This window comes from Notamacropus eugenii, chromosome 6 (assembly GCF_028372415.1).
Source record: "Notamacropus eugenii isolate mMacEug1 chromosome 6, mMacEug1.pri_v2, whole genome shotgun sequence".
Taxonomy (NCBI): Eukaryota; Metazoa; Chordata; class Mammalia; order Diprotodontia; family Macropodidae; genus Notamacropus; species Notamacropus eugenii.
In genome coordinates, this window is record NC_092877.1 from 42,226,940 (window position 1) to 42,515,297 (window position 288,358).

At 39.8% G+C, this 288,358-nt stretch overlaps 8 protein-coding genes and 1 pseudogene across 9 annotated transcripts; 7 read left to right on the forward strand and 2 right to left on the reverse strand.

The window, feature by feature from the left end:
- The first annotated feature begins 246 nt into the window (after positions 1-246).
- Positions 247-5,931, forward strand: TMEM86A (transmembrane protein 86A). The gene is made up of 3 exons (XM_072619670.1): positions 247-457; positions 3,685-3,949; positions 4,237-5,931. The coding sequence occupies exons 1-3, from the start codon at positions 437-439 to the stop codon at positions 4,671-4,673; spliced, it is 723 nt and encodes a 240-aa protein (XP_072475771.1). The 5' UTR covers positions 247-436; the 3' UTR covers positions 4,674-5,931.
- Positions 5,932-6,725: 794 nt separating this feature from the next.
- IGSF22 (immunoglobulin superfamily member 22) lies at positions 6,726-29,958 on the reverse strand. Its single transcript, XM_072619671.1, is given in 22 exon segments — positions 6,726-7,018; positions 7,599-7,928; positions 8,408-8,707; positions 9,414-9,606; positions 9,868-9,956; positions 15,417-15,713; positions 16,196-16,324; positions 16,612-16,785; positions 17,071-17,373; positions 17,888-18,184; positions 18,498-18,639; positions 18,733-18,857; positions 19,178-19,480; positions 19,948-20,220; positions 21,547-21,709; positions 22,614-22,727; positions 23,367-23,544; positions 23,748-23,787; positions 24,024-24,123; positions 24,580-24,716; positions 25,335-25,463; positions 26,500-29,958. Coding segments are annotated over 22 exon segments (4,002 nt in total). The 5' UTR covers positions 26,615-29,958; the 3' UTR covers positions 6,726-6,947.
- A 1,288-nt stretch (positions 29,959-31,246) lies between these two features.
- On the reverse strand, positions 31,247-143,395 carry PTPN5 (protein tyrosine phosphatase non-receptor type 5). Of its 2 annotated transcripts, XM_072619668.1 has the most exons (15): positions 142,752-143,395; positions 123,164-123,238; positions 99,396-99,468; positions 61,123-61,304; positions 60,268-60,381; positions 58,911-58,994; positions 57,661-57,899; positions 56,409-56,598; positions 52,865-52,949; positions 36,660-36,739; positions 35,635-35,772; positions 35,411-35,521; positions 33,514-33,674; positions 33,285-33,398; positions 31,247-32,717 (listed from the first exon to the last, which is right to left on the reverse strand). In XM_072619668.1, exons 2-15 carry the CDS (start codon positions 123,200-123,202, stop codon positions 32,624-32,626), a joined length of 1,704 nt encoding a protein of 567 aa, XP_072475769.1. In that variant the 5' UTR covers positions 123,203-123,238; positions 142,752-143,395; the 3' UTR covers positions 31,247-32,623. The 2 variants fall into 2 exon arrangements, with proteins under 2 accessions (XP_072475769.1, XP_072475770.1); XM_072619669.1 differs by lacking the exon at positions 123,164-123,238.
- Positions 143,396-189,880: 46,485 nt separating this feature from the next.
- LOC140512841 (olfactory receptor 5p57-like) lies at positions 189,881-190,819 on the forward strand. The gene has a single exon (XM_072622212.1). The coding sequence runs from the start codon at positions 189,881-189,883 to the stop codon at positions 190,817-190,819; it is 939 nt and encodes a 312-aa protein (XP_072478313.1).
- Positions 190,820-205,063: 14,244 nt separating this feature from the next.
- Positions 205,064-206,002, forward strand: LOC140512842 (olfactory receptor 5p57-like). The gene has a single exon (XM_072622213.1). The coding sequence runs from the start codon at positions 205,064-205,066 to the stop codon at positions 206,000-206,002; it is 939 nt and encodes a 312-aa protein (XP_072478314.1).
- Positions 206,003-226,585: 20,583 nt separating this feature from the next.
- LOC140512843 (olfactory receptor 5P3-like) lies at positions 226,586-227,525 on the forward strand (annotated as a pseudogene).
- Positions 227,526-239,389: 11,864 nt separating this feature from the next.
- LOC140512844 (olfactory receptor 5P80-like) lies at positions 239,390-240,328 on the forward strand. Its single transcript, XM_072622214.1, has one exon. It carries the CDS (start codon positions 239,390-239,392, stop codon positions 240,326-240,328), a length of 939 nt encoding a protein of 312 aa, XP_072478315.1.
- Positions 240,329-260,861: 20,533 nt separating this feature from the next.
- On the forward strand, positions 260,862-261,809 carry LOC140512845 (olfactory receptor 5P80-like). Its single transcript, XM_072622215.1, has one exon. It carries the CDS (start codon positions 260,866-260,868, stop codon positions 261,802-261,804), a length of 939 nt encoding a protein of 312 aa, XP_072478316.1. The 5' UTR covers positions 260,862-260,865; the 3' UTR covers positions 261,805-261,809.
- Positions 261,810-274,048: 12,239 nt separating this feature from the next.
- Positions 274,049-274,987, forward strand: LOC140512847 (olfactory receptor 5P80-like). The gene has a single exon (XM_072622216.1). It carries the CDS (start codon positions 274,049-274,051, stop codon positions 274,985-274,987), a length of 939 nt encoding a protein of 312 aa, XP_072478317.1.
- The last annotated feature ends 13,371 nt before the right edge of the window (positions 274,988-288,358 follow it).

Below are 288,358 nucleotides of genomic sequence, written 5' to 3' on the forward strand. Positions count from 1 at the left end.
TGTGACTGTGCACACCCCGGCGGGCCCGGACCGGACCTAACGTTTCCCGGCTGCGCTCCGGGGCAGCGGCCGAGCTCGCCCACCCGCCAGCCCTAGGTCCGGGAAGCAGGTCCCAGCGCCCGGCAGGCTTCCAAGGCGGTACCAAGCAAAGGGGGCGGGGCCCGAGCCGGCTCCGGGCCCCGCCTCCGGGGCTGCTGACCCCGCATTGGCCGCCGACGCTGTGACGTCATGGGGCTCTCTAAGAGAACCCCGAGCGCCGGCGGTTCGGGCTGCATTGTCCCTCACGTTGCCCCGAGCTTGCGTTGTTCTCTTGTTCCCCGGCTCCGTGTCACGTCGGGGTCAGGGCCGGAGCCGGAGCCCGAGCTCGGGCCGGGCGCAGCCGCAGCAGCCGGCAGCGGGGCTCTTCGCTCCCTGTGGGCCTGCCGCCGCCGCCAACATGGTGTCCCCGGTCACTGTGGTGAGTGTCCGGCTTCCCCTGGAGACCTGGGGAGGGAAAGCCCCGCCCTGGCGGGGGGGGGTCTCCATCCCCCCGCCCCCACCTCTCCAACACCCCCCCCTCGGAGGACACCGCGCCTAGGGCCGAGCGAAGGACTCGGCTCCTCCGGGCCCGGGTCCGCCCCCTGCCGACCCCCCGGCGCTCCCCGGAAAAGTCAGCTGGAGGAAAACATCCAGCACGTGACTGGGAGAGTGACTGGGGATTGTTGTGTGGCTTCTTTGAGCCTCCTGCGGGTCGAGGTCCGGAGAGGGGTCCGGAGAGGGGGGCGACAAGGGAGGCGAGCTCCCGGCCCTCTCCCAGGGCCAGCTGTCGGGCTTCCTCGGGGACGGGGCTGGGGTGGGGAAAAGGCGAACGTGAGCGTGTGTGTGTGTGTGTGTGTCTGTGTCTGTGTGTGTGTGAGAGAGAGACACCCTGATTACAGGGGGGGTGTCTGTCTATCTGTCTGGGATGATTGGGAGGATGTGGGTGGAAACCAGAGGGAGACCACCTGTACCCGGGGACAGAGGTCTGGGTGCACAGATGTGCGCCTAGGTGTGTTTGTCTAACGTTGGGGTGCCCATAGCTTGACTTGTCTGTCCCCCTGCTCTTCTCCAGAGGGGTTTGCCTGGAAGCACAGAAGCTTTCTCTTGGGGCTCCTCCTGCTCTTCCCTTTCTGTTCCCTTCTCTTCCCCCAGTGCCCAGCCATTTAAGGGGAGAGGCTCCAGGGTTCTGGGCAGGGTCATTGTGTCTAGGGGAACTCGGACTCTTTATTTTCTTTTTCTTCCAGAAAATAGGAAAGGGACTCGAATAGGTGGCCAAGGGAAACCCTTGAAACTCCCAGGTTCAGGGAGTGGTCCGTGGTTGTTGTTTCAAAGTAACCACAATGATAGATCTCTAGGAAGTCTGAGCCAGGCTGTGGGTTGGACAGCTCCTTTGACCCTTGAGAAGGGCACTTGAATTGATCCTCTTAGTGGGCTGTCCTGAAATAGTTCTGATGAGGATGGCTCTCTCTTTCCAGCAAGAATCATTGGAGGTGACAGTTACTTCTTCCTCAGTCACATTCCTTCTCAGAAGCAAGGGGAGGAGAATGGGGAGGATGATGGTGGTAGCATTCTGTTCATTGCCTTTTCCCTCAGTCTCCTTGCACTGTGGTTATATATTCTGACCAGTCTGTGGGTATTTGGAATTAGGTAAACCTGGGATTTATTAGGTGACCCATGAGGCTGGAGGCTAGGTACCTCTGTCGGGCAGGGGCACCACCATTCCAGAACAGGTCATGCAGTGACACAAGGTAACTGGGAAGACACAGGAGCAGACAGCTGCAGCTCTGCAGTAGGGGCATGAGCTCTGCCAGGCTTCTCTCAGCTGTCAGCCCTGATATCTCTCTGGTTCAGAGCACAAGCCAGAGCTGATCTCCCCTGCTTCTCCTTAATTCAGCAGAAGTTTCAAGTGCCAACTATGGGCAAAGAACTGTGCCACATGCTAGAGACAAAATCTGCTTTCTTCTCATTGTCCCATTCCCTCTATGGTATCCTCAGGGCCTGGTGTTCTTCTAGAAGTCTGGCCCTGGCCACAACCCTGTGCTGCTGCTTCTGGGTGGCTGATCAGCTGCTCTAACTTCCCCCTCTCAGTTCCTTGTCTCTGACTTTTAGTGACCCTTTCATCTGCTCCTTGTCTGTAGTTTCTAGGATATAAGGGGCATTTTCCTATGCAGTCTTCCTGTCAGTGATTCCTCAGAGACAGTCTCAGTCTTGCTTCTTGGATCATGATCCAGTTGACACTACATTCCTATGTCTACTCATCAGTTTAGACAACTGCTTTGGAAAGTATCAGATACTTATACTGATCACCCTTTAAGGTTTAGAAAGCACTTTACATATGTTATCTCATTTAGTCCTCACAGCAATCCTGTGAGATAGGTTCTACTACAGATGTTATTAGGTCCTCATTTCACTGAGGGGAAATTGAGATTTGGAGAGAGTGGCCCGCCCATATCACAATTATACAGCTGGCCAGGAAGTGTCACGTGTGGGATTCAAAGTGCTGAACTCCTCTTTGTCTCCAAGCACAGTACCCTTTCTGCTACATTACACTGAGGTCCTTGGATGAGAAGTCCCCAGAAACACCTCGGGCCTCAGACTAGTTCCTTGTTCACACTTTGTCCTGCCTGATTGCTCCAGTCTTGATACCCTTGGGCAGGAACAACTTTTCCTGGATGTGAGCCCAGGAGTGTGTGTTCAGCGTAGGTAGGCACATGAATATGTGGAGACAGGTAGGAAAGGAGCCTGTTGGAAAAGTACACACACACACACATACGCACACACACACGTACACACGCACACACACAAATACAAGCATTCCTGGGATTCTCCTAGGGCTACCTGGGCCCTAAAGCCCTCTCTGGCCTTCCTCTTGCTGATCATGCGATGACCATGACATATCTGTGGTTTCCCTGCTGACTCTGCTTTGTTCCAAACAGCTGATGTCTGAGCCCTCCCTCTCTCTATCACACAGTAAACTAAAGGACCCTTTAGAAGAGAAAGGAATAGGGGAAGGAGGGTTACTGGGGAATAAAAAGGAGGAAGGGACACTGGGGGAGGGGGCAATGAGGGCCACTGGTGAATGATGGGGAAGAGACACTAGAAAATGTCCTAAGTCCTTCAGGGCTGACCTGCTTGGCTGTAGGTGAGTTCTTGCTTGTTCCCAGTACCAAGGACAAGGCCTGCTGAGACCATGAAACTGGTGGTGTTCCTCCTGGCTGCCCCTTCCCACTACCCCATAAAATGAACTGCCTGGGACTGCTGCTACCTGGATAGGTAAAGAGGCAGCTGAGGAGTGGAATCATTGAATCATGAGTTTGAATCCTGCCTCTGATACTGACAAGTCATTTAACCTCTCCAAGCATTACTTTCCTCATCTGTAAAATGGGGATAATATCTGTAGGACTTACTTCACAAGGGTGGTCAAGGGGATCAAATGAGATAATGTTTGTTAAGCGCAGCAAAGTGACCTGAGTCCTAGGTAAATTAATGACTGAGACAGATCCCTTTTCTCAGACTGGCCGACTTTAATTCAGGGTGCTGAGGGAGGTCTCCCCCAAAGTAGCAGATGGCCCCCAAGAGTGACCATACCTGTTCTAGGCTACTTCTTTCCTTTCCCTTGATCCTCCCTCTGTGATGTTGACCAGGTGTCCTTGGGTCCATCCCCAGGTAAAGAGTGAAGGGCCTAAACTGGTCCCTTTCTTCAAGGCCACTTGCATCTACTTTGTGCTGTGGCTGCCAGCCTCCAACCCCTCCTGGTTCAGCGCACTCATCAAGTGCTTGCCCATCTTCTGCCTCTGGCTGTTCCTGCTGGCACATGGACTTGGCTTCCTGCTCACCCATCCCAGCGCCACCCGAATCTTCGCAGGGCTCGTCTTCTCTGCAGTGGGTGATGCCTTCCTCATCTGGCAGGACCAGGGCTACTTCGTGCATGGTCAGTAGTTGGAAAGCCTCCTGGGGGGCTCTGGGTAAAGGATGACTGGTCAAAGGGCTAGGGATCACCTGAGGGTCCAGCCAGAATTTTCCTGAAGTCATATATGTGGGTATACTTAAGTATGCACTGATGCTTGTATATGCATTTATTTCTGTGTGTGCATAAGCCCTTAACCTTGTGTGTCCCAGTACTCACAGGTTCATGGCTCCTTTTCCTTCTCCTGACTGACCCCTTCGGGCCCCCACTCCATGACTTTCTCCTCAGTGGCCCCCTCTCTCTCTCTCCAGGACTGCTGATGTTTGCAGTGACCCACATACTCTATGCTTCAGCCTTTGGCATGCAGCCCCTGGCCCTTAAGAGAGGCCTGGTGATAGCAGTGCTTTCTGGACTCTGCTACGCCCTCCTCTACCCCTATCTAACTGGGCCTTACATCTACCTAGTGGGAGCCTACGAGGCCCTCATTGGTTTCATGGGCTGGAGGGCCATGGCAGGCCTGCGACTGATTGGGGCACACTGGCGCTGGACAGAACTGGCTGCGGGCAGTGGAGCCCTCCTCTTCATCATCTCCGACTTGACCATTGCCATCAACAAGTTCTGCTTCCCTGTCCCCTACTCGCGAGCTGTCATCATGGCTACCTATTATGCTGCACAGATGCTCATTGCTCTCTCTGTCGTAGAGAGCCGAGACCTGGGTGGGAACTTGGGATTGAGCAAGGTGGACTGAGCTGGTCAAGGGGCCAGGATCATGGTAACCCAAAGCCCTCCTGTCCTTCCCCACCCCCACCCCCCCCAACCTCTCCCCAGCAGGGGGTCCCAGGTCCCAGGGGTTTTCAGGAATGGGGTAGAATATCTGGACCTCCATCCCTGGACTGTGAGAGGTGCTTAAATAGGTCTGGGTTCTGGCAGTGTCCAGGGAAGGGGATTTTTACCAGCACAAGCTTTGGAGGGGAGCCCAAGAATTGGGGACTGGACAAATAAAGACATGTTCTGGAGTGTGAGGGGAAGCAGGGATCCCTCCCTTCCTTGGGCCTCTTGGCAGCCCCTGTGGTTCTCAACTCTTATGTTCTCTTCTCTGGCACAGGGCAGGGAGAAGGGCAAGAGTACAACTCTCTGTCTCCTGTCCAGCATAGATGACTTGGGATATATGGTGACAGATGGAAAGACTGGGGCCTTCCAGATATCACCCCATCTCTTCTGTCTGAACTGGTAAAGGATGCCTTTTCAGGTTTGAAATTCCTGGACAAGGAGGATTCTGTGCTGAGAGATGGCTGAGGACAGGCTACCCTACCCCAGTTTTAGGCCACGCTTTAGAAGGTGGTGGGCTGGTCTTAATGCTCGTCAGCTCTCAGGCTGCTTCCTTTATACTTGAACAAGTTCTTGGAGGAGGACCCTCAGCCTGTTAAAGGAGTCCGCTCTGTCCTGAATTCTTCCTGGTGCTCTTTCAAGGTTGCTGGCCCAACAACTGGACTCCCCGCTCTTCCAAACCTGATCCATCCTCTCCCCTACTGGAGAAGCTTACAGACCACCTGTCTTCTCAGGTTGGGCCTCAGGAACAGAAGAATCTGGGCTTCCCTTTCTAATGTAGGCCTCACTCATATGAGGGTGGGACAGCAGCCAAAGGAAGGAGATCTTTTTACTTCATGGGTTCCCTCTGGGAGGACCCCTCTTTCTGGGTCTGTTTTTTGTTTCTTGACATGGACAGCAACATTAGAAGTTATCTTTCTCCATGCCTAGCCCTAGCTGAAATCTGAATCAGACAGCTTGGGTCTCCTTTCTCTGCTTCTTATTTCCCTATCCCAGCCCCAATAGCTTTTCTTTTCTGCCTTTCTCAGGGGCTGATGGGGCAATATGTTCTAGTGGCTGCAAGGAATTCAGTTACTGAGGCACATTCAATGCAAATGAGTAGAGAAGGGTGGGACGGACTCTGGCTCCATTGTATGGAAAACAATAAAACCAGGGGCCTTGTGTCCATTCTGCTCAGACTACTGTGTCCTGTGCTATCCCTGGGGAGCCAGTGGGGAGGAAAAAGACCACGAGCCCTGGCTTACAACTTTAGCTGAAACAACTGCCCTGCAGGTTCTCTGCAGGAGAGTTCTACTCTAGGAGCTTTCTGGAAGCCTGTGAAGATCAGAATCCACTCCTGGGTTTTGTGTGTATGTCAGACATTGGGGTACCATGTACCACCTACAGCTACAGAGCAAGCCTTTAGCAAACTGAGGACTCCTCTCATTTCCCTCCTCCTGCTCTGCTTCCCTTTAATGTGCCCTATGCCCAGATGCTGCTTCTTGGTGGCTTAGAACCCTTCACTTTGCCTCCCCATTCAGACCCACCCCCTGCCCAGACAGTGGTCAGGGCTCTGACCACTAACTCCATAGACACACAAATTATCCAAAAACTGACACTCCCTTAGTCTCCATCTCACCCAGTTCTCTTGGCGAAAAGGGACCTGGTCAACGAAAATAATGGGACAGCTTTTCCATGCCTAACTGCATTTTGATATGACAATACCTTAACCCAAAAGAATGGATTCTGTATGCTGAGAATTCCAGGTCCTTTTTTGGTGGGGGGGGGAATGAGACGTGGTTCAATCTGTTGGAGTACTGAGACTTGACCCTTTATAGATAATTGAGTAGAAGGTGACAAGAGAGAGGAGTATGTTGAATTCATTCCCATTCCCCAGAGCCTCTGGTGTGAGCTGCAAGTACAATAGAACTGATTGAAGAGGAGGCAGCCCTGGGAACAAACCTAAAGGTTACACACTTTCCCACCTGGGCTGCACAGGGTAGGAGTTCAAAAAAATCTTCAGTGGTTTTCCCTCCCCTCAGTATCAGGGGATAAGAGGTGAGATTGGTGGTTTATTATTTATTGCCTCAGAATTACCCCTAACCAAGGGCTATATCATCAAAGTCATATAGATGTGTGGATATTTTCCACTGAAGGGGGCAGTTTTTCCAGCTCCAGACTGGTCTTCCTGGCTATATAGCAGCTGGGCTGGGCTTCACATAAGATGCTTTGATTTCTTCTGTAGACTCTTAGTCACAGAGGCCAGCATGAATTTGTCATCTTTGTCTGAAAGGACAAGAGTAGTGTTAGCTAGGTCAGGCCTAAGTACTAACAAACTACTTAATCTTTCAGAGCCCCTGTCTTCTTCAGGCCAAAGGCCTAGTGTCCTACGATGGCTGACTGTCAGGGAGACTGATGCAGCTTCTGTTGGCCCAGGGGGGATTGCAAACCCCACAGTGGTCATGCATGAGAACCAGGGCTTCCTATTTCTGGACCTCTAAGTTTTACCTCATGAGTGACCTATCCTGAGTGGTTACTTGGGGCCCAAGCCCTCCCTGGATCTCCAAGAAGATCAGGGTGTGGGGATGTATACCCAAGTAATGTGAGACACTATATGTGTATATGAGTGAGTGATGCAGAGGAGGGAAGAAGGGGAGGAAACAAGAAGGAGGGGAGGAGAAGAGAAGGAAGGGAGAGAGAAAGAGAGAGAGGACATGAATAAGTCAGCAAACATTGTCTATTACATCAAGGCAGGATGTGTGTAGGTAGATCTGCTTGACTGGGAGGAACTTTTCCCATTCATGTAAGACCCAATCTAGCCAGGCCACCACAGACAGTCCCCTTCCTCCCTCAGACAATTGCTCACCATAGACAGTCAATGGACAGCCACATTTGTCTTTGCCCAGCTCATTTTCAATGAGCATGCTATAGTCACCGCTGTCTTTGAGGGTGCAAGTGGGGATGACAATGATGCAAACTCCACTGGTGGAATTGTACTAGAACTTGGAGTTGGCAGTGATGTTGACATCCCCCTTGTATAGAGTTACTGTAGGATGTAGGTTCCCCAAAAAAGCGCAGCTCATAGTACAGTCATGTCCTCGTGGCACTGCATGGGGCTTCAGTGGTGTGATGAAGCGAGGTGCATGGCGCCAGTCCTTGTGCTCATAGGGACACAGTTTGGTATTGAGGTCTTCAACTAGCGGGGAAGAGAGGGTTGAGGGAGCCAGAGAGAGTCATAGCGCCAGATAGTTGGAACTGGTGAACTGGAGAGGAAGTGGAGTTCTCTGTGCTCCCTAATTTCCCCAAGGTCTTAATGCTCCAGCATTTACTTAGCCCTCAAGGTTCTGATGTCCTTGAGGTGCCTCCAACCCTCCCGTCCTACATCCTCCAGTCTTCTCATACTCTTAAAGCTCTCTGACCTCACACTTCCTGGGGTCCTTGCCATTGCCCTTATATTCCTTGAGGTTCTTTGCCATTCTCCCTCCCCCTGGCACTGCTCCCCATACTCCTCAGGGTTCCCCAACTTACTCTGTGCTACCTACAATATTCTTCATTCTTCCCAAGGTGTCCCAACAGTCTATACACTCCTGGCAGTGTTCTTTCTACTCCTTGGGTTGTTTGGCATTTCCCTCCCTGGAGTTTTTAATGCTTTTTAGTTTCGCTGCTCACACTTACTTGGATCCTTGTTGACCAGCCAGGTATCCTTTGAGTCAAGTGGATCACTGTCCCCAATCTCATTCCGGGCCAGGACTCAGAAGTAGTATTTTCTTCCTGGCAAGAGCCCTGTGACAGTATTCTTGTTGCTAAAGACTCGATCAGCGGCCGTGAACCAGGTGGCAGTGCTGGCATCCCTCTTCAGGATGACATGGTGTGCCTCACCATCTTCCTTCACATCCGGACTGTGGTCCCAGCCCAGTGTCACTGTGTTTGGTACTTCCTCAAACAGTTTCAGGTTTGTGGGTGGTCATGGGAAATCTGAAGTCACAGGCCTAGGTCAGCTCCCCTGGATCCCCCCAACCAGGCAGTTGGGGTACTCGTGTGTGTGTGTGTGTGTGTGTTCTTGTCCCAGTTAGGAAGTTCTTCCTTTCTCTAGTTTAAAGTCCTCTGTTGTCTCTCAGAGGTGGTGATAGGAAACAACTTTTCCCTACTCTAGAGCCTTCATTTCCATCTCCCCTGCCCAATCCCCATCCTCTACCAGCACACTCCCTTCTAAGATGAATGAACTCGCTTCCCTATCCTTTCCTGTCCAGGAAGGTCTTCTTGGTCCTCAGAACTGTGGACTCAGCATAGTCTGTGCCTGACAAATGACCTCATCCAGCTGCTCTTTATGTTCTCCTGCTCACCTTACCCTGTTGGGGCCTTTCCTATAACCCCCAAGTTCTGTTCCTTAGCAAAACAGTGTCGCCCCTGAGATTTATCTTTGCTCTCCTTGTCTCTGTATCCTGAAGGCCCTGATTGACTTCCAGGGGCATCTCCCGAGACCCATCTCAGGATTATCATTTTAGAACCTCCTCTGTCTCTGAGTCCCACCTGCTGAAAATAGACCAATAAACAACTAGTTCCCACTGTGGTATCAGCTAATGAAGCCTTAATGGGAGACATCTTCCCAAAGGTATGTGCATTTTCACTGGAAGTTTCAAAAGCCTTCATATCCAAAAGAATTCCACTACTGAATCCATACCTGCCACACGAACATGGATGTCATAGTGGGCCTCTCCATACTCATTCTGGAGCAGGATGTGGTAAATGCCTGAGTCTGAGCACTTATTGCTATTGATGAGGAACTGAGAGTGATTCTTGCCCTTGGTGATGGTTTCTCGGCCCTTGGTGGGAATTCCATCCTTTTGCCAGATCACAGTGGGTGGAGGAGAGCCCTAGGTGGGAACCATGGACCAGACTGGAGTTATCTCCCTCCCCCTGTGGCAGCAACTTCCCTTTCTCCCCAAAACCACTTGATCATTTCTAACTGATCTGTATTCTTGATTCCCACAGGACCTTTGGTGTTGAGGGGTAGACATGTTCTCTATGGGGAGCTCTCAGGGAGGAGGAGAGCACTGAGGAGAGCTTGTGATGGCCATAGCTGAGGAGAAACGTTGCTTATATACATGGAATGGGGCTGGGTTCAAGGAACTCACATAGAAGAAAGCATGGATACACAGGGCCGTCCCAGCCCGCACCACCATGTGGCTCTTCAGTTGGGCACTGAGATCAAACCTAGGAATCGCTGGAATGGCATTGGAATAGTAAGGAGAGAAGGGGAAGAAAGAAAAGTGAGAGGATGAAAGACAGAAGCAAAGGATTACTAGGAAGGAAGGAGTGAGAATCAGGAGAAAGAGACAGAGGAGAGGAATGAGGAAAGGTGAAATAAAATCTGCAGAAATGACTTTTTTTTGGCCTACTATTAGGGGAAACTGTATGTGTTTTTGATTATATGTTTATCATATATGGGTGACTATATGGGTGATAGTCAACCCATAAGGGACTTCAGGGTGAACCTTTTCCTGAGGGAAAGATGTAAGCTGATGTTCATTAATCTATCTGTAGCACTGCTAATGTGGAAAACTACAGTACTAACCCAGGGAGCTGGTGGGATGGACCAGTGGGGGGCACCTTTTCAGAATCTGAAAGGACTGGAATTGCAGTGAGGCCAGGGAGAGGGTCTTTTCCCCTAAACACACTGGGAGTGGGATAGAGACAAGTAAGAGACTAATTAGATGAGAGTGGGGTTGTGCTGGCCTCTGTACTTAGGTTGAGATATCTCAGTATATGATGGTCATATTCTATGTTCTGTCAATTTGCCTCTCCATTAAATCCTTAAAAATCTCCCAATTTCTTGCTCAGGTGCACTGAGAAGGATAGGGGTGGAGGGGACTGCTGAGGGGGGAAAAATCTAAAGGAAGTGAAGTCTCCCAGAAGCCAGACACAGACTGGTGGCAACTGTAGAGATATTGGGGAAGCTTTGGAGGGGTGTAGTGAAGGTGAAGTGGCAAGAGAACACTTTGGAGGTGAGATGTTGGGTCAGCCCTTCCAAAATATTGATGTCCTATGATTGCTTTAGAATTTGGGGATACATTATCTCTTCAACTTCCTCTCCTGTTTATGTCCTGCTTACTGGGCAATCCTCTTTCCATTTTGGTGATATGCCATGCTAATCTACCTCCTATTATACTGGTTCCCCATTCACAGTCACCCAATGTCATTGCCTCCTCCCAAACTTTTATCCGTGTTCTGTTCAGCCATACTCCAACCCAACCCAGGCTCACTACAATTTGGTTTCAAGTGTGAGAGAAGCCACCAAAGCCCAAGGCAGCCTATTCAACTCTTGGGCAGTCCTAATTAGGAAGGTTTGACTGAAATCTCTCTCTTTTCAGTTTTAATCCTTGTCATCCATTTCTTTTTAGGCCAAGCAGAACATATCTAATCCCTTTCCCATACTGCAGCCTTATAAGTACTTGAAATCACCTAGCTTGTACCATGTCAGTCTTCTCTGTGATGGGCTGAGCATCCTCAGTTGGGTCCACTGATCCATATTTAGCATGGATTTAGCATGATCATCAGTATTCTTGCCATCCTGACTAGTCTCTTCTGGATGCCCTCTACCTTGTCACTGTCCTTCCTCAAATGTGTTACTCAGAACTGTACCTATGTGGTCTAATCATGGTAGAGTGTAGTCAGTCTGTCGCCTCCTCCATTCTGTACACTGTGCTTCTAACACAGCCTGGGAGAGAATTAGCTCTCTCAGAGTGCTGATTCAGATCACCATATGTGGAATTAAAAACCCCAGATTTTTTTTCCCATAGGAATTGTTACCTAGTGAAACACTATATTTGTAAAGTTGGATTTTTGAACCCAAATGTTAGACTTTACATTTATCCCTAAAATTCACTCTTATTTAGCTTGGTTGATTCATCAGAATCAGGTTCAGCTTGTCAAGATGATTTTGAGTTCTGATTCTGTCACTCGATGTGTTAGTTTTTTCTCCCAGTTTTCTGTTATCTGCAAGGTTCAACAGACCTTCATCCAAATTATTGATAAAAATAACTTCTAGATCCTGAACTTTAAAATTCTACCTCCTGGTCACAACCTCCTATCATTCCTCTGCTCCTGTTCCCAATAAGCTGACCTTTTGCCTTCATTAGGACCTCTGGTCTCTTGATACTTCTCTAGGTTGCTAGTGTATTTCCCCACCCCTACCCCTACTCTGGCAGCACTTATTTCTATGGCTTACCAGTAATTGCTCTAAAATTCCTCATTCCTCTTGACTTTCTACCATATCTCAATTGTTTATCTTCTTTCTTGAGTAAGCCTCAATATCTGATATCTCTGCTTATGCTGTAGGCTGTTGAGTATTGTTGGAAAAAGCAGCAAAACTGAGCTGACTGAATCCTTCACACAACAGTGCTGTCAAACTCCAATAGAAAGGGTACTAAACTGTACACAGCAATCCCTGCTGGCCTCACTGATCGCATACTAACATGGTCTACGTCCTATTGTATTTTTATTTATTTTGTTAAATATTTCCCAGTTACTTTTTAATCTGATTTTGGCTATATGGTATATACCTCAGTTGAGTCCTCCTGAGAGCGAAACAGTTCTTCTGCTCCACTCCCATTGGCTCCCTCTATATGTTTCCCATACAACTGTTTGAAACCTTTTCTTTGTACCTTCAATTGTACCTTCGCACCCCACACTAACAACAGAAGACTTGGCTTTCCACTTCTTAAGAAGAGTGAGGCCATCCGTTGAGAGCACCTTTAACTCCCTTCCATTCTTCAAAGTTTCTAAACCTATTCTTTCGTAGAGGATGAGGTTAGAGTATCCCTACTCCTTCATAAGGTTACTCAATCTATGCTCTGCTTGATTCTCATCCCATTTCAGACCAATTTTCTAGTAACCATTCCCTTTGTTTTTGGACAGGGACTTGTGATTTTATTGGTACAAGAAACTTCTCTTTTACCTACTCCACAAACAGTTTCACAGGTCAGTCCATAAAGAGCTTTACGGGTCACTGAGATGTTAAGGAACCTCCCTAAGGTCACATAGCCAGTATGTGTCAAAGGCAGGGCTTAAAGCCAGGTCTCCCTAGCTCAGGAGCTAGCTCTCTAGCTACTTTACCATAGCTCCTTGTCTCCGTTTTTAAATTTCTCCCTCTCATTTGACTCCTTTTCACCTGCATATAAATAAACATTTCCTTGACCCTTTTATTCCAAGCTCCAGTACCTGGGATTTAAGACCCTTAATCTGGACCCTACCTATCTTTCCAGGCTTATTTTATATCAGTCCTTTCCACACACTCTGTATCTCAGAATTCGAATACTTTCATTTTCTCCAATGTGCTGGGTGCTTTTCTGTCTCATGGCCTTTGATCAAGCTCTTTCCTATGCCTAGAAGGTATTTCCTCCTCCTCTTTGCTTGTTAGGGTTTTATCCATCCTGTAATACCTTATTCAAGTGTCACTTCCTCCTGGAAACCTTTCCTGTTTCCCCCAGGGGATCCTGGTCTTTTTTCCATTAGATAGTTCATAGACCTTTGCTGATACTTCTTTTTGCTTTGATTGCATATCTCTATGCTGACGATTCTCAAATACACTTAGTCAGCCCCAGCCTCTCTCCTAAACTCCAGACTTGGATCTTCAACTGCCTCTTGGCCATCTTAAACTGGATGCCCTACAGACATCTCCCACTCCACACATACAAAATGCAACTCATTAGGAACTTCCTTATTACTGTTGAGGGTACCACTTTCTTCCCAGACCCCTGGCTTACAACTTAGGTGTGCCATCTTCAACATCTTAATCTCTTCCCTGTATCTAATGTGTTGCCAAGTCCTGCTGATTCTATCTTCACTCCATCTCTTGTATATGCCCCCTTCTCTCCTCTGACCCTGCCACCACCCTGGTGCAGACCCTCAGCCTATACCATTGTAATAGCTGACTGGTGGGTCTCCCTGTCTCAAGTCTCTCCTCACTTGAGCACATCCTACACTCAGTTGATCTTCCTACAGAGCGGGTATGACCACCCCTATTCAATAAACTCCACTGGTTCTTTATCACCCTCAGGATCAAATATAAAATCCTCTCTTTGGTGTTCAATACCCTTTATCATATGGCTCCCACCTGCCTTTCCAGTTTTCTTACATCTTCCTCTCCCCACCTGTCCTCCAAATAAATGTCCATCTAGTGATTCTGGCCTCCTTTAGGTTTCTCAAATAAGACTCTCCCTCTCCTGACTCTAGGCATTTTTGCTGCCTATTCCTCATACCTGGAATTCTCTCCCTCTTCTTCTTCAAGTCTCAGCTAGAATCCTGCCTTCTACCAGAAGCCTTTTCTTATTATCCTAAATGCTAGTGCCTTTGCTCTTAGATTGCCTCCAGTTTATCCCGTCTGTATCTTGTTTGGACACAGTTATTTTCATGTTATGTACCTCGTGACATTGTGAGCCTCTTGAGGACGGAATATGTTTGACTTTCTCTGTATTCTCAGCAATTAGCATAGTGCCTGGCACATAGTAGGCATTTAATAAATGCTGTTGATTGGCTGACTTTCTATGGCAGTTATTAAACATTATTTTGGATCATAGTTATTTGTATATATATAACATTTTTCTGTTTAATGATCTACATTAAGATGAGCAGCTAGCTCGTGCAGTGAATAGAATGCTGGGTCTGGAGTCAAGAAGAACCGAGTTCAAGTCAAGCCTCATTCACATAGTAGCTGTGTGACCCTGGGCAAGTCACTTCACCCTGTTTGCCTCTTTTTCCTCATCTGTAAAATAAGCTTAGAAGGAAATTCCAGTATCTTTGCCAAGAAAACCCCAAATAGGGGGTCATGAGGAGTTGAATATGACTGAACAACAACTACACAAGGGCAAGGATAATGTCTTCTTAAACTTTTTAATCCCTCCCTCCTTCACTAAAGGCACCTAGTGCTGTGATAGTAATAATTTAATAATTGTTGGTTGGACTGAATTATTGGATTACACATAGTTCAGAAGCCAACAATTCAAAGGAACTCCTGCTTAGTAAGGAAATGTTCACTAGAAGTCCCATATAGGTTTACATCATATATATCCATAGATCTAGATTATAATCCCTCCCCCCATGTTTTAGGAGACAGATTCATGAGTTGCTATCGCCAAAAAGCTTCCTCCCTGGTTCAATCTTGTGATGATGAGCCTCTGAACTTAGCTGGGCTGGTCTTCTGGCCACATATATGCATTCTGAATATGGACTTATACTGGGATCATCTGAACCTCAGTAGCATTAGTATTCCATTGGTATAGCTTCAAAGAGCCCAGGGTCATCACCAACCTATCTATGCAGCATTAGGCCGTCATCACCCCATGTAATTCCCACCAACAGTGAGATAAGGGTCCTTTGTCCACAGACATTTAAACAAGCAAAATGAGAAGTCATTTCTTCCCTCTCAGCTTGCTTCCTTCCACAGCACTCTAGGTCATAGATAGTAGGTTTGGTCTCTTGATGCTATGGAGGGAGAAGCAGAGAAAGATAGAAATAGAGACATGCATGAGCCTTCCCTCTCCTGTCGCCTTCTGTGTAGGAGCTCAGGCCAGGACAGACCATATAATGTTCTTCCTTAGTCTAAGGGAGTCCCAGTGTTCCCCAAAAGGTGATGGAAACCAGTGGAAGGGTGAATTCAATGTCTGAGCTCCTTGTGCTCCCTTACCTGGTGGAGGCATGGCCCGGACACCTTCATCCAGCTCAACAGGCTCCCCAACACCACCTTCATTAACAGCTCGGATGCGGAAGAAGTATTTCTGCCGCTCAGTCAGGCCACCCACAGTGTAGCAGGTACCTGAGATGGGGATCTTTGTACACTTAGACCATTCCTTTGTGTCCTCTGCCCTCATCTCAAGGATGTAGCCAGAGGGAGGGTCCCCCTCGATAGGGTCCCACCAGGCCAAGGAGATACTGGAATCTGAGGAATCAGCCACACGTAGACCCTGCACCAGCCCAGGGGGCTCTGAGGCAACACGGACACCATTCATTTAGGGATCATCGCCAACCCTCCACCTACCCCTTACTCAACCCCCAACCAAACCTCCACCTATACAACCCATATATTTATCTTTTACCCAAATTGGGAAATGTTGCCCATTGAAGTCCTATTATTCAACCATCTACCTACACCCCTATTCAGGTCCTATACTCATGGCATTCTTCCATCTGCCTCCATGCTTATTCCTTGTCCAGTCCACTAAATCCTTGGTCTCAACTCATGCCAATGCCCACTTTCAAAAACCTTATCCCCGTCCTCTAAATCATTGTGTCTACATCCTATTTCCTGTTAGACCGAAACTCCCTGAGGATAGGAACTATGTCTCTCCAAGAGGAGAAACTAAGTTTCTGCCTTTATCCTACATAGCACCAATACAGTCCATAGAAATTCAACTCCCCCCATATTTATGGGGGAACAGGGCAAGTATATCCTCAACCTAGACTCACTGATAGGATCCTTGGCTACCACAGATGGGGAGGGCATACTTGGCTGTCCTTGTCCTGCTCTATTCACAGCAATTACCCGGAACTCATATTCAGTGTCCTCTAGGAGACCATCCACTTTGCACTTGGTATCTAGAAAAATAGACCAAGGGGAGACCAGAAAATGGGGGTAGACACATAATATACAAAGCTCACATAGTGGAAACATGAAATGGGAGACAACCAAAAATGGAGTCCACAGAAACAGAGTCCATGCAGTGTAACTCAACCACATACAGAGTCTATAATAAGCAGAACCCAATGGTTATGGAGGACAAGTAGTAATGTAGAGAACCAGCATGGTATGGTATTTGATAGGAGTAAAATAAGAATATGTTTTCTGGGCCCACCCAGACAAGGTCTCCTCTAACAACCCTCACCCTGGATGGGATCCTTGTTAACTGGCACCCATAAGTTGCTCCCTTTCTTCCTTCTTTCTACAATGTAGCCAAGTACTGGGGCTCCACCATCTTGGGCTGGTGGATTCCACGTGATGGTCACTGCTTCTTTGGTCACATCTGAAACCTGTGGCTGAGAAGATAGGCCAGGGGGCTCTGCAAGAATCACAGGAAGTGGTAAGTCATATGGAATGTGAAAGTGAATTGAGAATACCTAATCAGTGTGGATCTCTTCCTTAACAGAAAAGCTTCAACCTTCCTACCCTACCACCCTGCTAACCCAACCATTCATCAGTAGAGTCTAGGATTCTCCCTGTGGGAGGACCTGTTCATCTTTGTCCCAGTGATCAACAGCCTTTTTATTGCCCAATGTCCTTTAGTAACCTATGTTCTCCAATTCTGAACAATTTTCCACAGTAATTAATGAGTACCCACACTAACCAATGGGATTTCCTGCAAAGACCTCCTCTGTCTCCAGTGGGTCGCTCACACCCTCAGAGTTAACAGCTCAGATTCGGAACTGATAAGCCTTCCCCTCCTCCACTTTGTTGGTAGAGAAGTTGGTCACTTTACCGCTGACCTCCCTAGCCTTGATCCAAGATTTCTTCCCAACTGCCCTTCGTTCTATAATGAAATGTGTCACTGGCTGACCTCCATTGTCCTTTGGGGCCTTCCACTTCATATGGACACAATTGCCAGAGAGTTCCAGGAACTCCACATGACCCTGAGGTGGCTTGGGTCGATCTGAGGAAAATACAGGAGAAATGGGACCCATATAAAGTTCAAGCAAGTAAAGAGGGGAAGACTGGTATCCTTGGAGAAAGGGGGCCCTGGAGGATTCTATCATTATAGAAAGGACTTGATCATAAGGTGACCACCCAGGTTAGATCGGAGTTGAGAGTACAGAGATTCTGATCTCCCTACCCTTGATAGACTTGCATACTTTGACCCTTATTCTTAAAACCTTTCATCTGCCCAGGAAAAGGTAAACTGTAGACTTTGGGAGCTCTGACCTGCTGATTCCCTCCTTTCTGACCTTTTGGAGTTCATTCTACTCCTCTTCCCATCCTGCTCCCTGCTAATATCATAGAGAGAGTAGAAGACCCCCAAGTGACATAGTACGGTGTGTGTGTATGTGTGTGTGTGTGGGGGTGCTAACACTTAAGAGCCCTATCCTCATCCTATCTCCCTTCACTGAATGTTCTCTTGTGCAAGTGATCCCATTTTTCCTACCCTACCCCCATCCCTGCTGCCTCACCAAGCATGCTCAGGTACAGTGTGGCAGTGACTGAACCATGGTCATTCTTGAGCTTGAGAAGAACAGCACCACTGTCTTCAAGAACACAATTGGAAATCATCAGCAGTGCCTGATCATCCCCCCACTCCATGGTCACGCATTCCTCCTCAGTCACCTCTACCCCATCCTTGTACCATGTCACCTTGGGTGATGGCTTGGCCCGGAACGGAACCTTGATGTTGGCTGTTTGGCCAACCTTGACGGTAACAGGGTGTGCAGCCAGTGCCTCCAGCAGTGATGGGTCAATTGTAGGGGGGTCTAGGAGAGAGAATGGTGTCAACACTTACCACATGGAGACAGATCCTCTGATTAGAGGAAAGGGTGAGTGCTGCTTGTGCCACTTAGAGAAAGAGGTTCATCACTGTGCATTACCCTTAAAGGCAGATTGACTGTTCCTCATCTGAAGGGGGCTGGCAAGTTTGGGGGATGGGAGAGAAGGGTTAAGTATTTGTTCAATGATGGAACTGAGGAATGGGGTATAGAGAAATTCTCAACCTTCACTTCCAGGGTACTTGGGTATGAATGTTTCTTTTCAGGAAGGGAAAGCCGATATAGGGATGGAGGACAGTACCTGCGATGAAGACAGAAGCCTCACTCTCTGCACCTTTGGCCCGGAATGTGTACTTGCCCTCATGTTCTGGGCCCATGTTGGGGAAGATGAGTTTGTGGACTGCTCCTTGCTTCACAATCTGCACCCCACTCAAGTCTGTGATCTGGACATGATAGAATCGGGTATCAAGGCCTTTTGGAGTCCTCAAACTGACCCCTGCCTCTTGTCTTCACCCTGTTCCAGTCCCGTTTTCTACCTCTTTGCCATCCTTCAACCAAACTCCTTCCACCTTCTCATCATTCAGCACCACACACAGTTCTGCTAGACTCCCTGTGGCTGCATGTACATCTAACATCCCACTCTTCATGGTGGCCAAACGTTCTGAGAACAAGGATCTTATTTTTGAAAGGGGAGGAGGGAGGTAGACAGGACCAGAGGGAACCAGTGGCATCTGGGTGTTCAGCAGGGACAGGCATGACTATAGCTATGTGCACAAGTTAAGTAAGAGGAGGGTTGGTAAAGGATGATGAGTATGGGATAGATAGTTCATGTGGGATAGATGGTTGGGGGTTAGTGTATGGTGGTAGTATGATTGACAGGAGGGTCAGTGTGGACTGGTCAATACAGGAAGGTCTATAGAGTCATTAGGAGGGTGTGTTGGAGAGTTTTTGGGGGATCAATAGGGGATTAAAGAGTCATACCCTCTACGGTCACTGTGCACAGTACAGGCACAGTAGCAGTGCTGTTGTATTCTGTGGGGTCCCCATCCTGCATAGCCACCACAGTGTACTCGCCTCCATCACTGAGTTGTGCATCCTCAGTCACTAGCTCTGCTCTCTTGCCTTCATGGCTCATGCTGTACTTAGCCCCATGAGTTAGCACCTTCCCATCCTTCTTCCACTTCAAGGTCACATCCTTGGACGTCAACTCACATTCTAGGCAGGCCCAGCTCCTTTCCTTTACACGAACATTCTTCAGGGTACTTACAAACTTGATGGGAATGCCTGCAATACCAGACACACCCACTAGGCCTTCCCTTCCTTCCTGCAGACCCCAACAGCTCTATTTGCAGAGTTCTTTGAAACTACCTCCCTAGCCTCTGAGGTCTGGGGGGCAAGTGCCTGTGTACATGTGCATGCTTTTCCATGTGTTTTGGATTCATGTGTGTCTCTATATATCTGTATCCTTTCCCATATGTACAGATTCTTGTGCATCCTACTATCAGTGTTTTCATATGTGGCCAAGGGTGTTCAGATGACCCCATGGGATATACACATGTATTCAGTGGAGACTAGGGTTGGGGGAGGGAACAGAAAGAGAACTGGATTCCTCCCTTTTTGATAGCTTCTCTCAATATTCACTAAGTATCGTGAGAAACACTAGCTTTGAATTATAGTAGCAGCTTTTCCTTCCTCAAGAGTTTGAGGCCTATTGGGTGATACAGTTTCTGTGTGTGACCCTGGCCACTCACGGTCAATGGTAAGAAGGGCCTTCTGAACCAGTCCCCCGGCCTCAACAGAGAATTCCCCACTGTCAGAGAGCCTTGCATCCTTGATCTTGAGTGTGTGGGTCAGCCCATATTCTGACACAGAGATCTCATATTTGTCATCCCTTTTCAGCTCCTTCCCGTTGAACTTCCACACAGAGTCAGGCATCTTCTTAGACAGGCTAATCTCAAACACTGCTGTCTGGTGCTCTGTGACCTTCACTGGCTTCATCTCCCCAATAATCTTTAGAGGCTCATCTGGAGGGCCATATGGGTCACATGGAAAGGAAGGGACAGCAGTCACAGCAGCTAGAAGAACCTTCACCTTCCGCACCCCCCCCCCCCCCCCACTCCTACAAGCCACACTCTGTGGGGGACTGACTTTCAGCTACATCCCAGACCACTCTCACTGAGGGCTTCCTGACTCCCCAACTAGTTGCTGTAAGAAAACAGTTGTTGGTTCTTGCTTAAGAAATTAATTCCACAGGAGCACCACCTAGTGATCAGTTCCTGCCTCTTCTCTCAAGAGACTGGACCACTGCTTACAGACCACTGGACCAGGAACCAACGAAACATGAGAATAGTAATTCTGATTTACAATAGCAGCCCCTTTCTTCAAGAGTTTGAGGTCTAGGTGGAACTCAAGAATACTATGTTTGATGTAGATTCTAGGGGCTATCTGCTATAGACTTGTGAGTTAAAAAATAAAGTCATTCTTTAATTGGGTAAACATTGGGAGGGAGCAGTAGACAGGAAAGATATTTTTTTGCAGTGTTTTTCTCTTGTTTCTCCTACTTCTTACTCTAACGGTGGTACTAGGGCATTTTTCTGTATGCGTGATACCCTTAGAGATATGGTCTTTTCTGGCATAGGAATATCCACCAGCACCCTAAGGTCTATTGAACAGGTTTATTTGAATATAGGATCATAGGATCATAAATTTAGAGTTGGAAGGGACCCTAAAGGTCATCAGATCCAACCTCCTCATTTTTACAGATGGAAAAACTGAGGATCAGAGAGGTTTAAATGACTTGCTCAGAATTACTGAGCTAAGTAAATGTCTGAGGTGTGGCTAGAACCTAAGCCTTCAGTGCTCAGGACCTAAATTACTCTAATTTCCTCTTCCCCCTCTCTGCTGGTTTGAGAAAGGGGAAAGGAAGGAATCAGAGATATGAAAAGAAGGGGGACTTGGTCTTGCTGGGTGAGGTCAGAGAAAGTTAAATCAAAGCCTGTGAAAGAATCCATCATGAAGCCAGGATACATATTTGCTCCATCTTTGGTGTGAGGGTCCCAAAGAACAAGGGGGAAGGAAGATAATATAAGAGAAGAAAAGTCAAACAGTGCCCCTCCCACCTTTTGATTTTTCTTACTCTCTCTGATCAGTTTTCCTCTTCTTCCAAATTGTACTCAGCATAGCCAAGTGTCTGTCCTTCATATCCAGAGTATGGGTGACTTTGCTCTACTCTTGGAGAGTAGAGGGACTCTAGACTCATCTCCCTTTTTCCCCTTATCTCCTCCTCCTCCTCCTCCTCTTTTGTCTCCCCCAAGGGCCCTCATTCCCCCCATCTTTCTGATCCCTCATACCCAGAACAATGAGCTCCGCGCTCAGCCGCTTGTCACCCACAGCTCGCGTATAGATGCCGGCATCGTTCATGTTCACATTGGTGATAATCAGCATGTACTTGGTACCCACCTGCTTTACTTCATACTTGCCCAGGGAGTACTGGATCCTCAGAGGCTCCATTCTCTACAGAGTGGTATAGGAGGAAATGGCAGAAGCTCAAGACTCTTTGGATGCACCTACCCCAACCCAGATACAACGCAGAGGCTCTGGTGGGCTGATCTGATGGATATCTGATGGAGATCACAGTCATCCCTACTGGCCTATCAAACGAGTATATTTGGACATGACATTCTGGTCTTGTCTCCCTGCTCCCTATTGGTCTGGAAAAGGGGTGGGGGGAAGAGAGGACTTAGAAAGGTTAACATCTAACATCTGACATCTCTTCCCAGGATGTTTAACCACAGGGAATATTTCTTGCAGGGTCTTTGGAAGACACAGTCACAAAGAAGTTCTGGGAAGTATCTCCAGCATACAGTGCCCTCCTTTCCTTTGCCAAGATCTCATGAACAGCCTGAAATTCTTCCATTTGAGCTTCATTCCTTTGGGTTAAACATTGTTCCCTCCAAGTATTCTCATTTACAATGCCACTTCCCTTTAGAAGAAGACACCTGAAATCCCTTTTGCCTCAGAGCAAAGAAGTCTTCCCAGAAAGAAGGTACAGAGAGCATAGTGGCCAGAGAACCAGGTGCAGGGTTGAGATGATTTGGGTTTAAACCCTGTCTCTAACATACTGGCTGTGACCCTGGGCAAGTCCAGTATCCTCTTGGTGCCCCAAGGCAACTCTCTAAACCTGTGAGTGGCAGAGGGGATAATGGTGGAGCTTCCTGCATCATTGGTATCAGAAATAGGGTTCAGAAGGGACAGAGCTTTAAAAGGGAGGATTATGGAATACAGCAGAAATGAGAGAAAGACCACTTAGACCACTGGCTGACAGTAGCCACAGAAGAGGAGAACTCAAAGTGGTGCTGGTTCAGAGGAAGGGGGAGAGGGAACAGTATCACCACGTTCTCTCTGAAGGGAGGCAAACCATGATCCATATCATCTTTATGTTGGGGTCCTTCAGTTCCATTATGCAGTCAAAGGTCACTGTGCTATCCACTTTGGCCTCTACATCCTCCAGGGGCTTTATGACACGGATGGCCTAAGAGTTTTCAAGGATGAAACAGGCAAGATGGAGTGACTCTGGAGATTTCCAAGGCCATCCCTACCCTATGTGTAGCTTCTGGAAGCTCCCTTTTATTGATTGGGGTGAGCATGGCTCTTAGAGTTAGATAGATATTAGCTGTGTGACCTGGGCAAGTCCCTTCACTGCTGCCTGCCTCTGTTTCCTCACCTGTAAAGTGAGGATAATGATAATACCTACCTCCCAGGGTTGTTGTGGGAATCAACTGAGAAAATATTTGTGAAGTGCTTTGCAAACCTATAAATACTACATAAATTTGAGCTATTATGATGAAGAACCCATGCTCATGCTATAGTAATATTCCATCTTTCCTCACTGTGTCCCCCTCCCTGCCAACTGATGAGGGGAGGTAAGAGGAAGTAAATTACTCTGTGCAAGGAATCTATTCCCATCCATCAGTAAAAAATTCAAACTTTCTGCAAGGTTTTCAGATCTTCCCATGGATTGTGGTGATGGTCCCCCTCCAACTCCACCCTCTAGGAAGGGGGGAGTTCCTATATCCAAGTGTCATCATCATGAGATGTCTATGGGTTCCAGCACCCTACCTGTCCTCCTCAACCTCCCTGCCTCCTGGATGTCCCCACTCTCTCTACTGACCTCCACCTCCACCTTCTTTTTCATCTCCTTGAGCTTTTTGAGCAGTCCTCGGAAGTCTGTGAAGCCATATTCCATGCAAACCTTCTCAAAGTCCTTCTTAGGCACCTTGTACAAGATCTCCAACATCTCCTTCTCATCTGCCACCTTCTTCTGCTGCTTCTTGGGGGCAGGGGGTGCTCTGAGAGTGGCCAGGATTAGTTTAGTCACCTTTCCCTCCTTCTGAATCTATACATCCCCTTCCTTTCCTCTTTTTCCTGCCCTGGGATCCAGGGTGAGCTAAGTTCTCTCTGGAGGAAATGAGGGGGACTTTAGCCCAAAGGGTTCTACACTGAGATAACACTCATGGAGAAGGGCAGGGTTGTAACAGGGTCTGACTCTCACCTCTTTTTCAGCGTCTTCTTGAAATCCATCTTTTCTTGACCTGGGAGCCAAGAGAAAGACTCAGTAAGTACAATGAAGGTTGGGTACATATGACCCCTTCCTGTTTCCCCAAAAGAAGGATGTGGTCCAGTTATACCATTATTATTATACCATTAACTGGTATGATCCAGTTAATGAGGGTGTGGGGACTCATCACACCCAGTAACAAGGGTAGGATGGATTGTCTCCCTAATAGGGATTGTGGTTACCTGCTGATAAAGACAGTATGTAACTCACTGTCAGTCACTGTTAGGGACACGGTGTAGATGGCATCAGCATGTTCATTGGTTGCAATGCATTTATAGTTGTCTGAGTCATCCGAGGTTAGTGGCTCTAACTGGATAAAAAGCAGAGGGGCAAAGTCAGTACGTGTGAATGTGTGTGATGGACTGGCCAGTGAGTGAATGAATGCAGACAGGAAAAAGAATCCAGTGGACTCAAGCTACAGGGTTTACCACTTGTCTCTCCTCCCCTCTTCCCTTCTTTCCTTCTTCCTGTCATAATAGTAATAACTTTTATATAGTGCTATAAGCCAAGCTCTGTGCTAAGCACTTTTACATATATTATCTTCTTTGAGCCTCACAAGGTAGGTGCTAATATGATCTTCATTTTATAGATGAGAAAAATGAGGGACGCAGAGGTGAAATGACTTGCCCAGGGTCACACAAAGAGTAAGGTGATACTGTATATGAACTCAAGTCTTCCTGATTCCAGGCCTGGGGGTTCAATCGACCTGTCTGCCCTTAGGAAAGTAATATTTAAACTCTTGGGAGGGTAGGGGTCTGCCTTTTACCTTTAGCACATGCTCCTTGTTGATGCTGTCATAGAATATTTTGGCACTTTCCTTGATGGGGATACCACTCTCCCTCTTCCAGGAGACAGTGGGCCTGGGGTTGCCCTGCACTCGGGCTCAGAATACAGCCTTGTCATCTAGGGAATCATAAGTTCAGAACTGGAAGAGAAATTAGAGGCTTTCCAATCCAACCCCTCTTTAAAAAAAATGAATGAACTGAGGCCCAAAGAGGTTTAATGACTTTCTGAAAGTCACATAGGTAGAAAGTAGGAGAGCTGAGATCCAAACCAAGGTTCGCTGACTCCGAATTTTTATTTCCACTGCACCATGATGCATGGTCATGGTTTGCTCAGATGGATTTCGGTATTCTACCTTGTTTCTTAGAGGGCTTTGGGAAGCCCTCCTGTTATGGAGAAGACAAAGAATCCAGTTTTGGATACATCACTCTCTCATATATCATAGTTAAATGGGTACCTGTCTCATCTCTCTTCCAGTATCCTAACCTGTTTCATTGCAAGCCTCCTAATAGCAGAATCAATGTCATAACTGTTTTTGTGATTTAATAAATGCAGCTTGGTGAACTGAACTGAATTCCCAGAGAATCAAACTTTTCTGAGCCCCAAACTGTCTTCTCAGACTGAGCTGAGATCCTGCTAAAGTGGCTGTGCCCAGGACCAGATCTATGTGAGGGGCCAGTCCCAGGGAGGCAGGGACCATCTAAATTAACCCCCAGAGAGGGAAGGGGAAGGGCTCACCCTCTGGTGAAGTGATAGGGGTAGGCTTCTCCACAAACTCAGGGACGCTTTCACCTGCTGGGACTTCTGAGCTTCGTGTAAACAAACTAAAGAATTCCACATGGCTGAAAGACTTCCGAGATATCTCCTCTGTGGGAGGAAGGATGAGGGTCAGTCAAGGAGGAAGGTGTGTGTGTGTGTGTGTGTGTGTGTGTGTGTGTGTGTGTGTGTGTGTGTGTGTGTGTGTGTGTGTGTGTGTGTGTATATGATGGGCCTATTGGAGGTAGATGATGGATGGGACTTTTTGGACCCTTAAGGGGCCTGTCTAGAGCTGTGAGCTCATTACTCAGTCATCCCTTGGAACACAGGGTCCCAGGTCTAGTTTTCCTTTGGGTCATTTCCTTTTGGGTCATTTTCTGTGCATTTATTTTCAATATGAGTAATGATTTATTTATACTGCTTCTTACCTCATTTTCAGAAGTAGCACCAGCATTTTTCTACATTCTGGGAGGTATCTGTACCCAGAATAAGGTGGAGAAGAGGGGGCACCCCATGGAGAGGAAGTTAAGAAGCTTCAGAAAGGACTCCCTGCCCAAAGCAACCCTCTTCCCACTCTTAGTGCCTCTCATGGATGTGCTGGAGCCAGCTCCAGAGTTGATTGTTAACCTTTCAATATGATCATTTACACCTTAGAAATCAGCAAATAATACAGGTCAGGAATTGGTTTATTGTTTTGTTAATTGCCTAGACTTAAGGAAGTGATGGAGAAAATATTAATAATGCAGATTAAACTTAAAGTATATCTGTATATTTTCCTCCTTGGAGACTTGGTTGTTAAACATTTACCAGCACATCCCTGCACTGAAATTCCACCATTAGAACTTGATTCCTTTGGCCTATGACTCCTATTGCCTTGATCCCAATTACAATACAAGGGGAAATCATAAAGGGGTTCCTACTAAAATCCCATGATTCACTGTTTTCTAGAAAGAGTGGCCTTGGAGGAAAGGGTTGGCTTTTGAGGGGATGACTTAGGGGTGGATAGAAACTTAGTTCGGCATCTTTGGTCCTCCTGAAGGATCTTCTTGAGAAAGTTCAATTTCTCTGGTCCTGATAGGAGAAAGGTTACTATTTGGCACCTGCTGTCTGACTTCCAGACACCTAGTGAACCCCTTCCCAAACTTGCCTCCCACGACCTTAGTGGTCTGAGAGAATGTCTGTATACTGGTAGTGGTGGAGCTGGAGAACTCCATGGATACATGTTCCTTCACCATCTGCTGCTGGTGGATTGTTGTCGTCATGGTAACAAGGAGTATAGTCCTGTGGGAACAAGGGAGGATGGTTAGATTTGGAAATGGAGATATAAGAAGGGGAAAACCCAGGGAGAAAAATTAAAGAGTATAATTAAAAAAGCGAGGTGAGGGTATGGAAATATGGAGAAAATAGCTAGTGGAGGCATGATAGGAGGATACACGTCAGTCAGTAGCTTGTGTTAAGAACCATCAGTCAGATCAGGAAGGCCAGGTCTGCCCCATCCTGTTTCCTTTTTTCTGACCCAGGACCTGGCCCATTCTCCTCCCCACCCCCCTCCCCTCCATATCTCTACTTTTTGGGTTTCTATTTGGCGGAACTCTGAGCTGTCCAATTATAAAATTAGTAGGGACACAAAACTTGCTGAAGAGAAGAGGCAGAAGTGTCTGGGGGCAGTTGGCTGCTTCCTTTGGAGACAGGAAAGGGTCAGAAGAGCCCTGGGCTAATGGTCATGGCCTGGTCCAGTTGCTAAGGATGGGAAACAGGCAAATGAAATGGGTTGCAGTTGTCTTTCCTTGGACCAAATAACTTAGTGGAAGATGTCAACCTATGGAGGGTACACTGGGCATTGGCAAAAGGAAGAGAAAATATTTTGTCCTATTGGACAGGAGTGGGGATAGGAATTTTTGGTTGAACAGAGCAAAAAGAGAAGTTCCCATGGTCCTCTGAGGAGACCCCTAAGTGGGATCCCTGTCAAAGATCCCAAAGAGCTAAATAGCTCATAGTCATTCTGATTCCAGAGTTGAAAATGTTCAACTAGCCCAGAGACATTTAGCTTCTGACTTTTTCCTTCTGAAAGATCTGAAGCTGGGATTAAATTGGAAGTGTAATCTTACTTGGTCCCCAGGTGTCCATGGGAACCTTGCTCTGCTCATCTTGTTTACCCCTAAATCCCCACTGCTCACTAAGGGAAAGACTAAAAGGGAAACTGACCCCACTCATCTCCGTGCCCAGGCATGTGCTCCCTGCTGGGGCAGCACCTCCTCTAAATCCTTTGGGGATTGGGAAAAGTGCCTGAGCCTCCTCTTCTGCCAGATGTAGTAGACCATGATATTACCCAAGGGCTTCTCTTAACCTCTTAGAATATCTCAGAAGGGAGGAGCAGAGATGCCAGCTGACTACTCCCAATCCTCCCCTGCTCCCAGCCTCCCTTCCAACATTTATGACTCAGGGGTCAGGGCAACTCTGCTGAATCAGCAAGATTTTCATTCCCAGGGAGTCTGAAGAGTCTCTATATAGTTTTAGAACTGTAAGAGACCCTTAGAGCCTAACCATCTTCATTTTACAGAAAAGGAAACCGAGGCTCAAAGGGTTCAGCTGATTTGCTCAAGGTCATATAGGTAGTAAGTGAAAGAGTTGGACTCTGAACTTGGGTCCTCTGGGGTAGAATTGCATAGTGAGGGGGGACAGGGCTCTTTAACAGTTATGGCCATTGGGCTGTAGCTGTTGAGAGATGGCAGGGGGAGATCGCTTGGTACCAAAGCAGTAGAAAAGAAAAAAAAGACCTGAGAAAGACCTTCTTGTGGCTCAATCTGGAACAGGGATGAAGAGAGGCTGTAGCAAATCTTCTTTTCTGCCCTCAGGAGTCTTAATTTTAAGAATAATAAAAACAATCCCTGTGAATGCTGGACTTAAAAGTTTACAAAGCATTGTAATATACACAGTCTCATAGGAGTTTCATTAGTAGCCTTGTGAAGCAGGGATTTTGAGGTCTGTTTTACAGAAGTAAGACTCAGACATATGACTTGCTATCTGCTCCAGTAGCTTTAACCTGAGTCCTGTCCTGAAGTCCTTGACCCCAGGCTCTAGGTATTTCCATCCCTCCCATTCCCATTCCCATTCCCATGACTTGCCACACAGTCAATGGAGTAGCCATCTCTAGAACCCAGGTCTCCTGACGCCCAGTACAGGGCCATTTCAAAGGGTGACCAAGACCTCATGAGCAAGGAAGTTGGCTCACCATATGTGATATAAAGATTGTTGTTGAAGTCTACCAGCCCTAGCATAACACCCTAGCACATACCTTAAAACTGTCTGCCCTATTTTCAATGCCCAGCTCTTCAGTTAAGCCCTAACCCATTCTCTGTCTTCCCTTTCAGCTTGTTTCTCTGCTCCCCTCCCCTCCCCACTTCTCTCCTCTCTTGCCCTTCCTGAGGATGGTGGTGACGAGTGGGTCAGCCTCATCCCAGTGGAAATATAAACTCCAGCTTCTTGGATGCTTTACCTTCTGAGCTGTTTCCTGGTGGCTTTGGACTCTGATTTGTACCTGGAGGTCTCTGTGTCTTCAGCTCTCAGCCTCACACCTCACACTTCCTTGTGGTGGCTGCCTCCTCACTCTGCACTGGACAGACAGGGAGGGCAGTCAACAGCACTTTAAATATTCCTTCCCATGGGACTCATGCCTTGCCAAAGCCAGCAGCTGCAGGGGGCCAGGAATGACCCCTTCCCCTAATGGACAGCAGGGACATCTTTGGAGGTTGACATCTACACTATTCTTTGGACAGCTTACCAGAAGCAACTGAGGTCTGTGAGGGTCTGTGATTTTGCCTTTCTTACAATAACAATGATAATAATTATATTTATTTAGCACTTCAGTATTTACAAAGTCTTTTTCCCACAACAGCTTGGTGAGGTAGGTAGTACAAGTATTATTGTGCTCCTTTTACAGATGAGGAAAGTGAGATTTGGTGAGGTCAAGTCACTGTATCTCAACTTTGGAAGAGATCTCAAAGGTCATCTGGCCTGACCCATAGCTGAGAAAGAATCCTCTTCAATATACTGTGCAAGAGGCCTTCTCATCTTTGCTTGTAGACATGTAGTGAGGCAGAACCCACTCCCTCCCACAGCACACAATTCAAATTTTTTCTTTTTATATAGCTCCAATTGCTAGGAAGTGTTTTCTTATCTCAAGCAGAAAAGTGTTTTGCCTTCTGGGGCCAAGAACGATTCCTCTTCCAGCAGAAAGACTTCAGTACTTACTCTAGGACAGCTTTAGGAATACCTCTGTAAGCCTTCTTTAGGTTTAGAGCTAGTAAATGTCTGAATCACAGAGCTAGGAAATGTTTCATTATCATTTGAACACAGGTCTACTGTCCCCTAAATCCAATGCTTTCCACTGGAAAGCAGGCTGATTGTCCTGAAGGACTCTGTTTGTTTACAGATATGTTAGGTCTGTGCTGAGGGGAGCCAGGTGAGGTAGGGAGGGGTAGGAATTAATGAAGATTCTGGCAGGGATCCAGAACAGAATGATAGAGCACATCAGAATAATAGAGGGAGCCTTTTCATTCCTTTCCTCAGGTACCCACTTCTATTTATTTCTAGAAAGGATTAGGGCCGCAGGTCTGTCTCTGAAATAGGAAGAGAATGAAGACCTCAAATTAGGCCAAAGGAGCAAAAGCAAACATAAGATATTAAAGGCATTATTCAGAGGAGGGCAATATATCTCAAGCCATCCTCCCAACTCTCCAGGAGGGATATTTCCTCCTCCAAGGGAGGTACCTATCCTGGGGTTTATAGGAATGATGTGTTCAGAACACCTGGAAAATGAATTATTGGCCTTTGCCCTCTCCTCTCCCACCGAGAATCAGGGTAGATTTGACTGTCCATAGACTTCCCTATTTTGACCTCCTTGAAAGATTCAGAACTGTGTGGGAGGGAAAAGTTGGCCAAAGTGTATGATTCATCCTCACCCTCCCCCATCCTCAATGTCCTAAGCTTAGCTCAAGTCATGAGTTAAAACGTTCCTCACCACCCTATCCCCTTCTGCCCCATTCTTCCTGGCAAGTCTGACCTCAGTCATCAGAGCTACATTTGCTCTGTCCTTTGGGGAGGGCTATGGTTAGAATAGATCTCTGAGCTGGGATCTAAGCCTGGTGGATTCCCCCAGGCCCTGGGCCCTGGGAGGTGACATTGACATTTTGATCCAGAGCCTTAAAAGGGAAAAAACCTGAGGCCACAACCGCTTTGAGGCCCTAAGGGAGGACATGGGATAGGGGTGTCCAAGATGCCTGCAAAGGTTTGGGAGAAGATCCAGAAGAAGGGGGAGGAGCCCAGCAGGGACTCAGGGAGAGTAGGGGAATGCCACTCAAGATAACTTGACATCTATGTAGAGACTGGTCTGCAAAGTCTTTGCATGCTTCATCACATCTGGACCCTTTGCATTTGAAACCAGGCTTTGGTAGCAACAGAAACCATCTCCACTCTGGTTTCCGCACTACACAAGGCCATTTCTTTCCTAATCCGCATACAAATAAGAAAGGCAGGAAGTGGAAGAAAGTGGAAGCTGTTCTGGGTCAGAGGGGTCTCTCCTTTGGAGTAACTTTTCTGGCTTCCCTGGCCTTGGTGGGAGAAAGTAAAGGATGCTTTGTGGGAGTTTCTCTTGGGAAGCTTGAGAATGGAGTATGAAAATTTCCTTAATTGAACCATACAAGTCATCCAATGGCTCTAACATTCATCCACCAGTCCCAGGAGGTGGCCCAGAGGCCGGAGCAGGCAGTAAATATGAGAGATGAGCTGTCGGGCAGGGGATTCCTGAGCGAAGGCTCCAGAGAGGAGTGGTCTGGAGTTAGGGGAGGGGGCTGCGGTGTGCGCGTGAGTGTGTAAGTCACACAGAGCAAGGCCGATTTTGCTCAAAATGCCGTGTTTATTGCTGTATTCAGTGACCACGAGCAGTTATAAAAAGACACCTCTGTCTGTCACAGATTAAACACTCAAAGGCAGCTATAAAACCGCGTGGCTCCAGGGTAACACATACTGCCTAAATCATGCACACCCCGCCGATGCGTTCTCCACACACTCACGGACACGGGACATACCCACGGACACATGACCCACAGTGACACAGAAAACCACTCTGCACAGAACTGGGGCCAGCCCTTGCCCCTCCCCTTCCCTCCACTCCCAGCCCTCCCTGCTAGGCCCCAGGGGCACCAGTTCTAGTGGGAGGTCCTTGTGCCCCAAAGCACCGCCCCTCCCTCCCACTCTTCCCTTCCCTCCGGGACATGGGACCGCCCAGTGAGAAGTGCCCCTTCTCTGGGTACTGGGGAGTAAATGAAAATTTGTGATTGTTCTTCAGCAGAGGCAGTCTGGGGTGGGGTGGTGGAGAAGGGGAGCCTCAGGAGGCGGGGGAGTAAGCAGTGACTTATTACCGGGGAAAGGTTGGGAATGGGAGAAGGGGGAGAGCGGAATATTTAGACTACTGTAGGGTTGTGGGTTACACCAGGATTGGGGAAAAGGACAGCCTCAGGTTGGGGGTGAGGAAAGGTGGTCCGGGCAGCCCAAGGCTGGGGGGTGAGTGGTGGATAAAGTGTAAGACCAGCTTTGGGGATTGGTGGGGAGAGCCAGCCTAGAATTAGGGGAGGGCAGAAGGGGGTCCCTTATGGTTAGCGGGAAAGCCTAAGGCAGGGCGGGGGCCACCTAAGGCCTTGGGTAGGAGGAGCAGGCAGAAGGTCTGGACAGGGGGCAGAGTCTGGCTCAGTCCTTTCTCTCCCTCACTCTTTAGGCCCTCCGAGTTCGCTCCTTACCTGGCTCCCATTGGTAAACGGGGTTCCAAGGCTTCCCCTCCCTCCCCGGAATGAGCTGCTCCCCAGAGTGGGCTGCCAGCCCAGGCAGAGGAGACACAGTGTCCGATTAAAACATCAGAAACAGATGGACAGACAGTGAGATACACGGAGCCCAGCACATACAGTATTTGGATCAAGTTAAAAAATGGGACTGGGAGTAAGCTGGGTAAGCCAGAGCTGGGGCAGGGCTCAGCAGAGGGTTGGGGCTGGGGGCTGGGTCGGCCGCCTGGCTGCGCCTGCCCCAGGACCCCCTGTTCTGGTATTTACAGTAGAGAGAGCTGCAGTTGGAGGGGTTCTCACGGCTGGTGCAGACAGAGCGGATGAAGCGAAGGAACAAAACAACGCTGAAGGAGGAGCGCTGGCCGCCGCCCTGGTGGGACTCTACCCAGGTTAGGCAGGTCTCTGGCCAGGGCGGTGCTGTCCGGCCCCAAGGAGCGCTCACTCCTTGGCTTGGGAAGAAAGCTGCTTCTCATACAGGCTCATGACGTGGTGTACAAACTGGTACTGCTCACAGGTCTGGATCATCCCGCCCCTGGCAGAGCACAAGAGGTGTCAAAAGGGCAGGGCCCAGGTGTGGAGGCAAGGAGAAGGCAGCACAGGCACAGGGGCCTTCCCCAGGGGGTGATGGGCACTGAGACCAGACCCATAGGGTTGCCTGGGCTCCAGCCAGATTGAGGGCTACCCAGGGGATAAAAGGGGCCACCATCTTTCTGTCTCCGCTAGGGGAAGTTAGTCTTTTCTCCATTTAGTCAGCCTGGCCATGAGCAGTGGGCATTAGTGGCACCAAGGGCCATTCCTGGAGGGAATGACCAGAAGGAAGGAAGCTTCCTTGGGTTCCAACTCCTCCACATTCCCCTAGGCAGTCAGAAACTGTTTTCTCTTCCACCCTGCAGGCAGTTTGTTTTTATCATTATCTCCAGCACCTAGCCTAAAGCCAGATGACTGGTTGACTGGGAGTTGATGTTCACTGCTCCAAGTGGTGCCCATCCCTCAGACACTGTCTCTCTACCTCCCCCTCTTGCTTCAGACCTGGCCTGAGTAATAGTTGGCATGACAGACCAGTCGGACTCCCTCCCCCACTCATGCCCACACAGCTGACCTGTCTTGCCGAAGCTGACAAGCTGTCTTCAGGATGTCCACCACACCCTCTCTTTGCAGTTGCTTGCAGCAGATGCTAGTGGCAATGAAGCAGCCAGTTCTCCCGATCCCAGCACTAGGGGCAGAGAGAGGCTTCTGAGTGAGAGTCAGAGAACCAAACCGGGTAGGGTGGCAGAAGGTCTGGCTGGGGAGAAGTGGGGTGGTGCAACCCCTCTGCCTGAGGGACCTACCTGCAGTGAACAATGATTGGGGCAAAGCTCTGCCCCTCCCAGCCGGCTGCTTCCTCCACCTCCAGGACCAGCTGCAACAGTGGTGGTGCCCGATCAGGGGTCTTTTGGTCTGGCCACGAAGTGAACCAGTAATGCCTTAGGCCACGCTCCTCAGTCCCACTCTGCAAGAGGGTCAGATACCGGGGAGTGAGACTCCCTGACTTGATTTTAGTTCATCCACTTACCTAAACCCCCACCATGACGACAGGTGAGAAATCTTTCTCTGAACCTTCTCCCATGCTCTGTCTTTCCCTTCATCAGAGTAAGCAAATATATAACCAATGCTGTCTGTCCTGTCTGGGTAGAGTCAGCCTGTTAATTGGCAGACTGCTCAGTCTCCCAGCTCAGCCAGCCTCTCTGGGCACCATTCTCTATTCTGCTTACTACATGAGTAGGAAAGCTACGCTGTAAGTTCAACGGGTGTCGTAGGCAAAGTTCCTGTCAGCACCCACTTGACCTGTGCCTCACTCCTGCCTGTCTGGGACCCTATGGAAACCTCAAAAGAGTTGAGAGGGGTAGCAGGGAGAGGTCCTAGACTGATCTCTTGTCCTTACACTTTGTAGATTCTGATGTTGATGGATATCTCCGACTATTTCTGGACAGAGTGAAGCCACCCCAAATAGGACTGGAAGTTGAAAGGGACCTTGTTGATTATCTCGACCAGTCCAATGATATGAAACTCCAGTAGAAATTGGGGTCACTAATCCATACCTAAGTGGGTCACATATTGACTTAGTTTAAAAATGTAACATTATCTATGCTTTATTGTATACTTAATTATTTTGTTAAATATTTTCCAATTGCATTTTAATCTGGCTAGGCCACACTGGAGAGGGTTTGACAGGTCAGCCACCTTGTTTTACAGAAAAGGAAGTCAAGGTTTAGGGAGGTGAAATAAATTGCTAAAAGTCACACAGATGCTGATTAATAGAGCTGGGATTTGAACCCACATCCGTTGACTCTAAATCCCAGGATCTTTCTGTATCACAATAACTTCCCTTTGATTCTTCTTGTCCAGTCTCCACAAGGTTGGGAGGTACCTGCCTTCTCCACACTGCCTTTTCTATATTTAAACAAAATGGAAGATAATTTCTGATTCCCTTTTGTGGTAAGAGAGCTGGAAGGAGGAGGATTCGGAAGAGCATAGTTACGAATGTCCCCCTCTACTTGCTTTCTTTGGGCCATCTTATTTAATGTTATATGGGTATAGGTGACTGGAGTTTTCCCTTGGATTCCAAATGCTCAATGTGTGCAAGGAAAGAGAGGCCACAGTACAAGGGGAGCAAGAAGAGACTAGAAGTTAGGATACCCGGATTCCAGTTCCAGCCTGTCAGTAACTCACTTTATGACCCTAGGCAAGTCCTATCACTTTTTCTTGGCTCCAATTTCCTCAGCCGTGAAACAGAGATATCAATCTTTTGCCTTACCTAACTCAGAGGCCTTGTTCTGTTTGTGTTCATTAGCTAAGGTAATGTCTGTAAATGAGGTTTACAAGCTTACACCTGGGAGAGGTGAGCGATAACACGAAGACATGGAAGTAAGGCTGACCTGTTCAGATGTGATAGGAACTGGGATTCCTGCAGGGGGGGAGGGGGGAAGGGAGTAAAAAGCACCATCCCTCCTCGGCAGACTCCTGGAATCTCTTCCCTAGAGCTCCCTGATAGGCCTGGGAGTTCCACATAGGGGGTCTTCCCCACAAAACCACCTTTCCCAAGGAATGATTCCTGGGGTTCTGTTCTAATCCACTGTGTAAGTGGGTTAGACAGATGCTGCCCACTCTCTGCTCTCTCAGGCTGGTCAGTCTTTTCTTGATCACCACCCACTCTGCCCCCCTGTACCCCCCAGCCCAAGGTCTCACCCTCAGGGTGATAAGACGAAGCCGGTAGTCATCTGCCTGGATGACCTGCTTCACTGTGATCTCGACCCCGTCATACACAACCTGCTCCTCTGGCCAGTACTCTGTGCATTTCTGTAGGTATACAAGGTACATTTAGTGGAATGGCTCTTTAGCTTCGCCCACCCTAGCCCAACCCTTTTCTGACCACCCCCTCCACCCTTTCACAGAGATACAGCCGCTTCTACCTCATTCATTTCTTCAATATTGGTGATCATCACAATAATGGGAGCATGCTCCTGCCACACCATCCGCCAGAAGTCACTCACGGTGTTGACGATGGGTCCCTGAGTGGCGATGTACACCTTCTCCTCCCCTCCATAGCCCTAAGCCACAGGCAGGGGGAGGGAGGCTCGTTTCATTATCACATAGCCCTCTTTCTACACTTATCCTTCACAGACTAACATATCTCAGGCACGATAGAACAGTGATTAAAAAAGGCTAACAAAGTGCTGCCTAGAACAAATCCTTAAGAGATCTACTTCAATTTTAGAGAAGAATGTTTTGTCATTAGCATTTGAATAATTCTTTTGAATATATGCCTTGAAATTGAAATTTTCCCCAGAAATCTTGTTAATGTTTTCTAGTCAATTAGTAAATTCTTTTCTCTAAGTAGCAAAAAAGAAAGACAGAAATTCCAGAAATGTTGTTCAGTGGTTTTCAGCTAGGTCCAACTCTTTATGGCCCCATTTGGGGTTCTCTTGGCAAAGATATGAGAGTGGTTTGCCTTTCCTTTTCCAGATGAAGAAACTGAGGCAAACAGGGCAGGGTTACATGACTTGCCCAGGGTCACACAGTTAGTAAGTGTCTGAGGTCAGATGTAAACATACATACCACCTAGCTGCCCCAGAAATATATACTCCTGTAAATATAATTATTCAGTCTGGGCGAATCAAATTCAGATAACTAAGTTTGACTGTAGTGGTCAGGCCTGCCTCTCTCCTCTAGCCTCCAAGGCTGAGGAGTAGCTCCCTCCATCAGCTCATTATTCCAATTCTAGGGATACTCCAATTTTAGGGACCCCCCCCCCCCACAGGCCTCCATTTCTAATGCTCTGGAGCCATTTTGAATTTCTCTTTCTTGTCACAGACTAGGGGAAGAGTGTGGGATTCACCCTATTGGCTCTTCTCCCCATGGATGATATGCTGGCTGGGAGGGAGTAGTCTGGGGCAAGGATATCTTTGATAAGAGTTGTAGGGGCAGGGATACTTACTCTTATATAGTTGGCATTGATGTATGAGTTCAGGGGGTCATCTTGGTCTGGCGAGGTAAGGCATACCCTGCTGTGGGGGTCTAGGAAAGAAAGAGGGGAAGACATTGGCTCATTCCTTCCTCTGCAGGGTTTGCAGGCTATGCTCCCACCACAAAGGGTGACCCTACCCACTCAGGTGCCCTCTTACTTAGAAAAGGGACACTTGAACCTTAGTGCTCAATGAAAAGAGGACAGCCTTGCCTGCTGAAGAGGAGACAAATGTTCTCCAAAGCTTCCCTGGGATCCTGGGGATGTTGAGGGGCCAAAAGCAACTCAGAGGTGCAGGATGGTGTGAACGGAGAATATGCATTAATGGGGGGAAAGGGGACATTTCAAGTGATGGATGAGTTGGGCTTTGAGTTTACTGATACTTTTCCATTTTACCTTTCTATTCCATTACTAACTTTGCCTGCTTGAAATCTCTTCTTTTGTGCTAGGATCTCATATATACCACAGCCCCTTGGATTTAGATGCTCCAGAAAAACTCCAATTCTTACTCTTGGTGGCCTTTGGCTTTTGTTTTCTTGTGTCTTGAGCTGACTCTCAAGAAGGAATTGCATTAATGCAAGGACCTAAAAAATTCCCAGTGGACTCGAGGCAAAATGCCTTCCCATCTGGAGAAAGAACTATGGAACTGGACCACAGAATGAAGCAGACTACTTTCTCTTGTGTTTTGTTTTATTTTGTTGTGTTTTTTCTCATGGTTTCTCCCATTCATTTTAATTCTTCCATGCAACATGACTAAGGTGAAAATGTATTTAGGAAGAATGTTATGTGGAGAACCCATATAAGATGGCATGCTGTCTTGGGGAGGGAGGGGGAGAAAATCTAAGATTTATGGAAGTGATTGTAGAAAACTGAAAACAAATAAAGTAATTACTTCAAAAAAAAGGGGATTGCATTCAGCTTTTATGACTCTCTTAATCACTAACCCTGTTAACCCTCTCCACCTCTGCTAGGGTGAGATAACATGATATAGCTCCCTAAACAAACTGTCATGGTGGACAATGTTGGAAACCAATGTTGCCTGCCTGCGCAACTTCCTTTGAGGACTCCAGAAGGGGCAAGGAACCATGGGAAACCATGCCTATTCATTACAGACCCAAAGTCTGGTGGATCAGTTTTTGGCATACTTTGTCATTCCAATTCCAAAAGAATGAGCCTGGAGTCTGTGCAACCTTATCCAATAATGTGTCAGCACTGATTTTTGCTTTAATGACTGAAGTTATTCCCATCTAATACCAGATTTGTACCTAACGAGGGGCAAATGGTACTTTGCCTCAAGGTAATATCTTGGAAGGGGTATGCTTTGTTTTTCACCACAACCACCAACCAATGAGTTCTAGAATCTTGTACAATCATCCCTGACCACCCTGCCAAGATTCTGTCCCTGTCCTGGCCACTGCAGTGTTCTCCTCTATTTCTCTAAGCAGAAAATGATCCCCCTTCTTTCTTGAAGTGACAAATCCAAGGTAGAACCCTACTCTGAGCCACTGCATCACCAAATCTTCCCTTTCCCTCTGCCTCCCCAGTTAGATACTCCATAGTATGGCCATGTATCCCATTTTCTGGACTTTTCTGTCATCTTTCTGTTCCATGTAGATAAAATTGTGTCACTGTACCTTAACCCTTTGCCATTTTTGGCTCAATCAATTTATTCCAGGAGCAGTTACAGTTCTACCCAGAATTCACCTGAACCACATTTGGGGAATTCCTTGGATGATGGGAGAAATTGGTGCAAATTGAGGGATACTGTCTGGCTTGCCCATGTTATTCAAGCATGGTATTTTACTTACATAGGAAGTCATCTGTACTACACTGCTAGTGACTGTAGGGAAGGAGGTAGTAAGGTGGTGAAAGTCCCTTTGTTCCCCAGGTCAACCAATCCATATATCTTGTCCTATGGCCCACCTATTCCTGGCCTTTAGGATTAAGCTGCCATGACCCCTGCAAATCTGGGGTCTTAGTAATGGCTGATTAATGAGCTTCTTAGAACTTCATGGATCTGGTCCCAATCTACAGCAAGTAGGCATCCCACAACTAGTACAATACCCTAATGACAGCTGATAAAGCCAATGGGCATCCACTTCATTCTGGACCAGTGACCCAGGAGACCAAGCCATGTTGGGTGTGGGGAAACAGTGCAAGACACTCACCCTGAATGTAATCTGATCTTTTATTTTATTTTTTTGCTAGTAACACCAGGGATTGGTTGGCTATCCCAGTAAATCTAACAATCACAGGACCTGTGGAAGGTCACTTTCTACTTTTGTACTTCTGAATATATTGTCCAGAACAGATGCATACTGTACCTAGCCATGACACTGCATTAGACCCTTGAGTAAGAGTTTTCTTCCTGGGACTAGTATATTTAGCACAGTGGGGCCAGAGAAGTCATACCTGTACAGGCCACATGATGTGAGCCATCTCCCTCTAGAAGCCTCAGTCCTGCCCTGATCTGCTTACTGACCAGGACAAAGACTGGGACCCTATGAGAATTCTTGGAGAAAAATTGAAAGAAGGGTTTGTTTGGTCCTTCATCTCTCTGACCTGAGTCCTATTAGCATTCGCTCAAAAGAAATGTGGTGAAAGATGGTTGCTGTGACCAGAGAATCCTGTTCTACATCACTGTTTAGGAATGGTTCTCCATACCCTGCCCAATAGAACAGATTGACCAAGGCACCAACAGTCACAAAATGGGATTTCTGGTGAACCTACAACCTGCTCTAGATACAGAAGGGTGAGGAAAAAGATCTTCCAGATCCAGGAGGGCATATATGAATGGCAAGTTAAATTGTTTGATTTGTATAAGGCCCCTGTGGAATTTCTGAGATCTACAGAGTTGATATTGCATAACTGGGCCAAGGAGTTGTGGGTTACCTTGGTGATGTCCTCATGTATTCATAGGACCTTGCCCAATATACCGAACTAGTTTTAGACTTATTTCAGTGTTAATGCCAGCACTGGTGAGTTGTCCAATCAGAGAAAAGTTATTTTGAGGAGGAAGGTTGAATTCCTTGGATACATAATAGGCTGACAAGGAATATATGTATATAGATCTGTTCAAGGTGGGACCTTTGACTCCATGAAAGACTGACACCAGTTCCTTAGCTTTATGGTCCACTACTGTCATTTTATCACCATATTTTCCACTCTGATGGCACCTCTTACCAATATGCTAAAGTACCCCCAGGCTTTCTGGGCATGTAACATATACCTACAAATCTGAAGGACTGTAGGTATATCTCTATCTCTATAATGCTGGGTCCCATTGTAGAGAAGGATGCAATGCATACAATGTCACTGTAGGGGCTGTCTCTTCATAGACAGCACTTTCTGCTTTATTATGTAGTAAAAGTTAACCCAGAAGCTTTGGACCATCTTGAGTGGTGAATGGTTCTCCATCATAATCCACACCAACTATAAGAACCAAGGGCATCTTCAAACTGTCCAGATGCTCAATCAACACAAGGTCTATTGAGCACTATTTTTCAATAGGCCAAAGTTTTACTGTCATATATTTCCAGATGTTGCAATCTACCAGTGAATGTGCTGTTGTGAAAGGTCAAATTTGACCCAATGGATCAGTCATTCTAGTAGAGATGATAAACTTTGTCATAAAGGACTCACCTCAATTTCTTCTCCCTTTCCTGTCCATATTTTGTCCAACATCAATAATTGTGGATGGACAGTAAGAATTCACTGTCCAAGAGATCCTAGACTTATGGAGGTGATGGCTGCTTCCAGTACTGAGGGGACTGGCCAGCGTCATCTCCTTTCCAAGGAGAGTACAAGAGAGCTGGTGTATACTCTACATGTGCCAGATCTGTTAAAGGCTTTCTGTGAATGCTATCCCACCAAGCCACCCTTTCATATCTGAGGTAATGTTTAAGGAAGAAAGGACGGTGTTTGGTTCCAAAGCTCCTCTGACATTGTAGGGTAAGGTAGGGCCCAGAATCAAACATACAGTATGATGACTGACATTTATGTGGCTTATCCTCTGATGAGGGACTGACCTTTTTGGCTTAAAATCTTTGATCCCATATCCTGCTACTGCTTTCATCTCAGCCCCTTAGGTTTGGTGTCTAAGAGGAACCCTGGCCTGGTCTTTGGTTTATATTTACATGGATCTCAAATCAACTTCACTCATTTTTCCCCAGAGTAATGATGATGATAATACTGCTACTATTAATATCTTACATTTATATGATACAATATCTCATTTGGTACTCATAATAACTCTGTGAGGCAGATATTATTACTCCAATTTTATAGATGAAGAAACAGGCTCAGATGAGTCAGGTGTGCTGCCCAGGGTCACACAACTAGGAAATATCTAAAATGGGATTTGAATTTCTGGACTCCCAATTTGGGATTCTATCCACTATGCCACACCATCTGCAGCTCCAATAATTTCTTTAATCGTGTTAGCTGCATTCTCACTTCCCTTGCTACACCCCACAGGGGATATAACCATATAGCAGGTATGTGCTTCTATCTGGTGTACTATAGGCAATCGTGCCTCCCCCTTATCCCTACTCTGTTACCCATCCACACTTTGCCCTGCATCAAGGGGCCCCAAGATGGGAGAAAGGCAAAGACCACAGGGTCTCTGACTCTCCAATCCCCCCATTCCCTAGTTTCATTCTCTTCTCTGCATACTATTCCTGCCAGGTTTTGAGAGTCCATGGAGGACCTTGGTTCAGAGGGGGAGGGTTAACAGCAGGGAAGGAAGCCTTCTAGCCTTGAACAACTGTCTGCTCAGTAAACAGTCAGTGAATATGTGCCTATTAAATGTTTACTTTGTGCCAGGCATTATGCTAAATTCTGGGGATACAAAGAAAGGTAAATATGTAATCTCTGCCCTTCCATTTTACAGAAACAAGATATCCCAACATATAAAATATTTTGTTAAAAGCCCAGATTGAACATTAAGTTGTTCATTGCATCTACTGCTTGCTTTAGAATCTAGAGACTAATCTGAGAGTTTAAGGGTTAAAATTCAGGCTTTGAATAAACATTGGCAGCTTGGTTCTCTGTAAGAGGTCATGATCCCCTTTATAGAGGAGAGTTCTTCAGATGTTTAACCAAGGCCATGAAGAGCAGGTTCCTATCCCAGCCTTGGGGTTAGTCAGTTTCTCTTTTTCCTCATTTCCCTCTTTCTGTCTTTTATCTCATCAACCAATTACAGTCCTCTAAGATTCTAAAGACAACATAACTTTGCCTGCCAACCAATCACCATCGCAGAGCTTCTGAAATGTGAGGAAACATCTCTAGTTCCCTTCAGAGATAGGGTCTTGTACAAAAGGGGAAAGCTGGAATGAAATGCTGAAAACTAAAAATACAAAAGTAAATATTTTTTTAAAAATTAGGATGAAGACAAATAAATAAAATATTCCCTATCAGTCCAAAAAAGGGGGGAAAGCTGGGAAGCCATGTTTTACAGAGCTACCCCACTATCACCTCAGTTTGGATGCAGACTTGGGGGACTTCAAGATTCTCCTTTAATCAATCTCATCTGGAAACAAAAATCTTGTTTATGTTTTCTCCTTTAGTGGGTACTCATTTGGAAGGCCTTTGCCACTGAATATAGGGACTGCATTGGGTAGAAGAAAGTAATAAAGTGCATTTTAAATCTCCGAGAATCCACAGAAATAACCCTAATCTAAATGCTGTGGTTAATGGCTCTAATTTCCAAGGCCAGGATAAGCCCTTGGCTAGAATGAATGGGTGAATTCCTGGGGTGATAGGAACATGTATTTATTGCTAGAAGAGACCTTAAAGATCCTACAATTCAGCCACCTCGTTTAACAAATGAGGAAACCAAGATCTAGCTAGACTACACAAAGCCACACAACCAGTAAATAACAAAGGCAGATTTCAAACCCAGTCCCTTTGACTCCAAATCTAGGACTTTTCAGTTTTTTCAAGGAAGATTCTCTAACTACACAATGGTTAGAGGAGCTGGGTTCAAATCCAAATACTGATGCTTGCTACTTTATGTGACTTTGGGCAAGTCACTTAATCACCATGGGCCTCAGTTTCCTCATCTGTAAAATAAGGGAGGGAGTAGATCAGATGGCCTCTTAATTCCTTCTTGCTCTAACTATATCAACTTATGAAAGCTCTGTATTTAAGCAATATTTTTCCTATCCTCATACACACACAAGCAACGTATACACAGATTATACTCACAGGAATTATGCAGATACAAAAATGTACAAGTATACGCACATGTTCAATAAACATAAACATTGCACATAACATATACACAGAATTTGTACATATGCACACTACTCACTATATATGTATATACGAGTGTATAATGAGGGGCACAATGGATAGAACCTCTGGTCCTTGAAGATCTGAATTCAAATCCAGCCTCAGACTGTACTAGTTGTATACTCCTTGGCATGACACTTAGCCTCTATCTATCTCAATTTCCCCAAATGTAAAATGGGGAGATAAAAAAGGGGATATGGGGAAATTAAAGATACACATTCCAACAATAATTTTACTAGTCTCATGTAGTGTGTGCACACACATACATGGAGTGTTTACACAGATTCTACATACCCACCTTATATAAACATGTAAAATATATGCAAAAATGTCCACATGCAGAATAAATCAAACACTATAGCACATAATATATACAGTATTCACACATTTTATATATATTTATATTTTATAGATTAATTTACAACTCACATATATATTTACTATACATATACATACATATATACTTACTGTTCACATGGTATATACACATTATACATATACATATATTTACATATACAGATAGATAGATGGATAGATAGATAGACGGACAGACAGACAGATAGATAGATAGATAGACAGATAGACAGACACCGTGGGTAGAATGCTGCACCTGGAATCATAAAGACCTGCATACCGATCCTCAGACACTCATCAGCTATATGACCCTGGGCATATCACTTAATCTCTATCTGACTTAGTTTCCTCCACTGTAAAATGGGAATAATAACAGCACCTACCTCACAGGATTGTGGTGAGGATCAAGTAAGGGAATATTGATAAAGTGATTAGAACAGGGTCTAGCCTATAGAAGGTTAAGAAATGCTTATTTCCTTCCCTTCCCGTCCTGTATCCATACAAACTATGGTAATACCGAGCACACACATAGTATAAACGCACAGTACATACCTATGGTAGGCACACAATGTATATATATAGTGTATATATATTTATATGTATGTGTATATATTATATATGTATATATATACACATACTCACACACTATTTATAAATATATACACACCTATATATTTGCTATTATTAGTCATTTCAGTTGTGTCTGACTCTTCATGACCCTATTTGGGGTTTTCTTGGCAGAGATATTGGAGTGGTTTGCCATTTCCTTTTTCAGCTCATTTTACAGATGAGGAAACTGTGGTAAATAGGGTTAAGTGACTTGCCCAGGGTCACACAGCTAGTAAGGGTCTGAGGCCAAATTTGGAGCTCAGGAACTCCAGGCCTCATATTCTACTCACTGAGCCACCTAGCAGCCACATTCCATTTTTTTAGGCAACTCTAACGGTTATGATGCTGAAGACATTAAGCCCAGATTTGACGTTTTTGCAGCTCCTATCCCTTGCTCTGAGCCAATCAGAACAACTTCTATCCCTCTTCCACATCCATGTTCCCTTCAAACCCTTGAAGACAGCATTTGTTTTCTCTCTAAGTCATTTCTTCCTTTTCAGACTAAACATCCTCTGTTCTCTTTGGCTCTGATCCCACTGGAAATACACAAATCCCACAGTTGGATCTTTCTGTTATGAAGGGGAATCAGAGCTGGGGATGGGCTAGTGACAGCATGTTCATTCCCAGGTTACTCACTGTAATGGGAACAGTTAAACATTGTTTTTATGGTTTGTCCGCTGGGATAGGAAATGAATTTTGGCATAGAGAACTCTCACAACAGCGCTTGCTCAGACAGAAGTTTCTCTCCATTCACATACACACATGTACATATATATGTATAAGTGTCCCCAGCTGGGGTATGTTTTGAATAAAGATGATGTGTCTCAACCCTGGCCTTTCCTACCCTGACCAGCAATTCCCTGCCAAGCCATCAAGTGGTATGTGACTAGTCTCTGTAGGATACATAGGGATGGAAGCTCAGAAAGGAGGCAGGGCCACATGGAAAAGTCAGTGAAGAGCATAAAGATTTGTTGCCATCTTCCTGATTCACAATGGGTCTGGGACCCGTGCCTGCTGTGACTTAACTGGGTTATAGACAGAGCTATAAATAGGAATCATTACATGTGAAGTAAGTATCACAGATGGTGTCCAAGGCAAATAGAATGGAGCATGCCCTCAGTTAAAGTCATGGGGGAGTCGGACACCTTGGGACATTGGGCACAAAACTGCTACCAAGGAGGCCACTGTGTGGGCAGGACAAGGAGGGGAAGAAACTCACCTCATCTGCCATCTGGTAGCTTCCCTTATAACTAGTTATTCTTGCTAATTAATTTGCTAAACTGTATTGTTTCTTCCCTGACACAGGACTGTAAATGTTGTCGGCCCAACATTTGGTACTCTGGGATAAAGCCCCAGTAGCTGTGACCCAGTCACAGCTCTGGTTCTAGGCTCATATTTTCCACCACAACATGTCCCAAGGGAAAGAGGGGGTATCTTACAACTTCCCTTATGTGATGGAATAGGAGAAAAAAATAACAACAATGAGCTTTGATTGAGGGTAGAGGACTTTCTCAGAAAAGAAAAACAGATTTGGAAAATAAGCACTTAGAAGGAAAAGGTTTCTGAAAACAGGATGTATGAGTTAAGACACGGGAATGATGAACTCGCTTAGGGGTGGAGTGCCTTTAAGAAGGGAATCATGGTAAAGAACATTTGAGTATAAGGTTCAGTGGAAGAAGAAATAGCAATGTTATGGTGGAGCTGCCCAGTCATAGAAGGAAATGGATGAAAAGTTTCAAAGCCAGATCACAAAATAGCAATGTTATGGTGGAGCTGCCTAGTCATAAGAAAGAAATGGATAAAAAATTTCAAAACCAGATCTCAAACTGACCCAGAGTCTTAATACAGTAGTAATAGGTGAGCTCAAATATTCGGAGATCTTCTAAGGTTCTCTCTTCCAAAATCAGAGCATGTCCCATGCTATTTTATCAGACAGATGATAAGCGGATACAGAATTGACTGAATGGCCAGATCCAAAGAGTAATCATTAATGGATCAATGTCAATCTGAAGCTATGTCACTGGCTTAGCCCTGTGCTTTTCAACATTTTTGTCAGTGACTTGGATGAAGTATGTTGGGTTAAATATGTAGATGGTATGAAGATGGGAGGAAGTGCTAAAGTGTTCGCTGGATAATAGTCAGAATCCAAAATGGATCTCTACAGGCCTGTGGCCTCAAGGCCATACGTGGGCCTCTAGATCCTCAAGTGTGGTCCTTTGAATCCAAACAAATCCCCTTAATGGGATTTGATGGGAACTTGATTCCCAACTTCTACAAGAAGCCTTTCCTTGATCTCACTTTATGCTAATGCTTTCCTTTTATTGGCTTTCTCCAGTATATCTTTGTCTATACCTGGTTTGTACATAGTTGTTTGCATGTTGTCTCTCCCATCAGATTGTGAGTTTTCTGAGAGCAGGGATTGCTTTCCCCCCCTTTCATTGTATTTTCAGAACTGATCATAGTGCCTTAGGACACACAGGAGGTGTATAATAAATGCTTATTGACTTGGTTTAATTGAATGCAAAATAGTGAACTTGATTTTAGGCTACACTGAAAGGCAGTATCCAGAGTGAGGGAACTGATGGTCATACTGGATTATTGTGGTCAGTCCTGAGTGCTATATTTTAGGAAGAACATTAACAAGTTAAAATGGGTCTACAAGAGGGTCACTGGGATGAAGGGTGGTTGATGGACCAAACCCAAGGAGATTGGCTGAAGGGACAGGGAATATTTAGCTTGATTAAGAAAAGAGAAGGGCAAAATATCTCTTTAATTATTTGAAGTACTGTCATGGGGAAGTGGGAGCATGTGTGGTCCCAGAAAGCATAACTAGGAGCAATATAGAAGCTCCCAAAAGGTTGATTTTGGCTCAATATAAAGAAAAACTTTCTCACAATTAGAGCTGCCTCAAAGCAGCATGTTTAGCTTCAGGAAGCAGTGGGTCACCTGTTACTTGGAGCTCTTCAGGGTGAGTCTGACTGGCAAATATTCAGGGATATTTCTGTAGGGATTCCTGATCAGTGGAGGTTGTCACAGATGATCTTTGACACCCCTTCCAACTCTGAGATCCTCTGATTAATTCATCCTAACCTTAATGGGGCTCTGTTTAAATGAAATCACCTAGAGACACTTGTAACCATAGGAACCACAAGTTGATATTTTAAAAGTTAAAAATAAGTCATGACATCTCACATATTGGTAGAGATGATGATGAACAACCCTCCTGGCCAAAACCCCCCAACCCTCCTTCCTTTGCAAACTGAGGATGAGTAGTGAAATGTAAATTCACAGCAGACAAATTCAAACCATTCCTGCAACCCACCCCTGGTTGTGTGTGGGGGAACCTGGCACATGGTGTGTTCTCTCATACTCCAAATGGAGAATGCTGCCTTCATAGAACTTGTTCAAGGCAACCCCAAAGCAGAAGGCCTGTTGGCAGAAAGTAGTGGAACAGAGAACAGGCAATATGCAAGTCAAGAGTGTCTGGTGTCTGATCAGCTGTGACATATAAGGAGAAGGTGGAAGTTGGATTCTAAAGAAGACCTCTATGTAGCCAACAGCTAATAGCAGCTACTCATTGCAGTGGGTCAGTGACAAGAATCTTTCAATTAAATCATAAAACACATCTGAACAAGTAGTTGCTGACATATCCCCATAGAAGTGACAAAACGTGCTATAAAAATATGTCATTCAGGGGCCCTGACAGTAGAATGTTGGGGCAGAGAATAGGGCCTTAAGTCATAGTCCTGACAGAAGACTGGGATTTGCATTTCAGTATGCACCCAGGAGAACATAATGGTGACCTGCTCGGATCATAATGGCTGTGTGGGCCAAGCCTGTGCCCTGTATACACAAGGAGCACAGGTTGGTGAGAAGCTGAAAGGATTGGTGGACTGCCTCATTAGTCTCATTTATAAGGAGATCTACTGTCCTGTGGGGGCGTGTATAAAGGATATGATGAAATATCTCCGGAAAGAAATTAAATCTGATGATCAATGCCTACTTCTGGTTACTGTGAAGGAACCAATAACATCCCCAGAAAGAACCTGGAAAAGATTTTTGGAAGGATTAAGTCCTGGGCAAGAAATTGCTGTGTATGCATGGAACACAGGGTGATCTCCCTGAAGGAAGAGAAAGTAGCCTTATGAGTCTTGAGCGTAGGGATGATATTTTTATCATTACTGCCGACTGAAGGTATGGGATTTGGAAGAAAAAGGCAGAGATAGGAAGTGAACAACTGTAAAAAAGATGGTATCTAGGAAGGTGATTTGGATATTCTACTCTCTACGACAGTCATTCCAAAGCTCTTCCCTTCTCAAGACTCCCACAGCACCCTTTAACTTGGTCTTTCAGTGGTGATCTTTTCCATTTAAAAAAAATCCCTCCCTTAGACTCCAACAATGCTAACTATAGTCCTATGTCACTCCTTTTCTCAGCATCTTCTTTACTTGATGCCTCTACCACCTCTCTTCTTTTGTTTTTTTTTGAGACATTTGGGGTTGTGACTTGCCTAGGATTATAATCTAATAAGTATCTGAGGCTGGATTTGAACTCACATCCTTCTGACTCTTGGCCCTGCTTTATCCATTGTGCCACCTCACTGCCTCATCTTATTCTTTTCTTAACCCCCCTGCAGTCTAGCTCTCCTGAAAGTACCATTGATATTAATCACCAAATACAACTACTTCTTCTCAATCCTCTTCCTTCATTATGGCTGTGCAGCATTTGACAGCATTCCTTATATTCCCCTTTTGAATACCTTGTCCTCCCTTGGTTTTTATGAGTCTGCTCTCTCCTGGTTCTTCTCTTACCTGTCAGACCAGTCTTTCTCGGTCTCCTTTGCTGAATCTTTATTCATATCATTGCCACTAACTCTGGGTATGTGCCATGAGATTTCATCCTGGCCCATCTTCTCTTTTCTCTCCATATTCTCTTACTTGGGAATCTCATCAACATGTGCTGCATACATGCATAATGCTCCTTTTCCTATCACCATGCCTTTGCACTGGCTGTTCCCCTTGCCTGGAATGCATTTTCTCCTCGCCTCCATCTCTTGGAATTCCTAGCTTTCTTCAGAGCTCAGCTGGAGTGCAATCTTTTAGACCTTTTCTTATATCCTCAGTTACTTCTCCCTACAAAATTCTCTTGTATACATTAAGGTGTATCCTACTCCAGACTGCATTTTTTTACACGTTTAAAAGGTTAAGCACTTTTCACATCTGTATGGATCTGTTTTCATCTTGGAGGGGACAGAAACTAAATGTGTGCTTTCACTGATGGAGCGAACCTCTGGATGGGGAAACCTCTCTAACAATGTAGGTCAGCACCTTCTTTGCTACTTGGCCTTAACAGCTGCTTGGAACACTCAGAAAGGCTAATGATTTTCTCAGGGTCACACAACCAGTATGTATCAGAGCAGAACTTGAATCCAGATCTTCCTGTGTCTGAGGCCAGCACAGTATCCACTAAGATGCACCTAATAAAGGGTTTGAGGATTTAAGGAGCTCATTTGCATATAAAATGCCAGGAAAGCAGCTGCGTATCCAGCAGAAATAATGAAGTAGCCCCAGAGAAGTTATCTTTTGCTAGTTACCTTTCCCTAACCTACTCATTTTCAGGGACCCACAGGAGAGACAATTAAAAAACCCAGGAAAACCCTGAACCTCAGAGGACATCTAAGCTGTCCTCCTGGAAATTTGAATTCATTCCCTCTAGGCATGGGGGAAGAGTATTTTTGCCTTTCTGTGATTTAAACATTTACTTTGCCTTTATAAATAGAATTAGCCATAGGATTTTAGGTCTACTGGTTAGAAGTAGATAAGAAGGATGGGCCAGACCTAACAGCATGCAATTTCACAGCATCATATATATAATTTGGAGGCAGAAAGGGCATTAGAGATCATTTAGTCCAATCTATCATCTCATAGATCAAGAAATCAAAGCCCAGAGAAATTCAGTGACTTGCCCAAACTTACAAAAGTAGGAAGAAGAGGGAGCATTTGAACCAACATCCCATGGTTATGTATACCACATCCCACAGAGATAAATGTAAAGTCCTAATTGAGGTTCTGAAATAATCAACTCCACAAGTAAAAGATGAGTTAGATTGTAGTTAGTGTGAAACAGAACTAAAGTTTTTAAAGGATTTCAAGCTCATTAATCAACAGTGTGATGAGGCAGTCCAAATAGGTTAATGCGACGTTTTTTGTACTTTTTTTTGTTTTTTTAGGTCTGGACATGTGATTTTGTTGGTAAGATGGCTCCCTCTACCAATATAGATCTGCAATTACTCTGCAACTTTTCTAGATTTAGTTGCCAGGGGACACTGGAGATTTCCAAGCAACCAGATGGGTCTTCAGGACACAACGAAAATACAGAGATTAGAAAACACTTGTTTTCATTTGTTGGGGATATTGTCACAGTGATTATAGCTAAGGCACAGCCCAGACTAAATGACTTTTAAGATCACTTCCAACTCAGGGATTCTTTGATTTTATTTTATTGAGCTTTGGCACTTTCCTGGGGGAGAAGGGGGTTGGGGTGGAGAATGTCTATTTTTCACTCTGGAGATCATGCCAATTACCCCTTCAGGATGTTTCCCTGAGGCTATGGGGGACTCAGCAATGGGTTCATTACTAGTAGGTCTTAACACTCAAATGTGACTCCTCAACAGCTGTCATTGTCTTTGGCTTGGCCAGATGTTCTTTTCCCCAGGAGATGATGGCCTTAAGGTAGAGGACCTTGGAATCTAGGAAGATCAAGAGTGGGAAAGGACTCCATAGACCATGGAGTCCAACCTCTTCATCTATTGATGAAGACACTGAGGTCCAGGGAAGCTAAAGGATTTATCCATAGGACTAGGAAGGATCAGAAGCACAATTTGAACCTACATCCTTTGACCCCAAAGCCAGTGCTCTTTCCAGCATACCATGCTGCCTGTCTAGCCAGAACAGTCTTCTAAACATGAGGAAGAGAACAGGACAAGAAAACCCAAGATCTCCTAATCTTGTTCCTTCTCCAGCCCTTAGCCTGTCAAAGCCAACTAGGATAATCTTTCTTATGCATGACCATAGATTAGAGCTGGAAGGGATCTCAAAGTTCCAGCAAGTCTTATCCCCTTATTTTATGGGTGAGCCCAGGGAGGTTAACTCAGGGAGGTTAACTGATTTACCTAGGGGCAGATACACAGATAATAAGTATGTAAAGCAGGATTTGAACTGACATCTTCCTAACCCTAAATCCAGCAGTCTATGCCTCTGCTTTCTCTTTCCTCATCCTAAGTGAGTACCTGAAAAGACCTTGGCCTAAAGGGGCCAAGGTCTCCCGTTGCATCCTGGGTCACTGGATTCAGATAGCTCCAGAGGAGAAATGAGGCTGGGGACCTTGCACAGTCCTCCCTCCCTCAAAACAGTCAAGTGCAAGCCATGTCATCACTTCTCTGACCGCGTGGTCTTCTTCGGCAATGAAGGATGAACGCAAAACAATCCTAAACCCTTTACAATCTAGCTTCTGATTTTATCATTCCATCAAAACTGCTCTCTCCAAAGTTACTAATGATCTCGTAGTTGCCCAATCTAATGGCCTTTTCTCATTGCTTATTCTACTTGACCTCAGCAACCTTTGACATTATTGATCACTCTCCTCCCTGATACTCTTTTCTCTCCTGGTTCTCCTTCTATCTTATCTAACTGCCTCTCTTCTGTCTCCTCTGCTGGATCCTCTTCAGATCACATCCGCTGACTTCTAGGCTGGGTTCTCTTCTCTTCTCTACTTGGTGATCTCATCAGCTTCCATGGATTGAGTTGCCATCTCTATGCTGATAACTCTCAAATCTACCTTTCTTGCCCCCAGTGTCTGCTGACCTCCATGCTCACATCTTCAACTGCCTTTCAGACATCTGGATCTGGTGTCCAGTAGGCATCTCAAACTTCATATGTCTAAAACAGGATTCATTAACTTTCCCCCTAAACCCTCCCCCTCTACTTCTTTCTCTACTACTGTAGAGGGCAACACCATCTTTCCAGTTCCTCAGGCTCCCAACCTAGGAGTCATCCTGGGCTCCCCACTATCTTTCACCTTCTACAACCAATGTGGTGCCAAAACTTGATGATTTCACCTTTGCAGCATCTCTCGAAACCCCCCCAGCCCACTCCTTTGACAGTGCCACCCCTGTGCTCCATTCCCTCATCACCTCATGCATGGACTATTGCAATGGCTTGCTGGTGGCTCTGCCTGCCTTGAGTTTTTCCCACTCCATTTGGTCACTAATAAAATGACTTTACTAAAAGCATAGGTTCCATCACGTCATCTCCATACTCAATAAACTTTGGTAGTTCCCAATTCCCTGTAGGAGCAAATACACAATGTTCTCTTTGGCCTTCAAAGCTCTTTATAATCTGGTTCCCTCCTACCTTTTCTATCTTCGTACACCTTACTTCTCATGTACTATTTGATCCAGTGACACTGGCCTCTTGGTTATTCCACAAACAAGGCACTTCATCTCTCAGCCCCAGCCATTTTCTTCTCTGTGCCCCCTGCCTGGACTGTTCTTCCATTTTTACTCCAACTATTGACCTCCCTGGCTTCCTTTAAGTTTCAACCAAAATCCTACCTTCTACAGGAAGCCTTCCCCAACTCTTCCTAATTCCAGTGTCTTCCTTCTCTTAATAATTTCCTGTATGTGGTTTGCTTTGCATATATGTTTGCATGTTTTCTTCCCTAATAGATTATAAACTTCTTGAGAGCAGAGACTATCTTTTGCCTCTTTTTGTACCCCTAGTTCCTAGCACATAGTAGGTGCTTAACAAATATTTATTGATTGATATACTGTACCACCTCATTGTTTTCAGGGTTCTCTCTTTGGAGAGAAGTGTAGTGAGCAGGGGAGGCAGGCATTCGGGTCTGCAGGGATGGATACTCACTGGGGAGGATGGTTTTATAGCGATTCTTCCTCACCAGGCCAGGAATGTCATACTCTTTTGGATCCACAAAGTTCATGGGTATTTCCTGCAGGAAGAAGGGTCACATGAAAAGTTTGTAGGTATATGATCATATACTGGGTAGACTTTTTAGCCTATAGGGAGAAAGCTATGTGCTATGAGTTCCTACTACATTTTAGCTTCAGTGGTTTCTTTGTGTCTCTGGTTATGTTTCCATGAGACACCCACTGCCTGTCCCTGTCACTGGTCTAGGGTTTAGATTTGCCTCCCTCCTCTCACTCTGTTCACCAGCTGGGGAAGGCCCTAGTGCTGGTCAGTGATTAGTCTCTGATCATAAATCATAAAATCAGCTGTGCTTTTGTTTCAGGATTCTCATGTGAGACCATAAGTCTCTTAAAGGCAGGGATCACCTCCTTTATTACTAACACACATTTAGTGAGGTCATGCGGTGGATAGAGTGCGGGGCCTTGAGTCAGGAAGGTCCGAGGGCAAGCCTAACCTCAGACAATGACTAGTTATGTGACTCTGGGCACTTCACCTCTGCCTGACTCAGTTTCCTCACCAATAAAATGGGACTGATCGTAGTACCTACCTCCCAGGTTGTTGTGAGGATCAAATGAGGGATAATATTTGTAAAACACTTTGCAAATCTAAAGATGAAAAATGAATGCCAGTTATTTTTATTGTCTATTATATGTCAGGCACTGTGTGCTTGGAGGGGAGTCTGACTCTGATTCCTGGCATAAATTTTGAATGTATTGTTAAAGAGGTGGATTGTGAGCATCCAGAAAGGGAAGCAGTGATCCCTAAGGGGTTCTTCAAGAACATTCCATGTTAGACTAACCTTGTTTTCCTTTTTCTCAGGGTTACCAGATTGAAAGGTCAGAGGAGTGCTATGATAATAACGATGATGATGATGATGACAATAGCTGACATTATATAGCACCTACTCTATTCCAAGCATTGTGCCAAGCACTGATCTGATCCTCACAATAACCCTGGGAAGCAGATGCTATTATTATCCACATTTTACAGATGAGCAGCCTGAGGCAAATAGATGTTAAGTGACTTGCCCAAGGTTCCACAGATAGTAGATGTCTGAGGCCAGGTTTGAATTCAGGTCTTCCTGAATTCAGGTCAGGTGCTCTATCCACTGTACCACATAGCTGCCCCTAATTGTAGATGGAGCACACCTGTTTTCAGCAAGGTATCTGACTATCAATCTCTCAGCCTGTCTTTGTGGACAAGACAGAGAGTTTTAGGTGGTAAAGCTAGCTGATTTCAGAATAGGTCAAATCATCTCTAGTGGAGTACCTCAGGGATGTATCTTTGGTCCTGTTCTGTTGAACACTTTTTATCAGTAACTTGGATTATAGCATAGAAGAGATTCCACAACCCTGAAAGAAGACCTAACCTGTTGGACAACTGAGTCAAGATCCAAAAAGTTCTTGAAAGGCTGAGATAATAAATGAAATGGCATAGGGGGTAATTAAAGAGCCCTATACTCATGTTTAAAAGTAAAACCAAACCAAACCAATCATATAAGTATGAGACTGGGAAGGCGTGTCTAGATCACATTATGTGTGAAAATGATCTGAAAGCTATATTGGACCACAAACCCAGGATAAGTCAACACTGAGATGTAGCAGCCAAAGAAACCAATATGATCTTAATTTCCATTAAAAGAGGCACAGTTTCCAAACCTGGTGAGACAACTGTCCTGATGTCCTCTGTCCTCTCTGTAATAGGGTATATGTTCTGGGATCCATGTTTTAGGAAGCTATGTAACTGGTGTGCTGCCAAGATGGTGATGGGGACTCATAACCCCACCATACAAGCGTAGTTTTAAAGAAAGACATTGTCAAATGAGTTTTTATAGGTAATATATGTCCAAGAACCCAGGGGAATGAGAGCTCCACGTCAGCTGGATTAGCTGGGAAAGGCTTCATGTAGGAGTTGGGATTTGAGTTGAACTTGGAAGAATGGATTAGAATTATGAGAACATTATCATAATCATGATAGTTTATATTTACATAGCATTGTAAAACTAGCAAAGTGTTTTATGCAAACTATTTAATTTGAATCCCTCAACAATCAGTGAGGTAGGCGTTATTATGTCCATTTTACATTTGAGAAAAATGAGGCACAGAGAGGTTACAAGAGGGTCGCACAGGTAGTGTGTGAGGAACAATTTGATCTTGGGTCTTCTTGACTCCAAATTCAATGTTCTAGCTCCTAAACCAGGCTGCCTGTTCCAATATAAAATGTAACACAGAAATATAAAATATTTTAAAATATGTTTTATATAAAAATGGTTGACAGTGTAATACAATGGCTAACATTTATAGAATGTTTTAAGATTTCCAATGCCTCTTTACATGGCACATTAGCTCTTTTGGCCCTCAGAACAACCCCAGGAGGGAGGGATTATGTTTATTTTTATCCCTATTTTAGAGATGAGAAAACTGATACTTGGTTCACGGTCTTTTCTATCCTGCTTCTGTGTTAAATGAGTTTGTATAAAGGAGGGAAAAATGAGAATGTAGAGGAATGGTGAGAGGAATGATGTAAACAGAGACACAGGCAGGAAAGTTGAGGCATATTTTTGTAAGTGGTATACGGAGTACATAAGCTAAGAAAATATTTTAGAGAAAGATTGCAGAAAGCTTTGACTTCCAGGCTTAGGCATTTGGACTGTTTCCTATAGACAGCAGGGAGCCATTGAAGGTTTTTGAGCAGAGCTGTTCTTTAGGGAGGTTAATTTGGCAATGGCCTTTAAAATGGGTCAGTGAGGGAGGATGGTGAAGTTTACTGCAACTGCCCAAGTGTGATGTTATCGGGCTTGGACTAGAATGATGCTGAGGATGAAAAAAGAGGATTTGGAACTGAGTCACATTTCAAAGATGAAATCAATTGACCTTCATGACTGAATATGGACTGGAGTGGCTGGGGGCTGGGACTAGGGGGAGACTGAGGAGTTGAGGATGACTCACAGATTTTAAAAGTTGGTCATTAGCAGCCTGGCGGTGCTATTGAAATGCAAAGTGAAGTGAGGAAGGTGAGCCAGTGTTTTCTACTCTTAAGGGCTCAATGGACTCTCAGTGTGTAATTTCCCTCTGAGTAGGTAAGGATTTGGATCTGCCAGGGGCATGTCACTTGAGGTGAGGCTTTAGGAGTCATAGGATCACAGATCAAGAGGAAGAAGGAACCTCAGAAGTCTTTTAGTCTAATTCTCTTATTTACAGCTGAGGAATTAGAGACCCAGATTTTTAAGTGACTTATCTAAGGTCACACAGGCAGCATTTGAAAGGCAAGATTTTATTCTAGGGTCTCTGAATTGAAATCCAATGTCCTTTCCACTGTACCACCCTGTCTCTCTCATTCAGATCTCCTACTGTTCCTGTAGAGAGCACTGGACTCATGCATATGTCCACTATATCTGCTTAGGAAGCATTTACTCAATGAATGAGTGAAACAGAAATGGTTCACAGCATGCACAGAGGGTGATTTGAGGTTTGATACTCACAAAGAACTCTGCCTGCAGCAGGAATGGGTCTAATGCCTTCTCATGGAGCTCCTCAGCTCGGAGGACTCGGGATGCACTGAGCAGGTACTCACGGGCTGACTCCTCACGTGGAGACATGATGTAGCCAAAGCCCTCCTCAGAGCAGCCTGGAGTGCACATGTCCAGCGTCAGGGACACATTTGAGCCCCTCCTGGAAAGTAAGGTCCTGGCGTCAGAGATGAATGGCAATGGTCCAGGGCTGGAGGACTGGGGCCTCATGATGAGGGATGAGGGCCCAGAGATGAAAGATGGGGCCCAAGGCTAAAAGATTCGAACCCAGTCCAAGGATGGAGGGTGAAGGCTAAGGAATAAAGGATGGACACTCAGGGATGAGGATGGAAGATGAGGGTTTTAAGACGAAGGACTATGGTTCAGGTTCAGATATGGGGACTCCAATTTCTCATGGAATATTGTAAGATAATGTAACACCTCTTTTTAAAAAGTTGTGGTCCTATTCTCTTGAAGAGCCCAAATTCTGACCCTGATATTAGTCCCTAAGGCTTAGGTCTGGGTCCTTAGTCTGCCTGGAAGGAGGCCTTTTATATGAGGTTGGAGGGCCCTGTAGAAGAGGAGCAAGGTCTGCACCTCTGGTCCTACATGGGATGACCCTTGCTTTCCATTCTTCTTTCTATCAGCACCCAGGCTGACTCCTGGTTTGCCTGTACTTTGGTGACTGCAGAACCAACTACCAGGCATAGAGAAGGAAGGTAGCCACTTAGAACCGCATTAGGAAGTGGTTTCATTCCAGGAAACCTTTGAGAAGGGTTAGTGGTAGTATGGATAGTGTTTTCTACAGCCTGAGTGCCCCAGAGTGACTATGTCCAGAATCCAAGAATGACCCTGCGGGAAGGTCTATTGCAGGTCATCTCATCCAATCTTGTCTTTTTACAGATGAGGAAACCAAGGAACATAAAGGGGAATGGACTTTCTCCAGGTAGCAGGGACTTGGAGGAAGATCTAGGATCAGAACCCAGAACTCTTCATTCCCTGTTCTGAGTTTTTCCCAGTGCTGCCTCTCTATCACTGAATTATGTCTACTGGATCATACCTATGGTGAGGTCTATACTGGCCATTCTCTGAAACACTGACACATCTTTCCCATGCTTTTGTCCTGGGATATAGGCTACCAGAAATATCTATCCCTTGGCTTTAGCATGGAGTGGGAAAACTTCCCGATACTTTGAGCCTCTGAGCCCAGGGGCCCCTCCTCCACCTCTCTTGTAGGCCCATGGATTTGACTGTCAAGGAGGTGGGGTCAGCCTCTGGTTTGATGTCCATTGTGCAGTCGAACACCGGTGTCTCAGGGACAGGGTCCAGATCCAAGAAGTCATCCTCAGTTTTTTCCTCCATCCACTCAGAGTAGGTGAAAGATGGTTGGCGGCTCACAGACTGGCGCCTGTCCTCAGACTGCTTCGAGGGAAGCTCTGGGGATGTTCCCAGGAGATGCCAAACCTGGGGGACAGAGGAAGACACATAGTGATAGCCTGCTGGAGGGCCACTAACAACACAAAGTCATTAATTAACACATAGGGCATCATGCTGGAGCATGTGCCTACAATGGCTACCTCTGGAGCTTATGTGTCTAATCTGGTCATGTCCTATGATCCTGTCTCATATAGGAACGTTCTGATTTTAGCCATGTTAGGTAGTAAGTGGTCTACAACAGCCTATGCCCAGAGGGAACTCCATATCTACTGTTTCTGCTGCTTCCCACCTCCCACCTTCTGCACTTTCCAATTTCTTGTATCTCCTTTTTGGTCCTGAACTTTTCCCTTTTCTAAGCTAATCCCCTCCTCTTGTTTCCTACCTGAGGCCTACCTACTTCCTCCCATTTCCCCTTCCCTCAGAAAGGAGACAGAAAGCTGGAGATAGATAACTGTAGGATCAAGTGTTTGTGCCTAGAGTCACTGTCTAGGGTTACGGTTAATAATAATAGCAACTTGTATTTATACAGAGCTTTAAGGTTGGCAAAGCACTTTATATATACTCTTATTTGAGCTTCACAACCCCTATTTTACAGATTGGAAAACTGAGGCTGAGAGTAAGAGGTAGACTTGCCCAGGGTAACACAGCTACTGTTTGAGGAAGGATTTGAGTTCAAGTCATCCTGACTCCAAGTCCAGCACCCTATCTACTGCATCACCTATCCTGTCACAGATACTAATGTGTTTGGGAAGCACCTTATATTCCCCTTTCTACCTTTTACAACTCTAGGGGAATGCAGTTCCCTATCCCAGACTCAACCATGCTCTAGTGTTCTCCACCCCAACCTAACACTCAGACAGACAAGAATTGGGGCAGATCAGATATCAAAGCCCACAGGGTCCAGAAGCTAGAGGAGCTGGAGTGGGGAGTGGAGTTTAGCTGGAGGTGGGGTGGAGAGGTCAAAGTGACTAGGCAAAGAGATGAGAGGAGAAGGGGGCAAGGGTCCCAGATTGAAGGGAAGGTCAGGAGGCAGCTTACCAAGATCATAGCAAGGACTAGGCTGAAAGTCAGGAAGGCCACCAGAAATCCAGATGTTTCCATGCTTCCCATCTTTAGGCAGACCTAGGGAATATCACCAAGTGATAAGGTCAACAGGGATAGGACTAAGGGGGGGGGGTGGGGGTGGAGGAGGGTAGTGGTGAAGGGAGCATGGAGAAGAAACTGAGACCTTAGGTACCAGAGAAGCTTGGCTCACCTTATTGAGCAAGACATCTGAGATCTATAGATATGAATGATACCTTCTGTCAGGCATCCAAATGGGACTGAATCACCTCTAGGTGATTGGTGTGAGCTGCCAAGACTTTTCATTACTGGGAACCATGTCTTTGAATATTTTTGAGATTATAAATATTGTACCACAGAATGCTAGAAGGTCATTTTGTGTGTGTGTGTGTGTGTGTGTGTGTGTGTGTGTGCATGGGAGTGATTTGGTGGGAGGCACACACCTGAGGGTCAAGTCATTAGGAAGAGCCCAGCAAAGTGAGGATGGGTGACGTAAATGGATCCAGGAAAAGTGTGATAGTCATTGGGTGAAAGCCGATGATTTATTTTGCTCTGTTAATGGTCCTCAGACAGTGGACAGGAGCTAAGTTCAACAGAAGAGAAATTTCTTTAGACAGGAGGAGAAGCCTGTCTGTTTCTAGCTCTGGGAAAGAACTGATGTCACTTGTCATCAAGGACATAGCCATGCGAAGAGGCTAGGCTCAGATGCTCATCAAGAACAAAAAACTAAAAAGTGACTTTATAGATGGGTAAAAGTTTCAGGGAGAAGGCTGAAATGTGGGGTAGGGTGGGGGACTGTAAACTGTGTTAGCTTTGCCTGTCAGTAGTCAGACTGGAGTTTCCTTAGGGTGAGACATATATATGATCCATACTATGTCAAATGTTTTTTGTGTTGTTTTCATTTTTTATCAGTTTTTTGATAAACTTGCTTTTGAAAATCCCAACTTAGTTTATCTGAGCTAGGAAAAACAAGGGGATTATCTATGTCCAGGGTAGGAAGAGCTGAAATCTCAGAGTCCTTGAGGGGATGGAACGGGAGAGTACCCTATGGCTCTTGGATATATATGTATATATATCTCAAGACTTGGGCTGCCAAAGATAGGATAGCTCACGGGAGGGAAAGTTCTGGATGATTGGGAAATCTAATTCCTTGTTCTCTGGAGTATTCCCAAACAGGGAGAGAGATCAAAATGAGAGATTTCAGAAGCCCAGTATAGAATGCTGGAATTAATGAAGGCTTACAAGGGGGAAGGAGTGGGAGTACAGAAGGAATGGGATCAGAGCCCTTCTTGTCCTTCTCCCAACCCACCTGGTCCTTTCAGAGCCCACTTACCTCTGGAACGATGAATAGATGTCCCAACGGTGTGAGCAAGGAGGAGCCCATATCCATGATCCCCTGCAGAGCGACAGAGCCATACCCGCTGAGCCAGAGCACTCCTAAGGCCAGCTGGACAAGGGAAAAGAGAGGGGGTCAAGGTTAGCTCAAAGCCTTGAACCCACAAGGCAGAGCCTGCGGTGGGGGCTGCAGGGCACTCCCGTGGTTCATCCCTCAGAGGTCCTGGTACTTTTACCCCTCTGTGTTTCTTTAGGCTGTTACTCTAAAGAACACATTCCCAAACTTTCTCTCCCTTAGCCTACTCCATGAAAAACCCCTGAAATCTCCTCCTCTGCAGAAGTAGCGCAGATGTGATTCACCAAAGTGAAGGTAAGAGCCCAACTGTATGGGAAAGGTCTCCCAACCTCAAAGAGATGACTCCCCTAGAGATAGCTGCCAAGATAAGGTTCCCCACAGAAAGAAAGGCCTACAGGGGAATCCCATTTAGGGGATGTCTTCCCAGAAGAAGCCACACAAGAGCCCCCTACAGAAATCACAAAGCTGCTCTCACAAAGAAGACCTTACAGAGGAGATCCCACTGAGACAAAGCTCCTCCAGACAGGACCCTGGTTATGATCAGCAGTGGCATGGGGGCCCTGGAAGTTAGGTCTCCTGGCTCCTTCTCACCCTAGCCCTAGGGATTCCACTGGGCTGAAATCTTTGCAGGTGAGATAGCAGTCTCTGGGTTCCTCCAAGGCTCATCTCTGATGGGTCCTGGGTGGAGGTGGGGGGTGGAGATGGGGATGCCCCTCAGCTTCCTTTCTCCCCTCCCCCCTTCCTCCCACCACAGTCTGGCACATCCCACATCCTTACCAAGAATTGGGAGACGGCGAACAAGCACATGCTTCCTCCCCCAGTCAGAGGCTGGCCCCAGGGACACTGGGCAGGCTGTGTTTCTCTCTCCGAGGACTGTGGCGGGGATGCTGTTTCCCCCTGCTGGTCTGGGTGCCCCTCACTCTCATCCACAGCCTCCATTGCTGTGGGTTGGGGGAGACCTGCAGAATCCAGGCACACAGTCAGACTTAGTGACTCCCAGGTCTGCTGGGACCCAGTAGCAGCTACTCCCCCCAACTCTCTTTAAAAAAAAAGCTGTTTTCCTTTCAATCCTGTATCCGTCAGCGTGGCTTCACATCCAGCCGCCACACTCGATTAGCAAAGCAATATTCACCTACCTTCGTCAGAAAGATCTGAGTGTGGGTGGACAAATTATTTTTCTTTTATTTCTCCAGGAACAGAGTTAAAATGGCAGGAGGTTTTTCAGCGAGTTAATGTAGTCATGTTTATTCAGTCTTATTCTTTTTCATTTCTTAAGGAAACAAAAAACAACCTCCCCAAACCCAGTTTTTAAAGGCCTGACCCCACACAGCCTGTGTAGCTTCTCTATTCCCACCTACACCTGTCCCTGGGGTTCCAGGGTTTCTTGTCCCAAGGCTCAAGAACAGATCCATGGCTATGTCAGCATCCAGACTCCCAGCAAACAGAGGGGTTTGGGAAGTGAGGCACACCCCCCTGTAGAGTTGCCCTTGACACATGGGACCTTCCTTCACTGTTCCTTGAGGACAGAGATGGTATTTTGCCTCTTTTTGTACCTCTAGCAATTAGCACAATGCCTGGGTCATAGGTGCTTAATAAATATTTTTTTATTAATTGCTACCTGAAATAGCTTTTAAAGATTGAGGCCCTATGGGGACTGTCATTAGAAAAATAAGGACCAGGTGTCCACACATCCAGAGAGGCATATAAGGTATGGCTACCAAAGAAAGAGACCATATGGACAATCTCTACATTAAAACCATCTTTTAACTTTTTAGGCACATGTTTTCTACTCTCATATTCTTCATGTGAGCAGTGCCTACTGGGCTATGGGTTCCCTTGGCATAGATCAGTGACTGTCTACGTGAGACAAAGACCACAGTTACTGGGAGAAATATTTGTCCACGGAGAAGGAAATTGTTTTCCTTTGTTCAAATTGTCTGGAATGCAAGAGATAGTGGTTCCAGACCAAAAAGCCTTCCTTTTCCTGTCAAATGAGGTCATATTTGTTAAGGATCAATGAGATACTTATAAAGCACTGCACACACAGTAGGCACTTAATAAATGTGTATTCCTTTCTCTTCCCTTCTCTCCTCTGGATCTCTCTGTGATTTAATGGCCCACAGAAGGACTGGGGAGAAAATCTTTAAACCGCAACAAAATGTTCTGTGACCAGGTCTTCTGGGACAGTTAGTTGTCTCATTCAGAACTCTGACAGCTACATCCCAGAGAAAACAAGCCTCAGTCTGCACTGTTTAAAAGTCCATTGGAAAAGGGTTGCCAACCCTTCATCTTCACTTAGGTCTTACTCTGATGCTTATTCATAGTATGGAAGTGACCTTGGGCTCTTGAATGGTTATTTGGCTAACATCACTCTTGTCTGATGGGAACTTCTAATTCAATAAGCATTTATTTTTTAATCAATTTATTCAATAAACAGTTATTAAGCACCTACTATATACCAGGCACTGTGCTAGGTGCTGGGCATATAGAAGGAAAAAAAGGGGATCATCCATACCCTTCAGGCTACCTTTCTAGGTTTACTACACATACTCTATGGTTAAGTCAAATTGATCTAACTTGCTGTTTCCTGTTCACAACATTCTACTAGGTCAAGGGTCTGAGAACTTTGAAAAAAAAATTAGTAACTTCATTTCAATATAACTGATTTCTTTTGTATTTCTAGGTATTTTATTTAAAAAGACAATATGAAATGCTTGAAACACAGTAGGCATTTAATAAATGTTTATCGACTAACTAAATCTAGTGCTCTTTCCATTACACTATGTTCCTGAGAGACCCACAGTCACTGAGTCACCAGCCATTTCTGCCTGTGCTTCTCATTCAGTAGTTTGAGGCTTCAGCAGGCGAGTCTTCCTGTAGTTAACCAGCACAGCTGGGACTTTACTGGCTCCGCCGTGCGGGAAGCAAGAAATCAGGCCTTTTCTTGTTGGTTAGCACATCTGAGCACAGCAGCTTAGCTCAGAGGACTTGACCCTGGTGCTAGTGGGATTGAGGTCACAGGTTAGATTCTCACACAGCCTGGTACATCTGTCCAGTCCTATGGCTCTGAAGAGGGCCCAGAGCCCCTCACCAATTGTTTCCAAAAGACCAATTTAAGGCAGAAAGACCTGGGTGAAAGTATGGATTAAGTGTAACTCATTTATTCAATATTCAATTTTTTCAAATTTTTCTCAAAATTTTTCAATTTTATTCAATTATTATTCAATATGCAATTTAAGGGCTTACTATGTGCCAGGTACTGAAGATACAAAGGAAAAACCTCAAGTCCCTGCCCTGGAATACATTTTATTCAGGGGAAACAGCATCTATATTAAAACTTAATTACAAAATATTTATAAGTAAGATTCTGGGGGAAAGGTGCTAGCAATTGGTGAGAACAGAACAGGGTTCCTGGAGATGTTACTTGAGTGGGACTTTGAAGGAAGGAAGCTAGGGATTCTAAGGGGCAAGGAGTGAGGAGGAAGAGGAGGAGGAAGGAGCCAGTCCCAGACATGAAGGACAGACTATGCAAAGACTATAGAGATAGGAGAGAGTTGAATATTATGACTAGGGTACAGCATGTTAAGCCAGTCTGGCTCTACCATAGAGTGTTTGAAAGAATATACAATTAGACTGGAAAGATAGGCTGAGACTTTAAATGTTATGTTGGGAAGTGTTTATTTTATTCTGGAGGCAAGAGGGATGCATTGCAACTTCTTGAGCATTATAGGCTCATGCTATAGGAATATCACTTTAGCAGTTATTCAGAGAATGAATCAGAGAGGGGAAAGGCTGGAGACTGGGAGATGAATAAAGCTATTGCAATAATCTAGGTGAGTGGTGACGTGTAGCTACAGAGAGAAAGGGATGGATGAAAAGCACGGAAATAGAATCAACAAAGCCTGGCAGTTGATGGGATATGAGAAATGAGGGAGAGGAAAATTTCCATGAGCAGAACCCCCAAGAACATGTGCTCTGTTAATGAATGTCATCTTTGCCTGTGAAAGGTGCCATATTAATGACATTGCCTATAATTTATTGGCTGTGATCAGTAATACTGTTGGTTTGTTGAGCTGTGTAGAAACACAGAAGTAGAGACATATTTTGCTCTCATGAGCCTGATAGAATAAACTGAGTACTGACCAAATCAGATCAACAAACATTTAATGAGTGCCTACAGCATGCAAGGTGTAGAGTGAGATGCTCTCTTGGGAGGTGGTGTTAGATGACTTTATAGGATGTGATGGTGGGTGTTAGACAGAGAAATAGAATTTTATTGTGTTTTATTTTTATCTCTTTTTCAAATCATTCACTCTATGGACCTGGCCAGCTCACTACCTATTCACAAGCCTTGATGTCTTTGGTCTGGAGTGGCTGTCAACCCTCCCTCCTCTGTTATACACCCTCTCTGCCCCCAATTCTCCCTTATCTCTCATCCTAGTGATGTTTAATATTGGGAATGAGACAGGTTAAAAGTGGGTAAGGATCATAAGGATTCTACCTTTGCCTCCAGATTTAGGAGCTTAGCTTAGAGCCTCTGAGACCAAGCATTTATCTCACTGTGAGAGGTGAGGAGTACTGACCTCCTACCTGCCAGTTAGCAGCCGAAGCTGAACGAATTCAGAGGCACAACTCTCTGGGTGTCATGTCAACGTTGCTGCTCCAGTTTAAGTAAGTGAAGATGCAGGCAAAGGGAAGCATACGTAAGCTGAGATCAGTAATTATGCCACTGGGGGTAATCACAGGCATCACCAAAAGTCCACTAGCACTACTGAGCGTGAGACTGGCTAAAGTGACTCCACTGAGATACTAAACATAGAAAAAACATAATGCTATTCAGGAAAAGAGGCCTGGTACCTTGTCCAAGACTCATGATCATAGCTGAGGCCCACTGTCATGCCACTCTCCAACGCCAACAGAAGCAGGTGATTAGGCAAGGCCAATATTAAGGTTAAGGCAATATTTAGTCAGGAGAGAAGAGACAGGGTTCACACTGGGAGAAGGTCAAATATTAGTCAACCTCCCCCTCAAAACCCAATCCCATTAGGCTGATTTGTTGGCAGGGTGTTCATAGAGTGCTGAAACCTAGTGGAAAAAGCAATTGTAGCAGAGATTTGTGTCTGGAAATTCAAATAAGGTTGTGAAGCAAACTAAGGGAAATGCTAGGGAGTTGACCACTTATCTGATTCAATCTCCAAGTTTGAGTCTTTTGATGGAAGCTGTTGATATTACTTACTCACCTTATCCTATCCTCCCCACCTCAACCCCAACATCATGCCTAAATGATGGCATTGTAGGGGGCAGGATTCTTCTTTCAAACTCTGCTGTGAGATCCTACACTATTCCTCCTCAAGAAATGTCTCTCTGCTTCTCAAAGTTGTGATTTAGTGTTACAGAACTGATGGAAGACTTCCACGAATTCTGAGTTTTTAGCCTTGTGTGCTGGTTGCCAAATTCTCTCCTTTGGTCCATACTACTCTCTATCCACTAAGTACCACAGGAGATCTCATTACCATTTGTGATTCTAGGGGGGTTTGAGCAATGAATTCTTCCTACTTAACCTACAGTTAGTAGGTATGGGTGAGGATTTAGCATGTAGTTAGAAGTCAAGGTGAACACATTATATATACCAAAGGATGTGGGGTGAATACAGGGTTCCAGATCAGGTTCCAGGCAGGCCAAAGGTCTGATTATCTGAGGGAAAGGAAGGAGCCCTTTGTCTTTTTGGTTTAGTCGTGGATAGTGCTACAAGGACAGAGATTATTACTCTGTGTTCCAGGGCTCCTTAGGAATGGAGTCAATTCCATTTGTATGCTATCTCAGCTGTTTGCAAGGAAGAATGAAAACAACCCTGAGTTGTCTCCTCTTCTCTAGGAAGTCATTAACCATGAGAGCTGTGATTGGGATGACTTGAGGAAAAATGTGAGTAGTTGGTAAGAGCAGGATGTGTGTCAGGTAGATGAGTGGACCAAGTGACTTTGATGGATCTGTGGTCTCTTGAATTTGGATAAGTTTTTCAATGATGCCAATCAAAACACAACTAATTCTCTCTTATCTTGTGGGACCCTTGTCTATGTCCTTCTATCATTCCTTCATCAGGGGTCCACACAGTGTGTTGGGTCCTTTCTCCAGATTTTCTGATATTACATTGGTATCAGAAGAACACACACACTGTTCCTCACTTTCCCTACATGGCTGGCCCACTTTCATTTTCTGACTAGATTTCCTATTCTCTTTAATCATATGTCAAATTCTTATGGGATGCTGTACTTTCTTGGTAATATATAGCATCATAGTTATACCCACCACATATCAATCCCTCCATTATCTCTTGATTACCTCATAGCTTTAAGGCATTAGAGATTTTCGAGAATGAGGTATCTGGTACACACTGGATAGAGTGCTGGGTCAGGAGTCCAGAAGAACTGAGTTCACATTTGGCCTCAGACACTTCCCAGGTGTGTGGCCCTGGGCAAATCGCTCAACTTCTCTTTGTCTCAATTTCTTCAGCTGTAAAATGGGGATCATGACAGCATTTCCCTTGCAGGATTGTTGTGAGGATCAAATGAGATAATATTTGTAAAAGTACTTAGTACAGTGCCTGACACAAAGTAAGCACTATATAAATGCTTATTCCCTTCCCCCCACTCTATGACTTATGGCTATATAGCATCACATGAAGGATGTTGGTGTTTAAAAAACTGGGCCTTTGCTTCAGGGATAAACTTGGGGTCATTAAATCACTGGGCACTTTCTCAAAGGCAATCCAGCTTGCTCTCATCCTTTTATTTAATACAGTGTCTCTTCAAAATAAACATACTGTTAGAAAACTCTATGGGTGGTCCATCTAACTACATATTACTATTTGGATAATAATCATTTTTCATTCATTTTGAAAGTTTTCTCCAAGTGATTATAGACTTCCAACTCTATATCTCATAAGTGCTTGTTGGTTCAAAACCAAGCTCTATCTTTTTCCCCAAAACCTACCACTCCTTCTACTTCTGTTGAGGGAACTACCATTCTTCCAGTAATTCAGGTTCTCAACCTCATTTTAATTTTCATTTCTTTTTTAAAATTAAATTTCATTTTCAAAGATCTGCCTTCTTTTCCTTCCTCTTTCTTCCTTCCCATAAGAAAACAAGAAAAACAAAATCTTCGTTACAAATACGTATAATTAAGCAAAGCAAATTCCTGCATTGGCCATATAAAAAAATTCTCTGTGTTCTGAATCTATCACATCTCTATGAGTGGATAGCCAGCATGTTTAATCCTCAAGCCTCTGGATTTATGGTTAGTCACTGTGTTGATCAGAGTTTCCAAGTTTTTCAAAGTTTCTTGTCTTAATGTTATTGTTATTGTATGAATTTCCTTTCCAGTTCTGTTCACCTCACTCTACATCAGTTCATACAAGTCTTCCTAGGTTTCTATGAAACTGTCCTTTTCATTATTTTTATAACACAATATTCTGTCACATCATATACCATAACTCGTCCAGCCATTTCCCAATTAATAGGCATCTCCTTAGTTTCCAACTCTTTGCCACTATGGGAACTGCTATAAATATATTTGTCCATAGGGGTTACTTTTCTTCTTTCTTGGATCTCTTTTGGAGTATAGATCTAGTAGTGGTGTCATTGGGTCAAAGGATATATATAGTTTCATAGTTTTTTGAGCAGAAAGTACTTAACAAATGCTTATTGACTGATTGGTTGAAATGAGATTGAAGAGAAAAAATGATCCAATTTATATATGTTGTTTCCTCCATTACATCTAAATCACTAATAATTAGAGAAATGTAACCCTACTCCCAACTCTGAAGTTCTAGATTGACAAAACTGACCACAGAGGAAAATGACAAATGCTGGAGAGGCTGTGAGAAAGTAGGTATAATAATGTACTGTTGATAGACCTATGAACTGGTCTAACCATTCTGGAAAGCAGGTGGAACTTCAGAGTTGTTTTAATTTGCATTTCCTTAATTATTAGGTTATTTTTTCCCTCTTTACTCTCATTGCAGTCAGTTACTCAATGAGCATTCATTAAGTACTTTCTATGTTCTAGGCACTAGGGAAGATGGAAAAAGAAAAACAAAAATCTATCCTTGTCCTCAAGGAGCTTGTATAAAAATGGAGGAGACAAAATATATAAATTAGACTACACAGAGCAGATGGAAGGTAACCTTAGAGGGACGTCTAGGGGCAAGGGGAGGAGACCAAGAAAGTCATTATGGGGGAGGAAGTGCTTGATTTGTGTTTTAAAGGGAGCCAAGAATTTTAAGAGTTGAATGCTGGGAGGGAGAACATTCCAAGCATGCTGAAAAACAAGTTCAAAGGTATGTCATATTCAAGGAATAGTAATTAGGTCAGTATAGTTGGATTGTAGACTTCATGGAGGGGAGGAGAATGTAATAAGATTGGAAAGGTGGGAGGGGTCCAGGTTATGGAGGGCTGTACATTTCAGAGGATCTTATATTTGAGTACAGAGGTGATAGAGAGGTAGAAGAGTTTACTGAGTAAGGGAGAGACACGGTTAGACTGACAGTTTAGGAGAATAATGTTGACAAGGGAGTAGAGGTTGAATCAGAGGGAAGAGAGACTTGAGACAGGGAGAGCAATTAGAAGGTCACTGGAATAATCCAGGAGGGAAACAATAAAGATATGAAAGTAGGATGGTAGCTTTGGGAGTGGAAAGTAGGGAAGGTATGTAAAAGATGTTTTAGAGAAAGAATTATATGATTTTACAGTTAATTGGATATAATTATATGATTTTACAGCTAATTGGATGTAATTATATGATTTTGCAGCTAATTGGATATATGGAGTAAATGTGTTTGTTCTTTGTTTTTGAAGAGAACTATGACATCAGGGAAATGATGACATGACTTCTAGTTGACTCTGATTTGAGTGAGGGAGGACCGGGCAAGGTCACCAATCTCACTTTCCCCTCCAGAGCCACATGGGTCTAGTGGCAAGATATTTATCAGAATGACAGGAGATGGCTCAGGATATGATCATAGACCCTGACCCTTTTAGGCTAAGGCTTCTCCAGGTTCTTACTCTGAAAGAGGTAAAGCTTTTTCAGTGAATAGGAGGCCTCTTTAAGAAGTAGTCAAGGGCAATTAAGATTGGGAGGGAAGCAGAAAACTGGGAAAGAATTTTTGCAACTAGTGTCTGTGATAAAGGCCCCATTTCTAAAATATATGGAGAACTGAGTCAAATGTACAAGAATACAAGTCATTCCCCAGTTGATAAATGGTTAAAGGATATGAACAGGCAGTTTTCAAGGAAGAAATTAAAGCTACCTATAGTCATATGAAAAAATGCTCTAAATCACTATTGATTAGAGAGATGCAAATCAAAACAACTCTGAGGTACCACATCACACCTATCAGATTGGCTAATGTGACAAAACAGAAAGATGATAAATGTTGTGGGACAAATGGAACATTAATTCATTGTTGGTGGAGCTGTGAGCTAATCCAACCATTCTGAAGAGCAATTTGGAACTATGCCCAAAGGACTACAAAAATGTGCATATCCTTTGTTCCAGCAATATTGCTTCTAGGACTGTATTACAAAGAGATCATAAAAATGGGAAAGGGTCCCACATGTACAAAAATATTTATAGCAGCTCTCTTTGTGGTAGTCAAAAACTGGAAATCAAGGAGATGTCCATCAATTGGGGAATGGCTGAACAAGTTGTGGTATATGAATGTAATGGTGCTATAAGAAATGATGAACAGGAAGACTTCAGAGAAGCCTGGAAGGACTTATATGAACTGATGCTGAGTGAAAGGAGCAGAACCAGGAGAACTTTGTACACAGTAACAATCACAGTGTGTGAGGAATTTTTCTGGTAGACTTAGTCCTTCACAGCAATGCAAGGACCCAAAAAATTCCCAATGGACTCTTGAGACAAAATGCTTTCCACATCCAGAGAAAGAACTATGGAATTGGATCACAGAATGAAGAAGACCACTTTCTCTTGTGTTACATTTTGTTTTATGGTTTCTCCTATTCATTTTAATTCTTCTATGCAACATGACTAAGGTGAAAATGTGTTTAATAAGAATGTATGTGTAGAACCTATATAAGATTGTATGCTGTCTCAGGGAGGGAGCAGGGAGGGAGGGGAAGGGAGGGGTAAAAAATGTAAGATGTATGGAAGTGATTTTAGAAAACTGAAAACAAATAAAATAATTTAAAATTAAAAAAAAAAGAAGTGTCAAGGGATTGCCACTTTAATTGAACCAAAAAAAAAAAAAATCAAAAGGGGAGGGAAAGACTCTCAGAGTTTCTGGTCAAAAGAGAAACAGTTACTACTCACATTCATTCTGAGCCAGGAGGGCTCAAAATATAGCCATTAAGTGGAGCCTGGGCAGGGATCTATTGTGGAGTAAAGGAGAGACAAATTGAAGATGTTACCAATGTTATAAGCCTGGGTCACTGGAAGGGTGGTTATGCCCTTCACAGTAATAGGGAAGTTTAAAAAGAGGAAAGGATTTTAGGATAAAGACTTATTTCTGTTTTGGACATTTGAGTCTGAGATGCCTATGGGGTATCTAATTTAAAATGTCCAGCAGTCAGCTGGTGATGGCCTTTTTGAGCCACTCTAATCCCTGCTCTTTCTCTGGTTTCCTAAATCAAGGTTTACTCTAAGAGTAAAACCAACCCTCTGGGGACCCATACCTATATTTTCCCTACAAACTTCCAGGAATACAAATTGGACAGCTTCATAAACTTCCAGGGATACACAATAGACATCTTCATCAATTTCCAGGACTACACATTCGAACATGTCTATGTTTATTTACACTCTATTTTTTATCTTTTATTCTCTGACTCACAAAACTGTTCTCTAGGAAGGCGTTATGTTGCAGTGGAAGGAATGTTGGATTTGGCATGAAATCTCAGTATTGGCTTAATCCTTGACCACAATGTTCACCCTCCATCCGTGCTCTACTCTTTTCACATTCCATATTTGACATGCTCTATCACAAACATTCAGGGCCTGGATCTCCTACCACATTAAACAGCAATCATCAACATTAAAGGAATGTTTCCATGCTATTGAAGTAGTGGAGGAATTTATGGATGTAACTAACAGCTGTGAGCAGCTGTATCTCCCTGCTGCTTTCCTCATCCAGCTGTTTGCTTTTCAACTCAGGTATCTCCAGAGTCAAACATGGGTTGCCTACAAGTGCCAAGATCCAAGGGTATGTGTAAGACAATCAGGAAGAATTGGTGATTGAGTCAGTAATTCCAGACTACAACTCTATATTACACAAGGAAGTAAATCATGGAAAGAAGAAAACAAGTATTTATTAAGCATTTACTATGTGCCAGGCATGTACTAAGTGCTTTACAAATATCTCATTTTATCTTTACAACAACCCTTGAAGGAAGGGCCATTATTATCCCCATTTTACAGTTGAGGAAAGTGAGGTAAAACAGAAGTTAACTGACTTGCCCAGGGTCACTGCTCATTTAGTGTCTGATTTTAGCTTTAAAATTCATTTTTGAAAAATTTTGAGTTCCAAATTCCTTCCCTCCCTCATTCTAATTCTTTCTCTACTTGTTGAGAAGGCAAGCACTATGATACCCATTAGACATGGGAAGTCATGCAAAACATATAGATTTGAACTTAAAGGGTCTTCCTGACACCAGGCCCAGAGCTCTATTGACTGTACCACCTATCTGTATAGAGCCACTCATGGTTTGGCTCAACCCATGTTCCTGAAGCCTCAGTTCTTTAACAAAAGCTACTGACATTTTATGATGTCACCACTCATTAGGATGTGCTACTATGATTAGGAATAACATCTGTCATGCTCCCTTGTGACTCAGCTGAACTGAGCAGGTCATGGATACATACACTCAAAATGGTGTCAGGTTCCACACTTTATTACCCTTCTATGTGACTTGCATTGTTCCCTGTGCATTTTATCCTTGGTACTGGAACCATGGAGAGCGAGTCTTACCTGTGTGTTCCTCAAAGATAGTGAGGGGAGTATCTCTTGAAACTCAGATCAACTGGTTCTTTCTGTGGGCTATGTGGATAGAGTGGATGAGAAATCTTGAGTCCATTTGAAAAACAGTGTGCCAAAGCACTCTGGAATCAGAAGGCCTGGGTTCAAAGTTCTTCTCTGATACTGCCTGTGTGACCTTGGTCAAGTCACTTGTTCTCTCTAGGTCTTAGATTCCTCATCTATAGGATGATGGGGCTGGAATGCAAGACTTCTAAGGTTCATTTCAGCTGAAAATATATGATTTCTAAGAGTAGCAGTTTTGAACTTTTTGGTCTCAGGACCCCTATATTATTCTTAATATTATATATTTACTTTAGTAATTATTATATTATATATTATGTTATATTATAATAATATATATTATTATATATTTAATTTAATTATTATATATATTATATATATATGCCCCTTATATATTCTTAAAAATTATTGAGGACCCCAAAGACCTTTTGTTAATGTGAGTTATAATAACAGCTGATATTTACCATGAGAGAAAGCAAAATTGATAGATGTTTAAAATATCAAATTGATTTTATTTTTTTATTTATTTATTTTTTTTATTTTGTAATGTTTAACAATCACTGCCATACAATTGCGATTTTATCCCTCCCCACCTACTCCCCACTACCCCCCTCCCTCCCCACGACTGCATACAATTCTGTATAGATTCTACATATACTTTCCTATTGAGTATATTTTCACTATAGTCATGCTATGTAGTCAGACTAAGATAAATGAAAGAAATCGTATAACAAATCAGAACATGATACACAAACACATACACATACACAAACATGATCTGCTACAATATGTGAGTGACTTCCATATTTCTCTCTCTGAGTGTGGCAGGCATTTTGCCTTGAGATCCTCCATTGGGATTTTTTTTGTTTTTTGTTTTGGTAAGAAGTTCTTGTGTTATTACAAAAATCTAAGTCTACCAGAAAAAACTCTCACACACTGTGGTTGTTGCTGTGCATAAAGTTCTCCTGGTTCTGCTCCTTTCACTCAGCATCAGGTCATATAAGTCCTTCCAGGCCTCTCTGAAGTCTTCTTGTTCATCATTTCTTATGGCACAATAGTACTCCATTACATTCATAAATTATGGTATATGAATGTAATGGAGTACTATTGTGCCATAACAAATTGATTTTAAAATAATACTCATTACATATTAACATAAATAACATTTTAAATGAAAAATAACCACATTTTTCATTAAAAAATTGGCAAGAAGAATGGTATCATTTTGTATATTTTGGCAAATCTCCTTAGTGTCTGGCCTAATAGAAAAGAGTTGGATTCTCCTATCTGTTTCTGTATTCAATCTGTTACAATGTTATCTTGGTTGAAGTACATGAAGAAAATCCAGTCACACACAGATATAAAGTTGGAAAATGGAAGAGTATTTTAATAGACAAGTAAAATTTTAGTATTATTATGAAAATGGTTTTGACTTTTCCAGTCCCTAGAAAGAATCTTGGGAAGGGTTCATGGAACTACACTTTGAGAACTGCTACCCTAAAGGAAATGTGATGAGAAGTCAAGCACAGACTTGGATGATTAATGCATTAGGTTACAATAAGAAAGAAGGCATATTTAACATCATCAGCCTTTAAAGTCAAACTCAGTGAAGTTCCTCTGAATGATACAATAGAGAAAGTGATGGATTTGGACTCAGAAGATCGAGGTTCAAATTCTGCCTCTTTCTCTTACTACTTGTAGGACCTTGGGCAAATCATTTAGGATCATAGCATTATAGACTTAGGATGGGAAGTAATCTTTAGAGGTCATGGGGACTAACCTCATTTACAGATGAACAAACTGACTCCTAGAGAGGTCAGCTATGTTCCCAAGACCACAGAGCTATTAAGTTTCTAAGGTAGGAATTGAACACAGGTCTTCTTTAGTTTTCTAATCTGTCAAATGAGTGGGTTGATTTATTGACATCTAATATTCCATCTACCTCTAGAGCTATGATCTTGTGAGCCTTCTAAATGCTCCAGACTGCTCTGGTGTTGGCACTGTGGGTTCAATAAATAGTGGTTCTGATGGAGGCCCCTCTCATTGGATCGATTCTGCATGTAAACTGCTGCTGCTTCTGTGACTCATCCCCACAGTGTCTCCCTGGCTTCCAGCCCTGTGGGGAATTAGTACAGACAGCTTGCAGAGCCTGCCCATATTTACACACAGGGTGGGGCTTTGTCCCATTCAACCTTCCTCCCTTCCCAAACACACAACACAGCAGTCTGCTGAACACACTTCCTTGGCTCAGCCCCCACATAACCACATGCGACTGCTTATGATTAGAATGTCACAATCACTTCTATCCGTCTCCATCTCTATTTCCATGGATGAGAAAGTAGGATTCACAGAAATCAGAAATGGGACTTTAGAAATCATCTAATCCATTTTATAGCTAAAGAAACTGAGGTCCAGAGGGCATAAATTACTTGCCAAAGTGCACAGAGCTAGTCAATTGTTGGACTGGATCTAAAGCACCTAACCTTTCTGACTTCTGATCCAAAGTCCTTTCCAGCTCCCTATCACTTGATTTTTGTTTTTGTCTTACTTAGGTGTTTCTAATGCTGTTACTGCTGTTCATCCTTCCTTTTTGAAAAGGACCTATGACTCCACAGGGTGATGTCTTGATTTGCAAGTGAATTGGATTTAAGTGAGGCAGAGTTGTTTAAAGTCTGATCAACCTTACTCTCTTTTCCAGAGTCATTCATGTCCAGTGGCCATGAAGGTGGCTGAAGCAAGGCTGTTTCTAATGTACATCTTTCTCTCATTCTTGGGCAGAGACTTTTGTGACTTTAGAGTCACGGTCTGGCTGATGTGGTTTCTCATATACTCTTTCTACAGCCCCTGTTTGTTGACTGACTTTTTAGACATCCTTGCTTGCAGAACATATCTAGGGCTAGCTTTGAAATTTGAAAGAGTATATGGTCACTCATATGGTGTGATCCAAGGGACAATGATAGGACCCCTATCCTTCCCCTGCAATGCAAATAATAATTTATTGCCTCCTAAGCACTTGAAATTCAGACCCTATCCCCCAAAATTCCTCCATCAGAGATTATAAATTCCTCTGGAGAGGTTAACACTTCTTGCTCTTTTCAACTAAACCTTGGGGACATTAGTTGAAAGACAGCTGAAAGTAAAGCTGGGAAGGGAGAGGAAGCAGAATAGGATCCTGGAGAGGCAAAGGCTAATCCTAGTGGGAGAAGAATCAACTTTGTATGTCCATTATTTTGTATTGGGAAGTCCCCAACTCCCAGGAGAACTAAAAGGGGTCTCTGAAGAGATGTTTCAAAACTAAGGGTTCTTAATTTTTTGTGTTTTGGACCCCTTTGGCATTCCAGTGAAGCCTTGTTTTATATGCATAAGATACTGAAGATTATGAAGGAATCCATTTAAATTGAAATGGACTTATCAAAATATTATATAAAACAAATTAATGGGAGTTCCTACTCTAAAAGAATGAAAAGTGAATATCAGTCACTACACAGATGTCAACATCATTCCCATCATATTTTCTATGCCTTTGAATAGCAAGACTGCTCTCCTCTGGCCTCTAGGACAGGCTGCATGGAAAGTTCACTGTCTTTGTGAATATTAGTGAGGTCTGACTATATGAAAAGTTCATGGCCTCTGTGAATATTAGCAGCCTCCTTTACTCACAGAACTTGAGATTGTGGTATAATTTCAAAAGGATTTCTCAGAGCCACGCCCCCCCCTTTTTTCTATAGTTTGGGAATGTGTAGCCAGCAAGCTAGGACAGGTGTGGTGTGTGTACATGGAGACACATCCCAAACATCCTGATTTCTCAGAAACCTGGTGTCAATTATGTCCACCTGCATTGTAATCCAACACAGAGTAGTAGCACAAAAGTGGATACTCCCATCTGTGTAGTTACTCCTACTTGCTGTGAAAGACAGAGAGAGAGAGAGAGAGAGAGAGAGAGAGAGAGAGAGAGAGAGAGAGAGAGAGAGAGAGAGAGAGAGAGAGGGAGGGAGGGAGGGAAGGAGGGAAGGAGGGAAGGAGGGAGAGAGAGAGGGAGAGAGGGAGGGAGGGAGGGAGGGAGAGGAGATAGCTAATGACAGAGACAACATGGCAGCTTGATGACAAGAAAGTACTCAGGAAGGTGAGGCTCTGTGATATGAGGCAGTGGAGAAAGTAATGGACTTGGAGTCAGGAATATCTGAGTTCAAATCCTGCCTTAGACACTGTTTGACCCTACCTTAATTTCCTCAGTGTAAAATGGACCTAATAGTAGCATCAATCTCACAGGGTTGTTGTAAGGATCAAATGGGATAATATATTTAAAGCATTTTGTAAACCTTAAAGCATTATATAAATGCTATTATTGTTATTGCTGTTGTTGTGTTGGTCAGGGGCTTTGAGGCTTTTGGTAATCTAGTGCCCATCTCCATCCATGGGCTTGGCAGAAAGCGTGGGCATGGGTCCCTAAACAGAAGAGCTGAGGTTTTGTCTTGCAAAGTTAATTAGATCTGGAATGCTAATGATTTTTTTTCAAAACTCAAGTACTCTTTGGATGGGGAAATAATAAAATGATTATATTTAAAATTGCAAACAGCTTTGTTTCTACAAACAAAGGGCCCCCCGCTCCCAGAACCTCTCAAGAAGGGAATAGCAGAGAGTACATCTGTGAACAGACCTGTACAGCTCTGGGGGAGGAGCCCCAAGCCCCACAATTCAAGGGATCCAGGGTGAACAAAACAAGGTAGGAGGCCATGGGGTAAGGACAGGATGATAAGGACTACTCTTCCTCCTGAAAACCTGGAATTATAGCAGGCCCAATGTGTAGAATGTGTAGAATCTCTGGCCAAAGATAAAGACCTGGAACAGAGGTGGTTTATGTGGGGAAGGCAGAACAACTCATACCCTTCTGCCCTATCTGAAGCTGAGACTCAAACACAGCCATGGATAATTAGATAAATTGGGGTGGAAAGGGGAAGCATATCCAGACTGGGTACAAGGTACAGACAGTAGGACCCAGAGAGATCACTAGCAGGCTGAAGACAGTCTGGTCACAAATAGACCTTGGGGTTGTACCAGAAGACAAGACAGGTAGAGACTTTATCTATAAGCGGATCAGTGCCAGAAAAGCAGATAAGTAGGCTCTGGGTTGGGGGCGAGTGGGTTGTCTGGCTGGGGCAGCACCATGGACAGCTTCCTGAAAGAATTAATTGACTTCTTAACCCAGGAAAGTGTTTATCTTCTCTTTCCAGATAGTCTTACCCTTGAGGAAGCTCTTCCTAGGCCTGAAAGGGTCAGTTTCAGTTAAGACAGCTTCTGATTTTCCAGAAAGGAGACTATACATGCATTTAGCCACTTAGGAACCCCAAAGTCTGTGTTAGAAGCACTGTGATATAATAGAAACAACACAGGACTTGAAGTTAGATTGGGGTTTGAACTTGCTTGAACTTGACCCTGAACAAATAATTTAGCTTCTCTTCATCTTAATTTCCTCACTTTTAAGAGAGGATCACAGGGTTGTTAGGGGTCCCCACTTTACTCTCTCCCCATTCTTCTAACTGAAGCTAGTTCCTCAGATTTCTCCTCTGGTTCCATTCCCCAGCCATCCTCTTTGCTTTCCCCCTCCCCAATTCTCAGGATAAGGAATTGAATTATCTTGAAAATGGTGAATAGATCACAAAGTGTGGGTGTTTTGTCTTCATGACTGCTTTTTTTTTCTAAAATAAAATAATGCTGCTCCTTTTAAAGATGCTTGGAGGATTCAAGGATGGTCTTGAGCAAGAGAAGGCAAAGCTGTAATCATTTGCTTACATATGAAAGAAGACACTATCAGCATCCAGAGAAAGAACTGATAAACAGAAGTACATAGAAAGTACACACACACACACACATATGCACATTTGATTATACACATATTTATGTCTCATGTAGCCACCTCTAGGCAGGGAGAGAGGGAAGAAATAAGAGAAAAAAAGAGTTACATTATAACTTTATTATATATTAAAAGGAATAGCAAGTGGCATATAATAGATTTGCAGTTTCATATGCAATCATCTTTTTTTTCTATTCTACTATATTATGGAATGTTTGTTTTATTTCTCAAGTACAGTATATAATAAATAAGATTAAAAAACAAAATAAAAAGATGGGACAATCTTGTCATTAGAGATTGGAATTTAATTCGGACTGAACAATCACCAAATTATGATATGACAATGATGATGATAAATACTTTGCATCTACCTAACACTTGACTGTTACAAATAATATTATATAAGTAATTTCATATGTGGGTGGATTAACACTTTAACATCCAAATTCAAGTTCAAGTTCTAGTTCAGACACTTAAGTTGTCTGACACTAAACAACTAACTTACCCTCTATGAGCCTTAGTTCTGTTATCCATGAAATGGATATGCTAATATTTGTTCCACCTCCCTCAGAGGGTTTTTATGAGAAAATATATTTGTAAACCTTAAAATCCTTTGTAAATATGAATTATTATAAATCCCTCTGGGAGCCCAAATTCAACCAAATGAGGCATCCTCCTCTCATAATGCTGATACACTGTTTTAATCTACCTCTTATAATCCTGGTTCCTCCCAATTTTCATCTACCTCTTTAATAGCAGTTCCTCTGAACTCTCCAACTGACATCACACAGAATCAGATCACTTAGAATTGGAAGAGACCTCAGCAGACATTTAATGCAACCCATACATGAAAGGAATCCCTTATAACACACCTGACAAATGATTATTCAGCTTTGGCTTAAAATTCCAAGAAGGGGAAAAAGCCATCAGCTCTCAAGAAAACCCATTCCACTTCTGCTCAATTCTAGTCATTAGAAAGGTTTTCCTGACATGCTGAATTCACTTCTGTAACATCCACTCACTGCTCTTGGTTTACCCTCCTGGACCAAATAGGACAAGTCTACTTTTTCTTCCATATGAGCCCTTTAAACACTTGAAGACAACTACCATGTTCCCGTGAGTTTTCTCTTATTCAGGCCAAATATTCCATTTCCTTCAGCCAATCCTCATTATCCTTGTCCTTTTCTGGACAACCTTCAGCTTATTGTATTATTCAGTTATTTTCAGTTGTGTCCAACATTTTGTGACCCCATTTGGGGTTTTCTTGGCAAAAATACCAGAGTGGTTTTCCATTTCCTTCTCCAGCTCATTTTACAGATAAGGAAACTGAGGCAAACAGGCTTAAATGACTTTCCCAGGGTCACACAGCTAGAAAGTATCTGAGGCCAGATGTGAACTCAGGAAGATGAGTCTTCATGACTCCAGGTCTGGTGCTCTATCCTCAGCAGCACTTAGCTGCTCTCCAGCTTATATCCTTCTTAAACTGTGTTTGCCTAAATGGAACACAATACTCCAAATGCGATCTAAGGCAGAGTTTATTTTCTACTTACTCTATGCTTTGGTCAAAGTGGATTACTGTCTCTAAAATGTGCCTTTCCCTTTCCTCCAACCCCATCATTGTTTACTCTCTTCTTTGTGCCTGAAATATTCTTACTCCTTCTCTGTGGCTATGGACTTCCTACTTATCCCTTGAAGTCCAACTCAAAGGCTACTTCTTGAAATATTCCCTGATTTCCCTAGTTGGTAATGGTTACTTTCTCCTAGAGATTTCACAGGATTTTGTTCGTATCTTTCTAATGCACTTTTTTTTTAAATAAAAAGAGCACATTTTATTGGTGTTTTGTTTTTATATTACAAACATGTACAGATTCCCCCTGGTCTCTACAGATGTCTCTTATAATAAAAGTAAAATGAATAAGTAAAACTAACAATACAATGGCCTCATCTGAGTGTCTGCAACATTCCACATCTGTAGCACCTCCCAACATATTTGAGAAAATTACAGAAATCTATTTTCTTTTCTCCAAATCCCTCACTTCATTGAAAAAAGAAAGAAAAGAAAAACAAATTCCTTGCAACAAATATGCAGTCAAGCAAAACAATTTTCTTCAATGGTTGTATACAAAGATATCTCTCTCTTTCCCTTCCTCCCTCCCTCCCTTTCTCTCCCCATCTCTGTCTCATTCTATATCCTGAATCCATCCATCATCTTTCTGTCATGGACAGCATGATTTGTTATCAGTCCTCTTATTTTTTATGATTCTGTATCACAGTTTTGTATGCATGTCTCATCTCTTTACTAGACTGTAAGACCCATGAGGTCAGGGATCACAGCTTATAAAAATGATGCATCTCCTTCAGTGCATTGCTTGGTGCTCTGAACACAGCATTGCAGGCACTCAATTAGCATCTGTTGACAAGATTCACTTTGTTTGGTACAACATTCCAACATGGGAGCTAGTACAAGTATCATGGTTCTCATTTTATAGAGTATTGAACCAAAAGTTTTAGAGGTGAAGTCACTTACCCAAGGTTATATGGCCAGTGAAAGGCAGAGTCAGTATTTATCACCTGGTTACCCTGACACAAGAATCAGACTGAACCACGAGACTGATAAGATTCAGAGGTAAACTACTGGACCCTACTGAGCACAAAGAAAACGGCTTTTTGTGCCATCTGTGTGCTATATCCACTTCCTCCTCACTTGTCCTCTCCCTATCATTGCCCCTCCCTCTTTTATAACTCTACCTGTAATTGCTTATCCCTGCTCCTGATCCCTATGCTTGTGTTTTAAGCGTTTTAGGCAGCCTATGAGCAGCCTAGCCTCTCTGGAGTGGCTGCTGAAAAGGTGTGCCCAAACCAAAGGAAAATAATCTGCCTACAGATGAACCATACTGCCAGTCTAAAAATGACCTCTGGCAAGGCTATCTGTCTCTGTGGAACACCCACCCATCAGTCTAAGGCTTTCCTTGCTCTGCACAAGGCTGAGGTCTTCCTATAGACTGAGAGTTGCCCATCAAGAGAACATTTCAAGGTCTGTACCCTCTAGGAACAGATGTTGAGCTGATTTAGAGAAGAGGTATGCTTTTATGGACCTCATTCCTCTCCAGACTGGACTCCTTTCTCTATGGACTTTTTCTACCATAGAACAGAAACCACTTCACCTTGAAAGTTCACTTCTCACACTGGAAGTGTCCATCATCTTTGTAACCTTTTCCTCTGATTGGCTGGTTCCTCTGTTTTAAGGAGAATGTTCAGGCCTATCATGTCTTTATTCTTCTCTAGGCTATACTCCTGACTTTGAAGTTTCTCTGTCATGCTCCTCATGGGGACACCTCTCTTCCCCAACCTACCCACTTTCCAGCTTTCTTTCATGTGCTGTCTTCCCCCATTAGCATATGAGCTCTTAGAGGGCAGGAACTTTCTTTGTTCTTACATTTGTATCCCCAGCACTTAACACAATGCCTGTCACATAGTAAGTGCTTAATAAATGTTTGTTGACTCCACTTGTACATACTGAGTAGTGAGGAGGGCACAAAGGGGGCATTGGGAACTTTGGTTCTTTGGTGTTAGGCTTGTTTTGAGAAGGGGTTATTGCTTCTCTTGATCAAGGACATTGCCCAGAAAGAAGGTATTTTAATTCCTCCCTACCATCTTCAGAACTCTGATGACAAAGCACTTACTTCAGTTGACTATGTACTCCTGAGACACAGGAATCCCTTCCTGATATCTATCTTCCAGAGGCAACTTTAAGAAGAGAAGGGACAATTTATCCCTCTAAAATCCTCCACCCTGTGACCCTCACTACTATTTTGTCTTTCACCTTTCCACCAAACCCCAAAGGAGTACAGCATGTATCAGACCATGATGTGTCGGATTTGAGGTCTCCAGAACACTGAGAGAAGAGTCATTCCATGGGAGCATCCAAGGCAATGCCCCAGGTGCCTTTCCTTAGTTATGGATCTACTTGTGGAGAAAGATAAAGTCTTGGATGTGGTCTATCCAAACATCATGAAAGTCTTGGTATTGATTAAATGACAATGCGGTGAAGTTGAAAGAGGAAAGGTTCTGAAATCAGAAGGTCTGGCTCTGAATTCTGGCACTGCCATTCATTATTATGTTACCTAAAAGAAGTCACAAGACCTCTTGGGATTTCAGTCTCCTCATTGGTAAGATGAAAGAGTTTGACAACATGATATCTTCTACCCTGATTCATTCTGAAACATGGATCTTGGCCCTGCAGAGAGGCACAGACAAAATGCCCACCCTTAGGGCATTTAAGCCACAGGTCCGTCCACTTCTAGTGCCTGTGCTGATGTTGGTATCTCCAGCAGTGAACTGTACACACTGACTAAATTGTCCAGTGCTGGACCCACAATAGACAGAAGTCAGGGGTCAGAACCTGAAGTGACCACATCTGTGACAGAGGAATAACTTTCCAAAGAAAAGGTGAAGATCATCAGCAGACGTGTAAGATGATATCCTTAGGGGGTAAAGAAAGAGGGGCTCAAGGAAAACCTGCCTATGCACTAAAATAGAAGGCAAAGATCTGAAAGTCACAGAAGACCCCAAACTGAATGTATCAGGCCTGTTAATGAAAAAAATCAGGGTTGTACTAACAGGAGTATGAGATGAGTATCATATTCTGCAAAACTTTCAGGCAATGTTGTCTAGTGGAGAGGGCATTAGAGCAGACACAGATTTGTTGGAACTAGCTGTGTGACTTAAGGCAAGTCATTTCCCTCACTGTGCCTCAGTTTCTTTATCTATAAATGAGGAGGAATGAAACAGAGGTTCCTTCTTGTTCTAACATTCTGTGGTTCTAAGATTCAACTTGATATTAATCATCCCTAACTAGAGTTCTGTGTGCACATCTGTTGACAGGATAGAAGGGAGACTAGGAAGTATCCAGGGAAAAGCAATAGACGGAAGGAGAGGAGAAGAAAAATAGGAAAGGGTGATTCATTTAATGTTGAGAAGGGTCAGTTCAGAAGAAACCCTGGAGCTTCTGAGCAGATGAGGAAGATGATTATGAGGAGGAGATCTTGTTTTCTCCTTCATAAAAGTCTTAATAAGATGCAATGGACTTACGCTGCCTGAAAAGAAAGGGATTCAATGAGACACAAGGGAAAAATTCCTGAGAACCGGCTAAAGAGGAAGTCAAAAAATCTTCTGTTCCTCTAGAGCTTTTATTCTGTTACTGTGGAGACTGGGTTAGGCTGCAATGGACAGCCAGCTGTTGGACATGGTTTAAAAGATGTCAATTTTATGTGGAAACAAACCAGTCTCCAATTTTTTACAATCCCAGGATTCTCTGGCCAGTGGTTATATTCTGCGTGTCTTGATAGGGTTCTAGGGTCACTCCTGTCTTATGAGGGAATTAAATGATTTTCAAATTCCCACGGAGAAGACAAAGTTCCTGCAAGGTCTGTTCCCTAGTGGTCCCATGCCAGGAAATACACATTGTCCATTCCTTTCAGTTTGACGCAGAGGAACCAATCTAGATTTAAGTGACTGGGTTTTGATTGCAGAGAACATCAAGACAAGTAGACTTATTCATTCACATTAACCTAGGAGGTCTCAAGACTTCTTCTATAGCTTTGAAAACCTGTTTCCTTATCTCCCATTGGTGCCCATCATATTGTCATCTCTCACGCCCCATAAGTAGACCAGGAACCTGAGATTCTTTTGTAATTTCTTCGCTTATGAAACAGATGGTATAGTGCCAAGTAAGCAGGACTTTGAGTCAAGAAGATATGAGTTCAAACCTGATCTCAGGCACTTATTAGCTGTGTGCTCTGGGCACTTAACCCTTGTGTGCTTCCATTTTTTCATTTGTAAGGAGATGATAATAGTATCTATCTCCCAGGGTTGTTGCAAGGATAAAATTAGATATTTTTTGTGATGCACTTTGCAAAATTTAAAGTGCTGTATAAATGCTAGCTATCATAATAACAATTACTATTCATGTGACTGGATTTATTTTACTCTAATAACTCATAATGGATAGAGTGCTGACCTTGGAATTAGGAAGATATGAATTCAAATCTCACCTTTGATACTTAATAATTGTGTGACCCTGTATATATCACTTCACCTTTCTGAGTCTCAGGTTCCCTATCTGTAAAATGGGGCTAATAATATGGGTAGTACTTACCTTACAAGTTTGTTAAGAGGTTCAAATGAAAGAATATATGTGAAATGCTTTGCAAACCTTAAGTGTTAGATAAATGTTAATTACAACTATTATTATTGGTGGTCTTATTATATCTAAAAGGCATTTTTGGAAAGAAAACAAGGCAATGTAACTATCCCTCAGCAAATAACTCACTTTGGAAACACAAGCACATTTAATTACATCGTCAGGCTGAATGAACATGTGATATAGGTATTTTAATGGCCCCTAATAAAGATAGCAGTCCTTCTTTAAAGAAACCAACCATTCTGCCAAGAAAATATGATCAAAGCAATCTAATAGGTTGAGTATTAACATTCCAGCCATAAATGACATATATGATGATGCTAATATTCATGATCATAGTGATGATGATGATGAAGATGACAGATTTGGAGACTTTCTCCATCTGTCTAAATTATCCCTTAGTATTGAGACTGTATTACACCTGCATCTGAATTCAAACTTGATAAAAGTTCAGAGGGCTTTGGGCAGTAGAGTTGACTGATGGTGCTAAAGTCCATTCTGAGAAAGACCAGATTATACATTAAAGCATAATTTTGGGTTTTGGTTTTTAGAGGAAGAGAAGCAGCACCAGGTAGTTGTTCCAGACCAGGCCATGTTAATTTTTAGAGCAAGGTCTTGGTAGTGGGGTGGTGGAATGAAAGAAAAAGAAAACACCATCCTTACTATGGGACACTGAAGTAGTTCATCTGACTGGCCTCAACTTTATCATGGTCTGCCTGATGACAGGAGGTTAAAGACAGGGGCTTCGTTCTCTCAAGAAGGGGAGGAGATAAGACCATGCTGCCCCTCTGCTCTGTTTGCTTTCAGGCCACTGCCATTCCCTTCCTGACCCTAATCTCATTTATCCTGAAACAGGCTTCCACTTGGCAATATTTTTGGACTCACAATGTACTGATGGTAGGGGTTTCTCATAGTGTTAGCTGAGGAGTTTAGCTAGGGCAACTGGGAGAGGGTAAGGCTGCTCAGTTTCTTTCTGTGGAAGGAGCAGAAGCATTGGACTAGTCACACAGAGTCAGAGGCTAACTATTAAAGCATTAAAAGCTGAAAGGCAATAGATGAGAGGTCAGGAGTCAATATTAGGATAATCAAAATTTGAGTAGAAGCTGGAGTCAGCCAGAAAGGTCAGGTAACTAGGAGACGGAGGCAGGCTTGGAGTGTAGCAGAGTCTAAGACAATTTCCTTACCTTCCTCGTAGCCTCTGGGGGCTTTTATGTTCAGGTAAATGAGGTCAATCCTTCCTGCCTGTCTCCCTTGAATTTGCTGTACCTGGGCTGGCATACCACCAGCAGCATCATTATGTTTGGGGCAAACAAATGCCTTGAAGTGGCAGTGCACACACAATCTCACTTAGGGAACTGTGCCAATGCAGAGAAGTTTGGGGCTGACATGAGAATCAGGGACTTCTTTCTCATAGAGCTAGACAGAATCTTAGAAGTCATCAAGTCTAAACTCCTCATCATTGTACAGATGAGGAATTCCAAACTCATAGAGGTTAAGTGACTTGTCCAAGGTCAAGTTTTGGGTAGTAAAAAGCTGACTTGGCACTTGAACCCAGATCCTCTGACTATAAATCCAGTGTTCTCTTCACTATATCATATCATCATCTTTAAACAGAATGGTGTGGCCCCTGACTCTCATCTCTCCTTTATAACCAAGCACAAGACCACTCTTCCCCCCAACACCATCCCAGCCTACCCCCCAATGTAGACACTCTAAATTTGAAAACAACAGCTGCTAAGGAAGCAGGAAGCTGATGTCAGCAGGTCTGTGGGTGTGTACATCACCTGCACTCCCACGAGACACCCAGCTGTAGGCACTCTGAGTGACATTCAATGACAGGCACTCTGCAGGCGGTTGCTGTGTTCCCCACACTTGATGTCACTGTCACCTGCATTGGTAGGCAGCTGTTCTCACCCCTGCCTCAAAACCTTTCAGGGACTGTATTACAGAATCACAGAATTTCAGAAGTCATGCAATTTAATTCATGCCTAAACAGCAAACCCCTCTATGCATTTCCCCTTAAGAACTTGTTATCTAGCCTCTACCCAAAGATCTCGAGCGATAGGAAATTCAATACCCCTAAAGATTCCCATTTCCACTTTTGGACAGCGCTAATTGTTAAGAAGTTTTCTTTAAGTTGAGCTGAAATCTGCTTCTCTGAAACTTCTGCCCACTGCTCCATCTGCTCCAAGCAGGAATCCTTTTTCCACATGACTATCTTTCCCATTCTTGCAAACTGTTTTCAGATTTTCCCTGTCTTCTCCAGCTTAAATAACTTTGATCTTCTTAAGGCATCATCTTAATCTTCTTATCATCCTGGTAACCCTTCTCTGGTCAGTCAACATCCTTCTGGGTTCAAATCAAATGCTTCTTACTATTCAAAACTTGACCTTGGGCAAGTCGCTTAACCTCTATTAGTTTGGGATTCTCTATCTGTAAACACATGACACTTAGAAATGAAGACAATCCTCCACATGTGGTCTGACCAGAGTGGAGTACAGGGGGATGAGCATTTCCTTTTTTTCTAGATACTGTGCTGTCATTATCGCCTCTTAAGATCACATCAGCTTTTTTTTTTTTTTTTGGGAGGGGGGTCTATTTTGTCACACAGATTCACATTGAGCTGAGAATCCTCTAAAACCTCTGATTTCTTTTTTACGTAAATGTATCTCACCAATCTACTTACCCCATTTTATACTCATAAAGGCTGACTTTGTAAAACTGGTGTATACTTTCAAAAACTTGTGTCTAATTTTACTTTATTCCTATTAAGTTTGGTCTTGTTAAATTTTGTTCATTGTTCTACAGCATTAAAAACATTTTGAACCTGGTCCTTTGACATGTTAGCTATTGCTTCCAGTTTTATGTAATATGCAGATTTGGTAAGGGTACCATTTTATACCTTTATCCAGGTCACTGAAAAAAGTGTCCAAGAGCACAAGGTCAAGGACAGATCCCTTGGAAATTCCAGTAGGAATCCAATGTTGAATCATTTGAATTCTGTTGTGATCTGTCGCACATTTTCCCATCTTTTCCTTATGTATATCAACAGAGATTTTGTTAACTTCTTTGCTAGTATCTAGGTATTCTGTATGTGCAGCATTCCTTGATCCAAGGCATGGGAGTAACCCAGTCAACTCTGAAATCCACATTCTTCTACATTTTCAAATACATAGTGATAAAACTAAGCAAATATTTACATGTATAGATATATAATTTTACAAAATTCTCACAGGTTTCTGCTTGTTTTTGATGCTTTCAAAGACCTAAAAGCAATAAAGGAAAAAAAATCAAGCTTCTTTCTTGAGAATTGCTTACTAGAGAGCTTTGAGAAAGCATTAGGTACCTGGCATTGACTAGAAGGCAATCCCCCTAATCCTTGAGTGAGAAGGTGAAAATGAGCTAGGTGAAAATGCTTTCATGATTCTCCTTAGCACAGAGGGTGATCCAGTTGGAATGTGTCTTTTCCATACAAGGAATACCTAAATATCTCCAGTGATTCCTTTTGTGCATTTATCACAAGGCACCTGACATTTCCCCAAAGGATCTATGACAATGCATTAGGGTAATTCAAAGACAGTCCTTAACTCACTCATCACTTATACAAGGGGTTAAAATAAAAACAAACCCAGAAAAACCCCAGGGAGATGCAAGGCTCTTAAAATGGGATTGAGCATTTTTGGTTGAACATCCAGAAATTCTGGGCCAGCAGGAAAACCTTATCCTATGGACCTGAAATCCATAATCTCAGACGAGCTGCCTGAACCCATGTCACAATAAGGAAAGCAGTTGAAGGATGCTTACAAGTAAAAATTTTAAGAACCAAACTGAACATCTGAACTATGATAGTATATTCTAGGCAAATTGTTAAACATCAGCATTTTGGAATATAAAAATTCATATGGCTCGTAACTTCAATATGCCTCAGGGTACCGTAACAGAATAGAGATGAATACTTAAGCATTCAAATAAGTGAAGGTTATCAGAAACTGGTTGATTTGTAAGGAAAACATGTTGAAAAATGGATTCCCCCAAGACAGTCCAAAACAAAAGAAGAGAAATACTAATTTTTCTCTAGTGGAGCTAGGGTGTCCAAGAATGACAGTTCTGAATGGAGACATCCTTGTAAATTTGAAGGATCCAAAATTTATCATGGATAAAACCCACACAATATAACATCCCCTCTAGGGCTAATTCCCCAATTCTCACTTGCACTGGTGGATCAGGTCCTTAGAGGGAAGCTAACCACTTCTCCTCTCAGGATTCTAGAGATAATGCTAAGTAAGGGCCTGGAGTTTCTAATACGAGTTCTAGTAGCTCAGCTCCTCTCTAGTGTTTCCCACTGACTAGCAGCCAGAGTTAATTAGATTTTGGAATGGATATTTTCAAAGTAGGTATAGCAAGGACAGTTGTTATAGATACATATCACCATTCTAGGGACCCATTTACCCCTTAAATATACAAAGTCCCCAGGGAGAGGAGGCTCAAGCTTAGAGAACACATAGGGTCAAAGGGTAAGCTCATACCTCTTTGTTACTGGACATTCTTTTTTCCCTTTGGGGAATCCTCATGAAGTTTCCCTCGTGTGTAGTCCTCTGCTGAGGAATGAGGGTCAATTTACTTGCAGGATCCTTAAACTGCCATTTCTTTGTCATTCAATGTTGCTTTAATGACCCTACTACCAGTGCTAATGGGAACTACATGTCTTCTGACCTTCTGAAATTTCTAAGACTCCATTTAGATGATGATGGGTTGTAGAGGGCAGAGAAAGAAACTCAACCTTTCTTTCCTCCAACAACAACAAGGTTGGTTCCTTCCAACCAACAGCAAATCCTTTTTTAGGCAAGTTCTGAATTTAACCACCATTCTACTTATTGTTATTGGAAGGAATGATTCCAAACTGTCTTGCCATGTTATAAACAGAAATGTTTCTAATTCATTTAGCTAATCACATTTAGCTAATCATTTGTCTTTATCCAGTGATTAAAGCTTCAAGTTGATTTAGATTTAGTTTGTACTTTTCATTGACTGATTGATTCAATGGAAAAGTCTGAGCTTTTGGTGTTTATGTTAATTAGGGTGGGGGCAGAAACCCTCATCTTTTCACTATGATAGTGTCATCAACAGCCTACAGATTGAAGACTTCACTCTCTTACATTTTTTGAAAATCAGAAAAATATTTGTCCATTTCCAATCCCATGGCACTTTTCCTATTTTCTAAGATTTTTCCAAGATCATCAGTAATGGTTCAATAATCACATCAGAGAATTCCTTTAATGTCCTGGATAGAAGTTATCCAGTCCCAAGTAGTCCAGTCTAATTTAGGGTAACCAGGTACCTTCTTGCTGCCTTCATTTATGTTGGGTTCTAATTGTCTCACATCATTTTTGTTCTATCCTTTCCAATCTTGGGTAGAGAAAACAAAAAAGGGAAAGAAATGAAATAGTTCTACCTTCTTGTACTTTTCTATGAAGACTCATCTATCTAGTCACCTATTACTTCTATAATCATATTCTTGTTTACAACATAGCTAAAAGAATACACACCCAAATGAAATGATATTTTGGTTGTGCTTCGCGAACATTTCTCACCTCTGATCATTTAGAGGTTTAGTGCTCCTGACCCTAATATTACAGGCATTTGCCACTCTTCTGTATCTGTTTTTTACTTACCTGCGCTTGTTTCCACCATCTTTACAAGTCTCTTACAAATGTATCAGTGAATACCCCATGTACCTAATATGGATGATTTCTACCTCCTTTTTCTTTTTTACTGAATCAGAATTCTTCAGGTTTGTGTCAGATTTTTAGATATCCAGGCATTGAACCAAGTGTTGGAAATACAAACAATAAGGAAGAAATTTATAGCCTCATGTGGAAAGACACATAAGAGGAAGTTGAAAAACAGGATTTGGGGAGGGGGATGGATAGTGGAAAAATACGGAGAGTTAGGGACAGAGCCAGGAGAGAAGAGAGCATTGCTGACCTGGGCATTTCCTCAAACGCAGGAAAGAAGCTAGGAAGGAGCTCACTGATGGGAAGAAGGGGCTGGCTGCAGGGGCAAAAGCTTCTTCAAGGTAAGAAGGTCACTGGGGTGGAGGTGGAACAGTCCAGAGAGTTGGAGAGATGTGAGCTATGGAAGTGAATGTCACCAGAATTTTGTTTCTGAAAACATCTTGTTGTTCTTCTTTGTTTTCGAGGAGGATCAATGATAGGGCCAATGTCTTGACTTTCAAGGAAATTGGATTTAATTGCAGCAGAGTTGCACAAAATCAGCAGCCTTACTCTCTCTTCCAGAGTCATCAAAGTCCAATGGCAAGAGAAAAGTCAGGATGACTGGCAATAGTCCTGGATGCAGTGAATGACCTTGGCATCTCTGATGTCCAACCAAGCTCTAAGCGATCCCCAGTGCCTACTTCAGTCACCTTCATGGACTTTAAAACAAACTCTTCTCATCCCCCCATTCTTTGAGGTGAAGTCTTTACCTGCTTGGATAGACATCCCCTTAACTCACTGACAGGTTTGAAGCCTGTCAGTTAATCTCAACTTATTTTAGCCCCTCTGCTGAGTCGGTTTTTTTTTTTGACCAGGCTATGTCTACAGCTTCTTGGAGCCATAGGTGGACACCAAAGGTGGATGAGCAGTCCTGAAAAGGCCTTGGGAAGCCCTCACTCAAATCAGAGATGCTAGTCCTCCCCTAAGCACTCCATATACCTCTACTATTAATTAATCTGACAGACACGACAGTGCCGATAGAGACTAGACATATTCCTTTTTTTCTCCTCAGCTAGGATATGAGGAAGGAAGGAAGAAAAAAATATATCAAGCACCTATGCTAAGTGCTTTACAAAATATTACCTCATTTGATTCTTACATTGACGCTGGAACTTGGTATTCTTCTTCCAATTTTACAATGATTTTAGGATTATAAATCATTTATCTTACTTGGATTCCCTGAACCCCACTGCATTTCCCAACTCCATCCTGCAGACCACAATTTTTATTTGCTTTACCATATTTCCTAACAAGACATCATGGGCCTATGTAGAATTATCATTGTTTCTCTAATATGCAAGCATGGTCATCTAAAGTTTTATCCTTCTGGTTTTCCTCTCCCAAATGTTCTTCATCTGCTTCTACCTTCCAATTTATGGATTTACACTGTGCTAAGTACCTTTCTGAGGTATAGGGCTTACTATATCACTGCATTTGGAAAAAACAAACCAACTAACCTGTGTTATGTTACTTTATTCACAATTGTCTCCTTTTTTTCCCATAGAGAGAACTGAGATTTTTTTTTTTTTTTTTTACTAAAGATGAGTATCTTAAATTAAGTGGTCAAACTCTGGTAGATAAAGCATCATTTATCAACCAGCAGATAAAAGAAGACATGTTTGCTTTTCCTCTCCACTTCTGGGGACTTACAGAGACTGTAAATTTTCTCAATAACTCACAATTGATCAATAGGCTTACTATGGGTACTGATGATAAAAGATAAAAGTAAACAGTACATGTCTCCAAAGAACTAGAGTTGTCAAGTGAAACAACACGTATGTATGTTTACACCTGCACAAAAAACCCCCAAACACATACAGAAACAAGTCAGTTTTGAGAGAAAGGCACTAACAGGTGTGGGGATTAGAGAAGGATAAGAACATCTTACTCTTCCTGGAATGGCTTCCTTATCAGGAATTTTAGGGCATGAGAGTCTATCTCTTTTTTTTCTGAATGTTTTGAAGTTCACCATTCCCAAAAGTATGGTACACTTTAAGCCATACCCAGCTTTCCTCTCCTTAACTATTACAAATTACAAGATGTTACTTTCTCCCATTTCTAATCTTTTCTACCTCCTAACCATTTCTTTTCATTTGTAAGGGTGGGGTTAAAGTACCTCACTCCACCCCACTTTAACCTCCATACCTTAAGTAGATGAGAACACTTTTCAATCAGTTTATTTTAGGTGTTGGGCTAAGTGTGAAAAATGTTTGAAAGCCATTAGGTAAAGTATAACTGAGACCCAAAAGGAATTCAGTTCCAAGTTTGTAAAGGATTTATTTCATCATCCCTTCGAGTACTGTACAAAAAGATCAAGTTGTTGAAATTGGGCAGTTCTGGACATTGGAAAGAACATAGCATTCTAGATAACCCCCCTGAGAAGGAACTATGGAAGCAAGTGGGGTGGGGGGAAAGAAGAAAAGCCTTGGTTTTGGCCTTGGATCTCCTTATTCCCTTCCCTTTGACTGAACCCTTCAAGTTTTGAAGGGTCCTGAGGATGCTGGACTTCCCATCAACATGCTGGCAGTGTCCCCAGATCAGGTGATGGCAGTGTCTGCATTTGGAGCCAAGGACAGGCTGGATATAGGTTCACGGCTTCATTAGGAGCCTGGCAAAGAAATTACAATAAGTCTCAGGAGAATTTCTTGGGCATCCCAAGAATGGAAGAACAGGATCTTCTATAACTTGGAACTTTGAGTGATTCTTCTTGTCACATGTGGTTTCTAAGTTTGAGCCCACTTTCCCCTGGATTCTGTATTCCTTGTGGGAGTGCGTCGGACTTTTGGAGAGAATGGTTTGTACCACCTATTCCTCTTATACCTCCTTAGTAATATCTCTTTCTAAAAGCTATTAAGACTAGCTGGCTAATTGATTCCCAGATGCTAATCTTAGAGGGAAATACACTGGGTGTGTTTGTGAATAAATGGTAATAGGATGTTACTCCTAACTCCTCATGAGAACCCTGAAACTCTGAATACTCTGGAACCTGCAACTCATCGATGAGATCAGGAGTCTCACAGTTTATAAGGATTATATACTTTTGCTTAGAATCAATTCCAGAACAGAAATGCCTCACATGACTTCCTTTACCTTTTGAAGAACAAAATGCCTAAAAGTTATAAAAGTTGGGTGTAGCTTTTGGTTCAGAAATTCTAACACAAAATATTTATGCCTAGGATTTTGTTGACTGGAAGAAAAATTATCTTTGCCTAAATATACATAATATCACTATTTGTAATAGCAAAAAACTGGAAACAAAGTATGTGCCCATTGACTGGAAAAAAGATGACAAACTATGGCATATGACGCATTGAAATATTATAATAATATAATATTATACAACAATGAATATGAAATATTCAAAGAAATGTGGGGAAGATTTCTATAAAGTGATGTAGACAAAGTAGATCCAAAAGAAGGGATGAATACTGACCACACCTACATTAAATGAAATTGACCTTAAAATGCAAGAAATTTCTGGTAAAACACAAGGGAGATGATTACAGCTAAAGCCTTTGTTTCTTTTAGGGGATAGACGCTGGACTTTTTAATTTCAATAACTTCCAGATTAGGAAACTCCCTCTCTCAATGCAGGCTGACATCTTCTCTCCAACGTCTAGATTCAGAGTTACCTAGAGCACTGACTGAGAGGTTAAATAATTTGCCTAAAATCACAGTCAGCAGATGTCAGAGATAGGTCTTGAACTCAGTCTTTCTAGCACTGAGGTTAGCTCTCTAGCCACTGTACCAAGCTACCTTCATTTAATAATTGACAAATTACAAAAGTGTATAGTTCCTTGTACAATTAATCATAATCACTCATTTTCTTGTTTAATTGTTTTTTGGAAATAGCCTTTTTTATTTGTGTGTTTATTATATTTGTATCAACAGCTTAAAGAATTAGTCACTAAAATAAGTCAAGAATTTATCAGTTTCCTTGCTTTTGGCAGAAGCAGAGATTATGTAGTCCAAATAACTGAAATCCTTCATCATTGGACAACTAGGTGGTACAGTAGATAGAGGTCAGGACTCAGAGTTAGGAAGACCTGAGCTTGAATTGTGCATTAGATGTTTCCTTAGCTATGTGACACTAAGCAAATCCCTTAACTTCTCAGGTTCATGTTTCCTAATCTATAAAATCAGGATAATAATAGCACCCACGTCTCAAGACTGCTGTGAGGATCAAATGAGTTAACATATAAAAAATGCTATGTAAGTCTTATAGAGTACTATATAAATGTTAGCTATTATTATTTATTACTATATCATGTTTCTATGGTTTATGTTCTTTCTTGAACTCAACATTTGTTTCCATAACCAACTGACTAGGTGGTTGAGAGCAGTGTCAAATTGAAATAGAAATAGTCACTAAACCATACACAAGGATCCCTGTGGGTGCAAATTGACTAAGAAAACCACATGTTAACATTGTCCCTGTTGTATTGTATTTTTATTTTTTTTAATATCTCCAAATTTTTACATTTTAATCTGGTACATGCCACACTAGGGAGTAATGGTGTTCACATGCTGCCTGTGGGCCACATGTCTATTATCTCTGATCTAGAGCATATTGCCACCAGAATATCTATTACTCTTTTCATGAATCTTCAAGCCAAAAATCTCATCATATTTTCTCCTACCAGTTCATAGACTTCCTCATAGCAGGATATTTTAAATATGTAGTGCTATTTCACTGTCCCTTTTACCTAACCAGAAGCTTTTGAGGAAGGCATTCTTTCCAGGTAGGACCTATATCCCATAAGTCTCAGTCATATCCATAAACACAAGTTTACCTTCTTGCCCTGAGAGCTTGCTCACTTTTAAATTTATTACTCATATACTATTTGGATATTGATACCTGAGGCCAAAGTTTTATTACTGTTCCTCTTACTGAGGAATAACAGTGATATAAGAATCCTGTGATCTTTTTCATTGATATGCCATGTCATAGGTATAACATGGTGGATTGATGTGGATGGCTTTCTTCCTCCCTCTTAATTTTTAGCTTAAAGTCTTCTTGATTAGATACATAAATCTCTGGTCAAATACATTTATATTTTACAATATCTTTTTTGATACACTTTATTTTGATGCAACAACTATCCCAACAAATACCAAAATATCACCCCCTCCCAAGTACATTCTCTAAAACAGTTCAACAAAACCCTCAAGTAGAATGATTGGCATGGACGATATATGCCATTTTCTAGTTTTATGTTTTGCCATTTGTTAACAGAAAGGAAGAAAAGATCAAGCAAATATATTTTACCAGCGTGTTAGATATACTCTACCCTTGGCCAAAACCCTTTAATTTCTGTATTTCTAGCTGTGGTCCTGAAAATCCAAATACTATTTTCAGATCCCCATCTTCTTAACTCGTTGCTCTCTTCCTATGTTGGAGGAGGGCCCAGGGCTCGGGGATTAGGTCATAGCATTTGGAGTCTCTATTTCCTTATCTTTGGGGATAGTCATCCCTTTCCTGTCTCCCACATAGGGCTGGTGTGATGATGAAATAAGAGGATGAATGGCAAAGAGAGGTATAAATAGTAAGGAACCAGAAAAAATGACTCACTTGGCACTTGTCTTATTAGTTAACTCTTGAGGTGTATGAATCTGTCTCCAGTACGGGACAGGAAATTAGAAGATAGGTACTGACGCTGTTTCATATTTCCCTTGAAATCATGCAGTACGCATCTCTATTCTAAGCATATAATAGGTGCTTACTAAATACTCACAGATTAGTTGATCCTTTGGCTTTACTGTAGGGTCAGGGAATCAATTCTCACCTCCTTAAGGGCAGGAACTGGCTTATTTTTCTCTTTGTATTTTCACTGGCTAACACAGTACTTTACTTATAATTGACTATGAGAAGGAAAGGTGATTTTATCCATGTGGGTAATTATTGGTATGGGAAAGATGTGGAAATTCCCTTCATGATCCAGACTGAATGGTAGCTTTGATTTCTTCTTTTGAAGAAATTTGACCATTTATCAACTAAGGAGTGGCTCTTATTTTTATCAATTTGGCTCAGGTCCCCATATATTTGAGAAACAAGACTTTTATCAGAGAAATTTGCTGTAAAAATTTTTTCCCTCAGTTTCCTGTTTGCCTTCTAATTTTGGTTGCATTTGTTTTGTTTGTGCAAAAGCTTTTCAATTTCATGTAATTAAAATGATCTATTTTACTTCCCATAATCCCCTCTATCTCTTGTTAGTTATAAATTCTTCTATTATACATAGATCTGCAGGTACATTTTTAAATGCTCCTCATTTACTTATGTTATCACCCTTTAGGTCTAAATCATTTACCCATTTTCACCTTATTTTGATATATTGTGTGAGATGTTGGTCTATGCCTAGTTTCTATCAAACTGCTTCCCAGTTTTCCCAGCAATTTTTGTCAAATGAGTTTTTGTTCCCAAAGCCTGGATCTTTGGATTTATCAAATGCTAGATCACTATGGTCATTTGCAACTGTGTATTGTGTATCTAATATATTCCACAGATTTACCACTCTATTTCCTAGTCAATACCAGATTATTTTCATGATTACCACTTTGTAATAGAACTTGAAATCTGGTACTACCAGGATGCCTTCTTTTGTATTTTTTAAATTGATTCCCTTGACATTATTGACCTTTTGTTCTTTCAGATGAATTTTATTATTATTTTTTTCTAGCTCTATACAATAATTCTTTGGTAGTTTGCTTGGTATGGCATGGGTTAGCACTTCTGTAATACTGATAAAAGGTGATTGAGAGACCCATGATTGTTCAGGTATGTGAATTCATGAGATCAGATTCTTCATCCATTCTCACCTTACAGAGAAGGGAGGCTTCCAGATATCTCATGGAGTATTTTTTTAAACTTAGTTGCTCATGCAAGGACCTAAAAACTTCCCAATGGACTCGAGGCAAAATGCCTTTCACATCCAAAGGAAGAATTATGGAATTGGACCACAGAATGAAGCAGTCCATTTTCTCTTGTGTTATGTTTTGTTTTGTTTTCATGGTTTCTCCCATTCATTTTAATTCTCCTATGCAACATGACTAAGGTGAAAATATATTTAATAAAAATGTATGTATAGAACCTATATACTGTCTTGGGGAGGGAAAAGAAGAGGAGGGAGGGGAAAATCTAAGATAAATGGAATTGATTGTAGAAAACTGAAAACAAACAAATAATTTTTTAAAAAAGAAACTCAGTTGCTTTTCAAAATGCAAACTGAAATTACTCTGAGCTACTATCTCACACACATCAGATTGGCTAACATGACAGAAAAGGAAATTACAAACGCTGGAGGGGATGTGGAAAAGTAGTTACACTAATGCACTTTTGGTGGAGCTGTGTCCATCCATTCTGGAGAATAATTTATACTATAACCAAAGGGCTATAAAACTATGCATACCTTCTTTGACCCATGCTAGATCTGTACTTCAAAGAGATCAAAGAAAATATCAGGACCCATATGTATATGTGAATATTTATAGCAGCTTTTTTTTATAGTGGCAAAGAATTGGAAATTGAGGGGATGCCTACTAATTGAGGAAAGCCTGTACAAGTTGTGGTATATGACTGTGATGAACACTATCGTACCATAAGAAATAACAAGGGGGATGGTTCCAGAAAAGCAATATTGTAATGATGATCAAGTCAATGATCCAAGACAGTTCCAAAGGACTCATGATGAAGCATGCTATACATCTCCAGAGAAAGAACTCATGAACTCTGAGTGCTGATTAAAGAATATTTTTAACTACATTTTTCTTGCTTTTCTTTTGTAACACAGCTAATAAATATAGAAATATGTTTTGTATGACTTCATATGTATAACGAGTTTAATATTTCTTGCTTTCTCAATGAGTGGGGGCAGGGCTGGAGGAAGAAAGAGAATTGAGAATTCAAAATTTTAAAAAATGAGTATTTTAAAGAAAAAATTCAATTGCTTCTCAGAGTTGAAATGAGGATCTAATTGGAAGGTTTAGGTGCAGTCTGAGGCATTCCAATTTGAAGCAAAGTAACTGGCCTGTGGTAGCAGATATGGAGAGGACTAAGAGATTTAGGGTGGAGGAAACAGGAAAGGAGACTTTGGGTGAGAACAAGTACTACTGGGGTCCAATAGATTTCTTATTTTCAATAACATTGCCTGGCTTCTTGCAAGGTTATATATATATAACTCAGAAAATTTATGGAATATACATCTAAATGTATGGTGCCTATGTATGTATTTGCCAGTGTGCCTGAATGAACACATGTTTGTATGTATTTATCTATGAAAACCCCTGGGTGAACATGTATGGAATGGGCCTGGGTGAATGCATGTGTGTGTATGTCTGAGCATGAGTGTGCCCAGGGATGTGTGTGCATTGGTACGCACAGGTACATGTGTATGTGGTTCCTTCACTCCCCTGACCACAGTCTTGGACTCCTGCCCCCAGTTGGTGTCCGGTGGGTTATACTGGAATCAAGCTATGTGTGGCAGCCACGTTATGGGCACAGTGTGTGTGGGAGCTGTGTTAGTCATCCAGAGCAGACCTGCCTAGCACGTGGCCTTCCCCTCCCATAGGGCAGGCAGGCATAGAGAACGATTACTCACGAGCTGTATTTTTACACCATCATTATATAATTGTCAGCTTCACTCCCTGTGGGGGCTCTCACACTCCAACCCACCCTCACTGCACATACCTCAGGGCCTCCTCCTGCTCCTAGGGAGACAAAGCTGAGGGTAGAGGGACTACTTTCCTTTTCTTAGTCCCCTCCCCAAGATACACATACATGCACTTACATGTGTACATACACTTGTACATGTACAGACAAAAACAGCTGTGTTTTCACAGACTATTCATGCTCATGCATGTCTATGTCCATGCATGTTTACATGTAAGTGACTCAGGTATACTGACTAATACCCTCTCTACTATGCTTTACTGTTCAAGTCCGTAAGAATGATCCAAATAAGGATGAGGGAAAAACTTCAGGAGTTTTTAAAAACAAAGACAGGCACAAATCTTGCCATCAGTGGTTCTGGTTATTGGAGGAATTAGTAGTTCCACAGATAAAAAGGCTTCCCTTTTGATTGGGTCTGCTCTAGCCTGAGTGTGAGGCATTTTATTTCTGAGCTGACTTTCTATCCCAGTGGAAAAGGTGGATATAGAACGGAGGAGGAGACTCACCAGATAGCCACTCACTGCAGCACATGTCCAGGGACCCTCCAGTGGAGTCATCGGAAGTGTGGCACTCTTTCTCCTGCAGCAGAAAGGAAAGGAGAGATTGCTGCTGAAAAGCCATGAAAGGAAAATGTGGAACAAGGAATACTCACCATGATTCTTTGACTCAATGTCCCTTTGTATACAATTCCTCAATATAAAAAAGAAAGTGAGGGGAGGTGGGGGATGGAAAAAGAGCAGCCAAACTAGGAACCAATCTGCAGTCTAGCCCAAAGTCTTCTCCATGTTTATCAGGGAAGAATTTCATAACATTTAAAGCATGGAAGTCCCAGGCAGTTGTGGCCCCTTCTCACAGGAGCTAAATAATGTGGTTTAGTTTCCAGGGAAGGCTCCTATCCTTTTGTTTGTTAAGAGAACACTATGTCATGGAAGTGAAGGTTGGATTCCAAATTATTCTCTAACAAGAGCTGGAGCAGTAGCTACATCTGTGTGAGTGTGTGTGTGTGTGTGTGTGTGTGTGTGTGTATGTAATAAAAGTACAGTTTTCCAGCCCACGAAACCACCTTGTAAAATATATTTGGCTATTATTTTAGTCAGAATCACAGTATCTTCAGAGATAGAAGGGGCTTTCAGAGACTATCTATACCAATGTGTACTTGAATAGAAATCATCTTAACAATAAACTGGGCAAGAGGTTTTCTGAGATCTTCTACTGAAAGACCCATCCAGGGATGGAATCTTGACTCTAGAGGCATCCAGTTCTACTTCTGGGTGGCTCTAAGGGGGAAGATAGTTTCCCTTACATTAAACCCAAACCTGCCTCTCTGTAACTCTGTAACCCGTCTCTTTGCTCCTCTGTTCTCTGAGGACTAACAGAATTAGTGTGATGGATGACAACTCTGAAGATATTTGAAGACACCATCACAGGACTAGAGCTGAAAAAGACTTGAGAAGGTATTTAGTCCACCTCCCTCATGTTATAGTTGAGGAATCTGGGAGACAGAGAAATGAAATTATTCTCCCAGAGTCAGATGGCATACAATAAAGGAGTAGGACCAGAGCTCTGGTTCTACAGAGTTCTACAGCTCCAAAGCCACATCTGCTTTCAGTGAATGATGCTGTCTCTCTCATTTCCTTCCCCCAAACCTTCTATACTCCAGGTTAAGCAGCCCCAGTTGTTTGAAACAATCTAGTATGTGGCATTGGGAAGAACACTGGATTTAGAATCTGAGAAGTAAGACTTAAGACAAGTCAATATCTCTAGAACTCAGTTTCCTTATCTATAAAATAAGGGGGTTAGACTAGATGATCTCTAACCCTTAAAAATCTATACCTATAAGTCTATGATTCTATAAACATCCTATTCTATTCTCTTTCCTTTTCCCCCATTTTTACTAGGTGCCATTTGTTTCTCCCCCTTTTCAGTGTTGAGTTTAAAATAAAAAAGAAACCATGGGAACAGAAGAAGAAATATGAGCACATCTGTCATTTGGCTAGCCTTATTTTAACCTGACTTTTACCAAGCTAGACCTGAATGCAGACTAAATAAACACACCACTAGGATGAGAAAAATCAAAAAGCACAGAAAGATTGATTGGATGGATAAGAACTGTGGCAGATACACTGGCACAGATCCTCCCCGGGCTTACAAATTCTGTCCATCATCTGCTCAAAACCATCATGTCAGGAATCCAATGGTTCACCACACTCAGACCCAAGGGATCCCAAGCACCAGATCTTTGATGACAGCAAACAATGCAATTATTGCTTTGGAATAGCATTTGTAGGACAAATCCAATGGAATGGCCCTTTGGCACCACAAATTCAGCCTATCCTAGTGAAATCGACCCTTTTTATATCTCCGGTCTTCTCTGGACTTGTGATTTCAACAACACAGTGAACACCCAATGACACAAGGAGCTGTCCTATTTCTGTTGAGGGCACCATCATTTTCCCAGTCCCTCAAGTTTATGACCTCAGAATCATCCTTCTCTCTTCCCTCTCCCTTACCACTCCTCCATGACCATTAGGTTGAAAAGTCTTGCCAGTTCTATGACCACAACATCTCTCACATTTGTATCTTTCCCTTCACTCATTTGACCACTACTCTAATTCAGACTCTCTTCCCCTCTTACCTGGACTATTGTAATACTATTCTGTTTGGTCTCTTTGTTTCTCTCCCTTCTTCAATTCAGCTTCTCAACATACACAAAGACAATTTCCCCAAGGTATGAGTCTGATCATATCATTTTCCTGATCAAAAACTTTTAGTGGCCCCTTGTGGCCTTTGGGTTGAAAGACAAACTAAGCCTTCTGTCCAAGGGACTGAATAACTTGTCTCTGACCTATTTTCTAGTCTCACTTAACATTATTTCCTTTCATAAACTGAATATTCCAGCTAAATTGGGTTATAAACTCAACATTCCATCTCCTGCTCCTGTGTCTTTCCATAAAGGCTATCTCCCTTTTCAGGAATACACTCCATCGTCATTTCCATATTTTGGAAATTGTATTTTTTTTTAAAGCTCAGCTCAGAAGTAGCTTCAGATGTGAAGGCTTCTTTGATTCTTCTCCCTCCCCAATTGTTAATGTTTTCTTCTTCTATTACTTTCTTTTTATTCACCTGTGTGTACATGTTCTATCTGCCCCCTAGATTGTACACAGCACCTTAATAAATATTTGTTGAATTGAACCAAGAGATCCTGACAGTGAAAAGTCTGACTAATGACTTAAATTTCTACCAGCTTCTAACTGTTTACATTCCCCATGAACTTTACTCCCATCCTCCTCATGCTGCTCTACTGAAATCAAGACTACTCAACGTGACCTTCCTTAGCTCTTGTAAACTTTTGAGCTGAATGGTTCTGATGTTTGAGGTGAAGGGAACACTCAGTGTGCCCTTTACATGTTTTGGTGAGTTTGAACGGCCATCAGGACATTCCTATGGTCACCTCCTATAAGAAAATCTATATCTTACACATACATTCATACTCAAAACTGGAAAGGACCTTAGATGTCTAACCTCTACCTCTACATTTTATGGATAAGGAAACCAAGACCCCCAAAATGTTAAGTGATCTTGCCCAACATCACACAAAGTAACAGAGCCAGGATTTCAGCTCAGGTCCTCTGACTCCAGAACCAGAGTGCTCTCTCAATTATATAAGACTATGATTTGGTTTTCAGAGCTTGAACTATCACTTCTACTGGGACAACTCCAAATGCCCAGCATTCTAATGGATGACTTTAAACAGAAACAAATAACTTTATTAGATAACAAGAAATACTATCAAAAGGTGAAAGATTGGAAAAATAGAAGAAAAATGTAAGGTCTCCCATCAGAAACAAATGATTTGGAAAAGAGTTCAATTCAAGGTAATTAAAGAACCATTAGTTAATTACCAATGACAGAAGAAAATCTTTGTACCTCTTCCACACATTTATATCCTGTTTTGTATTATAGTTACTCATATTCCCTCCCTATCTGGTAGGTAGGAAGGATACAAGTATATGTTAAGTACCTACTATGTCTCATATTCCCTGTCTTATAGGAAGGAAGGAAATAAACATTCATTAATTCATACTAATTCATATTAATGAATTAATTCATATTCATGAATTCATATTTTTTCCAATTACATGTAAAATTTTTAAGACATTAAAAAATTTTTGAGTTCCAAATTCTCTCCCCTTTTCCCTTCTCTCCCCTCTCATTGAGACGGCAAGCAATTTGTTATAGGTTCTACAAGCACAGTCATGCAAAATGTATTTCCATATTAGTCATGTCATGAAAGAAAACACAGACAAAAAAAAAAGCCTGAAGAAAAATAAAGTAAAAAAAAATGATTCAATCTATATTTAGCTTCTATCAGTTCTTTCTCTGGAGGTGGACAGCATTTCTCATCATGAGTCTTTCAGAACTGTCTTGGGTCATTGTATTGATCAGAATAGTTAAGTCATTCACAGTTCTGTATTTTCAATATTGTCATTACTGTGACAATTTTCTCTTGGTTCTGCTTACTTTGCTTTGCATCAGTTCATGTAATTCTTTCCAGGTTACATGCCATATTTCAAGGAATCATAAAAAAAACTATTAGATAAACAGATCTATTAGAACCAGAAGACAAAGAAAAAATATAAGGGTCATCTGGGTCATCCCCAGAAAGAAACCTCAAAGCATATCATAGCCAAATTTCAAATTTTCTAGGCCAGGTGTGTATTTTCATTGCTTTCCTTCTCCTTAATTTTCCACCTCTCTAACTTCAACATCTCTGTCTCTTTTGCTGGTTCCTCATTCTTCTCTTCTACATAATATAGGTGTTCACCAAGGACCTGAGTTTGGCTCTCTATCTCCAGCCTTTACCTGTCTTGTTAGCCCTGGATCTACATTTACAGCTGTGTGATAGACATCTCCATTTGGATATCCTACTATTATCTCAAATCAAATACCTCTAAAATTGAACTCAAAGAATTATAGAACCAGTGTTACAATTGAAAGGGACATTAGAGATTTTCTAGGCTGACTTCTCCATTTTACAAAAGAGGAAACTCATCATATCCCCCTCAAAGACTACCTCATCACGATTTGTTTATTTCTGATAATGGAGCTAGAATTCTTAGTCACCCAAAGTCAAGATTTTCATTCTCCACTCTTCCTTACCCTTCATCCAATTAGTCACAAAGTCTTAACAACTCAACGTCTCATGTCTCTTCATATTGTTCTCATTGTCATTACCCAAGTACTGATGCTCAGTACTGATGTTCTAGACTATTTTGAGTGGCCATCCTTCAACAACTAGGCTCTCTGATTCAGCCTGTGCATACTGCTAGAGCAATCCTGTTAATGTTCTACTCTGCTCATGTCACTCCCCTGTAATGGCTCCCCAATGCCTACTGAATTAAAATTCAAGTGCTAAAACCTGGAATAAGAGGCTTTCAAGAACAAGCTCTTTACTGTTACACATAGGCTCTAAGACTATCTGACTGATCTTCCATCACCAAACACGCTCCCTTGCTTTCCCATTCTCTATAACTGCTCACATTGCTTCCTATTCTTGAAATGGGCTCCCTCAGCATTTGCAAGTCTTTTTTATTCTTCAAGGCCAGATAAAATCCTACCCTCTTTGTCAATGATTCTTTAGGCAGAAGTGACCTGTCTATCCTCTGGATTTTCCCAGCACCTTGTACCTCTTCCACACACTTATTATATCTTGTTTTGTATTATAGTTACTCATAATTCCTCCCTATCTTGTAGGAAGGAAGGACACAAGTATACATTAAGTACCTACTATGTGTCATATTCCCTCCCTATCATGTAGGAAGGAAATAAGCATTCATTAAGTACCTACAATGTGTCATATTCCCTCCCTATCTAGTAGGAAGGAAAGAAAGAAATAAGCATTCATTAAATATCTACTATATGTAAGGAACTGTGTTAAATGCTTTACAGATATTATCCCCTTGAGTTTCACAACAACCCTGGCAGGTAAGTGTAATTATTATCCCCATTTTACATTTGAGGAGACTGAGGCAAAAAGAGGTTAGATGATTTGCCTGGTTATCACACAACTAGTATCTGAGGCTGAATTTGAACTCAACTCTTTCTGACTCCAGGCTCAGTACTCTACCCATTATACCAACTAGTTGCCTTGTATTTAACTATATGGTATTTATTTTGTATTCTGCATATATAGTTATGTGCCCCTACCCTTCACAGAAGGTAAACTCTTTCAGAGTAAGAATTATTTCATTCCTTGTATTTGCATTCCTAACTCACAGCACATTGCCAGGCACACAGGAGGTACTTAATAGATGCTTGTTAGTTGACTGATGTTGGTATTTTATTCTTCTTGGCTATTTTGTGGATTTTTTTTGTTCTGAACTTAGCACCAAATAAAAGGGACATTTTCATTTGAAAAATAGAACAGTATGTTTTACATGACACAATGACTCTCTATTGCATAGACCTTGCTTTTCTTTCAAAGCACATAATAAATTCAACACATTATTTTCAAAAATGTCTTCTTGTCTGTGTTTCCTACTGACTTTCCTTCTTTTCTCTTGTGGGCATTTAAAATGAAATTTCAAGTGTTTTGAGAACTGTTTCTCTCTTAATATTTTTCTCTTTCTCTCTCTCTCTCTCTCTCTCTCTCTCTCTCTCTCTCTCTCTCTCTCTCTCTCTCTCTCTCTGTCTCTTCAAGTCTCCAGTCCCAGATGAAATACATCCCAGGACACCAAAAGACCTTGGCTATACTATTGCTAAGTCACTGCCAGAAGATCTTTGAGAGATTATATATCTTTGAGAGAATGGGGGAGAGGTTCTATGGAACCATGGAAGGGCAAATAATCCCAGAGGATGCATGGCTTGCTCTGCCTATTGCTAACTGTGGGGAGGGTTAAGGCAGAGAAGGCTTGGTGAGCCTGCTTCTGGAAGAGAATGATGTCATGTAATGGGAAGATCTTGCTCCCTGACTCCAAGTAATATGACTATTTCTTGTCTGATTACTGAATGAAAAAGGTCTTTTAATTGGTTAATGAGACAGAATTGAGTGTGCTGTAAAATCTCTGGTAAAGAAGAGGTTTCAGATCCTTCTCATCAAGGTCAATATGTGGTCCAAGATACATAGGTCAACTGTTTGGAGTTTTTTTGTCTCTTTTTAATTTTTTTTCTACTCTTAGGTGAAAGAGTATTAACTACAGTTGTAATCTGGTGAGCTTTGAAAGGCCAGAAGAGTAAGCCACTGGAGGTCCATGAACTGGTGTCCATACTAGAGTTTTCAAAAAATTGGACCCAGTGGGCCAGCAAAGTCCTGAAAAGCAACTTGTTTCACTTAGTGTAGCAGTAAAGTCACCTGGTAGATGAGACACTGAGTCCCCGGCAAGGGATTAACCCTGTCTATTGGCTATTCTGCATTTGGACATTAACGAGCAGGGGCCAATGCTTTGTAAAAACTGCTTTAAATCTGAGCCCACTCTTCCTAGGACCCGAGCTGGTAGAAGGAGAGTATGCTCTTGGTGCTGGTGGAAATGCTTTGTTACATCTGTTCTTCCTGTGTTTTCTCAGTAAATATTCTTTTGTAAAACCCTAATTGATATTAATTGGTCAAATTGATATCAGGCCACTAATCACTGGGTCAGTCAATACAGGGAATATACTAGATTATGGAGCATGTAAATGTACATGGAAAATGATGTTGAAGAAACATCACTCTGGTGACTCATGCTGACAGTATCAGAAGAACTCCTTGGCCCTGGGGTATCCCTAGAACCCAGAAGAACAGATGTAGCCATCTTGCTTTGGTAACCTGACCTGTGATTGTGTATATTGGTTGGAAGAGTAAGCCCAGAACCTTACTCTGCTACGATTTTCAAAAATGGGAAGAGAAAAGTCTTCATGTTGTGGGCTAGTGAGTTAATCTTCAATTCCTAGAAAAATCCTAGGAGGTATTATTAAAGGGATGGTTTATGAACAACCAATAAAATAGTAGCTGCCACTTCTATAGCACTTAGAAAATGGTTTTCAAAAGGCTTTATATGCATTTGGTCTCATTTTATTTTCACAAAAAGCTTTGTGAGGTAAGTACTGAAGGTTAGAGGATCATAAATCCAGACCTGAAAGGGACCTTAGAGGCCATTAAGTCTAAGCTCTGTATTTCACAGATAAGGAAGCTGAAATACAGAGTTTAAGTGACTTGCCCTTGGCCACAAACCTATTATGTGTCAGAGGAAAGTACAAACCCTGGTTTGTCTTAAATCAAAGTCCACAGCAAATCCAGAATCAGGAGGAGGTCATGTCTGACTAATCTCAATTCCTTGTTGATAGGGTCTAGATGGGTAGGTCAGGGGCATGCCTCTTGATAATACCCATCATGCTATCCTTGTGAATGAGATAGAGAAAAGGGTTAGACCAGGGGTTCTTAACGTTTTGTTATGTCATGGACCCTGGTGGCAGCCTGGTGAAACTTACAGTCTCCTTCTCAGAACTTTTTTAAATATTGAAGGAAATGTTCTCTTTCAGGCAGAGACAATGAAAACAAGAGATAATTCATTTTCTCCATCTAAATTCACAGACCTCCTGAAATCTATCCATCTTGGATTCCAGATTAAGAACGTCTCAGTTAGACTGTGGTTTATAGACTGATTCAATGTTCAGACCCAAAGACTAGCCATTAACAACTGAAGAATCTGAAACTCAAGTCGACTCCAGGAGTAGGTTTTTAGTGAAGGCCTTCAGACCTGTCCTTGGTCCTGTGCTGTTTAGTGTGTTATCAGAAGGAAGAGGGATTAGGCTGATTCTGTTTATCAAGGGAGAGTGGCACTAGGAGTTTTAGAGAGGTAGGCTTCAACTGGAGATAAAGAAAAAGTTCTGATCTACCCAAAGATGGAGAAGGCTGCTTCAAGAGGTTTTCCCTCACTTGACATCTTTAAGTAAACTATGGATGCCCCTTGATGGGAATGGCACAGAAGGCATTCTAAGTCAGGCTTTGGTTAGAATAGACAGCATCTACTGTTCTTTCCAACTCTGAGAGGTTGCAATTTTGTTCCCATCATGGTTTGCACAGGCCTTCTGACACAGTAGATGCTCAATAAATAATCAATTACTGACTACTTAAAAAGAAATGAATTTCCATTTCTCAAATACAATACATAGCTATGCCTTTCAATACTTCAAAGAACTATGATTTCATTGATGTGGGGAATTCCCTCGATCAGCAGACATGGCAACCATTCATGACTGAGCTAGAAGTGTTTTGAAAGTTGCTAAGACAGTAAGTCATATGGCGCTTTAAGGTTTGCAAAGCATTTTACATGTTGTCTCATTTGATCCTTACAAAACCTTGGGAGATAGGTTCCGTTATTATTCTCATTTTACAGATGAAGAAACTGAGGCAAAGAGAGCTTAAATGATTTGCTCAGTGAGTGTGGGAAGCAGGATTTGGTCTTGGGGCTTTCTGATTTGTAGTCTAGCATTCTATCCACTGAGCCACCTACTCACATCTTAAAGAGTCTGTGACAATGGCCCACCTGGAGATTAGTAGCCCTGAACTTGGTTGGGCCAGTCAATAAAGAAGGATGCATGGGCTATCACTGGGCACATACTTGAAGATTTTCTAGTTTAGCAGGCCCCTTTAGGGCTTGTTCTTTTTACCGTAGTCTTCAGAAACTCAGGATTACTTCTGGGTCTTTTAGCATCAACATAAGACTTCAGTTTTTTAAAATAAAATACAAATGGTTAGTCCTGTTTTTTCAAAGTTAGGAAGACCTGAGTTCAAATCCAACCTCAGACACCAATTAGCTGTGTGACCCTGGACAAGTCATATAAATTCAGTTTCCTCATAGGTAAAATGGGATTAATAATAGCATTTACGTCTCAGGGCTACTGTGAGGATAAGATGACACAACATATGTTAAGTGCTTTGTAAACCTTAAAGTGTTATATAAATGCTAGCTATCATTATTATTTTATGATTAAGTCATTCATGTAACAGTTTCCAATGTAAACATTCTCTCAACTGATATAAACTGATTAATCCTCTATATTTTATAGTCTTTTTAAAATTTTAAGTTGTTTAAAAAATTAATTTTTAATTTTTTAAAAAAGTTTTAAATTAAAAAAACTTAAAGCAATTTTGAGTTTCAAATTCTCTTGCTCCTTTCTCACTCATTGAGAAAGCAAGGAATAAAATATTGATTATAGATGTGAAGTCATACAAAACGTATTTCCACATTAACTATACTGCTATAAACAAAAACAAGGAAAGAAAATTAAAGAGTTCATTGGCTCTTTCTCTGTAGGTAGAGAACATTTTTTATCATGAGTCCTTTGGTGTTGTCTTGGATCATTGTACCATCAGAGGAGCTAAGCCTTTCAAATTGATCATCATGATCATCATGTAACTTTGAGTCTAAAAGGTGCTTTCTGCATTGAGAAGTTAAGCAACTTGTTCTACATTCCCCAACTGATAAGTGCTCAAAGGCAGTTTTCAAAAGAAGAAATTAAAGCTATCAATAGTCATATGAAAAATTGCTCTAAATCGCTATAATTAGAGAAATGCAAATTAAAACAACTCTGAGGTACTACCTCACATGTATCAGATAAGTTAACAAGACAGAAAAGAAAAATTATAAATTGTGGAGGGGATATTGGAAAATAGATACACTAATGCATTTCTGGTGGAGCTGTGAACCTATCCAACCATTCTGGAGGACATTTTGGAACTATACCCAAAAGTCTATACAACTGTGCACACTCTTTGACCCAGCAATACCACTATTAGGTCTGTACCCCAAAGAGATCACAGAAAAATGAAAATATATATTCAAAAATATAGCAGCTCTTTTTATGGTGGCAAAGAATTGAAAAGTGAGGAAATGAGCCTCAACTGGGGAGTGGTTGGACAAGTTGTAGTATATGACTGTGATGGAATACTTTTGCACTGTAGGAAATGATGAGCAAGATTGTTTTAGAAAAATCTAGCAAGATTTATATGAACTGATGTAAAGTGACTCAAGAAGAACTAGGAGAACATTATACACAGTAACAGCATTATTGTGATGATTATCAACTGTGAAGTGCTTAGTTATTCTGATTGAAACAATGATCCATGACAATTTTAAAGGACTCATGATGAAAAATATTCCACCTCTAGAGAGAGAACTGATGGGCTCTGAGTGAAGATTGAAAGATATCTTTTCACTTTATTTTTCTTGCTTTCTCCCCTGCAACATGGCTAATATGAAAGTATTTTGCATTACTTCATATGTATAATGGGTATCACATTTCTCGTTTCCTCAATAGGTAGGGTGTAAAAGCAAGCACCCCAATATACACAAAAAGGCCTGTTATCACAGGTTCTTTGATCTACTTTTCTAAAAGGAAAGGCAACTTTTGAGGGGTCAACAATCACTTTAATCAAGCACATACATCATTCACTTAATTCAGGGGAAAAAGTCAGCACCCTGAACTTCAGAGAAAATACAGAGAACTAAAGATCAACAGAGAGGGCTTCCAACTGTCTGATATAAGCAATGCATTCATCATAGATCAACAGACAGATCCAACTGTCTGACCATTACACACATACATAGTGACCACAGAGAGAAGCACGAACATCTGGGTTTTCAAAGCCAGGGTGGGGACTCTTTAGCAGTTGCCCCAGTCTCATCTGGCCAGACAAATACTTCCAAAGGGTAAGCCCCAAAGTAAAACCTCACCTCAGAGTACTTATACATTTTTTAGAGCCAGAGGGCATTACAACCCTAGAGAACCATTAATAAAACGTATGGACCTTCCTACAAATCTTGCCAAATCAAACTCCCCTTAATGGTCCAGTCCATTAATGGGTGGGGAAGATCTTTCATCTCTTTAGTATTACACAGGGGAAGGGATAGAGTAAGGGAGAGAATTTGGAACTGATAAATGAAAAGCAATAAGAATAATAACATGGGAGAAAAAAGTGACTTATTCTATGTCACACAGCTAGTATGTGCTAGAAGTAGAATTTGAATCTGTCTTCCTGATGCCAAAGCTAGCCCTCTCTCTCCGGTGCCTACTAAGCAATAAAATAGGTAATGAAAAAAACATTGTGCCCAGCAATTGGTCTACACATCGTTATAATGTATCATCAATTTAAAAGTAACTTTTAAGGTCCTTTTTATCGCTAAAATTCTACCCTGTTATGATTCAAACTCCTTTAACATAACAATTTAATTGATTAGCTGAGGTTGTGAAGGTTCACTGAATCAATGTTCAATTTCTCATGACTATGCTTTGAGAGAGTTGCTGATTTTAGACCAGCATCCTATCACTCATGAGAAAACCCTGGATGCTCACAAAGGAAGATGACTCTCTACCTTTCCTCATGTCCAGATTTTATTAATTCTTCAAGGCCCAGTCCAGATCCTACCTTTTCAGTGAGGGCTCTGCAAAGGGAGCCCAAGTGAGTGGGCCCTGGGAAGCAACAGCAGGAGCATTGCAGGGTTACTGATTTGAAAAGAGACCAGCAGTCTCATGCCTTGGTCTTGGACATCCTGGAGTGTGTGAGTGACCAAGGGGATAGAGGGTTTACCTCTTCAGGTTTTCAGTGGCTACTGCTGATTGCAACAAAGATTCCAAGATGACCTTCTGACTCTAATCATAATGGCAGTTCACACACACAGAAAGCTATTTGAGCTGTGAAATAAGGTCGAGATGGATCTTTTACTTAGAACATTTTTTGAGGGGTAGTCCCAAATTTGTTATAACATCTGTGTAAGAAATTTCTTGTATGGAAATTTCCACTATTCATCTGTAACCTATTACCTTAGAGTCTAAGATCCTAAATTGTTCTGTAAAATTTGGATTCAGTCAAAAGGCTGCCCTTAAGGACTTAGAAGGTCACATGTGGCCTTAAGGTGGCAAGTTCCTTGCCCTTGTCTTAGACAGTTGTTTGGGGCACTGAGATGTTACAAGAAATGCCAGTGGTTATACAATTTCTTTGGGTCCTTGGTAGGACTCGAACTCAGGATTCTCCAATTCTAGGACTCTCCCTTTATCTATTATGCCACAGCTTCCACTCAGAAGATGGAATTAGCCTCCTGAAAGGTTCCCTCCAGCACTACTTTGGGCTACATGTTCCTGCTACGCTTAACTCTCAGGACCAGGAGAATTAAATTATTGCCTTGTTTCCTGTTGGCCCAACTCTCTGACCAATGGTTAGATATTTAACTATCTTTAACCTTTAGTATAGAAATTTAACTATCTTTAACCTTTAACATAGTGTAATAGATTGGATTACTTATTGGATTGGTTTGAATTCTCATCCTTAACCTCTCCAGCATTTAACCCTGATGACCAACCTCTTCTTCAGGCAGGTGAAGCAGTAGATAAAGCCCAGGATCTGGAGTCAGGAAAACTTGAGTTCAATTCTCACTTCTGACATTTACTAGCTGTGTGATTGATCAAGTCACTTTGTTTACCTCAGTTTCTTTATCTGTAAAATGAGGGTAAAAGTAGGACCTACATCTCAGGATTGTCATGAGGATCAAATGAGATATTTCTAAAGCACTTTACAAACCTTAAAACATTATCTAATGCTAGTTATTATTATTATATCATTATTATTAATTGTATTCTTAGTTTTCAAGACTCCTTTCTCTTGGTTCTCATCCTTACCTGTCTGACTACTTCTTCTCAATATCTCTTGTTGTATCATTATCATGTCACATCCATTAACAGTCTTGGGCAGTCTCTCTTTTCCCTGTATACTATGTCCCCTGGTGAAATAGTATCAGCTCCCATGAGCTCAATTATCATCCCTATGTGGATGATTCCTAGATCTCCATTATATATCCAGCACTAGTCTTTCTCCTGAGCTAGTCATGAATTACCAATGGGCTTTTAGACATCTTAAACTAGATGTCTGATAGGCATCTCAAACTCACTAGGTTCAAAATTATGTTTCTATTCTAACCCTTCCCTTTTCTGAAGTTCCCATTACTGTTAAGGGCACCACTATCTTCCCAGCCATCTGGACCTACTCAATGTCATCCTTGACTCCTCACTCACCCTTCATATGTAATTGGTTGCCAAATCTTATTTTTACATTCATAACGTTTCCCATATAAATCTTTTCTTCACCCACACAGTCACAACTGTAGTTCAGATCCTCATCACCTCTCACCTAGGCTATTTTAATAGTCTTCTTTTTAAAAAAAATATTCATTTTTTAGCATTCTTTTTTTTAAATTTTGAGTTCCAAACTCTCTTCCTCCCTTTTACTCTTTGCCTACCCACTAAGAAGGCAAGTAAATTAATTATATACATGAAATCATGCAAATTAAACAACTCTGAGGGTTGATTTAATTTGCATTTCTCTAATCAATACTAATTTCATGCATTTTTATATAGGTTGAGGTAGGTTTAATTTCTTCTGCTGAAAACTACCTGTTCATATCTCTTGACTGTTTACAACTGGAGAATGGATTTTATTTTCAAAAATTTGACTCAGCACTCTACATACTTGAGAAATGAGGCCTTTATCAGAGAAACTCACTGTAAAATTTTTTGATATTACTTCATTTTCTATGGTACCTTTTAACAACATGTACTTCCCCTGATTAGCTCCTTTAATTAGGTCTATTTGAATAATAACAAAATCTATCTGGAAGAACAAAAGGTCAAGACAGCAAGGGAATAAAAAAAATGTGAGGAAGTTGGTTTAGCTGTATTAGATCTTAAGCTGTATTATATAGCAGTAATTATCAAAACAAGGTGGAACTGGTTAAGAAATAGAGTAGTGGATAAGTGTAATATATTAGGTACATAATACATAGAAGTAAATGACCCATAGTAATTTAGTATATGATAAACCCAAAGATCCAAGCTTTTGGGACAAAAACTCATTATTTGACAAAAAACTTCTGGGAAAACTGGAAGCCAGTAGGGCAGAAACTAGGTATAGACCAACATCTCACACCATATACCAAGATAAGGTCAAAATAGGCACAAGATTTAGACATAAATGGTGAAACCATAAGCACATTAGGAGAGCATAGGATAGTTTACCTGTCAGATTTATAGATAAGGGAAGAATTTAAGATGGAGCAAGATACAGACAGCATTACAAAATATAAAATTGATCATTTTAATTATATGAAATGTTTAAAATTGCGCAAAAAACAAAACTAATGGAACCAAAATTAGAAGGAAAGTAATAAACTAGGGAAACTTTTTTTTGCAGCAAGTATCTCTGATTAAGGCAATACATAAATATATAAAGAACTTAGTCAAATTTATAAGAATACAAGTCATTCCCCAATTTATAAATGGTCAAACGAGATGAACAGGTAGTTTTTAGAAAAAGGAATCTGAGCTATCTATAAGTACATGAAAAAATGCTCTAAATCACTGCTATTTAGAGAAATACAAATTAAAAGAACTCTGAGGTATCACCTCACACTAATCAGATTGGATAATATAACAAAAAAAGAAAATGATAAATGTTGGAAGGGAAGTGGGAAAAATGGGACACTAATGCAGTGTTGGTGGAGTTGTGAAATGATCCAACCACTCTGAAGAGCAATTTGGAACTTGCCCAAAGGGCTATAAAACTGCCTACACAGCAATACCACTGCTAGGTCTATATCCCAAAGAGATTTTAAAAAAGGGAAACATATCTACTTGTAAAAAATATTTACAGAAGCTTTTTTTTGTGATGGCTAAAAACTGGAAATCAAGGGGATGCCCATAAATTGGGGAATGACTGAACATGTTGTGGCATATGATCGTGATAGAATATTATTTTGCTATAAGAAATGACAAGCAGGATGATTTCAGAAAAACTTGGAAAAACTTACATGAACTGATGCAGAGTAAAGTGAGCAGAACCAGAAAACAATGTACATGGTAACAATTGTATGATGAAGAACTGTGAATGACAGCTATTCTCAGCAACACAATGTTCCAAGACAATCCCAAAGGACTAATGATGAAGAACTATCCACCTCCAGAGAAAGTACTGATAGTGTTTGAATACAGACCAAAACTTACTATTTTTCACTTCCTTTTTTTTTTGGATCCATTCTTCTTGTATAAAATGACTAATATGGAAATGTTTTACATGACTGCCTATGTATAACCTATAGCAGATTGCTCACCATTTCAGGGAAGGGGGAGGGAAGGAAGAGAGGAAGGAATAGAATTTGGAACTCAAAACTTTTAAAAAAATGTTTAAAATTGTTTAAACATGTAATTGGGGGAAAATAAAGTGTTATTTTAAAAAATTAGGCCTATTTTTGCTTTTGCTTTGTCTGAGATCATGATTGCTATCTTTTTTTTTTTTTTTTACTTCAGCTGCAGCGTACAAGATTCTGCTCCAGCCCTTTATTTTAACTCTGTTCGTCTTTCTATTTCGAGTGTGTCCCTTGTAAACAACATATTGTTGGATTCTGGTTTCTAATACATTCTTCTATCTGCTTCAGTTTTATGGGTAAGCTCATCCCATTCACATTCAGTTATGATTACTAATTGTATATTTTTTTCAATTCTATTTTCTTCTGTTTGCCCTTCTCTCCCTCTTTTTATCCTGTCCCTCCTCAAAAATCTGTTTTGCTTCTTACCACTGCCTTCCTGGAATTTGGCTATAATATTCCTAGGAGTTTTCATTTGGGGATTTCTTTTGGGAGTTATCAGTGAATTTTTTCAATTTCTATTTTGCCCTCTGGATCTAAGGCATCAGGGCAGTTTTCCTTTATAATTTCTTGAAATATAATGTTGAGGTTCTTTTTTTGATCATGGTTTTCAAGTAGTCCAATAATTCTTAAATCATCTCTCCTCAATTTATTTTCCAGGTCAGTTTTTTTAAAATTTAAATTAAAAAAAATATATAAAATTTACTTTTCAGTTTTCAACATTCACTTCCACAAGAATTTGAAATCAAAATTTTCTTCCCATTTCTCCCCACCCTCCACCTGAGGTCAGTATGCACCCCATCCACTCCTTCTTCTAGTCCGTCCTCCCTTCTATTACTCCCTTCTTCCATCCCCGTCCCCTCTATTTTCCTGCAGGACAAAATAGATTTCCATACCCCATTGCCTGTACATCTTATTTTCTAGTTGCATGTAGAAACAATTTTTAACATTCTTTAATAAAATTTTGAGTTCCGTATTCTCTCCATCCCTCCCTCTCCACCCATCCTCATTGAGAAAGCAAACAATTCAATACAGGTCATACATGTGTAGCCATGCAAAACACTTCCATAATAGTTATATTGTGAAAGACTAACTACATTTCCCTCTGTCTTATCCTGCCCTCCATTTATTCCATTCTCTCTCTTGACCTGCCTTCCCACAATAGAGTTTGCTTCTGATTATCCCTTTCCCCAATTTGCTGTCTCTTCTATTATCTTCTCTTTCCTATCCCCTTTCCACTCTGCCTTCCTGCAGGGTAAAATAGATTTCCCTATCCAATTGAGTGTGTTATTCCCTCCTTAAGCCAAATCCAGTGAGAGTAAGGCTCACTTATTCCCTTTCATCTGCCCCTTCTTCCCTTCCATTGTAAAAGCCCTGTCTTGTCTCTTTTATGTGAGAGGATTTGCTACATTCTACCTCTCCCTTTCTCTCACTCCTAGTACATTCCACTTAACACTAAACTTTATTTTTTAGGTATTCTTTCATATTCAGCTCACCTTGTGCTCTGTGTGTGTGTGTGTGTATACACACACATACGCGTACACCTATGTACATATACATACTTATATGTATATAATATACACATACATAAATACCCTTACACACCTACATATATATATATTTCCTCTAACTGTCCTAATACTGAAAAAGATCTCATAAGAGACAGTTATCATCTTTCCATGTAGGAATGTAAATGGTTCAACTTTAATAAGTCCCTTATGGCTTCTCTTTCCTGTTTAACTTTTCATATTTCTCTTGATTCTTGTATTTGAAAGTCAAACTTTCTATTTAGCTCTGGTCTTTTCAACAAGAATGCTTGGAAGTTCTCTCTTTCATTGAAATTCCATTTTTTCCCCTGAAGTATTATACTCGGTTTTGCTGACTCTTTGTTTTAATCCTATCTCCTTTGACCTCTGGAATATTACATTCCAATCCCTTCAATTCTTTAGTGCAGAAGCTGCTAAATTCTGTGTTATCCTAATTGTGTTTCCACAATACTTGAATTGTTTCTTTCTGGCTGCTTGTAAAATTTTCTCCTTGACCTGGGAACCCTGGAATTTGGCTACAATATTCCTAGGAGTTTTCCTTTTGAGTTCTCTTTTAGCGGGTGATCGGTGAATTTTTTTCATTTCTATTTTACTCTCTGGTTCTAGAATGTCAGGGAAGTTTTCTTTGGAAGGTGATGTCTAGGTTCTTTTTTTGATTGTGGTTTTCAGGTAGATCAATAATTTTTAAATGATCTCTGTATCTATTTTCCAGGTTAGTTATTTTTATGATGAAATATTTCACATTTTCTTTGACTTTTTCATTATTTTGATTTTGTTTTATTTTCTCTTGATATCTTATGAAGTAATTAGCTTCCACTTAAATAATACCAATTTTCAAGGAATTATTTTCTTCAGTGAACTTTTTGACCTCCTTTTCCATTTGGCCAATTCTGCTTTTTGAGGCATTCTTCTCCACATTGCCAATTTGAACTGCTTTTTACCATTTCGCATAGTCTGCTTTTTAAGGTTTTATTTTCTTTAGTATTTTTTTGTGTCTCCTTTATCAAATTGTTAACTCATTTTTCATGATTTTCTTGCATCACTCTCATTTCTCTTCCCATTTTTTTTCTACCTCTCTTACTTGATTTTCAAAATTCTTTTTGAGCTCTTCTATGACCTGATACCAATTCAAATTTTTCTTGGAGACTTTAGATGTAGGAACTTTGACTTTGTTGTCTTCTAAGTGTGTATTTTGATCCACCTTGTCATCAAAGGAAGTTTCTATAGTCAAAGGTTTTTTCCATTGTTTCCTCATTTTCCCAGCCTATTACTTGAATTTTTAACTCTTTATTAAAGTAAGACTCTGCTTCCAGGGTGAAGGGAACACTGCCCTAAGCTTCAGGGGGTTTTGTGCAGCTCCTTTCAGAAACACTTCTAGAGATTTAGAAGTTTTCAGTTCTTCTAAGGTAGTATGATATAAAGAAAAGTGTTTACTGCTCTCCTGCCCTGTGCTCTGGTCTATGAGTGACCACAAGCACACTCTTTTCTGCTCTGCAACTGTGAAGAGGGTCCCTCCTTCACTATGGTGGAAAATTCTGGTATGCTAGGACTCCTCTTCACCTTGGGACTGCCACCAAGGACTGTGGCCTGGGTCTGAGTATGGGCAAAGCAATAGAGTCCTACCCTCAGTGCTAAAAAGACCCCTGTAATCTCCTGACCAGTTGTTTTATCCCCTTACCATCTGTGGGCTGAAAGTTCCAGAAATAGCTTCTGCTGCTAACTGATTCAGTCACTCCTAAGGTCTGCTTCTGGTTTGCTATGACTGGGCCTGTCCTGGTTTGGTCTGTGCAGCACTCTCACCCAAGTAGGACAGACCTTTCCTTCTGACCTTCCAAACTGTCTTTGGTGGGCTGAGAGGTCTGGAAACTACCACCGTTGCTAGCAATTCAGCCTTCCTGAGTCCTGCTCGAGGTTTGCTAGGGCCTGATCTGCATTGACATGGCCTGTGCTGGATTGCACTTCTCTTTCACCCTGGTACAGCAGACCTTTCCGAATGACCTTCCAAGCTATCTTGGGCTGGAATCTTGTTTCATTCCATCTTTTTGTGGGTTCTGCTGCTCTAGAATTTGTTTAGAGTCATTTTTAAAAGTATTTGGAGGTGTTTGGGGGAGAGGTCAGGTAAGTCCCTGTCTTTACTTGGCCATCTTGGTTCCACCCATCCTCTGCTTTTTAAAGAGTTCAATGAATTTTTGTACCTCTTTTTCCATTTAGCCTATCCTCTTTTTTAAGGATTTCTTTTCTTCAGTAATTTTTGAGCCTCTTTTATCATTAGGCTAATTATCTTTTAAAGGTGTTATTTTCTTCAGTATTTTTGTGCCTTTTTCACCAAACTGCTAATTCTTTTTTCATAATTTTCTTGCATCACTTTCACTTCTTTTCCCAATTTTTCTTCTACCACTCTTATCTCCTTCTTCAACTCTTCCAGGAATTCTTGTTGGGCTTCCATCCCATAAACATTTTTCTTTAAGGCTTTGTTTGTAGCTGTTTTCACATTGTTATTTTCTTCTGAGTTTATGGTCTTGGACTTGGTCTTCCCTGTCAAGTTCTTTTTCTATTTGTTCATTTTCTTGACATTGAACTTTATGTTAAAATTACACTTAAAGTTAACTTTATATTAAAGTTGGGCTCTGCTCACCTGTGGGTGGGCAGGCACTGCCCCAAGCTTCAGACATTTTTGTGCTATTTTCAGAGCTAGTTTGGTGTATGTGTGTGTGTGTGTGTGTGTGTGTGTGTGTGTGTGTGTGTGTGTGTAAGTTTTTGGTGCTTCCAAGATGGTGTGATCCATCACTGATCTGTGCCATGGTGTTTACCCAGGAAAGGACACTGCTCCTCTGAAGCTACAAGTGCTAGCACTCCTTTGTACCCTGGAATTGTGACTATGTCCCCTGCTTTCCTGCAGTCACAAGAGTTAATGTTCTCTCTGCCTTAGAACTGTGACCAGGGACCCCGTTCCCTTGACACCAATCACAAGCACTCTTCTCCACACTGGAACTATGACCCAGAACTGCTTATGGGTTGCCTTACCATTTTAGATTATTTTCCACCTATCCCATTTATATCTTGTATATACCTGATTACTTACATGCTATCATCTCTATTAGATTATAAGCTCCTTGAGGGCAGATAGCATTTTTTGCCTTTTTTTGTAGCCCTAGTAAAGCCTTAGCATTACTTGCATAGCAAGTGCTTAACAAATGTTTGTCAAATGATTGACTCTCTTGTTTCTTCATAACTTCCCTTTGACTGTCTGTAGACAGAAATCATATCCCCAGTTGTCTTCTTTTCTTCAGATTAAATATCCCCAAATTGTAGGAGAAAAATAATTCCAGGCCTTTGAAAGATGAATAAAATTTGAATAGGTAAAAGGACAGGGAAAGGCATTCTAGGTATGGAGTAAGGCATGTGTGTGTGTTCGTCCTTTGTTGATGAACAAGACCATGCCATCAGAAATGATGACATGACTTGCACTTTGTTTCAAGTGAGGGAGGGCTGTACAGGTCACCAGCCTCACTTCTACTCTACAGCCATCTGAATCCAGTGACCAGATATTCATCAGGATGATTGAAGATGACCCAGAATGAGGCAATTGGGGTTAAGTGACTTGTCCAAGGTCATACAGTTAGTGAGTGTCAAATGTCTGAAGTGAGATTTGAACTCAGGTCCTCCTGACTCCTGAACTGGTGCTCTATCCACTGCACCACCTAGCTGCCCCAGAGTAAGGCATAAGCAAGAGGTGAAGGATGTTAAAAACTAGGGTAAACTGATATGGTTATTTTGGTTCATATCTAAAGAATTCACAATCAGATCTGCCCAATGATGGAACACGTTGCCTTATTACATGATGACTTCTCTGTTGGAAAAGTCAAGACATTGTAGAAGGGAATTCTGTGTGGTATGGGAATCAGATTATATAGCATTCAAAGTTTTTCCCAAACTGGCTCATGGGCTTATCAAATATTATTAACGTTTATATTGTGTCCTTTCTAGCCCAGCTAGAAGTATATAGTATAGAATAGGTTGCTTTGAGAATTAATGTGATCCCCCTTGGAATTTCTTCACTGAAAGGTGGTTATTCAGCTTTGGTTGGAAGAAATTCCAATGGAGAACACATTAATTCCCAAAGCAGCCCATTCTACTTGTTGAGAGCTGAAATACTTAGAGGTATGTCCTTACATTAATCTTAAAGTTTACATCAACTTCTATGTAACTCCTGCTCATTGGTTATGGGAACAAATGTTTGTTACTCTTAGCCAGGGGCTAAGTTTAATTCCTCAGCCACTGTTATTGATTATAGGGATAAGAAAGTCCCCACCACTGAAGTCCTTGGCATTGCCAAGTGGTTCAACATTAAAATGGAAATGATTCATCAAGGAAATGACGTTTAAGAAGATTCATCACCATCTGCTTTGTCACCTTACCCTAAGCCTTTCCATCTGACATGCAGTTGAAACCTACTCTCTGTGTTTTCTCCCTTTGGAGAATGTGAGCTCCTGGAAAACAAGGACTGTCTTGCTTTTCTATTTGCATCCCCATCATGTATCCTCAGCACTTAGCACAGTGTTTTGCACATAGCAAATGCTTAAGAAACTCTGCTTTCCTTTCTTCTTCTTCTTCCACATGTTCTGTTTCTAAATATTTGGAGACAGCTATTATATTCTTTTGGTTCAGGCTAACCATTCTTAGTTTCTTCAGCCAACCTTATTACGGCAACAGTCTCTAACCCCCTAACAAATGCCATTATGGAATTGTCTTTAGACCCAGCATCATTCTGGTCAATCTGCTCCTGGCATACTCATGCTTGTCTTGATGTGTGGAGGCTAGAAATTCCACACATATTCTGATTATAAACATTATACCTCTTTGAATGCAACCTAACATTAACTTTTTTTTTGCTGCTGTGTTACACTGTTCATTCATATTGAGTTTACAGTTCACTAAAATCCAGATTCTTTTCATGCCAAATTATTGCCTAACCACGTACGTTGTATATCTACGCAGTTGATTTTCTGAACCCAGGTGTAGACCTTAATATTTCCCCTTAACAAATTTCTCTTATTAGATTGCCCTTTTGTTTTGTATCTCTTTTGTCATCCAGCATTAGATATCTACTTCCCTAGGTCCACCTCCAGTTTTGTGTTATCTAAAAATTTGATGATGGAGTCCAATGACTTCATTAATACCTTTGATTAGGATGATAAACAGCAGAGTCAAGGATAGGTCCCTGGATTAGTTCACTAGAGATCTTCTTGTAAATTGACAATGATCTATTAAGGTAATACTCTTTAAAACTGCTTTCAACAAGTTTCAAATGCATTTAACTATACTGTCATTTGGTTCATACCACCTTCCCATCTTCTCAACGATATTAGGAGACACTGGTAAATGCTTTGCTGAAACACTATATACTATACATAGTGGATTCTCTTGCTCTACAAGGTAAGCAACCCTGTAAAAATTGGAAATGAGAGTATCATGATATGACCTATTCTTGATGACAATGATTAGGATGATAATAGCAATAATTAATAATAACTAGCATTTATATAGCATTTTAAGGCTCACAAATTATTTTAGAGATGTTATTTCATTTGATTCTTACAACAACCCTATGGGTTAGTTGCTATTATAAGCCTCATTTTATAAATGAGGAAATTGTGACTTGCCCAGGTTCACATGGCTAATTAGTGATTTGAAGAAGAATTTGAACTTAGGTCTTCCTGATTCAAAATTCAACACTATTCACAATACCACCTGGGCTCTTAGTGATCTTTACTTCTTACAAATACTCACAAAATGTTCTAGAATTTTGGCAGGAATTGAAGTCAAACTCCCTGGTAGGTGTTTTGAAGACCCCTTCCCTTTTCTATTTTTTTGTATATTGGGAAAAGTTTCATTTCTCTAGTCCTGTGGCATCTTTCCATTCTTCATTACTTTTCAAAGATCATTACCATCACTCAGTGATGCACACTAGTTTATTCAGTTTTCTAGGATAGAGTTCTGTAATGGTAATTTAAGATTAATGGTGATTGAGGGGAACAGTTAAATATCTTCACCACCCATTAATAGGTCTTCCCTGCCCATTAATACCTTTTATTAATTTCTATTGAGGCACTGGGTCAGAGGGTCCTGCCCTCCAGCTCTGAAAAGTGTATAAATACTTGGAGGTGAGGTTTTACTTTGGGCTTTGGCCAGGTGAGCCTCTGGGTAGCCATGAAGGAGACTCCTGACTTTGAAAACCCAGATGTTGGTGCTTCTCTCTCTGGTAACTATGTATGTATTGCTTATGGTCAGATAGCTGGAAGTTCTGTCTGTTGATTTTTATTTCTCTATATTTTCTCTGAAGTTCAGGGTGCTGACTTTTCCCCCTGAACTAAATGAGTGATATATCTACTTGATTAAAGTAGACTGTTGATCCCTCAAAAGTTGCTTTCCTTTTAGAAAAGCAGATCTAAGAACCTGTATAGCAGGCCCTCCTGTGTATGTTGGGGTCCTTGTTGTTACAAGTTCACTAAAGCTTAGTAACTTTAACTCACTGAAAATAGCGAGATGCACTCTTACCTTTTCACTGATTTGGGTTTTCAACTCCCTGTTAACCATTTTTGCTCTATCCTTCTGAGTCTGAAGATCATTATCCTTGGGGGGAAAAAACAAAATCAAGTAAGAGCTTAAATAAGTACAATTTCTCTCCATCCATCATCTGTTTTCATACCACCCACTCTAAACAGAAGTCCTATCCTTTTATTTTAGTTTTAAAAATGTCCAATACTAAATTTCTCTCATTTAAAATAAGAACTTAAGTATGGACATACTTGAATTGCATTTTTTCAGATAACAGCATTTTTGGTTAAAGGATCAATTAAGATCATATGTTGTTTTGCGCATGTACAAAAAATGTTCCTCTCCTAAATGGGATAAGGGGTTGATATTCTGAAGAGGGTTCCCACTTTTCCATAGTCCTGCCCATTCTTTGTTCTTCCTTTTTCACCAATATAGCTTTCATTTATTTATTTATTTTTGTCTTTCAGTTTTCTTTTATTCCCAAACACTTAAGTGTCTTGCACACAGTAGGTGATCAATTTTGGCTCTCATATACATATAAATGCATATACAAATATAAACATATTTGGAATTGCAATCAAGTCAATAAGAATTTTTTTTGTTGTTGTTGAATGGAAGAAATAAAATGAATGGGAGAAACCATAAAAACAAAACAAAACAAAATATAATACAAAAAAAAAATTGGTCTGCTTCATTTTGCAATTGAATTCCATAGTTCTTTCTCTGGATGTGGAAGGTGTTTTGCCTCAAAAATCTATTGGGAATTTTTTAGGTCCTTGCATTGCTATGAAGGACTAAGTCTACCAGAAAAATTCCTCACACACTGTGATTGTTGCTGTGTACAAAGTTTTCCTGGTTCTGCTGCTTTCACTCAGCATCAGTTCATAAGAGTCTTTCCAGGACTCTCTGAAGTCTTCCTGTTCATCATTTCTTATAGCACAACAGTATTACATTACATTCATATACCATAATTTATTCAGCCATTCCCCAGTTGATGGGCATCCCCTTGATTTGCAGTTTTTGGCTACCACAAAGAGAGCTGCTATAAATATTTTTGTACATGAGGGATCCTTTACCATTTCTATGATTTCTTTGGGATACAGTCCCAGAAGCAATATTGCTGGGGCAAAGGGTATGCACATTTTTGTAGCCCTTTGAGAATAGTTCCAAATTGCTCTCCAGAATGGTTGGATCAGCTCACAGCTCCACCAACAATGGATTAGTGTTCCAACTCTCTCACATCTTCTCCAACATTTATCACCTTCCTGTTTTGTCATGTTAGCCACTCTGATAGGTGTGATGTGGTACCTCAGAGTTGTTTTGATTTGCACCAATATAGCTTTTAAAAAAGCATTTTGTGCATTAATTGCCAACCTTAGCTGGTTCTGAGTGTTAGCACTCCTGACATTATTCTTCCGGGGCTATATTATGTTTTTGTGTTTTTCTTATGCTTAAGTGTATTTTATGTGCACATCTTTTGTTCAATGAATTGTCCAGTGAAGTCCCTGTGCATCCATACTCCTCTCTAGGATCATCTCCTCTTTTTCTTCTTCGTCTAAACTATTTGTACCTGAGTTGTTAGGATGCCATTCATAGAACTTCCCATCCCCCCAGGGCATGCCTTTTGGGTTAAGGGATTCCCCTTTATCTTTTTTTCCATACTCTTTGCAATAGGCTTTTCCTTAATCTAAGTTATCTGTCAGACTGGATTTAGGATTTATTAGCTACAAACAGTGCTTAAAACAATGCAGTGAGTAAAGCTGCCTTTCTATAAACATGTTTCTTAGAAAATAACTAATTTCATTATCAAGAAGGAAGAAAGAGTAGCACTTCTAGATGGAACATGAAGATGAAGTGAAAACCCTAGTGATCTCTGCCCCTGGCAGCTGGGTGTATTCAAATCCTGGCCAGCTGGGTAGATGTTTAGTCTGTGCCTACAATGGTTTCAAAAATCTATTAATTTTTCAAGAAGAACAGATGTTCTCACCCTTAACTCAAATGACAGGTTTAATCCCTGGCCCCATCTCCCACCTGTGTTAAGAGGTAAAATAGCTGTTTTCCTTGGGTTACTGAAGGCGACTACTTCTTGAGATTCACATCAGTCTCACAATACTAGCAGAGAAATGGCCCGGTGATGAGCAGTGACGTATCCCAACCCTCCAGCTGCTCTGTGCCCCCAGGGTGTGGTTTTGATGTGGGAATGTCAGAACTCCTCTAAGATCATACCTCCAAGTGAATGTGAACCATTCCTGAGCCACGTTCCACACCCACTCCTATTCTTTATAAACTTCCTCCATTGTTAGGCAATGGACTGCAGGATTTATTTCTTGAAAAACGAAGGTGTTCATGCCAAAAAATATTTTCCTACTCCCCAAGCACATTCACCTGTCACAGTCCACACTCTTCTCCTGCCTTTTCAGAAATATTTACTATCCTCTGAGTTAGACAACAGGCAATAGTACCATTCTCTCCAGAGAAATAAGAGCCATGGGAAAACAGGAAGCCAGCCTGGACAGCTCCTTCCTTGGAACCTTCAAGCCAAGGCCAGATGACTGCCTGGTGGGTGTGTGCTGTGGAGAGAGTTTTCATTTCAAGTATGACTTGTACTAGCTAGCTAGCCATGAAGGTTCTTTGCAACTCTGAAATTCTTTTATTGCTTCTGAAAGTTAAGTTCAGAGAGGTTCATTACCAGGTTGGCCAGATTGGAAGATGAATCTTTCCATCCTAGCAATTCTCAAGAACTGCTTATTCATGGAACATCATTTGTGTTGGTCAAGGAAGTCCCCACACTAAATGAATCAAAGATCTGTCAGGTGCTCAAGTATATATCTGCATTGACTTTGAATTATAAAAAGGTATTCTATTTTCAACAGTTGATCCACTCAATAAACGCTGAGAGGTGTCCTCTCCAGCTCTCACTGATGAACCCAGATGAACTGATGAGAACCAGGTAACCATAATCCTATGATTCCCCAACACATGCCCTTTGCTCTAGTGAGGCCTTTGTCTTCATTGTTTTAAGATCATGAAAAGTTCATTCTTGCCTCTAACTTTGCCTCAGACTATGGGTCCTGACTGGAATGCCCTTCTTTCTCTGCTAGTCAAATCTTTGCCCTCTCTGACCTCTCTGAGCTGAACTCCTATTACACTTAGGCTCTCTATTGAACATTAAGTATTTAACCACAGTTCACATGGCTAAGTCTTGTTAGATCTCCCACAAAGTTGAGGGACACTATCTTTCTCTCTTGTTTTCCCCACAGTGCCAAGAACAACGCCTTAAACATAGTAGGTGTTCCGCAAATATTTGCTGAATGATATCCTGGGTCTGTCACTCTCTTATTCAATAAACTCTGGTGGTTCCCTATTACTTTCAAGATCAAATGCAATCTCCTCTGTTTTGCACTCAGTCCTACCTTATGCTTTCCAGTATCATGTAGTCACCGATGAAGTGGGGGTAAAGAGCATGTCTAAGGTTATGTCCCCCATGCCTTTGGTCCAGCTATGGATTTTCCTTTCTGTCACTCTCATTGGTTCTGGGTTGTGGGGACCCAAAACCCTTTCTTTTTGCTCTCCTTGCCCACAAACAGCTTCCTATTTTAGGGCACAAGGTTAGATAGACTCGGCCAAGACAAGTATCATGGTGCAGAAGGATGAGAGGACTGGACTTAGGAGTCACAGGTCCAGGTTCTCTCCTAACTCAGTTACAGATTGGGTGTGTGATCCTGGACCAGTCACTTAATCCTTCTCTACTGCAACTTCATCATCTTTAAAATGGGGATGATGATTCCTGCACTGCTGACATCAGAGGGATGCTGTGAGGATCAAACAGATGTGAAAACACTTATTTTGTAACCCTAATGGGCCATGTGAATGCCAGCTGTTTTGTTATTATCTTCTGCATGGATACACAAAGGGACCTGTGGGAGCCCATACAGTTTGGATGAGGGCAGAGGTCAAGCTGGTCCCACGGAAAATGAACCTACCAGTATGTACATGGCCCACTGACAGTAAGACAAGTACTTAAAGTAGGCATCATGCCACCCACAATCATCGTCCTTTATAGAATATATAATAACTGTCCTGATGGTAGAGCTTTAAGATTTACAAAGGGCTTTACAGATGTCTTTTGATTTGATTATCACAAATACCATGCCAGGTAGGTGTATTATCCCCATTTTATAGGTGAGGACACTGAGGTTCAGAGAGGCCAAGTCATACAACTGGTGTCTGTGAGCTGGCCTGATGGGGAGTCAATTGTCGACTGTTCTGAGGGCTGAGTTTTCAGGGATTCTTAACTTGGGATCCACGAACTCCTTTAAAAAATTGTTTGATAACTGTATTGAAATAGAAATGGTTTTCTTTCTAATTGTAGGCATTTTATTTAATGCATTTAAAAATTATTTAGGGAAGGGGTCCAATAGCTTCATCAGACCACCCAAGGGGTACATAACACAAAAAAAGTTAAGAATCCCTGGTATAAAAAAAGAGGTAACCCTGAGCTTATTACCAGGAGGCTCAAAACCTAGGTTTGTTTTTTGAGGCTAAAGGCAGCCAACATATTTCTGGGGCAAAGTCAGGGGGCTTGTCATTTTTCTCTAGCAGTGGGTATTTTCTGCTTAGGCACAAAGACAGCTTCTAGTGTCTCCAGAGATTCATCTGTTTCAGGGACATCCCAAAAGTCCCGAATCCCCCTCCTGCGTTTGGCTGAATTAAGATGCAGTGGGAGGAGACTGCCAACTCATTTTGGATCCGCGTCACTGACAGGCGTATGAGGATTGCCTTTTTAGCAGAATTCCTGGATCAGAGAATTTGTGAGCCAAGGAAGAGGCAAGGACCACAAATGCCTGGGCTTCAGGCTTTCAGTGAAGACACTTGTCAAATAGCCAGCAGCCAGAGAATCCTGGGGAGACTTGTGATACCTCTCATTGAACCGTGGGGCTAAGAGCATCACTTCCCACTAGAATTATGATTCCTTGGGCCTGGCAGCAAGCTCCAATCCTAGGGTCCAGGCAGTCCTGGATCTAACAGACTTTGGGATGGGCCAGGAGTCTATTTCACTGTGAGAGGCAAATGAAGCAGCCCCACAACTGAAGGTCCTGGCTTCTCCCACATTTTTAAAGCATCTCAATCCACCCAACCACTAGGATGGTACTTAAATCCTCCCCCTTTCTGGGCTCTTCTCTCTTCCCTAATGGACATGAGATAGGTTCGGAAGAGGGGTTAAGGTTCAATGGATGCTGTGCATCAGGGATTAGTTGGCTCAAAGAACCTCAGAGTTGGGAGGAACCACAGTAGAAAGATTTTGTGAACTTGTTTTTAAGAAATATTTTGATAACTATATCTCAAAATAATTAGCATTCTTTATAATCCTAGATACTTTATTTTATGTATTTAAAAGTTCCTTGAGAGCAAGGACTGTCTTTTACCCTTTTTCTGTATCTCCAGTGGCTTGTATAGTTTGGCACATAGTAGGTGCTTGCTGATTGACTGGGGAGTTCATAGGCTTCACCAGATGGCTAATACATAAAAAAGGTTAAGAATTGCTGCTTTATGTGAGATAATATAGTCCAACCTCCCATTTATTGTAAGAATACCTTCTACAGGCAGCTAGGTAGTACAACGGAGAGAGTCCCTGGCCTGTAAAATGCTGATAATAGCAGCTACCTCCCAAGGTTGTTATGATGATCAAATGAGATAATAACTGTAAAGTGTTTAGTACAGCACCTGGCACATAGTAGATGCTAAAGAAGTATCATTGACAAGTGGTCACTCAGTCTGTCAGAAGAAGCATCTGTAGGTTGGGATGGGACATTTCTTGAACAAACCATCTAGCTTCCTCTTACTCTACCATGTTCTTGCTGTTCAGCTGTTTTTCAGTTGTGTTTGACCCTCCATGGCCCCATTTGGGGTTTTCTTGGCAAAGATACTGGAGTGGTTTGCCATGTCCTTCTCCAGCTGATTTTACAGATGAGGAAACTGAGGCAAACAGGGCTAAGTGACTTGCCCAGGGTCACACATCTAGTTAGTGCCTGAGGCTAGATTTGAACTCCAGAAGATGAATCTTCCTGTGTTCAGGGCTGGCACTCTAGCCACTGCACCACCTAGATGCCCTCTACTTTACCATACTAAGTCCTGAACATCACAGATACTGGACATAATTATGTTGTACAGATGGCCAAAAGCAACCTCCATCTCTACTTGATTGAATGACATTTAAAACCCTTCACAAGCCAGTTTAAGTTTGTTCCAGCCTTAATATACATAGCATCTCATTCAGGGATAGTCATATCGACCTGTTTGCTGCTCCTCATCTATGCCTTCCAGCTCCCATCTCCATGCCTTTGCACATGATGTCCCCTGTGCTTAGAATGCACTCCCTTCCCACCTCCTCATCTTAGAATTCCTAGTTAAATGCTACCTCCTACATGAGGCCTTTCCTGATCCCTCAGCTGCCAGTGCCTCTGCTCTCCCACATTACACTGAATTCATTTTACAGATATTTTGTATATAGTTACATAAGAGTGAGCCCCTTTCAGAGGAAAGTGGATCATTTTGCACCTAGTAAAGGACTTAGGGCTTTTGAGTGCTTCATCTGCATATGAAAACACCAGGCAAGCTGCTGAACTTGCAGCAAGAGACAATGAACTTGCCCCTGGGGTATAGACTGTTACAGTACCTTTTTCCTACTTACACTTAGAGGAACTAGGAGGAGAGATTCAGGTTTAAAAACCTAAAAATCCTTGAATGCTGAAGCAGTTTGGTGATCTTTGGACAAGTGGCCATTGTGTGGCCATAGCCTAGCTTGTAGAGATGAAGATATGGGAAATGGATCAAATGGCTTTCTGGCCCAGGTCAGTCAGTCAGTCAACAAGCATTTATTAAGCTTTTACTACATGTCAGGCACTGGGCTAAACACAGAGGCTAGAGATACATGAAAAAAAAAGTCTCTCTCCTTGAAGAGGAGACATTCTGATGGGGGGGAAGGCTTGTGGATGGGGGTGGGGTTGGGATGTGGAAGGTGACACAATCTGCAGAATTGAGGCTGACTGGTCAGGGTCCTACTCCAAAACTGAGGTTCCCGAGAAAAACTCACCAGTGGAATAAGGAGGCGACTGAGGCACAGTATCAGTCTGGAAAATCATATGCAAATGGAAAACTCCCTCTAACAGTGCAGGTTGGCACCTTCTTTGCAATTTATAATCTTTGAGAGTTGCCTAGAGTATGGAGAGGTTGAGAGATTTGGCCAGGTCACACAGTTTGTGTGCCCTTTAGGAACTGAACCCAAATCTTCCTGGCTCAAAGGCTAGCTCTCCAGACACTATGCCAAAATCAGGCACTATAAGGTATGAAACAATACACTGAAATCTGAAAGGGGCTCATCCTTATGTTTTCAAGTGTATATACATACACATATATATGTGTATATGTATTTATGTGTATATATATATGTACACATTGATAATGTTTAATATAAAATTTTGGAATAATCTCTTTGTTCTCTCTGAAGTAAACTCAGAGAATGCCTTTCCTATGTCAGCAAAAGCCAGCCAAGGCCGACTCTACACTCCTTAAGGAGACCTTTAACCTAAGACACTATATCTTGAATAATGAGACTTTCCTTTGAATCTTATTATCTGTAGACACATACTATGTTATGGCATATTAATGGTAAAGAAAATATAGACATCTTAGGTCATAATTTCTATTGAACATTGTTTACCCTTTCCTATGTCAATTATCTGTTTAGGGGAGGAAGCCTGCCACTTACTAGTGGTGGGGTTTCTTTCCTTATCACCGAGACATATGGTTACCCAGCCTGAAATCCCAAGGCCTGACCAACATTGCTTTGTTAATTGTCCAGTCTTACTGAATTTATGGTTTGCTTAATTAGGAGAGTTTCTTTCTCATGGCAAAATGTATATAAGCCAGAAGATTTCTGCACTGGGTAGCCAGAACATCTCTGGCTCCATAATGCATTATGTTACCATTATCTTTAATAGGGAATTGATCAATTAATTAATTAAATCATAAAATGTATGCATTAGCTTGTTGCCTTTCTTTAACCAAGTTTTCAGGTCAACAACATACATATGGTTTCTCCCAATAGAATGTAAGCTCTTTCTGAGTCAGATGTTTTCATTTTTTATATCTGAATCTCCAGTGTATTCAGTATTTCCAGCACATAATAGGAGCTTAATAAATGCTTGTTGATTGATTAAACATAACTACACAAAAGCTGCCATGGCAGGATGTAGGGAAATAGGGATTTAGCTTAGTCAGTCAACAAGCCTCTATTAAGCATTTACTATGTGCCAGGTACTGCTAAGGGGGGTGGGGAGAGACTCAGATATGAACTTTGTTCCTCTAGCCCCAATTTGGAAATTCATCTTGTCATGGGAGAAGGAACAAGAGACAGGTGAGGAGCTAGGGGCAATGACTATAGACAGCTCTTTTTTTGGGAATTTGCTTGACAGGGAGGGAAGAGAGATAGAGAATGAAAGTTTGAGAGTATGTCTGGGTCAAATGAGATTTTTTTAGGGTGGGGGAGATGGGAGAATGCTTGTCGAAAGTAGAAAAAGGAGCCAAAAGCTACAAAGAGATTTAAGATGAGAAGGAATATTTGAGAAGGCAAGCTCCAGGGGAGAGCAATGGAGAATGGGATTGTAAATAAGAAGGGCCACCTTTTGTTCAAACTTTGGAATAAAAATGAGAGAACATGAAATAATTGAGCAAGTTTGGAAATGCAGAAAAGGGAAGCAGAGAACGCTCACTGCAGATGATCTTAGTTTTATCTGTGGAGAAAAGAAAGGCAAGATCCTCTGCTGATGAGTGAAGGAGGTGGTGGAGAGGGCTCACGGAAAGCAGAGAAAGCATAATGAATAAATATTAAAGATCCCCAAGCACCCCACCCCTTTCATGTCCACCCATGACATCCAGTGTATTCGTGTCATTCATCTTCTAGGGCTGAGCATTCCAAACCCTGGGGAGCTGAGGGTTGCCTAGAGGCAAATTAGAAATTCTCACTGGGCACCTGGGTAGTAAATAAATACTTGTTGTTCAGGTATACCAGACAGGACTGAACTTAAGAGCTGGCATCAGAATTATAGATTTAGAGCTGAAAGGGACTTTCAAAGTCATTCAATCTATCCCTTTATTTTATAGATAAGGAAACTGAGGCATAGAGTGGTTAAATGATGCATCCAGGATCACAAAACTGTAACTGAGGTAGGATTTGAACTCAGGTTATCTTGATTCCAAATCTGCTGCACCATTTACATGAAACTCAAGGAGAAATAGGGGTGACTAAGCTGAACATAAGGGATCCCCATAGGCTGTATGTTAACTTAGAAAACCACATACTCACATTATCTATGTTTTACTGTATTTTTATTTAGTTTGTTAAATATTTCCCAATCACATTTTAATCTGATTCAAATTGCACTTGGGAGTATGGTGGACCTTGGTACTATATCGTGCTGCCTCTAAAGTTGGGGATGCGAACAATGTCCTTGCTACCTTTTGAATCTAAGTGAGTCCTCTATCATCTTTCTCTCCCTCCCTCCCTCCCTCCCTCCCTCCCCCCCCCCCCCCCCCCCCCCGTCTCATTAGACCCAAAGCCTCATGCCATAATGACAGAATATGGGGCAGATTTAAGAGGATATTCTGTCTGTTGCACAAGTACTCAGTTCTCCCTGAGTCCCTAGAATGACAGGTCTTCTAGTACTTTTGGTGCCCTGAGGTTTAGGATGTCCATTAGGTCTGGTCAGGATTTGTAACGAATGCAAATACCTTCAAAGTAAGCTCTCTTGTGTTTCTAACTCCATTAGACTTGGGAGCTCTGATGGATGTGAGTTCCCTTTGGCATAGGTCAAAACTTCCACAGGCTGGAAACTCTAGGTGCTTTAGGTTAGTGACTTAGATCCACATTTTCACTTCAGCTTTCCTATTCTATTCAATTCAGCACAAAGGAAACATCTTTGGTTGGTACTACTGGGCATAATTAACCAAAAGGTTGTTTCCTATTAACCTGGGCTCTGTAAGGAGCTTTGGGAACTTATAACGATTAATAAATGAAAGTTTCTCTGGATAAGAGATACTTTGAGCCACAAACTGTCTTCCCCTCTCTCAAATACCTGAGTGTAGACTGAGGCAGGGAAATTTGGCATAAAAGACCAACAAGAAATAATACTGTAGGATTTCCCAAATTAGGCTCATCTCTGGGAATTCTTAACTATCTTGGGTTTATTCCCACTTCTGTGCCTTTGCTTACAAAATTCCCCATACCTGGAATGCCCTTCCCCCTCTTCTCTCCCTGCCTTTTCTTCAGGGCTTAGCTTGATTCTCATCTCCTCCATGAAGCCTTCTCCAACTACCATAGGCTCTAGTGACTGCTCTCTTTCTTTTGAGCTCCCAGAGTCCTGTGCAATCCCACCTAATCCTCCAGCTTGTTTTGTCATGTGACATTCTTGAATTGTTTTTTTTTTTTATCTCTGCTCAATTCTGCATCCCCAAGAAAATTGCCAGCTCCTTTAGGCAGTAGCCAAGTCTTCTCTTGCATCCCTATAGTGCCGAGCCTAGTCTGAGCTCATAGGAGATAATGCTTAAATCACACTTGCTAATGTGTCTTGAAATTCATTCTCTTTGATCTCACCACATTGGATGGGTATGGGAGGTAGGTGGGTGCTTGGAGATCATTAATATTTACTGAGCATACAAAATTTTCTAGGTCTTGATAGTGTGTGAGGCACCATAGAAAATTCGTTTGGAGAAAAAAATGTGCTATGGTATAACAACAACAGAAACCTATATTTATATTAGAGTTATTATATTTATATAGTCTCTGAAGGTGTGAGGTGCCACTGAACAGATTACTCTCAGGGAAAGTTGCACAGAAATGATACAGGGATGGAAGCCAAGTCCTGACTTACCTCTAAGTCCCATGACAGCTTAATTGTTCTCCCTCCTCATGGTTCTGTTTCTTGCTCATTCCTGACATGGTACATTCACATGTCTCATTTCTCTAGTTTTGAAAGCCTTGCTCTCTCCCCTGTGCCAAATCTGGTCCTCTGTCCCCTCAAAGACCCTCTTAAAAACTCACCTCCTCCTTCCTGAAACCTTTTCTGACAAATCCAGGGTCTGACATCAATCATTCCATCTTCCTCAGTTCTCTCTTTAGTACTTCTGATGGTTAATCTGGCACTCTAACTACCTGATGACTTTTCCAGGAGGCATCTGTGCTGGTTAGGTCTGTCTGTGGTCTTTCTCACATCTGTCATTCCCTCTCTGTTCTAATGGTTCCTAACATAGGATCGCCCCATGTGGATTACTGCCCCTGTCTCCTCTACTCGTTCCCTGCTCCACTCTATATATCACTATGTAACCTTCCTAATGCATAGTCCTGACTCTCCTCTGTTTAATATTCAAAAATATTAATTTGCTCTCCATTACCTATCAAGAAAAACACAAAATCCTTGGGCTGATATTCAAGGTCTTCCAAATCTAGCTCTAACCTGTCTTTCCATTCATAATATGTAATATTGCCCTTCACACACTAGATATTCCAGTCAAACAACTCAGGGTCTCTTTCCCAATCTCATCATATCAGAAATGACAAAATATATCTATATCCACACACACACACACACACACACACACACACACACACACACACACACACACACACATTCAGTTTCAAAAGAATTTCCTTCCTCCAAAACAGCCCTTTAGGATAGGTAACTCTTGCCTCCAAACTCTCCTCCACTTAATACCTCCAAGCTCTTTTACTCCAGAATTCTATCACTTGCGTGGGTAGAATTACCTTCATCAATGCCTATTTTTGCAGTGTTCCAGCACACCTTTCTGAGTCAACCTCTGGTCTAGAAGCAAACCTTTTAGAGCAAAACTTGGGAAATTCAACGTTCTTACTTTGTCCAGCTGCAATATGTTTGCTTTTGCAGGGTACTACGGTTGTTCCATCTTACTGACACTTTTCCCTGGGAGCTCTAAGTAGCCCCCTGCCTTTCCCTGAACAAGACTCTTATTTTTTGCTGCTTTCTGTATCTGCAGGTTTTCAGTCCTTTTCATTGGCTCCACTTAAGGTAAACAGCTCTCACCACAGCGGGCACATGCCACCCACACTCTCCAGGCCACAGGCATGGACACATTTACTCATGTCTTTTGAACCAAATGTGATTGGAAAACTCCAGCCTTTGGGGGAAAAAAAAGATTGGACACCAGCAACAGATGTGTTACTAACACATCTCAGGGATGGGAAAAGGCCAAAGGAAAACTGGGAATGGGGAATGATCTTGTGTAGCAACAAACAGCTGAAAGAAGACCAAAAGAAATGATCAGTATGTTTCTTTCAGAGGATAAAGCCCCAAACCTGGACCTCCCCATATTCCTCCAATGACAGGACATCCTGCTGCTATCGCTTCTTCCTCACTATGCATTTGGATTCTGCGCAGAGAACAGAGGATGCTGGGCTATATACAACAACATCAGGACATGATTTTCGACTTCTGAGATGGCAGTAATAATACTAACAGTTAACTTTTAAATAGAGTTTTAAGGTTTGTGAAGCACTTTACATATATTATCTCACTCGATTCTTGCAATAACCCTTTGAGACAGATGCTATTATTATCCCATTTTACAGATGGGGAACTTGACTGGCAGAGGTTAAATGACTTGTCTGGGACCACAGAACAAGTAAGTGTCTGAAGAAGGATTCAGACTCTGGTCCAGTCCAGAACTCTAGAATATCTGAGAGGAACTTGGACATCATCTAGTCCAATATAATTTTATAGAAGGGGAAACTGAGGCCCAGAGAAAGCAAATGCTTTATTTACCTGCTATCTAGCAAGCATGGAAAAATCTCTGCCCTGAGGCACTGCTTTCTTCCCTGGAGACAAGGGTGACCACTTGGGGAAGGCCCTGGTCATGTTCACATCTGGACTTCCTTTTCCCTCTCCTTGTCTTTGGTGGTGGTACCCTTCTCTTCTGCCCCTTTCTAGCTCACCTCTATGGGTTGTCTTCTGCCATGAGAATGTAGGCTACCTTCAGCTAATACATACAGGGACTGTGTTGTTTGTGTTTGTGTCTGCTGCCCCTTAGCATACATAGTACCTGTCACATTGTTCAGTCATTCAACTGTGTCTGACTCTTGGTGACCTTATTATGGGTTTTTCTTGGCAAACATACTGGAGTGATTTGCCATTTCTTTCTCCAGTGGATTAAGGCAAATAGAGGTTAAGTGACTTGCCCAGGGTCCCACAGCTAGTAAGTGTCTGAGGCCAGATTTGACCTCAGGTCTTCCTGACTCTAGCCTAGTACTCTATCCACTGAGCCACCAGCTTAGCTGCCTCTGCCTGCCACACAGGGAGAGCTTAATAAATGCTCTCTTCTCACCCTTTCCCTCTCCTCCTCCTCCTCCTCTCTCTGTCTGTCTGTCTCTCTCTCTCTGTCTGTCTCTGTCTCTCTCTGTGTCTCTCTCTCTGTCTATCTCTGTCTCTGTCTGCCTCTCTTACAATGACCTTGGAATTTAAATCCAGCCAGATGCTTATTATATCCCCCTCTGTCCCCTACCCTTTCTCTGTAACACAGTAAGTTAATACTAGAAATCTTTAGCATATACACAAATGCAAACCACATTAGGTGATGAAACCAGGGCTCTTTAGATATTATAAGACCACTTGGTTCAGTTTGTCCCTCCTACATATTCCCATTTCAGTGAAAAGAAAAGCTTCTACAGAATTTGCCAGACTTTCGGAATTTTTTGTTGTTGCAGATTTTACATCTATTCCAGTAGTTACTGAGGTTTTCAAGGTATTTTTTGCATTTATGAAAGTCATTGTGTATATATACACACATGTATAAACATATGAATGTAAACATATGAATGTATGTGTATGTTTGTGTGTGCATGTTCGAGTATGTACAAATCTCTGTGTATCTGCTCCTGAGGACAAGGATAATGCCATATTTAAACTTTGCATCACCTCCAACTCCTAACATAATGCTTTGGATAGAATAGATGCATAATAAGTATGTGTTGAATTGTGAACTCAGGAGTGCTTATGTGTCCGTGAGTGTGGCTTTGTATGCTTTGGGTCACATGTCCTTTGGATTCCCAAGAATGGAATGATTACTTCATGCCTCATAAAGTGACACATGAACAATGAAAGGAGAAAGCTGGGGGGACCAGGGGAATTTCTAGCCACTAAACAAAATTATGCAGATCCAGGGGAGGCATCAAAGGCCCCAGAAAGGGTCAGGTCAATGTGACATGACAGGGTTAAAACAGAAGGTCTAGATTGGGGGTTGGGAGGGCAGAGAGGAGAGTGGAATGAAAGCTGGCCTTTGGCAAAATTGTAAAGTAGGTCCAAGTCAGAGTTCCTAGGGTTTCTTTTCCTTGCCTTCTTCCAGTTAGATATTTTCCTTCTTCCCTCTATCAGACCTGGGTTGATATCTGATTAGAAAAGACAGGAAAGGTTTTCCTTCTCAGGGACATTTGTGAGGAACTCTTAAACTAAAGGAATGCACAAGGAAGTATTTGGGGCTATGAGGAACCTTCTGGGTCCTTAAAATCAGACCTGGTTGGACTGATCCTAAAAGAGTGATTCTGTAAAGGATGAAAGTGATAGATGAGTTATAGATATACTTGACCTCAAGAGGAGAAGGGGAGTGTTGGAATGGGAGAGGGAGGTAGAGAAGAGAGAAGGGAAGGGAAAATGGAGGGAAAGGAGGGAGGCAGGAAGAGAAAGAAAGGGGGAGAGAAGAGGAAGGGAAGAGATTGAAAGTGAGGAGAGGAGAGAGACAGAGAGAGGAGGTAGAGGGCAAGGAGAGGGGAAACGTAGAGGAGGAAGACAGGGAAGAGATCGGAAAAAGGAAGAATAGAGGGAAAGAGAAGGAATATATATATGTATATATGAAAAGAGAGAGAGAAAGTAGAAGAGGAAGAGAGAGTGGTAGGGTGAGAGAGAGGAAAGAAGGAAGAGAGGGGGAAGGGGAAGAAAGAGAAAGGAAGAGGAAAGGACAAGAAAGTGGAAGAGAGAGGAATGGAGAGGAGAAGGGGAGGGGAATGGAGAGATGAAAGGAGAGAAAGAGAAAGGAGAGATGACAGTGAAAAAAGGGAAAGGAGGAGGAGAGGGATAAGGGAAGTCAGAAGGAGAGGTAGGGGAGGGAAGGGAAAAGGTGATTAAAAAAGGGAGAAGGAGGGGAGGGGAAAGAATAGGAAGAAAGAGGAGGTCAGAAGAGAGGACTGGGGGAGAGTGGGGAATGAGAGACAGAAAGTGAGAAGGGAAGGGGGAGAGAGAAGAGAAGAGAGAGGAGAGAGGAAAGGAAAGAGAGAGGAAAAGGAGAGGCAGAAAGAGAGAAGAGAGGTAAAAGATAAGGGAAAAGAAATAGAAATGGAAGAGAGGATGAGAGAGAGGGAGAGAGAAAGAAAATACAGAGGAATGGGAGAGGTGAATGTAGATGGGGAGAGAGAAGGTGAGGTAGAGGGAGAATGGGAAGGAGAAAGAAGACAGAGAAAGGGAGAAAGAAGGGGAGATGGAAGGAAAGGGGAGAAGGGAAGAAAGAGAAAAAGAGGGAAGAGGAAGAAAGAAATGGAGAAGAGAGATGGAAGGGAATGAGGACAGGGAGAAGAGAAGATGCACAAAGGAAGAAAAGGGAAAAGAGAGAAAAGGGAGTCAAGGAGAAAAGAAAGGGAAAAGGGAAGGGAAAGTGAGTTTGAGAGGGAGAAAGAAGGGGAAAGCGAAGAGACAGTAAAGGAGAAGTGGAGAGGTATGAGGAAAGAGAGAGGAAGGGAGAAGGGGTGGAAGAAAGAAAAGGGGAGGGAAGGAGGAGAAAGAACAAATGAGTGGAGAAAGGAAAAGGGAGAGAAGGGAAAGGGAGAAAAAAAGGGGAGTAGGTAAGGAAGGAGATTCAGGATAAGGAGGGGAGAAGGGAAAAGAGAAATAAAAGAAAAAGAGACAAGAAGAGCCCAGGGTGAATGGGGGAAAGGAAGGGAAAGAAGAGGGAGATAGACAGGGGGAAGGGCAAGGGGAGGAGGAGGGAAAGAGAAACAGACAGAGAGAGAGAGAAAGAGAGAATGAGCCAGAGAGAGAGAGAGAGAGAGAGAGAGAGAGAGAGAGAGAGAGAGAGAGAGAGAGAGAGAGAGATCAGAGCGGTGGACATTCAGGTTCATATCTATTCTTCAGTAGTATATATGGTATCACACTGAACACTGAAGGGAAAATGATGGTCACCCACCTTTTCTCTTCCATATTATTAACAGGGTTAGAGACAACCATGGATTAGGAAATCTTAGATGAGTGATAACCAACTCAAACCACAAGCATATTTTAAACTTATTACATCCATATCCACCTATTTATACTACTATGTACCTCTTTTCCATAAAGGTTTAGATTAGTAAAGATATTCATTTAAATAGGGAGACCAAGGACTGGATAATATGCCTTAGGTTAGGGTCTCCAATTAGTTGGATGCTGGTTGAGGTTGAAATCACTCTCAGACTTTTAGAACTAGAAGGGACATGAGAAGTTGAATCTAATACTCTTATTTTATTGACAAGAAAACTGAGGTTCAGAGTGACTTTTCCAAGGTCACATGGCTTTCCCTCATGTAATCCTCCCCCTACTATTTATGAGTTGGAATAATCTTTGCTCCTCATTGCCACCTCCAGACTCTCCCTTTTGCACTATTACCTGGTAATCTCTCCTCCTTTAAAGGTCATTCAATCCAAATTTATCATCCAATCCAGATTCTGACAGCTATTATCCACCAGTTCGGGGAATGTTTTCCCCTCTTTCTCAATGAGTTCAGTGTCTAGATCACAGTCTTCTCAACCCCAACTCCTTCCCTTATTCTAGGGGACTTCAATACACATGTTGATCTTACCTCAAATTTGTTAAATCCCCAGTTCCTCAATCTATTGAACTCCCATGACTTCCTCCTCCTCCTCCTCCTCTTCGGGATGGCCATATCTTTGATCTTGCCATCACCCACAAGTGTTCCACTTCCATGTTCAAGACTCTACTTTTCCTTTTTCTGATCATGATCTTTTATTTTTCCATCTTTCCTTATGCCAGATTCTCCTAAACCTACTTTCCATCCTTACCTCCAATCCCTCCATCTTTTAGTGATATACTACACCCTCACTCTCACTTTTGTTACCCTGTCCTATCTTCCCAATCTTGACTTCTTGGTGAAAGAGTTCAATACTTTGCTCTACTATTGAATCCCTTGTACCCTTGTACCATGAATTCCACACCTTGCCAAACCCCAACCAGATTAATCCCACTCTCTGCCTCCTTTGTTTCTACTGGATGGACCTAAAGGAAATCAGAAAACTTCCTACTATGTCCACTATAAATTTATGCAAGTTAATCTTAATTGGGTCCTCACTACAGCAAGGAAATCTACTACCTCTAATGGATCCCTTACCCCATTCACCAAAGTAGTTGTTCTAAATCTACTCTTTTTTTTCTCAAACCTCCCATGCCACTTCAACCCCCCACACTTTCTGCTGAGGATCTCACCTCATATTTCACTGATAAAATTGAGGTAATTTTCTAAGAGCTCCCTCCTCTCCTCTTCTCATCTCACATTCCTCTGACATCACGGTCACTCCTTCACTCCAGTATCTTATTTTGAAGTGACCTAATTGCCAAGGCCAGCCTTGATCAAGGTATACCCTTGATCTTATCCCCTCCTGTTTTCTCCAGAAGACTGGTCCCATATTCATAATCTCCAATATCTCTCCAATCTTCATTTCTCTATATTGGCTCTGTCCCTACTGCCTACAAACATGAACAAGTCTCCTCCATACTTAAAAAATTCTACTGGATCCTACCATGCCTCCCAACTTTCATCCTATATCTCCCTTCCCCTTATCAATTAAATTCCTTGAAAAACACCATGTATAATGGATGCATCCATTTCCTCTCCTCTCACTGTTTTTAAACTCTCTGTAATTTGGCTTCTGATCTTACTATTCAACTGAAACTATTCTCTCCAAAGTTTCCAATGATCTAATTGCCAAATCTTATAGTTATTAATGGGTAATTTGTTGAGAATGGTATAAATTCCCGTACAGGTATGAGTTGGATTAGATGGCCTCTAAATTCCTTTCCAGCTATTAGATTCTGTCCTAATCCTATCCTTATTTGCTGCTATGACCTTGGACAAAATCACCCGACCTTTTGGGACCTGATTTTCCTCAAATGTAATAAAATTAGGAGTTTGATTCAATGTCCTTTTCATCTCTGTTCTACTTATTTTAAAGAAACAAAACAAAACCAGGAAGCTTTGGGAATGGGTCCCTCAGCTATCTTTAAGAAGGACAGCTCTAACCTTGAACCTTCCTTCCTCCTTCCCCTTCCCCTTCTTACATCCTCATACACACAGGCTGCCTTCCTGTCCAGGACATTGGGCTGGGCAGACCAAGGATCTGACACCAGGTGACAATTCTTGCCTTCGCTGTGGTCAGGCCACCTCCCCAGTGATCACTGAACAATCGGCCCTGAAGCTTTCCTGGCTGACTGAGACCATGAATGACAGACAGCAGGAACTGAAGCAACGCAAATGCTAGAAGTGTAACTTCTAGCTGGTAGGCAGCTTAGCTTGGAAAACACCAGGGACCCAAAAGGAACCACGCAGGGTTCAGGACGGACAGGTCTGGGCCAGGATAGGGTGGAGAATGGGGGAGGGCATGCCCGTGGGGAAACAGGACAGTCCCTGCCAACAGCCCAACCGAGGGGACACTCCACGCGTGCTCAGTGGGGAGAAACAGCTGCTCACGCACTCATCTTCACAGCCATCTAGGAGCCCCATATCCCTCAGCCTGAGAAGACTCCCCCGCAAAGGCGATCCCTACTTCCCCACTGGGTACCCTGCCATCCAGACTACCCCCTCCCACTTGGCTGGGCACTCTTGGATACCATTTCTTGGGAAACACCTGGGACCCCCAACACTCCGAACATCACCCCCTTTCTCCCTTCCCATCTGGCTGGGCTCCCGCTGCCTCGGAGGTCTCCGTCCGGTGCCCCCCTTCCTCCAGCGTTTGTGTCGGGGGAGTAGGCGCTTTCCTGTCCCGTCTCGTCTCTTTCGGCCCCTCCTAGCACCCACTGAGCAGCAGACTCCTCCGGGGCTAGGAGCTCAGCTTGGACAGCCCCGCCGGGCCGCCCCCGCGCTCGGCTTCAGGGGAGGGAGAGCCGCAGGCGCGCCCGGGTTCCGAGCTCAGTCCCTAACCCAGTCCCTCTACTTCCTCCCCCGCGGTCTAAGACTCTCTCGATCGCCCCCGGGTCGGAGCAATCGCCGAGGGCAAGGCCGGAATAGGGGAAGGGGGAACCGAAGGAGAGCCCTCTTCTCCTTTGCTCTCCTGGCATCGCCCCAGGGCAGAAAAGAAAGAGGCCCCTCGGGACAGGCTCCGGCGTCGTCCCCCACAGTCTCAGCCCAGCCCCAGCCCCGGCCCGAGCCCCAGCCCCTCCCATCGCCTCCCTTCTCCTCCCCTCCACAGGGCTCCTCCGCCGCCGCCCCCAGGCTCCAGACACAAAGGCGCAGAGCGAGGCGCAGCACTCACCGGACAGAGCTAGCGGGCGAGGGGGCTCCAGGCGCTGAGGGAAGGAGGGAGGGAGAGTGGGGGTGTGCGCATCTCTGTGTGTGCGTGTGCGTGTGCGTGTGTGTATGTGTGTGTGTGTGTGTGTGTGTGTGTGTGTGTGTGTGTGTGTGTGTGTGTGTGTGTGTGAGAGAGAGAGAGAGAGAGAGACAGAGAGAGAGAGAGAGAGAGAGACAGAGAGAGAGAGAGAGAGAGAGAGAGAGACAGAGAGAGAGAGAGACAGAGAGAGAGAGACAGAGAGAGAGAGAGAGAGACAGAGAGAGAGAGAGAGACAGAGACAGACAGAGACAGAGACAGAGAGACAGAGAGAGACAGAGAGACAGAGAGACAGAGGGAGACCTGGGGTGCGTCTGTCCGTGTCTCTCCGGGGGTCCTGGTGTCCGTGCGCGCTCCCCCGCCCCTCCGCACAGCGGGGACGCGGCGGCTCAGCTGCGGGTTTCGCCGGCGCAGCCGCTGGGGCTGTCTCTGCGCCCCCGCCCCCGGGCGCACTCCTCACCTCCCTCTCCTGGGGAATTGCGCAGAAACTGTGGGCTTGGGGTTGGGGGACCAGCGATGGGGTGGAGGCGGTCCTGTGGCCGGGGCGAGCCCAGGGCAGGACCCTCGGCCGGGCTGGGCTTGGGGCCGGAGCCGCCCCCTCTTCCTCTTCTCTCTGCCTTGAGCGACAGGAGATTCCGCCCCCGCACCCGCGTTTTCCTGAATAGGGAGAGAACTGGAGCATCCATTTCATTCATGATTTTCCTTCTGGGCCCCGGGCTGCAGTAGCTTGAGAGGGAGACAGACCAAACGGGACGCGCAGATACAGACTGGAAGGGACCGAGTGATGAGCAAGAAAAGGGAATAAGAAAAGGGAAGGGCAGGTATAAAGAGAATTTCAAGCAGGTAGAATTTGACGGGAAGATACACAGGTATATGTTCCCTGTAAGGACTTGCCCACATCAGCAACACATCACCTTTACACATTTCCGCACACTTCTATATGCGTGCTACATGCTTGTCATATGATACATAAACGTAAACCTTCCTAGCTTCTCTCTCTCTCTCTCTCTCTCTCTCTCTCTCTCTCTCTCTCTCTCTCTCTCTCTCTCTCTCTCTCTCTCTCTCTCTTCCTCCCTCTTCTCCCCCCCCCCCCTTCTAATAGGCCTGGAGGAAACTCCTGCATAACTGTTCTATTTCTACGAAGAAAGGAGAAGTAGTTCCCACCCACTTCCGAATTCTCCGTCCTTTTGACTCAAGTCCCATGACATCCTGGGCCTTTCTTTTTTTTTTGGCCCCAGGTGACAATGACAAAAACGCCTTCAGTATATATGGGAACCCTAAACCCAGATGTTCACAGACGACCCTAGCTCCCTGTTCTCCTCCCCTCCTCAAAGCTAGCTTAATCCAGTGAATAAGGATCCTTGGGACTTTGTATGAGGCTGTACAATTCACAAAACGTTGCCGCAGACAATTTCTCCTTTGATCTACAGGCGAATCTATGATGAGGTTGTTAATGCTTCAATCTTTTCCTATTTCAATAGATCCATGATTATGTTGGTGCGGATGCTCTGCCGTGGTCTTAGAAGATGGTTCATGAGTTGCTGTGGCAAACACAAATCCATTACCTGCTTCTCCTCTTTCTTCTGATGAATCTCTCCATGCTGAGTCAATCGGATGCTTGAAAGACATTTGTCAGCACTGTTTTTGAAGGCTCTCCAGCTTGGTAAGAACTACCAACTGGTAGAACTAGACAATGTAGGTTCACCTCCATTCAGTGCTGGATCATTGAGAGAAAGACATTAGTGAAAAGATGATTATTAAATTAGGTCTTAATAACCACGTTTTACAAATGAGGAGACTGAGACTCCAATAGATTAAGGTCACACAGTCAGTGGCTCAACTGTACCTAGAACCCAGGGCTTTGGACGTCGTAGTCCCTGGACTCTATCCATCACACCAGCCGCCTCTGTCATTTACTACATGCTGCTCACAAGATATTCCAAGCTGAAACCCCATCCCCACTTTCTCCCTAGCTGATGTGCATGTTGGGGGGGAGGGTGCAGGGAAGGTCATGGATTACAGAAATTTTTCTGCATGGAAGCAGGTGGGGGAGAAACAATTCATGAGATAGATAATGGAGAGTAGGAAAGTAACAAAGGATAATAACCAAGGAAGGAATGGCAATCAATTAAAAGTATTAAAAGTGTTTACTGTGTTGTGCCTTGAAGTGTGTTAGGTGTTGGGGATACACATAGAAAAGTGTGACAATTCCTGCCCTTAAGGAACTTACCTTCTTTTTTATTAATTTCATTAATTTATTTTTAGTTTTCATCATTTACTTCTATAAGATTTTGAATTCTAAAGTTTCTAGATTCTAAAGTTTCTCCCTCTCCCTCAGTGCTCCCTTCCCCAAGACAGCATGGAATCTGATATAGGCTATACATGTACAATCATATTACACATATTTCCACATTAGTCATGTTGTGAAGAAGAGTTAGAACCAAAGGAAAAAAACCACTAGAAAGAAGAAAAAAAAAGAGAAAATAGTATGCTTTGATTTGCATTCAGACACCATAGTTCTTTCTCTGGATATGGATAGCATTTTCTATCATGAGTCTTTAGGAATTGTCTTAGATCCTTGTATTGTTGAGAAGAGTTAAGTCTATCAAAGCTGGTCATTGAACAGTGCTGCTGTTACTGTGTACAATATTCTGTTCACTCCACTCAGCATCTGTACAATTAAGTCTTTTCAGGCTTTTCTGAAGTCCTCTTGGCTCATTGTTTCTTATGGAACAATAATAATATTCCATTACATTCATCTACCACAACTTGTTTAGCCATATCCCATTTGATGGGCATTCCCTCAATTTCCAATTCTTGGCCACCACTAAAAGAGCTGCTAGAAATATTTTTGTACATGTGGGTCCTTTTCCCTTTTTAATCACCTCTTTGGGATACAGAATTAGAAGTTGTATTGCTGGGTCAAAGGGTACCACAGTTTTATAGCCCTTTGGGCATAGTTCCACATTGAGTAACTTACCTTCTAACAGGGGAAGGAAACACATAGAGGAGAAGAGTGGCTAGGCAAGTGAATTTGGGTATGGATTGTGAGCAAAGTCACATGGCAATCTATTGATTTTTCCAGTAGCAGTAGCAATACTGATTTGACTGCTGTTCCCAGAGCAAGAGGTGGAAAATAGGGGTTGTGGTGAGAAAGCAAGAGGTAGGGCACATGACAAGATGCTCAGATTGGCCTGGGTTTCTTGGTAAATGAATGAGATATGAAATGTGGTCTCGAAATGGCTCTCTCACTCACCAATCAAGACTCAGCCTCAGGGTAGGATTCCAAAGTTGAGTGAATCAACTTGGGAGTGAGGGAGGGATCACTTTGCAAGGTTCAGTCCTGAGGGTGACATTCCAGGTTGGGAGAAGCAGCAACAGGGAATATGGCAAAATACCCTAAGCCTCAGTTTACTGATAGATGAGAAGAAGGGCTTCCCCCAACTCCTAGGTCAGATTCCTAACTGAAGTACACTAGTCAACCCACTGGAGGTGTTTTCCAGGGGTTTATGTCAATACTGCTCCTTATTTTATTCTTTCCTCTACCCCTAATGTAGTGATAGCTACTACAAAGGGTTCCAGGGAGATTCCCAATTACCTCTGGAGTAGTCCAGTCTCCTTTACTGCTATGGCTTGTTCCTTACGTCAGAAGTAGATGATTAGAAATTCTCTCCCAAGACTGTTGGGAGTAGGATAAGGAACATCTCTGTCTCTCTCCTTGGTTTGTCTGTCTTTGTCTTTATTTTCACTAATCTTTGGTTTCCTTCATAGTCCTCTGCATTTTATTTTATGCATTTAAAAACATTATTCTGAGAAGGAGCCATAGGTTTCACCAGACTTTTTAAGATACAGCAAATATCTGTGATATTCTATTATAGACAGCTTATCTGCGATGGAACCAACATCTGCCCTAGTCCCTGTACCCCAAAAAGTTTAGGTTAGATTTTTCCTAAAAGGCGGCAAAATCAGCTTTTCATTGTCAGAGTCAAGGCTCAAACTATGCTTCCTTTGATGTAGCTTTATAATGGACTCTGGCTTGGTTGATGTGGCCTCCTGGCCATCTAAGGGCATAAAAGGTCCCATCCAAGAGGGCTTGTTGACCTTCAGACTTGGTGAGTGCCCCAGCCCAGGTAAGTCACCATACCCTACTTTTCTGACCACACTCATTTTCATATGGAAATTGAGGGGGTGACTGTGTATCTTTTCTAGGTTAGACCTAAGCAAACCTTTTGTTAAGTGTTCAATGACTTATGAATATCTTATTTCAGCATTGAACCTGAACTAATAGGGTGCCATTGTCAGGTCTACCCCTAATGGGGTCCATGACACAATCACCTTTGCAGTAGCCAATAATTAAATAGGAATATGATTGGTTTGTTGTTGTCTTTTGTCTTTGAAGAGGACCAAAATGACATCACCATTGTAAAGTGAAGTTTCAGTGTGTCCAACTGTGACTGATCAGACCAATCAATACAAGCTCAGAATGCTCTGCCACAGGTTGGGCACAGATAGTCCGTGTGAGTATTTGGGGTAGATATCCCAACTTTGTGCATCCTGCATTTACTTTGTACGTTCTCAATTCTGCTTTGCTCAAAGAGCACAGCACCTTTTCTTATTTGAGCATGTCATGCTGAGTGGTCCTGTGTTAGTGTCTACCATGTTACATGGTCAAATCCAAAGTTCTTGAGAGAGACTTTGAGAATGTCCTTGAATCGTTTCTTCTGGCCACTATGTGATCACCTGCCCCATGCAAGTCCTCCATAGAATAGTCTTTTTGGCAAGCATACGTTTTGCGTTTGAACAACATGGCCAGCCCATCGGAGTTGTACTCTCTGAAGAATAGTTTGAATACTTGGCAGTTCAGCTCAAGCAAGGACTTCAGTGTCTGGTACCTTATCATTCCAGGTGATCCTCAGAGTCTTCCTAAGACAGTTCAAATGAAAGCAATTCAGTTTCCTGGCATGGCGCTAGTAGACTGTCCATGTTTCACAAGCATGTAACAATTAGGTCAGCACAATGGCTCTGCAGACCTTTAATTTGGTAGAAAATTTTGGGATTTCAAATAGGAATATGAAGTGTAAGACTGAGAGCCATGCTCAAAAGTCTTTCTGATTGGTTGTGAGTGAAACTGCCATGTAGGAGTGAATTCTGCATTAGTTTCACGATGTTCTGGTATAAAAGATGACATTCTTGTCTTGGGTGATGAGAAAAGTAGCATGACAGAGTATGAGGACAATGTCAGACCTGGAAAACTTTAGACTGAGAATAACTTCGTATGTTCTGACACACTCAGCCCCCTTAGTAAGGTAAGGTTGGGTATGAGCCTTTGCCCACCTTTTTAATTCTTGCTATCTTATACTGGATGTTTCTGGATGTGAACATTCCTATAAAATCTGCTTTTTGTGGTCTAGTACTGGGGCATGACTTCAGCATGAAGGGAAAGGGTGGAGCGCTATAATTTGATATGCTGTTATGCTGTCAATGCAGAAAATGGAGATAAGCTCATCAGCAAATAAGTGAGGTCAATTTCTAAAAACCCAAGGAGGCGATCAGGCCCAAGGACCAAGAAGGCCAGATGGGGGTTGGTGCAGTCAGAGGTTAGAAATCAGAGAGGTTCATAAAATAGTAAAGGAGGAATCATTCAGGCCAAGGGCAAGAGTCCTTTGGATCAGTCCCAAGAAACACCTGATACCTCCGGAAGCTAATGTGATCAGCAAGGCTCAAGGCTCAGGGTCAGATCTATTACAGGACAGAAATGGTTTTAAATATTAAGGAAGACAACCAGGAAGCATTTGATTTTGAGGGGGAGGACATTTCTCCTGTAATTAAGAGTTCACAACTGGGCTTATATTTCCTTGTTTCCAGTTTTCCTTATGATAGCCAAGGACATTGGAAAGAGACGGGCAATGGTATGGGGGCCATCTCCTTGCCTGGAGCTTTTCTGGCTGATTGACATCCTATTGTCACCCTGCCTGTGATCCCACCTGAGCACAAGGGCAGGGCAGACATTAGCCTGCAAATCTCAAGGTGAAATAACCAAAGGTTTTGGCTATCTGCCGTCATGAGGAGAAAAGTATTAGGATTTGCAAGTGGAATGAAATCACTGGAGGGACTGAAAAGTAAACATTTACATTTTTACTCTACACCTATCACTGGGATATATTCTTGGAACAGAGATAAAAAGACTTACGTAATGAAGAACTGACCTGTGTAGCAGATATGTACCAAGAGAGCAGAAAAGATAAGCTTCTACCCCTGGTATAAGAGACTGGAGAATGTTAGAGCTGGAAATTATTTTACTGGTCATCTAGTCTGATCCACCTTTCCATTTGATAAAGGAGGAAATTCAGGCCCAGGGGGGAAATTACTTTCCCAGGGTCACCTAGTAAGCACCTAGTTGATAGTGAAGTAGATAGAACATTGAGCCTAGAGTCAGGAAGACTGGAGTTTAAATCTAGGCTCAGATACTTTCTAGCTGTGTGACCTTGGGCAAGTCATTTGCATAGTTTTTTTCCCCCTCAGTTTATCCATCTGTTGAATGGGAATTATAATAGCATCTACCTTGTAAGTTCCTTGAGGGCAGAAACTGTGTTTTACCTCTTTTTGTATCCCTAACACTGAGCCCAGTGCTTGGCACATAGTAGGTGCTTGATAAGTATTGATTGATTAAATAATTGATTAACTGAAGGTTTGTTTTGAAGATCAAATGAGATATTTGTAAAAACATGTAGTGTAATGTCTGGTACCTAGTAGGTACTTAACAAATGCTTATTGATTGAGTGAAGAAGTGAGTTCAGGATTGTTTGTAAGAATCAAATGAGGTAATACTTGTAAAAAACATAGTATAGGACCTGGCACATGGTAGGGGTTAAATAAATGCTTCTTTCCCACTCCTTTCACTAAGCTGGCACTATAAACCAAGGTATCTAGATTCCCAGTTCTATGGTCTTTCTCATTGTATCGTGTTCTTCTATATATTCCAGTTTGCATAGCTCCATGGATAGAGGAGTTTTTGAAGGAAGTTCCAAGCCAAATTATGCTTCCTATGTCCCCTGCAAAATATTTTGGAAACATGGTTATTTTGCCATGATATGCTGAGCATGATGATTGGCCATCAGTAACCCACCAGTGGGTTAGAGGAGTATATTAGGAACCTGTCTGCTCAGCCAACCTTGGCAATATGGTAATCTAACAGTTAATACCCAATTACCTTCTGGCTTTTTGGAAGGGGGTGGGACATAATGCCTTGCTGTTTCCCGGCTGGGTTTGAGACAGCACAACACATAGGCCTTGTCAAGCCATTTCTACTGAATTGGAGAGGCAGCTTTTTATGAATAAGGCAGGATTCTCATGATTAAAAGATTACTATTCTTTGGAAAAGAAGGCATACTGACTTTCAGATAGGGCAGAAAGAGAAATGTAGAAGGTACACAGTTTTGACTTAAGAGGTCTTAGCTGATCAGGTTTAGGTTGTATTGAGAAGGAACATACCTAAATACAAATGAATGGAGTAGAAGTAGCAGATAGGACTTAAAGACACAGGTTTTCTGCTGTCTTCTCTTTACCTTGAGAGACAGTGTAGTATGGTATCTAGATAACTCTCCTCAGAACCAGAAGACCTGTGTTCAATTCCCCCCTTGGATTACATACATCTCTGATAACATAACATCTGTGTGACCTTGGATATGTCACTTAATCTCTTTCTCAGTGTTCCAGGCAGCTCCCTAGAACTATAAGTTACAGAGAAATTGATAACTTGCCTTGTAAAGGGAGTTTCTTTATATGGAAGATCACTATATCTCACAGGTTTAGCATCTATCAATCAATAAATACTTATTAAATACCTGTATTGTGTCAGGCACTGTGCTAAACACTGGGGATACAAAAAGAGACAAAAGACAGTTCCTGTCTTCAGAGGACTTTTAATCTAATGAGGAAGATACCATGGCAACAAATATACACAAAGCAAGGATATACGTGATAAATAGGTAATAGTTAACAGAGGGAAAGCACTGGAAGTAATGACCCATCCTTATGTTCTTTAACTTGACCCCTGTTCTTTCTGTCAAAATGACCATCTCATTCTGAGTTTTTCATCTCATTGATTTCTCGTAATTGGATTAGAGAAGAGTTCAGTCAATCAACAAACTTTGGAATGCCTTCTTTGTCAAATACTGTGCAAATTTCAGTGAGTATAAACACAAAGGAGGACATAATCCTTCCTCTGAAGGAGCATATACATTCTAAGGGGGAGGCAGCAAGTAGGTGTGTAAGTGCAATGGGGGTCTGGGACATGTGCAGACCTCATCTACTCATTTGGCTGATGTGATTTCTCCATGGAAGGGACACTAGGGAGATGACTTCTAGGAGACTAGTGATGCCATGTAAAGAAAGGGCCTTGGAGAGACTGCGGAGCATAGGTGGACATTCTGTAACTGGTTTTGGTTGGTTAACCATGTGGTTGTGTAGCCAAAACTGTTGGCATCTTTAAAAAGCAACTTCGGATGCTTCTCTTTGCTCCATTCATATCTGGGAGAGCCTGGTGACTCTTCCTCTCTCTCATCCAGTAAGAGGTTTTGTTATAAGGTGAAAGGCCTCAGGACCTTCATTTCCTCTGAGACCATATGGCCTTCCCCATCAAAATGGTCCTGGGCCCTTGGCCTTTTCATTTTTTTTCTGTTGTATAGATAGAGAGTAAAGTCTCCAGACTTGAGGCCTGGAGAATGAGCCAAAGGAATCTGGCCATTGGAATCTAGTCTGGATATCACAACCAGCTCAGCACCAAAGCCCTGAGGATCAAGCAGAGACCTTTGACATGCCATCCCAGTAATGCCATACCTGGACATGAACTGGGTGTGACAAATTTTATGTAGGAACTGAATTAAGTTTTGGGTCCACTCTCTTGGAGATTGAGGTGATAGTGTAGAAGAGAATATGCTCTGAAGGTATTGAGGGAAGTATCTGTGTATTGTTCTTGATATATTTTTGTAAAATGGTTAAATGGTACAGTAGGCTACTAGCTCCTTCCAGTTGGAGGGAACACAACTGATACGAGCTTAAGCCAGTGGCAAAGGAAAGAAAAACCCTTTACCACTCAGCTTACCATTGGACTTCAAGGAGAAGATGTGGTAGGCCAAGCTCTGGGAGAGAAGGGTGAGAGCCTTCATGCTACCAAAGTACATGCAGAATTAATATAAAGAAAAGAAATCTTTCTTTAAAAAATAATTATGTTCCTCATGTTTATGATTATCAGTAAGGATTCAATTTTCATCATACTGAAGTCAATTACTTATGTATTTGTGTGTTTATATTGTGCTAGAAATTCCCCTTGATGGTCCATTGTAATTTATATGCCTAATAGTAGTCAATCAATCAATCAATCATCAAATATTTATTAAATTCTTTCTATGTGCCAGGCACTGTGGATGGATATAAAGACAAACATGAAGCAGTCCTTGCCCGCAGGAAGTTTACATTCTATGGGGAAGGCAACATGTACACATACAAATAAATGCAAAATATACAATTAGTTCTCTCCCTCTTCCATGGCAAAATCTCATGATTACTTAATGGAATTCAGCCTGCCCAGTGCTTTATTGACTAATGCCTAGAAAGATGTAGAGAGGATCTGAACCTTCAGCGCTTTGGGGCAACTTTATTTAAAAGTCAATTCTTTTCTTGTGGGTCCTTAGGCAATGCAGGGGCTGTAGCTACAAAGCTCATATTATTATAGGAAGGCAGAGGAGGTTCTGGCTGGCTGCTGTGATATGAGGGTTGTAAGGAAAATCCCTGTGCTTAAAGTGAAACAGCACTCTCTGCTACCATTTGTCTGAAATCCCTCAAAGAAAGCTTCATTCTTACTTTTCCTTTTTCTGAGGTGACAGAGTAGGTTCCTTTAGAAAGGAGACCTTTGAGCCATTGTACTAGGTGGCTACCTTAGGGGATCAGCTAAGAGCAGATCCCCAAAGGAAAGACACATATAGAAAGAGATCCCCAAGGTTAAGGTTTACTGTTGGTAGAGATGGAAAGGGGTCACAGACAAACTTCATTGATGGTACAGTTTGTAAGGCTTCAGTTGTTAAATGAACTTTACTGATGGAATCATAGAATTCCCAAATCTCAGAACTGAAAGAACTTCAGACCTTACCTAGTCCATCTATACTCCAAGCATGAATCCTATCTATCATATCTATTTGAAGACCTCTAGTGAAAAAGGAACTCACTCCCACCTCCAATTGTAGCCTGGTCCACTTAGGGACAGAATTAATTTTTAGGAAACTATCCCCTATCTAATGAGGACTGACCAGTGGGAGCTCCATCTCAGATTGTGCAAAGTGTGCTCTATCTGCTGTCAAACCACATGGGGAGGCTGGGTGAGCTTGCTTCTGGGAACGTGTGATAACATGTAGAAGGGCATGCACAGCTGTTCTTTGACTGTTTCTAGCTGCTGAGTCAAAACTGAATATGATACAAAAGGCACTAACTATACAAATCACATTGTCTTCCCTGGTAGTGAGTGAGGCAATACCAGCTATAAGCCTCCAGGTGGGAAGTGAGGTTGTAGCAGTGGTAGCGATGACCTCCTGCTGCCAACTGCCTGCCTCTGTTTCTTTGCCTTTTTGAATTTAGTCTTTCCCTTTCAGGGGGAAGTTCTTAACTTGGGGATGCATGAACTTGTTTAAAAAATATTTCAATAACTGTATTTCTATATAATTGGGTTTTTGCAATCTGAAGTATTTTATTTTTATGTATTTAAAAACACTTCTAAGAAGGGGGCCATAGGCTTCTCAGACTGCCAAGAGTCTATGTCATAAAAAAGGGTTAGAATCTGTCTTAGGTGAAGGAGTGAAGGAGACAGGATGAACTAGGTTGTGACCTTGTGAGCTTTGAAAAGTAGAGAGAGCCATCAGCAGTCTAGTTTGTCTTTATCTGAACCTGGTGAGTTATCTGTAGGCCCTCAGGAGTTATCTGCTTGACACAGCTCAGCACTCGACTGACTCCAAGATGCCTGTTACAGCAGTAAGGGATTGATTCTATAAATTGCCTGTGAAATGAATTGGTGTGGAGAATGCTTCATAGAATCTGCTTTATGTTTGACCTGAGGTAGTATTGGGGAGGAATGGACCCCACATCTGGGAGATGTTTGTATTTTGGTTTTTGCTATTTTCAGGAAATATCGTTTTTGAAAAACTACTTGATATTCATTGGTTAAATGATACTGGGTCTCTAATTCTTGAGAATTGATATTAGAAAAAACACTTCTATTGGGGATTTGAGTTGATAGCATTAAAAAGAAGAACCCCACTTGCTCAGGATGCCTGGAGAACTACAAAGGGGAGATAGAGCCCTGCTCTGGGAATCGAACTTGCGATGACAGTGGGAGTTGGGATCCTAGAATCGATGCCTAATCTTGCTTAGGAATGGGGACCTACTTGTCCGTGAGAGTGGAAACCGGGATAAGTACTCCTGCCTCCTTCCTCAACTTTATAAAAGTTACACTTATATTGAACTGAAGTCTGTCTGAAACTTCTGCCCCTTGTTCCTCATTCCTTCCTCTGGGTCCAACTGGAACACTTCTGATCTCTCTTCCACATAAAGAAGGACTCTTCTGCCAAGGGACTGTTCATTCTTGATTCTTGATAAGCTTTCTCCTGATCATACTTTTCCTGATATACCAATCAAAAATAACTCAATGTCTCTCTTTCCATCAACCAGTCTAAATGTGGAAGCTGGAGTGAATATATACGTATACACAAAGTACAGGCTGGTCTCCCTCCCACAGGAGAAAGGGAAAGGACTGGGATGACATATCCTTATTCTTTCCATTATCAGGGAGAATGATGTGTTCCTTGGAATAATGGAAGGAGTACTTCAAAGAAAAAAATAAAGAAAGGAGTTCTAACCTCTGGCAAGAGGCTAGAGGGTAGTAGAATGGGAAAAGAAAGGAGCTGGATCATTACAGATGGGGCTCTTCCTGTGGAAGGAGGACTTGGACCACCTTTTGCAGAAGCAGCCTCTTGTACTTTAAGGAATGCTAGAGTACATCTGCAGGGAATATTAAGAAAGATCTTTGCATAATGCTCAGAGGAAGAAGAAACTATTAGTGGTAGCCCATGCTTCCCTGCTAAGGGTTACCGAAGCAGCTATTTATTAACCTAAAATAAACAATGCAGAGGTCTGCAGCAGCCCCATTGTGTCCCAGTTTAACTCTTATTTAGGTCTCTGATACCAAATAAAGAGACTTAGAATTCCAAAATTTTACATATATATGTGTATATATACACACACATACATACGTATACACACAAACATATGTATATGTACATATACACACATATATTGTATGAAAATATATGAGATCATTGAGCTATAGCTGCCAATTAATGGGTTTGGTCAACCAGGTGGTAAGTGTGTGTTATCCTCTAGGCTAAATCTTTTGCACACAATCACCTGAAAATGGTGGGGTCTGACCAACTGAAGATGGTGGGGTCCAACCCACTGAAGGGGGCTCAAGTGGAAAAAATTTAAGAAACCCTGGACTAGCATAGTTGACATGATGAACACTTTGGTAGATCTGTCAGAATGGCACAAAAGAATAGGGAAGAAAAGAGCTGACATGGAGTCGAAACCCAAGATAAGTGAGGGATGGTGAGAGCTGTCTTCAGCAAGGTCAAGTTCAGATACTTACTAGCTGTGTGATTTTGGGCTACTCATTTAACCTCTCTGTTTTTCAGTTTTCTCATCTGTTAAGTGTTCCTTTTGGATAAAAAAACTATCATAGGATTCTAAGTTACCAGTCCCAGATGAAAGAAGTGACCAGTGTGATTTGTTCTTCGCTGCCGGTGACCTCTGAAAGATTGTAGAGAACTGGAGAGACGTCAGAGCACTATGATAAAAGGGTGAATGTTGGAACTGTGGTCAAAAAAATAATGAATGAAGTCTTCAAACTTTAGGGAGTCAGTGAGCTTGTTCAATTCCTGGGAAAACTCAGGAACATCTCATTAAAGGGATGGTCTGTGGACATTCACAAAGAGAAATGGTTATCACTAGGTAGCAGCATGACTTTATCGAGAGCAGGTCATGTTGGATTAACCTCATTTGCAGGCAAATTCTCTCCAGCTGTAGTACACCTAGATTTCAGCAAAATGTGACAGTTTTCCAGGCTGTTTTTGTGGGGAGGGGGAAATGCTAAGATGTAGTTTAATGGATGGCACAATTTGGTGCATTTGGAGCTGATCGAATCTCTAGGCTCTTTCAAATTGGATCTCCAGTAATGTGCTTCAAGGCTCTGTCCTTGGCTTTGTGATGTTTAACATTATTATCTTGGTTGCACAGGGTTTGTTTGTGTGCAGAAACTTAACATTATTATCAATGACTTGAATGAAGACATAGTTGCCTCTCTTATCAAATATAGAAAAGACATGAAGCTGAACCTGACAGAGCTGGAGGGGATCTTGAAAGCTACCCACTTTCTTTTTATAGATGTGGAAACAGACCCAAGGAGGTTAATGTCTTGCTTAAGATCATAAGGTGGCATTTAACAGGTATAAATGTAAACCTCTATATTTAGGATAAAAAAAACCCCAACAAACATCATGAGGAAACAAAATGGGGAAACAAGGATATTCAACAATTCATAAGAAAAAATAATCTGGGGGCTTTCAATGGATTGTAATCTCCACATGAATTGAATGTGACATGGAAGCCCCAAAAGATGACTCAGTTTTGGACTATATTAAGAGAGACATAGTGTCTAAGGCTACGGAGGTGGTAATCTTATTTTACTCTGTCCTGGTCAGACCACAAGTGGAGTATTATGGTCTGTTCATTGTAGTGAAAAGGGTGCTAAACTTGGAGTCAGACACTATCTAGTTTTGAATCCAACCTCTGACCTTTAATTACTAGCTGTGTGAGCATGGGTGAATCACTTAACCTCCCTGATCCTTGGTTTCTAATTTGTAAAATGGGAATGATGATACTGGCAGCACCTGCTTTTCAAGGTTGTGAAAATCAAAGGCAATAAGATGTCTAAAGTTCTTTGTGAGCCTTAAAAGTGCTAAATATATTTTTTGAGGCTGTGACTGTTGCTGCTACTGCAGGTGCCATATTTTAAGGATATTTAGCCCCTCCCTTTACTCCTTCCATTGCACCTCATACTCAATCCCAGTCTCGTATGTTGGGTGCTCCTAGAATGCTTCCCGGATCTGGAGGTGGGGAGGGATGGGATAGTTATGGATCTTCATTGTGGAATATTATAACTGAAAATCTTTTGTAAATTTTAGGGATGATTGTGGATCATATTGGATTAATCTGATCATTGAGGTGATAGAAACATTGTCTTATTTGTTAGTTTTGGTTTCCTTTGACTATAAGAAAAGGAAAGTTAGCCAACGATTAGGCTTTAGGTAGAATATCCCAAAAGATGTTATCTTCTAGCAGGCTCCCTGAGTGAGGGCAAATGAGTTCAAATCAGAGTGTCCAGGTCAAGGAATTCTAACTAGGAATGGAAATATTCTCGGACACAGGATTTTGTTGTCCTTAAGCCATGAAGGAATGACAGTTATGAGCTCGCAACAAGGAAAGAAGCCCTCCTAGTCATGGACTTGGCCAGGGTAACTTTAGGGATATTAGCAAATTGAAAGTCACCCAGTTGGCATAAAGATGTCCACTGCTGAGAAATCTTCCCCAGGGGTGAGGAGTGGATTTTTGTTGTGAAAAGTCCTTATATCAAATCTGTAGGCCATGTCTTGTTTTCTCTCAGTCTCTGTGCCCATATTCTAGAGTGGTACAAGTTCCAAATGTGGACCACAGACCACACAAAATACTCATAAACATGTCACATGAGCTCCTGACTGCCTTTTCCAGAGATACAGCAGCTAGGACCAAACACAACACTCAGAGACATAAAAGGGTGAAACATGTATTACCACAGTTGATCCACCACAAGCCTCTGGGAGTCCTACCTGACATTTGTCTCTCCATTCATACTCTGTACTGTGCTTCTTGTGGAAGACAGGCCAGTCTGAGCGGGGTATCTTAGCCCTGAAGGCAAACTAGCTAAACCTAAACCTGTTATGAGGGGAGCCCCTAATGCTCAATTCTGAGGCGTAGCTCCAGTTGTGTTCCTCCACCCTCACTATGGTTGCTAACTCCAATTAGGCTGAGTAGAGTTCTTTTAAATGCATTCGTAATTACCTTACCATAGTGTATTGTTCGACTAATATTCCCTTTTCTCTTGTAACAATACTAGCTTACACTTACATAGCTTACAAAGGGCACTCTCCTGTAAGTATGTGCAACATGGCTACAGATGACTCTATCATGGCTTTCTCTGCCAGGTTTGGGGGAGGGTGAAAGGGGAGAGGGAAAGCTTTCATCATAGTTAAGCAAGTACAGCTTCAATACACCACCCAGCGCAGTTTCTACCAACAAATCAGAAAAGAATAATAAAGCAAATAGCTGAACTTTTAATTAGGACAGAATCGTAAAGTAAATAACAAGGGGAAATCAAAGATTAGAATTACTCTCCACCCACCCATACACAAAGAGGTATAATTTTCCACAGATTCATGCATCTGCAGGAAAAGGAACACTCCCTGCGCTCTCCCTAGTCAGTACGGTACAGAAGGAAAAATGCTGAATTTGAAATTTTAGCCCTAACTTCATTACTTACTGTCTGTGTGACCTTGGGAAAAATCATGATTAATCCCTCAGAGCATCCATTTTTCATATTTGTAAAATGAGGGGTTGGACACAAGGATCTCTTCTAGCTCTAAATTTTTGCTTTTATTATCCTATGACAACTCATGCTTCTAACCCTCGGGGCTTTGGCTGCATCACAGTGATGCCTTGGTCTCCCAGCAACTAAACATGTCTCATTCCTATTTCACTCCGCCTCCAAAGATGCCATTTACTACTTCTCCAGCAAGGTGTTGCTGCTGAAACTGTCATTTGTTATTGGGGCTTCTTCTTTCTTAAAGGAAATGTTATCATTCTTTTGTAAGAGCCCCAGTCAAGAGGCGTAGTAGATAAGTAATGTCATGCCTATAGCTATGATCAATCAAAACACAAAAGTGCCCCTTAGAGAGCTGCCAAGATCTCTCTTTAAAATTTTTTTTGAAGAAAAAAGCTCAAGTGAAAAGCTTATTAGAGGTTTTTAAAATTACATCTTGTATTTTGGATTTTAAAAAATAATTTTAATTTAATCTTTTATTTTTATATCACCTACATTTCCCAATGTAGACTCTCCCCCCACCTCCTAGAGAGGCATCCTTTATATTAAAATGCAAAAAATCTTTATTTTAAAATATAAAAAAATTCTTAGATGGAGAATGTAGAAACAAAAAACAACAGGTGGCAGGCCAGATGACTGGTGGGCCACAGTTTGCCCACCCTTGCTTCTCAGCAAAAAAATTTTTTAAAGCAATTCAGCAAAAGTAACCACCACTTGAAAAAGGCTGACATTATCTATCTGCATATTCTTTATCTGTAGTCACCCACCTCTGTAAGGAAAGAAGATGCCTTCTCCTCTTTTTCCTTTGGGCCCATGCTTGATCATTAGGAATTTCACCACATTCTATTTCTTTACAAATACATTATCGCAGTAGTTATATTCTTTTCCTGGTTCTGTTTACTTCACTTTGCATCATTCTAGATGTCTTCCCATGCTCTCTGATTTCATCATATTCAACATTTCTTACAGCTCATTTGCATTTATGTACCACAATTACACATTCCCAAACATTGGGCAGCAATTTTATTTCGTTCTTTGCTACTACAAAACCCTAACCCTACTTTTTAACTTCTCTCATTCCCTATCAATGGGAAACTTCCAAGCCTTTCTCACTGTGAGAATAAGCCTAGTAAATACCTTTAGATTCTCATAATGGCCCTGGTAGCTCGTTCTAGAGCCTGGCAAGTTCCCTGGAAGCATAGATCAGTCTAAAGAGGACCCTTAGGAAGACTGGAGGAATTGAATTGAAGCTGGGAACCTCTGCCCTGAATTTTTGCTGCTTTAGCAAAGGTTTCCCTCCGCTCTAACTCTGATATCCTTATATTCAACTTGGCTCAGATGAGGATTTTTTTTTTTATCAGAGCACTGAATTTGGAGTTAGAAGAGCATATTTGGTTTCAGACTCTGTCTCTTACTTGTATGACCCATTGGGTACGTTATTTGCCATTTCTTGTTTTAAGTTCCCTTATTTATCAAAGGGGGATGTTAATTCTTTCAGATTATTTCACAAGATTGCTATGTACATCAAATGAACTATTGTATGAAAAACAATTTGTAACTATTTGTGGGACATAAGTTTCAGCTATGATGATAAAGATACTGATGATGAGGATGATAATGATGGCAGTGCTGCTGTTGCTGCTGAGGTGGAGGTGATGGTGATGATGAGTAAGGAGAAAAGATGGTAGATACCTGTCATGGTATCAGAATTTCAGAGCAAATGACTTCCAGGTCCAAATAACTTATTTTTCTTCCTTGAATTCCAGCACCACGTTGCTAACTTCTGACTAGATATCTTTCCCTGGATGTCCTCTAAACGTGTCCAATAACAAAATTATCTTTTCTCCCTAATCCTCTTCTCTTCCAAGTTCTATTTCTGTTGAAAGCATTAGTATCCTTTTATTCCAGCCTCAAAATCATCCTTGCCTCCTCCATCTCATCTTTGTGGCCATTCAGATACCAAGTCTTGTTTCTGCTGCTGCCACTGTATTTCTCTCCTGTTCTCTGTTTCTTCACTTACATGCTCACTTCCCCTAAGGGCAGCTAGGTGGTGCAGTGGATAAAGCACCAGAGCAGGAGTCAGGAGGACCTGAGTTCAAATTTCACCTCAGACACTTGACACTCACTAGCTGTGTGACCTTGGGCAAGTCACTTAACCCCAGTTTGCTTCATCCTGGGTCATCTCCAGTCATCCTGATGAATATCTGATCATTGGATTCAGATGGCTCTGGAGGAGAAGTGAGGCTGGTGACCTGCACAGCCCTCCCTCACTCAAAACAAAGTCAAGTGCAAGTCAGGTCATCATTTCTCTGATGGTATGGTCTTCTTCGAAAACGAAGGATGAACACGCACACGCACACACACACACACACACACACACACACACACACACACACACACACACACTCCCCTAATCAGGCTTTCATCACCCCTCACCTGGACTACTACAGTGGCCTAATCACTGTTCTCTTTGCTTCCGGCTTCTCTGCTCTTCAATCCATTCTCCATAATCTGTCAAATCAAAATTTTCCCAGAACACAAATTTGATCACATCATTCTCCTTCTCGAACTTCTATTGCTTCTATTATATAGGACACAAACTATTGTCCTGCCTTTTGCAAGCCCTAATAAACTGTTTGCTAATTACCTTCCCAGAACTGTTTCTTGTTACTCTCTTTCACACCCTCTAGTTCCTACCCAAACAGGCCAACTTGAGAAGTTCCCTGAATTTGACATTCTATTAATCATCTTTGTATTGTCCTCCTTTCCTGAAACAGCACTCCTTCTGCCTCTTAAAAACCTTCACTTCCCCCAGGGTTACGCTGAGGTGCTGCCTTTCCTGATTCCCTACTCCTCTTGTTATCTTCTCTATCACTCCACAAATGAGCTTGTCTTTATGTTCTCTCTCTGTGGGCTGACTATCTCTCCTCTCCCCTTCTCCACCCAAGAATGTTTACTCCTTGAGGACAGCAACTGTTTGTTTTTTCTTTTTGTGTCTCCAGTCTAGCAGTGTGCCTTGTTGAATAAATGCTCTTTGATTTGAATTGAATGAAATCAAGAGAGTTGGGAGAATATGAAAAGTGCCCTCTGTGATATTGACAGCAAAACGTTTGGAAGTGTCCCAAGTATCCTTGGCTTCCTTCAACCCTTACTGTGGATTGATGGCTCACCAATTTACCTCATTGCTTCCTGAGTCTATTTATATACCCTCCCTCCTGTACCACCTCCTGAAGCTGAGAGGCCCATTAAATTATTTCGATTATTGATATGAAGTGCTCTAAAGCAATTTTTCAGGTGTACTGCACTCCTTTGGAGGTCACTAATTTCAGGTCAAAGCCCAGCAGCTGCTTAGTTTGTCTTTAATCACCCTTGGAGAAGCTAATGTCACAAAAACTCCTGAGCTTGTGAGTGGGGACCAGGTCTGGCTGCCTTCCACTCTGCGTTCCAAGCCTTTCCTTCTAGTGTTACTCTTCCAAGTAAGGTTCTGGAGACATTTTGTGTCTCCCACCTCCACCCCCAACAAAGACACATTCATACACATGCACTGGTTCCTAGTCTATTCTTTTCCTAAGGGTCTATTATCACCTTGGTAACAGGAGTATGGCTCAAACAATAGGAAGGACCTCTCAGATTTGGCTGAGGACATTCCTTCTCTGAGCCCCCTCTTGGACAAAACTAGGGACTTATTCCACATGGAGAATTTTGCTTTGAATTGCTGTTGTTATTTTTTTAAAAAAGCTGCAGGAGGATAATTGGGGTAGATAGGTAAGCAAGCAGTTAAGGAGAGGGTCAATTTTGTATCTTGGTGTATCCCTGGAAATTATTCCTTGAGGCGCTGGCTGGAGAGAGGATAGAGGAGAGGAAAAGGAGTTGCAAATGACAAGTTGATCAATCAACATTCTCATTTTACAAATGAGGACACTGAGGCTTGGAGAGGTTATCTTTTCCACTGTATAGCTCCTTATTTGCTATAGTGGTGCCCGTCACTAATGAGCACTATGAATGGTGTTCAAGGTCTTCTTATTCTTGTTGTTATATCAGACCTCTGTCTGATATAATTCCTATGTATGCTCTCCTAAACCTATCTGAGAATCTGAACACATCCCCTTATACTTTGCTGCCTCCAGTTAGGATGGTGATGATGATGATGATGATCTAGGTAAGGGGAAAAGATGGTTGGTACCAATCCTAGTATCAGAATCTCAGAACTAAGGACTTCCAGGTCCAAATAGACAGCTTGTCTTTCTTTTTGGAACTCCAGTACCACATTGCCAAATTCTGGCTAGACATCTTCACCTGAATGTCTTACGTGCATCTTAGCCTAAGCATGTCCAAAGCAGAACTCATTATCTTCTCTCCCTAAACTTCTTCCAAGTTTCTCTATTTCTGTTAAGAGCATTACTATCCTTCCACTCACCTGGTTGTGCAACTTCAAAATCATTCATGACTCTTACATCTCATCCTTTGTGCTGGTAGGTGCCCAAGTGTTTTGGTAGCTATGACTAAGCAGACTGGTCACTTTGGAATTTGTGGGAAACAGGTATAAATATAACATAAAGACAAAACAGGTATAGAGGACAAGTAAAAAGTTCAACCATTTATTTATAAACCAATGACACTGAAGACTTGATAAATGAAATCAACACCTCATAAAAAATTAAATAAAATAAGATTTTATTTCCATTTACTTGTCAGCTAGAGATATCTTTTATATATAATCATGGCCCTCTCAGCCAGTGGGCTAGTCCCAGGCTCCCTGTCCCTGTTTTGATTTCCTCTGTGCTGTCTGGCCAAATTGCTTTCTGCTCCCATGACTACCTGAGAAAGCAGGAAGTTCACTCTGACTGGGTCCCTGATAACTCCAGAGCTCTCTCCATGAGCTCCTGTGTTATCTCCTAATAATACACTGATAGCTTCCAGAAGTGTACTGGATAGTGTCAGGTCTTAGGCAGCTAAGTGGCATGTGGTAGAACAAGAAGGATATTAATGGCTATGGGAAAAGGATGAGAACTTCTTTCTTGGGGGAAGCAAGAGCTATGGGTGATTTATGTTGTATATGCCTCAGGATAATCCTGTATTGTTTGGATATATTCCTTTCTATCTTTTCTTCTCCCTCCTCATTCCTTAGGGATACTTTCTTCATGACAAAAAAACAAAAACAAAAACCAACCCCCAAAAAACTAGTTAAGGAAAACCAGCCAATACTGTGACCTCATTTTACAACATATATAATGTTAATCACTCGAAGGACTCCCACCTCTCTAAAGTAATTTCTAACTCCTAGTTAAAATGAAGGTTATGAGATATCTTGCCCTTAGTGATCAGGGAGCAGAGGGAAAACAGACTTAAGCCAGCATCTACTGGGTGTCTGGAACTATTCTGTTATAATAAGCTGGATATTAGGGGTGAGGAGTCTCCCTTTGTAGAGAAAGCTTCTATTTTAACCAAAGTCTAGAAATAGATCCTTTTTATGGAAGGAAATCTTGCACAGTTGCCACCCCCCACCCCTCCCCAATCCATTCTGATGACTATATAAAGGTGCTGTCCTTCTAAAGGACCTATGGAACATAGCCTTTGGATTTTGGGCTCCATTCCTCCTCTTTTGGAGAGGGAGAACTTCAGCTTAGGACTCCAGCCAAAGTCAAAATCTAGACGTAGACAGAAATTCTACAATTAGATATCCAGTGAAGTCCTACGTTGTAGTAATTTGCATTTTCCAGAGAACAAGTCAGACAGTGGCCATTGGAGACTAGTAGAGAACAATAGCTGGCTTGCTATTACATGCCATACCCACACATGTGGCAGAGACTACGTTTATGTCAGAGATTACACACCATACAAGATCACTGGGAAGCAAGCCTAACATGATGACACCAGCAGAACTGCAGGTGCGTGTTGTCACTCCTTGCATATAGCCTTCCACAGGTGGTGATTGTATTAATGGGAGAGTGTGTCCTAGGTTAACTAAGGAAATATTTTATCCTTAATTTTCTTTCTATATTATTTAATTATGTTTCAGGGGTTAAGGTATATACCCCAGATGTGTAGTCTATAGAGGGTGCTCACCCTTCTCTTTATACCAGCTACTACACCATTTTCCTTATTCATTCTCATGTCAAGTACAAAAACAAATCAAGGAGTATGTTCCTCATAGATAATTGAAATAGCAAAATCTTGTATTTATCTCTATTTCCATAAACTTTTGCTCATCTCCTTTGATATATCAAATCCAATAATCTCCTAGGTTTAAGTAAAATCAAGATTGCTGATTTTACAATTTTTTTAAAAAAAGTAATATAACACGGATATAATTATTTATAATGCATCAATGAGAAAGCTCACTGCCAATGTCATCTCCTATCCTTAGTTTAAATTTTCGATTCTGGAAACACAAGCTCTCCTTTCAGCTCTCTCAGGATGACAGTGAAAGACTTTTCAGAAATCTTTTGATAATTCAGTGTCTCTGGAAAGAAGTCTTCCAGTCCTTTCTGTACCTCCTATTCTTTCTCTGGCTATCACAGTTAACTTTCCAGAATAGCAGTTAAGCTTACAGTCTCTTAAAATTCTAATTTCTCTTAAAGTTATAGTGACAATAATGCAGTCTCTGTGGGAGAGGGTATTGAAATTGGAGTTGCAATCAAATGCTTTTGCTTAGAATGAATTGTGTCTTCTGGCTGAAAAGAAAAAGGGAACCCCTTAGTGGTGATTCATGAGCTATGGTTTTCAGTATCCTGAACATAGGGCATTCTTGTTTGAAAGACCTAATGTTTATATTGAGGTGCCCCCAGATACTACATTGTTATTATCTGTAGGGTGTTGACAAGTATTTGTCCATTAGTGATTCATAGCTTGTTTTTCTAGTGCCACCACATAATATTTAATGATACCTGCTGGTACTGCTCATCAAATCATATCCCTTAAGTTTCCTTTTGCTTCCATCTCTAAAGAATTGTAACATTGAGATGGTTGTGGCAACTTTGTGTTTCTCTCACAGATTTCTTTTAGCTCTAATCTCCATCTACATCCCTGCCTTTTCACACAGTCTTGGTCAGATGGTATCATTTCTATATGAAATAATATTATCTATAGGCACCATGACACTTCTCTTTACATATATAACAAGGAGTGGAAGTTAACAGAACCTAAATGTGCCCCTGTAAACAAATGTAAAATATGTGTACCAATTTAAGATATTTACACTCATGTGTGTTATCTACCTTCTTGGTAAATATCCCTTTTAAAAAAAACCAATTGTTGCCAACTGGGTGATTAATTTTTGGGAACCCATAGGATAGGGGCTTGAGATCAATATTACTAGAAACTGCCACCCCTCAGGGAAGGCTTTACCCCTAGTAGAATTCTAAGAAGAGAAATAATATTCTCTTCTCTTGGAATCTGATTTTCCAGGGCTGTGGGAGTTGAGCAAGTGGCTCCAGAGGAAGTGTTACAGATGAATAAATGAAAACACATTTATCAATTGGTTACCATGATGTGCAAAGCATAGTGGTAATTGCTGGGGGTATAAAGATTACTGGACAATGACTGCCAGGGTGGGCTGGAAGCAGAGCTGGTGATCTGGGGGTGGAGGGTGGAGCTGTTAATGGTACTGGTCCCCTATCTCTTGGGTTATCTCCACTGGGGTTTGAGAGAAGGTGGTGCTTTCAAGCTTCAGGAGGTAATAATCATTACTCTTCTCCCTCTGGAATATGATTGTGTCCAGGTATCCATCCGTGCTGGAGTGCTATTGGCTGTAGAAAGGACTTGGGATGTGAGAGAGTAGGGAAGAGTACCCGACTAAGAGTCTTTAGTCCTGGCTTGATGGCTGACTCTCTGTGACCCTTCCAGGGGTGGGGAATCTGCAGCCTCAAAGCTGCACATGTATGTGGCCTTCTAGGTCCTTGACTGTGTCTTTTTGACCGAGTCCAAGTTTTACAGAAAAAATTCTTTTATTAAAGGGATTTGTTCTGTGAAGTCTGGATTCGGTCAAAGGTCCTCACTTGAGGACCTAGAGGGCCACACATGGCCTGGAGACCACAGATTCCCCTCCTCTGCGCTGAGCCATATCACTTCTCTCTAGGCCTCTATCACTCCATCTACGATGAGAAGGTTAGGCCAGCTGAGCTCTATGCTTCCTTCTGTTCTGAAATGAAACTGAGATTAGTGTTTGAAGTCATTTGTCTTTGGTTACCCATTCCAAAAGCCCAATATTTCTTTGTAACCTTATTTCCCAACTCAATCCAGTGAGAATCCTTAATAATTGAAATAACAAGTGTGCCCCCTGGTGAATTATGTGAAGATTACAAGCTTTTCTTTAAAGGGCAGCTCTGTTGCTTTCCTGCATCTGAATGCGTAATGGCTTTCAGCAAGAGGCTGAATTCACTTGGAAGATTCTGATAAACTGAATCTTCAAAGTCTGAGTGAGAGCTTCTTCCTTTTCTTTTTTTTTTCTACTCTCTTCTGAGGATCTCCATGTTTGCTTCTTAAAGTTTCGTTTTGTCCGGCAGTTGAGAGAGCCACACATTTCCAGGTGGGCATCAGGTTAAAAATGTCTTTGTTTTCATGCATTCTGCAGATAGTATAGCGGCTCTAACAAGTGTCTAAAGCAACCTGGGTGGAAAAGTTTTGGAAAGGCCCACACAGAGGAGGCTAAAGTTACAATTATTAAGATCATCTTCCATTAAAGTCCCTCTCCATTGCCTCACTGTGGTAAGAAGAGATTCAACAAATATTTACGAGGTGCCACGCATGGTGCTAATCACACAAAGATAAAAACGGAGCAGTTCCTATGCTCAAGGAAATTGCAGCCTGCTAGGGGTTGGCTCTAGTAAATAGTTAAGTAAATACAAAGTTAGGCAAAGGAGTGTCCAAAAGGAGAGTCAAGTGTCAAGATCAGGAAATGCCTCATGTACAAGATGGCACTGAGTTATGCTTTGAAGGAAACGAGGTCTACTAAGAGGTGGAAATTGAGGAAGGAGTGCATTCCGATGGATGATAATTGGAGGAACACCTACACAGAGGGGAAGCAGAAGCTGAAATGCCATGCCAATTTGACTGGAACAAAAGAGGGTGTGGAAAGGAATAATATGGAGTGAAGCTGAGGATGTACATGGACTTCTTGGATTTAAGACCCTGGGCTCTGAAGGCAAGGCCAATGTAGGAAAAATACTAGTAAATCTTCCAGTGACAGAAAGATTTCAAATATAGGCTTAGTTGCAAACAATGTCTGTAGTTTGAGGACTAGCTTGTCTGAGCCTCATCACCAATGCTTGTATTACCAGAGGTTTGAGGTGGCAGGAGTGGTGCTGCCAGAGAATCCTGGGCAAGCAAATTTAGCTGTCCAGTAAAAATAGCTCCCACATCCTGTTTTCTGTTTGTTTTCTTGACTTTTATTATGATTTTAGTCTGAGTCCTTTGTTCTGTTTTCCCCTGGATTTATTTCCTGGATCTCCCTAATTAAAATCCTACACTAAGTGCCTATTGCTAGTGGGTATGGGTCTCATAAACTGATACACTCTTTGAACAATCCTTTCGTTGCTTGGTAATGGCTCTCAGTCCCACCAGCTTGTATGTCCTTACTGACTGTGGAAATCTCAACAAACTCTTTGGTAGGAGAGCCCCCAGTGGAAATTTTAAGACCCCCTTCTCTCTTTTATACACTGTACTTAGAAAGAGCTTCAGTCCCTGCTGCATCATGGAATCTGCCAACCTGTAGGTCAACATTCACAAATGTGGCAAAATCGCCAGGACCAATTCCTTTATGTCTCTCAACTTCTCACCATGTCTAACCCCCTATATCCAATCTAGGTTTTGACTGGCTGCCATTTAGGGTGAAAAAGGTTCACTTCACATGTAATTACAATATGTTTCCAGTATGTGGCCAACTATCCCATTCTGACCAATCAAAGAAATTATTTGGTATCTGGCCCCTATTAAATTGTACTATCAACTCTACTTCTAAAGCCTCCTTAATGACCAAGTCATAATTATCCTGATAATGTCTCATATAATACATCTTGCTTAATAATGGTTGATACCCTGGTAATGGAAATGATCCCCCTTACTGGAGAACTTTGAGCATGTTGCCCTGGAACTTAGAGAAATCTTAAGGAAATCCATTCTAGGAGGAGAGTGCCAATTTGTAGATTTGGGGCCATGGACAGAGGTTGGGTTCAGTTATTAACTATTATTATGCTTTCTAGATAGTACTTCTATTCTTAGCTTGGATTGATATTCTAATGGACCAATTTGTTGAGTGCCTTGTGGATTTGCTTAAGTATAAGCCTGAGAGAGTGGATTAGATATATCCCTGCCTGATGCGATTAAATAGTCTTTACATAGCAAGCCAATTTTAGATCCATGCTGCCAGGATAACCATGGCAAAATCCCCAGGACCAATTCCTTTATGTCTCTCAACTTCTCACTATGTCTCACCCCCTATATCTAATCTATTGCCACGACCTGCCAATTTCACCTTTGTAACATCTTTTGAATACACCCCTTTTTTGCCTCTGACATGGCTATCATTAATGGTGAAGGATCTCATCATCTCAACCCTATGCTATTGCAGAGGCCTGCTGGTGGATCTGCCATAAGTGTTTCCCCATGCCAGTCTTTTTTCCATTTAGCCACCAAAGTGATTGGTCTGACATGTAAACCCTCTCTCCACTCAATAAGCTCTAGTGGCTCCCTCCAGAATCAAACACAAAATGCTCTCTTTGACCTTCAAAGTCCTCCATAACCTATTCTTCCCTTTCCCACTTCTTTGCAATCTTCTTATATCTTATGCCCCTCCTAGTACACTTTGATTCAGTGACACTGATCTCTTTGCTGTTTCACTAATAAGACACTCCATCTTTTGTCTCCAGATATTTTCTGTGATTGTCCTCCATGCCTAGAATGCCCTCCATCCTCATTTCTGCTTCCTGGGCTTCCTTTAGTTCCCAGCTAAAGGCTCACCTTCTGTAGGAAACTTTTTCCAAGCTCTCTTAGTTCTAATGCCTTTGCTGTGTTATTTTCTATTTTTCCTGCATATGTCATGTATGTATTTGTTTGCATGTTGTCTTTTCTATTAGATTGTGAACTCCTTGAGATCAGGGACTATCTGTTGCTTTTCTTTGTAGCCCCAGTACTTAGCACTGTGCCTTGCACATAGTAGGTGCTCAATAAACTGTGAAAATAGGTACAGACCAGTTTCATTTGAGTCCAACAGAATCATACAGGTGTCAGGGAAGGAGTGTGTCTGTACTAGAGACAAGTAGGTCACTAATGTTTTAGCTTTACCTTTTAGGGTCAGAAGAAAGCACAAAAAGTGGTCATAGAATGAAGATCATAAAATTATACATGTAGTGCTACAATGAACTTCCAGAGGTCATCTAATCCAGCTCTGTTTTTTGATAGATGAGAAAACAAGAGAAATTAAATGTCTTGTCCAAAGTTAGTAAGTGGCAGAGCTGGCACTCAAAAAACAATGATTTAGCTCCAAATCTAGTGATTTTCTCACTTTACCACATTCCGTGTGGGAGTAGGGGTATGGGTAGAGATATCTTAGAACCAGCTTGTACAGGCTCTTGAGAGTAAATTGTTAAATTTTTACAATGAACATTTATACCTTGGAAATTGACAAATGCTGCAAATCAGGGCTTGATATATTATTTTGTTGATTGTCTAGGGTTAAAAAAGTAATAGATAAGATATTAGCAATGCAGGTTTTTTTTTTTCTGGAGAGCTAATTGTTAAATGTTTACCAGCAGAATGGCATATACTGAGTCATTGATAATGGGGTGACCTACTTTTTGTTCCACTACCACCAAGGCTTGGGCAAACCAAACATCTACTCATACTAGGATTGCTCATACTCCATTGTCACTGAGTCCACCAGGGAATTAAGGAGTTTCTAGCAGTATTTTTATCTGGTATTGGCCTAATGGAAGAGGAACCATTACTGCATCACTTCTATAGAAATGGAAATGTTTTACTTTCTCTTACCCCAGTCACTTAAGAGACAAAACCAACATAGATATAGACAGTCAGTCATCTAGAAGCCTTAACCTTACACCTTTCTAGCTCTCTTTAGGCTAATGGACACTAGGGATATGATGTCTGACTGTTCATGAACCACCAGTCATCTGAAGTACCTGAAACATCACTTTCATATCAGATTAATGCATTCATCACTAGAAGGATACAGTCCTTTCACTGACAAGTCACCCATTACAACCATCAGGTGACTCAATGTTCCTTAGTCGTTACTAAGATTTTTCTAAAGCCTTGTCTTTGCATCAAACCTATATAGAATGCTTCCATCCACTTGGTATCTGGGTCACTACTACTGGCTATATGGCTGTATACTCCCTAACTTTTCTATTGATCCAGATCCTTCAATTCCTGGCCACAAGCTTTTGGAAAAGTTGTTCCAGCTTTTCACATGAAATCAAGGCTCTTGTATTCTTTGAGAAAAAGAAGAGTGGCAAACTTAGACTGTCATCACTACATGCTCCTTTTTTTCCAAATTGTAGGGTCCAGGGAATAGGAAATCGTCTCAAGAAAGGGGAGTGTTGGTTATAAGGCAATTGCCAGAATTGTAGTATTCTAATTTTTTTACAACTTGCACATAAATGCATCCCTTTTTCCAGTGAAGATAAATTTCAAATTAAGTCACTCCAGCTGACAATGCCTGCAGCCCAGTGATTATTTAACATAGAATGCACAAATGAGGTGAATTTGTCAAAGGATGTGGAAATCTTAATGAAAGTGTGCCACCATCACCATTTATGAGCATAGGTTCATGATACAGACGAGCTGTGTCATTCATTGTTTGTTGTATTTGAAGATGCAGTATGTAAATTCAAACAATTTTTGTGTAGACATTAAATTGCCGTAGCATCTGTTATATTTCTCGTAGTTATTCATTATGCTGAGTATAATAAAATAAACTAATTTTCCTAAATTGCAACTTTAGAAAAATTAAAATAACTAAAGGACAATAATAGCCATTTGAAATTTTTAACAATTAATTTTAAATTTAACTATCATTTTCCATTGTCTTTAATTTTTAAAAAGTAGAAAATATCCCTATGTGGTTGATAAATACATAACTGATTTGAAAAGAAAAATCTGTCAGAGCATCTGAAATTAGAATAAGTTAAGACAATTTAAGTAACAGAAATAGAGAAACACAAAGCCAGAATAATGGTCAAGAAATCCCATGAAAAACTACAGTGACTTTTCTCACCCAGAATTAAAAAATCAGTCATCAGTCCAAAGACATTAGGAAAGAGGGCTTCTAGTAAAGCCAGTGCCAGCTCAGGCAAACAGTTCAACAGCCTCTCATCCTGAAACACTAGTAAGGGTCCAGAGTCATGTGCAGACTATAAGGCACTTGTCTGGAAGTAGTAAGCCAGCTCAGACTACTCACAGGTTGTGTTTGTCCTTTGTTCTCGAAGAGGACCATGACATCAGGGAGATGTTAACATGACTTGCAGTTGACTTTGATTTGAATGAGGGAGGGCAGTACAAGGTCACCAGCCTCACTTTCTCTTACTACTTACTTGCCAGACACATTACTCTGTGGAATGCCAAGGACACCCTTGAGATTACTTTTGGTATACAGATGTCCCTTTCAGCATGGGATAGCTTCTTGGAATGATTTCAACTTTTAGGAAGTGAACAACTGTGAACAATCTTTATGGAACTGGAATAAAGGGGTCTCAAACCATCTAGAGTAGGGATTCTTAACCATTATTGTGTTTTAGATCTCTTTCATGGTCTAATAGAGTCTATGGACTCTTTTTCAGGATAATGTTTTTAAATGCATAAAATAAAATGATAGGATTACAAAGGAAACCAATTATATTGAAATACAGTGTTCAAAATATTTTAAAAAAGAGTTCACATAATCCAGGCTAAGAATTCCTTATCTAGAGATAGTAGACAAGACTAGAGGGAACACATTTTTAAGTTGGTTCTAAGACATTCCTTAGGGGTGTACAGAATGAACCAGAGTAGTTGAATGTCATTCTGTCCCAAATGGCTATTGAATTGACCCAATCAGTAGCAACTTCTGGCAGAATGTCTCAATAAAAGGTTATTTAAACTCAGATTTTCTTCCCCACCTAAAAACAGCACAGAACAAATAGCACCCCACCCCCTAAATGTACTAAATGAAGTGAATGAATAATATTCAAAAGAGGAGGAAAAAAATTCCTGCAAGGTAATCCCCAAAAGGGAAAAAAACAAATGATTATATTATTAATTCCCCAGGTTATCCTACATCTCACTCACCAATCTCTCCTCTGCCCTAACACTAAGCCCCAAAATATGTACTCCATGTGGGGTGGCTACAGAGGCAGAAGGTAGAGACTAAGAGTAGGAAGGACATGTTTTCGCCAAGAATACTCTGTATGGTTGTAATTATGTCCTTCATTTTATGTTCTATATGCCCAATCCCCATCCCTGCTCTGAACTAGATTATTTTTGATGGTGGAGGAGCTAATATGGTGTGGACTAAGAACATTTATCAGTCATTCTAGCATGTTTTGTAACCTAGTACTCAGTATTTTTGTAACTGGTATTCTAGATGCCCCCAACTCTCAACAGATGGAAATTAGGAAGTAATCCCCTATCAAAAAAAAAAAAAAAAAGCCCAGCAGAGAGAGAGACTAAGCAAGGTAATTTTGAAAATAGTGAATAGAATTTATTATATAGTTTTTAAAAAGTGGGATGAAATGGGGATTCCTAGTTACATATAGAAGCTTCTTTTTGAATTCTGCTATGTGTATGGAAATGTTCTTTCACTTGTTTAAGTTTGGAATTTAAAAAGATGAGCAAGCAAGGAAAACTTGCTGATGCAACTAAGAAAATTATGGACTAGGAGAATACCAGAAAAAGAAAATAGTTATCCAGTAACCATAGTTAGAGTGCCAGAAAGGAGAATGGTATGGCTTTAAAATCCTACAAGAGTTTGAGAGATCTAAGGGGGGGGGGGGGGGGAGGAAGGAAGAAAGTGAGGGAAAACAGAGGTCTTAGGAGAAAATTTGAAAAATAGGATGAGGAAAGAGAAAGTTACTATTTTTTATAATCAGACACAAGGGAAGGTATTTAAACTTAGATATGGGGTGTTGTTGGGGGGAAATGGGAACTTCATGAACTTCACTGTTACCTGAACTTGTCAAAGAAAGTGTTTTTTAAAAAAAGATTGTCATGATAAAAGTATGAAGTGGGGACATGGACTCATAAGGTGTGAATAAGGAATGTTTGAACTGGAGGGTGAGAACAATGAAGATATTGCCTCAAGAAAAAACAAGCTATAGCTTTGGAGGGCTCATTAAAAAAAATATAAGGAAGAGAGGATAAGACCAATTTTTTGATCTGGAATGGGAAGGGAGAAGAAAGGAGAAGACTGAGAATGACATATGACAAGCAGTACAAACTGTAGTTCTGATGTATGTATAAAAATAATGATAACAGGATTCAGTGAAGAAGAAAACAAGCAATAATCATATCCCTGAATATTAAGGGAATAAATTCACCCATGAATTGAAAGAGGACAGCAAAATGCATTACTAAGTAAAAAAACAACAATAATTTTCTTTATATGATAAACACAAAGAATGTGAAGACTTGGACACACTAACAAATCATTAGTATTTCTGTGAATTGGTCAAATCATTTGGAAAAACAATTTGGAATGATATAAAGAGTTCAAATAAAATGTCCATACCCATTGACCCAGAAAGTCTGATTTTAGGTATGTATCCCAAGAAAACCAATGAGAAAAAGAAGGGACTCACATATACTGAAATATTAAGAGCATATTTTGTAATAACAAAAAAACTCCCTTTAAACAAAGTATGTGATCATCTATTGGGTAATGATGAAACAAATTGTAGCATATGAATGCAATGTCATATTACTATGCTGTGAGAAATTATAAAGATGAAGAATACAGAGAAGAATGGAAATATTTACAAATATAAATGGAAAGAACAATAGTAAAATGACCAAAATTGAATGTAGTGAAGTGATAATGAACAAAATTGAATTCTACACTCACTCCCTACTTCTTTACAAAGGTGGGGGGACTGTTGATATAGAACAATGCAAATAATGTCAAATTTCAAAAAAAAATATTGGTAAGTTTTGATGAGCTATTTTTCTTTTTTTTTAATTCTTTGGTATACTTTGTCAGGTAGATAGGGATAGATGCCTTCAGAAATGTATGTATTATAATACCAAAAGATATAAATTTAAATTCATTTAAAAATAATAATTCATAAAAAGTTAAAATGAGAGGATGGAATAGAATTTATTTTGCCTTAGCTGAGAGGCAATCATGATCTCAGACAAGGTAAATGTAAAGATAGGAATGTTTAAAAGAGATAAATACAGAAATTACATTATGGTTAATGTTAATATAGATAATCAAATAATATCAATACGAAATATAAGTAACAAGTAGTATAGTATCTAAGTAATTGAAAAGTACTGCAATACTTAAATAAAAAACTAACTTAATTATGAAAAAAATATAAGTAGCAAAACAGTCATTTTTGAGGATTTCAACTTGCCTCTTTCACATTTAGACAAGTCTACCAGAAAGATAAAGTTGAAAGAAATCAGATAACTAAACAGAATGTGAGAAAATTTGAATATTGTAGACATTTGGCAATTAAAAAAAAAGCTATCATGGCTATTTTTAAAGCATTACATGTCACCTTTGTAAAAACTGATTACATTCACAAATCCAAAATGGAAGATATTTTCCACTCATCACAGAGCATAATATAATAAAATATTTAATCAATAAGGGAAATATAAACAAGAGACTCATTATAAAATGGAGATTCAAATTAAATCCGTTTTTGTTATAATACATTTTATTTTAACTTCAATGAACAAATATAGGTGTCCAAATATATAGAAAGAGAACAGAAAAAGAAAAGAGGAATAATAAACATCTAAGAAGGAACAAAGAGAAAAATCTGAGAGACTATACATGATTATACATGCAGTATTTTGATCAGCATGCCATGAAATTTACAGACAAACAAGGGAAGTGTTGTCCTCCTTATTTTATTAGTTCAGCTAGTATGGTATTGTGGATATAGGGCTGAGCTTGTTAAGAAAATCTGGAGTACATTCCTTCCTCTGATCCAAACTGTGTGACTCTGGTAAAGTCACTTAACTTCTATGGACCTTCATTTCCTCATCTGTATTATGAGAAAGTTGGATTCAATAATCTCTAAGGTTTTTTTCCAGCTATAAACCTATGATCCTATGAAGAACCTTGAATATCCCTATAATTGCACTGGCCAACAACAAAAAGAGTTTTTCTGTTACTCCCATAAAAATAGATGAACCTTATAGGTTTTTTGGTGTGTGTTTGCTGATTTCAAATATTGTTTCAGATCTTTTCTATTGTCATAGAAACCACACTTTTATATTAACTAAAATAATTTTCACTAAACAAAATATTACTTGCTCAAGTCATCTAACATGTATCTACAATGATTTTTTTTGTATTATGTCTGTGCAGTGTCTTTGTTCAATATCCAATAGTAGTCATCCACTATATTTTGAATCCACTATTCCTGCATTGTTTTTCCATTATAATGATTTCTCTATAGAATAATTAACCATGGTCATTAATGATAGTATGCAGGTTTTAAGGGTAGAAGGTAAAATGTGGATCTAAGAGGTAGATCTTGAGTGACATGTTGGATCTTGTAATTTCAAGGCCTTGAGAAAATTCTTGGTGATATTCTGTCTTGTAGTTTCCCAAGAAGTTTTGGCTAACTTCAAAAAATTATTTCCATTCAGCTCCTTAAACTTAATTTAATTCTTGTTCAAATGTTTTTCATTCATCATCTCTCTTATGTGATGACCCATAAACATTCCCTCATTGGTTTTAGCCTCATTTATTTGTGGAAACTTGTTTTTTCAGATATCAAAAAAGTATACAATTTTGATACATCACCTTGACAAAACATCATAAAATCAAGTTTGATGTGCAATATTAATAAGAAATATTTTTAAAGATTAACCAGTACTTGGCTTATTGCATTTTTCTATTCTACAGTCAATTTTTGAGGCCAGTGTTTTCAGTGTAGCATATTTTTTTTCTGTTTTTTGCTATTCTGTTCACAAATAAAGAAGCACTGCTTCATATCCTCAATCTGTGTTGCTGGAGCAATCATTTTCAGAGCCATACAGATGCCAAGAATACTCATCCTGTTTTACCTTCCTTAAGAGAAGTTTCATGTTTTACTTTGGTTCTCTCTGTCTCTGTCTCTGTCTCTGTCTCTGTCTGTCTCTGTCTCTGTCTCTGTCTGTCTGTCTCTGGCTGTCTCTCTCTTACTCTCATTTCCTTGTACTCTCTAAATGTCTCTTTCTCTCTGTCTCTCATTTTATTTTGAAAGGTCAGTCTTCTTTCCTTTCTTCTAAACCTTTGATTAAGAGTATATGATCTGAATGAGGTATTGTAGTTGCAATCGCAGAAAGATTCCCCCAACCCCAACTGATCCCTTGGTCAGATGTGTTCCAATAACACTTTAGATGCTAGCAAGGGGACATTAGGCAAGTCAATCAACTTTTCTGAGCCTTGGATTCCTCATCTGAAAGATAGGGGAATAACAACATGAGTGGTAACACAGTGGGGTGAATAGAATATGGGACTTTAGAGTCAGGAAGACCTTCACTAAAATCTTATTCTGAGCACCTATTAGCCTATGCTCCTAGACAAGTCATTTCTCACTCTGGGTTTAATTGTAAAATGAAGAGCTTGGACTCAATTACCTCTAAGGTCCCTTCTAGCTATAAATCTATGACCATAGTACTGGTTTTCTGTAACACTCAAATGAAAGAACAGCTCTATATCATCTAAGTCTGCAAACCCTAAAGCACTGTCTATAGGAAAGCTATTATCATTATTTAATTCTTCATTTTGCTTTTTTGAACTCAGATGGGAAGTAGAGATTCAGGGAGGGCAAACTGTTGCAATTAAGCATCTTTCCTTGCAAATCCAATTAGATTCTGTGTGATCTTTGTGGTCGAGGTAAAGTTGAAGTAAAGATTTGGGATTTCTGACCTGCTTGGATCAATCATTCGAACTCCCTCTTACTTCCCACTGACTCTCAATACCTGACACACAGCATCTGTCAGCAATCCTGAAACAAATCTGCGATACAAAAAACTCTCACTTTCTAGGGAGATGCTACCTGGAGGTTTGAAAATTTCGGTGCTGTTTTTAAGTTGGGATACTTCTCCACATTGCTAATAGCATCTTTACTTTTAGTTGAAGTTTGAGTCTAAGATTCTTTGGTATATAAAGGTGTAGACACAAGAATTATGAGCCTAATTTTCATGTGTAATACAGCTTGTTGAAACAGTATAGAAAGTATTGATCCAGATCAAAATTTAAGATCTGCTATGGCAGAACAATATTACTGGTCTGTTTATGTCATTATCAATTTTTATTTTTTATCCTGAATATACATGAGCTAAGAAAAAAAAAATGGAGCCCCTGAGAATTTTTTTTCCACTTGTGTGGAATTTTTAAATCCATGATGCAATTTAATGACCCAATCTATGTTTGGTCATAGATTCTCAAGGGGTTCAATCCCAAATGCTATTGAACCCAACATAAATATGGTACTGCCACACCCAGATAATTCCTTGGCATCTAAACACATCATCTCCCTCTACCAAAAGGTACCTCTGTTTTCTTTGATATTGCTGTAGAAATACATGGATCTTTTTTTTTTTTTTGATGCTATAGCTATCCAGGGCTCATTTCAGGCATGCATGTCTATTCCTCTTGTCCTGTTAGCATTTATAGAAGTTTTGAATTTTCTTAGGTCTTTAATTCATCTGATGTTTATAAAAGAAAGATTTGTTTCTTCATATATTTACTTTCTTGTGGCATCAGAGATTTGGGTATGTATACACTGAGTGCTATTATAATATCACATCTTAGTAAGTAAACTCAGTTCATAGGATCACAGAGTTAGGATTAACAGGGTCCTTGGAAATTATCTGATGTCCTTATTTGCAGATGTGGAAATTGAAGTCTAGAAGTGTTAAATGATTGGCTCAAGGTCACCCTGGTATTAAGAGTAGCTTGAATTTAAACCCAGGACCTCTGACTTTAAATCCAGTCCATTTTCTTGAGGTCTAATCAAACATCCTAAAATGTTACAACAAAAAGTGTCTGATTAGAAATGATTAGCTTGGATGTTTTTCTTTGTATATGCATGCATGTGTGTGTGTGTGTGTGTGTGTGTGTGAATGTGTGTTTGGGAGAGTACCTTTTTCATTCTCATCACAAACTGAAGCATTAGAATGAATAAAGGAATTATATGGATGCAATGGTTGATATTTTAATAAGAAGAATTCTGAAAATGAAAAGCATTCTGTTAATAGGAAGCAGTATAATAATGGCAGAAAGAGCCCTGGCTCGAGTCAGATAATGTATGCTTAAATCTTCCCTCTGATATTACCTATGTCACCTTGGGCAAATAAGTCACATAAACTCTCCAAGCCTATGTGTTCTCATCTGTTACATGAAGGGTAGAAAACAGATGGTCTTTGACATCTGTGCCACCTTTTGATCCTGGTCCTGTGGACTTCAAAGGCCATCTAATCCAACTCTTTTATTTTACAGATGAGAAAACTGTGGCTGGAGGAGATGAAGTGACTCACTTGCTCAATAGATAGTAAATAACAAAGGTTGGATTTGAATCCAGGTCCCCAATCTCCCAAAACTGAGCTCTTCCCACCATATCACACTATATCTCACTAATTAAAGCCTTTTCATTTTCAGAATTCTTCTTACTAAAATATTAGCCAATATATCTGTTTGATTTCTTTATTTATCCCAAAGTTTCTGTTTGACATAGGAGAAAAAAGTATTCTACAAAATACATACAAATATGTAATATGTATACATACTAGGAGAAAACCATCCATGTTATGAACTAACCATCTACCAGACACTTGCTGATTATATATACTAAAAAGGGAAATGGTTTTGAAATTTGGACACCTATTAGCTGTGTGACAATTGACAAGTCATTTACCCTCTGGAAGCATCAATTTCCTCAACACTAAAATAGGGAAAATACTATCTGTAATTACTTAACTCACTGAGTTTTCATGAAGAAATCACTCCAAAATTTAAAGATCTGCATAAATGACTTCTTATAGTAATTCTAAATAACCATCTGAGGAAACATAGTGTTGCTCCTTATAAGTAAAATATCTCACTGAACTTTTCTCCATTATACCAAGAATCTACTGCTCCTCTATCACATCTTTTGCCCAACTTCTTTCTACTTTCTCTTTCATTTTTCTTCTTTTTCAATTTTTCTTCTTCAAGGGAATTCCTTTTACTTTCTCTTCCTTTTCTTCTTTCTCCTCTGGCCATCACTTGGACCATGGAAATCATCCATGGGCATTGCCACTAATGGCTCCTATAGTTAAAGTGACTGCTTATTCAGCACTAGCAGCTAACCTACAGTATTCTTTTATGTTGTTAGATCAAATTTCACTACTTAAAACAGTCAAATCATTCTGTGCTTAAATACAGATAAAATTATAAAATCGTAGAATTTCTCTGATGCTTAGGAGCATCCACATGGGTGCTCCATCCATAAGTGAAAATCTCTACCCTCATTTCCATCCCCACCCCATGCTTTTCATCTTATGAAATTTATTTCCATATCCTCCCCAAAATTCTCCGTAAAAGGTTTACAGAATACTCTGGGGACCTTCCTCTGGGTCTTTTTCAGTATGTCGTGAATAGCAGTGCAGCATTTCAGCTATAACACTACTAATGTTAATAGCTAACAGGTATATAGTGCTTTAAGGTATCGAAAAAGCTGTACATACTTTATCTCATTTGATCTTCACAATTACCCTGTGAGGGAGGTGTTTCCATTTTATGAGTAAGGAAACTGTGGCTGGAAGGGGGTTAGTGGCTTGCTCAGGGTCATATAGTGAGCAGGTATCTGAAGCTGGACTCAAGGTTGTTCGCCTTTGCTTAGCCACAGGGTTAGGTCACTTTTTTCTTCTTCTGCTTATACATTTCTTTGATGATAGATACTTTTACATTGCTCTAGACACAGGTTGTCATTGATAACATGTTGTACCCTATTTTCTCTCATCACACATCTTTTTATCATCCCATGTCAGTTTAGATTCTTCTGAGGTTATCACCTCCTAAAAACTTGAGTTGGTAATATAATGGACCAATGTGGAGGTCATTTATTCTAATCTCAGTGCACAGGTCCCTTCTTTGAAATTCCTGAGAGATGTTTGAGCATTTCAAGTGATAGGGCAGAGGAAAGTGGGATTCCCTCTTCCTTCACTTTGGACATTATACTTCTATTAATATAGCCAAAATCCATTCTGTACCTTTTTTACACATGGGGCTCTAATACATTCTCCCTCCTTTCCCTCTTGTGGAATCCTTACAGTTGTATTAGCTACTCTATGAGATTTGTCTTGATTTGTCCAACTTCTTAGCACTCTCCTTTTCAAATTACTTGTTGGTTTGTATGTATTTGCTTGTGTATGAATTATACAGTATCAGCCACATGATATCAGAGTTTATTTCTTTTTTTTATCTTTGGATCTCTAGCACATAATAGTGGGTGTGAGATTTTGAAGCCTAAAAGCTGAAAAGGGCATTCTGTGCACAGGAGGACAGCTTATACAAATGTCGGGATGAAAGAGACAGAACATGAGGTACGGAAGCAAGAGTGTGCTGGGGCAAGCAAGCAGCTTGCAAGAGCAGGTTGTTAAATTTTCATTGTGAGCTTTATAATTCAAAAATCTAAACAAACTACAAATCAGGGCTTGATTTGTTTTGTTAGTTGTCTAGACTTTAGGTAGTGATAGAGAAAATGTTAGTAATTCAGATTAGCACTGACTGTATTTTTCTTCCTCCTGAAAGCCAGTTGTTAAACATTTACCAGCACACCCCTGAGAGCAAAGAATAGGAGGCCAGTTTGCCTGGAATAGAGGCTATATGAAGGAAAACAGTGTAGAGTTAGGCTGGAAATGTAGACAGGAACTTGATCAAGGAAGACCCTGAATGGCAACCTGAGGATTTTGTATTTTATCTTAGGGAAAATAGGGAGTCACTGAAGACTTGTAAGCCGGGGATTGTTGTGGTCAGATTTGTGCCACTGGAAGATAATTTTAGAATTTTTAGAGCTGGGTAGATCTGGCTAAATCATAGAGGAAAAAGACCAGAAGCAATGAGACCAAATAAGAGGATATGTTAATAGTTACTGCATAAGATTCCCTGGGCAGCAGTTCTTGAGGAAGAGACTCTGACATGGTAGAAAGAGGGCTGGGGTCAGAGGGACCTGAGTTTCAGTCCTAAACCCTGCCACTTCCTAACTGTATGACTATAAACAAGCCACTCAGTTTTCTCATCTGAAAAAGAAAGGGATTAGACTTGGTTATTTTTTCCCATTCTTTAGTGATCTGATGTTGAATCCAGAACTGAATAAATGTTTTTTTTAAATTTAAATTTTTTTTGAGTAAATGCTTAAATGACCTTTCTTTCATAACTCCTTCTCAGGTGTCAGTGTTATGATATTCTTCAGAGCAACATATTTTGAAAACTCTTGATATTGAGAGTTGTGACAAACACTGTGCTTTGAGTTATATATTTGACGAATTGAACAAGTAAGAACATAGTTTTCTAGGATATAGAAGTTGAAGGAAGCTTAGAGGCAGTGTGGTTCAGTGGAAGGAACAATGACTCTACAGTCCAGTTGTGAACGGCTCTTCATGACCCCATTTGGGTTTTTGAAAAACCCATTTGGGGCTTTCTTGGTAAAGATACTGAGTGGTTTGCCATTTCCTTGTCCAGTTCATTTTACAGATGAGGAAACTGAGTCAAACATTAGTTGCCCAGGGTCACATAGCTCATAAATGTCTGAGGTGGATTTGAAGTCAAGAAGATGAGTCTTCCTGACTCCAGGCCTGGCACTCTATCCACTTTGCCACTTAGCTCCTCAACTCTCTAGTTAAAGGATCTAAGTTCAAAATCCTGACTCTGACACTCTGTGTTTGACCTTGGGCAAGTCACATAACATTTATATTCTCTTATCTGTGAAAGGAGGAGGTTGGAATTACTTGGCTTCAGAGTTCCTTTCTAGCTCGAAATCCAAGATCCTAGAGATGACCCTTTCACACAGAACAATGTAGTTCCAGGGGGACTTGTTTGTCTTTGTTCATTAAAGGGCCCCAGCACTGAGCTAACTTGGACTGAGTTCAGCCCTTGGGGAGTCTGTCCTCTAAAGGAAGAGGGAAGGCTCATTCTTACATTCTCTGGCTTTTTAATTTCCCACACCAGAATGCCAGGAAAATGCAAAGAAAGCTCAGATAGGTGTCTAAGGTCTCTCCTAAAGGGAACAGATGGGTATTCAAAGTATAATGTAGATTAGGTATGGAAAGGATATGTATCTCTGGAAAGAAATGCTTAAAAGACAAAAAAAAAAGGGCAATCACTCTTAGTTTAGGATTGACAGCATCTGCTTCTCTTTGACTTCTTCAGAATCTTATTTCTGACAAAGTCTGTTACTACCAAACTATATGAAAGAGTTCTAGGTTGTACTGTTTGGACAATCCTTTTTGGCTTTAGAATCCACCTAGTTTTAGGACTATCAGTCCCAATTCAGTCTTTTCTACTTCTCCTACTCTTTTGGGAATCTTGTGCAGATGAGTGACCAGGAGTAATAGTATGAATACGTTCTATGACCTAGAGGCAAGTTCATGGTCTAATTAGCCTGTCCAGATACAATTTAGCTATTAAAACCTCTGACCCTTTCTGGGGTGTATTTTGTATCTGAAGGCTTTTATGTTTCTAAGTCTCAGTTTTTTAGCCCCACCAGATTTCCATCTTTTGAACAAGTTTCACCAAGATAGGGTCATCTGGACGAATTTCAAGTTTCTGAATCCAGATGGCTCAGGGGGAGAAAGTGGGGCTGGTGACCTTGCACAGCCCTAGCTCATTCAAAACGGGATCAAGTGCATGTCATGCCATCATTTCTCTGATGTCATGGTCCTCTTTGAGGACGAAGGATGAACACAACCTGTGAATAAACTCAGTTGCCTGAATGGGGACCCAACTAGCTGGGTCACTCAGCTCATCTTCTTCTGTCTGTCTCCTCTTGCCCTTCCTTCTTCTCTCCTAAGGAAGGTAAATTTGGATGGCCAGAGGATGCCCAGTTAACTTGGGGTTTACTGGCTTCCCTTCCCTTCCCTTCCCTTCCCTTCCCTTCCCTTCCCTTCCCTTCCCTTCACATTGGGATAATGTCCTGAGGGACTGTGTGCCTCCATTTTTGTGTGCTTTACCCACAATATTGATCAATCAGAAGATTTTTTTTTTCTTTTGCAGAGAGGTATTTACTGAGAAAGTATAGCAAGAAGAGGTTACAAAACCATACTCTAAACCAACAGCACACTGTCCCCCTTGTATACATAGGATGCCTGGGGAGAATAGATTCAAGTTAATGTAGTTGGTATAGAACATTCTCCCTTCCCTCCCATTCACTACACTATATCCCCCCTCGACAATTATAAGGTCCCTGGGAAGAATGGACGCAAACTTGAATCACAAAGGGAGTGAAACATATATGTGTCTGAGGGGTGACCTTGGTAATCTTTCTCCCATCAGTCTCAGTGTTTCTTCTGAGAAAGACAAAGAGATTTAGGTTGTACAGTCCATATTTTTATTTCTCTCAAAGTGGGCAGTCATGCATTGTATGGGAGCTGCTGTCTATAACTGGGTTTCCTAAGGGATCCAGTATGGAACTGGGCTCATTTTGGGGTTAGGGTGCACAGTTTTTAAACCCTTCCAACAAGGGCTGATATCATTTCATCATCAATTCATCTCTAGACAGAGGAAATACCTCTTCCATCAGGAACCCCCCTTCACAATTTGGGTTTTTTAGACAAAAGAATCTGTCTCCACCAAATCTTCCTTACCTTAGATTAAATTACTTGCAAGCTTGGGTCGGGTTTGATCAGGATAAGAAGAATCAATGCAATCTCATTAGCAGTTATGTCCTTCTGAGGAAAAACTGAACTTCGAAAGAAGGGATTGGGGGATGCTCTGAATCTCATTTTTCATACTCCCTTTAATAAATCTCCATTAATTTAATTTCTGGTAAATGGTGTTGTCTATGGATGAGTCACTCCTCTGCATAGCTGTACTGACTTCTTACAGGGCTCAGAGTTTCATCTGATGGGGAAATTGGCTGCTGGGATCGATCAAGCAGATCCCTCAGCTGCTGTACTAGCTTCTCACTAAATTTAGTTGTTACTACTCCTCACTTCAATTGCTGGTTAGACATCTCATAGCTTTGATGGATGTCCTGGTTTCACCAGTATGGCTCTCCCATCTCATTTATTTAACATCCAGAAAGAATAAATAAAAGAGAAAACAGCGGTACCATATGCTCATGATAGCAGGATGGGAAATAGGGTTGCTGCTGTCCCCTCCCCCAATCTGGAAGTTCATATCAGATCTTGCCTGGCTTACTCCTAGAAATGAAAGAGTGGGGCATAGCAATCTTTTTCTATATAAACCCATTTCTGCTATTATGCATACTCAGTCTTCAGTTCCTCCAGGCACTAATGTCCAGAAGTAGGCTAACTAAATTTCTGCATATTGGATTAGTAACAGGCAGTGAATATCTCATGTGTTCTATGTAACTTACCAGGAAGGATAAATCTAAGCATGCTCAAAGGACTGAGACTTATTTGGCAAATCCCTTCTAGAAAAAATGTGGATATAGGATGATCTTGGGCAGAAAAGAACAAGCTGCCAAAGAAGATAACAGATGTGAAAGTGGGAATTTTATGGTCAAGAGATGTTGCAAAATAAGGTGTGGAATATCAGGAAGAATTATAAAACACTTTAGTGTTCACTATGGTGAGTTGGTAAAGGGCAGGTCAAATCAAATTGATAATCATTTATGAAGTGCCTACTACGTTCCAGGCACTATGCTAAATTCCAGAGGTCCAAAAAGACAAAAAACGTCTCAGCCTTCTAGGCGCTCACAATCTAGTGGGGGCAGACAACATGCAAACAGCTATGGACAAACAGGATATATACAGGACAAATGGGAGATAATCTCAGAGGGAAGACATTATGATAAGGGGTTCCCTCCTTGGGGTTGCAGTGGTGCAGTCCCTACTTTCCTTAAGCTCAGGGTAGAGGGCAGAGGAAAAAAGGGAATAAAGAAAAGGTATTAGTAGACTTTGGAGAAATTCAACTTGGGGATATTTTTAACTTAAATAGAATAAGCAGAAATCACAAAATAAAAATGATAATTTTGATAACATAAAATTGAAAACCTTTATATGAAAAAAATCAATGAAGCTATGATAAAAAGAAAACTGTCAGTTGAGAAAAAAAATCTTTGCATCAAATGTTTCTGATATTTGGATCTGATATCCAAAACACATTGAGAAATGAAAGAAAGATGTAAAACCAAGAGCCATTTCTAGTGGATAAAGTGGTTGTAAGGTTATGAGCAAAGAGTTTTTTTTTAAATTGCAAAACATTAACAACTATGAAAATTTGGTTCAAGTTACTAATAATAAGTGAAATGCAAATCAAAATAACCCTGAGGGTTCATTTAACACCCAGCAAAATGACAAAATGGCAACAAGCACACAATGTTGGTGGATCTGAGAAATGGTAGAGTCATTTGGGAAAGAAATTTGGAATTATGCTTTAAAAAGTGACCAAAATATCCCTATCCTTTGACTTTGAAAAAATCTATAAGATTTTTTCCCCAGATATTCATAATCAGAATTAGATAAGTCAGGCTACAGATCAAACTACTTAAAGGGCTCATAAAGGTGTAATTTTGAGAAGGGAGATTTTTATGTCATCAATCATCAAGGTAATCAAGAAAACTTAAACATAAGCATAAGCACCATGAAACAAAAGGATAAAGTAATATAATAAGCTTCAATATTAATTAACATCAATTTCTTTGTATCCTAGTAACCCACTCCCTAAGTCTATTTAATCAGCACATTTTGAGTTGAGTCCCAGATGTCCTGTGTAGTCATCTGGTCCCTGGATCTTTTCCCTTGGAGATTCTGGAGCAGATCTTATTCTGAGGTCAGCTCTGAAAGGGGGTCTGCTTCTCTACAGCCAAATAACTTGTAGAGGTTTCTAGATAATTCTGATAAAAATCTGCTAGTAACAACACTTTATACAATTTAGTACAATCTCTTAAATTTGGTTCTCCAAACCTGAAACTTCAGAGAATTTCAGTTTTTGTATATCATTTGCTGTTTGTGTCTTTACTTAAACCCTGTACCTGACATGGAAATCTTAAAAAAATTTTGTGAATGTTTTATTTAAAAAAGATACTTTAAAAATGAAAATAATTCATTGTCTTTACAGTTACTAGTACAATTTTATATGTAAAATCTTTAATCTAATTTTGAGCACTTATTACTAAAACATACTGAAAGCTTGAATTTCCATGATAGATATGTTGGAAGCCAATCACATACATATGTGGAGTTCTTGGAGAAAGCAGTTTAATCCTGTTGCTTTCTTGAAATTTACTATTCCATCTAATTAGAAAACTATTACTTCACATCTTTGCTTATTACTTTGTCTAATTCCTCCTTTTGGAGGATATCATACCTGTATTATAAGTTGACTACAAAGATAGATTAAAATTATAAGATTTTTTTAAATATATGAATCCTGTTATACTCAGAGATTAATTAATTAATTAATCAATCTATTAATAGAGTTAGTATCACACTTAGAGAACTTTTACTGTTCTGACTTGATTATAGAAATTTGCTATGAAAGGAAAAGGAGAGACATTAATTACAATGTCAAAACTCATCTCCTCAAGGTCAGAGACTGATCTGACATATACCATAACAGAGGAAAAGCTCCTTTAGTTCTGTTTGATTCCAGGCATGAGTCATATCTAAAAGCCAGTCATGCAGTCACAGGCTATCAAAAATTAGATTTAGAATTTAGGTGGGGAAATTTCCTGTTCAGAAAGGTCATAGCATAATGGGGATACTGAGTTAAGAGGCTCCTTACTTACGCCATGTGAAGGTCATCCCCCCTACTATTCCTAGTGACAGACATATATGCTTGTTTTTAGGCTGCAGCATATGCTATTTTCTACCACTGGTTTCATGACAATTCAGACAAATATTCCTGTAATCAAAACTCAAAACAATATCAAATTATAGTCCCAAGAGTTTTAGTAAAATTTCACTAATCACAGATCAGGGCTTGAATATTATTAATTTCTTTCTGTTTTCCTAAAAGCTATGTTTCATTTATCTTTTACTTAAAAATTTAAATTAAACCAATCTGGGGTTTCAGATATATAACAAATATCTGATAGTTGGCTTAAATTAATGTATTGAAATTGCATCTTTAAACCATCCTATATATTTGCACAATTTTTGTAAATGATTGCCAAAAATTTTGAAATAAAAATGCACTCTTTGTTATAGTAAAAACTATTATCATCATCTGTTTTAAAACAGAATATATTCCTTTGAATATTTAACGGTTTTCAAATACCTGTTTTTATGATATTGTTTCAAAAGCTCAATTTATAATCTAACATGATCCAGACAAAAAACCAGTTATCTTTCTAACATAGGTATACACAAACACAATATAAATATATGTATGTCTGTGTATATATACATGTATCATACATACATATATACATGCGTGTATTAAGTGCAAGACAAAAAGATTCCATAGCCACCAAAATATTCCCAGTAATGCATTTTTTGTATTTCAAAGGAATGGAAACAAAAATAGTTGGCATTTATATAAGGCTTTAAGGTCTGCAAAATGCTTTGCATATATTATCTCATGTGATCTTCATGGCAAGGTAGCTGCTATGAGCATCTCCATTTTACAGATGGGGAAACTAAAGCCTTGAGGGGTTAAGAAATCAGCAGGAATGGGCAAGAGTATTATCTGTGAGCTTCTCCATTCTTCTGGAATCTTCCCATCTCTGTGATTTCTTGGAAATAGTTTCCCTCAGCGCCTTCACAACAGTATTGTCTCCCATATTGATTTCCTATGTCTACATTTGGTCATATCCAGCTGTTTTTTCCAACTTCATTTTCTTAAGTTCCATTTCTAATTCCTCATGTGGCACAGGTGTTGCTCTAAAACATTGTGTTTACTCTCATCAACATGAGAGCAGATCACTACAGAATTACCCACAAAACTTGTGCCATGATTTGCAATTAGCAAACAATAAACACAACAGGATCTTGCATTCTCTCTACCTCTCAATCAATTCTATGACTGTGAAGATGTGATGTGCCGTAGAAAATTGCCTTCAAATGTCTGCTTGTTAGCTTCCCAACATAAATGTTTGTATGCTTTGCAGGTGTATTGTCAATATAAATCTCCCTAATGTCAACTTACCAAATGCATTGTTTAATCAGGTCTGTAAAGAACAAAACAAAAGAATAGGTGGCATTTATCTAGAGTAGCTCTCTTAGAATGGATACCTTAAAATGGACCTTTATTAAACCATGGGCTTTCTGGATTGGACTTTCTGTGTTGATGAAGTTCAATGGATGATATTCCATCTGTCCACTTGCTTTGGGCTATGTGTGTGAATATGAGCAAACTGAAGTCTTGCGTCAGTTTAGATTTCTGTGATCTATCTCTATGACTGCGTGTGAGTTTTGGCACTCTCAGCTGTTCAGCCAATTGGATTCCTTATGGTCTATCTCTGTGGATGAACTTTTGCAATGTGGGGACATCAGAAATGCTGTTAATATGATGTTAACATAACTTCCACCATATTAAACCGGCCAAATGTTTCACATATGAACTAAGTGTGCTGTTGTGTCCAGGTTTTTTCTGAGTCAACCTAGTATCAGGTTATTTATAATCTCTTGCATCCCAACCCCATCTTTTCCTGTTGAAATGTACTGATTCTGAGACCTAGTTCAGATATCTGCATTTCCATGAAGGAAACCCTGACTTCCTTCTTCCGTATTTTCAGATCACGGTAATTGTTTGAATCACTTTCTTATACATTGACCATATTACATTTTTGTTTGTTATTTATGATTGTTATTTATGTATCTGATATCCCCTCCTATGTGTTATTCATTTTTCTATTTGCATTGTTGTCTAGCATAGGGTCTTAGAAATATTAGGTTGGCAATAAATATTTATTCGATAGATAAATATTCAAATTTTAGTTTTTAATTTCTTTATAATCACCATTTTTTTTTTGTCTTAACAGGTACCATTTGAGAACAGATGACTGGCAAAAACTACAGCACAGTGACAGAATTCTTTATTTTAGGGTTAACAGATGATCCAACTCTTTGTGTCTTCTTATTTGTGGTATTTCTGGGGATCTATATTATCATTTTACTTGGCAATCTCAGCATCATAGTATTGATACAAAAGAGCTCTCAGCTTCATACTCCAATGTACCTTTTCCTCAGCCACTTGGCTTTTGTGGATATGGGTTTTTCCTCATCGGTCATGCCTGTGATGCTCATGAACTTCCTTGGGGGCATAAGTTCAATCTCTTTGCAAGGCTGTGTGGTCCAGCTGTTTTCTGTAGTCATGTTTGGGACAACTGAGTGCTTCCTGTTGGCTGTGATGGCTTATGATCGGTATGTAGCCATCTGTAGCCCCCTACTCTACTCTACCCACATGTCTACCAGGGTCTGTACTCTGTTGGTCATCACATCTTACATGGGCGGTTGTGTGAATGGTTGGACCTTTACTGGTTGCTTATTGAATTTGTCTTTTTGTGGACCCAATAAAATCAATCACTTCTTCTGTGACTACTCACCCTTGCTAAAACTTTCTTGTTCTCATGTCACTCTTTTTGAAATTCTTCCTTCTTTCTCTTCAGGCTCGATAATTGTAATAACAGTTTTGAGCATAACTATCTCTTATGTATACATCCTCTTCTCAGTCCTGAAGATGCGCTCCACTGAGGGGAGATCCAAAGCTTTCTCCACATGTTCCTCCCACCTTACTGCTGTTACATTGTACTTTGGGACCATTACATTCATTTATGTGATGCCCAAGTCAATATATTCAACTGATCAGAACAAGGTGGTGTCTCTTTTCTATACTGTAATGATCCCTATGTTGAACCCCCTGATCTACAGTCTGAGGAACAAGGAAGTGAAGAGGGCCATGAAAAAATTGATAGGCACAAAACACTTATTTTCATAAGTCCAGTTCTGTTCACCTATATTTAGGGCTTTGTGTTGATGATATAAAGACGAAAAGAAAATAGGCCCTGGTCATGGACAGCTTACATTCTACTTCAATCATTAGGTCTGAGAAGTACTAATAAATAAATGAGCTTGAAAAATTTTCCATATTCATTGTTATTGAATTTAATCGATGAATTTATATGTGCTTAAAGTAAAAGGTAGTGAATCTGATGCTGTTTAATGTGATTGGTAGTCTGAAGGAAATCTAGGTTTTTGTCATCAGTTTGAATGATGAGGTGGTTATCATATTCTTGCATGGTAAACCCTCTATATTTCAACTACTGCCTTCAATAATAATAGCTTTGTTTCCCATATGATATATAGTTGTTTATTGTCACAATGAATATTCAGAAGAAGGATGCACAAAATCAGTACGTAGGGAAGGGCATTGGAACATTACAGGGTCCATGGAATACTGTTCCTCTCTTACTGTAACCTAAATCTGCTTTACTTTTTTTTCTTTTGTTGCCCAGTCAACTCTTATTGTCTGTGCAATTTACTAAAATACTCAACTTTTTCTTAGAAGTGCTGTCTTTTACCATATTTTTCTTATACTTGCTAAGTTGAGTTTTTTTTAAATTGAGAATGGGTCCCAGGGAGATATTGGATATATTAGTATCCATGATGAATTTGCTTATGAGATTTTGGTAAATCAAGATGTAGGCCAAAGGAAAATGAAGAATGAACTATTTGAAAGTTCTTTCTGCCTCTAGTTTCCAGTGGAATGAATCATTTTAACCAAGTCAGTGGGAGGAACTGTTAGATTGAAGAACTTGGGGATGAAGTGGTGGTAGGGTCACAGAACCTCAGAGTGTGAAGAGACTTCGAAGGACATTTAGTTCAATCTATATCTGTTAAATGATTTCCTCTACAACATTTCCACCAAGCGGTCATAATAGTCTTCCCTCAAAGACCTCTAGAAAAGGGGATCTCACTATCTCTTGAGGTAGTTCTAATTGGTAGGAATTTTTTCCTTAGCTACATCTAAATCTTATTTTTCCTCATAACTTGACCAATTGTCCCAGTTTTTCTATGTGGGACTAAACAGAACAAATTTAATAGCTCTCCCCTGTGTCAACCCTTCAAATACTTAAAGGCAGCTTTAAGGCTCTCTACCTTCCCAATTCTTTTTTTCTCTAGGCTAAAAATCCTCAATTCCTTCAATCAGTCCTCAGATAGCATGATCTATACACTCTTCACAAGCAGTGGTACCATCCTCTAGATCCTCTTCATCTTGTAAATATTTTCCACAATTATGTATCTGAGTACTATGCACAGTACTATGGAAGATCTGATTTCACTGAGGCAGGATACAGTAGAATCCTTATCTTCCTAGTTCTGAATATTATTCCTCACTTATGCAGCTTAAATATGCATTAGCATTTCTTTTGGTTAACATTGTACTCTTGACTCATATTGTCTGTGCTGTTCACTAAAATCCCCAGATCGTTCTCAGATGGACTATTTGGTTTTTTTTTTCAGTTCCACCTCTCCTATCTTGTAATTGGAAAGATAATTTTTAAAACCCAAACATAACTTTTATTGACTTGACTTTTATTTCTATTGAATTGTATTTGATTAGATTCAGAGCAATGTTTTAATCTGTTTACATCATTTTTTGAGATCAGGATTCTGGGTCAACATATTAGGTCATCCAAAATGTTAGCTTTCTCTCACAGGTTAGTGTCATCAAATTTAATAAGCATTCCAGTATCCAAGCCATTGAGAAATAATTTTTATCAGAACAGGGCCAAGTAAAATCACTTGGATACATGCCTGAAGAACTCTTTTAACTTTAATAACATTAATAAGTTCAATAACAGCCCAGTAATCCTACTATTAGAAATATATTTTATCCTAAAAAAGTTATTGGAAAGGGGAAAAATGAACCTATCTGTACATAAATTTCATAGCAGCATTCATTATTCATAACAGAAAAAAATGAATCACGTCTAGTGATTGGGGAATGGCTGAAAAAAAGGTTGGCTGAACATTAATGATTTCTCCTTGAGTCTAATCACTCAATTAGTCAGAACCCAACTGTTTTCTTCTAATGCTAACCCACATCTTTCCACCTGTTCACAAGAGTAGCGTGAGAAACTCAGTCTAACTATATTTCCCCAAACCACTGGATAATCTTGAACAGGGAATTTCCAAGGGTCCATGCAGTTGGATGGAAAAAAATCATTATTTTTGCTAACGTCTAATTGACGCTAATTCCTTTAATTATTTAAAAGCATTCTTCTGAGAAGGAGTTCACAGGCTTCATTGGATTTCCCAGGGAGTTCATGACATGTATTCCTAATAAACCCTGATCTAAAGGATTGCTCTGATCCATCAGAGTAGTAACTGTCATAAAAGACAAAGATATTAGTTTTACATGTCCTTGATGACAGTGATACTAGCATTAATACAGCACCTACCATGTGCCAGGTACTTTACAAATATCTCTTTTCACTCTCACAAAAACCCTGGGAGGTAGAAGCTATTATGCTGATTTTACAGAGGAAGAAACTGAGCCAAACAGAGGTTTAATGACTTGCCCAATGTCACATAAGTAGTATCTGAGGCTGGATTTGAACTCGGGTCTTCCTGACTTTATTATTTTATTTGTTTTCACTGTTTTACAACCACTTCCATATAACTTAGTGTTTTCCTCCTCCCTCCCCCTCCCTCTATGAGACAGCATACAATTTTATATAGGTTCTACACATATATTCCTATTAAATACATTTTCACCTTAGTCATGTTGCATAGAAGAATTAAAATGGATGGCAGAAATCATAAAACAAACCAAAATGTAATACAAAAGAAAATGATCTGCTACATTTTGCATCTTCCTGACTTTAGGCCAAACAATATATCCAATGCACCACCTAGTTGTTTTGATGATAATACCATGCTGATTTTTTTTTTTTTGTGACTCCTATTCCACATATTCACTAAGGATATAAGTAAAAAATGTTCTAGAATTCCTCGAAGAATCAAAGTTGAGCTAAGCACCCTGAAGTTTGCAGACTCCATTTACTCCCTCCTAGCATCCGCCCCTCACTAAAAAAACCCAATCATTTCCACTTCTACAGTCCTTTAGCATCTCTCTCATTCTCCACGATCTTTCATAAATCAAAGAGTGACTTAGCAACTAAAATCCATTAATTCTTTATTCATCCTGGGATGTAGTTCATATGTGCCTGGTGACGGAAACTTCTCAGTGACATCTCAGTGATCTCTTGCTACTTTTCTAATTATTTTGATTAGCCCTCTATTAGCCTATTTTGTCCATGTGTCCAATATCCCACTGGTTTGCCCTTTTCAATTCAAATACCATTATTTTTGACAGTAAAAACAGGAATAAAATAAAAATTGTGTAGTTCTGTCTTCTTTTCATTGTCCATTAATCACCATCTTCCTGATACAAGCAATAGCCCTTTCTTTGGTGTTTATCTTTTTTCCAAAAGAGCTAATACCCCCAATCATTGGACATGTAAGTCATTTCTGTTTTTTTTCTATTATGGGTAATAGTGCTACAGAAATTTCTGTATAGATAAGTTCTCCCCCTGCCCCCTTTTAATAACATTCTTAGTATATAATGGTAGTTCTAACAGTATGATCACTGGGAAAGAGTGTGAACCTCTTTTGGAGTTTATATTGCCTATTACAATATTACTTTCCACAAGGGTTGCTATTATTCACAGGTCAATAGTCAGTGTGCCTGTTTTTGACCAAAATTTTATTTTGTTTTTAACTCTCTGAAAATTTACTGAGAATAAGATGGTATTTCACAATTATTTTAGTTTTTATTATTATTTTTAACTAACAGAAATTTATTTTCCCCACCCTATTTAAAAGAAAAACAAATGCCTTATAAGAGATACACATCATCAAGCAAAACAAATTCATTCATTGACCACATTCAAAAAATATGTGTCTCATTCTGCACTTTGTATCTATCATCTGTGTTGTCAAGAGTTGGATTGCATGCTTGATCATATTTCAGTTGGTTTTCTATGATTATTGAAGAATTTTTCAGGTTGTTGCTGATAATTTGCATTTCTTCATTGAAGAACTCTTTGTTCTTATTCTTTGACCATTTTCATTTTGGGAAATGGATAATTTGTACCAATTCCTTATAAATTAGCAGTCAGAGTTTTGCCAGGAATATTTACAGCAAAGATATTCTCTATATGTCTTAATACACTGGCTTTTGTTGTGTTTAAACTCTTTATATAATTAAATCCATATATTTTAACTCAAAATTGTTCTATGTTGTTGAATACGTAAAAAATTTTCTCCTCTATAACTCTGGTAGGCATATCATTTCAATATCTTTTATTTTACCTGGCTTTTAAAAATCAAATACTTTTTGTTATAGTATGAAGAATTGCAAATTAATTCATCTCACAACTCTTCTCTCCAATTTTCTTAATAGTGGATATTAAACAATTTCTTCTCCAATGCTTTGAAATCCTAGTTTTTTAAAAATCAAATACTAGTTTTTGCATAATTTTGCTATAATTTTGGATTATCTATTGTTTCAAACATCTTTTTCATTCTACTTTTTGCCAGTATCAGTTAATTTATATAATCGTCCACTATAGCATAGTTTGAGAGTTGGAAGTGTGACTAGCCCCCCTTTTGTAAGGGCAAGCAAAGTATAATCTTTTGCTTTTTTTGTTTTTACTAAAAGTGCCTCTGAATAATGTGATTAGGGAGGAGCTTTCCCACTCATTGTTGGGCCTTGTTGGGCCATGACATCAAGATGATGTCATGACTTGCAGTTGACTTTGATTTGTGTGAGGGAGAGCTGTGCAGGGTCACCAACCTCCCTTAATTCTCCTTAGCCATCTGGGTCCAGGGGCCTTATATTCATCTGGACAACTGGAGATGGCACAGGATGCAATGTGAGACCCTGGCCCTTTCAGGCTAAGGTCTTATCACATTCTCTTTGACTGAGATACACCCATTCAATGAAAAGGCTTCTTTAAGTAGTTACTGAAGGGATGGCCATTTTAATAAAAAAAAATCAAACTGGAAGACCTTCAGGGTTCCTGGATAAAAGAGAAACAATTACTATTTAGTAATTTAGTTGAGCCTGGGAAGATTTGTAGGAAAGTCCACAGCATTTGTTAATGAGGCACTGGTTCTTTATGGATACGATGCCCTCTGGCTCTAAAAAAGTGTATAAAGACTTAAGTGTGGTTTCATTTTGGGACTTACTGATCGGAAGTCTTTGGCCAAAGGAGGACTCTGGGAAGCCACTAAGGAATCCCCTGGCTTTGAAAACCCAGATGTCAGTGCTTCTCTCTCTGGTAACTATAGTCATAGAGTTGGACCTCTCTGTTGAATTGTGATGCCTGTATTGATTATGGTCAGACTGAGGAAGTCATGTCTGTTGATCTTTGATTTCTCTGTATTTTCTCTGAAGTTCAGGGTGCTGACTTTTCCCCTGAACTAACCGAATGATACATGTGCTTGATTACAATGATTGTTAACCCCTCAAAAGTTACCTTTCCTTTTATGAATGCAGTTCTAAGAACCTGTGATAGTAGGCCTCCCTGTGTATATTGGTGCTTAGTGTTATACCTTTCCTTCCATATTATTGTATATTCATTTTCTACACAAGCTTTATTTTTACTTTAATTCTATAAAGTAGTCTTGGTATTTACACTGAAACTCTAATTTGCATCATGTGGTTATCTTTACCATATTTTATGCACACTGCATAGATTTTTACATTTAAAAAATTATTTTGTTCCTAGACTGGTAAATGAGGGGAATTCTGTGGTCATCATGTCCTTAGCTACTAATTTCTCATGCTCTATTTGTGAGAGAGGCCAGTTGATCAACAAACAAAGATTAAGCACTGTCTACAGAATATGTACTGTTAAAGGTAGAAAGATTAGGAATAGATGATGATATTTTCAGTTGTGTTTAGACTTAGCTGATAGGACTAAAGAGAAATCATTCATGGGCTCAGTGTCAACATGGAGGAAGGCTTCTGGTAAAGAGTCCTAGGGATAAGTCATTGGCCCTGAGGATTTTCAATATTTGTAATCACATTGATGAAGGCATAGATGCCATGCTGATGACATCTATAGAAGACATGAATATGGGAAGACTATCTAGCACTCTGTGTAACTGAATCTGGGCAGAAATATAATTTGACATGCTAAAAGGATGCACCACATCAAGTAAGATAACATTTGATGTGAATATGTGATTAAGTTGATGTGTAGGATATTCCAGATAAGGAAAGGGCTCTACCTAAGTAGATCTGTGACTATTTGCCAACATGTAGCTTTAGAGAACTACTTGGGGGTAGTGAGAGGTTAGCTAATATGCCCAGAGTTAAACAGTCATTACATGTCTGATGTTGGACTTAACCCCCATACCTTCCTGAGTATCCTGTGGTAGTTTCCTCCAATCTAAAATGAAGGGTTTGGTCTTGATGACCTATAGGAAGACTTCCAACTCTATTAACATATGGACTCCCAATTAAGTTTCAGTGATTTGAGCATCCCCAAGATGAATCGGCAGGTTTAGATAACCTCTTTGGTGCCACCTTGGGAATAAGTTTCAGTGGCTAGTGCTGCTTGCAAGATGAAGTGGTTGTTTCATACTTTTGGAAGGATGAACTCTGATTGGAGGACCCACCCCCTGAGATAGCCTATTGAAAGAATTTTCAATTTATGCAGTACTTTAAGATTTTGCAAACTGCCTTACGGATATCTCATTTGATGTTCTCAACCTCTCTGAGGCAGGTGTAATTATTACTTTAATTTTTCAGATGAAGAAACTGAGCCTGATCTTACAGACCTTCCAGACTCCCTCCCTCACCCCCACCTAATAGATCCTAATAGTATAGAAGATATGTGTAGAGGATGAGGTGCTCCTCCTCCAACTTCTAGGACCAACTGATGTCTATCTTTCAGAAGACTCCCATGGAAAGCTGTATATTTAAGTACTTTGCATTCATTTTCATTTTATCTTATATATAATTTATAAGTACATTTTGCCTCCCTCATAAAAAGTACCTTTCTTTGGAGGAAGAATTCTTTTCTTTCCTTTCCTTTCCTTTTCTTTTTGGTATTTGCATCCTCAGTCCTTGGCACATAGTAGATTCTTAATAAGTACATGTGGACAGCTCTGGGTGGTGCAGTGGATACAGTACTTGGCCTGAAGTCAGGAAGACTCATCTTCCTGAGTTGAAATCTGGCCTTAGACACTTCTTAGGTATGCAAGCCTGGGCAAGTCACTTAACCCTGTTTGCCTCAGTTTCCTCATCTGTAAAATGAACTGGAGAAGGAAATAGAAAGCTGCTCCAGCATCTTTGCCAAGAAAACCCAATGGAGTCACAGAGTTGGACATGACTGAATAATAACACCAATGAGGACTATTGATTGATTGGTTGATTGATAGATATGTTTATCCAGGTGACTTTTGAAGGAAATTTCTAGATCTCAAGATCCTTTACAGCTTCTACAATTTTCTCTTTATAAGCATAGGGACTTGAGACTGAACTTTCTAGCCCCAAGTTTTGGTAGAATGCATTGCAGTGGTGAAGTATCCTGGAGAAGTCCATGGGGGATATTCTCATTCACATTTTTTTTTGATGGGGGAGTTTTGGATAATGTCAGTACAGCTGATCTTCTCTTTAGAGAAGGCAGATTTCTTGGGTAGCACTTGAATGTAGGTTTGTTTCATGAATAATCTCAAACAAAGAGGAATTTCTTGAGGTGTGTACCTGTTGGAGAAAGAAGAAGATCATACACATTGTTGATGGAAATGGGAGAAGAGGCAGCAAGGGAATAGACTAATGACATGGAAGAAACTCCACGACCACATCTGCTATTACTATAAATTACATGGACAGTGCATTTCTGATGGGATGTCTTGGTAGCAGCCAAAATGCTTTCCTCCCAGGCGAATCCAAGACCTCAGAAGATCTCTTTGTCATATAATAGATACTCATTGAACATCATTTAAGGATTGGTGTGACTGGCAACTCCAAATGATATTTCTCTTTTTGGGGAAGTTCCCTCTTTGGGGCAATAAAAATAGTAAGGAAATTGTTAAGAGTACTAGATACGGAGGAAAATTATTTTGATTGCTTATGGGCAATTTCAAGGCCCTTTATATTCATTTTTAAAAATTTGAATGAAAACCATCTCATACCCAATATGTATTTGTTTTTTTAAATGCTTGTACCACATCTGGGGAACCTATTAGCTCCATTTGTGGAAACTGATCCAACAACTATCCATAGGGTCTATTTAGAGACTTCTCAGAGTAAACTGCCTGGAAGCAATAATAAGTATAAGAGAATATGACATTTTCATGAGAGGCTCTACAAGACCAGACTTGGTCCATATGAGCATCGAGCTTTGGGGGCTATAGACTTTGGCTTACAACAATAAAACAGGCATTTTTTTTCTTTTTCTTTCTCACTTTTTCTCTCCCTCTTTCTTTCTCTCCCTCCTTTCCTTCCTACCTTCCTTCCTTCTTTCCTTCCTTCCTTCCTTCCTTCCTTCCTTCCTTCCTTCCTTCCTTCCTTCCTTTCTTTCTCTATTTCTTTTTAGGTTTCAAAATTCACTTTTATGGGATTTTAAGGGCCACATTTCCCCCCCTCCTTCCCTAAGATGGCAAGCAATCTGATATAGACTTTACATGTACAATTATACTAAACATATTTCCACATTAGTCAAAGCATATCTCCTTGAAGCCAAAACCCATCATCTGATTCTCACTAAAAAGGAGTGGAAAATAAGGGCATGCTCAAATTTTCACCACTGTTTTTTGACATGGTAGTGAAAATTCTAGTAATTATAATAAGAAAAGGAAGTGTCTAATATAGCATATAAGGTAATATTCCTCCAGTTAATTTAGCATTTCCTTAAATTGTGAATTACTCTCTCCCTCGCCTTATTCTTAGAATCCCTGCTTTAAAGGCTTGTGAAATACTTGCCTGCCCTCATAGAAAAGTGTTTCTTATAGTAGCTAAAAAAATGAGTAGTTGCTTGAGGTGCTATATCTGAGCAAGCCGCCAGATGGCAATCTAAGTTTGAGTTGCAATTGATCACTCAGTGACACACAAGTAAAACCTTCCAGTCATCTTAAGCCTTGAGAACCCAGCTCACTCACTCCATACACTCACTGCTAACAGCCATCTCTAAGCCATTACCAACATTCATATTTCTCTAGTGTCTTTCTAGGTTCCTATCTTGATGTTTCAATATTTCAGATAACATAACTTGTTTGCACTGAGCCTCCACACACTGGATCCCTTATCTTGCTTTCCCTCTTAGCTTGACTCTGTCTCTTCAATTGACATGGAAATAAATTCATTTTCATTTGCAAAATTCAAAATAATAGTGAGATGCAAAGCAATGGTGAACATACCCGTTTCAACTTCTTTTATCCTCTTCTGTGACACGGTTCATGTGTCTTCTGGGGAAAGAGAAGGCTTACAAACTTGGAGGTCTCTGTAGGGAAGTGCTTCCAACCTTGTCTGTTTCAGAGTCCCAGGGGACAAGAGAAAATCATCTCACAAGCTCCAGCATTTCATGTTCACTTCCAAGATCAGGAGAAGAGTGATCTTCTACTATGCACTACTGACCCACAGTGTGTGTAATAGTCTTATGCCAAAGCTATGCATTATTTATAGTAAATCCTCTTATATCCCATGAAAATATTATCAAGATCCTTGACAAAATTGTCAATGCTGCTTTCACACATGTATAGTTGTCCTCAACTGGAATAGTATCTTTGTTCCAGGTTCTGAAGTTTCTTCTAGACTGAGTATGGATAAACAGAATGGGCTCTGACCTGAACAAATGGATCTGCGATGACCAGGACCAATTTTCATATCTAGTGAATATTGTCATGACCACTACTTCTACATGTTGATCCCAGAACAATTGTTAAGAGCTTCCATGGCAGATCATACTTACTACTTTGGCTATGGTGTTATATGCTCTTATATTTCATTTTCTAAAATCCTGGATAAACATAGATAAAGAAAAAATAAATGGAGGCCCTTGAGAATTTTGAGAACTTCTTAGACTACTCACTTTTGTGTTTGTAATTTTCTCAATCCCAGTGGATTTCAAATGGCATTTTAATGATGTAGGCTACATTTGGAGTCAAGGTGCTCAAGGGCTTATAACCCAAATGCCACCAAACCTAATATAAATGTGGTGCTACCATGCAAAGATAATTCCTTGGAGTCTAATCATCTTCTTGCCTCAGTCAGTACTACTGCCATTTTTGGTTTTGCTATAAAAATATTTAGATCTGATTTTTGATTTGTGGTTTATTTTAGGGAAGCCTGTCTATTGCTCTTGCTATATCAGACTTTATATTATTTCAGTTTTACATGGGATTTTTAATTTATCTCTCTCTCTCTCTCAAGATTGATTTGGGTCTTCATATTTCTGGTTTCTTATATGAAGTCAGAGATCTGGAAGTGAGGTATATGCATGGAGCATTATTATATCATGTTAGTAAGTAAATACTAATCTACTATAGGTCATATGACACATCTTGAAACATCACTACAAACAGTAAGTGCTTGATGTAACATGGTCAGGAAAAGACATTTTATGTCAAGGTATACATATATGCATTTCTTTCATGTATTATTTTTTCTCCTACTTTCAGATTGAGGCTTTGGAGGGAACAATTTCATTCATGTAATTATTGGTTGTTGTAGAGGACAGAGAACTGGACTTAAAATCAAGGGACCTGGGTTCGAATCCAAGGTCTGCCTCTTACTAGGTCTGTCTGAAATCATGGGTGACTGAACCTCTGTGATTCTTAGTTACCTCATCTCTAATATGAATTGTTAATTTATAAATTTAAGTTGTGGTATTGAGTTCTTAGTATTCCTGCCAGGGTACCAACATAAATGAGACTTGAAATTTTCAGAAGTGTGTGGTTGCCTTCAGTTTGTCCAGTATTTTGATGTGTTCACAGTTTCTTAGCCACTGGCAACACATCTAGAAAAAAATGTAAAACAGTCCTTAATTTCAGGAAGCTTGCACTGGAGAGGAAAGGACAAAATTTTTACACAGATAAGTAAATATAAGATAAGTTGAGGAGGTTCAGAGTCTAAGAAACCAGGTTTCCTGTAAGTGGTGACCTACTAGCTAAGGCATGAAGGAAGCTTGAGATTCTAAGAAGCAGAGATGTAATAGGGCATTTTAAGCATGGAATTGTCTGTATAGAATGATAGAGACAGTGGTAGAATTCTGAGTCTGTGCAACAGAAAGTAGGTCAGTTGGGCTGGAATGTAGAGGACATGGCTGAGAATAAAATGAAGAGGGAGGCTGAATTCAGGTGGTGTAGGAGTATAAAGAAGTCTGAGTTGTTATTTTGTCCTCAAGGCAGAGAGGGATCTGTTCATGGCTTGATAAGCAGGTGACATGCTCAAGTACGTGTGTTAGGAAAAACATTTTTGTAAGTGTTTAGAGGATAGTTTAGAGGAAGGAAAGACTGGACTTCCAATTAAGAGGCTTCTGCAAGAGTCTAAGTGAGAGGAGATGCAAACCTGATTAGGGAGGTGGCTGAGTGAATGGTCATAAGAGTAGATGTGATATGTGTTGTGGATGAAGAAGTGGCAAGATTTGGCAATTGAGTATCTGGGGAAAGGAAAATGGAGAATATTACAAACAAGGGTACCTGGAAAGATGGTGAGGTCCTGAACAGAAATAAATAATTATGGTGATGAATGGGATTAGGTTGAAGGCTGGGTATAAGATGAGTTCTTTTTTGCAACGTTTGAGTTTGAAATGCCTTTGGGACATCCAGATGCAAAAGTCCAGCTATTGGTGATGTATGGATTCTAGTTCAGGATATATAAATTTTGGACTCATTAGAAGTTAATGAGCTCATTGAAGAATTGTAAAATAGAAAAGAGGACCTGTGATAGAACCTCAGGGCACATGTATGGTTAGGCGGCAGTGTAGAGATCATGATGTGACAAAGGAGGCTGAGAAGGAAAGGTCACAGAAGTAGGTGGACCATGAGTGTCAGGAGAGAGCAGTGCCATGACCACTCATAAGGAGAAAGTATCCAAGACAACGAGTAGGTCCCCTTTGTCACATGCTGCACAGAAGTCAATCAACAAGTTCTTATTAATCACCTATTTTTCAGCCACTTTGCTGGGTGCTAGAAATTCAAATAGAAAGACTTAAAGAAGCCTGACACTACAGGGATTTAATTGAGAATTACAAAAGTACTATAGCAATTAGGAAATAATTGGTAACCTTGGAGGGAATAGTTACAGTGGGATGATGGAATCAGAATCAACAGCTCAGTGAATTCCTAAGTGAGTAGGAAGAAAGGATTGGACTCAGTTAGGGTACGTTTTCCCCTCTGAGAACTAACTGGAAGAAAGAAGAGATACAGTATGATAATGTGAAAGGATGTCAGTATCAAATTAAGGTTTTCAAAGGATGGGACAGATGTGAGCCCATTTGTAGGCAAAAGGGAAGGAGTACATAGATTAAGATATCAAAGTTTTAAGGGAGCTTTTCAATGAGAAAAGCTTCAGTTTGACATATGAGGAAAGGGGTCAATTGAAGAAGTGGAGGGGTTGGCCTTTGAGAAAAGAAGGGCTCTCTTTTTTCCAGAGATTGTTGCAAAGACAATAGGATATGATATTGAGGAGTTTTGAATTGTAGAACAGGAAGGAAATGGGAGTCCACAGACAAAGTCTTTCTTTTGTCACAATATTAGGATATAATGCCATCTCTTGAGAGGAAAAGGTGAGGTAGCAGGTGTTGAAGAATTGTCTCAGCACTCTACACATTTTTGGGTCATAGAGGAAGAGTTGGACTATCAACCCATAAACGGGTATTATGGTCAAATTCTTCCCTGAGATGAATGATATATCAGTATTTTTAATTCTTTCTTACTGGACTTAGAAAAGAAGAAAAATGAATTTAGAGCTGAGGGCAAATGAACATTCCAGGAAGAAGTAATATTTAAGATAATATCTTTTATTTGGAACTTAACAAGGATCAACAAAAGCAAGCATTTCAATGTAGTTTGGTTTTTAAAAGAAATGTATATAAATGTAAAGTTCATCAGAATGGAAATTATTGGTTAATTTGTGTCTTCATCTGTATTTCCCTTATCTTTTGTGCATTTTGTTATTTTATTATTTTTCTTTCCCTTTCCCCATGTCTAGCATTTCTCACAACTTCTCTGTACTCTTAGTGGAGGCCCTTCCTTGTAAGATACACACACACACACACACACACACATGCACACACACACACAAACATATACATATATATATGTGTGTGTGTATGTGTGTGTATATGTATATATATTTATACACCTTTATATGCACAGTGATGAATCATGTCTTCAAAAGACTGATGAGAAAATACTACATATCACTTCTTTACAAAGATGTGATAAACTAGATGTATAGAATGTGACATTCATTCAAATATGGTCAAGGTGTTGCTTTGTTTTCCTTTGGAAAAAAAAGTATACGTATGTATGTATGCATGTATATATTTGTGTGTGTGTGTATATGCACAGTATATGTAAACAGGACATTGTTACAGTAGATTGAGCAAGTACTTTTCATTGTTCTGTCTTTATAAACAGCAGTTTTTCATGGGAAATTTCCTGCAGTCCTTCAGGACTGGAATATTTAGTATACTGATAGACCTTTGTTATAATTTTAAGTTCTAAGATCAAAGCAGAAGAAAAGATTTAGAATCCAGGTTCCTCATTTTCCCTTCTTTTATGATTTTAGAGCACAAGGATCATGTTGAAGATTTTCAACATGGTCAATTAGCATTCAGTTGTGAAAGAGAGTTCCTTGAGATGTCACAAATCAAAAAACAGACTCTGTTTCCTTAGAAGGGATTAGCAGTCATGGTTTCTTGGCAGAACAGCATTTATACATTTGGATAAAGGCAAATGTTTGCAAAAGGGCAGATCATACAGTATTGGACCACAGGGAAAACATGGAGGGAACCAAATTTGTTCATCTCTACTTTGCTTATAGGGACCTTGTCATGGCATAGAAAAACAAAGTAGTGGAAGTGAGACAGTTGAATGAGCTTGTAGGAGGTGGTTATTGAATAATTCCTGAATCCATCAAAGGACGTACCCAAACTTTTGTTCTGTGTTCTATTTTAATCTCCTTTTCTTCTAATAGGCACTCTTTCCAAGACAGATGTCTGATAATAACTGCACTGCTGTGACCGAATTCATTATTTTGGGGTTAACAGATGATCCAACCCTTTGCATCATCCTCTTTGTGATATTTATGGGCATCTATGTTGTCACATTAGTTGGTAATCTTAGCATAATCGTATTGATCAGAAGTAGCTCCAAGCTTCACACTCCAATGTATCTTTTCCTCAGCAACTTAGCTTTTGTGGATCTTGGATATTCTTCATCTGTCACACCTGTTATGCTCAAGAACTACCTTGAGGACACAATCTTAATTCCTTTTGGGGGTTGTATGGCTCAAATATTTTGTGCAGCCACATTTGGGGCAACTGAGAGCTTCTTGCTGCCTGTGATGGCCTATGATCGCTATGTGGCCATCTGTAGCCCCCTACTCTACTTCACCAACATGTCAACCAGAGTCTGCACTCTCTTACTCATTATGTCCTACGTAGGTGGTTGTGTGAATGCTTGGACTTTTACTGGCTGCTTCTTGAATCGTTCCTTCTGTGGGCCCAATAAGATCAATCACTTTTTCTGTGACTATTCACCACTTCTGGAGCTTTCCCAAGCCCAAGATGATCTTGCAGAAATTCTTCCTGCTGCCTCTGCTGGAACAGTAGTTGTGATGACAGTGTTAACTATCATAATCTCTTATGCGTACATTGTCTTTTCTGTTCTGAAGTTAAGATCCACCGAGGGAAGATCCAAAGCTTTCTCAACTTGTATCTCCCACCTCATAGCAGTGACACTGTTCTATGGTACCAGTACCTTCATTTATGTGATGCCCAAGTCCAACTACACAACAGATGAGAATAAAGTGGTGTCTGTTTTCTACATGGTAATGATCCCCATGTTGAACCCCCTGATTTACAGTCTGAGGAACAATGAAGTAAAAGGTGCCCTGAGAAAACTGATGAGTAGGAAACACTTCTTTTCATGAATTCTTATCAGCTGCAACATGTATTTATGACACCTTTTTTTTTTTTTTTTTTTGCGAGACACTGTGCTAGGTTAGGGGGATTCAAGGACAAAAGTAAAATTGTCTTTTCTCATAAGGATCTAATACATTCTACTGGCATAATGGTTGTTGTTGTCATATCAAGCAATTGGCTTTAGAAAAGGTACATTTTGGTTTTTACAAGTTAAATTTGTGAATTAAATGTTGAGCACAAAGATCTGATGATACATGCAGTATTCCACACCCATGAAGCTCCTCCCTGTGCACAGGAGAAAGGGAGAGATGTCTTCTGATAGTTATTCTTTGGACCATAATTATTCTCTGTAATCTTGCAGCACTAATTTTAAACTGTGTTGTTGTGGTTATTCTTTATCATTTAAATTTTCTATCAATTGTGTATGTTTTTCTTGGCTTAGGTTGCCTCACTCTGCACTGGATCCTGTAAATGTCTTCCATGTTTCTGCATTCATGCCATTTGTTGTTTCTGTGTCACACTTTGTTTAGCTATTCCTCAGTCAATGGGAATTTGCTTTATTTCCAGTTCTTACTATCATAAAAGTGATGCTATAAATGTTTTGTTGTACATGGGCACTTTGTTTTTATCAAGGACCTCTTCTGGGTATTATATACCTTCAAAAATGCTTTCTATGTTATATGGGAAAACTCTTGGGTAAGCCTGAGGCAGGAGGGGATACTGGAAAAAATGAGTTCATGTAAAAATAAAAAATATCCATAAGTTTTTTTAAAAAGTATCTCCCCAGTCTGGCCCCTTCTTACCTCTGTAGCATTACACATCCCTTCTTTCCGGGCAGTGTCTGATCTAGCTATGTTGGACTATTTGCCTTTCCCCACACATGACACTCCATCTTCTATCTCTTTACCCTGACTGTCTCACAGGGCTAGAATGCTTTGCTCCCCCACCTCGGCCACTTGGTTTCCTGGGCTTTGCTTTAGACAACTCGAATTCTACTTTCTGGAAAAAGTCTTTTCTGGCCTCTGAAGCTAATAGTGACTTTCTTTCCAAGGTTACCTCCCATCTGCCCTTTCTGTCATTTACATGTACCAAGCTACTTATGTGGACACCTAGGAAGCGTAGTGGAAAAGGCACTAGGCTTAGAGTCAGGGAGACTTATCTCAATGAGTTCAAACTCAGCTTCAGATATTACTAGCTGTGTGACCCTGGGTAAGTCACTTAACCATGTTTGTCTCAGTTTCTTCATCTGTAAAATGAGCTGAAGAAGGAAATGGCAAATCATTCCTCTATGTTTGCCAAGGAAACCCCAAAATGGAATCATGAGATACAACTGAACAACAAAAAAATTATTGACATGGTATTGTTCCAGTAAAATGTGAACTCCTGGATGGTAGGTAGTATTTTTTGCTTTTCTTTCTATTCCCAGTTATAACATCATGCCTCTCATATTGTTAGTGCTGAAAACATTTTGTTGGTTTTTACCATCTCTTTCATCTTCTTATTGACATAATCTAGATCTTCCATCTTTTCTTGATATGTGGAGACCAGGCCTTCACATGGGATTCCGTATTTGAACAAGGCAGAATCCAAAGGAAACTTCCTAGTTTTCAATCCTGTGCTCCTTTTAATTCAGGCTAAATTTCCATTGAGCTCTTCTTACTGACATATCATCCTATTGGATGATGATAAACTTTTCCATTACTTTGTAATCTTCATTTTGATTTCAAGCACTAGTTTAACATTTAACTAATTATAATAATTCATTGCCTATTCTGTTCTGTGGTTCTAGCTTTTCTAGCATTTACCCAGTATAATCTAACTTCAGAAAGAATCACCTTAGAATATAATCTGATCATAAACATTTCATAGAATAATTTGAAATCTGATAGGTCTAGTATCTGTCTTTTTTTCTTCATAATTCTCCTTTATATTATTTTGCACTTAATATAGGCTGTTGGGGTCTTTATCCCAACTCACACTTACACTGATGAGACTGATTAAATTTTCTCCCAAGATTTTTGGGTTTATTTTAACAGATTGTGCTAGTTCTCTCCCTTTTGTTAGTTTGTTTCCCCTATTTTGATGTGTTCTCCCCAATATAAATTTCAAATGCCAATTAATATCTCCTCAATATGATTGTTTTTTAAATTATTTTATTTGTTTTCAGTTTTCTTCAATCACTTCTATATATCTCAGAAGTATTCTCTGTCCCTCCCCCTCTTTCCCCACACCCTCCCCGAGACAGTATGCAATCTTGTATAAGTTCTACACATACATTCTTATGAAATACATTTTCACCTTAGTCATGTTGCAAAGAAGAATTACAATGAATGGGAGAAACCATGAAACAAAACAAAACAACACATAACAGAAGACAAAATGGTCTGCTTGATTCTACTACCCAGTTTGGTAGTTCTTTCTCTGGATGTGGAAGGCATTTTGCCCCAAGAGTCCATTGGGAATTTTTTAGGTCCTTGCATTGCTGTGAAGGACTAAGTCTACCAGAAAAATTCCTCCCACACTGCAATTGTTGCTGTGTACAAAGTTCTCCTGGTTCTGCTCCTTTCACTCAGCCTCAGTTCATATAAGTCCTTCCAGGCCTCTCTGAAGTCTTCCTGTTCATCGTTTCTTATAGCCCAATAGTATTCCATTACATTCATATATCACAGCTTGTTCAGCCATTCTCCAATTGGTGGACATCCCCTGGATTTCCAGTGTTTGGCCATCAGAAAGAGAGCAGCTATTAATATTTTTGGACATGTGGGTCCCTTTCCCATTTTTCTGATTTCTTTGGGATACAGTCCTCAAAACAATATTGCTGGGTCAAAGGGTATGTACATTTTTGTAACCCTTTGGACAGAGTTCCAGATTGCTCTCCAGGATGGTGGGATCAGCTCGCAGCTCCACCAACAATGAATTGGTTTTCCAACTCTCCCACATCTTCTCCAACATTTATCATCTTCCAGTTTTGTCATGTTAGCCAATCTGACAGGTGTGATATGGTACCTTAGAGTTGTTGATTTGCATCTCTCTAATCAATAATAATTAAGAACACTTTTTAATATGACCATAGATAGCCTTAATTTCTTACTCTGAATGTTGCCTGTTCATATCCTTTGACCATTTTTCAATTGGGGAATGACTTGTATTCTTGTAAATTTGACTCAGTTCTCTATACATTTTAGAAATGGGGCCTTTATCACAGGCAATGGTTGCAAAAATTTTTTCACAGTTTTCTGCTTCCCTTCATATCTCGGTTTCATTGGGTTTGTTTTGCAAAAACTTTTCAATTTAATGTAATCGAAATGATCCATTTTGTTCTTTGTCTCTTGTTTGGTCAAAAATTTTTCCATTCTCCATAAATCTGATGAATACACTATTCCTTGCTTCCCTAATTTGTTTATAATATCAGTCTTTATACCTAGATCATGTAACCATTTGGACTTTATTCTTGTGTATGGTGTCTATGCCCAGTTTCCACCACACCGTTATCCAGTTTTCCCAGCAATTTTTGTCAGACAGTGAGTTCTTATCCCAGAAACTGGGGTCCTTGGATTTTTCAAACAGTAGATTGCTATATTCATTGAATTGAATTTGTTGTCTTGAGTACCTAACTTATTTCCCTGGACTACCCTTCCATGTCTTAGTCAGTACCAAGTGGTACTGTGTACAAAGTTTTCCTGGTTCTGCTCCTTTCACTCAGCCTCAATTAATATAAGTCCTTCCAGGACTCTCTGGAGTCTTCCTGTTTATCATTTCTTATAGCACAATAGTATGCCATTACATTCATATATCACAGCTTTTTCAGCCATTCTCCAATTGATGGATATCCCCTTGATTTCTAGTTTTTTACCATCAGAAAGAGAGCAGCTATTAATATTTTTGGACATGTGGGTCCCTTTCTCATTTTTCTGATTTCTTTGGGATACAGTCCTCGAAGCAGTATTGCTGGGTCAAAGGGTATGTACATTTTTGTAACCCTTTGGACAGAGTTCCAAATTGCTCTCCAGGATGGTTGGATCAGCTCACAACTCCACCAGCAATGAATTGGTGTTCCAACTCTCCCACATCTTCTCCAACATTTATCATCTTCCAGTTTTATCATGTTAGCCAATCTGATAGGTGTGACTCCCAGATATTTTATAGTGTCTACCATAGCTTTAAATGGGATTTCTCTTTCTATCTCTTGCTGTGGAGCATTGTTAGTAATATATAGAAATGCAGATGATTTATCTGGGTTTATTTTATAACCTGCAAATTTGTCAAAGTTTCTTATTATTTCAAGTAGTTTTTACTTGATTCTCTAAGTATATTATCATGTCGTCTGCAAAGAGTGATAACTTAGTTTCTTCTTTGCCTATTCTAATTCCTTCAGTTTCTTTTTCTTCTCTTATTGCTAAAGCTAACATTTCTAGTACCATACCCAATATGATTATTTGATGCAGTGACTAGATTTCTAATATATATATATATATGTATATATATATGGTTTTTTTTTTTTTACCAATTATCATCAATAAGCTTTACAAAGGGATGTTTACTGAGAAGATATATTATCACCAGTAGTTTCAACGCATCCTTCTGGACCGTTACGGGACTCTCCCATACGTCACCAAAGTCCCTGGGGTAGTGGGCTCAAACTTGAAACTCTAAAGCATTGACTCTCCCAAATTCGCTTTCAAATTTAGCAGCGATGGATCGTCATGGATCTCTTGCTTGTCAGAAGTGACCATCTTGTCTGTGATATTAATCCCTTGCTGTAATGGGTTCTGGTCTCTTCCTAGTGCTCTGTTGGTGGTCTGGAACTGGTTGCCCACAAACTCGCATATAGATTCCAGTATCCAAACCTCTGGCATCTTACTCTTCTGTCCTTTTGAAACTCACATGGTCTGAACCCTCATTAACACTCCTTCTCCTAAGAACAAGTCAGAATAGACACAACAAAGACAGAAGCAATCATAGGTCCCTGTGCCCATGGGTTCATGCCAATCTGGATGGAGAGATCGGGCCACCGACTTTGGCTTTGGAAGGCTAAGAACTTTCCGAACTGGAGACTTAGAGAAATTGTGACTAAACTTGTAACTTATCATCTAAAACAAACTTCCTAAAGCTAAAAAGGAGGGAACCACATGGACCTTTGGAAACAACAAAATATGCCTCATGCTTAAAGTGAGCTAATTATTGTAATGGATGTTATATTGTGATGTGGGGCAAGTGGTGATGTGGGGTGGGGTGCGGTGGAGGGAATATATGGTAGTATGATGGCCAGGCAGCAATGTGAAACATATCTGGAGCTGGTTTGGCCTGATACAGTGGAAAAAGTCAGGCACATCTCATTGTATATTGAATGGAAACTTCATTCAGAAACATTGGATTGAGTATAGATTGTTGTAATTATTTTTCTTGAATGATGCATTCAGAGTTTTCTTCAAAATCTTTTGTTACCACACATGTTGCAGGCTAAGGGTTCACCAATTTTTTTCTCCTTAAAACTTTTGAGAAAAGCTTGAATGGACTATGTTCCTGCCTCTGAATCCAAATTGTAGCAATTATAAGATAAAAATTGATTCTCACTAATACTCAAAATAGTTATTTGCACCTGTACTGTGGATGCTTCCCACTAGGAGATAATGTTTGCATAGCATGGTCGGGATATAGATTTTATTCTTAGTCTAATTATAAGAAGATTCTCCTTGTAGGCCTTGCATCCAATGAACAGTAGCATGTTTCTAAAACTGCAGAGGTAGTTGAATGTTTGTCAAAGCTGAGTGGTCAAAAAGACTAGTCATGAATTCATAGACTGTTCACCATCTTAACTATGTATCTCTTGGTCCTTTAGAAGCTCTAACCGTAGGTGTCTATGCAGTCACATGAGTTGGTAACCTTATCACAATCATAGGGAACAGAATGAATTCCCAGCTTCCCATTCCAATGTACCTTTTCCTCAACAAGTTGATTTTTGTGGATATTGAATTTTCCTCATCTGTCATACTTCTCATGCTCATGAACTTCCTGGCAGATAAGACCTCAATGCCTCTGGAAGTCTGTGTGGCCCAAATGTGTTCTGCAGCCACTTTGGAGACAACAGAGTGTTTCCTGCCCTCCATGATAGTTTATAATCAGCATGTGACCATCTATAACTCCTTGTCTCCTCTCTGTTACTCATCACGTCTTACCAAAGTGGTTGTATGAAGGCTTGAATCTTCATAAGTTGTTTATTGAATAGTTCCTTCTGTGGCTCCCATAAAATCAATCACTTTTTCTGTGATTATTCACCACTTTTAAGCTTTCCAACCACCAAGTTTTGCTGAAATCCTTCCTACTGCCTCTGCTGGATCAGTAATGTTGATCACAGTGTTAATTATAATAATCTCTTATGTATACATCCTCTTCTGTATCTTTAAGGTAACTTCCACTGAGGGAAAATCCAAAACTTTCTCAACTTGTACCTCCCACATCACAGCAGCTACTCTGTTCTATAGGATCCTTACATTCATTTGTATGATGCCTAAATTAGCTACTCACCAGATGAGAATAAAGTGGTGTCTGTGGGCATCACTGTCTGTAGTGATCTCCATGCTGAACTCCATGATCTAGAATCAAAGCCACAATGAAAAATTCCCTGAGCAAATTGATAAGTAGGAAACACTATTTTTTTTTGTGAATTTCAGCAAATATATTTCATAATAGGTACTTGGCTCTGTACTAGATTTGGAGCATACAAGGACAAAAGCAATATTCTTGCCTATAAGGAAACCATATTTTACCAACAAAATGATTGAGGGATACCAATTAATGGGCTCTTGAAAAGGTATATATTGATGAACTTAAATTTTTATCAAAAAGTTCTGAAAATACATGCAGTGTTCCACACATATGGACCTCCAACCTTTGAAAAGGAGTAAGTAGAGGTGTTTTCTCATAGCTCTTCTTTGTGTCTATGACTTTTTTTAATCTTATAGCACTTATATTCAATTGTCTTGTGGTGGTTGTTCTTTTCAGTTACATTGCTGGTCATTTGATGTATTGTTATCTTGCCTCTTCTTGCTTCACTCTACATTAAATCATTTCTATGCTTCTCATTATGCATCATATTTATTGTTTCTTACAGCATAGTAATATTGTGTTACACTTGTTTGCCACAATTTGTTTAGCTTAATTCCTTAGTCAGTGAGAATCTACTTTGTTTCCAGTTCTTTGCTACTACAAAACTGCTGCTGTAAATATTGTGGTACATATGTGGACGTTCTTCATATCAATGACATCCCCCAGGCATTTATTTGCCCTCAAAAAAGGATTCTTTGATCTATGAGAAAACTCTTTGGAGTGGTGAGGAGAGAAAGATGCTGAAAGAAATTTAGGTCATGTAAAAAAAATGATATAAATGCAAATTATTTAAAAAATTAGGGTTTTTACAACCTGATCCCTTCCTGCCTTTTGAGTCTTATACTTTCCTTCCCATCCATGCATTGGACAATTTAGCTACACTGGTTTATTTGCCTTTTCCCACAAATGCCACTCCATCTTTTGTGTCTTTCCATTAGCTGTCTCATGTATCTGGATTGTTTTGTTCTCCTTCTTCTGCCACTTAGTTTCTGTGGCTTCTCTGAAGAGTGTTAAAAACCTCCTTTTTATTAGAAGCCTTTCCCAGCCTCTCAAGCTAATAGCAGCTTCTTCTCTAAGATTCCTTTTAATGTCCTCTGTCTATAATTTGTATGTACCTGATTTTTCTGCCAGCAGAATGTGAGTTCCTGGATGGAAGGGATTGTTTTTTGGTTTTCTTTATGCAAAGTGTTTGGCTTATATTCAACATTTTAAATCCTTGCTGCCTTACTCCCTTCTTGGTTATACTCCTTTGGATGGTCTCCAGATTTTCAATATTTTCCTAAGGTGTGTAGGCCAAGACTGAACACGGTATTCCTATTTGGTCTTAGCAAGTGGAACTCTGACCTTTTTAGTTTTCAATCCAATATTTCCCTTTATTGAGACTACATTTCTGTTATTACTTGTATCTGACGCATTGTAGTATTGTATAATGGTTTCTTTTCTTGCTGATTTTTGATAATTTTTTTTTTTTTACAAATTTAGCGCATAATTTTTATAATAATTCTTGATTACACAAAACTTAAGAGAAGCATAAAAATGTAAAACTGAAAGAGTAATCTTAAGGGACTCGATGAAGTTACACTTTTTACATTCTTCTATAGGAAAGTGATACCCAATTCCATTAGTAGGAGAGTTAGAAGGAGTCTACAGAGACAGAGGGCAGGAATGTGAGACAATTTTCTTGGGATGATCTCCAAAAGAAAATATATGAAAGGTGAGAAAGATGGATGCAGTGGGAAAAGGGAGAAGTTTGAGTTGGAGTGGGGAAGATTTTTTGACACAAAACGGGCATGGAAAGAAAATCTTTTATGCCAATGGGTGAAACGGTTCTGGTGGGCTGGTGGGCAATGTTTGAACCTCACTTTCCTAGGAGAGGGAGGAGATAAGAGGTATGGGATGGAGAAGAGTGAGACGATAAAAGGGAAGGCAAATTCAGAAAGGTAGTGGTCCAAAATAAAATAAATTGAGGAGGGACAAGATAAAAAGAGAGAAAAAGGAATAAACGGAAGAAAATAGGAGAGAGGGAAATGCTGTCAGTAATCCTAAGTGTGACTATGAATTGGATGAGTTCAGGCACTGGAAGTGGATAGAAGAATATGTCAGAAACTAAAATCCACCAATAGGTTGTTTACGAAGACATCTGAAACAGAAAGATACATGCAGAATTAAAATAAAGTGGTGGAGCAGAATCCATTATATTTCATTTGAAAGAAAAAAGGCAAGGATAGTAATCATGATCCCAGATAAAACAGAAGCAAAAATAGACCAAATTAAAAGAGATAATCAGTGAGATTATATTTTATTAGAAGGTATCATAGACAATGAGGTAATACTAAAATGTTGTACAATAGATTTTTCTGACAAAGACCTCGGTTTTCATATATATATATATATATATATGCAACTGGGCCAAATTTATAAAACTATGATGTACTCCCCAATTAATAAATGATCAAAGGATGTGAGTAAGCAGCCTTCAAAGCAGGAAATGAAAGCTATCTGTAGTCATATGAAAAAAGTGTTCAAAATCACTATGGATTAGAGCAATGGAAATTAAATAAACTCTGAGGCAACACCTCACACCTATGAGAAATGAGAAATACTGAAAGGGATGAAGGCAAATTGGCACACTAAGAAGCTGTTGGTTAAATTCTGAAGTGATTCAACTGATCCAACTGATCTCCTTTGTGGAGAACAATTTGGAAATGATGAAAGGGCTATAAACACTGTATATATCCTTTCATCCAGGAATATCAGTGCTGGGTCTCTACCCCAGAAAGGTCTCAGGAAGAGTAAAGAGGTATACAAATATAAAAATGTATTTGTGCAAAAATTATTTATATAGCATTACTTTTTGCAGTGGCAAAGCACTGGAAATTGGGGGAAAATTCATCAGCTGGGGAATGGCTGAAGAGGTTGTGGCTCATGATTGTGATGGAGTTGTGTTGAGTATAAGAAATGATGAAGTGGGTGGTTTCAGGAAAAAACACTTTCCTTATTTTTTCTTTCTTTTTCTGTCTGTCTTCTTTCACAACCTGACTAATATGGAAATCTATTTTGTGTCATTGCATATGTTAACCTATATGAGACTGCTTACTGTCTCAGGGAGAAGGGATGGGAGGGAAGGAAGGAGAGAGTTTGGAACTCAAAAGTAAAAAAAAGGAATGGTAAAATTATTTTTACATGTTATAAGGACAACATAAAATATATAAAAAACCCCTATTAATTGTTTCAGCTAGGTTACTTAGCTGATTCTCTAGGGTTCTCTAAGTATTCCATTATATAATAGGCAAAAAATGATGGCTTTATTTCCTCACAGCCTATTCTTATTATTTCAATTTCTTTTTGTTGTATTATTGCTAGAGCTAGCTTTTCTAGTACAGCATTGACTAATTTTGGCAAGAGTGGATATCTTTTCTTCATCCATGATCTTATTAGGAAGGCTTCCAGTTTTTCATAATGCTTATTCTTTATTGTAGATAGATATTCCTTATCATTTTAAGAGAGGCCCCATTTATTCCTATGCTTTCTAATGTTTTAAAAAAAAGAGGAATGGCTGTTGTATTTTTTAAAACTTTTTTTCTATATCTATTGATATAATGAGATGGAATGTCTGAAATTCTCAATTTGATTTGGTTTATCAGGTTTAGTTTGTCTCAGAATGTAACACACACACTATAGTGTGTGTTACAATAGTAACATCAAAGATCACTGATCACAGATCACCATACCAGATATCATGATAATGAAATATTTTGAGAATGATCAAAATGTGACACAGAAACATGATGTGAACACATGCCGTTGGAAAAGTGGCACCTATAAAATACCTTGACAGAGGGTTGCCACAGACTTTCAGTTTGTAAAAAAACTTCCACGATATCTGACGTGCCATAAAAGGAGGAAAGCATGTGTTTGAAAATTAAACCTTTGATTAAGGGAGTATGATCTGAATGAGGTATTGTAGTTGCAGTCTCAGATCCCTCAGTCAGATGTTTTTGAATAACATTTTAAATGCCAGCGAGGGGATGTTAGGCAAATAAATCAACCTTCTGTACCTTAGATTCCTCATCTGAAATTTTGGGGATTAACAATATGACTGGCAACCCCAGGGAGTGAATATAGCATGGGTCTGTGGAGCCAGAAAGACCTTTACTAAAATCCTGTTCTGCACAGCTGGTAGCTGTATGTTCCTGGACAAGTCATTTCCCCTTCTAGGCTTAAGTGTACAATGAAGGACTTGAATTCAGTTACCTGTAAGGTCCCTTCTATCTCTAAACATATGACCCTAGTTGCTGTAACACCCAAATGAAAGAACATCTCTATAATGTAAGTCTACAAACCTTAAAGCACTATCTAAAGGAAAATTATTATCATTATTTAATTCTGAATTTAATTTTTTGAACTCAGATGAGAAGTTAGAGATTCAGGGAGGGCAAACTTGCAATTAAACATCTTTCCTTCAAATCCAATTCTATTAGTTGTGATTCTTGTGGTCTAGGGAAATTTGAAGTAAAGAGCTGGGATTTCTGGTGTTGTTCAATGGATCATACGGACTCCCTCCCACTTCCCACTGACTCTCAATAGCTGACACACAGCATCTATCAGCAATGCTGAAACAAATTTGTAATCTCAGAAACTCCCACTTTCTAGGGACGTTTGAAAGTTTCAATGCTCCTTTCACATTTGGATACTTCTCCACACTGCTGATAGCATCTTTACCTTTAGCTGGAAGTTTGAGTCTATGATTCCATTGTGTGTAAAGGCATAAACACAAGGTTTATGAGCCTAGTTTTCACAAGTAATCCAGTTTGTTGCAACTATATAGAGTGTATTAATCCAGATCACAATTTAAGATCTGACATGGCACAATGATATTTACTGGTCTGGCTATGTCATTATCAATTTTTATTTTTTATCCTGGATATACATGAACGTAGAAAAAAATGAATGGAGATGCTGAGAATTTTTTTTTTGCATCTGTATGTGTGGAAATTTTTAATCCGTGATATTGTTTAATGACCCGATCTATGTTTGATCATAGATTCTCAAGGGGTTAAATCCCAAATGCCATTGAACCCAACATATCTGTGGCATATCTTCCACACCCAGATAATTCCTTGGCATCTAAACACATCCTTTCCTTCTACCAAAAGGTACCTCTGTTTTGTTTGATATTGCTGTAGAAATACATGGATGTTTTTTTTTGATGCTATAACCATCCAGTGCTTATTTCAGGCAAGCATGTCTATTCCTCTTGTGTTTTGAGCATTCATAGCTCTTTTGAATTTCCTTAGGTCTTTAGTTCATCTGATGCTTCTAAAAGAATAATCTTCATATATTTACTTTCTTGTGGCATCAGAGATTTGAGTCTGTATATACTGAGTGCTATTATAATGTCACATCTTGGTCATTAAGTTCAGTTCATAGGATCGTACGGTTAGGATTAGTAATGTTCTTAGAAATTGTCTCATCTCCTTATTTTACAGATGTAGAAAGTGAGTTCTAGAAATGTTAAGTGATTAGCCCAAGACCACACAGGTATTAAGAGCAGATGAGATTCAAACCCAGGTACCCTGATTGCAAATCCAGCACATTTTCTTCTGGTCTAAACAAACCTCCTAAAATACTGCAACAAAAATGTGTGATTAAAAATAATTAGCTTTGATATTTTTCTTTGTATATGCATGCATGTGTATGTGCGTGTGCGTGTGTGTATGTGTGTTTGGAAGAATTCCTTTTTCACTCTCATCATCGACTGAAGTGTTGGAGTGAATAAAGGAATTATACTGATGCAATAGTTGATATTTTATTAAGAAGAATGCTGACAATGGAAAGAGATCTCTTACTAGGAAGCAGCATAACATGGTGGAAAGAGCCCTGGCTTGAGGCACATAATGTGAGATCAAGTCTTCCCTCTGATGTTACCCTGTCACATTGAGCAACTCAGTCATGTATGCTCTCCAAGCCTATATGTTCTCATCTGTTACATAAAGGGTCGAAAACTGATGGTCTTTGACATCTATTCCACCTGTAATTCCTGGTCCTGGGGACCTCAAAAGCCATCTAGCGCAACTCTTTAATTTTACAAAAGAAAAACCTGAGGCTGAAGAAGATGAAGTGTCCTACTTGCCCAATAGACAGTAAAAAACAAAGGGAAGACTTGACCCCAGGTCTTGAAGCTCCCAGCCCTGAATTCTTGCCATCATTTCACATTGTATCGTATTAATTTAAACCTTTCTATTTTCACAATTCTTTTTTACTAAGACATTAACCAATATACCAGTTTGATTTCTTTATTCATCCCAAAGTTTCATTTTGACAAAGGACAAAAATATTCTACAAAATACACACAAATACGTAATATGTATACATACAAGGAGACAAACATCCATGTTATGAACTAACCACCTACGAGACACTTACTGATTCTATGCAGTAAAAAGGCAGTTAGTCTTGGAATCAGGATAGCTTATACCTATTAGCTGTGTGACAATTGCCAAGTCACTTAACCTCTGGAAACTTCAGTTTTCCCAACTCTGCAATAATATCTGATGACCTGCCTCTCTTAAAGCTCTGCAAATGTGTGAGTTCTTAGTACTGTTGTCATGTATTTATGGTAATTTTAAATAATCACTTGAGGAAACGTAGTATTGCTCTTTATAGGTATAAACATTTCAGAGAACTTTATTCCACATTAGTTATTTATATGAAGAAGAGATAATTATGAATGCCAAGTTGTCTTTTGTTGCTCATCTACCACATGTTTATCCACCCCCTCCTCTTTATCTCTCATTTCCCCCCTGTCAAGTTTTCTCGTACAAGAGAATTCCCTTGACTTTCTCTTCCTTTTCTTCTTCTTCTGATTGTGACTTGGACCACCCTAAGCATCCATGGGCATTGCCCGTGATGGCTTCTATGGTTAAAGAAGTTGGTTATTCAGACCTAGCAACTAACATACAGCATTCTTTTATGTAGTTAGATCAAATTTTACTACTTAAAACAGTCAAATTATTCTGGGTTTAAGTACACATAAAGTTATCAAATCATAGAATTTCTCTGATGTTTAGAAGCATCCACATGGATACTCCCTCCATAAATGATTATCTCAACCTGCATTTCCACTCCCACCCCATGCTTTTCATCTTGTGAGGTTTATATCTATATCCTCCCCAAAATTCTCTATTAACGGTTTACAGAGTATTCTGGGGACCTTCGTATGTGTCTTTTTTTTTTATTATTTCATGAAGAGCAGTGCAGCATTTCAGCGATAATATTGCTAATATTAATAGCTAATATTTATACAGTCCTTTAAGGTATAGAAAAATCTGTACATACTTTATCTCTCTTGACCTTCACAACTACCCTGTGAGGTGAGTATTGTTATTTTCATTTTATGGGTAAGGAAAGTGAGTCTGGAAGAGGATGAGTAGCTTATCCCAGAACATCTAGGTAATAGGTGTCTGAGGCTGGATTTAAGGTGTTCATCCTCGCTTAGCCACAGGGCTTGCCCATCTTGTTTCCTCTTCTGGTTATGCATTTCTTTGTTGGTACTTTTACACTGATCTTGACATGGGTCATCCTTGATAATGTACTGCCCCCTATTTGCTCTCATCACACATCTTTCCATCATCCCATTGTCCAGTTGAGGTGATCACCCCCTAAAAAACTTGAGTTGGTAATATAATGGACCAATGTCTACACATTCATACATTATGTTAATGCAGAGGTCCTCTCTTTGGAATCCCTGAGAGGTGATCATGAATCTGTTGTTTGAGCATTTCCAAGGAATTTGTAATAAAGGGGCAGAGGACACTAGTATCCCTTCTTCCTTGGGTCTTTATTGTTCTCTAAATATATGCCAAGTCCTTTCTGTATCTTTATACAAGGGGCTATAAACCATTCCCTTCTTCCTCTCTGCCTTGCAGGATCCTTACAGTAGTATTAGGTGCTTCATGAGTTTTTCTTGATTTGACCAATTTAGCAATCTCTCTCTTGAAATTACTTGTTTATTTGTATGTATTTGCTTGTGTATAAATTGTAGAATACCAGCCACATGATATCAGAGATTGTTTCTTTTTTTTCTCTTCAGATCTCTAGCACATAATAGTGTGCCTGAAATTTTGAAACCTAAGAGCTGAAAAGGCTAAGGGCATTCCATCCCTGGGAGGCAGTTTCTACAAATGCTTGGAAGAATGAGACAGAATATCTGGTGCAGGCAGGAGTGTGCTAGGGCAAGCTCTAAGCAGCTTGCAAGAGCAGGTTGTTAAATTTTCGTTGTGAGTATTATACCTCAAAAATCTATACAAACTCTCCCAATCAGGGGTTGATTTATTTGTTTTGTTGATTTTCTAGACTTAAGAAGTGATCGAGAAAATGTTAATAATTTAGATTAGTATTGACCGCAGTCTTCCTCCTCCTGAAAACCAGTTGTTAAACATTTAGCAGCACAGTCCTGAGTTCAGAGAATGGTTAGAGGTCAGTTTGCCTGCTGTATAGACTATATGAAGGAGAAGAATGTGGAATAAAGGTGGAAATCTAGACAGGAACTTGATCAAGGAAAACCCTAAAGATCGGCCTGAGGATTTTGTATTTTATCTTAGAGAAAATAGGGAGTCACTGAAGGCTTATCATCAGGGGAATGATGTGGTCAGACTTATGTTGTAGGACGATAATTTCAGAATTTTGACAAGTTAGTAGTGGCTGAATCATAGAAGAAAAAGACCAGAAGAAGTGAGACCAATTAATAGGATATGTTGATAGTTACTGTGTAAGATTCCTTGGGCAACAACTTGTGAAGAAGAGACTCTGACATGATAGAAAGAGAACTGGGTCCAGAGGGACCTGGATTTAAATTCTAAACCCTGCTACTTCCTCAGTGTATGACCCTAAACCAGGCACTCAGTTTTCTCATCTGGAAAAGAAAAGGATTGCCCTTGGTTCTTCTTTCCATTCTTTTCACTGTCTGATGATGAATCCAGCAGTGAATAAATGCTTTTTTTAAAAAAACTTAAATTTGAAATTTTTTCTTTCTGAATAAATGCTTAAATGACCTCTCTTCCATAACTCCCTCTCAGGTGTGAGTGTTATAATGTACTTCAGAGCAATATATTTTGAAAACTCTTGATATTGAGGATTGTGACAAATGCTGTGCTTCAAATTATGTATTTAATGATTTGAACCAGTAAGAAGATGGTTTTCAAGGATACAGAGGTTGAAGGGAGCTTAGAGGCAGCGTGGTTGAGTGGAAGGAACAATGACTTTCCAGCTATTGTTGATGAGTCATTTTGACTCTTCATGACCCCATCTGGGGTTTTCTTTTTTATTCATTCATTCATTCATTTACTTTCTGTGTTCCACAATCACTACCATACAACCTAGATTTTTTCTTTCCCTCCTTCCTCCCACTTCCCCCCTCCCTCCCTGAGATGGCATACAATTTTGTATAGGTTCTGCACATATATTCCTATTAAATACATTTTTCACCATAGTCATGTTGTACAGAGGAATTAAAATGAATGGGAAAAAACATATATCAAACCAAAACGTAATACAAAAGAAAATGATTTGCTATAATCTGCTATTGAATCCCATAGTTCTTTCTCTGGATGTGGAAGGCATTTTGCCTTAAAAGACCATTGGGTATTTTTTCGTTATTATTTAATTAATTTATTTATCTTTTAATATTCATTTTCACAAAATTTTGGGTTCCAAATTTTCTCCCCATTTCTCCCCTCCCCCCACCCCAAAATGGCCAGCATTCTAATTGCCCCTATCACCAATCTGCCCCCTCTTCTAACATCCCTCCCTTCCCTTGTCCTCATCTCCTCTTTTGTCCTGTAGGGCCAGACAATTTTCTATACCCCTTTACCTGTATTTCTTATTTCCTAGTAGCAAGAACAATACTTGACAGTTGTTCCTAAAACTTTGAGGTCCAACTTCTCTTCATCCCTTCCTCCCCACCCATTCCCTTTGGAAAGGCAAGCAATTCAATATGGGTCATATCTGTGTAGTTTTGCATATGACTTCCATAATAGTCATGTTGTGTAAGACTAACTATATTTCCCTCCATCCTATCCTGCTCCCCATTGCTTCTATTCTCTCTTTTAATCCTGTCCCTCCCCAAGAGTGTTGACTTCAAATTCCTCCCTCCTCCCACTGCCCTCCCTTCCATCATCCCTGCCACCATGCTTATCCCCTTCTCCTCCACTTTCCTGTACTGTAAGATAGGTTTTCACACCAAAATGAGTGTGCATTTTATTCCTTCCTTTGGTCAAATGTGATGAGAGTAAGCTTCATGTTTTTTTCTCACCTCCCCTCTTTTCCCCTCCACTGAAAAGTCTTTTGCTTGGCTGTTTTATGAGAGATAATTTGCCCTATTCCATTTCTCGCTTTCTCCTCCCAAGATATTTCTCTCTCACCCCTTAATTTCATTATTGTTAAAGATATGATCCCATCCTATTCAAATCACTCTGTGCTGTGTGTGTCTGTGTGTGTGTGTGTGTGTGTGTGTGTAATCCCACCAACTACCCAGATACTGAAAAGTTTCAAGTGTTACAAATATTGTCTTTCCATGTAGGAATGTAAACAGTTGAACTGTAGTAAGTCCCTTATGATTTCTCTTTGCTGTTTGCCTTTTCGTGCTTCTCTTCATTCTTGTGCTTGAAAGTCAAATTTTCTTTTCAGCTCTGGTCTTTTCATCAAGAATGCTTGAAAGTCTTCTATTTCATTGAAAGACCATTTTTTGCCCCTGAAGTATTTTACTGAGTTTTGCTGCGTAGGTGATTCTTGGTTTTAGTCCTAGTTCCTTTGACTTCTGGAATACCATATTTCACGCCCTTTGATCCCTTAATGTAGAAGCTGCTAGATCTTGTGTTATCCTGATTGTATGTCCACAATACTTGAATTGTTTCTTTCTAGCTGCTTGCAATATTTTCTCCTTGACCTGGGAACTCTGGAATGTGGCCACAATGTTCCTAGGAGTGTCTCTTTTTGGATCTCTTTCAGGTGGTGGTCTGGGGATTCTTTCAATATTTATGTTGCCCTCTGGTTCTAGAATCTCAGGGCAGTTTTCCTTGATAATTTCATGAAAGATGATGTCTACGCTCTTTTTTTGATCATGGCTTTCAGGTAGTCCCATAATTTTTAAATTGTTTCTCCTGGATCTATTTTACAGATCAGTTGTTTTTCCAGTGAGATATTACACATTATCTTCCATTTTTTCATTCTTTTGGTTTTGTTTTGTGATTTCTTGGTTTCCCATAAAGTCATTAGCCTCCATCTGTTCCATTCTAATTCTGAAAGAACTATTTTCTTCAGTGAGCTTTTGAACCTCCTTTTCCATTTGGCTAATTCTGCTTTTTTTTTTGATTTTGTTTACTAACTTCTTGGTTTAACACATAGTCATTCTTTTCCCTGGACTCAATTTTCTCTTTCAATGAATTATTTTGTTCAGTGGGCTTTTGAACCTTCTCCTGCATTTGGCTAATTCTGCTTTTTAAAACCTCCTTCTCCTCAGTGGCTTTTTGGGCCTGTTTTTCTAATTGAGGTAGCCTCTTTTTAAAGCTGCTATTTTCCTCAGCGTTTTTTTGGTTCTCCTTTAGTAAGCTGCTAACTTGATTTTTAAGGTCTTCTATTTCCTGAGCCAAGTTTAAGTCCTCTTTCGAGGCTATCAAAAGCCAGGGTCAGGATTATCCAGGTGGGGAAATTTCCTGTTGAGAAAGGTTGTAGCCCAGTGGAAAAACTGAGTTAAGAGGCCATGTGAAGGTCATCAACTCCTACTATTCCCAGGGACAGACATATATACTTGTTCTCAGGCAGCAGCATTTGCTATTTTCTACCATTAGTTTCATGACAATTCAGTCAAATATTCCTGTAATCAAAACTCAGAACAATATCAAAAGTTTTCACCTTAACTAGTAAAATTTTGCTAATCATCAATTAGGACTTGAATATTATTAATTTCTTTATGTTTCCCTAGCAGCTATCTCTCATTTATCTTTTACTAATAAATTAAGGCTAAACAACTCTGATGTTTTAGACATATAGCAAATACCTGAATTTTGGCTCAAAGTAATGTATTGAAATTGCATCATTGAATCATCCTGCATATTTCCAAAATTGTTTATAAGTGGTAACCAAAATTTTTCACACAAAATTGCACTCTTTGGTATAGTAAATGTTATTATCATTGTTTTAAAACAGAATATATTATGGTAAATATTTAACGGTTTTCAAATATCTTTTTTTTGACATTGTTTTGAAAGCTCAATTAGTGATCTAACATGAACCAGACAAAGAAAGAAGTTATCTTTCTAACATAGGTATACACTAACACAATATACATATATGTATATCTTTTTATGCATATATACATGCATGCATACATATATATATACATACATGCATGTATGTGTGTGTGTGTTGGTGTATTAAGTGCAAGACAAAATGAACGGTCCCCTAGCCACCAGTGTATTCCCAGTAATACATCTTGTATATCAAAGGAATGAAACAAAAATAGCTGGCATTTATATAAGGCTTTAAGGTTTGCAAAATGCTTCACATTTATTATCTCATTTGATTCTCATGGCAAGGTAGCTGCTATTAGCACCTCCATTTCACAAATGGGGAAATTAAAACTGTGAGACATTAAGGGATCAGCAGGGATGGGCAATATTATCATGTGTGAGCTTTTCCATTTTTCTAGAATCTTCCCATCTCTGTGATACCTTGGAAATAGATTCTCTTCATGCCTTTACAAGAGTATTGCCTCTCACACTGATTTCTTACGTCCACATTTAGTCATATTCAGTTGCTTTTTCCAACTTTATTTTTTTAAAGTGCCCTTTCTAATTCCTCATATGGCACAGGTGGTGGTCTAACACATTGTGTCTATTCTTATCAATACAAGAGCAAATCACTACTGACTTACCCACAGAACTTGTTCCATGATTTGCAATTATCAAACATAAACACAACAGGACCTTGCGTTCTCTCTACCTCTCAATTTTATGACTGTGAAGATGTGATGTGCCATAGAACATTCTCTTCAAATGTCTGCTTGTAATCTTACCAAGATAAATGTTTGCATGCTTTGCAGGTGTATTGTCAATATAAATCTCCCTAACGTCGACTTACCAAATGCATTGTTTCATCAGGTCTGCAAAGAACAAAACAAAAGAATAGGTGGCATTTATCTAGAGTAGCTCTTAGAATGGATACCTTACAGTGGACCTTTATTATACCATGGCTTTCTGGATTGGACTTTCTGTGTTGATGAAGTTCAATGGATGATATTCCATCTGCCCACTTGCTTTGGGCTATGTGTGTGAATATGAGCAAACTGAAGTGTTGTGTCAGTTTAGATTTCAGTGATCTATCTCTATGACTGCGTGTGAGCTTTGGCACTCTCAGCTCTTCAGTCAGTTGGGTTCCTTATGGTCTATCTCTGGGGATGAACTTTTGCAACACGGGTACATCAGAACTGCTGTTAATATGATGTTAACAAAACTTTCAACATATTGAACTGGCCAAATGTTCCAAATATGAACTCAGTGTGCTGTTGTGTCCAGGCTTTTTCTGAGCCAACCTAGTATCAGATTATTTTTAATCTCTTGCATCCCAATCCCATCGTTTCCTATTGGAATCTACTGAATTTGAAACTTAGTTCAGATACCTGCATTTCCATGAAGGAATCCCTGACTTCTTTCTTCTCTATTTTCAAAGCATGGTACTTGTATGAACCTTATACACTGACCGTATTACAATTTTGTTGGTTATTTGTGATGTTATTTACTTATGTATCTGTATCCCCTCCTATGTCTTATTCATTTTTCTATTTCCAGTGTTGCCTAGCTTGGGATCTTGGGAATATTAGGCTGGCAATAAATATTTTTTCAATAGACAAAAAAAATACTCAACTTTTAGTTTTTTATTTCTTTCTAATTCCCATGTTTTTTGTCTTAACAGGCACCACATGAGAACTGATGACTGGTAAAAACTCCAGCACAGTGACAGAATTCTTCATTTTAGGGTTAACAGATGACCCAACTCTTCGAGTTTTCTTATATGTCCTATTTCTAGGGATCTATATTATCATTTTACTTGGCAATCTCAGCATCATACTATTGATCCGAAAGAGTTCCCCACTTCATACTCCAATGTACCTCTTCCTCAGCCATTTGGCTTTTGTGGATATTGGGCTTTCCTCATCAGTCATGCCTGTGATGCTCATGAACTTTCTTGGGCACATAAACTCAATCTCTTTGCAAGGCTGTGTGGTGCAGCTTTTTTCTTTAGCCATTTTTGGGGCAGCTGAGTGCTTCCTGCTGGCTGTGATGGCTTATGATAGGTATGCGGCCATCTGTAACCCCCTACTCTACTCCACCCACATGTCTACCAGGGTCTGCACTCTCTTGGTTATCACATCTTACGTGGGTGGTTGTGTGAATGGTTGGAGCTTTGCTGGTTGTTTATTGAATTTGTCTTTTTGTGGACCCAATAAAATCAATCACTTCTTCTGTGACTACTCACCCTTGCTGAAACTTTCTTGTTCTCATGGCCCTCTTTTTGAAATTATTCCTTCTTTTTTCTGCAGGCTTAATAATTATAGTAGCAGTTTCAATCATTACTATCTCTTATGTATACATCCTCTTCTCAGTCCTGAAGATGCGTTCCACTGAGGGGAGATCCAAAGCTTTCTCCACATGTTCCTCCCACTTTACTGGTGTTATATTGTACTTTGGGACCGTTACATTCATTTATGTGAGGCCCAAGTCAATATATTCAACTGATCAGAACAAGGTGGTGTCTGTTTTCTATACTGTAATGATCCCTATGTTGAACCCCCTGATCTATAGTCTGAGGAACAAGGAAGTGAAGGGGGCCATGAAAAAATTGATAGGAACAAAACACTTATTTGCATAAATTAAATTCTGTACGACAATGAACACCTCCTGTTTTCAGGTTATTGTGTTAACGATATCATGACAACAAGAAAATAGGCCCAGACCGTGGACAGCTTACATTCTATTCCAATTGTTAGGTCTCTGTAGTACTAATAAGTAAATGAGCTTGAGAAATTTTATGTAGTCATTGTTATTGAATTAAATTGGTGAACTTAAATGTGCTGAAAATAAAAGCCAATGAATCTCATATTGTTCAACGTGATTGCTAGTTTGACGGAAATGTAGGTTTTTGTCATCAGTTTGAATAATGTTGTAGTAATCATATTCCTGCATGGTGAACCCTCCATATTTTAAGTACTGCTTTCATTAATAGTAGTTTTGTTGTTGATGTAAAATTCTTTGTTTTCTTTGTTTTCACAATGTATATTCAGAAGAAGAATGCACAAAATCCGTACAAGGGGGAGGTCAGTGGAACACTATGGGATCCATGGCATACAGTGCCTTTCTTACTATAACCTAAATCTGCTTTAGTTTTGTTTTTCTATTGTTTCCCAGTCAACTCTTATTGTCTGTGCAATTTACTAAAACACTCGGGTTTTTCTTACAAGTGCTATCTTTTACCATATTTTTCTTAACTTATACTTGCTATGTTGCTTTTTTAAAAATTGAAAATTAAAAATTTAAAAATTCTCAGTGGGATGTTGGATGCATTAGTATCCATAATAAATTTGCTTCAGAGATTTTGGTAGATCAAGATAGAGGCCAAAGGAAAATGAAGGATGAACTCTTTGAAAGCTCTTTTGATTCTCGTTTCCCATGGAATGAATCATATTTAACCTAGTCAGTGGGTGTAGCTATTAGTTTGAAAAAGTTGGGAAAGAAGTGGTGGTAGGGTCACAGAACCTCAGAATGTGTAGAGGCTTCAAAGCTCATGCAGTTCAATCCACATGTGTTAAATGATTTCCTCTACAACATTTCCAGCAAGCAGTCATAATAGTCTTCCCTCAAAGACCTCTAGAAAAGGGGATCTCACTATGTCCTCAGGTAATTCTAGTTGGTAGGAACTTTTTTATCTACATGTAAAATCTTATTTTTCCTCATAACTTGACCAATTGTCCCAATTCTTCTATGTGGGAATAAGCAGAACCAATTTAATGACTCTCCCATGTGCCAATCCTTCAAACATTTAATGGCAGGTTTAAGTCTCCCCCGTTCCCAAGTCTTTTTTTTTTCCTCTAGGCTAAAAGTCCCCAATTCCTTCAATTGGTCCTCAGATAGCATGGTCTCTAGACTCTTCACAAGGAGTGGTACCGTCCTCTGGATGCTCTTCAGCTTGTAAATATTTTCCAAAAATATGTATCTGAGTATTATGCACAGTACTGTGGAAGATCTGATTTGACTGAGGCAGGATACAGTAGAACTCTTATCTTCCTACTGCTGAATTTTATGCCTCACTTGTGTAGGTTAAACATGCATTGACAATTTTTTTGGCTAACATTATCCTCTTGACTCATATTGTCTGTGCCATTCACTAAAATCCCCTGATCATTCTGAGATATAATTTTTTTTCTTACTTCTCTCATATCTTGTACTTGGAAAAATAATTTAAAAAAACCCAAACATGACACTTCACGTTTATTTCTATTGATTTTTATCTAATTAGATTCAGAGCGATGTTTTAGTCAGTTTATATCTTTTTTTTTGGACCAGGATTCTGGGTCATTATGTTGGGTCACCTAAAATGTTTACTTTCCCTCACACATTACTGTCATCAAGTTTGATAAGCATTCTAATATCTAAGCTATTGAAAAATATTTTCATCAGAACTGGACCAAGGATAAATCACTTGAATGCATCCCTGGAAGACTCTTTTAACCCTAATAACATTAATAACTTCAATAAAAACCCAGTGGTCCTACTATTAGAAATACATTTTATCTTAATAATGTTATTAAAAAGGGGAAAAAGAACGTTTCTGTACATAAATTTCATAGCAGCATCCATTATTCAGAAGAGAAAAAATAAAAACAACTCGTATGTCTAATGATTGGGTAGTGGCTGAAAAAAATTGATTGACTATTAACGATTTCTCCTTGAGTCTAATCACTCAATTAGTCAGAACCCAACTATTCTCTTCTAATGCTAAACCCTATCTTCCCACCCATTCACAAGAGTAGCGCAAGAAACTCAGTTTAGCTATATTTCACCACACCATTCGATTATCTAGAACAGGGAATTTCCATGGGTCCATGAAGTTGGTTCAAAAGAAACTTTATTTTTACTGATGTCTAATTGAAACTTAACATTTCCTTTAATTATTTAAAAACATTGTTTTGAGAAGTAGTACCAAGGCTTTACTGGATTTTCCAGGGTGTTTGTGGCACCATTTCTTAACAGTCCCTGATGTAAAGAATTCCTCAGATCCATCAGAGCTAGTAAGTGTCATAAAAGAGAAGGATGTTAGACATACATAACCTGTCCTTGATGATTATTGTTGTGTTTGTCCATCGTTCTCAAAGAGGATCATGATATCAAGCTGATGACATGACTTGCAGTTGACTTTGATATGAGTGAAGGAGGTCACCAACCTCACTTTCTTCTCCTGAGCCATCTGGATCCAGTGGCCTGATATTCATTGAGATGAGTGGAGATGGCCAGGATGCAATGGGAGACCCTGGCCCTTTCAGGATAAGGTGTTATCACATTCTCACTTTGAGTGAGATACACACATTTAATGAATAGGCTCCTTTAAGTTACTCAAGGGATGGCTCCTGTAATAAACAAATTAAACTGGAAGGGGAAGACCCTCAGAGTTCCTTGATAAAAGAGAGAGAATTACTATTTAGTTATTACATTCACTCTGTGCAAGGTCAGTGGGGACTTGTTGTCCAGGCTATGAGCTCCAGAGTGAATTGGGTTTAAGGCTTGATCTTTGAGCAAGAAATGTAGCCATGAAACCCAAAGGAAAAAGGTAACTTTTGGCGATGGATTCTACTTTCCCCTGGGCAGAAGACCAGAGGAGAGAAAAGCAGAGCAGAGCAGAGGAGACCAGAGGAGAGGAGAGAAGAGGAGCTGCTACTCACTCATGGGTTGTGTTTGTCCTTCCTTCTCCAAGAAGATCATGACATCAAGATGATGACATGACATACAGTTGACTTTGATTGGAATGAGGGAAGGCCGTGCAAGGTCACCAACCTCATTTTCTTCTCCTGAGTCATCTGGGTCTAGTGACCTGATCTCCATCAGGATGACTGGAGATGACCCAGGATGCAGTTTGTCCTTGAGGATGATGATAACAGCAACTAGCATTAATACAGCACCTACTATGCATCACGTACTTTACAATTATTATCCCTTTTGACCCTCACAGCAATCGTGAGAGGAAGATGCTATTATGCTGATTTTACAGAAGACGAAACTGAGGCAGAGATTTAATGACTTGTCCGAAGTCACATAAGTAGTATCTGAGACTGGATTTGAGCTCAGGTCTTCCTGACTTTAGGCCAAATAGTATATTCAGTGCAGCACCTAGCTGCCTTGATGATAAAACCATGCTGGTTTTTTTTTCTGATTCCCATTGCACATGTTCACTAAGCGTGTAAATCAAGAAATGTTGTAGAATTCCCCCAGGAATCAAAGTTGGGCTAAGCACCCTGAAATTTGGGCACTCTATTTTCTCCCTCCTGGCATCCACCTCCCCACTAAAGAAATTCAACCATTTGCACTTCTGCAGTCCTTTAACATCCCTCTTATTCTCCATGATCTTTCAGACATCACTGAGAGTGGCCTAGCAACCAACATCCATTAATTTTTTATTCATCCTGGGATGTAGTTCATACGTGCCTGCTCACTGGAACTTCTCAGTGACAGCTCAGTGATCTCTACTACTTTTCTAATTATTTTGATTAGCATTCTATGATTCTGTTTGTCCGTGTGTCCAGTTACTCATTGGTTTGTCCTTTTCAATTCAAATGTCATTGTTTTTGACAGCAAAAGGAAGAATAAAATAAAAACTGTGTAGTTCTGAACTGTCCATTAGTTGATTGTTCATTAATCAGCATCTTACTGACTCCAAGCAATAGCCCTTTCTTTGGTTTTTATCTGTTTTCCAAAATAGCTACTATCCCCAGTCATTGAACATGTAAGTCATTTCTGAATTTTTTCTGTTATGGATAAAATTGCTACAAAAATGTCTATATAGATAGGTTTTCCCCCACCCCCTTTTAAGAGGATTCTTAGGATGTAATGGTAGTGCTAATAGTATGATCACTGGGAAAAGTGTGAACTTTTTTGGGAGTTCATATTGCCTGTTACAATATTGCTTTCCACAAGGGTTACTATTATTGACAGGTGAGCAATAGTCAGTGCTCCTGTTTTTGCTGCAATTCTGACCAAAATTTTATTTTGTTTTTAACCATCTGAAAATATAAAGAGAATAAGAATCTATTTTATTATTTTAGTTTTTATTTTTATTTTTAGCTAACAGAAATCTATTTCCCCCACCCCATTTAAAAGAAAAGCAGATGCTTTATAAGCGATACAAATCATCAAGCCAAACAAATTCACTCAATGACTACATTCAAAAAATATGTTTCTCCTTCTGCACTCTGCTTCTGTCGTCTGTCTTGTCAAGAGGTAGATTGTATGCTTGACAAATTTCCGTTGGTTTTCTATGATTACTGAAGATTTTTCAGATTGCTGTTGATCATTTGCATTTCTTCTTTGAAGAACTGCTCATTCTTATTCTTTTACCATTTTCATTTTGGAAAATGGATCTCATTCTTCTTAATTTGTATCAATTCCTTATAAATTAGCAGTCAGAATTCTGTCAGGAATATTTTCAGCAAAGATATTCCCAATATATATCTGAATACACTGGCTTTTGTTGTACCTAAACTCTTTATTTTATGTGATTAAATTCATTTATTTTAACTCAAAAATTTTCTATTTGTTGAATAGGTAAAAAAATTTTCTCCCCTACAACTCTAGCATGAATATCATTTCAACATCTCTTATCTCATTTTTCCTGACTTTAAAAAAATAATTCTTTTTGCTACTGTTTGAAGAATTAAAAATTGATTCATTTTCACACTATTCTCCCCAATTTTTTCAGTAGTGCATATTAAACAATTTCTTCTCCAATACTTTGAGATCTTAGGTTTTTAAAATCAAGCATTAGTTTATCGCATAGTTTTATCTATAATTTTGAATTGTCTATTCTATTTCAAACATCTTTTTTACACTACTTTTTGCCAGTATCAGACAATTTGTGTAATATTGCACTATAACATAGTTAGAGAGTTGGAACTGTGAGTAACCTCCATTTCCTTCACAATTTGTCTTCATATTCCTGTCCATTCATTTTCTATATAAGTTTTGTTTTTACTTAAATTCTATGAAGTAGTCTAGGTATTTACATTGAATCTATAATTTGCATCATGTTGTTCTCTTTGCCACATTTATGCCCAGTGGATACATTTCCACTTTTAAAAAATTCTTTCTTTGTTACTAGACTGGTAAATGAAGGAAATCCCGTGGTGATCATATCCTTGCATACTAGTTTCTCAAACTATATTTGTCAGAGAGGCCAATTGACCAGCAAGGAAACATTTATTGTGTACTTTCTCCATAATAGCTACTATTAAAGGTAGAAAGATTTGGAATAGATGATGATACTTTTAGTTGGGTTTAGGCTTAGTTGATAGGATGAAGGAGGAATCATTCATGGGCTCAGTGTCAACATGGAGGAAGGCTTCTAGTAAAGAGTCCTAGGGATCTCTCATTCATTGGCTCTGAGTATTTTCAATAATTTTGCTAATTACATTGATGAAGGGATAGATGCCATGCTGATGAAATCTATAGATGACACAAATGTGAGAAGAATATCCAGAATTCTATATGAGTGAATCTGGGCACAAATATAATTTGACATACTAGAAAGATGCATCACATCAAGTAAGATAGCGTTTGATCTGGGTATGTGATTAAGTTGGTGTGTAAGGTATTCCAGACAGGGAAAGGACTGTACCTAAGCAGATCTGTATCTATTTACCAACATGTGGCTTTAGAGAACTACCTGGCGGTAGTGAGAAGTTAATGAACATGTCCAGAGTTAAACAGTCGTTACCTGTCTGATGTAGGACTTAACCCCATACCTTTCTGAGTACTCTCTGTGGTTGTTTCCTCCAGTGTAAAATGAAGGGTTTAGTCTTGACGACCTGTAGAAATCCTTCCATCTTTATTATCATATGGATTCCTAATTAAGTTTCAGTGATTACAGCAGCCCCAAGATGAATCGACAGGTTTAAATCCACCTCTTTGGTGCCACCTTGGGAATGAGTTTCAGTAGGTAGTGATATCTGCAAAATGAATTGGTTGTTTCATACTTTAGGAAGAATGAACTCTTATTAGAGGTGCTACCCCCTGACATAATCTATTGAAAGAAATAATGAAAATAACTAACATTTATGCAGTACTCTAAAATTTTGCAAAGTGCCTTATAGATATCTCATTTGATGCTCCCAACCTCTCTGAGGCAGGTGTAATTATTATTTTAATTTTACTGATGAGGAAAGTGAGTCTGAAAGAGTTTAAGTGATCTTAAAGACTTGTAAAACACTTGCCTGCCTTCATAGAAAAGTGTTTCTTATAGTAGTCAGAGAAATGAGTAGTTGCTTGAGGTGCTATATCTGAGCAAGCCACCAGATGGCAATCTAAGATTGAGTTGCAATTGATCACTCAGTGACACACAAGTAAAACTTTCCAGTCATCTTAAGCCTTGAGAACCCAGCTCACTCACTCCATACACTCGCTGCTAACAGCCATCTCTAAGCCATTACCAACATTTGTATTTCTCTAGCGTCTTCTTAGACGCTATCTAGATGTTTCAGTATTTCAGATAACATACCTTGCTTGCCACACGTTGGATTCCTTATCTTGCTTTCCCTCTTAGCTTGACTCTGTCTCTTCAATTGACATTGAAGTAAATTTTCATTTGCACTGAAAGCAAAATTCAAAAGTAATAGTGAGGTACAAAGTAATGGTGAACATACCTGTTTCACCTCCTTTTACCCTCTTCTGTGACATGGCTCATGGATTGCCTGGGGAAAGAGAAGGCTTACAAACTTTTCGAGGTCTTTGTGGGGAAGTGCTTCCAACCTTGTCTGTTTCAGACTCCCAGGGGACAAGAGAAAATCATCTCACAAGCTTCAGCACGTCATGGTCACTTCCAAGACCAGGACATGAATGATCTTCCACTATCCTCTACTGACCTTTAGCATATGTAATAGTCTTATGCCAAATCTATGCATCATATATGATTAATGCTCTCATATGCCGTGGAAATATTATCAGGATCCTTGACAAAGTTGTCATTTCTGCTTTCACACATGCAGAGTTGCCCTCAATTGGAACAGTACCTTTGTTCCAGGATCGACAGCTTCTTCTAGACTGAGTTTCATAGAAATTTATTTATGTATAAACAAAACGGGCTCTGGCCTAAACCGGATGGATCTGAGATGAACAGGAACAATTTTCATATCTAGTGAACATTGTGATGACTAAAATTACTACATGTTGATCCCAGGACAATTGTTAAGTACTTTCATGGCACATCATATTGACTACTTTTAGTATGCTGTTATCCACTCTTGTACTTCATTTTCTAAAATTCTGGATAAACATAAACAAAGGAAAAATAAATGAAAGCCCCTGAGAATTTTGAGAACTTCTTAGGCAGCTCACCTGTGTGTTTGTAATTTTCTCAGTCCCAGTGGATTTCAAATAGCATTTTAATGATGTAGGCTACATGTGGAGTGGTTTATATCCCAAATGCTACCAAACTCAATGCAGAGATAATTCCTTGGAGTCTAATCATCTTCTTGCATCAGTCGGTACTACTGCTGTTTTTGGTTTTGCTCTAAAAATATTTACATCTGATTTTTGATTTGTGGTTTATTTTAGGAAAGCCTGTCTATTCCTCTTACTGTGTCAGACTTTACATTATTTCTGTTTGACATGGGGTTTTAATTCATCTCTGTCTCTCTCTCTGTCTCTGTCTCTCTGTCTGTCTCTCAAGATTCATTTTTGATTGGGTCTTTATGTTTGTTGTCTCTTACAGTATTATATAAAGCCAGACATCTGGAAGTGGCATATATGTATGGAGCATTATTATAACATGTTAATAAGTAAATTCCAATCTATCACAGGCCATACCACACATCCTGAAACATCGCTTCAAACGGTAAGTGCCTGACAGAACATGGTTAGGAAAAGACACTTTATGTAAAGATATACATAGATGCATTTGTTTCACGTATTGATTTTTTTCTTCCACTCTCAGATTAAGGCTTTAGAATGAAGAATTTCATTGATGTAATTACTGGTTGCTGTAGTGGACAGAGAATTGGACTTGAAATCAACGGACCTGGGTTTCAATCCAAGATCTGCCTCTTACTAGTTCTGTCTGAACTCATGGGTGACTGAACCTCTGTGATTCTTAGTTACCTCATCTCTAAAATGAACACAGCAATATTTTCCTCTAAGAATTGCTAATTTATGAAATTTAAGTTGTGATATTGAGTTCTTAGTATTTCTGCGATGTTACCAATATAAATAAGACTTGAAGTTTTCAGAAGTGTGTGGTTGCCTTCAATCCATCTAGTATTTTGATGTGTCCACAGTTTCTTAGCCACTGGCAACACATCTAGAAAGAAATGTAAAACAGTCCTTAATTTCAGGAAGCTTGCCCTGTAGAGGAAAGGGTAAAATTTTTACACAGACAAGTAAATACAAGATAAGTTGAGGAGGTTTAGAGTCTAAGAATCCAGGTTTCCTGTAAGTGGTGACCCACTAGCTGAGGCATGAAGAAAGCTTGAGATTCTAAGAAGTAGAGATGTAATAGGGCATTTTAAGCATGGAATTGTCTCTATAGAAGGATAGAGACAGTGGTAGGATTCTGAGTCTGTGCAACAGAAAGTAGATCAGTTGGGCTGGAATGTAGAGGACATGGCTGAGAATAAAATGAAGAGGGAGGCTGAATTCAGGTGGTGTAGGAGTATAAAGAAGTCTGAATTGTTATTTTGTCCTCAAGGCAGAAAGGGATCTGTTCATGGCTTGATAAGGAGGTGACGTGGTCAAGTACATGTGTTAGGAAGAACATTTTTGTAAGTGTTTAGAGGATAGTTTAGAGGAAGGAAAGACTGGACTTCCAATTAAGAGGCTTCTGCAAGAGCCTACATGAGAGGAGATGCAAACCTGATTAGGGAGGTGGCTGAGTGAATGGTCATAAGAGTAGATGTGATACGTGTTGTGGATGTAGAAGTGGCAAAATTTGACAGTTGAGTATCTGGGGAAAGGAAAATGGAGAATATTACAAACAAGGATACCTGGAAAGTTGGTGAGGTCCTGAACAGAAATAAATAATTATGGTGATGAATGGGATTAGGTTGAAGGCTGGGTATAAGATGAGTTCTTTTTTGCAACGTTTGAGTTTGAAATGCCTTTGGGACATCCAGATGCAAAAGTCCAGCTATTGGTGATGTATGGATTCTAGTTCAGGATATCTAAATTTGGGACTCATTGGAAGTTAATAAGCTCATTTAAGAATTGTAAAATAGAAAAGAGGACTTGTGATAGAACCTCAGGGCACATGTATGGTTAGGAGGCAGTGTAGAGATCATGATGTGACAAAGGAGGCTGAGAAGGAAAGGTCACACAAGTAGGTGGACCATGAGTGTCAGGAGCGAGCAGTGCCATGAGCACTCATGAGGAGAAAGTATCGAAGACAACGAGTGGTCCCCTTTGTCACATGCTGCACAGAAGCCAATCCACAAGTTCTTATTAATCACCTATTTTTCAGCCACTTTGCTGGGTGCTAGAAATTCAAATAGAAAGACTTAAAGAAGCCTGACACTACAGGAATTTAAATGAGGATTACAAAAATACGATAGCAATTTAGAAATAATTGGTAACTTTGGAGGGAATGGTTACAGTGGAATGATGGAATCAGAATCAACAGCTCAGTGAATCCCTAAGTGAGTAGGAAGAAAGGATTGGACTCATTGAGGGTGCATTTCCCCCTCTGAGAACTAACTGGAAGAAAGAAGAGATACAGTATGATAATGTGAAAGGATGTCAGTATCAAATTAAGGTTTTCAAAGGATGGGACAGATGTGAGCCTATTTGTAGGCGAAAGGGAAGGAGTACATAGATTAAGATATCAAAGTTTTAAGGGAGCTTTTCAATGAGAAAAGCTTCAGTTTGACATATGAGGAAAGGGGTCAATTGAAGAAGTGGAGGGGTTGGCCTTTGAGAAAAGAAGGGCTCTCTTTTTTCCAGAGATTGTTGCAAAGACAATAGGATATGATATTGAGGAGTTTTGAATTGTAGAACAGGATGGAAATGGGAGTCCACAGAGAAAGTCTTTCTTTTGTCACAATATTAGGATATAATACCATCTCTTGAGAGGAAAAGGTGAGGTAGCAGGTGTTGAAGAATTGTCTCAGCACTCTACACATTTTTGGGTCATAGAGAAAGAGTTGGACTATCAACCCATAAACGGGTATTATGGTCAAATTCTTCCCTGAGATGAATGATATATCAGTATTTTTAATTCTTTCTTACTGGACTTAGAAAAGAAGAAAAATGAATTTAGAGCTGAGGGCAAAGGAACATTCCAGGAAGAAGTAATATTTAAGATAATATCTTTTGTTTGGAACTTAACAAGGATCAACAAAAGCAAGCATTTCAATGTAGTTTGGTTTTTAAAAGAAATGTATATAAATGTAAAGTTCATCAGAATGGAAATTATTGGTTAATTTGTGTCTTCATCTGTATTTCCCTTTTCTTTTGTGCATTTTGTTATTTTATTATTTTTCTTTCCCTTTCCCCATGTCTAGCATTTCTCATTTAACTTCTCTGTACTCTTAGTGGAGGCCCTTCCTTGTAAGATACACACACACACACACACAGAAACATATACATATATATATATGCGTGTGTGTATGTGTGTGTATATGTATATATATTTACACACCTTTATACATACAGTGATGGATCATGTCTTCAAAAGACTGATGAGAAAATACTACGTATCACTTCTTTACAAAGAGGTGACAGACTAGATGTATAGAATGTGACATTCATTCAGATATGGTCAAGACGTTGATTTGTTTTCCTTTGGAAATAAAGTATATATATGTATGTATATATTTGTGTGTGTGTGTATATGCACAGTATATGTAAACAGTACATGGTTACAGTAGATTGAGCAAGTACTTTTCATCGTTCTGTCTTTATAAACAGCAGTTTTTCATGGGAAATTTCCTGCAGTCCTTCAGGACTGAAATATTTAGTATACTGATAGACCTTTGTTATAATTTTAAGTTCTAAGATCAAAGCAAAAGAAAAGATTTAGGATCCAGGTTCCTCGTTTTCCCTTCTTTTATGATTTTAGAGCACAAGGATCATGTTGAAGATTTTCAACATGGTCAATTAGCATTCAGTTGTGAAAGAGAGTTCCTTGAGATGTCACAAATCAAAAAACAGACTGTTTCCTTAGAAGGGATTAGCAGTCATGGTTTCTTGGCAGAACAGCATTTATACATTTGGATAAAGACACATATTGGCAAAAGGGCAGATCATATAGTATTGGACCCCAGGGAAAACATGGAGGGAACCAAATTTGTTCATCTCTACTTTGCTTATAAGGACCTTGCCATGGCATAGAAAAACAAAGTAGTGGAAGTGAGACAGTTGAATGAGCTTGTAGGAGGTGGTTATTGAATAATTCCTGAATCCATCAAAGGACATACCCAAATTTTAGTTCTGTGTTCTATTTTAATCTCCTTTTCTTCTGTCTAATAGGCACTCTTTCCAAGACAGATGTCTGATCATAACTGCACTGCTGTGACCGAATTCATTATTTTGGGGTTAACAGATGATCCAACCCTTCGTGTCATCCTCTTTGTGATATTTATGGGCGTCTATGTTGTCACATTAGTTGGTAATCTTAGCATAATCGTATTGATCAGAAGTAGCTCCAAGCTTCACACTCCAATGTATCTTTTCCTCAGCAACTTGGCTTTTGTGGATCTTGGATTTTCTTCTTCTGTCACACCTGTTATGCTGAAGAACTACCTTGAGGACACAATCTTAATTCCTTTTGGGGGTTGTATGGCTCAAATATGTTGTGCAACTACCTTTGGGACAACTGAGAGCTTCTTGCTGGCTATGATGGCCTATGATCGCTATGTGGCCATCTGTAGCCCCCTACTCTACTTCACCAACATGTCAACCAGAGTCTGCACTCTCTTACTCATTATATCCTACGTAGGTGGTTGTGTGAATGCTTGGACTTTTACTGATTGCTTAATGAATCGTTCCTTCTGTGGGCCCAATAAGATCAATCACTTTTTCTGTGACTATTCACCACTTCTGGAGCTTTCCCAAGCCCAAGATGATCTTGCAGAAATTCTTCCTGCTGCCGTTGCTGGAACAGTAGCTGTGATGACAGTGTTCACTATCGTAATCTCTTATGCGTACATTGTCTTTTCTGTTCTGAAGTTAAGATCCACTGAGGGAAGATCCAAAGCTTTCTCAACTTGCACCTCCCACCTCACAGCAGTGACACTGTTCTATGGCACCACTTCCTTCATTTATGTGATGCCCAAGTCCAACTACACAACAGATGAGAATAAAGTGGTGTCTGTTTTCTACACTGTAATGATCCCCATGTTGAACCCTCTGATTTACAGTCTAAGGAACAATGAAGTAAAAGGTGCCCTGAGAAAACTGATGAGTAGGAAACACTTCTTTTCATGAATTCTTATCAGCTTCAACATGTTTTTATGACAGATTTTTTTTTTTTTTTGCCAGACACTGTGCTAGGTTAGGGAGATAAAAGTATGAAAGTAAAATTGTCTTTTCCCATAAGAATCTAATACATTCCCCTGGCATAATGGTTATTGTTAAGTCATATCAAGCAATTGGCTTTAGGAAAGGTACGTTTTGGTTTTAACAAGTGAAATTTGTGGATTAAATGTTGATCACAAAGATCTGATGATATGTGCAGTATTCCACACCCATGAAGCTCCTCCCTGTGCACAGGAGAAAGGGAGAGATGTCTTCTTATAGTTATTCTTTGGACCTTAATTATTTTCTGTAATCTTGCAGCACTAATTTTAAACTGTGTTATTGTGGTTAGTCTTTATCATTTAAATTTTCTATCAGTTGTGTATGTTTTTCTTGGCTTAGGTTGCCTCACTTTGCACTGGATCCTGTAAATGTCTTCCATGTTTCTGCATTCATGCTATTTGTTGTTTCTGTGTCACACTTTGTTTAGCTATTCCTCAGTCAGTAGGAATTTGCTTTATTTCCAGTTCTTACTATCATAGAAGTGATGCTATAAAGGTTTTGTTGCACATGGGCACTTTGTTTTTATCAAGGACCTCTTCTGGGTATTATATACCTTCAAAAATGCTTTCTATGTTATATGGGAAAACTCTTGGGTAAGCCTGAGGCAGGAGGGGATACTGGAAAAAATGAGTTCATGTAAAAATAAAAAATATCGATAACTTTTTTTTTTTTAAAGTACCTCCTCAATCTGGCCCCTTCTTACCTTTGTAGCATTACACATCCCTTCTTTCTGGGCAGTGTCTGATCTAGCTATGCTGGACTATTTGCCTTTCCCCACACATGACACTCCATCTTCTATCTCTTTACCCTGGCTGTCTCACAGGGCTAGAATGCTTTGCTCCCCCACCTCGGCCACTTGGTTTCCTGAGCTTTGCTTAAGACAACTCGAATTCTACTTTCTGGAAAAAGTCTTTTATGGCCTCTGAAGCTAATAGTGACTTTCTTTCCAAGGTTACCTTCCATCTGCCCTTTCTGTCATTTACATGTTCCAAGCTACTTATGTGGACACCTAGGAAGCGTAGTGGAAAAGGCACTAGGCTTAGAGTCAGGGAGACTTATCTCAATGAGTTCAAACTCAGCTTCAGATATTACTAGCTGTGTGACCCTGGGTAAGTCACTTAACCATGTTTGTCTCAGCTTCTTCACCTGCAAAATGAGCTGGAGAAGGAAATGGCAACCATTCCACTACGTTTGCCAAGGAAACCCCAAAATGGAATCATGAAACACAACTGAACAACAACAAAATTATTGACATGGTGTTGTTCCCAGTAAAATGTGCACTCCTGGGTTGTAGGTAGTATTTTTTGCTTTTCTTTCTATTCCCAGTTATAACATCATGCCTCTCATATTGTAAGTGCTTAAAATATTTTGGTTTTTTTTACCATCTTTTTTATCCTCTTATTGACATAATTTAGATCTTCCATCTTTTCTTGATATGTGGAGACCAGGCCTTCACATGGGATTCCGTATTTGAACAAGGCAGAATCCAAAGGAAACTTCCTAGTTTTCAATCCTATGCTCCTTTTAATTCAGGCTAAATTTCCATTGAGCTCTTCTTACTGACATATCATCCTATTGGATGATGATAAACTTTTCCATTACTTTGTAATCTTCATTTTGATTTCAAGCACTAGTTTAACATTTAACTAATTATAGTAATTCGTTGCCTATTCTGTTCTGTGGTTCTACCTTTTCTAGCATTTACCCAGTATAATCTAACTTCAGAAAGAATCACCTTAGAATATAATCTGATCATAAACATTTCATAGAATAATTTGAAATCTGATAGGTCTAGTATGTGTCTTTTTTTCCTTTATAATTCTCCTTTATATTATTTTGCACTTAATATAGGCTGTTGGGGTCTTTATCCCACTCACACTCACACTGATGAGACTGATTAAATTTTCTCCCAAGATTTTTGGGTTCATTTTAACAGATTATGCTAGTTCTCTCCCTTTTGTTAGTTTGTTTCCCCTATTTTGATGTGTTCTCCCCAATATAACTTTCAAATGCCAATTAATATCTCCTCAATATGATTGTTTTTTAAATTATTTTATTTGTTTTCAGTTTTCTTCAATCACTTCTATATATCTCAGAAGTATTCTCTGTCCCTCCCCCTCTTTCCCCACACCCTCCCCGAGACAGTATGCAATCTTGTATAAGTTCTCCACATACATTCTTATGAAATACATTTTCACCTCAGTCATGTTGCAAAGAAGAATTAAAAGGAATGGGAGAAGCCATGAAATAAAACAAAACAACACATAACAGACGAGAAAATGGTCTGCTTGATTCTACTCCCCAGTTTGATAGTTCTTTCTCTGGATGTGGAAGGCATTTTGCCCCAAGAGTCCACTGGGAATTTTTTAGGTCCTTGCATTGCTGTGAAGGACTAAGTCTTCCAGAAAAATTCCTCCCACACTGCAGTTGTTGCTGTGTACAAAGTTCTCCTGGTTCTGCTCCTTTCACTCAGCATCTGTTCATGTAAGTCTTTCCAGGCCTCTCTGAAGTCTTCCTGTTCATCATTTCTGAAAACACAATAGTAGTCCATTCCATTCATATACCACAACTTGTTCAGCCATTCTCCAATCGATGGACATCCCCTTGATTTCCAGTTTTTGGCCAACACAAAGACAGCAGCTATTAATATTTTTGTACGTGTGAATCTCTTTCTCATTTTTCTGATTTCTTTGAGATACAGTCCTCGAAGCAATATTGCTGGGTCAAAGGGTATGCACATTTCTGTAGCCCTTTGGACAGAGTTCCAAATTGCTCTCCAGGATGGTTGGATCAGCTCGCAGCTCCACCAACAATGAATTGGTGTTCCAACTCTCCCACATCTTCTCCAACATTTATCATCTTCCAGTTTTGTCATGTTAGCCAATGTGATCGGTGTGATATGGTACCTTAGAGTTGTTTTGATTTGCATCTCTCCAATCAATAGTGATTAAGGACAGTTTTTAATATGACCATAGATAGCCTTAATTTCTTACTCTGATTGTTGCCTGTTCATATCCTTTGACCATTTATCAATTGGGGAATGACTTGTATTTTTGTAAATTTGACTCAGTTCTCTATAGATGTTAGAAATGAGGCCTTTATCACTGACAATAGTTGCAAAAATTCTTTCCCAGTTTTCTGCTTCCCTTCATATCTCAGTTTCATTGGGTTTGTTTTGCAAAAACTTTTCAATTTAATGTAATCAAAATGATCCATTTTGTACTTCATAATGTTCTTTGTCTCTTGTTTGGTCAAAAATTTTTCCATTCTCCATAAATCTGACAAATACACTATTCCTTGCTTTCCTAATTTGTTTATAATATCAGTCTTTATACCTAGATCATGTATCCATTTGGACTTTATTCTTGTGTATGGTGTCTATGCCCAGTTTCCACCACACCGTTATCCAGTTTTTCCAGGAATTTTTGTCAGACAGTGAGTTCTTATCTCAGAAAGTGGGGTCCTTCGATTTTTCAAACAGTAGATTGCTCTATTCATTGAATTGAATATATTGTCTTGAGTACCTAACTTATTTCCCTGGCCTACCCCTCTATTTCTTAGTCAGTACCAAGTGGTTATAATGATTACTGTAGGGCTAGGACACCTTCCCTAGCATTTCTTTTCATTAGTTCCCTTGAGGTTCTGGACCTTTTGTTCTTCCATATGAGTTTTGATATTTTTTTTTTTGTCTCTAGAAAACAATTATCTGGTAGTTTGATTGGTATGGCACCGAATAAGTAAATTAATTTAGGATAGAATTGTCATTTTTTTTTATATTGGCTTGGCCTACCCACAAGCAATTGATGTTTTTCCACTTACTTAGATCTGACTTTATTTGTGTGAAAAGTGTTTAGTAATTGTGTTCATATAGTCCTTGAGTTTTTTTTGGTAGATAGACTCCCAGTTATTTTATAGTGTCTACCATAGCTTTAAATGGGATTTCTCTTTCTATCTCTTGCTGTGGGGCATTGTTAGTAATATATAGAAATGAAGATGATTTATCTGTGTTTATTTTATAACCTGCAAATTTGCCAAAGTTGTTTATTATTTCAAGTAGCTTTTGCTTGATTCTCTAAGTATATCATCATGTCATCTGCAAAGAGCGATAACTTAGTTTCTTCTTTGTCTATTCTAATTCCTTCAGTTTCTTTTTCTTCTCTTATTGCTAAAGCTAACATTTCTAGTACCATACCCAATATGATTATTTGATGCACTGACTAGTTTTCCAGTACTATTTTTACGATTTATGATCAATAAGCTTTACAAAGGGATGTTTACTGAGAAGATATATTAGCACCAGAAGTTTTAACACATCCTTCTGGACCATTAGGGGACTCTCCCGTATGTCACCATAGTCCCTGGGATAGTGGGCTGAAGCAGTTGCTACAAAGCATTGACTCTCCCAAATTCACTTTGAAATTCAGCAGCAATGGATCATCATGGATCTCTTGCTTGTTAGAAGTGACCATCTTGTGTGTGATATGAATCCCTTTCTGTAATGGGTTCTGGTCTCTTCCTAGTACTGTGTTGGTGGTCTGGAACTGGTTGCCCACAAACTCTCATATAGATTCCAGTATCCAAACCTCTGGAATCTTACTCCTCTGTCCTTTTGAAATTCATATGTTTTGAGCCCTCAGTAACACTCCTTCACTTAAGAACAAGTGAGAATAGACACAATAAAGACAGAAGCAATCATAGGTCCCTGTGCCCAAGGATTCATGCCAATCTGGATGGAGAGATGGGGCCACTGACTTTGGCTTTGGAATGCTGAGGACTTTCCAAACTGGAGACTAAGAGAAATTGTGACTGAACTTATAACTTTTAATCTGAAACAAACTTCCTAAAGCAAAAAATAAGGGAACCACATGGACCTTTGGAAACAACAAAATATGCCTCATGTTTACAGTGAGCTAATTATTGTAATGGATGTTATATTGTGATGTGGGGCAAGTGGTGATGTGGGGTGGGGTGCGGTGGAGGGAATATATGGTAGTATGATGGCCAGGCAGCAATGTGAAGCATATCTGGAGCTGGCTTGGCCTGATACAGTGGAAAAAGTCAGGCACATCTCATTGTATATTGAATGGAAACTTCATTCAGAAACATTGGATTGAGTATAGATTGTTGTAATTATTTTTCTTGAATGATGCATTCCGAGTTTTCTTCAAAACCTTTTGTTACCACACATGTTGCAGGCTAAGGGTTCACCAATTTTTTTCTCCTTAAAACTTTTGAGAAAAGCTTGAATGGACTATGTTCCTGCCTCTGAATCCAAATTGTAGCAATTATAAGATAAAAATTGATTCTCACTAATACTCAAAATAGTTATTTGCACCTGTACTGTGGATGCTTCCCACTAGGAGATAATGTTTGCATAGCATGGTCGGGATATAGATTTTATTCTTAGTCTAATTATAAGAAGATTCTCTTTGTAGGCCTTGCATCCAATGAACAGTAGCATGTTTCTAAAACTGCGGAAGTAGTTGAATGTTTGTCAAAGCTGTGTTGTCAAAAAGACTAGTCATGAATTCATAGACTGTTCACCATCTCAACTATGTATCTCTTCGTCCTTTAGAATCTCTAACCGTAGGTGTCTATGCAGTCACATGAGTTGGTAACCTTATCACAATCATAGGGAACAGAATGAATTCCCAGCTTCCCATTCCAATGTACCTTTTCCTCAACAAGTTGAATTTTGTGGATATTGAATTTTCCTCATCTGTCACACTTCTCATACTCAACTTCCTGGCAGATAAGACCTCAATGCCTCTGGAAGTCTGTGTGGCCCAAATGTGTTCTGCAGCCACTTTGGAGACAACTGAGTGTTTCCTGCCCTCCATGATAGTTTATAATCGGTATGCGACCAACTATAACTCCTTGTCTCCTCTTTGTTACTCATCACGTCTTACCAAGGTGGTTGTATCAATGCTTGAATCTTCATAAGTTGTTTATTGAATAGTTCCTTCTGTGGATACCATAAAATCAATCAGTTTTTTCTGTGATTATTCACCACTTTTAAGCTTTCCAACTACCAAGTTTTGCTGAAATTCTTCCTACTGCCTCTGCTGGATCAGTAATGTTGATCACAGTGTTAATTATAATAATCTCTTATGTATACATCCTCTTCTGTGTCTTTAAGGTAACTTCCACTGAGGGAAAATCCAAAACTTTCTCAACTTGTACCTCCCACATCACAGCAGCTACTCTGTTCTATAGGATCCTTACATTCATTTGTATGATGCCTAAATTAGCTACTCACCAGATGAGAATAAAGTGGTGTCTGTAGACATCACTGTCTGCAATGATCTCCATGCTGAACTCCATGATCTAGAATCAAAGCCAGAATGAAATAAAAATTCCCTGAGCCAATGGATAAGTAGGAAACACTATTTCTTTTTCATGAATTTCAGCAATTATATTTCATAAGAGGTTCTTGGCTCTGTACTAGATTTGGAGCATACAAAGACAAAAGCAACATTCTTGCCTATAAGGAAACCATATTTTACTAACGTAATGTTTAAGTGATACCAATTAATGGGCTTTTGAAAAAGTATATATTGATGAACTTAAATTTTTATCAAAAAGTTCTGAAAATACATGCAGTGTTCCACATGAATGGACCTCCAACCTTTGAAAAGGAGTAAGTAGAGGTGTTTTCTCACAGCTCTTCTTTGTGTCTATGACTTTTTTTTAATCTTGTAGCACTTATATTCAATTGACTTGTGGTGGTTGTTCTTTTCAGTTACATTGCTGGTCATTTAATGTATTGTTATCTTGCCTCTTCTTGCTTCACTCTGCATTAAATCATTTCTATGCTTCTCTTTATGCATCATATTTATTGTTTCTTACAGCATAGTAATATTGTGTTACACTTGTTTGCCACAATTTGTTTAGCTTAATTCCTTAATCAGTGAGAATCTACTTTGTTTCCAGTTCTTTGCTACCACAAAACTGCTGCTGTAAATATTGTGGTACATATGTGGACGTTCTTTATTTCAATGACATCCCCCAGGCATTTATTTGCCCTCAAAAAAGGATTCTTTGATCTATGAGAAAACTCTTTGGCGTGGTGAGGAGAGAAAGATGCTGAAAGAAATTTAGGTCATGTATAAAAAAAGATATAAATGCAAATTATTTAAAAAATAAGGATCTTCACAACCTGATCTCTTCCTGCATTTTCAATCTCATACTTTCCTTCCCATCCATGCATTGTACAATTTAGCTACACTGATTTATTTGCCTTTCCCCAGAAATGACACTCCATCTTTTGTGTCTTTCCATTAGCTCTCTCATGTACCTGGATTGCTTTGTTCTCCTTCTTCTGCCACTTAGTTCCTGTGTCTTTTCTGAAGAGTGTTAAAAACCTCCTTTTTATTAGAAGCCTTTCCCAGCCTCTCAAGCTAATAGCAGCTTCTTCCCTAAGATTCCTTTTAATGTCCTCTGTCTATAATTTGTATGTACCTGATGTTTCTGCCAGTAGAATGTGAGTTCCTGGATGGCAGGGATTGTTTTTGGTTTTGTTTATAGAAAGTGTTTGGCCTATAATCAACATTTTAAATCCTTGCTCCCTGACTCCCTTCTTGGTTATACTCCTTTGGATGGTCTCCAGATTTTCAATATTTTCCTAAGGTGTGTAGGCCAAGATTGAACACGGTATTCCTATTTGGTCTTAGCAAGTGAAACTCTCACCTTCTTAGTTTTCAATCCAATATTTCCCTTTATTAAGACTACATTTCTGTTATTACTTGTATCTGACACATTGTACTATTGTGTAATGGTTTCTTTTCTTGCTGATTTTTGATAATTTTTTTTTTTTACAAACTTAGCGCATAATTTTTATAATAATTCTTGATTACACAAAACTTAAGAGAAGCATAAAAATGTAAAACTGAAAGAGTAATCTTAAGGGACTCAATGAAGTTGCACTTTTTACATTCTTCTATAAGAAAATGATACCCAATTCCATTACTAGGAGAGTTAGAAGGAGTCTACAGAGACAGAGGGCAGGAATGTGAGGCAATTTTCTTGGGATGATCTCCAAAAGAAAATATATGAAAGGTGAGAAAGATGGATGCAGTGGGAAAAGGGAGAAGTTCGAGTTGGAGTGGGGAACATTTTTTGACACAAAACGGGCATGGAAAGAAAATCTTTTATGCCAATGGGTGAAACGGTTCTGGTGGGCTGGTGGGCAATGTTTGAACTTCATTTTCCTAGGAGAGGGAGGAGATAAGAGGTATGGGATGGAGAAGAGTGAGACAATAAAGGGAAGGCAAATTCAGGAAGGTAGTGGTCCAAAATAAAATAAATTGAGGAGGGACAAGATAAAAAGAGAGAAAGAGGAATAAATGGAAGAAAATAGGAGAGAGGGAAATGCTGTCAGTAATCCTAAGTGTGACTATGAATTGGATGAGTTCAGGCACTGGAAGTGGATAGAAGAATAGGTCAGAAACCAAAATCCGCCAATAGGTTGTTTATGAAGACATCTGAAACAGAAAGATACATGCAGAATAAAGTGGTGGAGCAGAATCCATTATATTTCATTTGAAAGAAAAAAGGCAAGGATAGTAATCACGATCCCAGACAAAACAGAAGCAAAAATAGACCATATTAAAAGAGATAATCAGTGAAATTATATTTTATTCGAAGGTATCATAGACAATGAAGTAAAATTAAAATGTTGTACAATAGATTTTTCTGACAAAGACCTCGTTTTTCATATATATATATATATACATATACACATATATATATACATATATATATATACATATATATATATATATATATATATATATATATATATATATATATATATATATATATATATATATATATATATATATATATATATATATATATATATATATATATATATATATATATATATATATATATATGGAACTGAGCCAAATTCATAAAAATATGATCTACTCCTCAATTGAGAAATGATCAAAGGATGTGAGTAAGCAGCCTTCAAAACAGGAAATGAAAGCTATCTGTAGTCATGTGAAAAAAATGTTCAAAATCACTATGGATTAGAGCAATGCAAATTAAATAAACTCTGAGGCAACACCTCACACCTATGAGAAATGAGAAATACTGAAAGGGATGAAGGCAAATTGGCACACTAAGAAGCTGTTGGTTAAATTCTGAAGTGATTCAACTGATCCAACTGATCTCCTTTGTGGAGAACAATTTGGAAATGATGAAAGGGCTATAAACACTGTATATATCCTTTCATCCAGGAATATCAGTGCTGGGTCTCTACCCCAGAAAGGTCTCAGGAAAAGTAAAGAGGTATACAAATACAAAAATGTATTTGTGCAAAAATTATTTATATAGCATTACTTTTTGCAGTGGCAAAGCACTGGAAATTGGGGGAAAATTCATCAGCTGGGGAATGGCTGAAGAGGTTGTGGCTCATGATTGTGATGGAGTTGAGTTGACTATAAGAAATGAGGAAGTGGGTGGTTTCAGAAAAAAACACTTTTCTTATTTTGTCTTTCTTTTTTTGTCTGTCTTTCACAACGTGACTAATATGGAAATCTATTTTGTGTCATTGCATATGTTAACCTATATGAGACTGCTTACTGTCTCAGGGAGAAGGGATGGGAGGGAAGGAAGGAGAGAATTTGGAACTCAAAAGTAAAAAAAAAGAAATGGTAAAATCATTTTTACATGTTATAAGGACAACATAAAATATATAAAAAACTCCTATTAATTGTTTCAGCTAGGTTACTTAGGTGATTCTCTAGGGTTCTCTAAGTATTCCATTATATAATAGGTAAAAAATGATGGCTTTATTTCCTCACAGCCTATTCTTATTATTTCAATTTCTTTTTGTTGTATTATTGCTAGAGCTAGCTTTTCTAGTACAGTATTGACTAATTTTGGCAAGAGTGGATATCTTTTCTTCATCCATGATCTTATTAGGAAGGCGTCCAGTTTTTCATAATGTTTATTCTTTATTGTAGATAGATATTCCTTATCATTTTAAGAGAGGCCCCATTTATTCCTATGCTTTCTAATGTTTTAAAAAAAATAGGAATGGATGTTGTATTTTTTAAAACTTTTTTTCTATATCTATTGATATAATGAGATGGAATGTCTGAAATTCTCAATTTGATTTGGTTTATCAGGTTTAGTTTGTCTCAGAATGTAACACACACACTACAGTGTGTGTTACAATAGTAACATCAAAGATCACTGATCACAGATCACCATACCAGATATCATGATAATGAAATATTTTGAGAATGATCAAAATGTGACACAGAAACATGATATGAACACATGCTGTTCTAAAAGTGGCACCTATAAAATACCTTGACAGAGGGTTGCCACAGACTTTCAGTTTGTAAAAAAACTTCCACGATATCTGACGTGCCATAAAAGGAGGAAAGCATGTGTTTGAAAATTAAACCTTTGATTAAGGGAGTATGATCTGAATGAGGTATTGTAGTTGCAGTCTCAGATCCCTCAGTCAGATGTGTTTGCATAACATTTTAGATGCCAGCGAGGGGATGTTAGGCAAATAAATCAACCTTCTGAACCTTAGATTCCTCATCTGAAATTTTGGGGATTAACAATATGAGTGGCAACCCCAGGGAGTGAATATGGCATGGGACTGTGGAGCCAGAAAGACCTTTACTAAAATCCTGTTCTGCACAGCTACTAGCTGTATGTTCCTGGACAAGTCATTTCCCCTTCTAGGCTTAACTGTACAATGAAGGACTTGAATTCAGTTTCCTGTAAGGTCCCTTCTATCTCTAAACATATGACCCTAGTTGCTGTTACACCCAAATGAAAGAACATCTCTATAATGTAAGTCTACAAACCTTAAAGCACTATCTAAAGGATAATTATTATCATTATTTAATTTTGAATTTAATTTTTTGAACTCAGATGAGAAGTTAGAGATTTAGGGAGGGCAAACTGTTGCAATTAAATATCTTTCCTTCAAATCCAATTCAATTAGTTGTGATTCTTGTGGTCTAGCAAAATTTGAAGTAAAGAGCTGGGATTTCTGGTGTTCCTGGATGGATCATACGAACTCCCTCCCACTTCCCACTGACTCTCAATAGCTGACACACAGTATCTATCAGCAATGCTGAAACAAATGTGTAATCTCAGAAACTCTCACTTTCTAAGGAGGTCTGAAAGTTTCAATGCTCCTTTCACATTTGGATACTTCTCCACACTGCTGATAGCATCTTCACCTTTAGCTGGAAGTTTGAGTCTATGATTCCATTGTGTGTAAAGGCATAAACACAAGGTTTATGAGCCTAGTTTTCATAAATAATCCACTTTGTTGCAACTATACAGAATGTATTAATCCAGATCAAAATTTAAGATCTGATATGGCACAATGATATTTACTGGTCTGGCTATGTCATTATCAATTTTTATTTTTTATCCTGGATATACATGAACGTAGAAAAAAATGAATGGAAATCCTGATAAATTTTTTTTTTGTATATGTATGTGTGGAAATTTTTAATCCATGATAGTATTTAATGACCCAATCTATGTTTGATCATAGATTCTCAAGGGGTTAAATCCCTAATGCCATTGAACCCAACATAAATATGGTGCTGCCACACCCAGATAATTCCTTGGCATCTAAACACATCCTTTCCTTCTACCAAAAGGTACCTCTGTTTTGTTTGATATTTCTGTAGAAATACGTGGATATTTTTTTTTTGATGCTATAACCATCCAGTTCTTATTTCAGGCAAGCATGTCTATTCCTCTTGTCTTTTGAGCATTCATAGCTCTTTTGAATTTCCTTAGGTCTTTAGTTCATCTGATGCTTCTAAAGGAATAATCTTCATATATTTACTTTCTTGTGGCATCAGAGATTTGAGTCTGTATACACTGAGTGCTATTATAATGTCCCATCTTGGTAATTAAATTCAGTTCATAGGATCATAGAGTTAGGATTAGTAAGGTTCTTAGGAATTATCTCATCTCCTTATTTTACAGATGTAGAAAGTGAGTACTAGAAATGTTAAGTGATTAGCCCAAGGCCACACAGGTATTAAGAGCAGATGAGATTCAAACCCAGGTACCCTGATTGCAAATCCAGCACATTTTCTTCTGGTCTAAACAAACCTCCTAAAATACTGCAACAAAAATGTGTGATTAAAAATAATTAGCTTTGATATTTTTCTTTGTATATGCATGCATGTGTATGTGCGTGTGCGTGTGTGTATGTGTGTTTAGAAGAGTTCCTTTTTCACTCTCATCACCGACTGAAGTATTGGAGTGAATAAAGGAATTATACTGATGCAATAGTTGATATTTCATTAAGAAGAATGCTGACAATGGAAAGAGATCTCTTACTAGGAAGCAGCATAACATGGTGGAAAGAGCCCTGGCTTGAGGCACATAATGTGAGATCAAGTCTTCCCTCTGATGTTACCCTGTCACATTGAGCAACTCAGTCATGTATGCTCTCCAAGCCTATATGTTCTCATCTGTTACATAAAGGGTCGAAAACTGATGGTCTTTGACATCTATTCCACCTGTAATTCCTGGTCCTGGGGACCTCAAAAGCCATCTAGCGCAACTCTTTAATTTTACAAAAGAAAAACCTGAGGCTGAAGAAGATGAAGTGACCTACTTGCCCAATAGACAGTAAAAAACAAAGGGAAGACTTGACCCCAGGTCTTGAAGCTCCCAGTCCTGAATTCTTGCCATCATTTCACACCGTATCCTATTAATTTAAACCTTTCTATTTTCAGAATTCTTTTTACTAAGACATTAACCAATATACCAGTTTGATTTCTTTATTCATCCCAAAGTTTCAGTTTGACAAAGGAGAAAAAATATTCTCCAAAATACACACAAATATGTAATATGTATACATACAAGGAGACAAACATCCATGTTATGAACTAACCATCTACGAGACACTGATTCTATGCAGTTAAAAGGCAGTTAGTCTTGGAATCAGGATAGCTTATACCTATTAGCTGTGTGACAATTGCCAAGTCACTTAACCTCTGGAAACTTCAGTTTTCCCAACTCTGCAATAATATCTGCAATGACCTGCCTCACTTAAAGATCTGCATAAGTGTGAGTTCTTAGTACTATTGTCATGTATTTATAGTAATTCTAAATAATCACTTGATGAAATATAGCATTGCTCCTTATAGGTATAATCATTTCACTGATCTTTGTTCCACATTAGTTATTTATATGAAGAAGAGATAATTATGAATGCCAAGTTCTCTTCTGTTGCTCTTCTACCACATGTTTATCCACCCCCTCCTCTTTATCTCTCATTTCCCCCCTGTCAAGTTTTCTTGTACAAGAGAATTCCCTTGACTTTCTCTTCCTTTCCTTCTTCTTCTGATTGTGACTTGGACCACCCTAAGTATCCATGGGCATTGCCAGTGATGGCTTCTATGGTTAAAGAGGTTGGTTATTCAGACCTAGCAACTAACCTACAGTACTCTTTTATGTAGTTAGATCAAATTTTACTACTTAAAACAGTCAAATTATTCTGTGTTTAAGTACACTTAAAGTTATCAAATCATAGAATTTCTCTGATGTTTAGAAGCATCCACATGGATACTCCCTCCATAAATGATTATCTCAACCTGCATTTCCACTCCCACCCCATGCTTTTCATCTTGTGAGGTTTATATCTATATCCTCCACAAAATTCTCTATAAACGGCTTACAGAGTATTCTGGGGACCTTCGTATGGGTCTTTTTTTTTAGTATTTCATGAAGAGCAGTGCAGCATTTCAGCGATAATATTGCTAATATTAATAGCTAATATTTATACAGTCCTTTAAGCTATAGAAAAATCTGTACATACTTTATCTCTCTTGACCTTCACAACAACCCTGTGAGGTGAGGATTATTATTTCCATTTTATGGGTAAGGAAAGTGAGGCTGAAAGAGGATGAGTGGCTTATCCCAGGACATCTAGGTAATAGGTGAATGAGGCTGGATTCAAGGTTGTTCATCCTCGCTTAGCCACAGGGCATGCCCATCTTTTTTTCCTTTTCTGGTTATGCATTTCTTTGTTGGTACTTTCACACTGATCTTGACATGGGTCATCCTTGATAATGTACTGTACCCTATTTGCTCTCATCACACATCTTTCCATCATCCCATTGTCCCTTTGAGGTGATCACTCCCTAAAAAACTTGAGTTGGTGTTAAATGGACCAATGTCTACACATTCATTTATTATCTCAATGCAGAGGTCCTCTCTTTGGAATCCCTGAGAGGTGATCATGAGTCTTTTGTTTGAGCATTTACAAGGAATTTTGTAATGAAAGGGCAGAGGACATTAGGATCCCATCTTCCTTAGGACATTATAGTTCTATAAATATATCCCACATCCTTTCTTTATCTTTATACAAGGGGCTATAAACCATTCCCCTCTTCCTCTGTGCCTTGCAGAATCCTTACGGTAGTATTAGCTACTACATGAGTTTTTTCTTGATTTGACCAATTTAGCAATCTCTCTCTTGAAATTAGTTGTTTATTTGCTTGTGTATAAATTGTAGAATACCAGCCACATGATATCAGAGATGGTTTCTTTTTTTTCTCTTCAGATCTCTAGCACATAATAGTGTGTCTGAGATTTTGAAATCTAAGAGCTGAAAAGGCTAAGGGCATTCCATCCCTGGGAGGCAGTTTCTACAAATGCTTGGAAGAATGAGACAGAATATCTGGTGCAGGCAGGAGTGTGCTAGGGCAAGCTCTAAGCAGCTTGCAAGAGCAGGTTGTTAAATTTTCGTTGTGAGTATTATACCTCAAAAAATCTATACAAACTCTCCCAATCAGGGGTTGATTTATTTGTTTTGTTGATTTTCTAGACTTAAGAAGTGATCGAGAAAATGTTAATAATTTAGATTAGTATTGACCGTAGTCTTCCTCCTCCTGAAAACCAGTTGTTAAACATTTAGCAGCACAGTCCTGAGTTCAGAGAATCGTTAGAGGCCAGTTTGCCTGCAGTCTAGACTATATGAAGGAGAAGTATGTGGAATAAAGGTGGAAATCTAGACAGGAAGTTGATCAAGGAAAACCCTAAAGATCAGCCTGAGGATTTTGTATTTTATTTTAGAGACAATCAGGAGTCACTGAAGACTTGTCAGCAGCGGAATGATGTGGTCAGACTTATGTTGTAGGACGATAATTTTAGAATTTTGACAGCTGAGTAGAGGGTGAATCATAGAAGAAAAAGACCAGGAGCAGTGAGACCAATTAATAGGATATGTTAATAGTTACTGTGTAAGATTCCCTGGGTAACAACTTGTGAAGAAGAGACTCTGACATGATAGAAAGAGAACTGGATCCAGAGGGACCTGGATTTAAATTCTAAACCCTGCTACTTCCTCAGTGTATGACCCTAAACCAGGCACTCAGTTTTCTCATCTGGAAAAGAAAAGGATTGCCCTTGGTTCTTCTTTCTATTCTTTTCACTGTCTGATGATGAATCCAGCAGTGAATAAATGCTTTTTTAAAAAAAACTTAAATTTGAAATTTTTTCTTTTTGAATAAATGCTTAAGCGACCTCTCTTCCGTAACTCCCTCTCAGGTGTGAGTGTTATAATGTACTTCAGAGCAATATATTTTGAAAACTCTTGATAATGAGGATTGTGACAAACGCTGTGCTTCAAATTATATATTTAATGATTTGAACCAGGAAGAAGATGGTTTTCTAGATTATTTAGGTTGAAGGGAGCTTAGAGGCAGTGTGGTTCAGTGGAAGGAACAATGACTCTCCAGGTATTGTTGATGAGTCAGTTTGACTCTTCATGACCCCATCTGGGGTTTTCTTTTTTATTCATTCATTCATTTATTCATTTATTTTCAGTGTTCCACAATCACTACCATACAATCTAGATTTTTCTTTCCCTCCTTCCTCCCACTTCCCCCCTCCCTCCCCGAGATGATATACAGTTTTATATAGGTTCTACACATACATTCCTATTAAATTCTTTTTTCACCATATTCATGTTGCATAGAAGAATTAAAACGCATGGGAGAAAATATATATCAAACTAAAACGTTATAAAAAAGAAAATGATTTGCTACAATCTGCTATTGAATTCCATAGTTCTTTCTCTGGATGTGAAAGGCATTTTGCCTTAAAAGAACATTGGGTATTTTTTTTGTTATTATTTAATTTATTTATTTAACTTTTAAAATTCATTTTCACAAAATTTTGGGTTCCAAATTTTCTCCCCATTTCTCCCCTCCCCCCACCCCAAAATGCCGAGCATTCCAATTGCCCCTATCACCAATCTTCCCTCTCTTCTAACATCCCTCCCTTCCCTTGTCCTCATCTCCTCTTTTGTCCTGTAGGGCCAGACAATTTTCTATACCCCATTACCTGTATTTCTTATTTTCTTGTAACAAGAACAATACTTGACAGTTGTTCCTAAAACTTTGAGATCCAACTTCTCTTCATCCCTTCCTCCCCACCCATTCCCTTTGGGAAGGCAAGCAATTTAATATGGGTCATATCTGTGTAGTTTTGCATATGACTTCCATAATAGTCATGTTGTGTAAGACTAACTATATTTCCCTCCATCCTATCCTGCCCCCCATTGCTTCTATTCTCTCTTTTGATCCTGTCCCTCCCCAAGAGGGACTCCCTCCTCCCACTGCCCTCCCTTCCACCATCCCCACCCCACCTTGCTTATCCCCTTCTCCTCCACTTTCCTGTACTGTAAGATAGGTTTTCATTTCAAATTGAGTGTGCATTTTATTCCTTCCTTTGGTTGAATGTGATGGGAGTAAACTTGCTGTTTTTTCTCTCACCTCCCGTCCTTTTCCCTCCACTTAAAAGTGTTTTGCTTGCCTGTTTTATGAGAGATAATTTGCCCCATTCCATTTCTGGCTTTCTCCTCCCAATATATTTCTCTCTCACCCCTTAATTTGATTTTTTAAAGATATGATTCCATCCTATTCAATTCACTCTGTGCTGGGTGTGTGTGTGTGTGTGTGTAATCCCACCAACTACCCAGATACTCAAAAGTTTCAAGTGTTACAAATATTGTCTTTCCATGTAGGAATGTAAACAGTTGAACTGTAGTAAGTCCCTTATGATTTCTCTTTGCTGTTTGCCTTTTCGTGTTTCTCTTCATTCTTGTGCTTGAAAGTCAAATTTTCTTTTCAGCTCTGGTCTTTTCATCAAGAATGCTTGAAAGTCTTCTATTTCATTGAAAGACCATTTTTCCCCCTGAAGTATTATACTCAGTTTTGCTGGGTAGGTGATTCTTGGTTTTAGTCCTAGTTCCTTTGACTTCTGGAATATCATATTCCACGCCCTTCGATCTCTTAATGTAGAAGCTGCTAGATCTTGTGTTATCCTGATTTTATGTCCACAATACTTGAATTGTATCTTTCTAGCTGCTTGCAACATTTTCTCCTTGACTTGGGAACTCTGGAATGTGGCCACAATGTTCCTAGGAGTGTCTCTTTTTGGATCTCTTTCAGGTGGTTATCAGTGGATTCTTTCAATATTTATTTTGCCCTCTGGTTCTAGAATCTCAGGGCAGTTTTCCTTGATAATTCCATGAAAGATGATGTCTAGGCTCTTGGTTTGATGATGGCTTCCAGGTAGTCCCATAATTTTTATATTGTTTCTCCCAGACCTCTTTTCCAGGTCAGTTGTTTTTCCAATGACATATTTCACATTATCTTCTATTTTTTCATTCTTTTGGTTTTGTTTTGTGATTTCTTGGTTTCTCATAAAGTCATTGGCCTCCATGTGTTCCATTCTAATTTTGAAAGAACTATTTTCTTCAGTGAGCTTTTGAACCTCCTTTTCTATTTGGCTAATTCTGCTTTTTTTAAAATTTTGTTTACTAACTTCTTGGTTTAACTCATAGTCATTCTTTTCCCTGGACTCAATTCCCTTTTTCAATGAATTATTTTGTTCAGTGAGTTTTTGAATCTCCTTTTCCATTTGGCTAATTCTGCTTTTTATAACCTCCTTCTCCTCAGTGGCTTTTTGGGCCTCTTTTTCTAATTGAGTTAGCCTCTTTTTAAAGCTGCTATTTTCCTCAGCGTTTTTTTTGGTTCTCCTTTAGTAAGCTGCTAACTTGATTTTTAAGGTCTTCTATTTCCTGAGCCAAGTTTAAGTCCCCTTTCGAGGCTATCCAAAGCCACTGTCAGGATTATCCAGGTGGGGACATTTCCTGTTGAGAAAGGTTGTAGCCCAGTGGAAAAACTGAGTTAAGAGGCAATGTAAATGTCATTAACTCCTACTATTCCCAGGGACAGACATATATACTTGTTCTCAGGCAGCAGCATTTGCTATTTTCTACCATTGGTTTCATGACAATTCAGACAAATATTCCTGTTATCAAAACTCAAAACAATATCAAGAGTTTTTACCTTAAATAGTAAAATTTCGCTAATCATCAACTAGGACTTGAATATTATTAATTTCGTTATGCTTCCCTAGCAGCTATCTCTCATTTATCTTTTACTAATAAATTAAGGCTAAACAATTCTGATGTTTCAGACATATAGCAAATACCTGATTTTTGGCTCAAAGTAATGTATTGAAATTGCATCATTAAATCATCCTGCATATTGCCAAAATTGTTTATAAGTGGTAACCAAAATTTTCACACGAAATTGCACTCTTTGGTATAGTAAATGTTATTATCATTGTCTATTTTAAAACAGAATATATTACTGTAAATAATTAATAGTTTTGAAATATCTTTTTTTGACATTGTTTTGAAAGCTCAATTAGTGATCTAACATGAACGAAAGAAAGAAGTTATCTTTCTAACATAGGTATACACTAACACAATATACATATATGTATATCTTTTTATATATATGTACGTGTATACATACATATATACATGCATGCATGTATGTGTGTGTCTTGGTGTATTAAGTGCAAGACAAAAAGAATGGCCCCCTAGACACCAATGTATTCCCAATAATCCATTTTGTATATCAAAGGAATGAAACAAAAATTGCTGGCATTTATATAAGGCTTTAAGGTTTGCCAAATGCTTCACATTTATTATCTCATTTGATTCTCATGGCAAGGTAGCTGCTATTAGCACCTCCATTTTCCAAATGGGGAAATTAAAACTGTGAGAGATGAAGGAATCAGCAGGAATGGGCAAGAATATCATCTGTGAGCTTTTCCATTTTTCTAGAATCTTCCCATCTCTGTGATACCTTGGAAATAGATTCCCTCAGTGCTTTTACAACAGTATTGCCTCTCACGCTGATTTCTTATGTCCACATTTAGTCATATTCATCTGTTTTTTCCAACTTCATTCTTTTTAATGTGCCCTTTGTAATTCCTCATATGGCACAGGTGGTGGTCTAACACATTGTGTCTATTCTTAGCAATACGAGAGTAGATCACTACTGACTTACCCACAGAACTTGTTCCATGATTTGCAATTAGCAAATATAAACACAACCGTACCTTGCGTTCTCTCTACCTCTCAGTTTTATGACTGTGAAGATGTGATGTGCCATAGAACATTCTCTTCAAATGTCTGCTTGTAATCTTCCCAACATAAATGTTTGCATGCTTTGCAGGTGTATTGTCAATATAAATCTCCCTAACGTCGACTTACCAAATGCATTGTTTCATCAGGTCTGCAAAGAACAAAACAAAAGAATAGGTGGCATTTATCTAGAGTAGCTCTCTTAGAATGGATACCTTAAAATTGACCTTTATTATACCATGGCTTTCTGGATTGGAATTTCTGTGTTGATGAAGTTCAATGGATAATATTTCATCTGCCCACTTGCTTTGGGCTATACGTGTGAATATGAGCAAACTGAAGTGTTGTGTCAGTTTAGATTTCAGTGATCTATCTCTATGACTGTGTGTGAGGTTGGGCACTCTCAGCTGTTCAGTCAGTTGGGTTCCTTATGGTTTATCTCTGTGGATGAACTTTTGCAATGTGGGCACATCAGAACTGCTGTTAATATGTTGTTAACAAAACTTTCAACATATTAAACTGGCCAAATGTTCTAAATATGAACTAAGTGTGCTGTTGTGTCCAGGCTTTTTCTGAGCCAACCTAGTATCAGATTATTTTTAATCTCTTGCATCCCAATCCCCTCTTTTACTATTGGAATCTACTGAATTTGAAGCTTAGTTCAGATACCTGCACATCCATGAAGGAATCCCTGACTTCCTTCTTCTCTATTTTCAAAGCATGATACTTGTATGAACCTTATACACTGACCGTATTACAATTTTGTTGGTTATTTGTGATGTTATTTATTTATGTATCTGATATCCCCTCCTATGTCTTATTCATTTTTCTATTTCCATTGTTGTCCAGCATGGGATCTTGGGAATATTAGGCTGGCAATAAATATTTTTTCAATAGACAAAAAAATACTCAACTCTTAGTTTTTTATTTCTTTCTAATCCTCATGTTTTTTGTCTTAACAGGCACCACCTGAGAACCGATGACTGGTAAAAACTCCAGCACAGTGACAGAATTCTTCATTTTAGGGTTAACAGATGACCCAACTCTTCGAGTCTTCTTATTTGTGCTATTTCTAGGGATCTATATTTTCATTTTACTTGGCAATCTCAGCATCATAGTATTGATCCGAAAGAGTCCCCCACTTCATACTCCAATGTACCTCTTCCTCAGCCATTTGGCTTTTGTGGATATTGGACTTTCCTCATCAGTCATGCCTGTGATGCTCATGAACTTTCTTGGGCACATAAACTCAATCTCTTTGCAAGGCTGTGTGGTGCAGCTTTTTTCTTTAGCCATTTTTGGGGCAGCTGAGTGCTTCCTGCTGGCTGTGATGGCTTATGATAGATATGTGGCCATCTGTAACCCCCTACTCTACTCCACCCACATGTCTACCAGGGTCTGCACTCTGTTGATCATCACATCTTATGTGGGTGGTTGTGTGAATGGTTGGAGCTTTGCTGGTTGTTTATTGAATTTGTCTTTTTGTGGACCCAATAAAATCAATCACTTCTTCTGTGACTACTCACCCTTGCTGAAACTTTCTTGTTCTCATGGCCCTCTTTTTGAAATTATTCCTTCTTTCTGTGCAGGCTCGATAATTATAGTAGCAGTTTCAATCATTACTGTCTCTTATGTATACATCCTCTTCTCAATCCTGAAGATTCGTTCCATTGAGGGGAGATCCAAAGCTTTCTCCACATGTTCCTCTCACTTTACTGGTGTTATATTGTACTTTGGGACCGTTTCATTCATTTATGTGATGCCCAAGTCAATATATTCAACTGATCAGAACAAGGTGGTGTCTGTTTTCTATACTGTAATGATCCCTATGTTGAACCCCCTGATCTATAGTCTGAGGAACAAGGAAGTGAAGGGGGCCATGAAAAAATTGATAGGAACAAAACACTTATTTGCATAAATTAAATTCTGTACGACAATGAACACCTCCTGTTTTCAGGTTATTGTGTTAACGATATCATGACAACAAGAAAATAGGCCCAGACCATGGACAGCTTACATTCTATTCCAATTGTTAGGTGTGAGTAGTATTAATAAATAAATGAGCTTGAAAAATTTTATGTAGTCATTGTTATTGAATTAAATTGGTGAACTTAAATGTGCTGAAAATAAAAGCCAATGAATCTCATATTGTTCAACGTGATTGCTAGTTTGACGGAAATGTAGGTTTTTGTCATCAGTTTGAATAATGTTGTAGTAATCATATTCCTGCATGGTGAACCCTCCATTTTTTAAGTACTGCTTTCATTAATAGTAGTTTTGTTGTTGATGTAAAATTCTTTGTTTTCTTTGTTTTCACAATGTATATTCAGAAGAAGAATGCACAAAATCCGTACAAGGGGGAGGTCAGTGGAACACTATGGGATCCATGGCATACAGTGCCTTTCTTACTATAACCTAAATCTGCTTTAGTTTTGTTTTTCTATTGTTTCCCAGTAAACTCTTACCGTCTGTGCAATTTACTACAATATTCGGGTTTTTCTTACAAGTGCTATCTTTTACCACATTTCTCTTAATTTATACTTGCTATGTTGCTTTTTTAAAAATTGAAAATTAAAAATTTAAAAATTCCCAGTGAAATGTTGGATGCATTAGTATCCCTGATGAATTTGCTTCAGAGATTTTGATAGATCAAGATAGAGGCCAAAGGAAAATGAAGGATGAACTCTTTGAAAGCTCTTTTGATTCTCTTTTCCCATGGAATGAATCATAGTTCACCTAGTCAGTGGGTGTAGGTATTAGATTGAAAAAGCTGGGAAAGAAGTGGTGGTAGGGTCACAGAACCTCAGAATGTGAAGAGGCTTCAAAACTCATGCACTTCAATCCACATGTGTTAAATGATTTCCTCTAGAACATTTCCAGCAAACAGTCATAATAGTCTTCCCTCAAAGACCTCTAGAAAAGGGGATCTCACTATATCCTCAGGTAATTCTAGTTGGTAGAAACTTTTTTATCTACATCTAAAATCTTGTTTTTCCTCATAACTTGACCAATTATCCCAATTCTTCTATGTGGGAATAAGCAGAACCAATTTAATGACTCTCCCATGTGCCAATCCTTCAAACATTTAATGGCAGGTTTAAGTCTCCCCCGTTCCCGTCTTTTTTTTTTCTCTAGGCTAAAAATCCCCAATTCCTTCAATTGGTCCTCAGATAGCATGGTCTCTAGACTCTTCACAAGGAGTGGTACCATCCTCTGGATGCTCTTCAGCTTGTAAATATTTTCCAAAAATATGTATCTGAGTATTATGCACAGTACTGTGGAAGATCTGATTTGACTGAGGCAGGATACAGTAGAACTCTTATCTTCCTAGTTCTGAATTTTATGCCTCACTTGTATAGCTTAAATATGCGTTGACATTTTTTTTTGGCTAACATTATCCTCTCGACTCGTATTGTCTGTGCCGTTCACTAAAATCCCCTGATTATTCTGAGATATAGTTTTTTTTCTTACTTCTCTCATATCTTGTACTTGGAAAAATAATTTTAAAAAACACAAACATGACACTTCACGTTTATTTCTATTGATTTTTATCTAATTAGATTCAGAGCAATGTTTTAGTCTGTTTATATCTTTTTTTTTTTAGATCAGGATTCTGGGTCATTATGTTGGGTCACCTAAAATGTTTGCTTTCCCTCACACATTAGTGTCATCAAGTTTGATAAGCATTCCAATATCTAAGCTATTGAAAAATATTTCCATCAGGACAGGACCAAGGATAAATCACTTGAATGCATCCCTGTAGACTCTTTTAACCCTAATAACATTAATAACTTCAATAAGAACCCAGTGGTCCTACTATTAGAAATACATTTTATCTTAAAAATGTCATTAAAAAGGGGGAAAAGAACCTTTCTGTACATAAATTTCATAGCAGCATCCATTATTCAGAATAGTAAAAATAAAAATAACTTGCATGTCTAGTGATTGGGTAGAGGCTGAAAAAATTGACTGACTATTAACGATTTCTCCTTGAGTCTTATCACTCAATTAGTCAGAACCCAAGTATTCTCTTCAAATGCTAAACCCTATTTTCCCACCTGTTCACAAGAGTAGCATAAGAAACTCAGTTAAACTATATTCCACCACATCATTTGATTGTCTAGAACAGGGAATTTCCATGGGTCCATGAAGTTGGTTGAAAATAAACTTTAATTTTACTGATGTCTAATTGAAACTTAACATTTCCTTTAATTATTTAAAAACATTGTTTTGAGAAGTAGTACCAAGGCTTTACTGGATTTTCCAGGGTGTTTGTGGCACCATTTCTTAACAGTCCCTGATGTAAAGAATTCCTCAGATCCATCAGAGCTAGTAACTGTCATAAAAGAGAAGGATGTTAGACATACATAACCTGTCCTTGATGATTATTGTTGTGTTTGTCCATCGTTCTCAAAGAGGATCATGATATCAAGCTGATGACATGACTTGCAGTTGACTTTGATATGAGTGAAGGAGGTCACCAACCTCACTTTCTTCTCCTGAGCCATCTGGATCCAGTGGCCTGATATTCATTGGGATGAGTGGAGATGGCCAGGATGCAATGGGAGACCCTGGCCCTTTCAGGATAAGGTGTTATCACATTCTCACTTTGAGTGAGATACACACATTTAATGAATAGGCTCCTTTAAGTTACTCAAGGGATGGCCCCTTAAAAAAAATTAAACTGGAAGGGGCAGACCCTCAGGGTTCCTTGATAAAAGAGAGAGAATTACTATTTAGTTATTACATTCACTCTGTGCAAGGTCAGTGGGGACTTGTTGTCCAGGCTATGAGCTCCAGAGTGAATTGGGTTTAAGGCTTGATCTTTGAGCAAGAAATGTAGCCATGAAACCCAAAGGAAAAAGGTAACTTTTGGCGATGGATTCTACTTTCCCCTGGGCAGAAGACCAGAGGAGAGGAAAGCAGAGCAGAGCAGAGGAGACCAGAGGAGAGGAGAGAAGAGGAGCTGCTACTCACTCACGGGTTGTGTTTGTCCTTGCTTCTCCAAGAAGATCATGACATCAAGATGATGACATGACATACAGTTGACTTTGATTGGAATGAGGGAAGGCCGTGCAAGGTCACCAACCTCATTTTCTTCTCCTGAGTCATCTGGGTCTAGTGACCTGATCTCCATCAGGATGACTGGAGATGACCCAGGATGCAGTTTGTCCTTGAGGATGATGATAACAGCAACTAGCATTAATACAGCACCTACTATGCATCACGTACTTTACAATTATTATCCCTTTTGACCCTCACAGCAATCGTGAGAGGAAGATGCTATTATGCTGATTTTACAGAAGAAGAAACTGAGGCAGAGATTTAATGACTTGTCCGAAGTCACATAAGTAGTATCTGAGACTGGATTTGAGCTCAGGTCTTCCTGACTTTAGGCCAAATAGTATATTCAATGCAGCACCTAGCTGCCTTGATGATAAAACCATGCTGGTTTTTTTTTCTGATTCCTATTGTATATGTTCACTAAGCGTGTAAATCAAAAAATGTTGTAGAATTCCCCCAGGAATCAAAGTTGGGCTAAGCACCCTGAAATTTGGGGACTCTATTTTCTCCCTCCTGGCATCCACCTCCCCACTAAAGAAATTCAACCATTTGCACTTCTGCAGTCCTTTCATATCCCTCTTATTCTCCATGATCTTTCATACATCACTGAGAGTGGCCTAGCAATCAACATCCATTAATTTTTTATTCATCCTGGGATGTAGTTCATATGTGCCTGCTCACTGGAACTTCTCAGTGACAGCTCAGTGATCTCTACTACTTTTCTAATTATTTTGATTAGCAATCTATGATTCTGTTTGTCCGTGTGTCCAGTTACTCATTGGTTTGTCCTTTTCAATTCAATTGTCATTGTTTTTGACAGCAAAAAGAGGAATAAAATAAAAATTGTGTAGTTCTGAATTGTCCATTAATTGATTGTTCATTAATCAGCATCTTACTGACTCCAAGCAATAGCCCTTTCTTTGGTTTTTATCTATTTTCCAAAATGGCTACTATTCCCAATCATTGAACATGCAAGTCATTTCCGGTTTTTTCTATTACGGATAAAATTGCTACAAAAATGTCTATATAGATAGGTTTTCCCCCACCCCCTTTTAAGAGCATTCTTAGGATGTAATGGTAGTGCTAACAGTATGATCACTGGGAAAAGTGTGAACTTTTTGTGGAGTTCATATTGCCTGTTACAATATTGCTTTCCACAAGGGTTACTATTATTGACAGGTGAGCAATAGTCAGTGCTCCTGTTTTTGCTGCAATTCTGACCAAAATTTTATTTTGTTTTTAACCATCTGAAAATAAAAAGAGAATAAGAATCTATTTTATTATTTTAGTTTTTATTTTTATTTTTAGCTAACAGAAATCTATTTCCCCATCCCATTTAAAAGGAAAGCAAATGCCTTATAAGAGATACACATCGTCAAGCAAAACAAATTCACTCAATGACCACATTCAAAAAATACGTTTTTCCTTCTGCACTCTGCATCTGTCGTCTGTTTTGTCAAAGGTAGATTGTATGCTTGACAATATTTCAGTTGGTTTTGTATGATTACTGAAGGTTTTTCAGGTTGCTGTTGGCCATTTGCATTTCTTCTTTGAAGAACTGCTCATTCTTATTCCTTTACCATTTTGCTTGTGGAGAATGGAACTCATTCTTCTTAATTTCTATCAATTCCTTATAAATTAGCAGTCAGAATTTTGTCAGGAATATTTGCAGCAAAGATATTCTCTATATATCTGAATACACTGGCTTTTGTTGTACCTAAACCCTTTATTTTGTGTGATTAAATTCATTTATTTTAACTCAAAAATTTTCTATTTGTTGAATAGGTAAAAAAATTTTCTCCCCTACAACTCTAGTACGCATATCATTTCAATATCTCTTTTCTCATTTTACCTGACTTGAAAAAAGAATTCTTTTTGGTACTGTTTGAAGCATTAAAAATTAATTCATTTTCACACTATTCTCACCAATTTTTTCAGTAGTGGATATGAAACAATTTCTTCTGCAATACTTTGAGATCCTAGTTTTTTAAAATCAAGCATTAGTTTATTGCATAGTTTTATCTATAATTTTGGATTATGTATTCTATTTCAAACATCTTTTTTACCCTACTTTTTGCCAGTATCAGACAATTTGTATAATATTGCACTATAACATAGTTAGAGAGTTGGAACTGTGAGTAACCCCCATTTCCTTCACAATTTGTCTTCATATTCCTGTCCATTCATTTTCTTTTTTGTTTTTATTTTGTTTTTGTTTTCATTTTGTTTTTACTTTACTTTACTTTACTTAAATTCTTTTACTTTACTTTACTTTACTTAAATTCTATGAAGTAGTCTAGGTATTTACATTGAATCTATAATTTGCATCATGTTGTTCTCTTTGCCACATTTATGCCCAGTGGATACATTTCCACTTTTAAAAAATTCTTTCTTTGTTACTAGACTGGTAAATGAAGGAAATCCCGTGGTGATCATATCCTTGCATACTAGTTTCTCAAACTATATTTGTCAGAGAGTCCAATTGACCAGCAAGGAAACATTTATTGTGTACTTTCTCCATAATAGCTACTATAAAAAGGTAGAAAGATTTGGAATAGATGATGATACTTTTAGTTGGGTTTAGGCTTAGTTGATAGGATGAAGGAGGAATCATTCATGGGCTCAGTGTCAACATGGAGGAAGGCTTCTAGTAAAGAGTCCTAGGGATCTCTCATTCATTGGCTCTGAGTATTTTCAATAATTTTGCTAATTACATTGATGAAGGGATAGATGCCATGCTGATGAAATCTATAGATGACACAAATGTGGGAAGAATATCCAGAATTGTATATGAGTGAATCTGGGCACAAATATAATTTGACATACTAGAAAGATGCATCACATCAAGTAAGACAGCGTTTGATCTGGGTATGTGATTAAGTTGGTGTGTAAGGTATTCCAGACAGGGAAAGGACTGTACCTAAGCAGATCTGTATCTATTTGCCAACATGTGGCTTTAGAGAACTACCTGGCGGTAGTGAGAAGTTAATGAACATGTCCAGAGTTAAACAGTCATTACCTGCCTGATGTAGGACTTAACCCCATACCTTCCTGAGTACTCTCTGTGGTTGTTTCCTCCAATCTAAAATGAAGGGTTTAGTCTTCAATGACGACCTGTAGAAATCCTTCCATCTTTATTATCATATGGATTCCTAATTAAGTTTCAGTGATTACAGCAGCCCCAAGATGAATCGACAGGTTTAAATCCACCTCTTTGGTGCCACCTTGGGAATGAGTTTCAGTAGGTAGTGATATCTGCAAAATGAATTGGTTGTTTCATACTTTTGGAAGAATGAACTCTGATTAGAGGTGCTATCCCCTGACATAATCTACTGAAAGAAATGATAAAAATAACTAACATTTATGCAGTACTCTAAAATTTTGCAAAGTGCCTTATAGACATCTCATTTGATGCTCCCAACCTCTCTGAGGCAGGTGTAATTATTTTAACTTTACTGATGAGAAAACCGAGTCTGAACGAGGTTAAGTGATCTTAAAGACTTTCCAGACTTTCCCCCTGCCTCTTAGATCCTCGTAGTATGGAAGATGCATGCAGATAATGAGGTGTTCCTCCCCCAGCTTCTAGGACCAACTGATGGCTACCTTTCAGTTGACTCACATGGAAAGTTGTATATTTAAGTCCTTTGCATTTGTATCCCCAATACCTGGCATATAATAGATTCCTAATGAGTAGCTGTGGGCAGCTCTGGGTGGTGCAGTGGATACAGTGCTGGGCCTGGAGTCAGGAAGACTCATCTTCCTGAGTTCAAATCTGCCCTCAGACACTTCCTGGCTTTCTTTGGACAAGTCACTTAACCCTGTTTGCTTCAGTTTCCTCATCTGTAAAATGAACTGGAGAAGGAAATGGAAAACCGCTCTAGTATCTTTGCCAAGAAAACCCAATGTAGTCACCGTTGGACATAACTGAATAATAACACTAATGAGTAACATTTATTGATTGGTTGCTTGATATGTCTATCCAAGTGATCTTTGAAGGAAATTTCTAGATCTCCAGATCCTTCACACCTTCTACATTTTTCCCTTTCTAAGCACAGAGACTAGAGACTTTAGACTGAACTTTCTACTCCAAATTTGGGTAGAATACATTGCACTGGTGAAGTATCCTGAAGAAGCCCAAGGGAACTACATATTCTCATTCACATTTTGTTTCACAGAGGGAGTTTTGGACAATGTCAGTACAGTTGATCTTCTCTTTAGAGAAGGAAGATTTCTTGGGTAGCACTTGCATCTAAGTTTGTTTCATGAATAACTTCAAGCAAAGAGGAATTTCCTGAATCTTACACATTGTTTATGGAAATGGGTGAAACAGCAGCAAGGGAATAGACTAATGACATGAAAGAGAGGAGAGGGAAGAAGGCAAGCGCTTATCACCCCATGACCTCATCTTCTATTAGCTTGCTATTAGCACGAATTACATGGACAGTGCATTTATGATGGGATATCTTGGTAGCAGCCAAAATGATTTCCTCCATGGTGAATCCAAGGTCTCAGAAGATGCCATTGTAGCATAATAGGTACTCACTGATCATCACTGAAGGATTGGTATCTGCCTGGCAACTCCCAATGATATTTCTCTTTTTGGGGGAGTTCCCTGATTGGGACAATAAAATAGTTAGTAGGGAAATTGTTAAGAGCAGTAGATGAGGAAGAAAATTATGTTGATTGCTTATGGGCCACTGCAAAACCCTTTATATTCATTTTTTTTTAAATTTGAAATTTCTGTGAACTGAAATGAAAGTTGTCCCATACTCAATATGTATTTGTTATTTTAAATGCTTGTGCCTCATGTGGGGAAGCTATTGGCCCCATTTGTGAGAACTGATCCATGAACTATCTATCGATATATATTATTACTATGTTTAGAGGCTTCTCAGAGTAAACTGCATGGAAGCAATAATAAGTAAAAGAGAATATGACATTTTCATGAGTGGCTCCACAATATCAGATGTGCGTTAAATGAGCATAGAGCTTTGGGGGCTATAGACTTTGGCTTCCAGCAATAAGACAGGCCTTTTTTTCTTTCTTTGTTTCCTTTGTTTCTTTCTTTCTTTTTTTTCCCTTCCTTCCTTCTTTCTTCCTTATTTCCTTCCTTCCTTTCTTTATTTTTTGATTTCAACATTTACTTTTATAGGATTTTGAGTGCCATACCTCCCCCGTTCCCCAAGATGGCATGCAATCTGATATAGACTTTATGTGTGCTATTATATTAAGCATATTTCCATATTAGTCAAAGCATACTTCCTTGAAGCCAAAACTCAATGTCTGATTCTCTCCAAAAAGTGGTGTAAAATAAGGGCATGCTTACATTTTCACCACTGTTCTTTGACATGATAATGAAAATTCTAGTAATTATAATAAGAAAGAGAAATGACCAATATGGTAGATAAGGTAGTCTTTCTCCAGTTAATTTAGCATTTCCTTAAATTGTGAATTACTCTCTCCCTCCCCTTATTCTTAGAATCCCTTCTTCAAAGACTTGTAAAACACTTGCCTGCTTTCATAGAAAAGTGTTTCTTATAGTAGTTAGAGAAATGAGTAGTTGCTTGAGGTGCTATATCTGTGCAAGCCACCAGATGGCAATCTACGTTTGAGTTGCAATTGATCACTCAGTGACACACAAGTAAAACCTTCCAGTCGTCTTAAGCCTTGAGAACCCAGCTCACTTACTCCATACACTCACTGCTAACAGTCATCTCTAAGCCATTACCAATATTTATATTTCTCTAGCGTCTTCTTAGGTTTCTATCTAGATGTTTCAGTATTTCAGATAACATACCTTGCTTGCCACACGTTGGATCCCTTATCTTGCTTTCCCTCTTAGTTTGACTCTGTCTCTTCAATTGACATTGAAGTAAATTTTCATTTGCACTGAAAGCAAAATTCAAAAGTAATAGTGAGGTACAAAGTAATGGTGAACATACCTGTTTCACCATCTTTTACCCTCTTCTGTGACATGGCTCATGGATTGCCTGGGGAAAGGGAAGGTTTACGTACTTTTGGAGGTCTTTGTGGGGCAGTGCTTCCAACCTTGTCTGTTTCAGAGTCCCAGGGGACAAGAGAAAATCATCTCACAAGCTTCAGCACGTCATGGTCACTTCCAAGACCAGGAAATGAATGATCTTCCACTATCCACTACTGACCTTTAGCATATGTAATAGTCTTATGCCAAATCTAGGCATCATATATAATTAATGCTCTTATATGCCATGGAAATATTATCAGGATCCTTGACAAAATTGTTAATGCTGCTTTCACACATGCAGAGTTGCCCTCAATTGGAACAGTACCTTTGTTCCAGGATCGACAGCTTCTTCTAGACTGAGTTTCATAGAAATTTATTTATGTATAAACAAAACGGGCTCTGGCCTAAACCGAATGGATCTGAGATGAACAGGAACAATTTTCATATCTAGTGAACATTGTGATGACCACAATTTCTACATGTTGATCCCAGAACAATTGTTAAGTACTTTCATGGCACATCATATTTACTACTTTTACTATGCTGTTATCCACTCTTGTATTTCATTTTCTAAAATTCTGGATAAACATAAACAAAGGAAAAATAAATGAAAACCCCTGAGAATTTTGAGAACTTCTTAGACAGCTCACCTGTGTGTTTGTAATTTTCTCAGTCCCAGTGGATTTCAAATAGCATTTTAATGATGTAGGCTACATGTGGAGTGGTTTATATCCCAAATGCTACCAAACCCAATGCAGAGATAATTCCTTGGAGTCTAATCATCTTCTTGCATCAGTCGGTACTACTGCTGTTTTTGGTTTTGCTCTAAAAATATTTACATCTGATTTTTGATTTGTGGTTTATTTTAGGAAAACCTGTCTATTCCTCTTACTGTGTCAGACTTTACATTATTTCTGTTTGACATGGGGTTTTAATTCATCTCTGTCTCTTTCTCTCTGTCTCTGTCTCTCTGTCTGTCTCTTAAGATTCATTCTTGATTTGGGTCTTCATGGTTGTTTTCTCTTATAGTACTATATAAAGCCAGACATCTGGAAGTGGCACATATGCATGGAGCATTATTATAACATGTTAATAAGTAAATTTCAATCTATCACAGGCCATACCACACACCCTGAAACATCGCTTCAAACGGTAAGTGCCTGACAGAACATGGTTAGGAAAAGACACTTTATGTAAAGATATACATAGATGCATTTGTTTCACAGGTTAATTTTTTCTTCCACTCTCAGATTGGGGATCTGGAATGAAGAATTTCATTGATGTAATTTCTGGTTGCTGTAGTGGAAAGAGAATTGGACCTTGAAATCAAGGGACCTGGGTTTGAATCCAAGGTCTGCCTCTTACTAGATCTGTCTGAAGTCATGGGTGACTGAACCTCTGTGATTCTTAGTTATCTCATCTCTAAAGTGAACACAACAATATTTTCCTCTAAGAATTGTTAATTTATGAAATTTAAGTTGTGATATTGAGTTCTTAATATTCCTGCCATGTTACCAATATAAATGAGACTTGAAGTTTTCAGAAGTGTGTGGTTGCCTTCAATTCATCTAGTATTTTGATGTGTCCGCACTTTCTTAGCCACTGGCAACACATATAGAAAAAAATGTAGAACAGTCCTTAATTTCAGGAAGCTTGCCCCGGAGAGGAAAGGGTAAAATTTTTACATAGATAAGTAAATACAATATAAGTTGAGGAGGTTCAGAGTCTAAGAATCCAGGTTTCCTGTAAGTGGTGACCCACTAGCTGAGGCATGAAGAAAGCTTGAGATTCTTAGAAGTGGAGATGTAATAGGGCATTTTAAGCTTGGAATTGTCTGTACAGAAGGATAGAGACAGTGGTAGGATTCTGAGTCTGTGCAACAGAAAGTAGATCAGTTGGGCTGGAATGTAGAGGACATGGCTGATAATAAAATGAAGAGGGAGGCTGAATTCAGGTGGTGTAGGAGTATAAAGAAGTCTGAATTGTTATTTTGTCCTCAAGGCAGAAAAGGATCTGTTCATGGCTTGATAAGCAGGTGATGTGGTCAAGTACATGTGTTAGGAACAACATTTTTGTAAGTGTTTAGAGGATAGTTTAGAGGAAGGAAAGACTGGACTTCCAATTACGAGGCTTCTGCAAGAGCCTACGTGAGAGGGGATGGAAACCTGATTAGGGAGGTGGCTGAGTGAATGGTCATAAAAGTAGATGTGATATGTCTTGTGGATGTAGAAGTGGCAAGATTTGGCAGTTGATTGTCTGGGGAAAGGACAATGGAGAATATTGCAAACAAGGGTACCTGGAAAGATGTTGCGGACCTGAACAGAAATAAATAATCATGGTGATGAATGGGATTAGGTTGAAGTCTGGGGATAAGATGAGTTCTTTTTTGCAACGTTTGAGTTTCAAATGCCTTTGGGACATCTTGATGCAAATGTCCAGCTATTGGTGATGTATGGATTCTAGTTCATGATATATAAATTTTGGACTCATTGGAAGTTAATGAACTCATTGAGGAGTTGTAAAATAAAAACGAGGACCTATGATAGATCCTCAGGGCACATATATGGTTAGGAGGCAGTATAGAGATCATGATCTGACAAAGGAGGCTGAGAAGAAAAGGTCACAGAAGTAGGTGGACCATGAGTGTCAGGAGCGAGCAGTGCCATGAGCACTCATGAGGAGAAAGTATCCAAGACAATGAGTGGTCCCCTTTTGTCACATGCTGCACAAAAGTCAATCAACAAGTTACTTTGAGATGTCACAAATCAAAGAACAGTCTTCGTTTCCTTAAAAGAGATTAACAGTGGTTGTCGCTTGGCAGAACAACATTTACACATTTTGAAAATGGTACATGTTGTGAAAAAGTGCAGATTACACAGTACTGGGCCACAGGGAAAATTTGGAGGGAACCAGATTTGTTCATCTCTGCTTTGCTTATAAGGGTCCATCCATGGCAGAGAAAAAGAAAATATTGAGAGTGAGGCAGTTGAATGGGCATGTGGGAGGTGGTCAATATATATTTCCTGAATACATCAAAAGACGTGTCCAAATTTTAATTTTGTTTTCTCTTTTAATCTCCTTTTCTTCTGTCTAATAGGCATTCTTTCCAAGAGAGATGTCTGGCAATAACTGCACTGCTGTGACTGAATTCATTATTTTGGGGTTAACAGATGATCCAACCCTTCGCATCGTCCTCTTTGTGATATTTATGGGTGTCTATGTTGTCACATTATTCGGTAATCTTAGCATAATTTTATTGATCAGAAGTAGCTCCAAGCTTCACACTCCAATGTATCTTTTCCTCAGCAACTTGGCTTTTGTGGATATTGGATATTCTTCATCTGTCACACCTGTTATGCTCAAGAACTACCTTTGGGACACAATCTCAGTTCCTTTTGGGGGTTGTATGGCTCAAATATGTTGTGCAACTGTCTTTGGGACAACTGAGAGCTTCTTGCTGGCTGTGATGGCCTATGATCGCTATATGGCCATCTGTAGTCCCCTACTCTACTTCACCAACATGTCAACCAGAGTCTGCACTCTCTTACTCATTATATCCTACATAGGTGGTTGTGTGAATGCTTGGACTTTTATTGGCTGCTTATTGAATCGTTCCTTCTGCGGGCCCAATAAGATCAGTCACTTTTTCTGTGACTATTCACCACTTCTGGAGCTTTCCCAAGCCCAAGATGATCTTGCAGAAATTCTTACTGCTGCCTCTGCTGGAACAGTAGTTGTGATAACAGTGTTAACTATCGTAATCTCTTATGCGTACATTGTCTTTTCTGTTCTGAAGTTAAGATCCACTGAGGGAAGATCCAAAGCTTTCTCAACTTGCACCTCCCACCTCACAGCAGTGACACTGTTCTATGGTACCACTACCTTCATTTATGTGATGCCCAAGTCCAGCTACACAACCGATGAGAATAAAGTTGTGTCTGTTTTCTACACTGTAATGATCCCCATGTTGAACCCCCTGATTTACAGCCTAAGGAATAATGAAGTAAAAGGTGCCCTGAGAAAACTGATGAGTATGAAAAGCTCAGTTTCATGAATTCTTATCAATTGAAACATATCTGTTACACATTCTTGCCAGACACTGTACTAGGTTTGGAGGATACAGGGGCAAAAGTGAAAGTGTCTTTTCCCATAAGGATCTAATACATTCTACTGATACGATTATTATTAAATCATATTGTTTTAACAGGTTAAATTTGTGAGTTAAATCTTGATCACAAAGATCTGATAATATATGCAGTATTCCACACCCATGAAGCTCCCAGTTCTGCACAGGAGAAGGTACAGATGTTGTCTTACAGTTATTCTTTGGGCTCTGATTGCTCTACGTAATGTTGCAATGCTAATTTTGAACTGTGTTATTGTGGTTATTCTTTATCATATAAATTTTCTACTAGTTGCATGTGTTTTTCTTGGCTTAGGTTGCCTCACTCTGCACTGGATCATGTAATTGTCTTTCATGTTTCTGTATTCATCCTATTTGTTGTTTCTGTGCCACGTTTTGTTTAGCCATTCCTCAGTCACTGGGAATTTACTTTATTTCCAGTTCTTACTATCATAAAAGTGCTGCTGTAAATGTTTTATTGCATATGGATACTTTACTTTTATCAAGGACCTCTTCTAGGTATTGTATGCCTTCAAAAATGCTTTCTTTGTTTTATGGGAAAACTCTTGGGTAAAACTGAGTCAGGAGGGATACTGGAAAAAATTTTTTCATGTAAAAACAAAAGATATCAATAAATTTTTTTATTTAAAAAATGATCTCCTCAACCTGGTCCCTTCTTTCCTTTTTAGAATTACACATTCCTCCCCTCCATGACCTGAGCAATCTAGCTATGCTGGACTATTTGCCTTTCCCCACACATGACACTCCATCTTCTATCTCTTTACCCTGGCTGTCTCACAGGCCTAGAATGCTCTTCTCCTCACCTTGGCTACTTGGTTTCCTGGGCTTTCCTCAAGACAACTCAAATTCCACTTTCTGGAAAAAGTCTTTTCTGGCCTCTCAAGCTAATAGTAGCTTTCTCTCCAAGGTTACCTTCCATCTACCCTTTCTGTCATTTATATGTACTGAGCTATTTACATGGACACCTAGGAAGCACAGTGGAAAAGGCACTAGGCTTAGAATCAGGAAGACTCATCTCCATTAGTTGAAACTTAGCTTCAAATTATTATCAGCTGTGTGACTCTGGATAAGTCACTTAACCATGTTTGCCTCAGTTTCCTCATGTGTAAAATGAGCTGGAGAAGGAAATGGCAAACCATTCCACTATGCTTTCCAAGAAAATAGATCATGAAACACAAGTGAAAAAGAACAAAATCATTGACATGGTGTTGTTCCCAGTAAAATGTGAACTCCTGGATGGTAGGTACTATTTTTTGCTTTTTTTTCTATTCCCAGTTGTAACATCGTGCCTCTCATAGTGTAAGTGCTTAAAACATTTTGTTGGTTTTTACCACGTTTCCATCCTCTTATTGATACTATCTAGATTTCCATGTTTTCTTGAAATGTGGAGGCCAAGACTTAACATCGGATTCCATATTTGAACAAGCCAGAATCCAAAGGAAATTTCCTAGTTTTCAATCCTATGCTCCTTTTAATTCAGGTTAAATTTCCATTTAGCTCTTCTTACTGACATATCACCCTACTGGATAATGATTTCTTTGTAATCTTCTTTTTGATTTCAAGCACTAGTTTAATATTTAAGTAATTGTAATAGTTCATTGCCTGTTCTGTTCTGTTGTTCTACCTTTTCTACTATTTACCCAGTATAATCTCACTTCAGAAATAATCACTTTAGAGTGTAATCTTATCATAGACATTTCATGGAATAATTTGAAATCTGATAGGGCTAGCATCTATCTCATTTCCTTCATAATTTCCCTTTATATTGTTTTTCAGTTAATATAGGCTCTTGGGGTCTTTATCCCAACTTACACTCACACTGATGATTAAGGGTCCATCAGACAAGACTGGTTAAATTTCCCCCCAAGATTTTTGCATTTATTTACCAGATTATGCTAGGTCTCATCATTTTCTTAAGTTGTTTTCCTCATTTTGATGTGTTCTCCCCTATATAAGTTTCATATGCCAATTAATATCTCCTCAATATGATCATTTCATGCAGTGGTTAGTTTTCCAAAATTATTTCACCCATTTTCATCAATAAGATTTATGAAGGGATGCTTACTGAAAAGATAGAATACAACCAGTAGTTGTAATACCTCCTTGTGGACCATTAGGTGATTTTCTCTTATATCTCCACAGTCCCTGGGATAGTGGGCTCAAACTTGAAGCAGTTGCTACAAAGCATTGACTGTCCCAAATTCAGTTTCAAATGCAGCAACCAATGGGTTATCTTGTCTCTCTTGCTTGTTAGGAGCTGCCATCTTTCTGTGAAATCAATCCCTTGTTGTAATAGGTTCTGATCTCTTCCTAATGCTCTCCTGGTGGTCTGGAACTGGATGTCCAGAGACTCATTTATAGATTCCAGTATCCAAACCTCTGGCATCTTACTCTTCTGTCCTTTTGAAATTCACATGATTTGAGCCCTCAATAACACTCCTTCACTTAAGAACAAGTCAGAATAGACACACCAAAGGCAGAAGCAATCATAGATCGTTGTGCCCATGGATTCATATCAATCTGGGTGGAGAGACAAGGCCACTGACTTTGTGTTTGGAGTGTTAAGAACTTTCCAGACTAGAGACTTAGAGAAATTGTGACTGCACTTGTAACTTTTCATCTAAAACAAACTTCCTAAAGCTAAAAAGGAGGGAACCACATGGACCTTTGGCCACAACAAGTTATGCCGTATGCTTAAAGTGAGCTAATTATTGTAATGGATGTCATATTGTGATGTCGAGTAGATCTTCAGAGAGGAAATTGACTCACTTTTCAGGAGCAAGGGCAGTAACGTTTTGATGAAAATTCTACAATTGGAAAGTAAAGATGGGAGTGGTGGGACATAGTGGAGGGAATATATGGCAGTGTGGTGGCTCTTGAGGAGGTGGCCAGGCAGCAGTGTGAAACATATCTGAAGCTGACTTAGCCTGGCACTATGGAAAAAGTCAGGCACATATTATTGTATATTAAATGGAAAATTCATTCAGAAACATTGTATTGAGTGTAGTTTGTTGTAATAATTTTTTCTTATATGATGAGTTCAGAGTTTCCTTTGAAACCTTTTGTAACCACCTATGTTTCATGCTAAAAGTTCAACAATTTTCTTCTCCTTAAAACTTTTGAGAAAAGCCTGAATGGACTGTGTTCCTACTGCTGAAACCAAACTGTAGCAATTATAGGACAAAAGACACTTTTTCTCTGTCATACTCAAAATATTTATTTGCACCTGTACTGTGGATGTTTCCTACCAGGAGATAGCAGTTCATGTCATGGTGGGGAAATAGATTTTGTTCTTAGTCTAATTATAAGAAAATGCTCATTGTGGCCTTGCATCCAATTAAGAGTAACATGTATGTAAAACTGCAGAGGTAGTTGAACGTTTGCCAAGGTTGAATTGTCCAAAAGACCAGTCATGAATTCGTAGACTGTTCACTATCTTAGCTATATATTTCCTGGTCCATTAGCCCCTCTAACCCTAGGTGTCTATGCAGTCACAGTAGTGGGTAATCTTAGCATAAACATACTGATCAGAATGAGCTCCCAACTTCCCACTCCAGTGTACCTTTTCCTCAGAAAGTTGGCTTTTGTGGATATTGAATTTTCCTCATCTGTTATACCTCTCATGCTCATCAACTTCCTGGCAAATAAGACCTCATTCCCTCTGTCATTCTGTGTGGCTCAGATGTATTCCATAGCCACTTCTGGGACAGCTGAGTGCTTCCTGCCCTCTGTGATGGCTTATGATTGGCATCTGGCCATCTTTAATCCCTTGTTGTATTCCACCAATATGTCTACTGGAGTCTGCTCTCTGCTACTCATCACATCTTACCCCGGTGGTTGTGTGAATGCTTGGATCTTCATGGCTTGCTTATTGAATTGTTCCTTCTGTGGACCCAATAAAATCAATCTCTTTTTCTGTAATTATTCACCACTTTTGAAGCTTTCCATCTACAAAGATGATCTTGCTGAAATTCTTCCTGCTGCCTCTGCTGGGACAGTGATTGTGATCATAGTGTTAATTATAATATTCTCTTATGTATACATCCTCTTCTCTGTCTTGAAGATAAGCTCCACTGAGGTGAGATCCAAAGCTTTCTCAACTTGTACCTCCTACCTCAGAGCAGTGGCTCTGTTCTATGGAACCCTTACATTCATTTATATGATGCCTAAGTCTAGCTACTCAACAGATGAGAATAAAGTGGTGTCTGTTTTTTACACTGTAATGATCTCCATGTTAAACCCATGATCTAGCTTCTAAAGAAGAATGAAGTAAAAGTACCCGAGGAAATTGTTAAGTAGGAAACACTTTTTTCCCCATGAATTCCACTAAATATATTTCATAATATTTACTTAGCACTGTACTAGATTTGAGGATACAAGGACAAAAAGCAATGATTTTCCGTATAAGGAAATCATATTTTAGCAATGTAATGATGGATTGATTCCAATAAATGGACTTTTGAAAAGGTATTTCTCTCTCTCTGCATATCTTCATTTAATGGATTAAACTGATGAACTTAAATGTTTATTAAAAAGTTCTGAAAGTACATGCAGTGTTCCACAGATATGGACCTCCAACCTTTGCAAAGGAGTAAGGAGAGGTGCATTCTCATAGTTCTCTGTGTCTATGATTTTTTTTTTTTTGCTAATCTTGAAGCACTCATATTCAATTGATTTGTGGTGGTTGTTCTTTTGAGTTACGTTGTTATAATCATTTGATGTATTGTTATCTTACTGCTCCACTCTTCATTAGGTCATGTAAATCATTTCTATGCTTCGCTATATTCATCGTATTTATTGTTTCTTACAGCATAGTAATATTCTATTACACTTGTTTGCCACAGTATATTCAGTTTAATTCCTTAATCAGTGAGAATCTGCTTTGTTTCCAGTTCTTTGCTATCACAAAACTGCTGCTGTAAATATTTTGGTACATATAGGGATCTTCTTTATATCAATGACATCCTTGGGGCATTTGCCCTCAAAAAAGCATTCTTTGTTCTATGAGAAAACCCTTTGGGAGTGGTGAGGAGGGAAAGATGCTGGAAGAAATTTAGGTCATGTGAAAAACAAAAGGTAGCAATACAGATTATTTAAAAAACAAAGATCTTCACAACTTGGTCTCTTCCTGCCTTTCGAGTCTTATGCTTTAATTCCCATCCATTTAGCCACACTGGACTGTTTGCCCTTCCCCATACATGACACTCTATCTTTTTTGTCTTTCCACTAGTGCTGTCATGTACCTGGACTTCTTTGTTCTCCCTTTTCTGCCGCTTAGTTTCTTGGGTTTTTCTCAAGACAGTTCAAAACCCACTTTTTGTGAGAGCCTTTCCTGGCCTCTCAAGCTAGCAATAGCTTCTTCTCTATGATTCCTTTTCATCTTCTGTCTATAATTTGTATGTACCTGGTGTCTTTCCCAATAGAATGTGAGCTCCTGGATGGCAGGGATTGTTTTTCGGTTTTCTTCATCCAAAGTGTTTGGCATATACTTCACATTCCAATTGCTTGCTGCCTGACCACCTTCTTGGTTATATTCCTTTGGATGGTTTCCAGATTTTCAATATTTTCCTAAAGTGAGTAGACCAGGACTGGTCATGGTATTCTATATCTGGTCCTATCAAGGCAGAGTGCAGTGGAACTATCAACCTTCCTTGTTTTCAATCCAACGTTTCTCTTAATTAAACCTAAATTTCTGTTCGTCCTTGTAGTTGACACATTGTCCTATTTTATAATGATTACCTTTCTTACTGATTTGTGATCATTTTTTTTCCTAACCACTAATTTAACACATAATTTTTATAATAATTCTTGATGGCACAAAACTCAAGAGAAACATAAAAATGTAAAGCTGAAAGAGTAATGTTAAGGGACTCCACAATGAAGTTAAACCATTTACATTCTTATATAGGAATGTGATACAAGTAACTCCTTTACTAGGACAGTTAGAAGGAGTCTACAGGGGGCATGAATGTGAGACAGTTTGGTTGGCATGATCTCCAAAAAAAATATGAAGGGTGAGAAAGATGTGTGCACTGGAAGAAGGAGAAAGGGAGAGTTGGAAGGGGAAATTTTTTTCACAAAAAGGGGGAATGCAAGGAAGATCTTTTATACCAAACGTAAAATGGTTCTGATGGGCTGGTGGGCAATGCTTGATCCTCACGTTCACAGAGATTGCGTATAGAAAGCTATCTTATCCAATAAAGAAATAAGAGAGGGCTGAGATAAGAGGTATAGGATGGAGGAGGAGGGAAATGATAAAAGGGAAGATAATTAAGGGAGGTAGGGGTCAGAAATAAAATAAACTTGATCAGGGACAAAATAAAAAGAGAAAGAAGAGTAAATGGAAGAAAATATGATGGAGAGAAATGCTGTCAATAATCATGTGAATGTGAATCGATAACTTCAGGCACAAAATGGAAGTGGATAGAGGAATGGATTAGAAACCAGAATCCACCAATATGTTGTTTACAAAAGACATTGAAACAGAAAGATACACACAGGATTAAAATAAAGTGCTGGGGCAGAATCTATTATATCTCACCTGAAAAAAAGAGACAAGGATAGCAATCATAATCTCAGACAAAGCAGAAGCAAAAATAGACCTAATTAAAAGAGATAATCAGTGATACTACATTTTACTGAAAGGCACCATATCCAATAAAGTAATATTAAGATTTTTATAGTAATCTTCTCTGATAAAGGCCCCATTTTTCATATTTACAGGGAACTGAGTACAATTTATGAAAATATGATCTACTACCCAATTGACAAGTAGTCAAAGGATATGAGCAAGCAGTCTTCAAAAGAGGAAAAGCTATCTAAAGTTACATGAAAAAAAATGTTCAAAATCATTATAGATTAATGTAAATTAAAAAACACTCTGCAATAACATCTCATACCTACCAAAAATGACAAATACTTGAAGGGATGATTGCAAATTGTACACTAAGAAACTGCTGCTTAAGTTGTGAACTGATCCAACCTTTCAGGAGAACAATTTGTAATTATGATGAAAGGGCTATAAACACTGTACGTATTCTTTGACCCAGCAATACTGCTGCTAGGTCTGCACCCCAAAAAGGTCAAAGAAAAAGGTGTACAAATTTAAAAATGTATTTTTATGAAAATATTTACTGAAGCACTTTTTGTGGTGTCAAAGAATTGGAAATTGGGGGAAAACTCATCACTTGGGGAATGGCTGAAGAAGTTGTGACTTATGATTGGGATGAAGTTCTGTTAACTGTAAGAAATGATGAAGGGGGTAGTTTCAGAAAAAAAAAATGGCAAGATCTGTTTGTACTGATGCAAAATGAAATGAGAACAACCACAACATCATCGTACGCTGTAATAGCAATGTTGTAATGATGATCAAGTGTAAAAGAACTGGCTACTCTGATCAATACAATGATTCAAGATAGTTTCACAGGACTAAGGATGAAAAAATTCTATCCACTTTCAGAGAGATACCTGATGATCTGAGTGCAAATTGGAGTATAATTTTCTTACTTTTTTCTTTTTGGTAATATAGGTAATATTGAAATATGTTTTGCATAATTTCACATGTACAATTGATATCTTATTGCTTGCCTTCTTGTTGAGAGAGGAAGGGTTGGAAGATGAGAATTTGAAATTCAAAGTTGAAAAAGAAAAATATCTTAAAAATCAATGAATAGTAAACATTTAAAAAGGAAAAATAATTCTTGATTGCTTATTCTGTTCTGTTCTGCCTTTCTGCATTTTACTTAGCATGAGATAATTTGGGAAACAACTTTTAAAAATAATTTGGTCATAATGACTTCAGAAAACAATATGACATCTGCCAGTGTCAATGTCTCTTTTCTTCCTTCACAATTCCCCTTTTATTATTTTGAGATTCATATAGACCCTTAGCGTCCTTATTCTTACTCACATTCATGCTGATTAGTCAGTGTCCACAGAGCAAGCCTGGTTATATTTGTTCTCAAATTTCTAGTGGTAACTTTATGACATTATGCTATTTTCCCCTAATATTCTCATTTTGAACCCTTCTCCCCACTCAGGTGTGTTTTCCCCAATATCTATCTATAATGGCACTTAATATCTCCTCAACATCATCATTTCATGCAGTGATTTGTCCTCTAATATCATTTAACTAATAAATATCAATATCAGCTCATCCTTATGTCCCATTAGCATATCCTCTTCTATACCTCCTCAGTCCCCAGAGACTGGACTCGAACTTATAGTTGCTATAAAGCACTGACTCCATTAATATAGCCCATTGGCTACAATAATCTCTTACTTGCTTGTTGGAGCTGGCATTTTGTCTCTGAAATCAATGCATTGCTAGAATGGGGTCTAACCTTTTTTCTAAGGCTGTACTGATGGAGTAGTATTGGCTTTCTAGAGATTCTAGTCGAGATTCCAATTTTCAAATCTCTGGCAGCTTGCTCTTCAGACTTTTTGAAACTCACATGGTCTTAGCCATCTCTAACACTACGCCAAAGAACAAGACGGAATAGCCAAAGGTAGAAGAAGTAACCAGAGGACTAAGTTCTCAGAGTCATGTCAACCTAAGTGTGGAGATGTTGGGAATGTTAGGAATTTTCCTACTTGGGGACTTGTAAAAATTGTTACTGAAATCATAACTTTTCAAATAAAGCTAATTTTCCAAAACTGAAAAGCAGGGAACTACACAGACCTTTGGGGATATCAAATCACCTTACAGGCTTACAATGAATTAATGACTGTAATAGATGTTACATAATGATGGTGAATAGAGCTTCAGGAGGATAAAGGACACACTGTTCAGTAGCAAGAGCAGTAATGTATTGAGCAGGGTTTCAGAATTGTCAAATGAGGTGGTGGGGTGGGGCATGGTACCAAGGATGCTCTTGAGGAAATGCCCAGGCAACAATGTGAAGCATTGCTGGAGATGTCTTGGCTTGATAAATGAAACAAATGAAACATTCATAATAGCATGCCAAAATGGAAATTTCCTAAGTAGAAGAAACATTGTGTTGAGTAGAGTTAATCATAATCATTTTTACTTGAATATTGAGTTCACAGTTTTCTTTCTTTTCTTTTTTAAATTACTGAAACTTAAACACAATAAGAAAAGAAAAAGAAACACTGTAAACTGAAATACAGAAACTTAAGTACATAATAAAAAGGAAATAATGCATGCCATTTGCACAGCAGAACATAAGAGAGTATTCAAAATATATTGTAATAAATTTTTACTTCAAGAAAGTCTATATGATAAGTCCTACACATTGTATTGAGAGCTATCCATCTTTTCTTTGCCTCTTTATTTGTTTTCTTTTGTTTTCTGCTGTGCACTTTTTACCTTGTTCCTTTTTCCCCCTTCTTCCCCACTCCAAGGCTACAACTAAACATGGATTTATTTATGTAGAGACATAGATATAGAGATATACTTATACTTATATATGTACACACACACACACATATATATACGTACATATGTGCATATATTATAGACATATATTTTCCTTAACAAATTCTACTTCTGAGCTTTGTGTTTATGGTTTTGTTCATCTCTGATTTCCTATCCCGCATGATTCCCTTACTTTCCTTCTACTCTCCACCTTGCCTTCCTATTACTTAATACTTTCCTCCCTCCAAGGATCCCTCCTTTATCTTCCCATTCCCTAAAATCTAAATACTCTTCTATATCCTCCTTTGACCTATTCCCTCACCTTTCCCTCTAAAGATCCCTCCCTTGTCCTTCAAGTAACATTAATCTAAACACCCTTCGGTACCATCCCTTTACTCTATTTCCTCACCCTCTCCCCTCTAGAGATTCTCCCCTTATCCTCTCTCCCTTCTCCCTATTCCCTTAGCATTTTATTTCTTTCTGAATTTAGAAGACTTTTATACTACTATCGATATCTTTGTATTGTTTCCTCTTGAAACCATTCCCAATGAAAGAAAATTTCCAGAACTAACAACCCTCCTCCCCCATCTAATTCCTCTGTGTTGGTTCTTACTTTTGCATGTCATTTGTATAAAATAATTGCTCTTTTTTAATTGTTCCTAAATGGTTTTACTTTTTAAAGTCATGTCTTACTCAGGTTTACCCTAATCTTTCTTACAAATTACCCAATTTCTAATAACAATCTTAGACAAAAGTTTTACATTTTACATACATTAAAGGTACACAGTCTATCCTTAATGAGTCCCTTGTAATTGGTCTTTGGTACATACCTTATATTTCTCTTGGCTCTTATATGTAAAATCTTCTATTAAGTTCAGCTTTTATCAAAACAAAGTCCTAAAAGTCTGACAGTTCATTAATGTTCATTTTCTTTTCATTGAGGATTATGCTTAGCTTTGCAAGTTATTATATTTTTGCTTGCAACCCCAGTTCCTTTGCTTTTGATATATAGTGTTCCAATACCTGTGGTCTTTTAGTGTTACCACTGCTAGGTCTTGTGTTATTTTAATTGTGGCACTGCCTTATTCAAATTGGTTTTTTTTGTTGCTCATAGTATTTTATCCTTAAGCTGTGGGTTTTGGACTACAATATTCCTATGGATTTTCTGTATAGGATCTCTTTCTGGTGGTGATTGGTGGATTTCTTCTGTTTTTACTTTCCCCTCTTGTTCTAATGCTTCAGGGTGATTTTCTTTAATGATTTATTGTATTATTGTATCAAAATTCTTTTTTTGATCATTGCTTTTATGTAGTATGAATTTCTTATATTTCCTTATCTTGATCTGTTCTCCAGATCAGTTGTTTTTTTATGAGATGTTTCATATTCTCTTCTATTTTTTCATTCTTTATATTTTGTTTTTTATTATTTCTTGATCTCTTATAGCTTTGCGAGCTTCCCCTTGCCCAATTCTGATTTTCAAGGAGTTGCTTTCCTCCTTAAAATACTGGTCCTTCTTTTCTAATTGGTTGACTTTCTTTTCCTAATCTCATTTTTCTTGGGTTGTTCTTGTTTTTCCTTTTTGTTATTCTTCAGTCTCTTTCATTTGATATATATTAGTGCATATAGGTCTTTTAATTTTTATTGCTACCTTCTTTATTTTATTAGCTCAGCTAATGTGGTATTGTGGATAGAGGGCTCTACTTGTTAAGACGATCTGGAGTCCATTCCTTCCTCTGATCCAAACTGGATCTTTAATTTCTATGAACTTTAATTTCTTCATCTGTATTATGAAAACAAGTTGGATTCAACAACCTCTAAGGTCCTTTCCAGCTATAAATTTATGATCCCATGAAGAACCTTGAATATCTGTATAATCATACTGGCCAACAACAAAAGAGTTGTTCTGTTACTTCCATAAAAATTGATGAACCTTATAAGTGCTTTTTTTTTTTTTGTGAGAGTAAGCTTATTTCAAATATTGTTTCAGATCTTTTCTATTGTCATGGAAACCACAGTTTTATACTACTAAAAATAATTTTCATTAACAAAATATTGTTTGCTCAAGTCACCTAAGATGTATATACTGATGATTTTGTTTGTATTTTGCCTGTGGAATGTCTTTCTTCAATATCCAATACAGTTAGCCACTATGTTTTGAATCCACTATTCCTGGTATTGTTTTTGCATTATAGTGATTTCTCTATAGAATAATTAGCCGTGCTCATTAGTGTGCAAGTTTTAGGGGAAGAAAGTAAAATGTGGATCTAAGAGGCAGATATTGAGTGACATGTTGCATCCTATAACTTCAAGGCTTTGAGAAAATTCTTGGTGATTTTCTGTCTTTTAGTTTCCAAGAAGTTTTGACGAACTTCAAAAAATTATTGACATGCAACTCCTTAAACTTTATTGAATTCTTTTTCAAATGTTTTTCATTCATCATCTCTCTTATTTGATGACCCACAGACATCCCCTCATTGGTTTTAGCCTCACTGATTTGTGGAAATTTCTTTTTGAGATTTCAAAAAAGTGTACAATTTTGATACATCACCTTGATAAAACTTTTCATAAGATCAAGTTTGATGTTCAATATTAATAAGAAAACTTTTTCACGATCAACCAGTAGTTGGCTTATTGGATGTTTCAATCCTAGAGTTAACTTCTTTGAGGTTTTTAGTATAGCATATTTTTTTCTGTTTCTGCTATTCTATTCACAGATAAAGAGGCAGTATTTCATATCCTCAATCTGTGATGCTAAGAAAAAGTAATCATTTTCAGAGCTATACAAATGCCAAGAAGACTTTTCTTGTTTCATCTTCCTTCAGAGAAGTTTCATGTTTCATTGTGGTGTTCTCTCCTTCTCCCTCTCTTTCTCCCTTTCTCTCTCACTTTCCCTTTCCCTTTCCCTCCCTCCCTCACCCTCTCTGTCTGTCTGTTACTCTCTCAATTTATTCTCAAAGATCAGCCTTCTTTCCTTTCTCCTAATTTTCTCCTGATTCCCAATGAAAAAGCAATCGAAACAAAAAATATTAGAGACATATATAGTTATTCATAACAATTTTTCCCATTGCCTATGTCCTAAAAATAGTTGTCTCATTCTGTATTCTGCGTCTTTCATTTCTCTATCCACAGGGCAGTGCATTTTATCATTAAATCCAGTCCTCTGGAATCTTGGTTGGTCATTACACTGATAAGAGCTCAGTGCTCAGAAAACAGTAATATAGTATTCCATCACATTCATATCCTATCACTTGTTCATACATTCCCCAGTTTATGGATACCTCCTCAGAATCTCATACTTTATCAACCCAAACAATGCTGTAAATATTCTTTTACATCCATAGAATGCTTCATGTAGGAATAATCCTTCCCCCTGTGAATTCCCTCAAATCCTCCCCTCTTTTTCCTATTCCCTCATATTTCCCTGTTGAGTAAAATATATTTCTGTACCCAACTGTATTTACATATTCTTTCCTCTTTTGACCAGTTCAGATAAGAGTGAGACTCAAGGGTCAGCTGCCCTGTTCCTTCCTCCTTGCTTGTACGGATTTCTACTTGTACACCTTTATTATGTGAGATAATTTTCTCAAGCTTTCCTTTTCCTTCTTTCCCAGGTAAACTAGTGGATATTGGGACATTAATAACGATAATCATCATTAGCATCTATATGTTATCTTAAGGTTTGTAAATCTCTGTGCACACTATCTCAATTAATCCTCACAACAATCCGATGAGGTAGGTGCTGTTTTTATCCCTATTTTGTAGTTGAGGAAACTGATGGAGGTTAATTGACTTATGCAAGGTCACACAGTTGATGTCTACCTGGAAAAGAGATCTAAAATAAGTATGTGGAAATTTTCCTATAGTGTTATGTGGGAACAAAGTGAATATTACAGAAAGAAAAGTCA

Excerpts from the sequence above, each read along its gene's own strand:
- TMEM86A (XM_072619670.1), top strand. The coding sequence starts at position 437 with ATGGTGTCCCCGGTCACTGTG. Across the intron at positions 458-3,684 it reads TGGTGTCCCCGGTCACTGTG|GTAAAGAGTGAAGGGCCTAA; the intron begins GTGAGTGTCCGG and ends GTCCATCCCCAG. Across the intron at positions 3,950-4,236 it reads CCAGGGCTACTTCGTGCATG|GACTGCTGATGTTTGCAGTG; the intron begins GTCAGTAGTTGG and ends CTCTCTCTCCAG.
- LOC140512844 (XM_072622214.1), top strand. The coding sequence starts at position 239,390 with ATGTCTGATCATAACTGCACTGCTGTGACCGAATTCATTATTTTGGGG.
- LOC140512845 (XM_072622215.1), top strand. The coding sequence starts at position 260,866 with ATGACTGGTAAAAACTCCAGCACAGTGACAGAATTCTTCATTTTAGGG.
- LOC140512841 (XM_072622212.1), top strand. The coding sequence starts at position 189,881 with ATGACTGGCAAAAACTACAGCACAGTGACAGAATTCTTTATTTTAGGG.
- LOC140512842 (XM_072622213.1), top strand. The coding sequence starts at position 205,064 with ATGTCTGATAATAACTGCACTGCTGTGACCGAATTCATTATTTTGGGG.
- LOC140512847 (XM_072622216.1), top strand. The coding sequence starts at position 274,049 with ATGTCTGGCAATAACTGCACTGCTGTGACTGAATTCATTATTTTGGGG.
- PTPN5 (XM_072619668.1), bottom strand. The coding sequence starts at position 123,202 with ATGGTTAACAGGGAGTTGAAAACCCAAATCAGTGAAAAG. Across the intron at positions 99,469-123,163 it reads AAACCCAAATCAGTGAAAAG|GAGAAAGAGTGCCACACTTC; the intron begins GTAAGAGTGCAT and ends TTTCTGCTGCAG. Across the intron at positions 60,382-61,122 it reads TCGCCGTCTCCCAATTCTTG|CTGGCCTTAGGAGTGCTCTG; the intron begins GTAAGGATGTGG and ends TCCCTTGTCCAG.